The 244,731-nt window shown below is 43.8% G+C and overlaps 7 protein-coding genes across 17 annotated transcripts; all 7 read right to left on the bottom strand.

The window, feature by feature from the left end:
- Positions 1-17,029: 17,029 nt before the first annotated feature.
- Positions 17,030-33,098, bottom strand: LOC308676761 (ADP-ribosylhydrolase ARH1-like). Its single transcript, XM_081342782.1, has 8 exons — positions 32,985-33,098; positions 30,198-30,427; positions 29,191-29,289; positions 28,600-28,705; positions 28,418-28,497; positions 26,362-26,545; positions 18,145-18,359; positions 17,030-17,223 (listed from the first exon to the last, which is right to left on the bottom strand). Exons 1-8 carry the CDS (start codon positions 32,993-32,995, stop codon positions 17,060-17,062), a joined length of 1,089 nt encoding a protein of 362 aa, XP_081198908.1. The 5' UTR covers positions 32,996-33,098; the 3' UTR covers positions 17,030-17,059.
- Positions 33,099-38,054: 4,956 nt separating this feature from the next.
- LOC308676616 (uncharacterized protein) lies at positions 38,055-67,979 on the bottom strand. Of its 5 annotated transcripts, XM_081342533.1 has the most exons (14): positions 67,934-67,979; positions 66,346-66,486; positions 56,350-56,558; positions 56,178-56,205; positions 53,170-53,222; positions 51,895-51,937; positions 49,663-49,724; positions 49,427-49,453; positions 49,146-49,194; positions 47,597-47,655; positions 45,594-45,647; positions 40,395-40,448; positions 38,698-38,803; positions 38,055-38,313 (listed from the first exon to the last, which is right to left on the bottom strand). In XM_081342533.1, the coding sequence occupies exons 3-13, from the start codon at positions 56,456-56,458 to the stop codon at positions 38,727-38,729; spliced, it is 615 nt and encodes a 204-aa protein (XP_081198659.1). In that variant the 5' UTR covers positions 56,459-56,558; positions 66,346-66,486; positions 67,934-67,979; the 3' UTR covers positions 38,055-38,313; positions 38,698-38,726. The 5 variants fall into 5 exon arrangements, with proteins under 5 accessions (XP_081198659.1, XP_081198658.1, XP_081198661.1 ...); XM_081342532.1 differs by lacking the exon at positions 67,934-67,979 and having other exon boundaries at positions 66,346-66,670; XM_081342535.1 differs by lacking the exons at positions 40,395-40,448; positions 67,934-67,979 and having other exon boundaries at positions 66,346-66,670.
- An 887-nt stretch (positions 67,980-68,866) lies between these two features.
- On the bottom strand, positions 68,867-84,276 carry LOC308676609 (protein spinster homolog 1-like). 2 transcript variants are annotated; one of them, XM_081342518.1, is made up of 13 exons: positions 84,164-84,276; positions 80,530-80,768; positions 80,254-80,319; positions 79,993-80,129; positions 78,748-78,899; positions 78,451-78,517; positions 78,122-78,264; positions 74,849-75,007; positions 74,447-74,636; positions 74,235-74,300; positions 72,766-72,864; positions 72,071-72,242; positions 68,867-70,451 (listed from the first exon to the last, which is right to left on the bottom strand). In XM_081342518.1, the coding sequence occupies exons 2-13, from the start codon at positions 80,744-80,746 to the stop codon at positions 70,357-70,359; spliced, it is 1,563 nt and encodes a 520-aa protein (XP_081198644.1). In that variant the 5' UTR covers positions 80,747-80,768; positions 84,164-84,276; the 3' UTR covers positions 68,867-70,356. The 2 variants fall into 2 exon arrangements, with proteins under 2 accessions (XP_081198644.1, XP_081198645.1); XM_081342519.1 differs by having other exon boundaries at positions 80,530-80,695; positions 84,164-84,173.
- A 6,438-nt stretch (positions 84,277-90,714) lies between these two features.
- Positions 90,715-102,536, bottom strand: LOC308676613 (NFATC2-interacting protein-like). 4 transcript variants are annotated; one of them, XM_081342525.1, is made up of 8 exons: positions 102,474-102,536; positions 102,097-102,208; positions 101,879-101,992; positions 98,643-98,953; positions 97,831-98,014; positions 95,844-95,988; positions 91,221-91,327; positions 90,715-91,138 (listed from the first exon to the last, which is right to left on the bottom strand). In XM_081342525.1, exons 2-8 carry the CDS (start codon positions 102,106-102,108, stop codon positions 90,980-90,982), a joined length of 1,032 nt encoding a protein of 343 aa, XP_081198651.1. In that variant the 5' UTR covers positions 102,109-102,208; positions 102,474-102,536; the 3' UTR covers positions 90,715-90,979. The 4 variants fall into 4 exon arrangements, with proteins under 4 accessions (XP_081198651.1, XP_081198653.1, XP_081198652.1 ...); XM_081342527.1 differs by lacking the exon at positions 102,474-102,536 and having other exon boundaries at positions 98,643-98,717; positions 98,820-98,953; positions 102,097-102,431; XM_081342526.1 differs by lacking the exon at positions 102,474-102,536 and having other exon boundaries at positions 97,831-98,011; positions 102,097-102,432.
- A 3,734-nt stretch (positions 102,537-106,270) lies between these two features.
- Positions 106,271-127,002, bottom strand: LOC308676615 (HLA class II histocompatibility antigen, DQ beta 1 chain-like). 2 transcript variants are annotated; one of them, XM_081342530.1, is made up of 6 exons: positions 126,527-127,002; positions 121,639-121,971; positions 115,794-116,093; positions 111,693-111,980; positions 111,484-111,536; positions 106,271-110,685 (listed from the first exon to the last, which is right to left on the bottom strand). In XM_081342530.1, exons 1-5 carry the CDS (start codon positions 126,579-126,581, stop codon positions 111,517-111,519), a joined length of 996 nt encoding a protein of 331 aa, XP_081198656.1. In that variant the 5' UTR covers positions 126,582-127,002; the 3' UTR covers positions 106,271-110,685; positions 111,484-111,516. The 2 variants fall into 2 exon arrangements, with proteins under 2 accessions (XP_081198656.1, XP_081198657.1); XM_081342531.1 differs by having other exon boundaries at positions 106,276-107,835.
- A 5,475-nt stretch (positions 127,003-132,477) lies between these two features.
- On the bottom strand, positions 132,478-177,614 carry LOC308676309 (uncharacterized protein). The gene is made up of 14 exons (XM_081342121.1): positions 177,432-177,614; positions 174,525-174,635; positions 170,991-171,044; positions 169,319-169,378; positions 165,127-165,189; positions 164,950-165,024; positions 163,252-163,320; positions 161,683-161,751; positions 155,582-155,662; positions 138,468-138,800; positions 135,467-135,766; positions 133,432-133,716; positions 133,255-133,344; positions 132,478-132,711 (listed from the first exon to the last, which is right to left on the bottom strand). The coding sequence occupies exons 2-14, from the start codon at positions 174,604-174,606 to the stop codon at positions 132,677-132,679; spliced, it is 1,596 nt and encodes a 531-aa protein (XP_081198247.1). The 5' UTR covers positions 174,607-174,635; positions 177,432-177,614; the 3' UTR covers positions 132,478-132,676.
- A 19,239-nt stretch (positions 177,615-196,853) lies between these two features.
- Positions 196,854-241,466, bottom strand: LOC308676604 (sarcoplasmic/endoplasmic reticulum calcium ATPase 1). Of its 2 annotated transcripts, XM_081342510.1 has the most exons (23): positions 241,125-241,466; positions 239,815-239,832; positions 238,883-238,965; positions 235,525-235,629; positions 234,177-234,315; positions 224,101-224,181; positions 223,213-223,298; positions 220,812-221,109; positions 219,049-219,215; positions 218,764-218,852; positions 217,174-217,276; positions 215,658-215,789; positions 213,256-213,381; positions 212,128-212,346; positions 209,251-209,586; positions 207,947-208,167; positions 207,548-207,750; positions 206,300-206,385; positions 205,892-206,025; positions 203,999-204,116; positions 203,112-203,229; positions 202,194-202,237; positions 196,854-197,457 (listed from the first exon to the last, which is right to left on the bottom strand). In XM_081342510.1, the coding sequence occupies exons 1-22, from the start codon at positions 241,240-241,242 to the stop codon at positions 202,233-202,235; spliced, it is 2,985 nt and encodes a 994-aa protein (XP_081198636.1). In that variant the 5' UTR covers positions 241,243-241,466; the 3' UTR covers positions 196,854-197,457; positions 202,194-202,232. The 2 variants fall into 2 exon arrangements, with proteins under 2 accessions (XP_081198636.1, XP_081198635.1); XM_081342509.1 differs by lacking the exon at positions 202,194-202,237.
- Between the last annotated feature and the right edge of the window lie 3,265 nt (positions 241,467-244,731).

Genomic DNA, 244,731 nt, shown 5'->3' with positions numbered 1-244,731 from the left:
TCCTCCATCTGTGCAAATTTATCAGCCATTGATTGATTAATTGACTCCAAAAGTACCTGGGCATGTTTATCCAAAGCATCTCGTAAGTCCTTCGGTGTCAGTACATCAGGAGGGTGCAACGCCTGTAATGATGATTGTTGCACCGGAGAAGATCCACCACTCCGAAGAGTTTTAGGGGGAGGTTTAGCCGCCATCTTTTACTTTTCAATTGTGACGCACTTTCACTAAAAGTTTAAAAAGTCCATCAAGCTCGAGAGTATAATAAAATAATCCTCTTCACCTTTTCCTCTTGTACCGCTCTGCCTGCTCCTTTAATCCATAGTCCTTTCTTCAGGCAGGGGTGGTCGCAGACGCCTGGCTCTGCTCCAAGAGGTCCGGAGCAGAGACGCCAGCCAGCTGGGAGCAACCCAGGCTTCGGGGGAGTTCAATCCTTCAGCCGCCCAAGCTCCCAGCTCAGGCGGCCCCGGAGAACTCTACCCCTACCTGGGGCCTCACCCCCTCCTCTTCTCCCGAGGAGGGGGCTTCAAATTCGCCCGAACAGCTGATCGGCGCTGTTTCGGGCGAAAAAACAACAGCTGAGCCGCGGGCAGCCCGGGAAGGCTGTCTCCGTCGCCGCGGAGCCACCGGAAGACCATCACTGGAGGGTTTTAAGAAGAGACTGGACAGCCACTTGTCTGAAATGATATAGGGCTGTGGTGGCGAACCTATGGCACGGGTGCCACAGGTGGCACGCAGAGCCCTCTCTGTGGGCACACGCACCGTCGCCCCAGTCCTAGGCCTTCAGCTGGGTTTTATAAAACCTTTTCGCTTTAGGCCTCCGCTGCCGTGTACAAGAGAAAAAAAAGGTTCAATCAATCAATTTCAACTTCTTGTGGGAGAAAAAAAAAATTGTCGCAAAGTTGGAATTGATTGATTGAACTTTTTAGTCCCACCCAGTCTGCCGTTACCACCGCAGCCACGCCCACCCAATGGGCTATGCCCACACAAAGGACCACGCCCACCCAAAGGGCCACGCCCACCCGGCACCCGATGATACATAAGTGGGTTTTGGGTTGCAGTTTGGGCATTGAACTTTTTAGTCCCACCCAGTCTGCCGTTACCACTGCAGCCACACTCACCCAATGGTCCACGCCCACCCAAAGGGCCACGCCCACCCAAAGGGCCACACCCACCTGGCACCCGATGATACATAAGTGGGTTTTGGGTTGCAGTTTGGGCGCTCGGTCTCTAAAAGGTTCGCCATCACTGCTATAGGGTCTCCTTCTTGAGCAGGGGGCTGGACTAGAAGACCTCCAAGGTCTCTTCCAGCTCTATTATGATTGATTGATTGATTGATTGATTGATTGATTGATTGATTGATTGAAAAAGGTCGTTCAGATTTTCAAAATTGCGTTACTACAGTCTTATGATAAAAATATGATGAGCATGCATTATTTTGGTTTAGTAATCTGGGCCACCTCAAAATGCTGACAACAGCTATCTTTTTCCTCCAGCGATTCCCCAACTGTGATGGACGGGCATATGTCCCGAATCTATGCTTTGGCCTTCTTCCCAGAAAACAATGAACACTTCATTTCTGGAGGATGGGACGACACAGTGCAGGTGAAACTGAGCAACTCAGCCAGGAACATTGGTTGTACTGCTGAGCAGTTATCGGGTTGAGAATTGGCAGTGGGAATTTCAGGATCCTGTATAGCAGACGTGTCAAACACAAGGCCCGGGGGCCAGATCCAGCCCATGAAGTGGTTTCATGCGGCCCGCGAAGCCATCCTGGAAACAGTGAGGGAACGGCCACCACTGCCTTGGCCCTGGCCCAGAGACCTCCTTCTGCCAGAGACCCTCAGATCTGTCCCACTCCTGCCCAGGCCCCCATAGGCACCCTTGATGCGAATGATGTAGTGCTGGCCATGCCCACCCAGTAAGCCATATGCACTTTAGCCATGCCCACCCAGTAGGCCACACCCACCCAGGCCACATCCACTCGGCCCCCTGAGGGCAACCGCAATGCTGATGTGGCCCTCAATGAAATTGAGTTTGACACCCCTGCTGTATAGCAAATGGCTTATGAAAAATGCTCTTCTCTATTTACTGGACATACCTTAAAAGGAAAAGCTGCTTGGGACAAATTCTCACTTTAGCTATCACAGCTGTTTGATTTGGGGGGACGCTGGTACTGTCTTATCCTGCAAATATCAGAGTTATTCTAAGTTGCTGGTTTGAGCAACCCAAAACCTTAGCCAGCTTGACCACTATTTTGCACAAACCCAAGAAGAACCTACAAGACATGCAAAATACCCGTTGGTGCTGATCCATCTTCATTCATGTGAACCCGGGGTTGTTTGATCCAAAATAGAAAGATTGGGGGTGGAGTTTAATAGCACTTAAGACTTATATACCGCTTCATAGTACTCTACAGCACTAAGCGGTTTACAGAGTCGGTGTATTGCCCCCAACAATCTGGACCCTCATTTTACCAACCTCAGCAGGATGGAAGGCTGAGTCAACCCTGAGCTGGTCAGAATCAAACTCCCGGCAGTGAGCAGAGTTAGCCTGCAATACTGCATTCTGACCACTGTGCCACCATGGCTCTTAATATCTCCGCCTCCACCTCCAGCCTCTTTTTAAAAATAATTCATTTGTCTCTATAATGGGGAAAAGGATGTGGGGATTTTTCTTAACAAAGGGGTTGAAGGAAAAGGTTATGTTCCCCCTGCCCCATTCCACGTTTATGTATATGGTCCAAAGATGTGGACTATGGGTGTGCAACATTTAGGAATCTTTAACATCTTTTTTATTATTTGATCTTTGAAGGGCATCAGATGCAGGTTGCAGACAGATGGCCAGCAATGTGGTGCCATCTCTGGAGGGGTTGAGGCCGAAAAATTCGGAGGGTAGGATTTGAATTGGCCAATGCTTCCAACAGATGTTTAGCACTGTTAAAAGAAAAAGGTGGATTTTTTTTAAAAAAAATATTAAATCATGCTGCCCAAAATAAGCAATTTAGCTGTAAGCTTGCCATCTTGGTAGGAAAATCTCTGCAGGCCACAGGGACATTTGGGGCTTTGGGGATCCCAGGACTGGAATCAAAAAACAAAAGCAAACCAGAAGGATGGCTGTATAATAGGTATTTTATAGATTGTGCAATTTGTTTCAAGAGACATACCTTAAAATTCATCCCAGAATCATAGGCGTCATCTTCATTCCATTGGCAAATAGGCCAGGCAAGGGAAATATTATCAAGTGGGTGTTGGAGAATGTGAAGCTATCTAACTACTTTTTTTTCTTTTTTGTCCTTCTAGTTTTGGGACACACACTATCCACATTCACAACGGTATGCCTATGTATCTCTTCTACGTCTCCATCCAGTTCTCTTAACTCACTCTTTGGGGCCCTTCTTCACCTTCCACCCTCTTCCTTTTCTCCTTTTTTCTTTCTTTCTCCAATCTATTATTTCTTCTTCTGCCACTTCTGTTCTTACATCTTTCCCACCTTTGCTCTGCCCTTCTCACAGGCGTATTTCTGGGCCCCACATCTGCGGAGATGCCTTGTCAATAGACAAAACGGGCTCACAGATTTTGACGGGATCCTGGAGACGGCATAACACCCTGCAGGTAAGAGCTCACAAAGTGACACCTCTGAAGCTCCAAAGTTGATCTAGAGCAGGGGTGTCAAACTCAATTTCATTGAGGGCCGCATCAGCATTGCGGTTGCCCTCAGGGGGCCGGGTGGGTATGGCCAGGGTGGGCATGGCCTACTGGGTGGGCATGGCTAGAGTGCGTATGGCCTACTGGGTGGGCATGGCCAGCTCTACATCGTTTGCATCAAGGGTGCCTATGGGGGCCTGGGCAGGAGTGGGGCAGATCTGAGGGTCTCTGGCAGAAGGAGGGTCTCTGGGCCAGGGCCAAGGCAGTGGGGGCCATTCCCTCACTGTTTCCAGGATGGCTTCACGGGCCGCATGAAACCACTTCGCGGGCCGGATCTGGGCCCCAGGCCTTGTGTTTGACATGTCTGATCTAGATGTTTCAGAGATCATTTGGATTAAGCCATTTGGTTCCTTTGACACAGAAGCATGATCTACCAATAGAAGAGGATATTAGTAGCTCAGGGTTGGATTGTAGGGGCCCTTGGGGCTCTCTGAGCTTGGCTGTTTTCTTGCAGACATTTCATTACCAAACTAGCTAACATCATCAGTGCTAGAGGGAGCGAGTTTGCTCTCTGCTTATTTTCCAGTGGCTTGGTGTTAATCTGGGTGTTAATCTGGGTATTGATTGCTGATGGGAAAATGTTTTGATATTTTTGTTTCCTTTTTGATTGTCTCTTTTGAATGGTATGTAGTTGTTGTAGAGCTCTGTGTGTCTGTTGCGCACAAATGTGATAAATCAGTGGTCAACAGGCATGTATTTATAAGGATTGCAATATCCTGGGATCATTCGATTTGCGAACTTCCCAATCAACTTCCAACAAGCGAGATCATTGGGGGAAGTCCAATTTGCTTAATGACTGCATGATTCATTTAATAACTTTGGTAATTTGCTTAACAACTCTGGCAAAAAAAGTTGTAAAATCAGGTGCAACTCAACAACCAACTTGCTTAGCAATGGAAATTTTGGTCTCAATTGTAGTCATAGGTCAAGGACTCCTGGAAAAAAAATAGTGCTCAACACAAAGGTTACTGCAAATGTGTGTTGACTTTAGGGAGGTTTAGGGAAATCAGACTCTGCCTTCCTCATGTACTGCAGCTATATCAAATTTACAACTATGGATGGAATGCAAAATAGATGCATGGGGAAAGTCCAATCTTGTTAGTGCTGTGCAATGTCATTGCAATTCTGCATTGGTTATTGCTTTGACCTCTTCATCTGGAAATAGGCCAATTTATTTTCTTTTCATCGATAAAATTTGGGATGATACAGTAGATTTCCTTGTGCAGAGAGTGCTAGAACGATCCCAGAACACTTTTCTATTGTTCATTTATATAGGAAAAATATATTTATTTTATTTATTTATTTTATTGGATTTATATACCGCCCTTTCCCGAAGGACTCAGGGCGGTTTACAGGATATTTAAAACAAAAATCAATACAAAAGTTAAAAACAATTAAAAAGATTAAATCAATCCCTGAAAAAAAATAAAAACCCCAATTAAAATTAAAATTCTCAGCCTGGGCCAGAGAGCTCCAAGAGCCAGGTCTTCAGGTCCCGGCGAAATGAACGGAGGTCGGGGGCAGTCCTAAGCTCCACGGGCAGCTGGTTCCAGAGGGCAGGCACACCCACTGAGAAGGCCCTCCCCCTGGGTGTTATCCGCCGGCAATCTTTTACCAACAGCACCCTGAGAAGACCCTCCCTGTGGGAGCGCACTGTATGAAGGGAACTTGATGCTGGCAGCAGGTGTTCCCTCAGATATCCCGGACCCAAGCCATTTACGGCTTTATAGGTCATCACCAGCACCTTGAATCTCACCCGGAGGGCAACCGGGAGCCAATGCAGCTTGCGGAGTAGAGGTGTTACATGGGAGTATCGGGAGACCCCCATCACAACTCGCGCGACCGCATTCTGCACCAGCTGAAGCCTCCGAGTGGTCCTCAAGGGCAGCCCCATGTAGAGAGCATTGCAGTAGTCTAAACGGGAGGTCACGAGCGCATGAGTGACTGTGCATAGGGCATCTTGGTCCAGGTAGGGTCGCAACTGGCGCACCAGGCGAACCTGGGCAAAAGCCCCCCTGGTCACGGCTCCTATGATGCAGGAGCATTATCTCTAATGTGTGAGATAAAGAAGATGTGATATAATATGAATCATTAAAATGTTCCTTTAAACAAATGTGTCATATTTATACACGTTTCAGGTAATTCCCTAACTCATGAGTAAGACACTCATTGGATTTAAATATCACACTAAAATTATGAGCCATGGTGCCACAGTGTTAGAATGCAGTAAGGTAAAGGTAAAGGTAAAGGTTCCCCCGCACATGTGTGCTAGTTGTTTCCAACTCTAGGGGCTGGTGCTCATCTCCGTTTCAAGGCTGAAGAGCCAGCGCTTGTCCGAGGACGTCTCTGTGGTCATGTGGCCGGCATGACTAGATGCCAAAGGCGCACGGAACGCTGTTACCTTCCCACCGTAGTGGTCCCTATTTTTCTACTTGCATTTTCACGTGCTTTCAAACTGCTAGGTTGGCAGAAGCTGGGACGAGTAACAGGCGCTCACTCTGTTACACAGCATTTGGGATTCCACCCGCCAAACTGCCGACCTTCTGATCGACAAGCTCAGCGTCCTAACCCACTGAGCCACCACGTCCCTTAGAATGCAGTACTGCAGGCTAACTCAGGGCTCACTCCAGGAGTTTGATTCCGAATGGCTTAGCCTTCCATCCTTCCAAGGTCGATAAAATGAGGACCCAGATTGTTGGGGGAAATATGCTGACTCTGAAAACCATAAACCGCTTAGAGAGGACTATGTAAACACTATAAAGCGGTATATCAATCTAAGTGCTATTGCTACTGCTATTGTGAAAACCTGCCATTTTGCTTTATAAGAATGATTAATTGCTTAGCATTATATGTAAACAGAACAAACGGTTTCTCTGAGAAATCATAGCCTAAAAATCTGGAAATACAATCTAGGAACCAGCCAATAAAATACAAATAATTGTGGTTTGCTTTTTTTTTTTTTTGGCCTCTACCCTAGATTTGGGATGCTGAAACGTCCAGCAAGATAATGGACATTCCAGAAGATTTTCGGGGTCACTCACAGGTTGAAGAACTATTTCTCATTATTGCCAAAACTCAGACAAAACCAACATTCCCCGAAGTCTTGTGTCCTCCAGAAGTGGTGGACCATTTCCCATTAACTCTAGCCAGCATGGAGAAGGGTGAAATTAACCCATCATACATTTTTCAATAGGGCACCTTCCTGGAAATAGCCATTCAACCACCACATTTATAAGATGCATGGAACCCCCTTCTCTTATGTTCTCACTGCAAAATGCGCTTGGATTTTAACTATTTCCACCTTAAACCTCTCCAACCCTGTGATCTGACACCATCCCCTTTCTTCAACGAGACTGTTTTGGCTCAGTCTGGTCTCGTAGCCCATTTCCTGTTTGGAGAGAACTGTCCTCTTATCCTTTCTCCTGTTTTTTGGACTTCAGCAGCCCTTGTAGCTCTTGTAATGGGAATAGTGGCTTGATGGCTTTCCATCCTCACCTTAATTTCCTGGAGAAATGAGCAAGGATAAATTGCTTTTCTCTCTCTCTTTTTTTCCCCTTCCACTGAAAAACAGACCAACCAGAAGGCTCTTTTATTATTGTAGTGTGCGCAACCTTGTGAAATCACAGCTACCAGCTCTTTAGCTGGTTTTGGCTGCTTACACAGTGAGTTCTTCCCAAGAACCTAGAACATTGCAATGTATCGGTATAGTATATATGTGGCTCCAAGCAGTATGGCCCGATTGCAATTGACAGATGGAGAAATTGCCAATGCGCAGATCTTCTAAGTGCCATCCAAGGTTTTTGGGTATGGCACCCAGTGTGCCGATAGCCACTGGGATCACCACGACCATTTTATACCATAATCTTTCAACTTAGTCTGGCTAGACTTGGTGTGGGACCGTGTTTTCTGCTGCTGGTTCTTGGTCCTGCAATAGCAAGGGGGGGGGAGGTTGAAGGTACCTGCAAGAAAATTCTTTGCAAGGTTTGGGGAATAAAAATGAGAATGCCTCCGTTTTATTTGCCATTATTTCCACAGCCATGGTGTCTCGGTCTGTAGCCCCATCGTGTAGTCTTGTTCCCTTACTTAGACTGTGTATCTTAAGGTGATTTTAACGGTGCCCATTTGCCAACTGAGAGCTGAACATTCTTGGCAAAAAAAGAGGATAATTTCTTATGAAGGTGACTTCTCTTGCTTTTCCCCCAGCTGTATACTTGCCACTTCCTTGGCACTGACTACATCATTGCTGGTGGGAGTCGGAACAACCTGTGTCGACTCATTGACCGAAGAATTCTGATGGTAAGGTAGCTTTGCTAACCCTTTCCAGAAAAGGCTTGGGTTTGTAGTAGGGCAGGTGTTTTGCACCCCACGTTAAGTCTCCAGGAACCTGAGTGCCACGCAACTTTGTAGTATTCTTATACTTGTTAACTAACACAGTTATTTTGTATTTTAATTTATTTTTCTCTCCTTTAAAATGGTGAGAAGGGTTTATCAAAGCATTACAGCCTGGAATATAGGAAAAACTTTTATCCTATTGCTGTATGGATAGATGGATAGCTTCTAACATTCCTAAACTGAAAAGATAAGTTCCTCAGGGTCAGGATCATGTTTGATTTAATAGGATGTCTGGATGTGTTAATGCTAATTGGAATCTGTTTTGTCTCTTCATGAACTCCAAACAACCTTTTTCCTCATTAATATCTTAAGTTTGATGCCCCTTCTATCCTCGGACCTCATTTAAATGGACATACATGTAACATGTTTGAGTACATGTAGCTGATTTACTGTTGTTGGGGGGGGGGAAATCAGTTCCAAGCCAGGAGTAAGATGCTGGAAATAAAATGGAGGCTGCTTAGGAAAGAAGGTTCTTGTTTATGGATGAGCAGAACCAGCAACAACATGAGGTTCTGGGACAGCTGACAAAATGGAGTTGCCAAGCCTGCAAAACAGTTGGTTAAAGCCTCTTTTAATCTCAATTTTCTTCTTTTTTTTCTAGAGCACAGGGGCACTTAATGACCTGCCTGGGGGTGTTTATAGTACCGACATCAGCTGCCGTGGAGTCCTGGGTGCAACTTCCAACAACTTCCTGTATCTTGCACAGACTCCAGTAAAACCTTGAAGCCCTCCTGTGTGATTGCGAGGAACTCTTGCTACCACCTGAAGGATATCACCAATGCCTTTGATCATCATGACTCTGACCAACCTTTCCTAGTGTCCCAGATGTCTGTCAAAATCATGCATACGGTCACCCTGATGTGCCTGCCGTCTCCCCATCATCTTCAGCTTCTCTGTGGACAAATAGAATCATGGTCTGTCTCTAGAGACTCCTGCTTGATTGGATGTGCCCCATTTCACCATGCTCTGCTGATGTCAATCCCTTCTCAGCATGATCCTCTGGAGATACTGTCCTGCTGGAATCATCTCATCATGGTTTGCTTCAATCATCTCATCATAATTTGCTTCAATCAATCTCATCATGGTTTCTTTTTGTGGAGATGTTTTGTTTTGTTTGGTTTTGTTTTTCGATCTTGTGCCAAACGCTCTGGGACTCTCATTGCATGCAATCTTCCACGCAAGAAATCTTAAGCTGTACAGCTTCTTGCCTGAGACTGTGACTAACTGGGTTATCCCCACAATTTTGCAGCTGATGTCCCACCTGTTGTTGCTGCTGGCAATCCCAGCGTGCCTTGCTGCTCCAACCCTGTGCTTGACCAAGGCCATCCTACACTTCAATCCCAGATTGCAGAGAATTCCATCATGCTCTAAACCGCTTTCTAACCAAACTGCTGGAGGGGAAGAGGCGTCCAGTATTTCTGCCTTATGTTTTCATCCTGCCTGGGGGGTGTGTGTTAAGTTTTCTAAGTTTTCTAACATAAGTTTTCTAAGTCACTTCTTTCTCTCTTTTCATAGCCACCTCCCAAGGTGGCTGCCCTAAAAAAAAAAACTCCCTTGGTGCCAACACTCAGCACTCAGAGGCAGAGAGGTGCCTCTGAGTGCTGCCTCTGGCACGCAAAAACCGGGGGCGCAAAAATGGGCCACCGTGCTGCAAGTCGCAAAAACAGCCGCCGCCGCACCATGGGGTGCAGATACAAGGCACTGTACCACACAAGAATGGGGCAGGGCTAGTGAGCAGCACGCAGGCACTAGCCCCACCCCATTTGCAGGGCGCGCGTGCTCGTGGCCCTGTGCATACATGCACACATGTAAAATGTTTCTCCCTCCCTTTTCTTCCAGTCCACCAATCGACAATGGTTGGGGACCTCTGCTCTACCACCTTTACTCGAGCTTGCTAGTTGGCTGCTTTGCCTCCTTTGTGCTGGGCGGGACTCCTGCTCCGGGCAACGGTGGTGGCCTGATGGACCTGCTGCTGGCAGCAATGGTGCTCATGCCAACAGAGAAGGCTCTGAGTGCCGCCTCTGGCACGCATGCCGTAGGTTCGCCACCACTGTCCTATACCATTCCAGACAAGTGGCTGTCCAGTCTCCAGTGATGAACACCCACCATCTCTGAAGGCAAGCCGTTCCACTGGTTAATTGTCCTCACTTTACAAAGCGATGCTAGTACTTCATGTGATCTTGATTCTGTCCCTCTGTTAATGCAACCTAGGATTGTGTTGGCTGTTTTGGCTGCCGCCACACGCTGCTGGCTCATATTGAAGTAATTGTCCACTAGGTCTCCGAGATCCCTCTCACAAATCCTGCCAATCTGGAGTGTTTCATCTGTACATTTGATTTTTGTTGCCTAAGTATAAAACCCTACTTTTCTCTCTGTTGAATTTCATTTTGTTAGCTAGGGCACAGAGCGCATTTCCCTCACCAGTGAGCAATCACAGCACTCACCGACAACCTTGGAGATTAGAGAGAAAGTTTTCCAGATCAAGGGAATTACCTGATGCTGAGAAAGAGAGAGGCTGTGGACTAAAACAGTCTCCTGCTTTCTAGTCCAGTACCTCAATCATCATATCAAACGGTCTGATTTGCCAGTAGACGATCAAACTGATCCCTGTAGATCACTTTTCAATTGATGGAAGAGTTGATTTCCCTTCCTGGTGGAAATCACCCACACTCCAGAAACCCATTTTAGCTTCAATAATAGTGAAATGCCAGTATACAGAACATCTGACTTATGGCCATTTGTTTAACAACTCTTCGAAGTTATGACTGTTGAATTAAGAGGATGGCCGTCGCAGCATCCCTGCAGTCACATAATTGTGGTTATGGCGCTTGGCAACCATTGTGTATTTATGATGATTGCAGTGTCCTGTGGTCATGTGATTGCCATTTTCAATCTTCCCACCTGGCTTCTGACAAGCAAAGCCAATGGGAAAGCTGACAGGAGGTCATGGGTCACAGTCACGCGATGTCTCGTTTGACAATTGTGGGCAATTTGCTTAATGACTGCAATTGTGATATCTTGCTTAACGGCCACAACAGAAAAGGCCTTAAAATCGGGAGCACTCATATGATGTCTCATTGAACAGCCACATTGCTTAATGACCAATTTTTCCAGTCGCTATTGTGGTTGTAAGATGAGGACTATTTATATTACGTTCATTGCACCATCCAAAGGCTCATAACCAGGCAGGCAATCTCTTAAGAATGGGTTTATCTAGACTTCTAATCTTAAAATTGAGTTGGAATTCAGAAAAGAGAGGAGAGAATCTATCCCACCCACTGCATCTCTAGCTACAGATCTCGAGTTCAAGAGCTATTGGGGAACGCCATTCACACAACAGAAGCGAGAAGAAGTGACTATTTGATATCTGCTGGTGTGCTTTGCGCGGTGCAAGTATTAGGCAACTTACGGCCACGTTCACTCCGCTTCATTCTCAGTTGAGTTGCACAGCAAAATGGTTTGGCAAGCTGGTTAAGCAATGGTGGGGGGAGGAAGTATTAAAAAAGGGTGGCAGTGGTCCCATTTAAACATGATTTTGGAGGAAAAAACGACTGGCAGAGCAAACGAGAGAGCCCCCAAACCCAGCAGAGATAAACAGTGGCAATAAAAAGGAGGCTGTATAAAAATCAGATTCAGAGTTTATCATTTCTTAACTGAGGCAGAAGTTGAATACTTTAAAATTGTTGCATTTTATAAGGTAAAGGTAAAGGTTCCCCCGCACATACGTGCTAGTCGGCATGACTAGACGCCAAAGGCGCACAGAGCGCTGTTACCTTCCCACTGTGGTGGTCCCTATTTTTCTACTAGCATTTTTATGTGCTTTCAAACTGCTAGGTTGGCAGAAGCTGGGACGAGTAACAGGCGCTCACTCTGTTACTCAGCACTCGGGATTCGACCCGCCAAACTGCCGACCTTCTGATCAACAAGCTCAGCGTCCTAACCCACTGAGCCACCGCGTTCCTGCATTTTATAGCTTGGCTTTATAAAGAACTGTAGGATGCCCCAGTGAAGCTGCTGTTGTTTAGATTCAGGAACATAAAGCATTCTGGTTTTGAAGAGAAGAGGTGAACAATTTGCTCCTTATAGATCTTCCATGCTGGAGACTTCCCTTTTTTCTGTCCCGCTCTTTCAAGCAGCTTTTTGCAGCAACTGTCCTGTCTCCTTTTGGCCCATTTACTGCTGCCCCAGTATTTTCATGCCAGCCAGTGCCCTGCCTGTGCCATAGTCCAAACAAAATCAAAGTCCAGTGGTAAGCTCTGACAAAGGAGACCTTGCCAATGAACATTATTATGCAAGTTTATCAACCTCCACACAGCCTGGCTCAGATGTCCTGTAGCTTGGACTCAAGTTTTATAAGGCTTGACCTGCCACCTCTTTGGTCTGGTAAATAGCCTTGGGTTAAAAGGGCCAAGTGTCCCTTTTAAATCTCAGGTAGACAAGTGGGATTTGAAATGATAAGAATTTGATCCCTGAATTTGGGAGAGAGACCTTAATTTTGCAAAGTGGATTTTTTGTGCCCTCCACCTCCTGCTAGTCTAGATCACAAGAACGTGTTTATTAAGGGTGTGTGTGTGTGTGTGTGTGTGAAGTGTTAACATGGCATACAGAAACAAATGATTTGTATGTATATATATATATACATACAATCTAAATAGTGAACAAGCATTTAACATATATACATACACACACACACACATATATATATATATATATGAAGGGACGTGGTGGCTCAGTGGGTTAGGACGCTGAGCTTGTCGATCAGAAGGTCGGCAGTTTGGCAGGTCGAATCCCGAGTGCCGCGTAACAGAGTGAGCGCCTGTTACTTGTCCCAGCTTCTGCCAACCTAGCAGTTCGAAAGCACGTAAAAATGCAAGTAGAAAAATAGGGACCACTATGGTGGGAAGGTAATAGCATTCCGTGCGCCTTTGGCGTCTAGTCATGCCAGCCACATGACCACGGAGACGTCCTCGGACAAGCGCTGGCTCTTCAGCTTTGAAACAGAGATGAGCACCGCCCCCTAGAGTTTGAAACAACTAGCATGTGCGGGGGAACCTTTACCTTTTATACACGCACACACACACACATCTCATCAGAAAACAACAATAAAAGACATTGATCAGATGCAGGAAAAGAGAGAATACCCTTAAAATATGTTGCATATTCCCTTTTCCCATCCAAGCTCGTTTCTTGCCAACACTCCAGGACTCCAAAATACACTCCCTGTTGTTTAGTTCATGAACAGGCTAGTCTTTAGCAGGACTTTTTTTTGTCATAGAACGCTCAGAACGGAGTTCCGGCACCTTTTTTGGATGGAGCCTTGTAGGGTAGGCAAGGTGGGTTGTATGACATGTGTGAGTTCCAGCACCTTTTTCTTTTACAAAAAAAGCACTGGTCTTTGGACATAAAAACAAAAGGCTTTGGAGAGCCCGTTTGGTCTAGGCCAGGGGTAGGCAACCTCGGCTCTTTTATGACTCATGGACTTCAACTCCCAGAATTCCTGAGTCAGCATACTGACTCAGGAATTCTGGGAGTTGAAGTCCATGAGTCATAAAAGAGCCGAGGTTGCCTACCCCTGGTCTAGGCAGTAGGCTAGAAAATGGGAGAGTGTGTGTTCTTTGTCTCTCCTTAGGTTTGAAAAACATCTGGGTGATCTTGGACCAATCTCTCTATCTCAACCCAACTCACATCACAGGGTTGTTACTGTGGGGAAAATGGGGATAGAAAGGAGAATTAGATATATTCACTGCCTTGAGTTGTTTATTATACAAATATCAGCTTTATTAAAAAGCTAATAATGAAGCCTAAAATTCCAGTTTGTAATTCTTGGAGATAAACTCCATTCAGCTGAGGAATATAATCTAATTGGGAAGTAAAAAATAATAGCAGAAGCAACTAAGTTATGTCCAGCCAGCTACTCGCCACTATAGAATAGAATAGAATAGAATAGTAAGAGTAAGAGTAAGAGTAAGAGTAAGAGTAAGAGTAAGAGTAAGAATAAGAATAAGAATAGAATAGAATAGAATAGAATAGAATAGAATAGAATAGAATAGAATAGAATAGAATAGAATAGAATAGAATAGAATAGAATAGAATAGAATAGACATTTTTTATTGGTTAAGTGAGATTGGACACACAAGGAATTTGTCTCCGGTGTATAAGCTCTCACTGTACATACAAACAACAAAGTGATAGGTCATAGATTGTGTATCATAGTTACCATCATTAATTATAAGTTATAACAAGTGATAAATCATAGATACCAATAGGAAAAGGTAGTAGTAAAGATGAGAAAATGAAAAGGATAATATCAGTACAGCCCTACTATAGCCCTAAGACAGTGCTGGGGGAATTAAGTGTTTAGCAGAGTAATGGCAGAAAAAACTTTGTGTCTAATTGTTTTGGAATGCAATGCCCTACGGTGGCATGCAGAGGGGAGAAGTTGAAACATTTTATGTCCAGGATGTGAGAAGTCCGTAGATATTTTCTGAGCCCTCTCTGGTTCATACAGTGTACAGATGTACAGTGCAAAGATATATATTTACAATAGGTTTTTTTTAAAGAGTATTGCTGACATTCTCACTTCAGAATAGGAATGGATACTCAGCTTGTTTGCTGCCGATACTCTGTGTAGACCATTCAGAGCCATGGATTTTGGTACTGGGATCCACCTTAGTTGCATCACTGAGTGCAGTTGCTTAGTTATGATCCACTATATGAAAGAACTCTATAGTAGAGATGTTCTGTATCTCAAAAGGGATGAGATACAGCCACAGGTAATCCCTGGGCTACATGGGAGTTGAGCCAGGATTGCCATTGCTAAGCAATGCAACTGTGAGATGCATTGTCACATAACTGCATCCCTTAGCGACAACAATCCTGGCACTCCTGATGGTCATTGTAAGCCCAAGAAGTGTTGGTTGTTAAGTGGGAAGTGGCAGGAGTCCTAGGTAAGGAGCATAGGAATGAGGCACTGGAAGGACTGGTGAAGGCCGCATGTGAGTTGGGGGAAGTCAGGGCAGTGCTTGGGAGGCCTGATGTCGGCTGCACATAAGCACAGGAAAGCCAAAGGATGGATGCTGCCATGAGGTGCAAAAGCAGGCAGGCCAGGGAGACTTAGCAGAGTGATTTGCAACCTGCCCTGCTGACTTCAAGGTTGACTTTGCTTGTGGGAAGCTGAGGGGAAAGGTCACACATGGCAATCACCTGACCACAAGACGCTGCAACTGTTTAAGTGCAAGCCAGTTGTTAAGCACTCCAATAGCAAATCACAGAACGGTGAGGTTGCAGCAAGGGACCAGAACTCTGAGGACTGGTCCTAAGTAGCATTCTTTCAGCACCATTGCAATGTTGGTTGCTCAACATGTGATTGGTAAGCAAGGACTACCTGCATAAGAATCTGGTATTACAACCACTGCTGGGAAAAACTGCAGCCTAGGACATAGTCAGAAACTCATCACTGTAAGAAACAAGGCTGCTTTGACAAAAGAACCTAACCTTTGTCTGAATAAAAAAGGTGCATAATCCTATTAATTATTTGTTGTTGTTAGCTGCAAAGTCGTATCTGACCCATCGCGATCCCATGGACAACGTTCCTCCAGGCCTTCCTGTCCTCTACCATCTTCTGGAGTCCATTTAAGCTCACACCTGCTGCTTCAGTGACTCCACCCAGCCACCTCATTCTCTGTTCTTCCATTCTTCTCTTGCCCTCAACCTTTCCCAGCATTAGGCTCTTCTCCAGTGAGTCCTTCCTTCTCATTAGGTGGCCAAAGTATTTTGAGTTTCAGCTTCAGAATCTGGCCTTCTAAAGAGCAGTCAGGGTTGATCTCCTCTAGGACTGACCGGTTTGATCGCCTTGCAGTCCAAGGGACTCGCAGGAGTCTTCTCCAGCACCATAATTCAAAGACCTCAATTCTTTGGCGCTCAGCCTTTCTTATGGTCCAACTTTCACAGGCATAGATCGCAACTGGGAAAACCATGGCCTTGACTATACGCACTTTTGTTGGCAGGGTGATATCTCTGCTTTTTAGTGTGCTGTCTAGATTTGCCATGGCTTTCCTCCCAAGGAGCATCTTTTAATTTCTTGGCTGCAGCTCTCATCTGCAGTGATCTTGGAGCCCAGGAATACAAAATCTGTCACTACCTCCATTTCTTCCCCATCTATTTGCCAGGAATTGAGAGGGCTGGATGCCATGATCTTGGTTTTCTTAATGTTATTAATTTAGTGGCCCTTTTTCTGTCCATGGCTGAATGACACATTCATACTTGGATCTCCTGCACAAGTGAGGGTTTTTGCACAAAGTCTGTGCTTTTGCATCACATTACATTCATGTAATCATGTATTTATCCTGCATTTCAGACAAATACTGCCTCCATCATTTCAGCAGGAAACCAGCTCAATCTTCTATGAACAGTGATTTATCTTGCATGGAGGGACTCTGTGATTCTTCCACCACTGATGAGAATTTAAGCCTAGGAATTATTTTTGCACCCAGTCACTCAGCTTAGCTATAGAATATGTGAAATAATAGAGCTGCTTCCAGAAATATATAATGCACAATCCTCTGTGAAATCACAATGCCCTTGCTTATTAAATAGATAATCTCTCAAGTCAAAGGAAAAAGTTGACTTACAGGACAGGTCAAAGGAGTCCAAATGGCAGCTACAACCTTGTGGTCGAAACTCCACCCCAAAAGGGTGGGACTTCAATCACATGGCTCTGATTCTTGAGGGTTTTTTTAATCACTTCCCTGGGGACACTTCTACGCAGGATCTTGGGAATCTGCATCTTAAAGGACTCCTCTACACAGGAACTTAGGATTCTGCCACAGATCCCTCCTCCAGCCCACAAAACTGAGGGAGAATACAACTTCAATTTATTTTGAAAGCATCAGTTTTCAATCTATTGCAAGTTTTCAACTTATGCCTTCCCAGGAATTGAGGATGTTATCCATGGGAATGGCTTCTCAAATAGACCCCTGCTCCCAAGCCAGGCGATGGAGAGAGTCGGCCCCAGAGACCATCCTGTCTCGATATTCCAGTTCCATGTGATTTCCAGATGGGATATCTCGGATACCATACATAAGGCCCCAGCAGCAAGCCGCGATGACCCCTGTGGAGTCACTGTCTCCTGGAGGACAAGAGCAACATACAGGAAAAAAAAGATTTATGAGTGGCTGCAATGACTCCCCAGATGCCTCTCCAGATGCCAGTTTGGAGAAAGATGAGCCAGCAGCCAAGAGCTATGAGCCAGGAGTGGAAAGGCTGAGCACAGGAAAACAACTGGCTGAGCAGCTGGCTGAGGTAGAGACAGGAGAGACACAGCTGCAGCTGGGAAGCCCAGAGGTTTGAGGTGCAATTGGTTGGTGGAGATGAAGAAGAACTACCTTCTCTTCCAGATCCAAGAGCACGCAGAGCTGAGAGGAGGCAGGCACAAAGAAGGTCAGCTAGGTTACTCATGAGGAGGCAGCCTCGCCCCTCTTAATGAGCAGCACCAGCAAGCAGTTATTCAGCTCAGTAAGGGGAGTGGAATGATGATCAGAACAATGTGTCCATTTCCTTGCTGGGTGTTCTTGCCTTTGCGCTTGCCCTGTGGATTTGCCTTTGCTTTGCCTTTGCCTTGGGGACTTGCCTTTTCCTGTGGACTTGCGTTGTCTTGTGGATTTGCCTTTGCCTTAGAGCAGGGGTAGGCAACCTCGGCTCTTTTATGACTCATGGACGTCAACTCCCAGAATTCCTGAGTCAGCTATGCTGACTCAGGAATTCTGGGAGTTGAAGTCCATGAGTCATAAAAGAGCCGAGGTTGCCTACCCCTGCCTTAGAAGCTTGCTTTTTGCCTAGTGGACTGGACTTGCCTTTGCCTTGAGGATTAGGGTTGACTTCTTGAGAGTAGCCTGTGGAACTCATTGGGACTGAGCTGGTGCTGGCACAAGGGAATGCTAATTCAGGCTTGGAAACTGTAATAAAGACTCCTAACATCTGCGATGTGTGTGTGAGCACAGTGTCAGCTAGTTTTAGGATCAAGCATTTTACAAGGAAGATAGTCACTCACCACCATGGAACATGGACCATCCGCAGAGCTGCTCCCAGCTGCTCCCAGCGCCCAGGAGGGCATCGTAGGCAATCATGGGGGCATCGTGACCACTCCGCCCAGCCCACCCATCCAGGCTGAAGGTTTTGTAGATGACATCCCGCTCGGCAGGACCGTAGGCAGGAGGAAATCGAACTGGGCCCCGACCATCGCTGAGACCTCGTTCTGAGAGGTACCTAAATGTGGGATGTTTTAGTTACATTTATGTATTCTAGTTAAATGGCTGTCCAGCTCACAAATAGGGATTCTGGGAGGATGGCATAGGGCTAAAAAACCAAGTAAACAAAAGGAAAACCCCCAGCACCATATAGAATGAACAGCAAATATAATCCGATCCTCCCAAAAGTGTTTTTTTCAAAAGGCAACCGGACTTTGTTTTTTCCTTGACAATATTTTGCTTCTCATCCAAGAAGCTTCTGCTCCTATTTAACATCAGCTTGTAGTTGCTGGGTAAGGTTATCTGAAACATCTTCAAGCAAAAAACAAAGTCCACTTGCCTTTTGAAAAAACACTTTTGGACAACCATGACCTGGATAACTGAGAATCTCCATAGACATAATCCTCAAATCATTCCCAGGTAGACTCTTTTAACCTCTGGTTAAAACAGATGTGGAAAGGCTAACAGGTTCAGAGACATCTGGATTTTGGGGAGGAATATATGCTGTTCCACAGAGAAGGTGTTGTTGGGACAGAGAAGGGACAGTCCCTGGGGCCCATTTAATGACTTTGTTTCCTTGAAGGACACATACCCACCTTGCTGGACCTCATGGGCAGAGAAAACTGCAGACAGGGCTTAGAAAGGATTTGTAATTGTTAACCAGCACTTTGAATTGTACCTGAAAGCTTATAGGAAGCTAGTGAAGCTTGTGGTGATATATGGGCTTACTATAATGCATTGGTAACTTCCCACGCCATCATATTCTGGTCTAATAGTTGCTCCTAGATGGTCTTATTTATTTATATACTGTTAGATGTTTTGTGCCAGCTATGGCAGTTCCCCAAAAAGGTCACCAGATGGGAGCAAAGAGGCTTCTTTGCTTCCACTGATGAGCCAAGGGTCTCAGACCCAACAGCCCCATTGGCGAGAGAGTTTTATGGTCAGGGAGGGACCAAGACCCCCCATAAATACCTCTGCACGAGGGGCTGCTCTTTGTTCTAGTTCTAATTCTGCTTCTGCTTCTACTCCTAGTTCTTCTTCTGTTTTAGTTATGTAATGCTAGCTTGTTTTCTTTTCTTTTATTTCTCTCTCACATGCAGGCATGAATGCTTTCATGCCAAGTATTTCTTTCTCTTTGATCTATCATTGAATAAAGCTAATATGATTGCATCTCTGCGTGATGCTTTTACTTGGAAGCACCTTTAACGATCCATCGTCCTCGTGAGATCACCTCTCAAGCTGGAAGCAAGAGGATGGTTTAAAGGAATGCTTACAAGATGTCTGGGGAATCCAGCACAAATTCATTTATAACAGATGGTAGGAAATCTCCGGTCGTGACCAGGAGTCATCGATCTAAGACGGCATCCCTGCCTACAGTGAAGCCTTCAGCCCCTGAAGCAATCTCCGCTGCAGGTGAGAGCACAGATGACTTCCATCCCGTCAGAGGATCCAGCAGAACGTCTAGGACCCCTTCCCATGCATCTTTACAACTGAACGCCCCAGAGAGAAGCATGGAAGACTTGCAGACTGCCCAAGACTGCTCAGATGCTGCAGAGACGGACCTGGCTGAAGCCAAACGCCGCGTGAGTAAGCTGACTGCACAAGAACGTGAAGAGCTGCTTGTAAAGATCTTTGCAATGCAGGGGAGGGGGAAGGCAGCCCAGGAAACCGCGCAGGAAGCCTCCGAACACGTGGTGAGTCTTTCCCTAGCGACCACGAGGCCTCCAAATATGGCGCCCGCCACCCTTAGTGACCCCGGGACCCCAGGGCTTTTGGCGCGAACCCCCCCGCCCAGCTGTGAGCTACAGCTTCCTGGGGCAAGCGGAAACAAGATGGCTCCGCCCAGAGCGCCCACATGGCCCGGCACAGGAAACAAGATGGCGGCCCCCAGTAACCCCGCATGGTCTAACAAAGACAAACCTCAACTAAGCCTGGATGGCCAGCAATCCCTGGCATCCAGCCGAAATAGCATGCAATCCCTGGCATCCGGCCAAAGCAGCATGCAATCTCCTGGGTCCTCCCCCCCACAAAGCCTAAAGTCCTATGATGGCGATGAGGTCTGTCCAGCCGAGACTCATACAAATGCTGCAACAATTCAAGCAGCCATCCAGCTCCTAACTGCTGCCCTGGGGCCCAAAAAGATGTTGGGGGTAGCCACCCCCCCTCCAAGGCCTCCCACCCTCTCCCCAGGGCCGAACTGCCGGGAGGGGTCCAGCCTGGAGCCTCCCCCTCCCAACAATCAACCCCCGCGGCCTCCCACCTTCTCTTCAGGTCTTCAGGACCAGCGATGGGCTTCTCAAGGCAAAATAGGCAATCCTGGAAATCCAGTGCCCAGGGGATCTCAGGAGGAATCATTGCAGCATGTGGCAGGGAACCAAATGCCGGCTGGCAAATCTGGGCTCCGCCCCCCCAATGCCTCACAGGAAGATGGGAAAAATCCTGAACAATGCCCTCCCTCGGATCACGTGGTTTCCGGCCACGCCCATCTGGAGTTACTAAATAATCAACAAGAAAAAATTCCCTCCTTGACCACTAGAGGGATACCTTTACCATTTATGTCAATGGACACTTCTGACATGTATCAAAAAGGAACTGAAAAGGACTTTTCCACATCTACTAATCTTCCAAACAACTTTAAAAAACTACAACTTGGGGGGGAGAATTACGACAGTTGGAATAGAGACGTCCAGGTGTGTCTCTTAAAGAATGGGACTCTAGAGATGGTAATGAAAACACCTTCTTTACCCTGGGGACCCCGAGAAGAATGGATGCACCGCCAGGCATTCACTACCCTGCTGGACTCATTGGATGGCAACTTGTACTCCAGCATTCCAGATGGACTCAAAGCTGGTGAGCTTTGGCAGTTATTACGCAATTTATTCCACAGCGATACCCTTGGTTCACTCACCCGACTCACATCTGAGCTTTACAACACCAAACTGAGGTTTGGTGCTAGTATGCCTGAACATCTTACAAAATTAACGGCACTCAGAGCAGAACTGATACCCAGAAACTTCCCAGTGACTGATACGAACATGGTCGCTATCATTCTGGCTTCCCTAGACAGGAGTTGGAGCAATTTCATTGTTTCACTGGAAGGGACCAGGAGGGAAGACCTAAATCTGTCCTACCTCACAGGAAGACTCATCGAGGAAGATAGGAGGAGAAGAAATGCAGGAGAATACGCCAGAGTCACCACTCAGCAAGTCAGAAGGGGGCGCCACAACTCAGAGCAAATTAATGCTCTACTTAAGTGTTTCATCTGTGGCTCTGAGGAGCACCTCAAGAAAGACTGCCCCCATCAACAACAAGCCCCTAAACGTGGTCCCAATCAAGTAAGGGGCAAAGGGCAAGAAAGGGGGCATGGCAGGGGCAAAGGAAATATCAAGGGAAATTTTCTGCATACTTGTTCCCTCACCCCCACAACAAAGGCTGATAGCTCCACTGACTTATGGTTACTGGACTCTGGAGCTTCTTCTCACATTACTAATATGAGTCAAGGTTTTAAAAGGTTAAAGAAAATTAACTCATCTGTCAAAGTGGCAAATGGTGATACAGCTTTAGTTGTTGGGGAGGGGTTTGTTTCTGTACCTGGACTTGGAAAAGTTGAAGGTGTTTTGCATGCTCCCTCCATTGCCAACAACCTATTACGCATTACCAAATTATGTGACGATGACAAAGTGGAAGTCTTATTTCGCAAAGGGGGAGGTCATGTCACCCGGGACCAGAGGGTCATTGGAAATATTGCCATCATAAATGGCTTACCATATTTTTCTCCCAAGCCACCACAGCCTGCCCCAAGGCTTTCCAAGGGCAGTGTGGGCAAGGAACCTGAATCTCAGCAGGCACCTACAGCACCACTCAAAGCAACTAGAGCCAAGAGGGTGTCAGTGGGGAAGCCGCTCCATGATAAGTGTGCCCACTTATTACACAGAAGATTAGGTCATGCGAGCTTCCCTGTAGTTAAAAAGATGGGAGAATTTGCTGAGGGAGTCCAGCTCAAGGACTGTGACGTGTTTCTGGACTGTGCCATTTGCAAGAAAACAAAGAGGAAGACTGCCCCTATCCCAAAGGTGTCATTACGTAAGACTCAGTACCCGTACCAACTAGTACATGTTGATCTGGTTGGGCCTTTCACACCATCCCTAGGAAAGAAAAAGTATTTTCTCACTGCCGTTGATGATTTTTCACGATACGGCCACATGTATACCCTCACAGAAAAATCTGAAGCCTTTGACGCCATAAAGTCACTGTACAACTTTATAGAGACCCAGTATAAGACCAAGATCGCACAATTGCAGAGCGATCGCGGGGCTGAGTTCATGTCCCAAAAGTTCCAGGACTGGGTAAGGCGTAAGGGCATCCGCCATTTTCTTACTGCACCATTCACCCCCGCTCAGAATGGAGTAGCTGAGAAAAGAAATGGAATCCTGCAAACCATGATGCGTAGTCTGATTGCAGACGCTAAAGTCCCAGAATCATACTGGGGGGAAGCAATCCACTACGCCAATTACACCTTAAACCGCACCTGGAACAGTGTTGTGAACCAGACCCCATATTTCCTGGTTCACGGTAGGAAACCAAATCTGGCACATTTGCGTGTGTTTGGTTCCTACGCATGGGTGCACATCCCCAAGCAGCTGTGGAAGAAGGGGAGATCTGTTTCCCAGAGACTAAGGTTCTTGGGCTATGCTCCTGGCTCCAAGGCCTATCGTTTCCTGGGAGAAGGGGGCAGGCCTGTGACTTCCCAATCTGCCTCTTTCGAAGAGGACTCCAATTGGACTCAGATCCACTCAAATGATCTGAGCCCATATGCCAACCGACCCAGCAAGGACACACCGACCACGACATCACCAGAGGCGACCACGTACCCTGCCACCGACGAAAGTGAGGAACAAGACGAAGATGCGTCCAGTCCCATGGAGGAAGACACGCCGTCTTCACCCCCAGCGACGCCTCAGAGACCCACGGAAGAAAAGAGCGGTGAGTGGCAGAAGGTAAGGAGGTCAAAGCGGTCCAACAAAGGGGTCCCGCCAAAGAGAATTGACATTGGCCACATCGCGTCTGTCAACAGCATTGTGGTCACCCCAAAATCCTTCTCTGACATCCAGGAGCTGCCCATCGAAGAGCAGGAGAAATGGCAGCTCGCAATGGAGAAGGAGATGCAGAGCTTAAAGAAACTCAAAGTCTTCACCCCCCAGCAACCACCAAAGGAGAGGAAAGTCATTGGCACAAGGTGGGTTTACAAAGCCAAACCACTTGCCAATGGCCTCTACCTATATAAGGCCCGTTTGGTAGCCCAGGGCTTCGCTCAGCGCTATATGGAAGACTACGCCGAGACGTACTCTCCAACCGTCCGCGCAGAGAGCGTCAAGGCCGCCCTCGTGACTGCAGCCGCTCTGGGAGAAGTCGTCTTCCAATTCGACATCCAGACGGCTTACCTCCACGCCAACTTGGACCGGCAGATCTACGTGAGGGCTCCTCCTGGCTACCAGCAAGAAGGGGAAAATACATGGTTGCTCCACAAAGGGTTATATGGCCTCAAGCAGTCAGGGAAATTATGGTATGACTGTCTTAGAAAGAGTTTAGAACGAGTTGGTTTCACCGCATCTCATGCAGATGAATGTGTCTTCACACGCAATTCCAATGGTACCACAGAACGGGTGTTAGTTTATGTGGACGACCTATTATATGTAGGGCCTGACAAGGAAGGGTGTGATGAATTTGCCAAGGCCCTGGAAGAAAAGTTTACTCTGAAGTCTTTGGGGCGGGTTGACAAGTACTTGGGTGTGCATATTTTGGCCACTAAGGGGGGGGTTCGCTCTATCTCAAAAAGAAAAGATAGAGGAATTACTGGCCAAATGCAAAATGACAGAATCTAATCCTACGCATAGCCCAATGCAAAGCGACTTTTACAACCACACCCATAAGGACGGTCCTGAGTTCACAGATAACACGCTTTACAGATCTGTGATTGGCTCCTTGCTATACATCAGCAATTGGAGCAGACCTGACATAGCTTTAGCTGTGAATCTATTGTCCAGGCACGTGGAACACCCAAAGGAATTCCACTGGACTGCTGTTAAAAGGGTGCTTAGATACCTTAAGGGCACAGCTGATGCTCTCCTAATGCTAGAACCAGAGAAGGGGAAGACGGCCCAGCTCTCCGCTTACTCAGACGCAGACTGGGCTGGCGACACCAAAAGTAGACGGAGCACTTCTGGTTTCCTCATATTGCTAAATGGCTGTCCAATACATTGGCATGTTAGACAGCAAAAATTTATTTCTTGCTCCACGGCCGAGGCTGAATATGCCAGCCTGTCAGACACGGCCAATGATTTGACTTGGTTCAATGAGCTGATAACAAGCATCTGGGCATCTCCTCCTCTGCCCATCCAAATTCTAGAGGACAACACGGCCGCAATTGCAATCTCGGGCGCTTATGCAGTAGGATCTAGGTCTCGGCACATAGACATACGCTATAAAAATGTCAGGCAGCTTACCAAAAAGGGTTTCATTCATGTTGAGCACTGTAACACAACTGACCAGATAGCTGATCTGTTCACCAAACCTGTTCCCATTGACCGGCACAACCTTCTGTGTAAGCGTTTGTGTTTGGCCTTCTGAATGTTTTTATGCATGTCTATGACACCTGCTCGCCCCTCACACACATTCACTGGTCCCTGTCATTGGCTGGCAAGAAGGGGAATTGTTAGATGTTTTGTGCCAGCTATGGCAGTTCCCCAAAAAGGTCACCAGATGGGAGCAAAGAGGCTTCTTTGCTTCCACTGATGAGCCAAGGGTCTCAGACCCGACAGCCCCATTGGCGAGAGAGTTTTATGGTCAGGGAGGGACCAAGACCCCCCATAAATACCTCTGCACGAGGGGCTGCTCTTTGTTCTAGTTCTAATTCTGTTTCTGCTTCTACTCCTAGTTCTTCTTCTGTTTTAGTTATGTAATGCTAGCTTGTTTTCTTTTATTTTATTTCTCTCTCACATGCAGGCATGAATGCTTTCATGCCAAGTATTTCTTTCTCTTTGATCTATCATTGAATAAAGCTAATATGATTGCATCTCTGCGTGATGCTTTTACTTGGAAGCACCTTTAACGATCCATCGTCCTCGTGAGATCACCTCTCATATACTGTCTTTATTAGTTTTATAAATAACTCACAGTAGTGAACACACAATGTTTCACCTGCTTGGCTCAGGGTAAAGACGTTAATGTGTTATTATTAACACACTCATCAACTTTGACCCTTTGCTGGTAGATAACCTTACCCAGCAACTACAAGCTGATGTTAAATAGGAGCAGAAGGAACATAAGAATCCTGAGAAACCTTGCAAATCAGGAAACTAGATGAGATTTCTCCCACCCTGAGCACCAGGTAGAATAGCCCCAGAGAATCCCTCAAATTGGGAAAGTAGATCCTGAAAAAAATTGTTCTTCAAATTGCATCTCTCCCTCTCCCTCTCTCTCTTTCACCTATTTCTCTCACATCTCTCTCTCTCTATCATCTATCACCGTGGTGGCGAACCTATGGCATGTGCGCCACAGGTGCCATGCAGAACCCTCTCTGTGGCCACACACGCCGTCGCCCCAGTCCTAGGCCTTCAGCTGGGTTTTATAAAACCTTTTCGCTGTAGGCCTCCGCCACCGTGTGCAAAAAACAAAGGTTCAACCAGTCAATCAATTTCAAGTTCTCGCAGGAAAAATAAAGATCTCGCAAAGTTGGAATTGATTGATTGAACCTCTTAGTCCCACCCAGTCTGCCGTTACCACCGCAGCCACGCCCACCCAATGTGCCATGCCCACCCAATGGGCCACATCCAGCCAATGGGCCACGCCCACCCGACGATACATAAGTGGGTTTTGGGTTGCAGTTTGGGCACTCGGTCTCTAAAAGGTTCGCCATCACTGATCTATCACATTTCTGAACTGCCTATCTCCGCTTCTATTGTTTCCAGCTGTAATCAAGAGCCCTGCATTCCTTGTTCCCTTCTCTTGTCCCAACTACTTACCATTCCCACTTCTCTTGGAAATAGGTGCAAGCTGCTATATTGGCTTCAGTCTCAACCCCAGTAGCCTGGATGTACTCCAGGGCAAGGGGCAAAGTCTTCAGCAACCCAGATCCCCAGAGCTGAAGGGGCAGTCCCTGGACAGCATAAGCAGTGAAGAGGGCCGAAGCCAGAGATCCCAGATAGCCTACATGGAGGAAGTAGAGAAAGGATGAGTCTTTCAAGACTCTATAGTCCCCCCCACTTTTTTTTTCCTTCTCAGTCTTTCTACAAATTAAATTTGACTCAATTACTGAAATTTACCCCAAGCTTCCAAAGGTAAGGCCTGTATAACAACTTTATTCAGTCAGTGACCAGCCAAGCATGCAACACAAAATCAAAATCAAATGGGTGAGATAAAAGTATGAAGATAACAAGAGTCTCTATAATAAAAGGGTAAACATAAATTATTATGACTATGTGCTATCAAATTGTTTTCTGCTTCTAGTGACCACATGGATAAGAGCATGTTGGCTTTGACAATGGTCATGTTGTGATGTTTCACAAAAATTCCTAGCACCAAAACATTAAGGAGAGAAAAGGAAACAGACAATATAGCTAAGCTCATCCCCAAAGGATTTTCATAGGACAAGAAATTTCATAGAAATTATTGATCAGAAGGTCGGCAGTTTGGCGGGTCGAATCCTGAGTGCCGCGTAACAGAGTGAGCGCCTGTTCCTCGTCCCAGCTTCTGCCAACCTAGCAGTTCGAAAGCACGTAAAAATGCAAGTAGAAAAATAGGGACCACTACGGTGGGAAGGTAACAGCGTTCTGTGCGCCTTTGGCATCTAGTCATGCCGGCCACATGACCACGGAGACGTCCTCGGACAAGCGCTGGCTCTTCGGCTTTGAAACGGAGATGAGCACCGGCCCCTAGAGTCGGAAACGACTAGCACGCATGTGCGGGGGAACCTTTACCTTTACTTTATCTCTATGCTGGTATGTTAGTGCAAGTGTACATCTAAAATATTACAATCTATGAAGTAAACTATATATTGCCTAAAACAAGAAAACTAAGATATAATAAAGCTGAATTGATAATTCTGGTCTGTGACTGTTAACAAAAACTGATTGATTGAAAGCTGAATTGATGAATAAAAGAGAAGCACTTATTCCTGAGACCAATTATGCCTTATTTTCATCGTGGCAACACAGAGTTTGGCTACTGCACAAGAGAAGAAGGGTTTTGAATCTCTAAAAGATGATTCACATAGAAATTGTCTGGTCTTCCTAGGACTTTACATATTAGCAGCAGGTTCAAACAGAATTTTTCTAGTAAAAATTTTGGGGAAAGAGATTTAGCCGTATTTATTTTAGAAATCCCATTCAGATTACATCAAGGAAGATAGATAGGGCAAATATATGAAAAGGTAAAGGTTCCCCCGCACATGCGTGCTAGTCGTTTCCAACTCTAGGGGCCGGTGCTCATCTCCGTTTCAAAGCCGAAGAGCCAGCACTTGTCCGAGGATGTCTCCGTGGTCATGTGGCCGGCATGACTAGATGCCAAAGGCGCACGGAACGCTGTTAGCTTCCCACCGTAGTGGACCCTATTTTTCTACTTGCATTTTTACGTGCTTTCAAACTGCTAGGTTGGCAGAAGCTGGGACGAGTAACAGGCGCTCACTCTGCTACGCGGCACTCGGGATTCGACCTGCCAAACTGCCAACCTTCTGATCGAAAAGCTCAGCGTCCTAACCCACTGAGCCACCGCATCCCTTCTAGGGCAAATATATACTGTACAGTAATTGTGATGTCATCAATCTAATAACAACCACTCGTGTTTAGCGACCCCAAATCTCAGAAAACTCCAACAACACATTAAAAAAGCCAATTTTACTGCTTCAGACTCTGTCATCACATCCTGTTCAACCTGTATCACTACTGAAGGCCCAGCCCCAGGACAATTTTTCTGTACTGTAGAAAAGCTACCCAACATAAGCATAATGTTTTTTTTTCTCTCCCATTCCTTAAGCCTCAAGATCAGTCAGTCATACAAAAATGACTCCATATATCCCTTTACCTGTGGGGTGGTGATGTGTCATTCTTCCACTTTCTATGCTGACTTGGATCAAGGTGTTGAGATCAGAGGGGTGAGGATACCTTGGAAGAGAGATTGGTTGGGAATCAGGATGATCTGGTGTTGACCTTTGATCATTCTGCTGTTCCTGCTTTGCCCTTATTTCCTTCCCCATCATGTATTACCTAAGCCCAATGCACATGGATCTCATAGCTGCACCACAACCGGTTGCGTTAGGATTGAAGGGAATGCGATATCCATCTGGCTCCCCTGGACGTAACTGAGATGTTCCTAGAAGCAGGTGGGGAAAAAAATAATAGCACATTGAAATGTTTACTGGCCAAATGACCTTGGATTTTTGGTTAGACATCCTTTGTCCTGGACGTTGTATTTGTTTACAGAACAAAACAATAAGGTTTGTGATCTAAAATGGAAGATTTGCGTATAGCTAAAGAAACTTGATTATTTTTTAACTGTTTTTTTTCCTTCCTGAAACTGAAAGTAAACAACATACAGCAAAATCTTTTTTCTTCTTTGATTATGGAAGCCTCTTACGGCTTTTTGTATATTTTTTTTAAAAAAAATGAATGTGTGATTTATGGTTTGGATCAGGGATCCCCAACCCACAGGGCACGGACCAGCATTGGGCCGTGGCCTGCCAGGAACCAACTGGGCTGCAGAAGCAAGCGAAGCCCCATCCACACATGCAAGGGATCCAGGCAGTGCAAAAAACCATGCCCCCCCAATGCAGAAAAACTGCCCCAATGGAGTGTTACCCAGAATACTGGTGGGCCCAGGTTTTCTCCCCTCCATATCTTTCATAGCCTCTACGTAGCATCTTGCCAGCTCCTGGAACAAGGCCTCTCCGGTCTTCCCTATGCAAAAAAGATGGGAAACACAAGCGAACAATTTTTATTTTTAAATTTGAGACTAGAATTTACTTTGCTCTTGTCCTTCTGCTCTGCATAGGGCTTCTGTTGATGCAGTTTATCACCAATCAAAACTTCTATATTTATTTTATTTATTTTATTAAATTTATGTGCCGCCCTTCTCTCTAAGGACTCAGGGCGGCGCACAACAATAAAAATTAAAAACATAAAATAGAAAATTTTAAAGAGTTAAACAATAAATACAATAATTATATGACAATTTAAAAACCAGTAAAAAGCCTAATTAAAAATCGTAGTCAGTCCAGGCCCGCTTGTTGGAACAACCACGTCTTCAGGTCACGGCGGAAGGACCAAAGGTCAGGGGTCGTCCGCAGCTCTGGGGGCAATTCATTCCAGAGGGTTGGCGCGCCCACAGAGAAGGCTCTCCCCCTGGGGGTTGCCAGCCGGCATTGCCTGGCCGACGGCACCCTGAGGCGGTCGACTCTGTGGGAGCGAACTGGGCGATGGGAGGTTGACAATGGCAGCAAGTGGTCTTGCAAGTACCCCGGGCCTAAGCCATATAGGGCTTTAAAGGTTATAACCAGCACCTTGAATCGCACCCGGAGGGCAACCGGAAGCCAATGCAGCTCACGCAGGAGTGGTGTAACATGGGAGTACTGAGATACTCCCATAAGCACCTGCGCGGCCGCATTCTGCACCAGTTGAAGCCTCCGGGTGCACTTCAAGGGCAGCCCCATGTAAAGAGCATTGCAGTAATCCAAACGAGAAGTGACGAGGGCGTGGGTAACCGTGCATAGGGCATCTCGGTCCAAAAAGGGGCGCAACTGGCGCACTAGGCGCACTATGCAGAGATCTGAAGGATCCCTTTTCCTTGTGGGCTTCCAACCACTCACCTGTGGCCAAGGCCTCAGCAGTCGCCAGGTGCAGCACAGTGTCATCACTGACTGGCCAATCAGGGAGGGCTACACGGATCTTGTCAAGTCCCCCCATTTCCTGGAGCTCTTGGTGGATCTGGGGCCCCGAAGTACAGTATTCCCAGCGCTGGTTGCGATATCCAAGGGCATCACCAGCTCCAGAAAGCACCATGGCTGCACGATAGGCTTCTTGGGAAGGAGCGCGGTAGCTACAGGGGGATGGTGGAAAGAAATATTACTCAAGGCAAGCACCCCCACACACACACACTGTAAAACTTTCCCATGCATGTGTTGCAAAATATCGGAACATGTTAAAAATATTCTTCTGAAATCTGCAACTTGTACTAATTCCCTAGGATCTATTTGCATATTAAGTGGCATATCAGATCCTGTTTCTCCAACTAAAACTGGCCAGTCCTTCGGAAGGTGCACATTTAGTGGAATTAATATTTTGAACCCAGTATGAAGCAAGATTGCACCAGGGTTAACCTGAAATTCGCATGGACAAAAATAAAAAGTATAATTTACATGAAAAGGATGCTGGGTTGTAATTTCAGTGGCCACTTCACCTGACTGTCATTTTATTAACAGTCACAGATCAGAGTAATAAAAATGGAAAAGTCGCTATACAAGTGAAAGTGTGCTATTTCTCTGAGGAGTTCAAGTAGTTCTTGACATACAACCACAACTGGGACCAGAATTTCTGTTGCTACTCAAGGCAGTAGTTAAATGAATTGCGTCCAATTTTATGATTTTTTTTACCATGGTTCAGTGAATCACTGCTGTTGTTATGTGAATCACAGGGCTGTTAAATGAATCCAGCTTCCGCCATTGACTTGCTTGGGAGAAGCTGGCTTGGAAGATCACAAATAGTGTTCACATGACCCCAGGGATGCTGCAACCATTGTGAATACATAGTAGTTGCCAAAAATCCAAATTTTGATCACGTAATTGCAGGAAAGTTGTAATTGCAAAGGCTGGTTGTAAGTCACTTTTTTCACTGCCACTGTAACTTTGAACAGTCGCTAAACAAATGGCTCTAAGTCAAGGGCTATCTGTAGTAACTTTCCAGGAAGAATCTAACTAACTAATGTTATGGTCGATCTCTGAAAGTTTCATAAAAACACCCTCTAAATCAGGGCTTTTTCAACCAGTGGTACAGGTACCACCTCTGGTACATTGGCACCTGGCAGTTGGTATGCGGCCATCCAAGAAAAGTGGTAGCAGGGGAGGGGAATGAGCTGAACTGGTGGCAGCACCGCACAAGCCTGAGCAAGAGATGGCTGGAGCTGCAGGGCTGTCAGGGCTCAGCAGAAGCGCCAGATCAGCACCAGGCTCCAGCTGGAGCTCGGTGCTGATCCCGGCGCTTCTCCAGAGCCCAGAAGAAGCGCCGATCAGCTGGAATGTTGCAGCATCTCCAGGGTCTTGTGATTTACATTCAGATGCTTGGCAACTGATTCATGTTTATGACGGTCACAGTGTCCCAGGGTCGTGTGAAGTGACCAAAACCTGCTGCAACCACCCAGCAGATAGGGGGAGGAATAAAAACCAAACTCCCCCCCACCCCACCCCCACTGCCAATCCTCAACAGAAATGCTCACAACAATGAGTGGGCGGGCAGGCAGGTGTCTTGCTCGGCTGTGGCTTGGGGGGCACTTTTTTCAGTGCCATTGTAACTTCAAACAGTCACTAAGCGAACTGTTGTAAGTTGAGGACTACCTGTACTTTATCACTTTTTTTCCTTTTTTTTTTGGTGATTACGTTTTTGACCCCTTGCTAGGCGACTGGTGGTACTCAGATGTTGCCATATCCTAAAAGTGGTACAGTGGGTGAAAAGGTTCAAAAGCCCTGGTCTAAAAACAAGGTCCTGTAACAGCAAAACCACATTGTGATACTTCTGCCCGAGGGGTGCAACCCATCAAACCATCAGCAGGCGAGCTCAATTTAAGGGAGACGTTAGAGCAGATATGTCAAACTCGCGACGTCACGTGACGTATCGGAACTTTTTCCCATTGCCGGCAATCGGATGGGTGCGGTTTCTCCTTGACGCTCCGGCCTGCGGGCCGGCAGTTTGACACCCCTGCTTTAGAGTAAACGTGAACAGCGTGGAGCTCAAAAGGAGCTCCCTTCGACTGATGTACAGCGCCACTTTCAAAGGCTTAAGCTGGCTATTATTGAGATGCCGCTGTATTACATCTATTACGGTAGCAAGCTCCCTAAGCAAGAAAGTTACTGCAAAGCACCCCCCCCCCCCCCGAAAAAGCTACAGTATTTGAAGCTAGTGCAGGGGTAGGCAACCTCGGCTCTTTTATTGACTCATGGACTTCAACTCCCAGAATTCCTGAGTCAGCTATGCTTTTATGACTGGTGGACTTCAACACCCAGAATTCCTGAGCCAGCTATGCTGACTCAGGAATTCTGGGAGTTGAAGTCCATGAGTCAATAAAAGAGCCGAGGTTGCCTACCCCTGAGCTAGTGGTATTGCTGCGGTCTGAGAGCCGCGATGTTAGCCGTGAGCGGATTCTCACGACCTTTCTCCTAATGCATCCGAAAGAAATGCGTTGCAAAAAAAAAAAAAAGAAACGGAAGCAGAGGAACCAAGTGAGAATGCTAAAAAAAAAGGGAGGACCGGGCAGACGACCTGCTCTTAAAGCAATTGCCCTCCGGATGACTAAGCAAGCCACGGGAATCAAGTCGATTTGCACGTTTATTGATTATTGATAGGCGAAGGAGAGGGCGGGGGAGGGGGTGCGAGAAACCGCTTACGAGCCTTCCATGACTGCGGAGAAGGCAGGGGGGAGGCGACCGCTCCGTCTTCGTCCGTCCGACTTTGGAAACAAAAAAAACAACAACCACTCGCCAGGCGCTACTTGTCCAGTGGGAGGACTTTAAAACGAAAGACTCTGCAAATCCGCTCCGTCTCCCCCCCCCGCCCGCAGCCGCGTTGGGCCTGGCCGCCCCTCCCCCCCCGCCCTCTGGGAGCAATGGGACGATCCGAAGTGGCAGCGGCTTGCTGAGATTGGAATGGAATGGAACAGAATAGCAGAGTTGGAAGGGACCTGGGAGGTCATCTAATCCAACCCCCTGCTCAGGCAGAAAACCCTATACCTCTTCAGACAAAGGGCTGTCCAGTCTCTTCTTAAAAACTTCCCGTGTTGGAGCATTCACAACTAACCCTAACCGTTTTGGTTGGTTGAGTTTTAAAGGATACTGCCTGCTCCTAGTCCAGGGGTAAGCAACCTTGGCTCTTTTATGACTGGTGGACTTCAACTCCCAGAATTCCTGAGCCAGCACAGCTGGCTCAGGAATTCTGGGTGTTGAAGTCCACCAGTCATAAAAGAGCCAAGGTTGCCTACCCCTGTCCTAGTCTATTCACTCTATTCTTAACATAGAGGTCCACTGGAAACAATACATTAGGCCAGGGGTCTTCAAACTCGGCCTTTTTATGACTCGTGGACTTCAACTCCCAGAATTCCTCAGTCAGGCATGCTGGCTGAGGAATTCTGGGAGTTGAAGTCCACGAGTCATAAAAGGGCCGAGTTTGAAGACCTCTGCATTAGGCCATCATTTGTTGTTTTGTTTTAGGGTTGCATGTTGCCCAAACCCAGCCATTGTGATTTGCCATCCATAATTTATGATGTAGCATATTATACTTTGGCCACCTAATGAGAAGGAAGGACTCACTGGAGAAGAGCCTAATGCTGGGAAAGATTGGGGGCAATAGAAGAAGGGGACGACAGAGAATGAGGTAGATAGATGGAGTCACTGAAGCAGTAGGCGTGAGCTTAAATGGACTCCAGAAGATGGTAGAGGACAGGAAGGCCTGGAGGAAAGTTGTCCTTAGGGTCGCGATGGGTCGGACACGACTTCACAGCTAACAACAACAATATTATGCAACCCAGCCAGTTGTGACTTACATAGTATTCAGCCACAGAAAGAATTGGCTGGTTCCAAACTCCACCCACTTAGCCAGTCTGTTTAACAATGGTTTATTAAACCAGTCAAAATGGCACATCTCACTCAATGCTCCAACTCAAAAAGTTGCAGACTACATCTGGGCAAAGCGTGTTGACTTGTCTCAGCTTAGAGTAAACACTGTTAAGATTTACAGTAAGGGGGTTGGGTACAATTTTGTAGGCAGTCTCTTCTGCCTCAGCATATAATTGTTTTTCAGTCTTCAGTGCCAGCATTGTTCACAATCTGTTGTGTCTAGTGTAGAATCTTACAATTGTTTGTTTCCCAGCCTAAAAATTCTGCTCTGAAATTTGAGATGTAATAGGAAAAAGGCTTGCTCTCTGGCAGGTCATTTACCTCTTGCCACTGAGCAGCTGCAGTGTTTCTCCATTTGATGCATTATAAATGCTTTGGTCTGCAATTGCTGTATTGGACCAGCTAGTACCACAATAACAAGTTGTAGCCCCAAACATCTGAGATACAGCCTCAGTATAATGCAGGGGTCTTCAAACTTGGCCCTTTAATTCCTCATGCCTGGCTGAGGAATTCTGGGAGTTGAAGTCCACACGTCATAAAAGGGCCAAGTTTGAAGACCCCTGGTATAATGCAAATGATGTTTTCTGTCTTATGAATTGTTGAATCAAGTGTTAAAAGGACAATTGGTGGGCAGCAGGCAATATCCATCCCGCTTGCCCAATATTCAGGGCAATCACCTGCTTCAAATACAGTCAACTTCTTTGTCCCATCGCAGTTTAGATCCCTGACAACTCCTGTTATAAGGGTGCTAGTTCAGTCTCTCTACACAGGGGTCTCCAAACTTGGCAACTTTTAAGACTTTTGGACTTCAACTCCCATGCATGGCTGGCTGAGGAATTCTGGCAGTTGGTGTCCACAAGTCTTAAAAATTGCCAATGTTTCTCAAGGACAGCAACTTTAAAATGTTAAGCTGAGTATTCCTCAGCCAGCATGTTAGTATGCAAATACATTCATCACATCCAGTATGCAAAATGTATGTACATAATTTAACTGTGAAAAACCTGGCTTAATAGTACTCTATCATAGGGTACTGTCATAGGCCAATAACAGTATGGGAACAGTAGATTTACAGAAATAATCTGTAGGGGTATGCAGTGATCCTCATCCACAGAGCAAAGAATTACTGTAATTATTCAGTGTAGCCTGTATGTAGCACTAGTCACAGGGGAAGGCAACCTTGGCTCTTTTATGACTCGTGGACTTCAACTCCCAGAATTCCTGAGCCAGCCATGCTGAGAAGAAAGGGAGAGGTTTCCAAGCTGAGCCATGCTGCCTCAGAAATTCTGGGAGTTGAAGTCCATAAGTCATAAAAGAGCCAAGGTTGCCTACCCCTGCCCTAGCCCTTTAAAGCCGCTGAGTCTTTTCCAAGTCTTAAATGGCTGCCCTTTTCAGCTAACATGCAATCCCAGAAATAGATGTATTTGGCATAAGGACAGTTGACAGATGTAATGCTCTGAATTACATTTTGCCCTTTGAACCCCAACTTTGCACAGCTTTGCAAACTATTCTTGAAAAATGACAGCTCCCCATGGTTTGACCTACAACCATTCATTTAGTGACCATTTGAAGTTACACCACCACTGAAAAAAGTGACGACTAGTCCTCACACTTACAGTGTGTCTGTCGCAGCATCCCCATGGTCATCTAATCAAAATTTGGATGCTTGGCAACCAGTATTTACAATGTTTGCAGCATCCGGAGTCTTGGGGTCACAATTTGTGACCTTCCCAGCTGACTCTTGACAAGGAAAGTCAATGGGGGAAACCAGATCCGCTTAATAATTGCATGATTCGCTTAACAACTGCGGGGATTCACTGTGGCAAAAAAGGTCATAACATTGGGCATGATTCCTTTAACAACTGCTTTGCTTAGCAACAGAAATAGGTCATAAGTCAAGGATGTAGTGTTCCAGGAAACCGGATTCACTTAACAATTGCATGATTTACTTAATGAACTGCAGGAATTCACTGTCATAACATGGTTCCTTTAACAACTGCCTCGCTTAGCCAACAGAAATTCTAGTCCCAATTATGGTCATAAATCGAGGATGTACTCTCCTGGATGTGTGCAAACACTGTGAGACCGTTTTTAAAAAGCATGGCGATGCACATTCTGAATCCTAGTTGGGACTCCAATCTGGATTTCTGGTATAGCTAATGATTTATTAGCTACTGAAATCCTGTCACAGAACTATAGTGTCCGCAGTTTCCCTTTAATGGAATGGAGACAGGCAGATAAATGGCTTTGAATCCAATCTAAGTTTGAGTCGGTGTAAAAATAGTTAGGGCAAGGGTTATTGGGAAACAGCATTAGAACATTTTGTGGGAATCTCTCTGGCAAGCTCCGGAAGGTTTGCTCCAAGTTGTTTCAAATGCTTTCGACATTTGATCTGGTTTGTTCAGGGCACTTGAATAGCCAGGGCATTGGGGTCCGGGGGAGGTGGAAATAAATGTTCTGAATCATCCTCAGAGTTTGTCAAATGCCATGGAGCATTCAAGAATTAATGCTGCATTTGAAGACTAGAGATCTACTTAATTATAACATTAATTATAACAATCCATTAGCCAAACTAGTCAGGGAGTTAAAGGGAAGGAGAAAAAAAAGATGCCAGGGTCATTATCTCACGAAGGGGAGAGAAAGAACAGCAAAGATGCTGGAATGGAAGAAAGAGTTGGTCCAGAATTTGAGGGAGCAACCAGGAAGAGAAATTGGTAAGTATGAAACTCCCAAAAATACGTACGGGGGCCCCCAATGGGACATTTGCCCAAGGATTCACCAGCCTGATGAGCACCACCACTAATAATATATGATGCTGACATAAAAAATAGGAGATTGACTTACTTACTACAGTTTAATACTTAATACAGCACAATTGTTGCATTTGGGCATAATGCGCTATGCCCAAAGATATGGACTACATTATAGATTATTACGATGAGCTAGTCTCTCAAAAGGCACTCTTTTTTTAGCTTCATCTTTCACTTTATACGAATCCTAGACCAGGGGTCCCCAACCCCCGGTCTGTGGACAGGCACTGGTCCAAGGCATGCCAGACACTGGGCCACAAAACAAGGCCCATCTGCGGGATGCAGGCAGCATGCAAAACCATACCCCCTCTGGTCCATGGAAAAAAACCTCTCTCCACAGAACTGGTCCTGGGTGCCAAAAGGCTGGGGATCATTGCCTTAGACCAGGGGTAGGCAACCTCAGCTCTTTTATGACTCATGGACTTCAACTCCCAGAATTCCTGAGTCAGCTGACTCAGGAATTCTGGGAGTTGAAGTCCATGAGTCATAAAAGAGCTGAGGTTGCCTACCCCTGCCTTAGACCAAATTAGCTAAGCTTTCCAAGCCTCCTACTGAAATGGGATCATAGCTCAGGAATAAAGAGGTACTTAACTTTCTTGTACTGTAAAGACAAATCCAATTACATATACTTCTCCTTTCAGTATTTCCATTGCCTGGACAAAGACAGGTTCAATTCTTCCAAAGTTGCAAAGAGGTGAAAATTGATGTTTAAGTGTACGGTATGTCCTTCCCAGTACACAATTACTGGGCTCAATGGACTATTATCCAGAGGGTGCAGCTATATGTGTATTTAGAAATAAAGCAAACATTATATGACACACTGTATGTCTCATTGTTGTCACATCTACATAATTAATAACACTACCCTCTAAGGAAAAAAAACGGCACAGAATACTTCATTTTTTATGGAACTAATGTTTAAGGGGCTCATTCTTCTGCACCGCTTAATCACCAAGACTCATTTGCTCAGCTGACATCTAGTAGACCAATCCAGGCTTCTCTCTGTTCCCTGGATCAATTATCCCTCAAGTAGAAATGATGGTGGAATTCTTGGTTCTTTATTAGTCAACAACACTTAAACTGCAAAATTGAATTGCTTTGGGAAAGGTCCATCAAAATACTGCTACTGATAATTGGGAGAAATTCTCAGGATGTGTCATCCAAAGTTGAAGGGAGAAAAAAAACAGGTAAAAACTGGAAGTTGTTCAGGAGAAAGTGTCCTTGGTGGTGATCCATCCTTCACAAAGATAAATAGATGCACCAGTGCAAAACTGATCCTTAGAAATCCTCCTTTCAACCTAGAAGGAAGAAAAAAAAGGAAAATGATAGTTTAGGCTGCGTACAGTGGGATTTGCAGCCTTTTCAGCAACAGACATCACAGGCTTTACACACACTGCCCAGCTTGCTATTTGGGACAAATCTAGGCTGCTTAGTTTAAAAAAATAATGTTCTTGTAAATTTGCTCAACTTCTGTTAACTATTCAGACACATCTACAGTATTTTCTTAGTGACTTTCAAGGTGTTCCTTCTGATGACCACAACTCTGGGATGGTGTGTATACCAAGTCCAATCATGATTAGCTTCTTCAAGATCAGCCAAATTGATTTGGTGTTGCCACAACAAAGGCAATGCTGGGATTAGTGCACACCATTATCTGCTATCACAATTCAAGTCTTATTTACCCCAATCCCCTTCCCGGGGTCTGGATAGCTCAAAGTCCAAAACAGATATTCTCATAGTCTGGAACATCATCTTCACTGTCCCGATCACTAGTACCAACTGCTGGAACTTGAGAAACAATAACGTGTGTTAAAGTGTGTACATGTCTAGATAGATAGATAGATAGATAGATAGATAGATAGATAGATAGATAGATAGATAGATAGATAGATAGATAGATAGATAGTGTTGTGACTCAGGGCCAGCCTGTGGGTCCGGCAGCCGGCTCAGATGTCTCGGATGACTCAGATGAGGGGGAGGAGGAGTGTGTGGAAGACGAACCGGCTGATGATGGTTTGGAGGCTTCGCAGAGCCCCCAGCCGGGGCCCTCTTCTCAGCTGCGTGAGCCCGATAGTGCGGAGGATGATGACCCACAGCTGGCCCTGTTCAAGGACGCCCGACGCAGGAGGCAGTCGAGCAGGACCAAACAGAGAAAGGCTGTGGGACTCCTCAGGAGGAGGCACAGGGAGGCCACGCCCTGATCTCTAAATAAAAGGAGTGTTTGGGGAAGGGCTGGTTGCTGAAAGCAACCCTTCCGTTTGAGGATTCAAGTTCCAGTGTTTTTGTTTCTTGTTCTGTTATTTGAGTAATAAATCTTGGCAGACGCTTTCCAGCCTTAGACGCTCTCCAGTCTCTACTGTTTGAACAGGGGTTTGCCTTATTGCAAGGCCGGTAGCAGGCTGGTTCAGAATAGATAGATAGATAGATAGATAGATAGATAGATAGATAGATAGATAGATAGATAGATAGATAGATAGATATAGATAGGTTTAAGTTTAAGTTTATTATATTTGTATACCGCCCTTCTCCCGAAGGACTCAGGGCGGTGAACAGGGCACATATAAAATACAAAGTACAAAAGTTAAAAGAGAATTAAATACAAGCCCGAGCTAAAACAATAAATAATAGTGTAAAAAACCGCAATAAAAACCCCCACACATCCCCCATCAGGCCAGGCCGGCTTGTTCAAATAAATAGGTCTTAAGATCGCGTCGGAAGGAGCGAAGGTCAGGCGCCGTCCGGAGCTCAACCGGCAACTGATTCCATAAGATAGATAGATAGATAGATAGATAGATAGATAGATAGATAGATAGATAGATAGATCGATCAATCTTGGGGGATAACTGGTTAATGAGAGACTAAACCAGAAGTCAACAACTCCTACCCCAAGGCCACAAGTGGTTTTCCAGGTCATTTACTTCTGCCAGTCGCAGTGACTTATCACTTTCTCCTGACTTAATGTTACAATCAACAAAAGACCATTTCTGTAAAGCCTGATAATCATAGAGCTGTCTCTAGCATAGAAGCCCCTGAGAAAACTCTGCTATTATGGCCGTAGAAGTAGAGCCATCCCAAACACCAATAGCAGCTGCAATGTAATTCAACAGGGGACTGACAAATAAGGAAGGACTTTTATTTTCCTCTTCTAGTGCCCATAGCTGTTTTGAAGCCACTTGGAGGAAAAGGCTGAAGGGATGCTGCTCATTTGCCTGGATAGGAGTAAGACACCCTCTCCAGCCCTCCATTCAGTATGGCATGCGATTCTGGAGCTAAAAAGGGCTGGTTTTTTTACCGATAGGCCAAAGGAAATGAATGCACTGCTGAGAATAAGGAGGTCTTTCTTCCCTTGCCCATCCTCCTTTCAGCTTCCCTCACTCACCAAAAGAAGGATCTAGTATGATCGCTGTTGGCTCTAGTACATTCACGTATTCACCTTTGCAGGAGAAAGGAAAAATGAAAAAAAAGTGACATTAAATCCCATATCAATGTCAGTAGAAGACCACAGCCTTCCCTAGTGTTGGTCTAACCAGCATGATTTGCTGAAAAAAAAGTAGAATAAATCTTGCTGACCAAGTAACTATAGCTCATTTGAGAAATGTTTTGGGTTCTTTTCGCTTTTATTAATTGCTCCTGCCTTACACCTATGTGATTACTTAGAAAGGCTTGGAGGGGTGACCAAAATAAAACAGGAATCAATCAGGAGAAAAACAAAAATACCTTTCCAACAGTGACTGGTCTCACACATTCAGACTGAGTCAGGGTTTCTTTCAGCTGTGGGTTATTGAATAAACCACTACTGGCTAGGTTCAGAGCCAACATAATAATTTAGTGCCGGGGTGTCAAAACTGCCGGCCCACGGGCCAGATGTGCCACGAGGAAACTGCGCCCACCCCATTGCCAGCAGTGGGGGGGGGAAAGTTCCGATACGTCGCGCGATGTCAGGTGACGTCGCGAGTTTGACATGTCTAGTTTAGTGCCTAGAAATTATGGTAATTACAATTCAAAAGACCTGGGAGGCAGATGATGGGACAAAATTTAGAATCTGCTTTCCCTATGAAATTTACAGTATCTCTATTTAAATTGAGATTTCTATGAGATTTCTGTGAGATTCACCATAATATTTTAAAATGTGCGTGTTTATATATAAATGAATCCTTGCAAATGTAACATGGGTTTTATTTTTTCCTTTGTTTCTTCTTCATCAATGTTTACAATGGGAGAGCTTTTTCTATAGTGGCATCCCACATATGGAATTCTGTCCTAACGAATCCCAGTTGGGGTGACATTCGCATCATTTTGGCATCAGGCAAAGATCTATTTGCCCAGAGGGTTTTTCATTGGTTTTTAAATTTGTATTTTTTAAAAAACTCTGAATGAATGCCATTTTGCTGCCTACCTTGTATGTTTTCATTTTGCATTTTATTTATAAACCACCACGTTTATTCTATATGTTCTTTTTCCAAAATACAATAAAATTTAAAGAAAACTTTAAATATACACTAATCAGCATACATTAAAAATAAAATGTCATTGCATTCAGCTCTCAAAAAAAATACCATTATGCGTATAACCACATACACATACATATATGACGCAGAGAAACATCACAGTCTAGTTCAAATGTATGCATATACTTGACGGGGAAAAAAGAATCCTGCGAATTTACAAGACGGGTGGCATAATTTAATTTAATTTAATTTATTAATATTTCTATACCGCCCTTCTCCCAGGGGACTCAGGGCGGTGTACAGGGCAAGAATAAAACACAGAAATTTACAAAAACTAAAAGATAATTAAATGCATGCCCGATTAAAATACAATTGATACATAGTAAAAACCCCAATAAAAATGATAAAAAAAAAAAACCCACCAATCCCCCCTCAGGCCAGGCCGGCTTGCTCGAACAAGTATGTTTTCAGATCGCGGCGAAAGGAGCGCAGATCGGGCGCCGTCCGGAGCTCAACCGGTAACTGGTTCCATAGCTCCGGGGCGCCCACAGAGAAGGATCTCCCCCTGGGGGCCACCAGTCGGCATTCTCTGACCGGTGGCACCCTGAGGAGGCCCTCTCTGTGGGAACGCACAGGGCGCAGGGAGCTTGATGCCGGCAGCAGATGTTCCCTGAGGTACTCCGGCCCCATGCCATGGAGGGCTTTGAACACCATTACTAGCACCTTGAATCTCACCCGGAAGACAACTGGCAACCAATGCAGCTCACGGAGCAGAGGTGTCACATGGGAGTATCGGGAGACTCCCAACACAACCCTCGCGGCTGCATTCTGTACCAGTTGGAGCCTCCGGGTGGTCCTCAAGGGAAGCCCCATGTAGAGAGCGTTGCAGTAGTCTAGACGAGAGGTCACGAGCGCGTGAGTGACCGTGCATAAATCATCCCGGCTTAGATAGGGCCGCAACTGGCGCACCAGGCGGACCTGGGCGAAAGCCCCCCTAGTCACAGCCACCATGTGATCTTCCAAGGTAAGCCGTGAATCTAGGAGGACTCCCAAGTTGCGAGCCCTATCTACGGGGGGTAATAATTCACCCCCCATAGAAAGAGATGGAATATCCGAATAGACCCGGGATGAAGGTATGCAAAGCCACTCGGTCTTGTCGGGGTTGAGTTGAAGTCTGTTCCTCCCCATCCAGACCCGAACCGCCTCCAGGCAACGGGACATCACGTTGAGGGCATCACTGGGGTGGTTTGGGGTAGAAAGAAAAAGCTGGGTATCATCAGCGTACTGATGATACCCAACTCCAAAGCCACGAATGATCTCACCCAGCGGTTTCATATAGATGTTGAACAGGAGAGGCGAGAGGACCAACCCCTGAGGAACTCCACAAACGAGAGACCTCGCGGTCGACCTCTGCCCTCCTGTCAACACCGACTGCGAGCGTCCCTGGAGATAGGAGGAGAACCACTGTAAAACCGTGCCTCCCACTCCCAATCCCCTGAGACGCCGCAGCAGGATACCATGGTCGATGGTATCGAAAGCCGCTGAGAGGTCTAATAGGACTAGAACAGAGGAATGACCCCTGTCCCGAGCCCTCCAGAGATCATTCACCAGCACGACCAATGCCGTCTCCGTGCTGTGCCCGGGCCTGAAACCCGATTGGTACGGGTCTAGATAATCCGCTTCATCCAGGACCAAAGGGAGCTGATGCGCCACCACACTCTCAACAACCTTCGCAAGAAAGCGAAGGTTGGAGACCGGACGAAAGTTGTTCAATACAGCTGGGTCCAAGGCAGGCTTCTTGAGGAGGGGCCTCACCACCGCCTCTTTCAAGACGGCAGGGAAGCTGCCCTCACTCAAAGAAGCTGATATAACTGCCTGGAACCAGCTGCGTGTCCTCTCCCGGGCTGCATAAACCAGCCAGGAAGGGCACGGGTCCAATAAACATGTGGTGGAGCTCAGTCTCCCCATAATCCTGTCCACTTCCTCCGGAGTTACAGAATCAAACTCCTCCCAAGTGATATCGACAAGACCACCCGCGTCCTGATCGCCAGACTCTGCCCAGTCAGAGTCCAGACCGGTCCGAATCCGAGTGATTTTGTCCGACAGATAATTGTTAAACTCCTCGGCACGACCCTGCAAGGGTTCCTCCCTCACCTCCTGATTAAGGAGGGAGCGAGTCACCCTAAACAGAGCGGCCGGGCGATTATCTGCGGACGCGATAAGGGTAGCGAAGTGATTAGACCTCGCCACCCTTATCGCAGCGAGATAAGACCTAATATGGGTTCTTAGTCGCAATCGGTCGGATTCGGATCGGCTGGACCTCCAACCGCTCTCTAGGCCCCGTCTCCGGCGCTTCATCTCCCGGAGCTCCGCGGAGAACCATGGAGCTTGACGGGATCTGCATCGGGTCAGGGGCCGCAAGGGTACAACTCGGTCAAGAGCCTCAGTGGCTGCCCTTTCCCAAGCTTCCACTAAGGCATCTGCCGAGCTGTGAGTGGGGGAGGCAGGTGGGGACCCCAGCGCTGCCTGGAATCTCGCGGGATCCATTAAGCGTCTGGGGCGGTACCATCTAACTGGTTCCACACACCCACGGCGGGGGGTGGCAAAACAGAAGACCAGCCGCAGGAGATGATGATCGGTCCATGACAGGGGCATAATAATTGGAGAGCCCCCACCAAGGTCATCTAACCACCGACCAGATAAGAAAACTAGGTCAAGGGTGTGGCCTCCCTCATGAGTCGGTCCTGAAATTACTTGCGTCAGGTCCATGGCCGTCATGGAAGCCATGAACTCCCGAGCCAACTCAGATGATCCTCCCAGAGATGGTAGATTGAAGTCCCCCAAAACTATAAGTTTCGGGAACTCAACCACCAACCCAAAGAGGACATCGAGAAGCTCAGGCAGGGCTGCTGCTGCGTGACTAGGCGAAAGGTACACCAGCAGCAAGCCCAACTGCGCACCAGGGCCGCATCTCAAGAAGAGAGACTCACACCCGACTATCTGCGGAACGGTGGCCTCCCGCGGAGCTAAGGTCTCCCTCATAACAACAGCCACTCCCCCACCCCTACCCTGAGCCCGAGGCCGGTGTAGCACCCGGAAACCTGGTGGGCAAAGATCAGCCAGAGGAATACCGCCCTCTGGGCCCAACCAAGTCTCCGTGATGCAAGCCAGGTCCGCCTGCTCACCCTCAACCAAGTCACGGATGAGAGGAGCTTTATTAACGACAGACCTGGCATTCAGGTACACCAGCCGGAGCTCAGGCGGCTGCACATCCTCACTCCCGGGACCTCGGGGTAGAACAAGAGGGTCGGAACGCCTCACCGCTTGCAAGTAGCGGAGAGGCCTTCCCTGAGATCGATACGGCCCTCTGTTCCTGCACCTGCTGCCATTCCCTAACGTCGTGGGAATAGGCATTCCCACGACTTGCCCTGGAGCCCCGGGGGCGACCGACCCCCGCTCCTCCCCTCCGCGATCAATCCCGGCCCTGGCCTGAACAGTGGTTGCTGGACTGCCCCCCATATCCGAACAACCAAAAGAAGTTCCCACCCCCCTCCCTAACCTCCTAAAAAATTTAACCAAAAAACTAACCAGGGGCCTCCTATTTGGCTTATATCGGAGGCCCCTACCCATGCCCAGCCATCTCTCAGGGTCCCAACACTCGGGCCCTTCATCAAGAGGAGGTGTAAAAAGTAAGGCGGGTCGCTCCCAGGATGGGGGGGCCCCCCTGAGAGCGTATAAGGTCGTGCTAGAATAAGTCAGACGCATGATCTTAACAAGGAACAAAGCTGATACAGAATCTAGTAGTACTGCTATAAATGAATGATTTATTTGTAATTATTAATAATTATTTTAATTATTATTATTATTATGAATCTTTTAATGTGTTTTGTTATAAAATGCCTGAAGCCTTCGGCTATTGGGCGGTTTTAAAAAAATTTCATAAATAAAATAAAAACAAATACGTTTCCAATATATCTGGAAGTTATAGAGCCTTGCAGAACTATTTTTAAAGCTATAGGACAGTATTTGCTCCTTCATAGATGAGAATGTCATTGTAACTTGCTTTGTTCCACTATATGCTAACCAAACCATCTTCTAAACTCAACTCCACCACCATTTCTTCCACTTACCGAGTGAATGCCGATGAGATTCTGGCACATTTTCATATTGGTCCATTATGGACTCTAGAGAAAAAAAAATAGGTGAAGGGAAGCATGTTTAAAAAGAATGAAGCAATACATATTACAAGTAGTCCTTGACTTACAGCAGTTCATTTAGTGACCGTTCAAAGTTACAATGGCACTGATAAATGTGACTTACGACTGTTTTTCACAGTTACGACCTTTGCAGCATCCTCATGATCATGTGATTAAAATTCAGATGCTTGGCAACTGGTTCATATTTAAGACTCTTGCTATGTCCCAAGGGCCTGTGTGATTACCTTTTGCAACCTTCTCACAAGCAAAGTCAATGAGGAAGCCAGATTCACTTAACAACTATGTTACTGACCTATCAACTGCGGCTGATTCATTTAACAACTGTGGCAAGAAAAGTCGTAAAATGGGGAAAAACTCACTTAACAAATGTCTCACTTAACAACAGAAATTTTGGGCTCAATTGTTGTAAGCTGAGGACTACCTGTACTCAGGGTTGTTAACAATTAAGATAGTGAATTAATAGAGTAATTATAAAATAATCTTTTTTTTCAGAAAAACCTAAGTTTTAAACACATAAAATATTGCAATCTTCTGTATGCAGGTGGTCTTTGACTTGTGACCATAACTGAGCCTGGAATTATGGCGGTGTGTTGTTGCAGTTATTAAGTGAATCACCATGTGACTTGTTAAGCAAATCCATTTACCCAATAGGCGTTTTTTGTTAGAAATGGGAAGTAAAGATAGGAAACCAGCAAACCACATCAAAATTGCGGCCTTGTGACCCTAGAATACTGCAAATGAGCCGGGTGCTGAGCATCCAAAATATGACCACGACTGGGGGGGGGGAGTGCATGTGACCATTGTAACTTTGAAACTGGGTTGTAAATAGCTTTTGAGGTGTCCATTGTGACTTTGAACAATTGCTAATTGACCAGTTGTAAGTTGAGTTCTAGCTGTTCTTATCTAGGCATACACCTCAAAACATGGTAGGATTTACTTGTGAATTGATCAGCACAGATCTGAAGCACCCATGCTAGTTGCTAAAAATATTCCAAATTGTTAGAAGGGAAAATTTTTGACTCTCATCCCGCAAAAACAGATCGGTGATGAGGGGATGCCCTTCTCTTCATAGAACCTGGGAAGACATCTCAGCTTCTAATGTGGTTTCTTTGACAACCACAGAAAATGGTTGATCTTAAAAAATGTTTTCTTTCCAATATTTACAAATACTCTGTGATATTTTTTACAGGATTGTATTTTTACAGAGGCTACAAAATCTTAACAATTGCGCCTGGATTTCCTACATTTCTTATCATCGTAATGGATGCCGCATCTACTGTTGAGGGTAAATCAGAAAAGTAATTTTAAATTTCCAGGGCAAAATAGCCCCATCTCTGAGGAGAAAACTTTTGTCTCAAGTACGATGTGGATTGTTGCAAGTATTGTGTGAGGTTTTACTTCTGAAATGCTCAACAATCCAAAAGAAAAAAAATTGTATTGCCCTAAACAGAATGTCTGAATTCCTTAAAGAAATATGTATTTTTTTAAAAAAAGAGTCTCATACAACATGGCAGGAATGTATGTGCGTTTGGCTAGACTGTTTTCTTCTTCAACTTCCTTTTCTTCTAAGCAGTGCTTTTTTTGTAAAAGAAAAAGGTGCCAGAACTCACACATGTCATACAACCCACCTTGCCTATCCTACAAGGTTCCATCCAAAAAAAAAGGTGCCGGAACTCTGTTCTGAGCGTTCTATGACAAAAAAACGCCCTGCTTCTAAGGGTTTTTCCCCCTTAGTTCTTCTTAAATCTTGCTGGGTCTGGAGGTTCCTCTCTTTCCAATTCTAATGTCATGCGGATCAAGAAACCATGTGAGACCAGCATGAGGAACCCAAAGGCAAAAAAAGGCAACTTAATCCAACAACACTAAAGAGGCCATGACCAGGAGGGACAAAAGAATCCTCCTAGTTGCCAACTTACCAGAAGAGGCATGATCCTTATTTCTCTGTTCTGTGATTGGAACATCAGGCAACACCTCTCTGTTGAGGGCAAGCAAGAACCAGTAAGAACAGAATGAAGCAACAAATCAATATTGCTACTCCTCACCCACAACTGCCTTCATTAGGTTATAAATTGGAATTGGTCTCTATTTCTACTGCTCATTCTTTCCCTTTTTTGTATTACCTCTCTTAAATTACTAAGAAACAGTTATTAAATTGGCTGTGAACAAATGGCAAGGAATGTCATAAATGAAAAAATAGTAATAATCCAGGAATCCCAAGTATGGAACCAAGAACTTCCATAAATACAAAACAGATACTTTAAGGAATCAAGTGCTGTGATTCATCCCATATACCGTATCTATGAACCACAGTTTTTAATCCAACTTCTAGATTATATACATATATACCATTTATATCCCACCCTTCTCCGAAGACTCAGGGCGGTTTACAATCTAAGAAGCACAAATCAATGTGCTTAGCAATAGCCTTCATTCTATGCATATGCCTGCTTATTAGGGCTTCCCCCCCCCCCAAGCGGCATTTTTACAAAGTCAGCTTATTGCCCCCAACAATCTGGGTCCTCATTTTACCTACCTCGGAAGGATGGAAGGCCGAGTCAACCTTGAGCCTGGTGGGACTTGAACCTGCACTAATTGCAGGCAGCTGGTGTTACTTAAGGAGGCATTAGCCCACTGCTCCACCAAGGCTCCTATATTCCTACATTCAAACAACTTGGTATCATTTTTACCCTCTGTATTGTAAAACCTCTAAAATGTTCAGATGCAGACAAAGGAAACAACTATATATTAAATTTCAGAATTACATGCACACATACACATATATACACATTTAGGCAGAAAACTATCCAGTAGGTTTCACACACAGAGTGTCATTTCTTCACCCAGGTGCCTAAAGCATACAATGGTAGCATCTTCCAGGCTAGGGAGAGCATTTCAGAGAAGGAGAACCATCACAATACAACTACAGTGCTGTACAGGGAGTGCTCAACTTACGACCACAATTGAGCCCGATATTTTCTGTTGTTAAGTGAGACCATTTTTAAGTGAGTTTTGCCCCGTTTTACAACCTTCCTTGCCACAGTTGTTAAGTGAATCACTGCAGTTAAGTTAGCAACATGGTTGTTAAAAGGAATCTGGTTTCAGATTTGACTTTGCTCGTGAGGTGGTCGCAAAAGGGGATCACATGACCCTGGGACACTGCAACCATCACAAATAAGAATTGATTGCCAAGCATCTGAATTTTGATCATGTGACCATGGGGATGCTGCATCGGTCATAAGTGTGAAAAACATTCCTAGTCACTTTTTTTCAGTGCTGTTGTAAGTTCAGACAATCGCTAAACAAACCCTTGTAGGTTGGGGACTACCTGTAATTATAGTTACATTCCTTGGCTACTCTCTGCACAAACTGGGAATGATAGAAGACTAAATTATTCAGAGTCTAAAATAACACTATATTGACCTAAATATGCTTTCCCCCTGACTCCCATCCTTTCCAAAGACTTACATGTAGCCAAGAATATAATTTTCATCATCATCAGTGATGCAAGGTGGTTCTGGGAAGACAAAGCCCCAAAAGATTAGATGCTCCTCTTTAGATATAAATGAGTTCTACCTCCCTCATCACCTTGAAAATGAAACCCCACTGAAACTATAAAGAAGCTTCCAGAATCCAAAGAAGGGCCATGCACACTGCGCCCAAATCTAGATCAAAAAGACTCAAGAAAAGTGAGGCAAAGATTGTGGGAAGGGGAAAAGAAAAAGAATATCGATTATGCTGCTACTCACCTTCGTTTTCATAACTGGGAACACTTTCTGAAAATAGACAATGTTTGTAAGGGAAATTAGGTAGTTACAATGCGATTCAGTGGATTCCCAAAGGTACATTCTGACCTGTATCCTTGCTCTGCTTCACAAAAGATTTTCAAAAGGCTATCTATTCCAACAGCTAGGACTTCTAGTCCTAGAGCAGCTACAACACGAATAGTCTCCCATTTTCTTGTATATGAGTCGTTACAACTTACCATTATCCTCAATTCTGATGAATGCAGGTGTCTGACTACAAAGGCTGTAAGCAGAGACTGTGCTGCAAACCGGAGGAGGAAGAAAGAGATTAATACATGTGAACATACCTGAAGAATCTCATAATCTATCACAGGGATGAGGTGCCCTTTATTTTTTTTAACTTTTTATTTCTAGCCATTTCTTTCAATTGCCAGGAATCTCTTGGTATATAAGAAAGACGCTGTGATATCACCAGTGGGAGGTAGAGAGAAATTGTGGCTTTTTTATGTTTTGCTATTAATTATGAAGAAAGTTAATTAAAACTCTTGGACTGTTGTACATTGATTATAACTTTTTTTAAAGAAAAAAACCCCTCACAGCTTGGCTGGCTCAGGAATTCTGGGAGTTGAAGTCCATGAGTCATAAAAGAGCCGAGGTTGCCTACCCCTGGTCTAGGACCACTCACCACAGTCAACTCATTGAGGCCATCTCATCACAGCCAACTCGCCATGACCAACTCACCCTGGCCATCTTGTTGCGGCAACCCTATGTTGCCGTGGCCATCTCACTGTGGGACAACTCACCATGAGACAATCCATGTGGGACAACTCAACACGATGTTATCTGCCACTGTTTCTTCTACATTGTTTCCATTTTTGTCAATTTTATTTTATTTATTTTATTTTAATAATATTTCTATACCGCCCTTCTCCCGCAGGACTCAGGGCGGTGAACAGGGCAAGAATAAAAATACAAATTACAAAAGTTAAAACTAAATTAAATAAATGCCCACATACTAAAATACATTTTTAAAACCTAATAAATAGCCCCCGATCCCCCCATCAGGCCAGGCCAGCTTGTTCAAAAAAGTATGTTTTTAGCTCGCGGCGAAAGGAGCGAAGGTCGGGCGCCGTCCGGAGCTCAACCGGGAGCTGATTCCATAGCTCCGGGGCGCCCACAGAGAAAGATCTCCCCCTGGGGGCCACCAGTCGACATTCTCTGACCGGTGGCACCCTGAGTAGGCCCTCTCTGTGGGAACGCACAGGGCGGAGGGAAGTCGATGCCGGCAGCAGGTGTTCCCTCAGGTACTCCGGCCCCCTGCCATGGAGGGCTTTGAATACCATTACTAATACCTTGAATCTCACCCGGAAGGCAACCGGTAACCAATGCAGCTCACGGAGCAGAGGTGTAACGTGGGAGTATCGGGAGACTCCCAACACAACTCTCGCGGCTGCATTCTGTACCAGTTGGAGCTTCCGGGTGGTCCTCAAGGGCAGCCCCATGTAGAGAGCGTTGCAGTAGTCAAGTCGAGAGGTCACGAGCGCATGAGTGACCGTGCATAAATCATCCCGGCTTAGATAGGGCCGCAACTGGCGCACCAGGCGAACCTGGGCGAAAGCCCCCCTAGTCACAGCTCCTATATGGTCTTCCAGGGTGAGCCGTGAATCTAGGAGGACTCCCAAGTTGCGAGCCCTATCTACGGGGGGTAATAATTCACCCCCCATAGTAAGAGGTGGAATGTCCGAATAAACCCGGGATGAAGGTATGCAAAGCCACTCGGTCTTGTCGGGGTTGAGTTGAAGTCTGTTCCTCCCCATCCAGACCCGAACCGCCTCCAGGCAACGGGACATCACGTTGAGGGCATCACTGGGGTGGTTTGGGGTCGAAAGGAAAAGCTGGGTATCATCAGCAATGGAAATAATGTAAAAGAAACAATGGCGGATAACATTTATCGCGTTGTTATCCCATGTGGAATCACCTCATGGCGAGTTGTCCTGCAGCAAGTTGACCGCAGCAAGTTGTCCGTGGCAAGTTGGCTGCAGAAAAATGGTTGCGGTGAGTTGGCCGTGGCAAGAAGGCCATGGTGACTTGGCCGTGACGAGTTGCCCCATTCTGCCCACAGGTTCCCCATGGAAAAGCAGCTAAGGAGGAATAAGAAACAGCAGACAAACTGACAAAGCATTTGCTACCTAAAGCAAACCAGGTGGACAGTCTCCTTTCATTAAATAAAAATGTGCCCCCCATTAACAGCTGAATTGTGTTTCAACTCAAGAAGCAGGACAGCTTTCTACAATGCAGCTGAGTGGAGCTAACTAGTTTAGGAGGGCATGCAGCAAGCGACTAAAGACCCAAAGCAGCACCTTTTAGAGTTTTGCTGCTGCTGCCATTCACCACCCAGTATCCTTCATCTTAAGCAGATGTCTTGGCACACAATTAACACTGAGAGAACAGGGGGAAGGAGAGCAACTCACCTCTGCAAATCTGGCTGGGACTGGATGGCAGACCAAGGTGGTGCTACAAACGGAGATAGAGGGGGGGGGGAAAGAAACAATCTCAGGTTGGGCAGAACCCAGCTTCCTCTTTTACTTTCTGTGGCTCAAAGCAACAACAGCACAAGGGAACAGCTGGCTAGCCAAGTTTAAACCATATTTTTAAAAGCCACAGATCAAAAGGAGAGAGAGTTGTTGTGTGTCACCATTCATTCATTCAAATTTCTTGTATCTCCCCAATTGTTTTCTTCTGGGGGCGGGGGGGAAGTAGGAGTTAAACTGAAACAAGGGTGCTTCCAAATTTTAAAAATATGGGCTTATTTACAAAACTCAGCAATTCCATCAACATATCAACGCACGCTATTTCTTTCATCTTTCTGTCCTTAACAGATATTTTTTCTAATGAGAGAGAGAAAAAAGACTTAATATTTAACTGCATGCACTGACAGAGAGCAATAGAAATATTTTTCTCTGACCATTCATGGTTTAGGGCAGGGAGATCTAATCTCAGGCCATTCCCCCAACGAGCCAGGAGCATTAATGGTAAACTAACATAGCAGTTTAAACATTTGCTGCCTTCTCTCCCAAGCTGAAAATCTGCTGCCTCAGGCAGCCATCTCATTCTGCCTGACACAGTTCACCCAACGGTAGGGCTGGCCGCAAGATCCAAACTTAAAGCTGCACCTGGAATCCACCACATATTGATTCTGTTCACTGACATTACAAATCTTAGTTCATCTAAGATCTAAGCCAGTATATTTTTTTTTAAGAAAAACATTTCCTGCGATAAGCGCAAACAGGGGTGTGTATACGTATACATAGCCCCGTGTGCTAAAAGGAAACACAATGTAATAGTAAATGTTGGCTTGGGCTTCTTAGGAACAGATTATCCAAATTAAAACCAGGTTCAAACACCTTCAACACTCTCAAATGCTATACTGTGTTATTCAGTTAGAGCCTTCAGCATAAAATGCCACTTTCATGACGTAGGTGGCATCTTACATTGCAGGGTACTAATGGAAGACAGCATGGCTTGAGAATGGTAAAGCTGAGGGTTCAAACTTTCAGAAGAATGGTAAAGCTGGGAGTTTAGTAGCAGGGCTACTGAATCCTGAGATGGAGGATCCACTTCCCCAAATATTAAACCATAAGATTTTTTTTAAAAAAAACAACAACAACAAAGGCGACGAAGAAGTAATGTTGAAACCCTCTTAAATAGGTCAGTTTTGAAATATGGCAAAACCGAGGTCTACTTACAGGGAGGACGCCTCAACACTCTGAAAGTCTGGGAATGAATATTAGTGGAAGGCCTGTGAGAATAATAAATCATTCAGTCTACTTTCTGGAGGGTAGACAATATAAATCTGAAAGATGCAGTTATCATTTTTCAAGTATCTTACTCAGCAGTCATCATCAGAATCTTTTTCCAGCTGTTCTAGACTGTGTTGAATGATTTGCTCATCCCTCCATATCGTCTACGCAAACCTTTGCAAACCTGACACCCTTTGGCTGAGCTGGCAATGCTGCTGCTTCTACTTGCAAAAGTTTTAAAATAGAAGCGCTTACCACAAATATCCAGAAGAGCCAAGGAATAAACCTGGCTTCTTCTACAGGCGGAGCACCCACACTATTCCACTGAGCTACGGTTCTTCTAATTCGGTGCCACTCTTAATCTGTATATCATGCTAAGCCAAATATGGTCTGTTTGATTTTCTTTAACAAGAAAAATCCTTTCCTTTTGCTTCATCCATTTATCAATTTATATGGCTGCTGCTTCCTAGAATAAGTGATTGGTTAACATAAAAAATAATGGGCAAGAATAAAAAAACAGATATCCAGTCCCAACCAGCAAACCACATCAGACATTTTGTGAACCCAACCACTTCAACTTATAAACCTTGATTAATAAGATGGGTGTTGTGTGAACCCAGCCAATGTGAGATGTAGCCATGCCATGCCGTGCTTCAGTGTGATATGTGAATCCAGCCTCTCTCTGCCTAAACCAGAGAGATATTTCCAAAGGTAATCTTATGCTGCTAAGCTAAGCAAGTCAGAAATGTAAATTGCTATCAATTTTTCTCTGTGACTATCAAAAACTCTTCTTCATGACTCATTTAAGCTTGTGCATTGAGGTCTTGCAAATTCTGTTACAAGTTATAACAGAAAATCTGCACTGAATGTCCTTGAAAGAATGTTAAATTAAAACTGCCTTGTTCTTTTCTTATCAGGGCAAAGCAACTCAAATCAATCCTGGTTCCCTGAACAAAAAGTCATTGCTGAAAGGAATATCGTCAGAATGTCAGTGCTTTGGTTTGAAACAGGAATTAGAGCCATACTTTGCAGCTGCCAGTGATAAAAATTACAGGAGGCCCTTTGTAGGCCAAAATATTGTCACAAGGTATCCCACATAATTACATATTCATTCCAAGTACTGTGCAACCAGGAAAAAAACCCAGAGCAAATTTATTGGTATTGCAATACACTTCAATGAGTCAAGTTATACATTCACAGGAGCAGCTCATCCAACAGAATAGGTTCAAAGTCTATTCCAGATTGCTATACCACTTTGAAATATAAAAGAAATTATATTACAAAATGCTAATTTTTTTTAAAAAAAATAAAAAATAAAAACCAAGGGCAATGGACAGAGAAACAATGGACAGGGAGACAATATCTCCCCTAATGAGATATTTCTGTGTAATAAATATCTTTAACAAGTCATTTACCCACGCATCACCATAGAGATGATACCAAAAGGGACAACCCAAACACTTGGTCATCTCATCTACTGTACTGTTGTGTGAATGTATCAAATTATGACACAGTTCACTCACAATTAAGCCACACTTGCTTAATATGATTTGCTGAATAAGCACTGAATGGATTTGCACAACACACTAAACTATAAACCCTGGATCACAATTATAATGACAGGGTCCACACAAGATGCTAAGTGAAACTAAACAAACCACAGTTTGGCTTTGCACGGTAGGTAAACCAATTCATTTCTCAGAACAGTCATAATAAAATACATTTCTAGAATCTTTCCCAACATAACTGCATTCGACTTTGACAAAGGTTTTCTTCAATGCTGCTGTTTTCTCTTACAGTATTACTGAAATGCTTTAAATGTTAGGTCTTTGATCATGCATTTTGCTTTTGTCACTGACAAAAGGATTTGTATGGATTTTAAAATCTTTATAATCTTACCTCTGCGAGGGAAGACTGGTCAATATTCCAGCTTGGTAAAATGGCTGACAGAATAAGCTTTGGCCAAGTATTGGCCAAGCCTATGTCTGTAAGCTATTTCAAGATAAGAATTAATACAGGCTCAACCAAGCTGTAAGCTCTTAAAAATTGGAATGCTCACAAAGGCACCTCAATGTACCTTCAAGCCCATTTAACTGTGGCAATGCTGAAGTAAAAAAATGGAAGACACGCTAGTGGTTTATATGGCACCACTTTTTCCGGCTGACAGGCAGTTTTCTCCTCTCTTGCCTGCTACCTCGCCTCTATTTTAAATTGGGAGATGCCAAGGATTGAATGGAATCTTCAGAGAATGTGCTGTATTAGACAGCTAGGGCCTCTCTTTCGATTCTTTGACTGCTACCTTGTTCAAGGTAGCCACATAACATTTGGAGTGTGTATTTGATTATGGACCATAAGAAAAGCTGAGCGCCAAAGAATTGAGGCCTTTGAACTATGGTGCTGGAGAAGACACCTGCGAGTCCCTTGGACTGCAAGGCGATCAAACCGGTCAGTCCTAGAGGAGATCAACCCTGACTGCTCTTTAGAAGGCCAGATCCTGAAGCTAAAACTCAAATCCTTTGGCCACCTAATGAGAAGGAAGGACTCACTGGAGAAGAGCCTAATGCTGGGAAAGATTGAGGGCAAGAGAAGAAGGGGACGACAGAGAATGAGGTGGCTGGATGGAGTCACTGAAGCAGTAGGTGGAGCTTAAATGGACTCCAGAAGATGGTAGAGGACAGGAAGGCCTGGAGGAACGTTGTCCATGGGGACGCGATGGGTTGGACACAACTTCACAACTAACAACAACAACAACAATTTGATTGTGGGGAGCAGATGCAAAAGTAGGATAATTCCTGGTTGCATAGAAGAGAATATTTTGCAAACTGAGCCCTCTTTTTTTCCCCAGGGACAAAAGTTGTTTCCAAGACCACATTTTACTTCTGCTTTCTAAACCTGCCTGAATTCTGGTTTCCCATTCTTTATTTTGCCCCAAGATAAGATAGTCATGGACTCACTTGTATTGGTAGTCATCGATAGCAGGTGCTGTTCAGAAAAAGAAACAGATATACCAATGAAATTAGAAGAGCCCTACAATTTGTCTTTGGATGAGAGTCGTTATTGAGTATTTAAGAACTGGAGGCTATTCCCCAAGATAAACACTTAGGAAGAGGGAGGGCAAGACTTAACTGTCTAAATCAGGGTCATGGCAATCAGTGCACAGTACCAATAGAACCACCAGGATTGGGATTGCAAGTGCCAACATCCAGAAGAAATCACCCGTGTGGAAGATATCCATGCCACCTGAAAACTGACAGTAGAGATTGTAGACTTGGGATGGCAGCAGAATCCAGAGTAAAATATAGCATTGAGCAGGCTAGTGGAACATATCGACAGCCCTGCGAAAAATAACCAAATTAGGGTTAAGATGGTAAGGCAAATAAAAACATTTTTCTCTCTTATACAATATCCTTTGGCATTCAGTCTATGTAATAATTCCTTATTCTGAATTTTAGTTTGGACAGCATTTGGAATTTGCAGCAGTTAAGTAGAAACAAAAAACAAAAAAAAGGAGTTAAAAAGGAAGGGTGCCTAAGGATAGAAGATACAGCATAGGCTTTTTGAGGGAAGCTGATAGTCCTTCCTTCCCCTTTATTGTTTTAATAAACAGCTGAAGGTGGTAAACACACATAATACTACTACTCCTATTTTCCCCAACAACAACCTTGTTGGGTGGAGAGGGACTAGCCCAAAGTCACCCAATCAGCTTTCATGCCTAAGACTGGAACTCACGGTCTGCTGGTTTCTAGACTGGTGCCCTAACCACTAGACCAAGGGTAGGCAACCTTGGCTCTTTTATGACTCGTGGACTTCAACTCCCAGAATTCCTGAGCCAGCTATGGTGGCTCAGGAATTCTGGGAGTTGAAGTCCACGAGTCATAAAAGAGCCAAGGTTGCCTACCCCTGCACTAGACCAAACTCGCCTGGCCACTACAGAAGGGCGGCCTTTCATACTCTTGCTTTATGCAAGGTGGTATGGAAGAAGCTGAAGACTGAATTCACATGATGTAACCAGATCAGAGAAATAGTATTTGTACAGTACGGCATTTTGGTTAGTTTCAGTTGGGGAGAGGGGCTTAGCATGTGGGCTAAACTTAGCTTGTTTTGTTAAGTTTACAATTCCAACGTATCGTTGCAATGCAGAAACTTTTCACTCATTAAATCCAGTGCAAATTAATTGCAAGATGGGCAGATACGTTCTTAACATATTTGGGAACATGCAGCCTTCAGAGGATGAGATACTGATGCAAAATTAGTGGACCATATGAATTTTGAGGGAAGAGGATGAGATACTGATGCAAAATTAGTGGACCATATGAATTTTGAGAGAAGAGAAAGGAAGAAGGACAATGCTTCTTTGAGGAATTATTTTTCAAAAGATATGTTAAGAACTTTCGGACATTCTATTGTTTTGGTATTTCTTCTCTCAAAACGTGGAAAATCTCTGGCCAATTTTCAACAGAAGGTAAACTGGAATTTTTACCCAGATAATGTTAGAATAAATCAAGTCTTCACATTTTAAGTTAAAATCCCATAATTCTGTAATAATTAAAGCACTGAGTTGCAGATGAGTAAGAAGCACGCAAGCTGGATGTGGTGTTCTATATTCAAAGACAAAAAGAGGCTTCGGAGCATCACACAGCATTCACATAACATCTGTCTGCCACTTCTTAAACCAAATCTATGTCTTCCCAAGTGTGAGTTGTAGTTACGGTGGAAAATCACACAATCTGAGGAGAAGATGCAGCTGATTTGAGGAGATTTAGACTAGTGCTACATGACCAGCCTATGCATTTCAAACCTGCTTCTTTTTCTTTTTGCTTTTGAATCTGAAGCACTGCATAACCCTATTAAGTATCAGTCCCAGACTCCTGGGTATTTATAAGCAAAGGCCAGTAGAAGCATTAATTGAGCAGAGAAAGGTATAATTTTCAAAGTGCTGGCATAAATTATTCCTCCCCTGCATGATTCTTAGGCAAATGGTACAGATACTTCCCTAATTTCCTTCAAAGGGCTAGCGTTAGGTAAGTATTTCTAACCACATGATCTTCCTCAGAGCAGCGCTAAAATCTAAAAGCACGCAATGTTTGGTCCCGACCATGATTTCTGTGGGGCATGCTAGGAGAAATGCACTCTATAATAATCAATCAAAGCAACATTGCAATACGACTGCAATTAAAGAAAATTTAAAGCAGCGAGTCTACTTCATTCCTATATGCAGTATTTAGTATGGGTTGTCTTTGAATTTAAACCAGTCACTTAGCGACCATTCAGAGTTATGACGGACCCCTCAAAAGGGACTTCTGACCCGTTTCCAAAGTTTTGACATCAACCTCGCCCCCTCCGGTCATGTGATTGCATTTTTTTGCGCTCAGCAAGCAGCCCCTATTTATGGCTTTTTGCACTGCCCTGTAGTACACGACTGCAGTTTATCACATTTTTGCCAGAAACCAGCATTTACTTCTGGTTTCCGGCCAAAATTGTCCCACAGCAAACAATGAGTTGACTTAACCACCATGGTGTTTGCTTAACGATCGCTGCAAGAAATGTGGTAAAAAAAAATGGGCCCAGTCCTGTAACCAATTTTACAACCGTCACAAATTATAACCATAATTGCCAGGCTCAATGACGGTGGTAAGTCAAGGACTACCTTTAATTTTTGCCATCTGCATATTTGACTAAGAAGACGTGGAGAGGCTCCGGGAGCTGAGTCCCAAAGACTCTGAAGGCTATGTGAAGTTGTGACGGGTCAGGCTGCACCAATCTGTAATAGGCCTCACCACAGCGGGAACTGCAAATGGGTCTTTGAGAGCGTGCAACATTGCTTGGCAGCCATTCATCTTCGCAGGAGGAAGTCAACACTGGGAAGGGGTGGTGGTGGCTGTCTTTAAAAGCTCAATACTTCACCATCACTGAAAGATCATAGAGCTCCCCACAACATCTACAGCAGATAAGGGAGACCACATAACCAGGTGCAGTGAAAGGGGAGAATGAGTGAGGCGGTGGCTTTCCAACTGAAACAGTCTAATATAGCCACAATACTGTAAAGAGCAGTTATTTTTCTGCAGCAGAATGTATCTCTAAAGCAGGGGTGTCAAACTCAATATCATTGAGGGCCGCATCAGCATTGTGGTTGCCCTCGGGGGGCCAGGTGGGTATGGCCAGGGTGGGTGTGGCTAGAGTGCGTATGGCCTACTGGGTGGGCGTAGCCAGCTCTACATCGTTGGCATCAAGGGTGCCTATGGGGGCCTGGGCAGGAGTGGGACAGATCTGAGGGTCTCTGGCGGAAGGAGGGTCTCTGGGCCAGGGCCAAGGCACTGGGGGCCGTTCCCTCACTGTTTCCAGGATGGCTTCGCGGGGCCACATGAAACCACTTCGTGGGCCAGATCTGGCCCCCGGGCCTTGTGTTTGACATGTCTGCTCTAAAGGAATAGTTTTGAAAACAGAGTATGTTTAAAATGGAGGAGAGCCCAACGATGGGGTGATCGCAAAAACAAATGTTGCATGCGGTTTTCAGTAAGAAATGATAGGTATTCAGGTCTAGATTTGCACTGTAGCTAATAAGCACAATTACCAGTAGGAAGCGTTATCACATTAAGGAATTCTCCTCCAGGGAAATTCGCTGAGAAATAATTATTCTCACCTCCAGATACACACATATACAGAAGTGGGAAGCTACCTAAATAACCTCATGTATTCCACTGACATTTCACGGAAGGAAGCAAAGCATACAACAGTCACTAAAAAAGCAAACGTCCTCAAAATCTCTCTTTGTGGATGGGCTAATACAACTTGGTCAAGGACAAGGGGTTTTCACGGGGTTGTTTGCCAGACAAGACGTTTTCTCCATTCTTTCTCAAGAACTTTAGTTAAGACTTCAATTCTATCATTTACCCAGGAATTGCAAGTGTGAGTGCCCGTGTGCGTGCATTCTCCCCTCCATTTTCTTTTGCAACCATCTCCCAGTAGAAGAGTATTGCCTTGAAAAATGGTGACTGCTATTTTATATTAAGCAGTTTTAAAAAATTTGGAAAAGAATGCATCGCTTGGCAGGGAACAGCGTAGTTTATCTGATAAATCAAATCAGTCTGCTCTTCTTCTCTGATGGAATGACCAATGTAATTGAACACAAGAATGCAGTGGACGTAGCAAACCTTGGCTTCAGCAAAGCATTCGACAACAAACTTCGATGAGCTTGTAGTAGAGAAAATGACAAAATGTGATTGCAGTACGCTAACATTAAATGGAAACAGAGCTGGATGAACAAATGGGTCAAACAACTGTATATCCATAGCTCTGTATGGAATCTAAGGGAAGCATTCAGTGGCTTACAGCAGGTCTCTGCTCTTCAAGGTTATTTCTAAATGTCTTGGAAGAGGAGTTAGTATGAAATTGCAAATGACACAGACAGCAGGGACAGCAAAACGACGAGATGAATTTCAAGGCAAATGTAAAGCTTTACATCTGGGTAGGAAAGAAAGGGCTTCTGGGGAAGAAATGACGGACCGAAGACGGCTCCACGGAAAGCAGAGCCAATAACTGCAGGGGAATGAAAAGTTCATGAATACCCTCTGAAACCTCTCCAAAGAAGGAGAAGGCTTGAAATCATCTTACAAAGACCATAAGGCAGCAGTCTCCAGTAGGTTTGAGCTCTGGGAGACGAAGGAGTCGCCATCTTGCTCAATCTGCAATCGGCACCATTGAAAAGGACACCAGGTTTGGATAGAAAAGGATATTTCTTTTTCTAATCACTCTTGGAAATTGCTTGAGAAATATCCCATATATATATATATATATATATATATATATATATATATATATATATATATATATATATATATATATATATTAATTAACTCTTTCATTCCTGTTTTGGCCCGGCTCAGGGCTTATCCACAGGAACTAGTCAACTTATGACAGCTCATTATTTGTGCAAATTATTCAAATTGCTAATAAAGAATTTGGGAGGCTAAGATGATCATTTCGAACTCATTTATGTTCTCATCAGTTAGTCATACCCTTTATCTGAGATTCGAACCCGGGCTGATTGTATATCAGGGAGTGTTTTAACCTCCTGAGCCACGGGGTTCTTTCTCTCTTATATTAGCTGGAAGGCAAGGCAAATGTATGTTTAAGTATTTGTCAAGGCTTTTTGAATGGACCTTGCTAATTAACTCTTTCATTCCTGTTTTGGCCCGGCTCAGGGCTTATCCACAGGAACTAGTCAACTTATGACAGCTCATTATTTGTGCAAATTATTCAAATTGCTAATAAAGAATTTGGGAGGCTAAGATGATCATTTCGAACTCATTTATGTTCTCATCAGTTAGTCATACCCTTTATCTGAGATTCGAACCCGGGCTGATTGTATATCAGGGAGTGTTTTAACCTCCTGAGCCACGGGGTTCTTTCTCTCTTATATTAGCTGGAAGGCAAGGCAAATGTATGTTTAAGTATTTGTCAAGGCTTTTTGAATGGACCTTGCTAATTAACTCTTTCATTCCTGTTTTGGCCCGGCTCAGGGCTTATCCACAGGAACTAGTCAACTTATGACAGCTCATTATTTGTGCAAATTATTCAAATTGCTAATAAAGAATTTGGGAGGCTAAGATGATCATTTTGAACTCATTTATGTTCTCATCAGTTAGTCATACCCTTTATCTGAGATTCGAACCCGGGCTGATTGTATATCAGGGAGTGTTTTAACCTCCTGAGCCACGGGGTTCTTTCTCTCTTATATTAGCTGGAAGGCAAGGCACAAATAATGCCTTGATAAGCCCTGAGCCGGGCCAAAACAGGAATGAAAGAGTTAATTAGCAAGGTCCATTCAAAAAGCCTTGACAAATACTTAAACATACATTTGCCTTGCCTTCCAGCTAATATAAGAGAGAAAGAACCCCGTGGCTCAGGAGGTTAAAACACTCCCTGATATACAATCAGCCCGGGTTCGAATCTCAGATAAAGGGTATGACTAACTGATGAGAACATAAATGAGTTCGAAATGATCATCTTAGCCTCCCAAATTCTTTATTAGCAATTTGAATAATTTGCATATATATATATATATATATATATATATATATATATATATATATATATATATATATATATATATATCACACACACACACACATGTACAATATACCTCGGTACGTATCGTTAATTGATTCTGGGAGGTGCGATGAGTACCAAACAAATTTTTCCCATAAGGAATAATGTAGTGAGTCACAAGACAGCTGACAGCGACAAGTTCTACAGTAGCTTGTGTGTTGAATACAAACCAAACAATGAGTATCGGGACAAAATTTTCGTGTCCGATTGCGATGAGTAACAAATTCAAAGAGTTTCAAAGCAGTTGAGTACCAAGGTACCATGGTATATAAATCAAATCTTTAATCACACACATAGACACACACACATATAAAAGTGATAAAAATTTGATTTTAGAAAGTCACAAATACATAAGGGTTTGGTTGCTTTTCTTTTGAATTCTTAAAAAAAAGAGGTAAGACTTAAAATTGGACATTAGAGGAAACCAGAAGGAACTAAAGATTCCAATTCACCACCACCCAAGCCTGACTTACAAACACGGAATGAAACAAAATACTCTAACACTGGACATATTTGTGAAGAATGGACCCAGAAGTTAATTTTAAGAACCTCTGTCTCTATAGATGGACTGTGTTTAAAAGATGTTATAGAAAAGCAACAAGCTTTACCGGACATGACTGAAAATGATTTCATCGTGAACTTGAAAATGACAGGCTCCGAGAATGACATGGAAAAAGATGTTATACTGGACATACAAAAGAAATTGGCTTATATCTTAACAATTAAAATAGATATACAAACAAGAAACCAAGAGAGTCACCTGGATAATTTTCCTACACTGGATTTACAAAAAAGGCTTGTTAAAGGTTTGAAGGATCGTGAGAAGGGACAAAGAAAAGTTTTTAAAGAAATCAAGTTTTAGACCTTTTTTTTGAAGGGGCTGAAGATCAGAATTCTTAGAAGTAAAAGAAAGTTAGTTTTTTAAATAGGTTTCATGGCTTAAACAATCGAAAAGGTCTTGACTAGATGATGTCTATGGTATTTCCTTTCTTTACGTTCTATTTTTATTTATTTTTATTTTTATTTTAATTCCATTTATATCCCACCCTTCTCCGAAGACTCAGGGCGGCTTACAAGCCCACGGAATTTTTAGGGTGAAAAGGAACTAGAAGAGAGGTTCATGTTTAATAGCTTAATCCAATGTGGCTGGCTAGGGGATTCTGGGAATTGAAGTCCAAACATTTTAAAGTTGTCAACAATGAAAAACATTGCCTTAATCACTAATGCCACTGGCTCTCTTCTTCTGCCTAGGCTGGTTCATTGTTCTGGGAACTGGATACCTAATACCTTTAGGGAACACGTGGTGGTGGGAAGGCTGATTTAGTGGCCGCAACACATTACGATGGGAAAAGCACACAATCCATAGGGCAGACATTCCAAGGTGAGTTCGCACAACTTACTAAACCATAAAACATATATTAAAATTACGCTTAACCATGCTTTTAACTATGTTCAGAAAAAGGCAATTGCTAGGTTTTAAATTTACATTGTATGAACTCATGCTAAAGGTCAGGTACTGGTATGGACGGTCAAAATTGCTTAGATTTGGTTAGACCTAACCAGAATTTAGAAACAAGCTGCTAAATACTTGGTTCTTCCATTTGATTGCTCTTATTCTCTAGAATTTTTGGCATCATCAAGCGTCAAATATTTTCTACTGGAGAAACGAAGGATGGACTCTGAAGTCTTTTGTGTGCTCTGCTATTGAATTAGTACTCCCTGTCACAATGAACTGGTGCAATATTTGGGGTCAAAATAAAAAGCTCGAAAGGTAGAAGCTCCTAACAAAATCCCAGGTAATTTTTAGCTTTCTAAAATCTGACATCCTCTAAATTAACCCCGGCTGGTGGGAACAGCAATTCAGGTAGTCCTCGACTTAGAAGAGTTCGTGTAGTGACTGTTCAAAGTTACAACAGCGCCGGAAAAAGTGACTTATGACTGTTTTTCACACTTGTGACCCACTGCAGCATCTCCGTGAACACGCTATCAATAATCCAGGACTTGGCAACCAATTCATATTTAAGAGGGTTGCAGCGTCTCGATATCATGTGATCCCCTCTTGCGACCTTCTGACAAGCAAAGTCAATTGGGGAAGCCAGACTCACTTAACAACCGTGCTACTAAGTTAACAACTGCAGTGACTCACTTAACAAAGGTGGCGGGAAAAGTTGTAAAATGGGGCAAAACCCACTTGACAAGTGTTTCACTTGGCAACAGAAACTTCGAGCTCAGTTGTGGTTATAAGTTGAGGACTACATGTAGCCAAATGTCCAACGCAACTGGAAGACGACAGGATGCAGAGGATGTAGGGTGTCAGGAATCTGACCCTGAGGGAGACAGACAAGAGCAAGCAAAAGAGGGAAGGGAGATAAAATACCTTGAGGTTTGCAAGATGCATGTCAGCCAGATACAGGCAAAGAAACAGCCTCCGGGGAAAGACTAAAACTTATTATTGAGTTATGCTAAAATAACTGTGCCTTGCAGATATTCTGACCTACCTCACATAGATTTAAAAAAAAAAATCGGGAAGAAGCCAGAGCTTCTTATTTGTTTAGAAGGGATCTCTATCCTCCCTATTCAATTCAACATTAAAAAAAAGTATGGGAACAGCAGAGGGCACAGAGATGAGTCACATCAGTAACACTGAACCAACACCGGATCTGGGTGCCTGCAAAATCAAGTCTTGCAGAGTTCTGTGGCTGTCGTGGGAGAGATTGCTGTTACAGCCTTGCAGCTGCAAGATCAGATAGCCTTACCTGGGAGGAAATTTTAAAAGCAGCACAGGCAATCTAATCAAGAGGGAGAGAGCTCAGTATTTGGAATTGAGAAAAGGAAGGGTAGTGGGGACAGGAGACATCCAAAGTAGAGAGCGCTGTTACTCCACACAGTGCTGTACTTTAAAACACCTGTTCAACCCTCAGGCTTTTAATGCACTTGACTGGAGCTCTGGCATCAGATAAGGACAGCTATAATCTTAGGGCGAGCGCCAAAGAATTGAGGCCTTTGAACTCTGGTGCTGGAGAAGACTCCTGCGAGTCCCTTGGACTGCAAGGCGATCAAACCGGTCAGTCCTAGAGGAGATCAACCCTGACTGCTCTTTAGAAGGCCAGATCCTGAAGCTAAAACTCAAATACTTTGGCCACCTAATGAGAAGGAAGGACTCACTGGAGAAGAGCCTGATGCTGGGAAAGATTGAGGGCAATAGAAGAAGGGGACGACAGAGAATGAGGTGGCTGGATGGAGTCACTGAAGCAGTAGGCGTCAGCTTAAATGGACTCCAGAAGATGGTAGAAGACAGGAAGGCCTGGAGGAACGTTGTCCATAGGGTCGCGATGAGTTGGACACGACTTCGCAGCTAACAACAACAACAATCTTAGGGGTCCATTCTGAGACTATCATCGGCATTCCAAAAAGGGCTTATTAGTGGGAACTAGGAAGAATCAGAATTTATCTCAAACTCTCCTTTAACCAGGGCTTTTTTTATCATAGAACGCTCAGAACGGAGTTCCGGCACCTTTTTTGGATGGAACCTTGTAGGGTAGGCAAGGCGGGTTGTATGACATGTGTGAGTTCCGGCACCTTTTTCTTTTACAAAAAAAGCATTGCCTTTAACTAACACAGCCTGTCATATCCCAACTTTTGAACTGTGACCAATTAAGAGAATTAAGAAAGCAGATGAGATATCTCAAGGTAAGGGAAAAAACAGACAGTATCCAGAGAGAAAGTAGTAGGGAAACACACAGGGGCGGGGGAAAAAACGCAACCCCTTTCCCCCCCCCCCACTCTGTCCTGTAGTATGTTGCTTTCTAATTTCCTCTGCTGTTTCCACTTTCTTACCTCCCAGCCCTAGTTCACTTTGCAAGCTTCAATTTGTGAGATTCTACTGCTTTCTCGAGAACAGTCCCAAGAAATGACAGTTTGGTCTCAAGAGAAAAACCGTAATGGACACAACTGTGGCAGCAGCTGTTCCGCCCCACTCCAACCCTTTCTCAATTCCCCCTTGTGCAAACTCACATCTACGGTCTCTTATTTCCACATCTGGATGGAGGCTTGTCTGCTGAAGCAGAGATGATGTGCTGTTTGATCGTTCCGGCAGGAAGGAAGTACTACAGCCACCAGCAGGAAGTCAAAAGGCAGAGGCACTAAAGCACGACACTGGGGTGGGGGGTGGGGGGTGGGGAGGAAGAGGAGAGAACCAAGAGGAATCACAAATAATACCATATTCAGAAGTTTTAGGAATACAGACAGCATGAAGGGGTGATTTCAAGACTTACTTCGTCCCAGTCACCAATTTCCTAGGAAGTCCTAAATTCCTCACTTGATCATAATTCAGATGGCAGATACTTATCAGGGGTGGGGAAGTTTTACTGTACTTTCCCAAAAAAAACAACAAAAAAAACCACCCCACTTTGTAAGCTTAGATAACCATTTATATGTGATAAAATTTGAAATGTACTACTACTACTCTTTTTCTTTCTCAGGAGTTTTGTTTTTCCACAGATAAGTATACTTTGGATATAAAGATATTTTTTAATAGAAGTAAATCTCGACGCCAATATATACATTTTTTTAAAAAAAATATTTAAAGAAGAGTATTCTCTTTTGTGAATTAACAAATTCTGTGGACTTAAAACATCAAAAAGTGATAAAGCTTTCATCTTAAAAAAAAAACAACGATGAAAATAAGGGAATTTTTTTTTCCACAGAAACCTGAAATGGGTTCTGTGAACTCTTTGTTTTTCTTCCTGCTTCAAGTAAGATTTTAAACTGAATGGACAAAATAAGCAGCTTTTCAAACAAGATTCTAGACCTCCCTGTATAGGACAGCAATGATAAAAGCAGCAGTGGACACAAAGTTATCTGAAAAATATTCAGACGGGGACCTATCCCATAAAGAATATACAGGCAAAATGCATTAGAGACAGATTATACATGAATACCAAAACCGTTTTATCAAGGTATAATTGTAAGAACAAAGGCCAAGTTTATATGATCAGTAGAATTAAATTCTAAGTAGATTTCCTGGAATGTATGATTTTGGACAGTGGAAGAGGAGAAAATAGTACATATTTCCAAAAAAAAAAATCTTCTGATACACAGTAAAATCAAGACAACACACAACAGCCAAAGTAAATGTGATATAAAGCAGCTTCTTACGTTCTATTAATGCATATACCTTACTTATGTATAGAAAGTAGTCATAGTAAGTCTGTTCTTTACATGAAAAACCCCCAAGGCAGAGGAAGAAAATTATATTCTCTCTAATCATTGCTTATTTTTGAATTATAAGACTTTCTCCACACTATCCACCTTTTTTTTAAGAGTGTCATTCATTTCTTATGAAGATGGAATAGACCCAAGAATTTTCTATCGCATCTTTTTAAATTTTTAAAAAGGTTGTCTTTGTCTTCTTTTAATTTGGTATTATGCTACATATATAATAACCTTTCAGCATGCACCTACTCCCCAAATATCCAAAAATGGTTCAGTGCAGGAAAAGTGCTAAGCAGTTCAAATTACTGCATGTAAAGCCTGCAAACAGCAGAGTCTGTTTCATAAGACTTTATGTCTTAGTGAGTTCAGTGAAAAAAGTTGTACTTACCAGGAGTGAAGCACTACTGCGCTGTTTCTTACTTGTACCACACAACACCAAACTGCAAATCCAGAAACATTCTTACTAATCGTATCCTCCTATTTCTGCACCCATCTTGTAGGAGCTATCTACACGTCATTCTGGGCTTTTCCCTTTTCTCCCACCCCACCTGAAATTCAAAACAGCAAGCCATGATGATCATGGTTCAGGTAAAAGATTCACCCAGCATCCACAACTACTAATCTGTAAAACCAACAATGACTTTTAAAGCCCAAAAAGACATCAAAGGAAGGTCAAGACAGCATCCAAACTGAAAAAAAAAGTTCTAAAGTGATGAATGATTAACAGGTCAAACATTATACCAAAATCTGCATTAAGGAAGATACGATTTTGGACCCGAGCCCTGGTAGCACAATAGTTAAAATGCAGTACAATCCTGACCCGCTCAAGGTTGACTCAGCCTTCCATTCTTCCAAGGTTGGTAAAATGAGGACCAGATTGTTGGGGGAAATATGCTGACTCTGTAAAGCGCTGAGAGAGGGCTGTAAAGCGGTATATAAGTCTAAGTGCTATTGCTATTGAATGCTTAAACTATGTTGCTAATCTCTCTTGGTTTTCTATTTGGGTTGCCTAAGGGAGAGGCAACATCCTGCTATAGTTTCAACAGATATCGCCTCCACATAGTGTATTCCAATCATGCTTTTTTACTCCAAAGATCTGCTTTACAAACTAAACCAGTGACAGCACATAATCGTATAATTTTTAGATTTGGTATCAGATAAGGAAATTCTATATGGTTTTTGTCTTGAAGCATTTGCAGATCCCGTGTTGTTAAAAAAAAGTTACCTCGTCTAATCTGATAACAAGATGTTCCCACCTCTGATATCTGAGGAAAAAGAAACCTCTAATGTAAATTAATAACGGCTCCTCAAAAGGTTTCAAAAATGAATTAATTTATTGTGGCACAAGCCAAAGCCCACTTTTTTTTCAGATGAATGAAGAAATACAGGCAGCAGAACCAAAAAAGGAATGAAATCTGTAGGCCAAAATACACAAGCTGCAGACTGTAACATTTTCCCATCAGCTGAAGAGAGACTCGCCGTATTAGCGATCTTAAATGTTATTGCTCTACCATAATAACCAGTCAGTCCAGCTGGGGGCTGAGCTTAATTCAAAATATTTGTAAGGCATCAGGCCAAGAAAAATTAGTTTCAATTACAACTCATTTTTCTACATTTGATTTTACATTGAAGCATACTGAAATGAACCCATAATTGACTGTAAGGGGGTCTAATTCACTGAAATTACAAATGAATAAAAACCCATTTATAGTTAAAGTGCAACCACTGTCTTTCACAGATCTCTCCGCAGGAAGCCTGTTAAGCTTCTTCTCCTCAAGGTAAAGACAAAATACAGCTAGCGACGTTACAAGCACTTCAAAATGAAACAAACGAACTGCTCCACTTAATGCCAGGAGTAGAAGCCAGATGCCAGTAGAACCGCGAGTAACATACAACAGTAAGCATTGAAAAATAGGAAAGGGAGATGAAGCTAGTCATCACAGGTAGTTCCTCCCTGGAACATAGCAGTAAACAACACTTGGTCGTACAAAACAAGGTATCAATCATCCAAACCTTGCCCATTTTCATGCCAGTGTTCAACAGCAACAATGCTAGGAACAAAAATATTAAATCGGAGTTTGAGGCTATAACCGTTTATGCAACGTTCTTTCATGCACGTTTTCATACTTCAGAAGTTGACCATGACTTCTTAATACAGGGGCAAAGCTTTTTAGCTTCTCAAGTCAAGCATAACTGACACGTCTTTTTTAAGGGTCCCTCCTAACACTGACCTTGTCATAAATACTGGTTTTCTCCAGGGAAGGGGGGGGGAAGCAAGGGGCATCTAGATGGTCAGCTCCTATCAGGATATTTCAGAGGACTGTAAAAATGGAGATACCATCCAGGGATTCTGCAAAAATATATGAAGGCAGCGAGACTACAAATAAAAGACTTTGTATGAAAACGTAGATGTGGGCTGAAAGATTCCGTTTCTCTTAAAACCCAAGGCTGTTGAAGACTGATCTTTTCAGCCATTTCTTTGTATACCCTTTACGGGTTGCTTTGAATTTCACAATGCAGGGGTGGGTGGTGGGTGGGAAAAGGAATGAAATAAAAATAAAACCATTCCAAGTAAAAGGAGGTAGGAGATGAGTTTTTGCCTTTTCGTCCTCATTCATCTGAGCAACGTGAATAGTGTTTGTGATTTATATATATATAAAAAAGTCCTATATACACAGCAAACAATTGTGATTTCATTTCCTGTTGTCCATAATCTTGCCTTGGTGCCTTTAAGAGAGTCTCTCTGTCTCTGTCTACTCAACTACCAAATACAAATCTGTTCCAAGTTTCGAAAAGGACGAAGATGTGACTTCAGATAAGGACACTGGAGACAGGAACTTTTGTTGATCGCCCATGCTGAGGAACAACAATGCGGTCCTCCCCTTCCAAAGACTCTTGCAGCTGACCTGCATTGAGGAAAGAAGCATGTTAAGAAGCATGTTAAGGTCTGCCTTCAGAGGGACTGGCCTTGTCCAAAGAGGACAAGACTTTGAAAAGAGTGTGTCATACGTCTGAGCTCTCACTCCTAATTTTCAGTGCTGTTTTCTTAGTGCTATTGTCTTAGCTCAGGGGTAGGCAACCTCGGCTCTTTTATGACTCATGGACTTCAACTCCCAGAAGTCCATGAGTCATAAAAGAGCCGAGGTTGCCTACCCCTGTCTTAGCTGTACTTCCCTTATTTCCTTCACAATTACATGTTGGCATGTACAGGTAGTCCTCGACTTACAACCATTCAGTCAGCTGTTCAAACCTGACACAAGGCACTGAAAAAAAAGAGACTGATGACTGGTCCTCACACGTACGATCTTCTCAGCATCGTCACATGATCAAAATTCAGGCGCTTGGCATTTACAGCCGTTGGAGGGTCCCAGGGTGCCATACACTAAATCAGGGGTGTCAAACTCAATTCCATTGAGGGCCGCATCAGCATTGTGGTTGCCCTCAGGGGGCCGGGTGGGTATGGCCAGGGTGGGCGTGGCTTACTGGGTGGGCGTGGCCAGCTCTACATTGTTTGCATCAAGGGTGCCTACGGGGGCCTGGGCAAGAGTGGGACAGATCTGAGGGTCTCCGGCAGAAGGAGGGTCTCTGGGCCAGGGCCAAGGCAGTGGGGGCCGTTCCCTCACTGTTTCCAGGATGGCTTCGCGGGCCACATGAAACCACTTCGCGGGCCGCATCCGGCCCCCGGGCCTTGTGTTTGACGTGTCTGCACTAAATGAAATAAATAAGGGTCCCAAGGGTCATGTGATCGCCATTTGTGACCTTCCGAACCCACTTCTGACAAAGTCAGTGGGGAAGCCAGATTTGCTTAATGTCCCTTATGGTTCAATTAACAACTGCAATGATTCACTCAACCACGAGGGGGGAAAAAGGTGGTGAAATTGGCTATGATTCACTTAACCCCCTTGCTTAGCAAAGAAAATTCTGGTCGTAAGTCAAGAACTATCTGTACAGCAATTCTGAGTACGCCGGCATTACTCTTGCTCTGGGACTACTGCTTCAGCGGTTGCAAGTAGAAGCCTTTGAGGCGAGTTATCTTCTCCCCTCTTTCTTTCAATGTTTTTAAGAAAAAAAGGAAAGAAAGAAACAAAGAAAAGAAGTGGGGGGGAAGGGAAAAGAAAAGGACAAAGTAGATAAAATAGGGAAGTAAGCTTCAGGTCAGCGTGAAAAAGAGAAAGGGAACTTATTCGTGTGATTCGGTGCTTTAAAGATTTTGAGGGAAACTTGGTTTAGGAGCATCCGTGAAACATGAGGTCAAGAATGCTTCCAGTAAACAGTTCAATGCCGGTGACAATCTCCTGAAAATGTTCTCAAACACCCAACATTTCAGGACAGATGACTCATTTTTGCACTTCTAGCACTGCCTCCTTTATGTGTAGTATACAATAAAGCCAAAGGTTGTACACCTCTGTTCTACTAAGCAGCATGTGTTTTTTTGTAACACAGCTCTGAATTCAGACCACATCGTGAATCCTTGAGGCATTAATTCCAACTCTGCGGAGCTGGCAGAGGAAAATAAAAGTTTTACCTTGTGCATACAGTTCCGTCCGTTTACGATCTGCGTGAATGAAACAAGCTGTAGCTAGGAAGAAACCACCGCCGATAACGCCCACAAAGCTGCAGACCATAAGTGCATATTCCAGACTTCGGAACTGTGACAGCAATGAAACGGGGCGTTCGCTCTGGATTCGGTCACTAATCTATGAAAAAAATTAAACAATAATCATGCAATCAAGTAGGTAATTTTCCAAAGGAAAGCCTTCAGAACTGGATACTATAATTTACTGCTTCTCTTTTGCTATGTCATCCCACCTGAAGTAAATAGCAAAACAGGCAACGTACCACGGTTTATTTTTCTTTTGGAACGGAAAATAGGACATTGGTTTTTCATGAAATTCAGCTACTGAATCTGAACAACAGCAACCCATTGCATGCAGAGCAGAAGTAAACATGAATTTGGAACAGTAGTTCCCCACAAGCTTTCAATTAACTCTCACAGGTTGAGGAAAAGAAACATTGTTAGATATCTGTAAACAAAAATGGGTATGAAACCTAACAAAACCATAGTTTTGCAGTCATGTATGAAAGTGGCGAGAGAGAGAGAGAGAGAGAGAGAGAGAGAGAGAGAGAGAGAGAGATGCTTAGGAGGTGGAACAGATGGCAGGAACATCAGCTCTGCAACTCCAGAATATGACAGCCTAAGCCTTATATCCAAATGCTTACCAAACCAATAAGATAAGGGCTTCCTGCATCCCCCAGAAGATGGGAGAACAGAATCTGAAAAGCTTCAGCTGTGGAACGGCGAGTAGGGATGACAACGTACTGCAAAGAGAAAAGGGGATCTTTCATTTGATACCCTTTGTCAAGAAATATCAAGTGACTGCAGGATAAGGGTAAAATTCTTTATATCTTTTTTCCCCCATTTTATTGTTCTAAGCCAGGGCTTTTCAACCTTTTCAGCCATTGTACCCGTTTTAGGATATGGCAACATCCGAGTAGCACCAGTCGCCTAGCAAGGTGTCAAAAACTTGATGACAAAAAAAGGAAAAAAAGTGATAAAGTATAGGTAGTCCTCAACTTACAACAGTTCACTTAGTGACTGTTTGAAGTTACAATGGCACTGAAAAAAGTGCCCCCCTCAAGCCACAGCCAAGCAAGACACCTGCCTGCCCGCCCAGTGGCGCTCTTCTTCCTGTCCGAGGTTTTCATTGTTGTGAGCATTTCCGTTGAGGATTGGCAGCTGGGGTGGGGTGGGGGGAAATTTGGTTTTTATTCCCCCCCCCCATCTGCTGGGTGGTTGCAGCAGGTTTTGGTCACTTCACATGAGCCTGGGACACTGTGACCATCATAAATATGAATCAGTTGCCAAGCATCTGAATGTAAATCACAAGACCCTGGAGATGCTGCAACATTCCAGCTGATCGGCGCTTCTTCTGGGCTCAGAAGAAGTACCGGGATCAGCACCGAGCTCCAGCTGGAGCCTGGCACTGATCCTGGTGCTACCGCTGAGCCCTGACAGCCCCGAAGAAGCGCTGATCCTGGCGCTTCTGCTGAGCCCTGACAGCCCCTGCAGCTCCAGCCGTCTCTCGCTCAGGCTTGTGCGGTGCTGCCACCGGTTCAGCTCATTCCCCTCCCCCAGCTACCACTTTTCTAGGATGGCCGCGTACCACCTGCCAGGTGCCAACGTACCGCGGGTGGTACCCGTACCACTGGTTGAAAAGCCCTGTTCTAAGCTACCCAAAGTAGCTCCATGGAAAGATGGGTAGCAAATAAATTTAATAAATAAACAAAACAAAGCAACAAACAGGGAGTTCGATTCTACAGGCTTGGAGCCACTAAGCCCCGCTACTTCTTGTCAGAAAGGGGAAAAGCCAAGAAAGGTGGCTAGGTGGGATTGGTGGTGCTGCTGCTCCTATGGAGGTATGAGGCAATTAAACAAACACAGACACAGTGAGGAACCTATCTGCAACATTATCTAGGGAAAAGGGAAAGAAATATCAGACATCGGGTCACGTGAGCTATCAAAGGTCGTGGACGTGTAGGGTAAAATAGTTACTACCCTGATGATTATAATTCTCCTGCTAATTGTTTCTCTATTTCTACTTAAAAGGCCTGCATTCCTGCTATTAATTTCCAAGTCTCAGAGCCTATTTGTTGAGCCAATGCTCATGTTTTCCCTTCCCAGATCTCACCAGAAGGATGTCTGCCACTATGGCCCAGTTGAGGGAAAGGAGGATTTCACCAATAAAAATAAATACCTAGAAGGAAGAATGAAGGAAAAAAATCATTTCATTATATCTTTTAAAAGCTATCCTGTTTGTCATGTAGTGCCATACACAGAAATACCCTTTCCCGTGCCCCCAACAATTTATACTAAAATCAAGGAGAAACTTGAGAAACTCACGTAAGTGGCAACAATGCTCTGCTGAGCAAAGACGACAGCCAGGAACAGAAAGGGGGCAGAGCCAAGCAGTCCAATGGCACACACCAGGGGATCAGCACGGGGATTGGTGCGATGCCAGCGTCTTGAAATCTCCACTCCAGCAGTAACACCCAGGACACCAGTCACACAAGTGATAATACCAAAGATGAGGCTGCAGAGGTAATTACATACAGCCTGGTGAGGCTCTTCAGACATGGTTCAAAATGAGTAAACAATCAGCGGGTTGCTAGTCTTTTCAAAAGCCATACAAAGTATTTTAGAAGAACTCGCAAATGAGTTGTCATAATGCTCCTCCAAAAGAGTCTGAGAAAAATAAAATAAACTAGAAATCGAGACACAAGACAGCTCCCGGTGTTAACTCACCTGTCGGAGTCTCCATGACAAACCTTACCACTAGGGCAAGGTGGGAGATTTCCGGCGGCCAACCGTGAGCGGTACAGGAAGGCAGGTGCCCACAATGCTAGAGAGCCTGTTACAAATGCCACCGCTGTGAATCCTAGTGATGACAACACAAAGCTACGGCTGCCAGTCAGGGGGGACAGAAAAAAAACAAAGTAGTAATGTCAGCATGTATTATAGCTTTCTAGATTGCTAGAAGCCAGCAATAACAGCTCTGAGCCATCAGAGATCTGTCATCAAAACAGAATACCTCTATGTGTTCCTAAGTAATGATTTACAACCGAGTCACAAGTTGTCCAAAAAATGACTATAGACATAACCTGTACACGTATTAGAGGTCATCTATGGTACTTTTCTGATGGTATATGTCTTAGACCAGTGTTTCCCAAACTTTTTCCTTCATTACCCAATACCACTTAGAACAGGGGTCCTTTTATGACCTGTGGACTTTTATGGCCCTTTTATGACTTGTGGACTTCAACTCCTAGAATTCCTCAGCCAGGCACGCTGGCTGAGGAATTCTGGGAGTCGAAGTCCACAAGTCATAAAAGGGCCAAGTTTGAAGACCCCTGACTTAGCAAGTCTTACTGAAATTCAAGGACCAGTTTGACGTCCCTTCAGCACCACCGTAATTTGAAATGGTTGCTGAATGAATAGTAGAGGGCTATCTGTATTGTAAAATCTTTTATCAGTAGAAGACAACATACGTAGCTCAGGGTTGGATTGTGGAGTGCCCGGTGTTCTTTGAGCTTGGTTTTTCCCTTGCAGACATTTCATTGCCCAACTAGGTAACATCAGTGCAGCAGGACTCCAAAAAAACCCCAATATCATTGGATGATATTTATGCTATTTCAACCAAGTATCACTAGTAATTTAATCAATTTTCATCTCCGTAGGAATACTTTGGGAGATTTTCCAAATATAGTTTAATAAAAATGGCAATTTTAAGTCAATTTAAATGTCGCTGTTGTGATGGGTAATTGGTTCATCTGTCCTTACCCAAATAGAAATCAATTTTACCCAATTTGGGGTAATTTACCCAGGTTTGGAAAGCACTGTCTTAGGCCGTGAGTAATCAACTGGCTATGTGAGTAGCACAAGGCTGAGAAGCATTATCTCACTGCAAAGGACTTATACGCTAACATTTCTGACTCTGGCATCTCTCTGTCTCTGTCTCTCCTGCAATGCTACCTAAACAAATTCATTAGATTAGAGACAAACAAACCCACACCTCCATCCAAGTGCTGTATTATTAGGCTATTTAAAAGAACACTATGAACCCAGTTGCTTCCTCCTATACCAGGGTTTTTAAAGTCAGTTTATTAAGTTTAGTTAGTTACTGAATAAATCTCGAACTGCTAAGCCAAAATATGGCTTCTTTTAGTGATCCGGTCAACTGTGCTTTATTTACATATCATGGTAAACAAACATAGTTCAGCAGATGTATTAACATAGCTCATTTCTTAGAAAACTAGCCGGCTGGTGACATTTAACCCAAGGCTTTAAACCAGGGGTGTCAAACTCAATTTCATTGAGGGCCGCATCAGCATTGCGGTTGCCCTCAGGGGGCCGGGTGGGTATGGCCTGGGTGGGCGTGGCCTACTGGGTGGGCGTGGCTAGAGTCCGTATGGCCTACTGGGTGGGCGTGGCCAGCTCTACATCGTTCGCATCGAGGGTGCCTATGGGGGCCTGGGCAGGAGTGGGACAGATCTGAGGGTCTCCGGCAGGAGGAGGGTCTCTGGGCCAGGGCCAAGGCAGTGGGGGCCGTTCCCTCACTGTTTCCAGGATGGCTTCGCGGGCCACATGAAACCACTTCGCGGGCCGGATCTGGGCCCCAGGTCCTGTGTTTGACATGTCTGCTTTAAACTATAAACAAAAGGACTAAGGCAAGAACATTTTTAAGTCTTTTTTGAAAGAACAATTTCCATGTTGATCTGCTCTCCTAGTTTCATTGCAGAGGATTTAGGGGTACATATCATGGCTTACAGAGAGAACTGATCAGGTCTGTTAGAACTCAAGACGATACTCTACGTCACGCCCAACATATCTTGCAACTTCTTTGGCAATGGTGTCTGTCACGATTGGCTTGAACAAAATCACAAATCTGCTAACAGTCTGTTTACCCTTCATGCTGATAAATGAAACATCAAACATACTATCCTGCAAAAGTAACCCACACAAATAACTAGCCTCCTACAGCAGTCAGCACTTCCCTGGTATTATTCTATTTCATATTTTATTTATTTATTTATTTAATCCCATTTATATCCCGCCCTTCTCTGAAGACTCAGGGCGGCTTACAATTTTTAAGCACAAATCAACGTGCTTAGCAATAGCCTTCATTCTATGTATATGCCTGCTTATTAGGGCTTTCGCCCCCCCCCCAAGCGGCATTATTACAAAGTCAGCTTATTGCCCCCAACAATCTGGGTCCTCATTTTACCTACCTCGGAAGGATGGAAGGCTGAGTCAACCTTGAGCCTGGTGGGATGCGAACCTGCACTAATTGCAGGCAGCTGGTGTTACTTAAGGAGGCATTAGCCCACTGCTCCACCAAGGCTCTTTTATATTTTTATATTTTATATTTATATTTTATATTTATATTTTGCATATTTTTATGTATAACTCAAGGTAGTGAACGTATCTTTTGCTCCTGCCTATTTACTCCAAAACACCCCTGTGAGAGGAGCTGATCCGAGTGACTGGCCTGAAATCACCTAGCAGGCTTTTCATGGCTAAGGGAGGCCTTAAACTAACAGTCTCCTAGGCCAGCACCTTCACCACTACAAGGAAGTAGTCAGCATTTCCCTGGTAGCTACAAAAAGAAGAAGTCCAACTCTCTATTATACCTACACACGGATGCCTATTCCTTGGCCAGACCTTTTTGTAGACGTCTCCTACCAAGACCACCAGTGGAGCATGGCAATCTGCTGTTTTCTGTCAGCCCTATGAATTTTCATACTGAGCATTGAGCTCTTTTTTTTCAAAAGCATCCAAACCAAGTGGTCTCCCAGAGGAATGTCGGTGATCCAGTCCTCTCCACTAGCCCTTTCGCTTGGAGGGGCAAAATTTCATGTCACTTCTGGCTACCCTGCAGGTTACGAAATAAAAGCTTGTTTCTTACTGTCATTTACTATGAGTATTTTGAACTGAACCGGAACTATTAAAACGAGGGCTAGAAGACAATTCAGGGGGAAAAAATGGAGAAGCAAGATCTCTTTCTGTCAGATGACTCACTTGTGGATCAGGGCTCTCAAATCAGCTGTCCATGAAGTGTAATGAAGAGGGGCATCAGTGCGGGTCTCCACAGCTCCTCGAGGTGGCTCACGCACTACAGTTATCAATAATATCAAAGCTAATGCTCCCAAACCTGGGGTCACCTGTGGGGAACATAATTTTAAAAATCCAATTTGAAACGTTCTAAAAAGAGGGAAAAAAATAAATGTGAAAGACTGCTATCTAACTTGGGGTAAAAAGAAGTTTTGAGAATTAAGATTTTAAAAAGAGCTTTAACCTAGATGTACAGCAACAAATATTGACTAAGGTAAGCTATAAATTCTGCTTACCCGCAAGGCCCAGTGCCAGTCATCAGCCACATCTTTCACTTTTGATCCTACGATATAGCCCAGTCCACTGTAGAAGTAAATCAGGAGAGCATTCAAATCTATACTCTGGCAGGTTTTCCAACTTCCACCAAAGCTAGTTAGCACTTTTATCAGCTGAAGTCCCAATTAGTCTTTCAAGATATGGCTATGCAAGCTCTAGAATGTAATGTTAAGTTTTTCATTTTCGACACAAGATCTCGAGTTAGAAACCCATCTTTTCACCCTCCCTCCAAAATACAGAGCACAGGATGTTCCCACCTGCCCACAGGTATAGCAAAGTAGAAGATGCTAAGCATGCGGGATCTCCGGTCACCCAAGTACAGGTCAGCAATAATGGTGGGGGCAATAGTTGAATAGCTAGCCTCTCCCACACCCACTAGGCCTCGTGTAAGTAGCAACATCCAGAAGTACTGAAGAGGAGATAAAACAAAACAAAACAGTACATGAACAATAGAGAAGCAGACACCCTCAAGTCTAGAACACCCTCCAAAGCAGGGGTGTCAAACTCAATTTCATTGAGGGCCACATCAGCATTGCGGTTGCCCTCAGGGGGCCGGGTGGGTATGGCCAGGGTGGGCATGGCCTACTGGGTGGGCGTGGCTAGACTGTGTATGGCCTACTGGGTGGGCGTGGCCAGCTCTACATCGTTCGCATCAAGGGTGCCTATGGGGGCCTGGGCAGGAGTGGGACAGATCTGAGGGTCTCTGGCAGGAGGAGAGTTTCTGGGCCAGGGCCAAGGCAGTGGGGGCCGTTCCCTGTTTCCAGGATGGCTTCGTGGGCCACATGAAACCACTTCGCGGGACGGATCCGGCCCCCGGGCCTTGTGTTTGACATGTCTGCTCCAAAGGAACCTTGAAAGTTTTGCTTGTGAGCTATGAGTTGCTCTGTTCAGATTTCATTTAGTTGTTTACTGCTTATCTAAAACAAAAATTCCTTCAGCCATAAAATAGGGAAACTTAGAAAGCTTTCTTGCTAACTTTGGGGAAGTTGAGGTCTGATTAAAAGAGAGCAAGAAATACAGCTGCATGAAAACAGCAACAGCCAGAGGGTTAATACTCCTTTTATCATCTGCTACGACATTTCATGTATTCGACTGTATGGAATCCCTCATCGCTAAGCCTACTAGAAAATTCTGCATCGCTTGAAAATGCCACATTTCTGGAGAAGGCAATATATACATTCAATTCAATTTCTCCATACCTGTAATTTTAATTTACCAGGCGTCCCCTTTTCCATACCAGTACAGGTTCAAGTCCCACCAGGCTCAAGGTTTACTCAGCCTTCCATCCTTCCGAGGTAGGTAAAATGAGGACCCAGATTGTTGGGGGCAATAAGCTGACTTTGTAATAATGCCGCTTGGGGGGGGCTAATAAGCAGGCATACAGTATACATAGAATGAAGGCTATTGCTAAGCACATTGATTTGTGCTTTAGATTGTAAGCCACCCTGAGTCTTTGGAGAAAGGCGGGATATAAATGGGATTTTTTAAAAAAAGATAAATACCTCCTTGGGGGTGAAGCTGCTCCCTAGAGTCACAATAGACCAGAAGAAGATTCCTATACACATCAGGTATTTGCGATTGTAACGATCACCCAGGTAACCAAAAATAGGCGCCAGTACCATGTAGCTGCTAATAAAAACTGTTAGGAAAGACAAAAAAATGTTTTATGTTTGACCTCTGTTCCATATGCCCTAACTGTGTACAGTAAAGGGTTGCAAGAGGGGACAGAAAAGACAACCAAAGCCTATTGTGCCAGTCCTCACCTGTCTGTAGCAGTCCTGATTTGCTATCACCAATAGCAAAAAAACCCTCAATGTCAGGAAGAACACCTGAAACAAGGCAAAAGAAATAGAGCTTCGGGTGAGGAGATAAAACACAGTATTTTCACCCATTTCATCCATGATCATATTCTAACCAAAGCCAGGAACAAATGGGGGAAGAATCTATTTACCTTTGCTTTAAAAGTTATACACCTTCACCCATGTCATCAGTTCAAAAAGAATCTGGAAGAATTTCAGCGACCATCCCATTGTGCTTACCGGCCACAGTGAAGCGATCCATGTAGTTCAGTAGATTAATAAAAAAGAGTACGCCCACAATAAGGCCTGCATGTTGAGAGGATATCCCTGTCAGGGCCCGTACTTCTTCTTCCCCTATGTGCCCTGGCTGAGGATCATCTTTTCCTTCACCTTCAGTATCATCTGCCTGGGTGAAAATTGGAGCTGTATCAGCATAAGGTTGCTGGTGGGATCCCATGGCCGGGAATAAGAAAAGTCCACTGTAATGAAAAAAAAAGAAATGTATAATTGCAGGGGGGACAAACTTTAGTTTTTGTAGAGGGTCTACAAAAACTGTATAATTACAGGAGAACAGGATCCATGAGAGAGACAGACAGAGAGAGAGAGAGAGAGAGAGAGAGAGAGAGAGAGAGAGAGAGAGAGAGAGAGAGAGAAACAAGGCCTATCAATTTTTGTAAGCCGCCCAGTCACCGAATGCGAGTGGGGAGCCCTACAAATTTTCATCAAACAATCAATCAGCTGAAGCATGGTGTAAAATTAAATGCTACTATTAAAAGTCTATGGAGATTCTCAGTCATCCAGGTCATGGTTGTCCCAAAGGTGCTTTTTCAAGAGGCACCTGGACTTTCTTGTTGTTCTTTGAAGATGTATTGCTTCTCATCCAAGAAGCTTCTTCAGCTCTGTGCAAAACATCAGTTAGAACCACACCAGTTAGAACAATTAATCAGTGCAACAACCTGCCTCCAGAAGTTGTGAATGCTCCAACACTGGAAGTTTTTAAGAAGAGACTGGACAACCATTTGTCTGAAATGTTTCCTGCCTGAGCAGGGGGTTGGACTAGAACAGGGCTTTTCAACCGGTGGTACGCGTACCACTGGTGGTACGTTGGCACCTGGCAGGTGGTACATGTACGACGGGTTGAAAAGCACTGTAAAAAAAAGTGTTAAAAAAGTGTAAAAGTGGATGAGGTGAAGCAGCGGCAGCACCGTACAGGCTTGTGGGAAAGTCAGGTGGAGCTGCTTGAGGTGCTGCCTGGGTTCTGCGGAGAGCCCAGGATTGGCGCGCGCAGCTCCAGCTGATCGGTGAGAGCCTTGGGGGTGGCAGGCAGCCACACGTAGTCTTTGGGCAGAGATTCAGCTTGAGCTGCTTGAGGTGTTGTCTGGGTTCTGCTGAGAGCCCAGGATTGGCGCACGCAGCTTCAGCTGATCAGCGCTTCCAGCGCACCTGGAAGAGAAAAGGAGGAGGGGGAGAGAGAGGAGAGGCTATAAAAGGAGCAGGTTTTGGCGGGAGAGGGAGAGAAAAAAAAAGACAACGGGGAGAGGGGGAAAGAAAAGGGGACGGAGAAAGAGAGACGGAGAAGCGCAGACTTGAGGAGAGCAGTCAACTGGAGGTACACTGAAAAGAGGGAGAGAGGAGATGATATAAAAGAAGGGAGAGAGAGAAGAGAGGATATAAAAGAAGAGGAGATATAAAAAGGGGGGAGAAGAGAGATATAAAAGGGGAGAAAAGAGAGGATATAAAAGAAGGGGGGGCAGAAGATATAAAAAGGGGAACAGAAGAAAGGAAATAAAAGGGGGGAGACAAGAGAGGATATAAAAGGAGGGGAGAGAAAGGATATAAAAGGAGGGGGGAAAGAAGATATAAAAGGGGAGGATATAAAAGGGGGAGAGAAGAGAGGATATAAAAAGGGGAGAAGAAAGGATATAAAAGGGGGAGAGAAAGGATATAAAAGAAGGGGGAGAGAAGAGAGGATATAAAAGGAGGAGGGTGGAGAGAAGATATAAAAGGAAGAGGGGTGTTAAATGAGTTTTGCCCCATTTTATGACTTTTCTGGCCACATCTGTTAAGTGAACTACCGCAGTTGTTAAATTAGCAACCCGACTATTAAGTGAATCTGGTTTCTCCACTGACTTTGCTTGTCAGAAGGTTGCAAAAGGGGATCACATGACCCTGGGACAATGTGACCCATCATAAATATGAATTAGTTGCCAAGCATCTGAATGTAAATCACATGATCCTGGGGATGTTGCAACGGTCGTAAGTGTGAAAAATGGTCATTAGTCACTTTTTTCAGTGCCGTTGAAACTTTGAACAGTCACTAAGCGAACTGTTGTAAGTCAAGGACTACCAGTACTTTTATTGCTTTTTCCCTTTTTTTTTTGGTCATCAAGTTTTTGGCACCTTGCTTGGCGACTGGTGGTACTTGAATATTGCCATATCCTAAAAGTGGTACAATCTGTGAAAAGGTTGAAAATCCCTGGACGAGAAGACCTCCAAGGTCCCTTCCAACTCTCTTATTCTGTTCTGTTCCGTTCAGATAAAACATCTTCAAAGAAAAACAAGGAAGTCCAGTTGCCTCTTGAAAAAGCGCCTTCGGGGCTACTACAATTAAAGGCACCGATCAGTTAAGAACCAGACAAGGAAGGTACCTGAACTCACAGCTATAATAATAATAATAATAATAATAATAATAATAATAATAATAATAATAATAATAATAATAATAATAATAATAATAATAATAATAATAATAATAAGTTGGAAGGGACCTTGGAGGTCATCTAGTCTAACCCCCTGCTCAGGCAGGAAACCTTATACCATTTCAGGCAAGTGGCTGGCCAGTCTCTTCTTAAAAACTTCCAGTGTTGGAGCATTCATCGCTTCTGGAGGCAGGTGGTTCCACTGGTTAATTGTTCTAACTGTCAGGAAGTTTCTCCTTAGTTCTAGGTTGCTTCTCTCCTTGACTAGTTTCCATCCGTTGCTTCTTGTCCTGCTTTCAGGTGCTTTGGAGAATAGCTTGACTGCCCTCTTCTTTGTGGCAGCCCCTGAGATACTGGAACACTGCTATCATGTCACCCCTCACCCTTCTCTTCATTAAACTACACATACCCAATTCCAGCAGCCGTTCCCTATATGTTTTAGCCTCCAGTCCCCTGATCCTCTTTGTTGCTCTTCTCTGTACTCTTTCTAGAGCCTCGACATCTTTTACATCGTGGTGACCATAACTGGATGCAGTATTCTATCCTAAACTTCACTTCAACAGTGGGACCAGGAGCCAATTCCTTTGCCCCGGATGCCTTCATTTTGCAACTGAACCTCAGGAATCCTTTACCAACCTACCACAAATCCCTGCTTATCTCCCAGCAGATCCGTTTTCTACCCACGCTTGCTTCTTTCGAAGAAAGCGGGGGGGGGGGGGGGGGGAAGAAACGCTCTTAACCATAGTGCCTGCTCCACAGGGTTGTTGTCAGAAATGGTCCCAAAGAACTACATTTACACCCCACCCCACCCCCTTTAATAATAATAATAATAATAATAATAATAATAATAATAATAATAATAATAATAATGATAATAATGATAATAATAATAATAATAATTAGACTCTCGGGCCTCTTTCGGAAAGAAGAAATAGCGGGTGGAAAGAGAACGGGGAGGGCAGGAAGGCTCTTTCAAAAGCTACCAACTGTCCAGTCATGATTCTTGGAAGGCTTAACCAGGTATAATAATAATTCAGCCATAGCCCCCACCCCACCCCCCTCCCCCCTCCCGGGATGACCCATTAGAATGAACTCGGGGAGGGGGAACCCTTTCACTTAGCACGTGCAAAATTGCCCTTCGAATTCAATGCAACGTTCCCCTTCTGCAAACTTACCCGGCCTTTCTCCCCCTCCGTTTGAACAGCCGGATCAGATCACGTGAGGGCTTTTTTTTAAAAAAAGACGTCCTTTAAAATGAACAACAGGGGGAAAAAATCACTTCCTTATCATATGACTTTCCCTCCCCCGCCCCGCCCCGCCTTTTCCGCCCCTGCCTCACGCGCTGCCACTTTAAGAGAGGCCGAGGGGGGAGGGAGGTTGCCTCTACGACAAGCCAATAGAATGGGCCCTTTCATCGGACGAAGCCATGAAAAGCGGCAGCTTCCGTTGCGCTTGTTATCGGCCCTGGCGCAGGCTCCTCCTACTTCTCCCCCTCGCTCATTGGGTGTTCTGTCTTTGTTCGTTGTTATGGTTACGGAGTACTGCTTTTGCCCAGCGCGGTTTCCTTACCTCGCGCTGTCTCCCTGATTATTCTGTGCGCCCAAATTTACAAAATGTCACATTTAATCTTTTAATTACCAGTTTTTGCCCGAGCTCTCTCCGTTATCACACTTCTCTCAAAAGTTATAGAGCCATCTCACTCATCTTAAATTTTATTTATTTATTTATTTGATTTGATTTGTATACCGCCCTTCTCCCGAAGGACTCAGGGCGGTGAACAGGGACATAAATACCAAAATACCAAAATACAGAAATTAAAAACAAATTAAACCCCAGTGCCCAAATGCAGAAAATAAATTACATTAATGGCATGGTTTGGCAAGTCCCAATTTTAAAAGAGGAGGAGGTGGAGGTGAGGTGAGAGAACAAATTGTTTAGTACAGGTAGTCCTTGACTTACAACAGTTCATTTAGTGACGGTTCAAATTTACAACGGCACTGAAAAAAGTGACTGTTTTTCCACACTTACAACCACTGAAGCAGCCCCATGGTCACATGATCAAAATTCAGACGCTTGGCAACCAGTTCAGACACTTGGCAATCAATTCATCTTTATGACTGGTTGCAGTGTCCCAGGGTCATGTGGTCACCTTTTGTGACCTGACAAGCAAAGTCAATGGGGAAGCCAGATTCACTTAACCACCGTGATACTAGTACTGCTACTATTAATAATAATAATAGAATTGGAAGGGACCTTGGAGGTCTTCTAGTCCAGCCCCCTGCTCAGGCAGGAAATCCTATACCTATATCATTTCAGACAAATGGTTGTCCAGTCCCTTCTTAAAAATTTCCAGTGTTGGACCATTCACAACTTCTGGAGGCAGGTTGTTCCATTGATTAATTGTTTTGTCAGAAAATTTCTCCTTAGTTCTTGGTTACTACCTGAACTTGCAGTGATTCACTTAACAACTGTGGTAAGGAAGGTTGTAAAATGGGGCAAAACTCACTTAACAAATGTATCACTTAGCAACAGAAATTTTGAGCTCAATTTCAGTCGTAAGTCAAGGACTACCTATATAGCTGGAGCCTTACAATTTACAATTATTGTAAATCTTCTGTTGGACTAATAAAGATACAGACTTAGCATCAATGTTAGTTAATTTGGCAATAGAAGCATGCCCCATGTAGTGCCCCAAGGCTGCTGGTTAACCATTTCCAGCTGTTGGTTACATAAAACTAAACCATTGTGGTATCACTAATCTTAATTGATACAAAAATCTGTTCGTGGAAGGTTATGTCACTTAAGTATATAGCCCTATGCAGATTTATTCAAGTTGTGAGCACAGAGTCAAGCTTTCTTAGGTATTAATGAGAGTTTTCATAATTATTTTTGTGATATCCCCCTTCAAACCCAATTTTTTTTATTTCAGATTTGCAGCCTAAAATCACATGCTAAAGTATATACAGTACTTTGTTTTACAAAGCACAACTGCTGGATAACAATAGGAAACCCAAACAAATTACTGTATATTGTGGTTTAACATTATGTTCTTATATAATACTATGAAATAATGGCTGGGCTCATACAACTCATAGCTACCTGTGCTTAACTATGATGTTTCTACTCAAGCCATTTTTCTGCATTTGCATAATACAATTATAAAGTAGCCAACCTGGGTTTCCAGAAAACACTAAACATGATAGTTAATGTGATTTAACATGTCATATGAATACAACCAATTTGGCTCTATCGTGGCCACAATGATTTTTAATCATGGCTTATAGTTTAGCTAGTTTTTTGAACACATCTCAAGCATAATGCAGCTATCATCACTTGCTATTAGCTAGGTTGGAGATGGTGGCTACACATTGTCTAAAGCCCCATTCTTGCAGTAAGATATTGCAGATTTCTTGTGAATTGTCTTTCTTATAAAAGTGTTGTAGACAATCACAAATTTCTTTCTCCCTTTTTGAAAGGCAGCTTACTGAGTTATATTGCTCTAATTCAGACATGTCAAACACAAGGCCCGGGGGCCAGATCCGGCCCGCAAAGTGGTTTCATGTGGCCCACGAAGCCATCCTGGAAACAGTGAGGGAACGGACCCCACTGCCTTGGCCCTGGCCCAGAGACCCTCCTTCTGCCAGAGACCCTCAGATCTGGCCACGCCCACCCAGTAGGCCATACATTTTAGCCACACCCACCCAGTAGGCCACGCCCACCCAGGCCACACCCACCCAGCCCCCTGAGGGCAACCGCAATGCTGATGCGGCCCTCAATGAAATTGAGTTTGACACCCCTGCTCTAATTGAAAACCTGTAAAATGGGTATGGGTACTGTAGTCCTGGACTTAACAATTGGTCACTCAGCAATTGCATCAGAACAGGTACTTTAAGGCCCATAAAGCACTTTCTGCCAATATAAAATATGCAAGCCCTCCCGCCATGCCCCCATGCCATAATTAACCTACCAATTAACCTGCTGGAGTCACAGAACTATTTAAAAGCCATATACACTGAGAAGTTCTCTAGATGTATTTACATGATGCTGTTAGATGTACAAGTTAGGTAAAAAAGATTCAATTGTTAAAAAGTGGAGTATTTATGGAAATAGGCAAGATAAAGCTATAAGCATTCCATAGCATTGTGTCTCTTATCATCTGTCTGTCCGTCCATCCTTCCATCCATCCATCCATCCAAACCCTCATTCCTGTAACCTTTCACTGGGGAAAACCCTGCATCACAGGGCAACAATTTTTGAACCAAGATACTTCAAATGAGCTAACTTACAGTATGCATCCAAAATCCAGGACCTATAACTCCCATGGAACTGAAACTTGGCAACCTCAGTGGTACCTCGGAACTCATTGTTAATTGGTTATGGGAGGTGCGATGAGTACCAAAAACAATGAGTACCATTTTTTTCCTGTAAGGAATAATGTAGTTAAAAGGCAGCCAACACCAACAGATTCTAGCTAGTGTGCTCAGTACCAAACAAACGATGAGTCCTGGGATAAAATGTTCATGTCAAAATGTATTGAATACAAAATTCGATGAGCAGTTGCGTACCAAGGTACCACTGCATTGTAAAACATTTTGACATAAAAATTATCAAAAAGCAGTTTGTGACATAATACAAAACATCATAAAACATTTCCTGTGTTGTTGTTTGGTTGTATAATTCAGTTCAACATGGGCTACATTCAAGGCAGATACCTCTCTGAGCATCTCCCTGAATTTTTAAGTTTTCAAGTACATTAGAAGCTCTGCCATTGTTGAAGGCATTGAGGGTAAGGAAATATCTCTGAAATGATGAATCTTAAACCAAGGGGGTCACAGGTAATCTAGTCCACTCTAGCCTTTTTGTGCCACTCAACCTAAAAACAAGTCTTCTGCCATCAGCTGACTTGAGGAGGTATGGCTTGTGGTAGAGTTAGGAAATACATTTTATTTACTGTTCCCTGTAGTTATCCTAGACTCTCAAAGACCTTTTTGCCTTCTATATTAAAAGTTGCAAAATCCTACATTCCTGCCTCTGGTGATAAAAACCCTTTCTTCTCCATTTACAATCACATTCCTAACAAGACTTGTCTCATGTAATTGCCCTTGCCTCAAGATATGGCTTCCTGTCCTTGCCTCAAGTTATGCCTTCCTGTGATAACCCTTATCTTCTCTGTTAGCATTTGTATATGGTTCCTGTCTCCTGTAATTATCCTTGCCTCAAGTTATGCTTTATTGCTTCCTTGTCCTTCTCTGTTAGCATTTGTATACGATAGTTATGCTTTATTGTTTCCTGTGATGACCTTTGCCCTCTTCATTAGCAGTTGTATGCAATGAGTTATGTTCTCCTATGACCTCACATATGTTAATTCCTCATGAGTGTACTTCCCCCTCCCTGATGAAACTGCTGAATAAAAGAGTGCTGTGCAAAGCTGTTCGGGGGGGCGACACCATCCACCCCGGGCACTCTGTGCTCTCTCACCTTGAACAAACTTGTGTTGGTGCCTCAGTTTGTCCTAGGGTTCTGTTCCTGCGCTATCGCAGTTCCCAAGTGTGACCGTTGGAACGTCCGGCACACTGGGTCGGTGGCAAAGGGCAAAATCCTTCCATATTCAAGGTGTTCACCCTTGCGAGGGTCCCTCTAAATTCTCACCCCTGCTACGGGGCTCTAAGAGTTGAGGCCGGAACCCTGACCGGTCGTTCGTCGCAACAGTTCCCATGTTATTTGTAGATATATTTATCTATTTAATGATTTACAAGACTATATTCTTTAGGGGATCAATGTCCTTTTTCATTGGTAAGACTGTAATCTTGTTTTATCCAATTGTAGGTCCTATGAGCTCAATAGTGTAAATGCTGGCATAAATGAATTTCTATTTCAACTTACTGTATGAAGAGCTTTGTATCTAACTAGAATTTGCTTGAAGACAAGCAACAATGCTCTCCAGCACCCATTTTGCTGCTGAATTATTTCTTCCAGGACATTTTATTTGCCCAAGAGAAAGGAATCCAGGACAGATGAAGACAAAAGGAGATTCCTGCAGAACTCTTTTAAGTGTTTGGGTTCTTAGTGTATTCGCTGTGGTTTACAGTGCTCCAAATTATGATTAAAAAGTCAAAAATAAAATTGCTAAGTAAACAAAAAAAAGCCCATTATTCATCAGTGTGAATGTCCCACAAGAGAAAAAAAAATAGGAAAGGTTTTTTGGCTTGGATTACGTACAATTTTGGAATATGTTATTTTTCAACATCAATGGTATTAGAAGCTGTTCATAAATTAAAACCTTATCTACGTGCAAAGTATGATTTCCCCGTCTTTAAAAATGTCAGCTGCTTTAATGAAGAACACAATACCAATTTCTATGTGCATACATTTTGAGCATAAGCAGATTTTCTTCCAAGTTGGTATTCTCCACATGACCTATTGGAGGCCAGCACCTAATCAGCACTATTGACAAATATCGGGATTCAGTGAGTAAACTGGAAAAAAAAGCCAACATTATGGTAAAAACACTTCCATAGTGTTGTCAAGAAAAACACAAGTGTATACCCTTGGAGTCACTGGGATTTTAGCTCTACACAATGAGACTTGATATATTCTCCAGTTGTGTTGGACTCCAAATCACCATGCTTGGAGATGATGAGAAATTCAAAGTAACAGAGAGCACCTAAATATGATATGCATCTATTTATCCAAGACAGCAAAGTTAGATCTACCCAGCAATTTGGCAAAGATGAAGTCCACAATTTTCTAATTGACGTGACTCTACTTAGGAAACCTTAGGATGTTAATACCATGGAAAGTAAGAAAATATAATACAGTATTGGGATTGTTTTTCATATTATGATTGTCAGACAGCCAGATGTTTAGACCAGATCTGGCATTTTTGTCTGCCTATCGAGTCCTTCCCAAGGGATAGGCAGATGTTGTTGTGTAATAATATTAAAATATTGACAGGATGTAAGCTGTTCCAAGGGACGCGGTGGCTCAGTGGGTTAGAGGACACTGAGCTTGTCGATCAGATGGTCGGCAGTTTGGTGGGTCGAATCCTGAGTGCCGCATAACAGAGTAAGCGCCTTTTACTCGTCCCAGCTTCTGCCAACCTAGCAGTTCGAAAGCACGTAAAAATGCAAGTAGAAAAATAGGGACCACTACGGTGGGAAGGTAACAGTGTTCCGTGCGCCTTTGGCATCTAGTCATGCCGGCCACATGACCACGGAGACGTCCTCGGACAAGCGCTGGCTCTTCAGCTTTGAAACGGAGATGAGCACCGGCCCCTAGAGTTGGAAATGATTAGCACGCATGTGCGGGGGAACCTTTACCTTTACCTAAGCTGTTCCAAGTAAAGCTGCTGTTTGCAATTGACTGGTGATTTCGTTAATACTGATAGCGTTCAAGCAGTGTTCCTGATTTTGGAATCATACCCAAGGTGTCCATTACTATTAGTCATATCTTTGCTTTCTTTTGTTGTTCTAGTTATGTTTACAGGTCTTTATCTTTTGGGATGTACTCCATTTCTCTCTCTTCTGTTCTGCAGTCTTCATATTATTATGGTTGGTTGCGGTCAGCTATTTAGACTGCATTTGGCATTTTCATCCACCTATCAAATCCTTCCCAAGAACCTGGGACAGGCAGATGTTGTTGTTTGATGGTGTTATTAATATTTATTGAAGTAGAGTTATTAAGAACATAGCGTTCTCTTAATATCCATCATTATTCCTCTACAAAGTTTGTGTGCAAGCAACAGGACCATTAACAAAATTTAATTTTATTGCATATTCCAAATTTGGGTACAGGACATACAAGAACAAAGTGAAATTTATCCTATGTTTACTTCTTCCACAAATTAAACTGCCACTTCCCACTGTGATATTAGGCATGGTGAAAATTAAATCAGGGAAACTAGGATGCAGGTAAGTCATTCAGAGTGGGTAGGTAGCAAAAAACAAAAAAAAATCAAGTCTAGACATGGATTCTTTGGAGATGCAAGGATGCTAGTTCCACACTTCAATCACATCACCAGATTCCATCCCCAATTGTTCAGGGGTCAGAGTTTCTGCCAAACGCTGCCCATCAAAATAGAAGACAAGTTTGCATCTGCCTAGACCTTGAGCTTGTCTGTATTGCTTCATAAGGACTTCTAAGGGCTCCCCCTGCAGAAAGGAGAACGTAATTACTATACTGTGATGCCTCTTCACAGAAGAAACCCTATAAGCCATACCTTAGTTCTTTTACCTTCTGGATTGTAATCTCCCTCACAGAACTTTTGTCTTTTCCTTGTACTCGAAGCAACAGGGTTCCAGAATCATCCGTCCGTTGGCTACTGGTCTCCACTATACAATCTGGAAGTTGTCCAACAGAGAATGTTTACTCTACCTTTTCTCCAGAGTTCAAAACAGCAAAATATGAATGTGGCTGAATAGGGAATTTAGTTATGTCCCAAACCCTGCAGTGGTTCTAATTTTGGGGGGAAAAAACAGGCTTAGGCAATATAGTAGGGAGAACACAAGAAAACTGCTGTAAGATACTGGACTGTACAAAAGTTCAATTCATTTGGGAGGCAACAGTTCTGAGGAATTTAAAATACCGTATATACTTGAGTATAAGCCGAATTTTTCAGCCCACTTTTTGGGCTGAAAAACTCCACTTCGGCTTATACTCCAGTCAACAAAAAAAAAGAACTGTCCGTTCGTTCGGAACAGGCTGCTGAGAGAAGCTGCCTCGCCTGCTGCGCCCCCAACAACCGCCGCTGCCGCTTTCCCCCCCCCATCGCTCACCCGCTGCCCCCGAAAATGCCGCTGCCGCTTTCCCCCCCCATCGCTCACCCGCTGCCCCCGAAAATGCCGCTGCCGCTTTCCCCCCCCCCATCGCTCACCCGCTGCCCCCGAAAATGCCGCTGCCGCTTTCCCCCCCCCATCGCTCACCCGTGCTTTCCCCCCCATCGCTCACCCGTGCTTTCCCCCCCCATCGCTCACCCGTGCTTTCTCTCCCCATCGCTCACCCGTGCTTTCCCCCCCCATCGCTCACCCGTGCTTTCTCTCCCCATCGCTCACCCGTGCCGCCCCGAAAATGCCGCTGCCGCTCGCCCGCTTGCTCGCTTCCTCGCCCGGGGACCAGCACCAGCCAGCCAGCCCGCCGGCGAGAAGCCCGGCCCGGAGGTGAGGGGAGGGAGCGGAGTCGCTCACCCGTGCTTTCCCCCCCCCATCGCTCACCCGTGCTTTCTCTCCCCATCGCTCACCCGTGCTTTCCCCCCCCATCGCTCACCCGTGCTTTCTCTCCCCATCGCTCACCCGTGCCGCCCCGAAAATGCCGCTGCCGCTCGCCCGCTTGCTCGCTTCCTCGCCCGGGGACCAGCACCAGCCAGCCAGCCCGCCGGCGAGAAGCCCGGCCCGGAGGTGAGGGGAGGGAGCGGAGTCGCTCACCCGTGCTTTCCCCCCCCCCATCGCTCACCCGTGCTTTCTCTCCCCATCAAAGATTCTTGGAAGTAATGGTTGGAAAAGTTTGCAAGTCTTTGGGAAAGTTCAAGAAGTGAAAGGAATACCCTCCTCTTGAAAGACCAGATAAGGCAGACAGGGAGATGAAGAGTTCAACCGAGTTTCCTCTTTTGTTCAGGCATCTGCACCCGCTGCTTTTAAACTCGCCTGGCGCTGCAACGGCACCCGTTTCCCCCGGCGAGTTTTCCCTACCTGGCCCCTGCAGAATCGCGGCGGCGCCCCCGGAGAAGCCTACCCCGAGGCTGCGGCCGATTTTTCCTTCTCCTAGACTCTGCCGCCCAGAGCGTTGTTTCTCCCCCTCATGCGTGCATGGGATGAGGCGAGAAACCAACAGCCTGCGTCCGTCTCTCTTTATGTATATTTCTGTATATATCTTATCTCGGGATCTAGACCTTTCGAAGGAGAAGGGGCGGCTGGAGTTCGTGAGTTGCTGTGGGACCCAAGGGTTGGGGGAAGAGAGATGGGAGGGAAAAGGGGAGAAACCTGCCGCTGGCTAGTTCTTTGTCTGATCGGGGAGCCTGAACAAAAGAGGAAACTCGGTTGAACTCTTCATCTCCCTGTCTGCCTTATCTGGCTTTTTGAAACGCACCACCGGCTGCTCCGTCCAGAAGCCCAGATTCGGGAGGGCTGCTTGGCTTCCACTTGAGCCCATCTATGTCCGCGGGCCCCCCCCCACTACCCCTAGACCTCCGCCGCCGGCGGAGGCTGGATCCGCGCTCCGCAGCGGCAGGGCGCGGATCCAGCAGAAAGAAGCAGGCAGGCAAGGCACGGAGATCCGGAGACCTGCTGATGATTGGGGAGGTTTGGGCACCTCCCCAAACCTCGGCAGGTCTTCGGATCTCCGTGCCTTGCCTGCCTGCTTCTTTCTGCTGGATCCGCGCCCTGCCGCCGGCAGAGGCTTGTGGAGCACGGATCCAGCCTCCGCCGGCATGCAGGCAAATCCTGCTAAAGGGCTTCCCCCCCCCCCCACACTGGATCCGCGCTCCGCAAGCCTCTGCCGGCGGCAGGGCGCGGATCCAGCAGAAAGAAGCAGGCAGGCAAGGCACGGAGATCCGAAGACCTGCCGAGGTTTGGGGAGGTGCCCAAACCTCCCCAATCATCAGCAGGTCTCCGGATCTCCGTGCCTTGCCTGCCTGCTTCTTTCTGCTGGATCCGCGCCCTGCCGCTGCGGAGCGCGGATCCAGCCTCCGCCGGCGGCGGAGGTCTAGGGGTAGTGGGGGGGGGCCCGCGGACATAGATGGGCTCAAGTGGAAGCCAAGCAGCCCTCCCGAATCTGGGCTTCTGGACGGAGCAGCCGGTGGTGCGTTTCAAAAAGCCAGATAAGGCAGACAGGGAGATGAAGAGTTCAACCGAGTTTCCTCTTTTGTTCAGGCTCCCCGATCAGACAAAGAACTAGCCAGCGGCAGGTTTCTCCCCTTTTCCCTCCCATCTCTCTTCCCCCAACCCTTGGGTCCCACAGCAACTCACGAACTCCAGCCGCCCCTTCTCCTTCGAAAGGTCTAGATCCCGAGATAAGATATATACAGAAATATACATAAAGAGAGACGGACGCAGGCTGTTGGTTTCTCGCCTCATCCCATGCACGCACGAGGGGGAGAAACAACGCTCTGGGCGGCAGAGTCTAGGAGAAGGAAAAATCGGCCGCAGCCTCGGGGTAGGCTTCTCCGGGGGCGCCGCCGCGATTCTGCAGGGGCCAGGTAGGGAAAACTCGCCGGGGAAAACGGGTGCCGTTGCAGCGCCAGGCGAGTTTAAAAGCAGCGGGTGCAGATGCCTGAACAAAAGAGGAAACTCGGTTGAACTCTTCATCTCCCTGTCTGCCTTATCTGGTCTTTCAAGAGGAGGGTATTCCTTTCACTTCTTGAACTTTCCCAAAGACTTGCAAACTTTTCCAACCATTACTTCCAAGAATCTTTGATGGGGAGAGAAAGCACGGGTGAGCGATGGGGGGGGGGGAAAGCACGGGTGAGCGACTCCGCTCCCTCCCCTCACCTCCGGGCCGGGCTTCTCGCCGGCGGGCTGGCTGGCTGGTGCTGGTCCCCGGGCGAGGAAGCGAGCAAGCGGGCGAGCGGCAGCGGCATTTTCGGGGCGGCACGGGTGAGCGATGGGGAGAGAAAGCACGGGTGAGCGATGGGGGGGGAAAGCACGGGTGAGCGATGGGGAGAGAAAGCACGGGTGAGCGATGGGGGGGGGAAAGCACGGGTGAGCGACTCCGCTCCCTCCCCTCACCTCCGGGCCGGGCTTCTCGCCGGCGGGCTGGCTGGCTGGTGCTGGTCCCCGGGCGAGGAAGCGAGCAAGCGGGCGAGCGGCAGCGGCATTTTCGGGGCGGCACGGGTGAGCGATGGGGAGAGAAAGCACGGGTGAGCGATGGGGGGGGAAAGCACGGGTGAGCGATGGGGAGAGAAAGCACGGGTGAGCGATGGGGGGGGAAAGCACGGGTGAGCGATGGGGGGGGAAAGCACGGGTGAGCGATGGGGGGGGAAAGCACGGGTGAGCGATGGGGGGGGAAAGCACGGGTGAGCGATGGGGGGGGAAAGCACGGGTGAGCGATGGGGAGAGAAAGCACGGGTGAGCGAAAGAAGCAGGCAGGCAAGGCACGGAGATCCGGAGACCTGCTGACGTTTGGGGAGGTTTGGGGAGGTGCGCGCGCACCTCCCCAAATCTCCCCAAACTTCGGCAGGTCTCCGGACGGCGGCGGCTTGGGAGAGGTGCGCGCGATCCTGGAAGCACCGAAGCCTCGGCCGCGCGCAAGTCCTCGGTAAGTTCCGGGCGGTCACTTGCTTCGCGTCTCCTGAGGGAAGGGGGGGCGACTGGAGCGGGCGTGTTTCCTCGCCTGCTGGGCGCCGCGATTTGCCCAGGGAACGCGCGGGCCCCGAATGGCAGCGTGGAACGAGGAAGCGGACAGCCAGGGCTTCCCCGAGAGCCGCGGCCACACAGGGTATTCCTGTGTATTCAGGCTTGCAAAATGGCGGATCGAGCCTCTGCTGGCGGCGGAGGCTTGCAGAACGGCGGATCGGCTTATACTCGAGTCACGAACTTTTTCCAGTTTTTGGGGGTGAAAATGGGGGTCTCGGCTTATACTCGAGTCGGCTTATACTCAAGTATATACGGTAGTCAATGAGATTGGAAGCAATGACAATCTGAAGTTAAAAAAAAAAGAAATCCCTAAGGCAGGGGTCCTCAACCTCTGGTCTGTGGACCAGTACCGGGCCGCAGCATGCCGGCAACCGGTCCGCACAAACAAGCACAGCCCCATCCGCAAGATGCAGGCAGCACACAAAACCACACACCCTCCGGTCTGCGGAAAAACCTCTCTCCACGGAACTGATGCCCCAAAGGTTGAGGACCCCTGCCCTAAAGTATTCACCAATGATGTCAGCAACGCCAAGGTCCAACTTAGCAGGAGTAGCATCAGTCGCAAGTTCACAATCTCGATGGAGGAGGAGGATTCTGTTCGGATGAACATTTAGTATCTGTGACATGTGCTCAACCACACGCTGAAGAGGCTCTGTCTACAAAATGGGAAGTAAATAGCTGTGTAAGAAGACGAGGTAAATGGATTCTCTGTGCCCTTAATGGCTAAAAGGCTGATATTGCAGCATTTGGACAATAAATATATGGCCCCATTGACTCAGTGGATCAAAGACCCGATTACCCTTGCCCTTTATGAGAAAGTTGCCTATAGACATAGATTTAGTGTGGACAAGTGTAATGAAATATGTGACTCATTTATACAAAATAAGTAGGTTAAGAAAGCATGATACTCATATAAGCGCATTAAGAAATAATTGCATACATATTTACATAATATTTGTATTAAATATATAGAATTCAAACTGTTTACTCTTATAACAACATATTATACTTTTGTTTCCTTTTTTCAATTGTTCTTTTAAAGCATTTGATATGCATTTTGTTTGATAATGTATTATCTTTGTTTAGTTCCCTTTGTCTTGTTCTGTTGTTTTAAAAGCAATAATAAATTAAAAGTAGCTGGGGAAGAGAATAGGATATACTAGGATCCTCAGATGGATGTCCAGATCCTCCTCAGTGACATACTTCCCAGTTCAAAAATTGTTGCCCATCATTTGCATGGCTAAAGGTTACAGGTAGGAGAATTTTAGAAGTATGTAGATGTGGCTATATAAGCAAAGCAGACCGAATGTTGTGGCTGAATTTGAGAAGCTTTTAAAATTGCAATTCATGTCAATTTTATTCCACTGAAGTCAGGTCTTCAGTTTTTAACGAACAAAAAAAAAACTTCAAGAGGCTATAAAAAGATTTCAGGAATTGCAAGTTTAATTAAACTCCTGATTTAGTGTGGCATGTGAATTCAGAAGTATGTGAATTCAGAATTTTATTCCACTGAAGTCAGGTCTTCAGTTTTTAACGAACAAAAAAAAACTTCAAGAGGCTATAAAAAGATTTCAGGAATTGCAAGTTTAATTAAACTCCTGATTTAGTGTGGCATGTGAATTCAGTAGTAGTATTCAGCCTCTGAAAAGGGCATGTTTTTTTTACCAATGCTGTTTTGAATCCTCCTAAGCCCACATTCTCTTTTAATAGATAGATAGATAGATAGATAGATAGATAGATAGATAGATAGATAGATAGATAGATAGATAGATAGATGTATCAAATGCTTGTTAACTATTTTAGATTACCTTGCTAGGCCCCAAACATGGGACAAATCTTTATTTCCTGTGTCAGCCTAACCTGAAGGCCATCGACAGGCAGTAGTCACACCGGTGACAGCTCATATTTGGGTAAATTTTAAATTGCTAACAAAGAATTAAGGGAGACTGATATGCATTTCAAACTTATTAGTTTTCATCAGTCAGCCTAATGTGCAATCAGCCCAGGTTTGAATCTCAGAAGGGTATGGCTGACTGATGAAAACTAATAAGTTTGAAATGCATATCAGTCTCCCTTAATTCTTTGTTAGCAATTTAAAATTTACACACACACACACACACACACACACACGTATGTATGTATGTATGTATGTATGTATGTATGTATATCTTTTGTTACATTGTTACAGGATGTAAATATATCAGGTAAATTAATAGTGTGGTTGTTGGAATCCACATAAAATGATGGATTTATGCAGGATTATACATGAAACTCCCCCTATTACTTGGGGAATATCTAATAGCGAAAAATAAGATTCAAAAGCCCAAGAGGGCTGGCTGCCTCTGCACTGAAGCTCAGAAAAAGAAGTCTCCATTGCAGATGTTAGGACTGAGTCCTAGAAATGCGCGGGGAAAAGAAAAAGAGAAAAGGAAAGCCCACGTGAGGACAGCAATGGGAAGTGAACAGGGATAAGGTGATCAAATACCAAAGCATCACACCGTTTGAATGCAGACTCTGTAAAGATCAGCTCGGCATCGGACTTTCAGCATCAACTCCTGGGGCTCAAACACATCAACCAGAATCACGTCATCCTCATCACATCCTGACCCTTGCTCTTGCAGGCTCTTCTTAGCAGCTGAGAGGGAGATGGTCAAATTTCTGAGACTCTGATCGAAGATTCTGCTGAGAAAGCAAGAGCAAACCTGAGTGAGAAATCCATACGCTGGGTTTTGCCTTGGGATGCCATGAACTAGATGAAGGGGTAGGCAACCTTGGCTCTTTTATAACTCGTGGACTTCAACTCCCAGAATTCCTGAGCCAGCCATGCTGAGGGGAAAGGGAGAGGTTTACAAGCTGAGCCATGCTGGCTCAGGAATTCTGGGAGTTGAAGTCCACGAGTCATAAAAGAGCCGAGGTTGCCTACCTCTGACCTAGCCCAAGGGGTAGGCAACCTTGGCTCTTTTATGACTCGTGGACTTCAACTCCCAGAATTCCTGAGCCAGCCATGCTGAGGGGAAAGGGAGAGGTTTCCAAGCTGAGCCATGCTGGCTCAGGAATTCTGGGAGTTGAAGTCCACGAGTCATAAAAGAGCCAAGGTTTCTTTCTTCCTATGCTGAGCTATCTGAAGCATCATGGCATGTTATCTCAAACTGGTATGACGGCTCCTGTTTAGCTGGAACAACCTAGGGAAAGAAACCTCCAATTTAAATCAATTGTACCCGAGATCCCAATCCTCCCTAAAGATTTTGTTCCTCTGCTATTATCAACCTACTGTAGCCCCACCTCATTTCCAGAAATATCAATTTCTTACTGGGCTTTTACACGACGCTTCTTTTGCTGCGGTGGAGAAGGTGGAGGTGAAGGTGAAAATGAAAGATCTTCACATCTGCCAAAAGGAGAACAGACAAAGTCATGGTTTAAATTCAGCTTTTCTGGAAAGTCAGGCAGCAGACAAGAGAACTGAAACTTTGGTTTTTGCTTCACTTGCTTTACAAGTGTTTGCTCTTTCTCTTTCTCTTCCTCCTCTTCTGATGAGCTAAGGACCAGGGGCTTACTACAAAGCTCTTCAACTTGTTCAGGAAGCTTCAGAGGATTTTGCAACAATTGTAGGCTGCTCTGAACCTGCAGATAAGAAACAAAAGAAGTATGGGGGGGAATTTATCAGGTTACTACAAAGAGAAACAGGAATTAGTCACTCAATATGTAGGAGTCAGTGATATGGTACTAGTATATCTAGATCAGACATGTCAAACTCGCGACGTCACGTGACGTCGCGCAACGTATCGGGACGGTTTTGCCATTGCCGGCAATGGGGTGGGCGCAGCTTCCAGATGACGCATCCGGCCAACGGGCTGGCAGTTTGACACCCCTGATCTAAATGAATGCTCAATCACAGTAAAAGTGCGATGCTATGGTTCTTTGCTTCTCTTCAACGAAGGGTACTGGTGACAGTAAGGAGCAAACTTGACAATAATTGAAGGTAACCAAGATAGCTTTGAGGGCAACATTAATTACAGTGCATTAAAAACCTTTCCATTGAATTATTTAATAATGGAGATCAGGCACATCCTTCCATACTAAACAAGAAGCAGCAGAGACTAATTTCTGTAATCTCATTTTTAGATATAAACATCCATGTCTTAGTGTTGACCATCTGTGACTTCCTGAACACATCCCTGTAGAGATTTTTTTTGGCAAGATTTTCAATAGTGGCCTGTCTTTACTTGTTTCCTAGGGCCGAGACTGTTAGCCCAAAATCATTACCTACTTTCATGCCTCAACCAGGACTAGACATTTCTAGTCCAATGCCAATGCCTTTAAACCACTGCACCAAACTCGTTCTCAACCCCATTATACAGATTTATATTCATTATAATACATATATTGCAGCAGAAAAATTGATTGGGTATCCATTTGGATACAGCAGCAGCATACAGTAATTTAACTGGAAATGTACTTGTGATAAAGACGCTGAGGTAGTGAGGGTGGCACAACAAAAACAACAGTTCACTAAGTTACACAAAGTCTGTGTTCTTTGAATGAGAATTATTATTGATATGTTAATTACCTCCCTATGGCCTTGTTTCCCAGCAGTTCCTAATCACATGTTTTGCAATTGAACGTTTTAGGGTTGACCTGACAATTTTCTCTCTCCCTGAAAAACCGGGTTTGAGAAGGGGATAATTTAACTTAATGTCAGGACCCACCCCAATCCACATCCTAGGAAAACAAAAACTCTTGGGAGTCAGTTCTAGTCCAAAAGGAATTTTTACTAGGACATACTTGGTTGTGGAAATACAAGACAGGACTTAGTATTGCTTTACAAATTGAAACTTTATAAAGGGTTCCCGGTTCAACCCCCCCTTCCCTCAACCACATTTGGTCAGCCCCCCATCCTTTTACTTCATGTCATCCCTTTCGTGGGAAAATAGGAACTTCAAATCTTTATGGTTATTGCCTTCTTCCTGGAGACACAGGCCAGATGCCTTCTTCTCTGACCCTCCCTTTTGTTCCCCTAGTTCAGGGGTAGGCAACCTCGGCTCTTTTGACTCATGGATTTCAACTCCCAGAATTCCTGAGCCAGCCTGGCTCAGGAATTCTGAGAGTTGAAGTCCATGAGTCATAAAAGAGCCGAGCTTGCCTACCCCTGCCCTAGTTCAAAAGATTTCCCTTGGTCTTTGAAATAACCTAAGGCAGGCTGAATCCACATGCGCTCCCCCTTCCTCGGGAGATGGCAGCATCCATGGGGGGGGAATAATGTTTTAAACATACATTTATGAATGTGATATAACTGGATTCTGACACTTAACTAATCCCATTTCTCCACTACAACTGAAGACGATGGAAGTGGAAACGCGGTGACACTGAACATTAAGCTAAGCGTGAATCAAACCCAAACTTTTATTATAGCCTTTAGCCCAAAGAGCTCTGCAATAAAAACACATCACGTAAACCTCTAACTAGCGTCAAATGGGCAAGAAAACGTCACGTAATAAACAAAAGTGAAGACTAACACACAGTGCTTTTTTTGTAAAAGAAAAAGGTGCCGGAACTCACACATGTCATACAACCCGCCTTGCCTACCCTACAAGGTTCCATTCAAAAAAAGGTGCCGGAACTCCGTTCTGAGCGTTCTATGAGGGAAAAAAAAGCCCTAATACAGATAACAGCGGTCACCATCAAAATGTGTATCCATCTTGGCAGGGCTTTTTTTTTTCTCGTGGAACGCTCAGAACGGAGTTCCGGCACCTTTTTTTTGGATGGAACCTTGTAGGGTAGGCAAGGCGGGTTGTATGACATGTGTGAGTTCCGGCACCTTTTTCTTTTACAAAAAAAAAAGCACTGTATCATGGGCACCAAATCAAGTCATCCGGGGAAAAAAAAGAGGTGGCGATCTGGGGATCGGGCAGGAGAAACCAACGCGAACTTGGGGGGGGGTCGAGAGGCAAGAAATGACGTCACACACCCCTGGACCATAAGAAAGGCTGAGCGCCAAAGAATTGAGGCCTTTGAACTATGGTGCTGGAGAAGACTCCTGCGAGTCCCTTGGACTGCAAGGCGATCAAACCGGTCAGTCCTAGAGGAGATCAACCCTGACTGCTCTTCAGAAGGCCAGATCCTGAAGCTAAAACTCAAATCCTTTGGCCACCTAATGAGAAGGAAGGACTCACTGGAGAAGAGCCTAATGCTGGGAAAGATTGAGGGCAATAGAAGAAGGGGACGACAGAGAATGAGGTGGCTGGATGGAGTCACTGAAGCAGTAGGCGTGAGCTTAGATGGACTCCAGAAGATGGTAGAGGACAGGAAAGCCTGGAGGAACATTGTCCATAGGGTCGCGATGGGTCGGACACGACTTCGCAACTAACAACACAACCCCTTAAAACAGGGGTCTTCAAACTTGGCCCTTTTATGACTTGTGGACTTCAACTCCCAGAATTCCTCAGCCAGACAAGCTGGCTGAGGAATTCTGGGAATTGAAGTCCACAAGTCATAAAAGGGCCAAGTTTGAAGACCCCTGCCTTAAAAAGTCACCCCGTCCGCACACACCTTGTTTGAATAGATCGGGACGGCGGGGATGTTGGCGATAAGGCGGCGTCGCTTGCGAAAGGGCTTCCTGGGGGCCTCTTCTGGCTCCGAGTCGCTGCTGGAGCAGGAACCTACCTGTTGGGAAGGGGCGGGAAACACCAGAGGGCGTGACCCAGAGGCCAAAATTCCATCCCGCTTCCCCCAATTGTTCCGTCCCTTCCCGCCTTGCTCCTATTTACCGTCTCCGCCATCGCAGGACAGGACCCTTTCCTATTGGTTTCGCTATTCGCGTTGCTCCGCCTCCTAAGCCTCCGATTGGGCTCCAACCGAGATTCTTTTGTTTCTTCACACCTCCAAGCAAAAGTTTAAAGCGAGCTGGGATTAGCTAGAGAAGGCTTCGCTTCCGGCAGCGCTAAGCAGCCTGGGGATGGTAGTTTTTTTTTCTTCTTCTTCTTGTTTTGTTTTAAGGCAAAAAAAGGGGCACGTTCCGATGGTTTGTTTTTCCGGGGCGGGTCGAGAAGAGCAACCTGGGGTTGCGCGCTGTCTCGAGAGACGCCTTTTTTTTTCTCCCCCCCCCCCCCCCGAGGCAGTAAACCTCTGGATGAAAAGCAAATACCTATTTTGCACCGTCTTAACCCTTGCAGGGAATCGTCCATTTTGGAGGGATTAATTGCTACTTGGACTCAGCCACTTGGCAACTCCCGGGAGGCCGTACCCATCCAGGAGGGCTATGAATCCAGAAGACAAGTGGCTGAACTCGCAGCTCCAAAGAGGCTGTCCACTGCCTCGACAGCAATCGGCTCAGCTCTCAGATAACAAGGCCTCAGACGTGTCTCCCCTCTTGAGGAGTCTGCCTAGCCCAGGGGTAGGCAACCTTTTATGACTCATGGACTTCAGCTCCCAGAATTCCTGAGTCACCATGGCTGACTCAGGAATTCTGGGAGTTGAAGTCCATGAGACATAAGAGCCGAGGTTGGCTACCCCTGGCCTAGTCAGAGTTAGCTCCCAGCAAAATCTAGTGATTTGATCTAACGGATGCCAAGAATATTCCTCACACCGCAACCTTGCAAGATCCTCCTTACCCAGGAGAGATGTGATTATCTGAAACAGGGCAGCCAGTTGACTCCCTACAGAAGCAATAAGAGGGATGAAGTAATTATGTTTTGCGACTCTCGTCCCCACAAGATAGAGACTAATACATGTTTTTACCTGCGTTCGGGCGAGTCTCACACTCTGTCTTCCTCCCGTGGTGCTGTAGGCATCGCTTAAGCTAGAATGATAGAGGTGCCTCATACATTTTAGCTGTCTTATTTATCTCTCTGTTGGAAGTTAAAAGGCCTCTGATCTGCCCCCAGCACTTTTAGCAGCTTTCTGATCTGCCGATCACCATACAATTCCAGTAAAGACTAGCATCCCACTAATGAGATCAAGGAACAGGAATTCCTTCAGGGTAAGGAAAACGCCACTTGGAGAGAGGGAGCTACGTATCTGAGGGCAATCTTTCTTTCCGGATTTCACACACTTCAGGAGCAAAGCAGGAACAGCCCAAACCAGCATAGGAAGGTCTCATTAAACCTGCATGTACACAAACCAGACCTCAGAATTTACACCAAGGGATTAATACCCCTCTAAAACCAAAGTCCCTGCTCTCCATTTTTCTCTGCAATCTGCCCTTTCTGTTCTGAAGAATAAAATCTTTTTCACAGTATGTCTGGATTTATATTTTCTTGGATTTGTTTTTGCTTCACCCTGGCTCGTGGAAACCCCAAATTACAGGTAGATCTTGACTCATGACCACAATTCAGTCCAAATTTTCTGTTACTAAGCAAGACAGTTGTTAAGTGAACTTGGCCTCACTTTACTACAGGGATGTCAAACTCAATTTCATTGAGGGTCGCATCAGCATTGCAGTTGCCTTCTAGGGGCCAGATGGGTGTAGCCAGGGTGGGCACGGCCAGCTCTACATTGTTGGTGTCAAGTGTGCCTGTGGGGGCTTGGGCAGGAATGGGACAGATCTGAGGGTCTCTGGCAGAACGGGGTGGGGACCAGGGCAAGTGCCAAGGCATGGTCCACTGGAGGAGCCTCACTGTTCCTCTCAGGCCATGCCGGTGTGTGTGTGTGTGTGTGTGTGTGTGTGGATGGTGGCGTGAGCCGCCCGGAGCCCTGGGCAGCAGAGGTCACACGCCTAGCCCGGCCCTCGAGCACCCGCGGCACCAAGCCCAGCCCCACTTCCCCAAGGGGGAGCCCAGCTGCACTTACCTCCTCCTCAAGGTTGCTGCTGCTCTGCTTGCTCTCCTTAGCCAGGTACGAGGGCAAAGTCAGAGGGAGGCCCATTCCCTCTCCATGGGAGGAGACTGGGCTTTGTATCCAAAGCTTCCTTGGCAATAGGACGGGAGACCTCCAGGGTAGGCCAGGAGAAGGGGACAAGGTGATGGGGAAAGGGCAGCAGGGCAGCACTAAGGCAGGACTTCCCTCAGACCCTCCTTCTCCTTCCTTCCTTCCTTCCTAAGAACAGAGTGCTGGGAAAATATTTGAGGGAGGCAGAAAAACAGACAAGAAATGCAGCTGGGAAAGTATCACCGTGAGGAATGAAGAAATGCACCATCGCCTGGAAATGGCCAGTACATGGCCCTTGCCTACTTCACATTATCTGGCTTGGTGGGCTCTGGGGGAGAGGATGCCATGACTAACATGAGAGTCAACGTTACCTGCGCAATGCCGCCCAGCCCCCAGCCTGCCCGGTTTCAGCAGGCAGCAAAGCACTCTCCTCACAGCGCCAAGAGGCTGAGCCGGGCGGCACGAATCTGAAAAGAAGCACCACGCTGCCCAGCCCCCAGCCTGCCTGATTTCGGCAGGCAGCAAGGTGCTCTCCTCAGTGCGCCAAGAGGCTGATGTGGGCAGTGCAAATCCAAAAAGAAGGGCGATGCCGCCCAGCCTCCAGCCTGCCCGGTTTCAGCAGGCAGTGGGGCGCTCTCCTCACAGTGCCGAGAGGCTGAGCCAGGCGGCGCGAAACTGAAAAGAAGCACGACGACGCCCAGCCCCCAGCCTGCCTGATTTCGGCAGGCACCAGGGCGCTCTCCTCAGTGTGCCAAGAAGCTGAACCAGGTGGTGCAAATCCAAAAAGAAGCACAACGCCGTCCAGCCTGCCCGATTTCGGCAGGCAGTGGAGTGCTTTCTTCACAGCGCCGAGAGGCTGAACCGGGCAGTGCGAATCCAAAAAGAAGCGCGATGCCGCCCAGCCCCCAGCCTGCCTGGTTTCGGCAGGCAGTGGGGTGCTCTCCTCACAGCGCCGAGAGGCTGAGCCAGGCGGTGCGAAGCTCGCCAGGTTTGCACCTTGCTGCCAGCTGAAACTGGGCAGGCTGGGCGGTGGCGCACTTCTTTTTGGATTAGCGCTGCCCGGCTCAGCCTCTCGGCGCTGTGAGGAGAGCGCCCCGCTGCCTGCCGAAACCCCTCCCCCAGAGCCCATCAAGCCAGATATGTGAACTACGCGAGTGCCATTTGCTAGCCACTTCCAAGCGATCATGCATTTCTTCATTCCTCACAAAGGGTGACAGCTCCCCAGCGCGCGCCCAGCAGGCGGGGCTGGCGCAGCAGGGGATGGTCCCTCGCTGTTTCCAGATGGCCTTGTGGAGCTAAGACTGAATGTGTTTCAGCATAGATGGCCACCACAAAATTGTACATTGGCTCCCGGCCCAGTGTGGGCCGGGACCAAGGCAGCGGGGGCAATTCCCTCACTGTTTCCAGGATGGCTTCGCAGGCCACATGAAACCACTTTGCGGGCCGGATCCGGCCTGCAGGCCGTCTGCTTTACTACCTTTCATGCTACAGTTGCTAAGTAAATCACTGCAGTCATTAGTCACATGGTTGTTAAGTGAATCTGGCTTCCCCATTGACTTCTTGTCAGAAGGTCACAAAAGGTGATCATGTGAGCTTGGGACACTGGGAGTCAGTCACCAAGCTTCTGAATTTTGATCACATGACTAGGGGATAGGTGTGAAAAATGGTTGCAAGTCACTTTTTTCAGTGCTGATGTAACTTCGAATAGTCACTAAAGGAATTGTTGTTAGTTGAGGACTGCTTGTATTCTTCCAATATTACTATCACATTCTTATACCACCCATCTCTCACACAGAGGGAGTCTGGGCAATGTGCATTAAAATATTAAAATATAAAAATGAAAAATGAAAGTTAAAAATTTAAAAGAGCCAAGGATGTTTAAACACTGTTAAGATTTGAACGGTGAAGGAAGGGCTCAAAAGACGCCAACCAGCCCCATTGTTGCAACCTTATCTGGGCTCCCCATGCAAAGCTATGTTTTCGCTCCTTTCCAGAAGGCCAGGAGGGTGGTGCCCTGTCTGAAGTGTAGTGGGTTAACACACACAAGACGACACCAGGCAGTGAATTCAGCTCTTTATTTGTAGAGAAGAACCAGCAACAGAATGGGCTGCCTGTGCCCTTTATATACTCTGGCTGCTGAGCTGACAGCCAATCAATTTAACCAGGCTTTCCCACCAAAAGCTGAGCCATGCCTTGCGGCAGTTATGTACAGCCTCTTCTAGCCGTCATCTGTTAAGCTATTGCTTAATACAATACACACTCCAATACACAGCACTGTCTCACCTCCAGAGGGAGAATATTACACAGGGCCGGAGCAAAGGCAGAGAAAGCAATCCTTCTGGAAGCTGCCAGAATATAGTAAATGTGCATTCTTTGACTCTCCTACTAGTAGGATCGATGTGTTATCTATCCCTGTAATCTCTTTCCTGCAATATACATTTCCTGCTACAGTTGTAAAACCTGTTTCAATATCCAGCTCAGGTCAGATGTTTGATTTCAGGAACACTCACACAAGTGTATACATCCTGTCTTTATTAGCTGCCCTGTCCTGTGGTGAAACAATAATCTCATCCGATGTAATAAAACTTTTCCACAGACTAAAAGAAAATAGGAAAACTATAGAAAATGATGTAAAACGACTAATGAAAAGAGGCTAATACACCGGTCTGAGCATACTTTTTTTTACATATTATCACCGAAAGACTTCAAACTGTTTACCATTTCATTTGCCGATACGTATCTTAAACACATCCTGCTGTGTTCTAAAAAAACAAGTTTATTTAATATACAAAGTTTAAAATGAAGTCAGAAACCAGGGCTTAAAAAGTGAGCATCGTAATGATAAAACGTAATTGAGAAGTATAAAAATGTCAGGATGATGGACAAACTGTGAATTGGCCCAATCAAATGATCGCTTTGTTTTCCCCCCCGCCCCCGGGTGCGACGTAGCCAATTATCATGCAAGACAGGAAACTGCAACCTGTTTATTCTGTACAGTGAAAAGAAGCGTGTTCTCAGAACTATTCACAAATAGAGAAACCCAAATACAGGTAGTGCTCGACTTATGACCACAACTGAACCCAAAATTTCTGTTCCTGAGACATTTGTGAAGTGAATTTTGCCCCAACTGACCACCTTTCCTGCTACAGTGGTTAACTGACTCACTATAGTTGTTAAGTTAGTCACATGGGTTAAGTGAAGCTGGTTTCCCCACTGATTTTGACAGAAGGTCACAAAAGGTGATCACATGACCCTGCAACATTGCAACCATTATAAGCAGGAACCAGTTGCCATGTGTCCCAATGCTGATCACGTGACCACGGGGAATGCTGCAAAGGTCAGAAGTGTGAAAAATGGTCGTAAGTCAATTTCTTCAGTGCCACTGTAACTTTGAACTGTTACTAAATGAATGGCTGTAAGTCAAGGACTACCTGTATACAAATTGGCATAGCTTTTAAGCGCTTTTGGAAAACAAAGGCACATGATCATATCAAGCAACCAGTAACAAAGTATTCACAGTGCTGTAGAACAGAGGTCCCCAACCTATTGGGCATTATCTCAATTTGAATTATTTGAATTCTGGACTGCAGAAACATGCTTTGGAAACTGCATGCTTGTTCTTAGAATTCTAGATTCTGGGTCTGCAATTAAAATGAAAAAGCCGTGAACTCATTTTTGGCGGGGGGGGGGAGGGAAGGGTTTAGTAAATGAAAGCCTAACCAACCATTCTACTAAAGTTGAATTAACGTTGAGAAAGGTTTAGTACTACAATGGAAAAATGGATGACAAAGGTGATGGAGTTGGTGGAGATGGTAAAAACTGACTTTTAATTCAGGAGAAGAATTTTATCTAGTTTTGTTTCTCCTTGGAAACCACTTCTGGACTTTGTACTCGAAAGTGAAAATAATGAAACCTTGATTTTAGGTTTTGATTATTAGAACGAGTCTGTTTTTAAAGCAAAAGGTTGAAGTTATGACTTTTTTGTATTTACTGTACAGAAGTGGGAAGTCAGTATTTTTTTTTCCTTTCGTTTCTCTGCAGCACTCTTACTTTCCTCTTTAACTTTCGTTTCTATTTGCATTTTACCTTAAAATAAACTCTTATTAAAGTTTATAATTGAAGAAAGAGAGACAACGGTTTATGTCTGCCCCTTGTTTCTCAATTTCATGGAACCTAGACATATTTTTCCCTCTGGTTAAAACTATCAGTCAAAAATTGTTCAAGTTCTAAACGCCTTACCTGATTTTAGATCGGGCTACTTGAAATAGCATATTTTACCATATAAATCCACTAGGTTATAAAACCTTGAAGAGATTATTCTTGTCTTGTCTCACCAGTATTTGAAGCATGTTAGATAGGTGTACAGAAAAGTCATTTACAATGGCATTTTCCTCATTTTGGCACTTTGCTACTTCTACCTTTCTGTACTATGGCTCTAATAATGAACATGATTTCAATGCATTGGTAGAATTATTTTAAAAACGTATAGAAACTCCAAAATATACTTTCTATGTAATATACTGCTAAGCTTGTAAGCCGCCCTGAGTCTTCGGAGAAGGGCGGGATATAAATGGAATTAAAATAAATAAATAAATAAATATGTACACAATACTTTCTTGCTATTATCTTTTGGGTGAAGCAGCTTCATGCAAAGCACACAAAAGAATATAAAAAATAGTAAACATGGCAAAAGCAGGAAAGTAGCTAAATTTACATCAGTAATATGTATTTTTTCATACCTTTCTAATCTTGAAACTTTACTTCCACATCCATTTCGGACATTACCTTTCATTCTTTAAACTTCTCACTTCCTTCTTTTTGAGAATATCATTAACTCCACCCAAACACAATTTTCTTGCTTGCCGCCTATCTTTATACTCACTCTTTTTTTGAAAAAAGTGATTTTGAAATTACATTTAAAAGAATGTGACTTCTTTTCCATTCAAGGCTCAGCTGGCAATTATAGCAACACTAAAAAGTCTTACATATCTGATTTTTTTAAAAAAATGGGCAGCACCAATTAGGGAATATTTTTTAATAAAAAATAGCCCAGTAAGTTTGTACAGGTAGTCCTCAACTTATACAACTGAGCGCAAATTTTCTGTTGTTAAGTGAAACATGTCTTAGGTGAGTTTTGCCCCGCTTTATGACCTTTCTTGCCACATTTGTTAAGTAAGTTGATAAGTTATTAACCCTTACGCCAGTTAAGTGAATCTGAGTTCCCCACTGGCTTTGCTTGTCAGTGTGATCACATGACTTCAGGACACAGTAATGATCATAAATATGAACCAGTTGTCAAGCATCAGAATTTGGATCACATGATCATGGGGATGCTGCAAAGGTTGTAACTGTGAAAAACGGTCATAAGTCATATTTTACATAAGCCATTGAAGAGTCACGAAATGAACTGTTGTAAGTCGCGGACTAGCTGCACTTCAGCCTACATGCACGTCAATCATAGCCACTCTGGTTGAAAAACGGGGCTCTGTGAAATTTATGCCTTTGAAGTGTGGTGCTGGCATAAAAGATTGCATATACCATGGACAGCCAAAACAACTAACAGAAGGGTGGTGAATTGTATTAAACCAGAAACAACACTAGAATCCAAAATCACAAGACTACGTCTGACTTACTTTAGTCATGTCATGCGTGCAAATTCATTGGAGAAGCCAATGATGCTCGGAATGGTTAACGGATCAAGAAAAAGGGGCTGCGAAGAACTCGCTGGCTTAATACCCTCGGAGCTGATACAAAGATGAACATCCAACAATTGAGGAAAGCTGAACTTGACAGGATAACATGGAGACCACTTGCCTATAAAGTGGCCAAGAGTCAGAACTGAATGAATGAATAAAATGTTTGAAATTCAAACAACTATTTTGAGTTTGAAAAGCTTCCAAACTGATCAAAGCAGTCTTTTTCCACTTGAAATAATTTCCGTGCTTGAAATAGGTAGTTCAAATTTTACGTTTTTCCAGTTCTAAATGTTTTGCATAGATCTAGCTAGAAAGTTTTTTAAAAAAAAAACAGGCAGGTTTTTTTCCCCCTCCCCCTTTTCTAATAACTAACTAAAAGAGAGGTTTAGTGTTTTGCTTCACAGCATAATTTGTAGAACAGATTGATTTTTAAAAATGAAAATCTGGGACTGATGGCTTATTCCATAGAGTAATTTCCACTTGTTGTCTTTCACAGATGCCTCGCCTTCACATATTTGTGGTTTCCTTAAGCCATGGAAGGAAATGAGGCATTGTACAGATCACCAAAGAGAAACCTGTAGATTGGTTTTTCACAGATGACAATTTTCAGCAGAATATATATAGTAATCAACCATTAAAGTCACTGTTCCTGCTCATCATTACACTCTTCTGTAAGTGTTAATCCACTACTGGTCTCTCCAGTCTTGGGGTTTGAGCTGTCAAGTACCTTCTCTTCATCTGTCTTTTGAAGAGGCACTTTCTCACTAGATATTCCTGTAACTAAATTGTTCTTAACTGTAAACGGAGAGAAAATTTTTAAGAATGTCATTAACAGGTACAGGTTAATTCACATATAACTGGTCCCTTAATGACCTTACAAAGTTACTACAGAGCTACGTACAATTTGTTTTCAGTTAGGACAGCCTTATCCTTGGCATGGTCATGTCATCACATTTTGGGGACTTTGACAACCAGCTCACCTTTACTGCTGTTTGTACCGTCTCAGTCACACGACCATAAGTTGCAACTTATCTGATAATTTCCAGCATTTACTTCCGGTTTCTGGCACAATCCATTGGGAAAGTGGATTTTTTTAACAACCACTGTCTTCGCTTAACAACTGCCACAAAAATTGTCACAATAACCTATGACCATAATTCTGGCCTTAAATATAGTCATAAGTCAAGGACTAGCTGAACAGTTTCCTCACTGGCTTTGCTTTAACAGAACATAATAGAATACCAGAGTTGGAAGGAACCTTAGAGGTCTTCTAGTCCAACCCCCTGCTCAGGCAGGAAACCCTATACCATTTCAGACAAATGGTTGTCCAATCTCTTCTTAAAAACTCCCAGTGTTGGAGCATTCACAATTTCTGGAGCCAAGTTGTTCCACTGATTGTTTTAACTGTCAGGAAATTTCTCCTTAGTTCTAGGTTGCTTCTCTCTTTGGTTAGTTTCCATCCCTTGCTTCTTGTCCTGCCTTCAGGCGCTTTGGAGAATAGCTTGATTTGCTCTTCTGAGAAATTGGAACACTGCTATCATCCCACCCCTAGTCCTTCTTTATACCCTTCATTTTTTAGATGTGAAAGCTTACCTTTATTTTTACAGTACAGTACTGTTCCAGCTCCTAGTGCCAATCCAGGGTACCTGGGAGATCAAGAATAATAATTGCATGTAATAATTGTTATCACTGTGTGTTGGGGGGAGAGAGCACAGGGGGAGGCTCAGCTAATCTCAATGTACACATGTTGTACTTTGACAATAAAGGTTTATTTATTTATTTATTTTATTTATCTCCCTCACCTTCTGGCTGCCAAAGGACAGACTGTTCCAATGGGGTCTCCAAAGCTTCATGTTCTGCTCGACAAACATAAGTCACTTCAACATCATTCTTCTGGGGGAATAAGACACTGTTGATGGAAAACATCCCATCTGGCATGCGGTGCACCTCTGACTTTACATGCTCTTGTGGCACTCCGTTTTGCAACCACTGAATGTGGATTGGAGAGGGATAAAATTTGCTCACACTACACTCAGCTGCTACAAATTTCTCCCCCTGTGGCCTTGTGATCAGTTGAAGGACGGGGCGAGCTGCAAAGAGAGGAAGGAAATTTGAAGCCCTGGATCCAATCGGCCAGTTTTTCTCAAACTTGGCAACTTGAAGATGGGTAGGTTGAATAACACTGCAATAGACAATTCCTATCATCAGTTCCCAACTCCTTGAAGCCAGCCTGAGATTACAGATAGTCCTCAGCCTACAACCATTTATTTAGTGAGCGTATGAACTTACAGTGGCGCTGAAAAAAATAAGGTATGACCATGTTTCACACAACCATTGAAGCATCCCCATAGTCATGTGATTAAAATTCAGACACTTGGTAACTGGTTCATATTTATGATGGTTGCAGTGTCCTGAGGTCATGTGATCAGCTTTTGCAACCTTCTGGAAGCAAAGTTATTCTTGGCACAGCTGTTGTGTAAACTAGGGTCAACTGTTTCAGCTGACCAGTCAGGAACACCAAGATCAGTGTCCAGCTACTGACTGTGCCCCTCTTCTGTCTAAAACAGTGTTTCTTAAACTTGGCAACTTTAAAATGCTTGTACTTCAGAATTTGGGGAGTTGATGTCCATGCATCCTAAAATTACCACATTTGAGAGATCTGAAACAAACACAGGTCATGAGCTACGAAGCTACCTGTCAGCGCTGCTAACATCGGATGTTCTTGCTTTGACAACAGATGGAAATGCAGCCATTTTACTCTTTTGCTTTTAGAGTTAGTTGATGCTGGGAGGAGGAATGTGGATGAGAGTCCAGTTAGTCATAACAATAATAACTCAGCCGTGGGAATCCAAGGTTATTGAGCCCAAAGTTGATAAAGATTTGGCGGCCTGGAGAGCTGGGGAGAAAGCCTGCACTTCAAGCTAATTGGGGAATGTGATTTATGACCGTTGATTGGAGGAGGGAATTGTGCTTTGTTACTTTGTCCTCAGGGGAGGGAAATCAGTTTTTGGCTTTAACTATGTAGTGCCAATACTTTGTTTCTCGAATAAAAGATTCTTTAAGGTAAACAATGCCTCAGATTCGGGCTGGTCTGGATTCTGACTGGGCAGAGACTGACAGGGGGGAGACGAGCAGTCTTGGGAATGTTATCTGGAATGAATTCGATCCTGTGACCCCGGAAGAGGTGGACAGGATCATGAGGAGACTGAGTTCCACCATGTGTTTATTGGACCTGTGCCCCTCCTGGCTTGTGTATGCAGCTCGGGAGGGGACACGAGGCTGGCTGCAGGCAGTAATAACTGCTTCTTTGAGGGAGGGTACCTTCCCTGCCACCTTGAAGGAGGTGGTGGTGAGGCCCCTCCTCAAGAAGCCTGCCCTGGACCCGGCTATTTTGAACAACTATCATTCGGTCTCCAACCTTCGCTTTCTTGCGAAGGTTGTTGAGAGTGTGGTGGTGCATCAGCTCCCTCTGTTCCTGGAGGAAGCTGATTATCTGGACCCGTACCAATCGGGCTTTAGGCCCGGGTACAGCACAGAGACGGCATTGGTCATGCTGGTGAATGATCTCTGGTGTGCTCGGGACAGGGGTTGTTCCTCTATCCTAGTCCTATTAGATCTCTCAGCGGCTTTTGATACCATCAACCATGGTATCTTACTGCAGTGCCTCAGGGGGTTGGGAGTGGGTGGCACTGTTCTACAGTGGTTCTCCTCCTACCTCCTGGGCCGCTTGTAGTCAGTGTTGACGGGAGGGCAGAGGTCCGCCCCGAGGCCTCTCGTTTGTGGAGTCCCTCAGGCGTCGGTCCTCTCTCCCCTCTTGTTCAACATCTATATGAAGCCGCTGGGTGAGCTCATTCATGGTTTTGGGGTGGGGTATCATCAGTACGCTGATGATACCCAGCTTTTTCTTTCCACCCCGAACCAACCCAGTGATGCCCTCGACGTGATGTCCCGTTGCCTGGAGGCGGTCCGGGTTTGGATGGGGAGAAACAGGCTTCGACTCAGTCCCGCCAAGACTGAGTGGCTGTACATACTGGCATCTTGGGTTAACCAGTCTATTCCATCATTAACTATGGGGGGTGAGGTGTTACCCCCCGTAGATAGGGACCGCAACTTGGGCGTCCTCCTGGACTCACGGCTCAGTTTGGAAGATCATATAGGAGCTGTGGCCAGGGGGGCTTTTGCCCAGGTTTGCCTGGTGCGCCAGTTGCGGCCCTATCTGGACCGAGACGCCCTACGTACAGTCACTCATGCGCTCGTGACCTCTCGAATAGACTACTACAATGCTCTCTACATGGGGCTGCCCTTGAGGACCACTCGGAGGCTTCAGCTGGTGCAGAATGTGGCCGCGCGAGTTGTGATGGGGGTCTCCCGATACTCCCATGTAACGCCTCTTCTCCGCGAGCTGCATTGGCTTCCAGTTGCCCTCTGGGTGAGATTCAAGGTGCTGGTGATGACCTATAAAGCCCTAAATGGCATGGGTCCGGATTATCTTAGGGAGCACCTGCTGCCAGCATCCACTTCCCATCGTCCTGTGTGCTTCCACAGGGAGGGCCTCCTCAGGGTCCCGCCGGTCAGGGAGTGCCGGTGGGTGATCCCCAGGGGGAGAGCGTTCTTGGTGGGTGCGCCTGCCCTATGGAATCAGTTGCCTGTGGAACTCCGGATCACCCCCGACCTTCGTTCGTTTTGCTGGGACCTAAAAACTTGGCTATTTGATTTAGCCGGCCTGGACTGAGGGGTTTTAATGGTTTTAAATTTTAAACTGTTTGGGGGCTATTAATTTAATTTAATTTTAATTTGTACATTGCACTGTTTTAATTTGCCCTGTAAACCGCCCTGAGTCCTTCGGGAAAAGGGCGGTATATAAATCGAAACAAACAAACAAACAAATAAATAAATAAAGTTCATTTGAAGAGTTTTCATCTGCTGGAACCATGACGCTACCTGCCTTTGGGCATTCCTGGATCCTACAGGGAGCCAAGATGCCTGATGCCCACCAGTGGGAAACCAGGCAACTTCTAAGCCTTACGGAGCCCTAGGCTCACGTTTGACTTGTGCTAGCAGAGAGGTTACAGGGCATAAAGGCCATATATTTACAATCTCAAAGAACCAATCTATCAAGACAGTAAATCTACTGTAGCTTTTATCACGTGCAGTTTGAACAACCATCATTACAGATATATGCAGTTACTGCAATACCCTTATGTTTTTATTTCTCACTTCTCCTGACCTACAGCAACATCTCTGGGGTCCACATCCAATGTTTGGGGAGCTGCCTGTAGCACTGGGATGTTAAATTGTGCACCACTGTGTCTGAAAGGTGCAATGATGTCAAATTGACGTGTGCCATGTTCTGATTCTACAGGGAGCACAATTTAGTACTTTAGTCCCTCCCCCCCCCTTTGGCAGATATCCAAGTTGTGCATATCCTTCGGGGTGACAAATAAAATATCATATGGTATCTTTCAACTTAGTATCAGAACATATACAAGGCCCCAAGAGCTTCTCATCTTCCACTAAATACAGATTAGTTGAAAGAGTGACATTACCCAGAAGGCAAAAACGTCTGCAAGTTGAGTCTAAAGCCAGCTGTGAACCTAATGGCTGTGAACCTACACAACAGTATGGTTTGTTTGGTTCTGACTTTAGGATGTCACGATAACAAGCCACACGACGTTTGTCAGCTAAGGGTCGGTAACTGGGTGGGTCACATAAATATAGTCAATGAGGACTTTTTAAAAAATAAAGATTTAAATAAGCAAGATGATGTTTTCTGCCTTTTGTGGACTCAACGCTGCCTTTCAGCCCAAATGTCAAGAAACAGGGTAAAATAAAGAGGCTGTGACTGGACAGCTGGAGAAAAGCTGCCAGCAATCCTTGCTTTCCAAGCAAAAGGCCAAACTCACCTTGCAACCGCAACTGGAAATTTAGTACCTCTGGCCCTTCGTTTGCTTGGTGATCGATATGGCAAGAGAAGTTGGCATTGGCATCCGAAAATTCTGGTATGAGCTTCAAGACACTTTCTGCTCTGAACAATTGGCCGGTGCTGGGCTGAGCAGGAGGCTGTTCGGGGCCTTGCACAATCCTATCATTTCGGAACCACGTCATAGATATTTTGCCAGGATAAAAATCTGTTGCTGTACACGCAACCGTGCTTGGCTTGGTCAACTGCACGTTTGTAGAGCCGAGTTTAACAAGTGGGGGAACTGGGAACAGAGAGGATAGAAGAAGACATTCTTACTGTCTAGGAACCCCATTAAATCCATTAGTCAGCATCCAAGGCCAACAGCTGTGATCCACCTACTGCTATATAGTATTGCTTGGAAATGTGCAAGTCAGCATCTGGAAGCCGCACGCAAGACAGAATGGGAAAATTCCAAAGCCAAGAACAGAAAGATTGTTAGCTTCCTACAGGAAATGTTTCAAAGCTGTAATTTCTCACAAAGGAGGTGGCACTGATGGAAAGAATGTCTAAACATCTGCACCTGTTCCTCACAATTTTCTTACTCTGGGTCAATAAACAATTGCACATAAACAGTGTAACACACATTCAAGTTGTAGAAAGATGCATTTAACTCCATACCAGGTACAGGTTGTATCCAGTTCTGTTGCCTTTGGAATTTACTGAAACACACACACACACAAACACACACGTGGTGGCTCAGTGGGTTAGGACGCTGAGCTTGTCGATCAGAAGATCGGCAGTTTGGCGGGTCAAATCCCGAGTGCCGCGGAGCAGAGTGAGCGCCTGTTACTCGTCCCAGCTTCCGCCAACCTAGCAGTTCGAAAGCACGTAAATATGCAAGTAGAAAAATAGGGACCACTCCGGTGGGAAGGTAACAGCGTTCCGTGCGCCTTTGGCGTCTAGTCATGCCGGCCACATGACCACGGAGACATCCTCGGACAAACGCTGGCTCTTTGGCTTTGAAACGGAGATGAGCACCAGCCCCTAGAGTTAGAAACGACTAGCAGGCATGTGCGGACCTACAGTAAGAAGGATTTTGGCTGACAAGTAATTTTGATGAGCAAACCAAGCTAACAAACTTTTCTAGGGAGGAAATTCAAAGAAATTCAAATGAAAAGAAGACACTACTGATAACAATCTCTCCAATGGCCAACAGTCCAGCTCAGATAATGGCTAATCCCAAGACAGCAAGATCTGATGACAATTTCAGATGGTACAGGTAGCATATAGGTAGATATGACAGGGCCTTATTTTATTTGCATATTCATTCTAATTATGTATGTTATGTATCCAGAGATGCCAAGGGAATCCACCCCACAGAGTCCAAGGTGAGGGCAATCAAACTGGCACCCACACCTAAGAACAAGTTAGAGCTACAGGCATTCCTGGGCCTGCTTAACTTCTATCACACATTCCTCCCACACAAGGCAGCCATTGCAGAGCCACTTCACAGGTTACTGGACAAAAAGGCAGCATGGGTCTGGACTTCCGTCCACAACCAAAGTTTCAGAGCCTTAAAGGCACATCTGTCTGATAAATCCACAGTAACCCATTTCATTGAAACAAAGCCCATATGCATCTCGTGTGATGCATCCCCATATGGTGTGGGCGCAGTACTAAGTCACCTTGAGCCTAATGGGGCTCAAATCCCTATAGCCTACTATTCCAGGACGCTGTCTGGAGCAGAGAGGAACTACGCCCAAATAGATAGGGAGGCCCTGGCAATCGTGGCAGGGATTAAGAAGTTTCACGACTACCTGTATGGCAGGGAGTTCACCGTCTACACGGACCACAAACCCCTGCTAGGCCTGTTCACAACGGACAAGCAGACCCCCCCCCCAAATACTGTCTCCCAGAATGCTCCGGTGGTCCATCTTCCTTGCAGCTTACAATTGCAAGCTGGTGCACAAGCCAGGGAAGGAGATGGGCCACGCAGACGGCCTAAGTAGGCTACCCATAGTCACCACTGAACCAGACCCGGCACCAGCAACACAGATCCTAGCTCTGCAGGAACTACCTGAATGCCCAGTACATGCCAAGGACATTGCAACCAGCACGGCCACTGACAACATCATGAGCAGGGTACACTCATGGGTTTGCACGGGGTGGCAGGACAAGTCTCCGGGGCCTGAGTTCCAGGCCTATTTCACCAGGCGACACGAGCTCTCCACGCACCGGGGTTGCCTCCTTTGGGGAAGCAGGGTCATCATCCCCACCGCAGTCCGAGGCAGGGTGTTGGAATCCTTACATGAGGGACATCTGGGGGTGGTTAGGATGAAGGCGCTGGCCAGAAGCTACCTCTGGTGGCCAGGGCTGGACAAGGACATTGAGGAACGGGTCAAGGCCTGTTACACATGCCAGAGATCCAGGCCAGAAATGCCTCATGCCCCAGTGCACAGGTGGGAAGCCACACACACACCCTGGTCCCGCATTCACATCGACTATGCGGGGCCGTTCCAGGGCCAACTGTTCTTAGTGGTAGTGGACAGCCACTCTAAGTGGCTGGAGGTAGTCCCTGTCCCCAACATGACCTCAGCAAGGACAATCCAGGTGCTCAGAGCCCTCTTTGCCACACACGGCCTCCCCGACGTAATTGTGTCTGATAACGGGCCTCAGTTTACCGCTAATGATTTCCAGGCGTTCTTGAAGGCGAATTGGATTAGACATGCCACCGCCGCGCCCTTCCACCCAGCGACTAACGGGCAAGCTGAACTGATGGTAAGGACGACCAAGGACGCACTCCAGCGTATCATCAGCGGGGACTGGCATCACAGACTGGCGAAATTTCTGCTTGCCCAACACACTACACCATGCGTTGCTACCGGAAAGAGCCCAGCAGAACTACGATGGGGACGGCGTCTCATCACCAAGCTTGACCTTTTACACCCGGACCAAGTGGCAGCAGAGACGGATAGGCCATCATCATCATTATCATCATCATCACACAGGGTTCTCAATGTGGGGGACCTGGTCTGGGCAAGGAACTACGGGGCAGGGCATCCATGGATTCCGGGGACAGTGGTTGAGAAAAATGGACCTCTCTCGTACATCGTGGGGGTGGAGAGGGATCGACACATAAGGCGACATATCGACCAGCTCAGAGGAAGGGTCCCTGAGTGCACCACCCACGCCCAACAGGATAGCCACACCCCAAGGGAGGTCAGCCCAACCGGAAACAACTCAGAACCAGAACCAGAGGAGGAGGGCCTCCTGCAACCAGCTCTGCTCAACCCAGCACAGAGGCTTCACGAGCCTGCTGTCCAAGTCCAGGGCCAAGCCACACCCAGACGGTCCACCAGGCCCCACAGGACACCTGCCTACTTAGCAGACTATGTGTGTGAGTCACCATTTAGTAGCTGCATGTGTATTGGCACATTGTATATAGTTATGTATGTACATAGTTGTAATGTTGAGTCTATGGTTGTCATGTGGTTCTTCTCTAAGGGGGGAGGGGTGTTATGTATCCTGAGGCAGGCATCTGCATAGCAACAGCCACCAGGGGGAGTGGCCTGGACGGTTTTGGCGGGAAACCTAGTTTTGGCGGGAAACCTAGGGCCAACCCCTTTGGCTGGCCGCCTGCCTGGCTAGGTATATAAGGAGGCCAGGTTGCCCTTGTTCTCCAGTACGTTCCCCCCCACAATAAAGAGCTGAACACGTACTCCGGCTGGCGTCTCTTCCTTGCGTCGGACCCACTACATAACAATGTATATATTTCTTTTAAATTTATACGGGGGTCAGAGGATATACCTGACAAAAAAAAGGTGGAAGTGGGGCTGGGTGGATTTATTCTCCCTCCCCGCCCCCATTTGCAGAAACTCTCTATTTTTCTATTTAACTCATCTAGTATACTTCGTAATTAGATTTTGATGGTGTATATATTTACATATATATTAGTAACTATGTGTGTGTGTGTGTGCTGTATAGAGAGAAACGCACATATATTTACTGAGTATATACATTATATACTCAGCTTGTATAGCAATAAACAGCACTGGATTCCTTTGTTGGGTGTGTGCATGTATCTGGTTTTGTTCCTGTTGGTTCCCACCCTCTGACAAACTGCAACAGCTGATGACGTGTGGTGCGCTGACAGGTAGCAAGGGGGCTGTTGGCTGAAGCAGGATATGGCTCCCTGTTCAGGCAATCTCTTCTCCCACTTGGGAATGTCACAAGTTCCCACCCAGCTTGTTAAGAACTGGGTGAATACATCACAAGGAAGAAGTGGTGCTGGAGGAATTGAAAGTCCTCCTGCTTCTGCCAGATCTACAGGTAGTCCTCAACTTAGGACCACAATTGAGCCCAACATTGACGTTGCTAAGTGAGAAACTTTGCCCCATTTTATGACTTTTCTTGCCACATTTGAATCATTGCAGTTTTGTTAAATTAGTAACACGGTTGCTAAGTAAATCTGGCTTCCCCATTGACTTTACTTGTCGGAAGGTTGCAAAAAGTGAGCACATGACCCTGGGAGACTGCAACCTTCAAAAATCTGAGTCAGTTGGCAAGCACGCGAATGTAAATCACGTGACCGTGAGGAATGCTGCAAAGGTCAGAAGTGTGGAAAAAATGGTCATGTCAATTTTTTCAGTGCCGTTGTAACTTCGAACGGTCATTAAGTGAACTGTTGTAAGACAAGGACGACCTGCATTTCGACCTACGTGCATGTCAATCATAGCCACTCTGGCTGAAAAACAGGGCTCTATAAAATTGAGGCCTTTGAACCGTGGTGCTGGCATAAATGATTGCATAAACCATGGACAGCCAGAACAACTAAGAGGAAGGTGCTGAACTGTATTAAACCAGATTGTCCTATCAGGAGACATCACCTGCTGACAAGTCTTTGGGCAGATCATGCAAAGCTACTTCTTTAACGGGTCTCCATCCCTGTGACTCAAGCACTGTAGCTAAAGTGGAGGTGGATTGTATCTTCCTGGTAAAACAAGAAGTAGATGTAGTCCTCGACTCCTGACCATTCAATTAGTGACCGTGTGAAATCGCAACAGGACTGGAAAATATGACTTATAACCAGTCCTTGCCCTTACAACTGTCACAGGTGTCCCTCCCAGTCGTGTGATTAAAATCCTGGTGCCTGGCAATTGCCATTTATTATGACATTTGCAGTGTCCAGGGGCCACAGGATTACACTTTCTGGCTTTTATTGCCAGCTTCTGGCAAGCAAAATCGATGGAAATCAGATTCGCTTAACAGCAATGTGATTCACTTAACAGCCACAGTGATTTCTTTAATGACCGCAGCAAAAAAAAAAAAAGTCGTAAAATTGGGCACAACTCGCAATAGCCACTCTTCATAGTGACAGGCATTCCAGCCTGATTGTGGTCATATCTTGAGGGCTCCCTGTAATTGAAAATGTTTTCAAGCAAAACGAAAACGAAAACAAAAGCCTGGTGCTGTAGATATTACTGAGTAAGTATGTTTTAGCATCATTAATAGTCAGTGACCCCTAACTCCCTCCAAAAGACTTTTAAAATTGTGGTCTAGATCGGGGGTAGACAATTAATTTTCCCAAGGAGCCACATTGGAAACTGGGACTGTTGTGGAAGGCTGTCGCCGCCACCCCCTGCCCTCCTGCCACCCCACCCCTGCCCTCCTCCCCCGACGTCCCCACCCTTTCCCCCACTGCCAATGCCCTGCCTCCCACCAGATGTGGCCCACTGGTAATAAAATGCCCATCCAGATCAAGGGTTTTGACCTGTGTTGTGTTCACGCTTAAAACATCTTTAAGGTTAACGTAGCACCCTCATCCCGTTTCCCTTGATTTCCTTTACCTTCCACTCTCAACTCTACTGACTGTTGTTCACGGTCAGGGCTGTAGATAACAGTGCAAGTATAAGTGTTGCTATCTGCGTCCTGCACATCTGGAAGTAGGAGGCTGGCATTGCCCCGTAGCAGGTCTTCAGGAGACATCTTTGCCCCTTGGTGAAAGACTTCTAACTTATCTTCATACTTAGCAATATCTCTGGTGCCCACACGCCACGTCACAGCCAGGCGTTCGCGATCTATGTGCCCAGAAGAATCCTGGAAGTAACAAGGCAGGAGGACATCAGAACCCGGTTTGGCTTGAATTGTTCCTTCGGGGAGCGTAACGCTCAAAGCTGCCTCTGAAAGAGAAAGACAGCAGGACGAATTGCCATTAGAAAATCAACAGACAGGACGAATTGCCGTTAGAAAATCAATAAGATTTCTGCTTATTTGAAGGATCATTCACAAGAAAGGTACATTTCGGTTTGGAGAAGATGGATAGATTATATCCAGGATAAATATGGGACTAAAAAGTTCCATTTAGCTTATGAGTAAATTTTAGATTGTTGTTATTATATTTAGTATTAGTACTATTTAATAATTTGGATATTTTTTGTTTGCTTGTATTTAAGTTATAGGGAGTTAAAGCGTATTATGTATTTGGTTATTTATATAGTTGGTTAATGTTAGCTAGATTATGATTATTATATATTTGTAACCCTGTAATCAGCTCTGGGAAGTGGGGGGGAGGGGGGGGTCAAGGGTGGGTTGGGGGGGATAATATTGTAATTTTTATAAAACTTTTCAATTAAAAAAAAAGAAAATCAACAGAAGGCACCACAGATGTTCCTCAACTTACCACAGTTCACTTAGTGACCGTTCGCAATTACAATGGCACTGGGGGAGAAAAAAAATGACCATTTTTCATGCTTATGACTTTTGCAAACACTTGGCAATTGACTCGCATTTATTATGGTTGCAATGCCCTGAGGTCACGTGATCACCTTTTGCAGCCTTCTTCTAAGAAAGTCACCAGGGAAACCAGATTTATTTAACAACAGTGTTATTAGCTTAACAACTCCAGAGATTGACTTAACAATTGTGACAGGAAAGGTTGTAAAATGGGGCAAATTCACTTAACAAATGTGGCGGGGTGGTGGTGGGTGGTGGTGTATGAGCTGAAGCGGTGGCAGCACCGCACAGGCCTGAGGGAGAGTCAGCTGGAGCTGCGGTTTTGCTGGGGCTCTGTTGAGGCCCAGGATCGGCGCATATGGCTCCAGCTGATCGGGGCATCCAGTGGCCTGGGGAAGAGTGATGGGAGCTGGGGGGCTGCTGGGGGTGGTGGTGGTGCTGGCCAGGATCCAAGAAAGAGGGCACGAAGCTCCTGATGAGTGCTACTGGGAAAGGCCAGAGAGGCAGTGGGTGACCGGATAAGGGAGGAGAGAAGGGGATATAAAAGGAGGGTGTTTTTGGTGGGAAAGGAGAGGGGTGAGAGGGACAAATGGTGATAGGGAGAATAGGAGAGGCTTCTGTGAGGCAAGCCTAAGGAGAGATGGGGGATAGATTAAGAGAGGCTTCTGTGGCAAGCCTGAGGGAGAGAAGGGGACAGAATAGGAGAGGCTGTTGCAGGGCAAGCCTGAGGGAGTGAGTTTGAGTGAAAGGGAGGAGCAGAGACTGTGGAAGAAGAGCCCCTTGTGCAGTGCGAGAGAGAGAGAGTGGAAAAGAGAGAGAAGAAGGGCTGACCAGCCACCTGAATACCTCCCCTTTGTGTGACCCGCCTGCTGAAACTGATCACCACTCCACCATCTGACCCAGGCAAGCAGAGGTGCCTGAGCGAGGGACCACTGCGGACCGGCAGCCATACCAAGAAGGCCAGGAGGGCCCGGACTCCAGCGATCCTTACAGGGGTAGCGCTACACAAATGTTTCACTTAGCAACAGAAATTTTGGGCTCAGTTATGATCATATGCCAAGGACTACCTGTATGTGGCCTGGCATCCACATAAGTTCAAGACTGTCTATTTTAGAGAATAGAATAGAATAGAATAGAATAGAATAGAATAGAATAGAATAGAATAGAATAGAATAGAATAGAATAGAATAGAATAGAATAGAATAGAATAGAATAGAATAGAATAGAATTCTTTATTGGCCAAGTGAGACTGGACACAAAAGGAATTTGTCTCCGGTGCATAAGCTCTCAGTGCACATACAAGCAACAAGTGATAAATCGTGATCACAATCATAAGATAGAATCATCATAAATCATAAGATGCAACAGTCAGTGATAGTCATAGGATACTAAATTACCAGTTAACATAAATCATAATAGGATACTAATAAAAAAACATTAACATAAATCGTAAGATACACACAACAAAGTTATAGCCATAAGAAACTACGGAAATAGGTAATAGGAAAGATGAGAAGGGTAATAGTAATACAGCCCTACTAGGTAGTTTGACATCCCAGGCGTAAGACAGTATTGTGGGAATTAGTTGTTTAGCGGAGTGATGGTATGGGGTGGGGGGGAACTGTCCTTGTATCTAGCTCTTGTATCTAGAGATCTTCTCAGCTGAGATCAACCCATCTGAAGAGATCTTCCGAGGAAAAGCTGGTTTTGATCCCCAAGTTTTTGTGAGCTGGTAAGGGGTTGAAGCCAGAAAGTGTTTTTTTTTCTCATCATGGCATCTCTTCAGAAGGCAGGCTGGGCCCTCAATGATGGTCTTGTGAAGATAGTGAAGACCCAGCACTTTTGGATGGTGCACAATGCACCATCTGAAACAAAATTTTATTGCTTAATTCATTAGTCAGGGTATGGCTATTTATTGTTGTTTTATTTTGATCTTGCTGCTCTAAATTTATATATATATATATATATATATATATATATATATATGTGTGTGTGTGTGTGTGTGTGTGTGTGTGTGTGTGTGTATGACAAATAAATACATAATTGGGATGAGAATGGTATATATCCTTCAGGTGAAGAGTAGTTTTGTAAAGGAAGGTTTATTCTTTGACTGAACTACAATGATAAGAATTCCTCGAATGCAGGTTCCTTCCGAAATTCATCATCTATTTCCACCTTATCTAGAGCAGTAAAATATTATTTCAGGGACAGTTTTGAGAGCTGTTTTTCTTTCTAATGATCTCCTCTAACTGAGGGCATCTCTTGACATTTGAACAGTGTGCCGAAAGCTGCCATTTGAAAGGGATATAAAAGTTCATGACTTAGCCTAATACAACAAAATGAACTAGTGTCAGGATCCCAAGAACCAGTGCTTTTTTTGTCATAGAACGCACAGTTGTCGTTGTTGTGTCGAAAATAGGAAGAGAAAGATGGGTTGTATATGTTTGCCACCTTTTTTGTAAAAATAATGAGAAAGAGAAAGAGAGAGGGAGGGAGGGAGGGAGGGAGGGAGGAAAGAAAGAAAGAAAGAAAGAAAGAAAGAAAGAAAGAAAGAAAGAAAGAAAGAAAGAAAGAAAGAAAGAAAGAAAGAAAGAAAATCTCCCTTCTGAGAATCCAGCCCTCTTGAACTTTGATCTACCAATCCTCATTGCCACAGGTCTCCAAAAATGACCATCAAGCTGGGTCCGTTGCCTCCCCATTGCATTAGCCAATTGCAAGATACTGGGCACCATCCACAGCTTCTCTCACCCTGTTGTTGGTTGCTGTTCTTGGCCCCACCCCACAAAACAGCTGATCAGCAAACAGCTGACGGACCATGTTATCAACAGCATTGCAAGTAAACACCAATTGCATGGTTTTCCTTGATAAGCCGCCCACGATTAAGCCTTAAATTTGACATCCTTGAGGACAGAAAAGGAAAAAAGACATTCCCATCACATGGGCTGAAAAGGGAAATGGCGGAACTCTTTGCCAATTTTCTGTGCTTAAAAAAGACAAAAGAAAGAAGGATGTGGATTAAAATCGTAAAAAAAAACCTAACACAAACTAAAGAAAAAAGAATGGTAGGGGAAAAATAAAAAGCAGATGAAAAAGGAACCAGAGAAAAGAAAGAATATTATAAGAAAAAGAAAGCCATAAAGAAGTGACTTCAAACCTTCACTACTACATAGTTCATGCTACGGCATAGTTTGAACCTTCATAGTCCGGTATATATAGTAGCATTAATATTATATAGACAAATGTAGTAAGTCTTCAACCCCCCTTTAAGGTTCCAGACAGCTACTGTATCTCTTGGTCCCACATCCCATCCCCATCCCTTATCTGCAGTATAAGCAAATCCACAACACGTCAACTTTCCTACCCCGTTATCGGCAAAAAAAAGTCCGCAAAGGATTGCCAGAATTTTTGAAGTTCAAGTCCGCACATCTTAAAACTTGCCCAAGTTTGAGGGGAAAAAAAACGGCGCTCGGAGCCGTTTATTATAAAAGACCGATCTGGAAATGCCTGCGCGACAGGATCGCAGCGCGGGGTGGGGGGTGGGGTGGGGGGGGAGAAATGGGGACCTAACCGTTTTTCATCCGCTTAAGCCAGGGGTCTTCAAACTTGGCCCTTTTATGACTTGTGGACTTCAATTCCCAGAATTCCTCAGCCAGGTGCCTGGCTGAGGAATTCTGGGAGTTGAAGTCCACAAGTCATAAAAGGGCCAAGTTTGAAGACCCCTGGCTTAAGCAAATCCACCTAGGCTCAGAAGACTTCGGGGCGATTTCCCACGATAACCCCGCTGCGCCTTTTTCCTTGGAAGAATTAACTGCAATTGGAGTGGGGGGTTTTTTTTGGGGGGGGGGGGAAGAGGTGGTTAAAAAGCGAAAGACCTTCCGCCCAGCATCCAGGTACAATATCGCTCCTCTCCCGTCTCTGGCCTGGCTTTGCTCCCAGCCAACGTCCCGGGACGGTTCCCGAGCCCGGTGGATGCTTGGGCGATTCGGTTTTCTGGTTACTTACGTGTAAACGGCAAATACACCAAGAGGCAAGCGAAGGATCCGAAGGAGAGCGACATGCTTATTTTTAAGCCTGCGTTACAGTTTCGCTTTCGTCTGGCGTTCGCCCATGCTCAGCGTTTTGGTTTTTTTCCGGGTGAGCGAAAGAAACGTTTTCCGATTAATCGAGAGGGGAGGGGGGGGGAAACACCCACCCACAGAGCTGAAAATTAATTTACGGTATAATAAACGATAGTTACCCCGCGAAAAAGGGGAGGGAGTGGGAAGAAATTGAATTGAATAATAATAATAAAAAAAGCTAAATAAAGACAAACTGGGGACGGGTAGTTTACCCGAATGACGCGAATTCAAATAAAAATTAAAAAAAACATATTGCTTGTAGTCATTTTATAAGAGCTAAAGTGCGATAGACCTAATAGTTTATTGTTGTTAGCATATGGTAGTTTATGATTGTTTTTTACTTTTATACCTTGTATTTAGCTCTGGGAAGTTGGGGAGGGGGGAAGGGGAGGGGGGAGGGCTGGGTTGGGTTGGGAAGGGGGGGTGGGGGTGGGGAGGGGTTGTTTTGTTAAAGATAAAATGTATTGAAAAACTTTTCAATAAAAAAATAAAATAAAAAAACAAACTTGTTGAGAGCACAAACTTGATGAGAAGCAGAAGACAATCCAGTACAGAATGTTTGATTTTATGGGATATAAAGGTAAAGGTTCCCCCCAAAAGGGATGCGGTGGCTCAGTGGGTTAGGACGCTGAGCTTGTCGATCAGAAGGCTGGCAGTTTGGTGGGTCAAATCCCGAGTGCCGCGTAACAGAGTGAGCGCCTGTTACTCGTCCCAGCTTCTGCCAACCTAGCAGTTCGAAAGCACGTAAAAATGCAATACGGTGGGAAGGTAACAGCGTTCCGTGCGCCTTTGGCGTCTAGTCATGCTGGCCACATGACCACGGAGACGTCCTCGGATAAGCGCTGGCTCTTTGGCTTTGAAACGGAGATTAGCACCAGCCCCTTTAGGTTCCCCTGCACATGCGTGCTAGTCGTTTCCGACTCTAGGGGCCGGTGCTCATCTCCGTTTCAAAGCTGAAGAGCCAGCGTTTGTTCGAGGATATCTTCTGTGGTCATGTGGCCGGCATGACTAGACGCCAAAGGCGCACGGAACGCTGTTACCTTCCCACCGTAGTGGTCCCTATTTTTCTACTTGCATTTTAACGTGCTTTCGAACTGCTAGGTTGGCAGAAGCTGGAACGAGTAACAGGCGCTCACTCTGTTATGCGGCACTCGGGATTCGACCCGCCAAACTGATGGCCTTCTGATCTTCTGACCTTCTGATTATGGGATATATCATGGGATATATTATGGGATATAGGACCTGATAAAACAGATAGCAAGAGAAATAAGAACAATAATATGTTTTGACAAGTTTTTCCAGTTTGTTAATGTAATGTATTGGGCCTTTTACTTGGAACTGTTTTCACGTGTCTTTGAATGCTGCTTGAAATTGCTTAATTAGGGTGTTGCTGGCTACTCAGGACAATCACTGGTTGGCTCTGGGGTGGGAATAGGTTCCTTCAAACCTATTGGCCGCCTAGCAGCCAACTGTATAAGTAGTTGCGTGGAAGCCTCTGTTTTCAGTTCTGTTCCTGTTACTACAATAAAGCAATGTTCCTGTTTGAACCCTCTGGTCTCCCTCCTGCTTCCCAAGAACCCACTACACAACAGTTAACATCGGTGCAATGAGAACTTTCTTATACAGTAATTGGCCTTATTCAAGATGGCAACGAGGACGTTTATGGCAAGGAGGCTGAGGGTTTGATGAACTGGTGTAAGAAAAACAGTCTAGTTTTAAACGTTGGAAAAACCAAAGAGATCATTGTCAATTTCAGAAAAGGCAGGCACAGCCACACTCCTCTCTGTATTAATGATTCACCTGAGGGGACGGTTGCCAGCATCAAACTTCTGGGTGTGCAGTTAACGAGTAGGCTGGCTTGGTTGCTCAAGAGCAGGACACTGGTGAAGCGAGCACAGCAGCGCTTGCTTTTTCTGCATCGCAAGAGAAAAGCACATCTTCCTTCCCCTGTCCTTACCACTTTGTACAGAGGGACGATCGAGAGCATCCTGTCATGGCATTACTGTCTGGTTTGGAAGCATCACTGCTTCAGACAGGAAGGCGGTGCAGAGAGTGGTGAGGATGGCAGAAAAGATTATCGGCAGTTCCCTCCTGTCCAGGGGGGGATATGAGCATATGAGCATTGTTTGAGCAGGGTCCGCAAGATTGTCTGGAACAATACACATCCTTGTCACAATCTATTTTCTTTGTTACTTCCTGGGAGGAGGCTTCATGGTATCTGAAGCAGAACATCCAGTTTCGGTCACAGTTTTATTCCATACGGTATCAGTCTTGTGAACTCTCAAGCTTCCTCTTTCTGCTATGTATTCAAGATGGACCGTGATTAATATTTATATGTAAGGGTGCAGGTGTATACATATGTTGCATGTAGCATGTTAATATGTGTGTTATGTATGTGTACGCTTTCGAGAGCAGTGTGCCAGTGTGCCCACAGTAAAAAATGACAAGAAAGGTTATTTTATCTATCTTACGTAGCCAAGGGGCGAGCTTGACACTGTGTTTGCAATTGTTACTATCAATTGGAATAGAGCTGGAAAGAACCTTAGAGGTTTTCTAGTCCAGGCGTCCCCAACCCCTGGTCCGTGGACTGGTACTGGGGATGGCATGCCAGCAACCGGGCCACACAAACAAGCAAAGCCCCATCTGTGGGATGCAGGCAGCACACAAAACCACGCACCCTCCGGTCTGCGGAAAAACCTGTCTCCACGGAACTGGTCCGATGCCCAAAATGTTGGTGACTAGTCCAAACCCCAGTTCAAGCAGGAGACCCTATGCCATTTCAGATAGGTGACTGTCTAGTCCAGAGGTCGCCAACATTTGGGCACCAGGGACCAGTTCCATGGAGAGAGGTTTTTCCACAGACCAGACGGGGCGTGGTTTTGTGTGTTCCCTGCATCCCACGGATGGGGCTTTGCTTGTTTGTGTGGACCGGTTGCTGGCATGCCGCAGCCCAGTAATGATCCACGGACTGGGGGTTGGGGACCCCTGGTCTAGTCTTTTCTTAAATACCTCCAGTGATGAAGCACCTATAGCAGACATGTCAAACACAAGGCCCGGGGGCTGGATCCGGCCCACGAAGTGGTTTCATGTGGCCCGCGAAGCCATCCTGGAAACAGTGAGGGAACGGCCCCCACTGCCTTGGCCCTGGCCCAGATACCCTCCTTCTGCCAGAGACCCTCAGATCTGTCCCACTCCTGCCCAGGCCCCCATAGGCACCCTTGATGCATTTGGCCATGCTCACCCAGTAGGCCAAATGCACTCTAGCCACGCCCACCCAGTAGGCCACGCCTACCCTGGCCATACCCACCCGGCCCCTTGAGGGCAACCGCAATGCTGATGTGGCCCTCAATGAAATTGAGTTTGACACCCCTGACCTAAAGCTTTGGAGGGCAAGCTGTTGCACTGGTTAATTGTCCTCACTGTTAGGAAGTTTCTCCTTAATTCCAGGTTGCTTCTCTCCTTGATTAGTTTTCATTGTTTCTCGTCCTACCCTCTGGTGCTTTGGAAAATAAGTTCACCTCCTCTTCTTTGTAGCAGCCCCTTACATACTGGAATCATTTCACCCCTAGTCCTTCTTTAGACTGGCAATATGCAATTCCTTCAACCGTTCTTCATATGTTTTGGTCTCCAGGCCTTTAATCATCTTAGTTATTCTTCTTTGCACTTTTTCCAAAGTCTTTTTTGTAATGTGCTGACCAAAACTGGATGCAGTATTCAAGGTGTGGTCATACTAAGGATTTATAAAGCAGTACTAATACTTCACATGATTTTGATTCTATACTAAGGTGAGTTTGATCTATATTTGGAGCAACTGTTCGTGAGAATGAATTCCTTTGGGCTATGACTGTGGATTTAAGAATTTCCAAGAGAAAGTAACAACAAAGCTTATTATGATTCGTTTCACCATCAGCCAGATGCTCAGACTGGATTGTCATTTTTATCTACCTATCAAGACCTTCCCAAGAACCTGGGATAGGCATATGTTGGTGTTAAAGGTATTGTCACTAGATGTAAACTATTCCAAATAAAGTTTCCTTTTGCAGTTGACTGATGTAATTTTGTCAATGCCGATGGTATTTAAGTAGTGCTCCAGATGTTTGGGGATTATTCTGATGATTGATTTTAGGTTTTTTATGAGAACTAAGAAAAACAGGAATTCCTTTGGTGCTCCAGCTGTGTTGAGATTGCACCCAAGGTACTAACTTTGCTTTCTTTTGCCATAGTTGTTCTATTTCTATTTGCAAGTCTTTGTATTTTGTTATCTTCTCCAGCTTTCCCCCCCCCACACTACCCTTCTGTTTGCACTACTGCCATAGCCACTATCCAGACTTTTTTTGTCTATCTTATCCATAATTGTTAAGTCTGGTGTGTTATGTAGCAGGTGCCTTTCTATTTGAATTTTAAAGTTCTAGACTAGAGTAGTTTAACTTCTTCATTTTCTGTTACTTTCTCTACTTTATGGTCCCACCAGTTCTGGTTAAACAAATCACTGCAATTTTTAAGTGAATTATATGATCATTAAGAGAATCCAGCTTCCTCATTAACTTTGCTTACTATAAGCTAGCTGGGAAGGTCACAAATGGCAATCCCACGGTCCCAGGATGTTGCAACTGTTGTGAATACAGGTAGTCCTTGACTTACCACCACAAATGAACCCAAAATTTCTGTTGTCAAGTGAAACCTTTGTTAAGTGAGTTTTGCTACATTGTAAAACCTTTCTTGCCACAGTTGTTAAGTGCATCACTGCAGCCGATAAGTTATTATCCTGGTTGTTAAGTTAATCTGGCTTTTCCATTGACTTCGTTTGACAGAAGGCCAGAAAGGGTGATCACATGACCTCTGGACACAGCAACGGTCATAAATATGAACCAGTTGCAGAGCATCTGAATTTTAATCACATGATCATGGGGATGCTGCAAAGCCATTGTAACTTTGAACAATCACTAAATGAACTGTTGTAAGTCGCGGACTAGCTGTACTTCAGCCTACATGCACGTCAATCATAGCCACTCTGGTTGAAAAACGGGGCTCTGTGAAATTGAGGCCTTTGAAGTGTGGTGCTGGCATAAAAGATTGCATATACCATGGACAGCCAAAACAACTAACAGAAGGGTGCTGAATCGTATTAAACCAGAAACAACACTAGAATCCAAAATCACAAGACTACGTCTGACTTACTTTAGCCATGTCATGTGTGCAAATTCATTGGAGAAGCCAATGATGCTCGGAATGGTTAACGGATCAAGAAAAAGGGGCTGCAAAGAACTCGCTGGCTTAATACCCTCGGAGCTGATACAAAGATGAACATCCAACAATTGAGGAAAGCTGAACTTGACAGGATAGCATGGAGACCACTCGCCTATAAAGTGGCCAAGAGTCAGAACTGAATGAATGAATAAAATGTTTGAAATTCAAACAGGCCCATTTTGAATATCAGACAACTTTTCTGAGTTTGAAAAGCTTCCAAAGTGATCAAAGCAGTCTTTTCCCACTTGAAATAATTGTTTCATGCTTGAAATAGGGTAGTTCAAATTTGAGGTTTTTCCAGTTCTAAATGTTTTGCATAGATCTAGCTAGAACTTTAAAAAAAAAGCCAGGCAGGGGTTTTTCCCCCCCTCCCCCTTTTCTAATAACTAACTAAAAGAGAGGTTTGGTGTTTTGCTTCACAGCATAATTTGTAGAACAGATTGATTTTTAAAAATGAAAAGGGTAGAAATCTGGGACTGATGGTTTATTCCAAAGAGTAATTTCCACCTGTTGTCTTTCACAGATGCCTCGCCTTCACATATTTGTGGTTTCCTTAAGCCATGGAAGGAAATGAAACATTGTACAGATCACCAAAGAGAAACCTGTAGCTTGCTTTTCACAGATGACAATTTTCAGAAAAATATATATGGTAATCATCCAGTCAAAGTCGCTGTTCCTGCACATCATTACACTCTTCTGTAAGTATCAGTCCACTACTGGCCTCTCCTGTCTTGGGATCTGAGCTGTCAAGTACCTTCTCTTTATCTGACTTTTGAAGAGGACTTTTCTAAATGGGTGTTCCTGTAACTGAATTATTCTTCACTGTAAATAGATAATTAAAAAAGTGTCGTTAACAGGTACAGGTTAATTCACATATGACTGGTCCCTTAATGACCTTACCAAGTTACTACACAGCTACTTACAACTTGTTTTCAGTTAGGACAGCCTTATCCTTGGCATGGTCATGTCATCACATTTTGGGCACTTGGAAACTGGCTCACCTTTACTGCTGTTTGTACTGTCTCAGTCACATGACCATAAGTTGCAATTTATTTGATCGTTTCCGGCATTTACATCCGTTTTTTGGCATAAAAAGGCCATGGGGGAAATGGATTTCCTTAACAGCCACTGTCTTCATTTAACAACTGCCACAAGATTGTAAAAAAAAAAATGGGTCTGGTCACGTGTTGCTTTAACGGAGGACCACAACAACCTATGACCATAACTCTGGGCTCAATTATAATCATAGCTCAAGGACTAACTGTACTGTGGCCTCTTCCATCCTAGTTTTTTCCCTGTGTTTGCTTTGTCTCTCCCCTTCATCCTTGCCATTAAACTCTTCATTTTTTAGATGTGAAAGCTTACCTTTATAGTATGCTAGTCCACCTGCTAGTGCCAATCCAGACCCAAGTCCAAGAATGAATCCCAACAACCAAGGAATCACTGCACTTGTACCTGTGGGCCAAGATGGCGAGAGCAGAAATGTATTCCTAGTACTTTGGATACCTGGGAGACCAGGATGAATAATCGCATCTCTCTCACCTGGCCGCCAAACGACAGACTGTTCCAATGGGGTCTCCAAAGCTTCATGTTCTACTCGACAAATATAAGTGAGTTTAACACCACTCGTCTTTGGGAATAAGACACTGTTGATGGAAAACATCCCATTTGGCAAGTGGTGCACCTTCGACTTTACAAACTCTTGTGGCACTCCGTTTTGCAACCACTGAATGTGGATTGGAGAGGGATAAAATTTGTTCACATTGCACTCAGCTGCTACAAATTTCTCCCCCTCTGGCCTTGTGATCAGCTGAAGGATGGGGCGAGCTGCAAAGAGAGGAAGGAAACTTGAACTTCTGGATCCAATATGCCAGTGTTTCTCAACCTTGGCAACTTGAAGATGGGTGGACACTGCAATAGACAATTGCCATCATCAGTTCCCAACTCCTTGAAGCTAGTCTTGGACCCACCTGAGATTACAGGTAGTCCTCAACCTACAACCATTTATTTAGTGACCATATGAAGTTACAGTGGCACTGAAAAAAATTATCACCATTTTTCACACAACCATTGCAGCATCCCCACAGATCCCGTGATCAAAATTCAGACACTTGGCAACTGGTTCATATATTTATGATGGTCGCAGTATCCCGGGATCATGTGATCAGCTTTTGCAGACCTTCTGACGAGCAAAGTTAATGGGGGAGCCAGACTGACTTAACAACTGCATTGCTAACTTAACAACTATAGTGATTCATTTAACAACTGGGGCAAAAAGGTCATAAAACTAGGCAAAATTCACTTAAGAGGAGACTTGCATAGTAACAGAAATTTTAGGCTCAGTTGTGGTCATAAGGCAAGGACTACCTGGATTCTTGGCACAGCTGCTGTGTGAACTAGGGTGATCTGACATCAGCTTGTTTCAGCCGAACACAAAAATCAATGTCCAGTGACTGATTGTGCCCCGCTTCCACCTAAAACAATGCTTCTTAAACTTGGCAACTTTAAGATGCTTATATGTCAGAATTCTGGCAGTTGCTATCTATGTGTCTAAAAACTGCCACATTTGAGAAACACTGATTTCAAACAAACACAGGTCTGAGCTACGAAGCTACCTACCTTTGGGCATTCCTGGATCCTACAGGGAGCCAAGATGCCTGATGCCCACCAGTGGGAAACCAGGCAACTTCTAAGCCCTACGGACCCCTAGGCTCACGTTTGACTTGTGCTAGCAGTGGGAGAGGTTACAGGGCATAAAGGCCATATATTTCCAATCTCAAAGAACCAATCTATCCAGACAGTAAATCTACTGTAGTTTTTATCACGTGCAGTTTGAACAACCATCATTACAGATATATGCAGTTACTGCAATACCCTTGTGTTTTTATTTCTCACTTCTCTTGACCTATAGCAACTTCTCTGGGGTCCACATCCAATGTTTGGGGAGCTGCCTGTAGCACTGGGACCTTAGATTGTGCACCACTGTGTCTGAAAGGTGCAATGATGTCAAATTGACGTGTGCCATGTTCTGATTCTACAAGGAACACAATTTAGTACTTTAGTCCCTTTTTCCCCCCTTTGGCAGATATCCAAGTTGTGCATATCCTTCGGGGTGACAAATAAAATATCATATGGTATCTTTCAACTTAGTATCAGAACAAGGCCCCAAGAGCTTCTCATCTTCCACTAAATACAGATTAGTTGAAAGAGTGACATTACCCAGAAGGCAGAAACGTCTGCAAGTTCAGTCTAAAGCCAGCTGTTAACCTAATGGCTGTGAACCTACACAACAGTATGGTTTGTTTGGTTCTGACTTTAAGATGTCACGATAACCAAGCCACTGGAGGTTTGTCAGCTAAGGGTCTGTAACTGGGTGGGTCACATAAATATAGTCAATGAGGACTTTTTAAAAAACAAAGATTTAAATAAGCAAGATGATGTTTTCTGCCTTTTGTGAACTCAGATCTGCCTTTCAGCCCAAATGTCAAGAAACAGGTTAAAATAAAGAGGCTGTGACTGGACAGCTGGAGAAAGTCTGCTAGCAATCCTTGCTTTCCAACCAAAAGGTCAAACTCACCTTGCAACCGTAGCCGAAAATTTAGTACCTTTGGCCCTTTGTGCGCTTGGTGATGGATATGGCAAGAGAAGTTGGTATTGGCATCCGAAAATTCTGGTGTGAGCTTCAAGACACTTTCTGCTCTGAACAATTGGCCGGTGCTGGGCTGAGCAGGAGGCTGTTCGGGGCCTTGCACAATCCTATCATTTCGGAACCACGTCATGGATATTTTGCCAGGATAAAAATCTGTTGCTGTACACGCAACCGTGCTTGGCTTGGTCAACTGCACATTTGTGGAGCCAAGTTTAACAAGTGGGGGAGCTGGGAACAGAGAGGATAGAAGAAGACATTCTTACTGTCTAGGAACCCGATTAAATCCATTAGTCAGCATCCAAGGCCAACAGCTGTGATCCACCTACTGATAGCATTGCTTGGAAATGTGCTGGAAGCTGCATGCAAGACAGTATAGGAAAAGTCCAAAAACAAGAACAGAAAGATTGTTAGCTTCCTACAGGAAATGTTTCAAAGCTGTAATTTCTCACAAAGGAGGTGGCACTGTTCAAAAGAATGTCTAAACATCTGCACCTGTTTCTCACAATTTTCTTACTCTGGGTCAATAAACAATTGCACATAAACACTGTAACACACATTCAAGTTGTAGAAAGATGCATTTAACTCCATATCAGGAAGAGGTTGTATCCAGTTATGTTCCCTTAGGAATTTACTGAAAAACACACACATATATACATACACACAAACATCTAAAAAATACACATATACATACATAAAATGTATGTATGCATTTACACGTAAGAAAAAAATGTAATAAAGTCAAAGGACACAGACCTACAGCAAGAAGGATTTTAGCTGACAAGTAATTTTGATGGTAATTTTAGAGGGACGTGGTGGCTCAGTGGGTTAGGACGCTGAGCTTGTCGATCAGAAGGTTGGCAGTTTGGCGGATCGAATCCCGAGTGCCGCGTAACAGGGTGAGCACCTGTTACTCGTCCCAGCTTCTGCCAACCTAGCAGTTCGAAAGCACGTAAAAATGCAAGTAGAAAAATAGGGACCACTCCGGTGGGAAGGTAACAGCGTTCCGTGCGCCTTTGGCATCAAGTCATGCCGGCCACATGACCACGGAGACGTCCTTGGACAAGCGTTGGCTCTTCGGCTTTGAAATGGAGATGAGCACCGGCCCCTAGAGTTGGAAACGATGTAGCACGCATGTGCGGGGGAACCTTTACCTTCACCTTAATTTTGATGGGCAAACCAAAGAAAAAGAAGACACTATTCATAATAATCTCTCCAATGGCTAATCCCAAGACAGCAAGATCTGATGACAATTTCAGATGGTACAGATAGCAGAGGTAGATATGATAGAGCCTTGTTTGATTTACATATTCATTCTAATTATGTGTATACATGTTTTATTTATATTCTCATAGAAATGACAGTCAGAGGGTATACCTCAGAAAAAGAGAGATGGACTAGAACAGCTAAACATCCTCTTCCTTACTTTGTTGTTTATTATTTTATAACTGCCTTTCTCTCTATAAGTCATTTCTGAAAGCTCAGGATTGCTGAGGGCACGCATCCAGATTGTCAAAGTCATTTTCCCATCAGTCACACTATCCCCACTCTGGAAGGATGCGCTGCTCTGAAACAAGAAAATCTTATGTGTGATTGTTGAGGTCATTTTCCCCTTCTTTGGCAGTCTTATAGTTAAGTATATAGCCTAGGAGTCAAGTTTCCGACTTATGGGCTTTTCAAGTGACTCTGAGGCATTGTTTACCTTAAAAGTCCTTTATTAGCCTAATACACCGGCAAATGCTTGCTCGAAGGAAGCTGGAATCTGAAATCTCCGCCCCTTGCACAATATAATTAAACACAATTCTCCACCTTTCTAATTTTGTCATTAATCATATTCTCCAATTAATTTAAAGAATCAGCTTTCCTTCCGTTAGATCTTCTTTAGAGAGGCAAATGGCCTTCAAAGTGCATTCCTACTCTTCCCTCCCACCAATTTTAAACTAAAACAATACACAAGTCTTAAAGCAGTACACAGATTTAACACATGAAATAGCTACTTCTTCATCTCATGTCAAGCAATAACAGTCGATGTTAGCAGCGTTGACACTAGGCATGTAAGCCATATCATATAGAAAAGAAAAATAAAACCATTACAATCCAAAGAATTGCCTGCAAGCACTTCTTGCCTGGCACATAGAGTTTTGAAAGAAAGAATATAGAAGAAGCCAGAGGAGAGAGAGAGAGAAGTGGGGGGTGGAGACTTTTAGAGGTGGCAGGTGATGTGCTGGAGAAAAAGTGACAAATGTGATGTGGAGCAGCAGAAGCAGTGGCTGAGAAAGCGGAGAGCCAGAAGACTCACAGATAGGGAGGAGAAACCAAGAAGAAGCCCAAGGCAGGAGAAGAAAGACAAAGGTCTGCAAAAAGTGGCAGTGGAAAGGCAAGTGTAACACTGGACTATAAGCAGAACAAACTCCCAAGTGGTTCAGCCATGGTGAGTTGCTTAAGGACTGCAGCAATATTGGGCACAACTCGCAATAGCCACCTTCTTAGTGACAGACAATTCCAACCCGACTGTGATCATATCTTGAGGGCAACCTGCAACTGAAAATGTTTTCAAGCAAAAAAACCCACTAGTGCTGTAGGTGTTACTGAAAAAGTATGTTTTAGCATCGTTAATACTCAATGACCCCTAATTCCTTCTGAAAGACTTTTAAAACTGTGGCCTAGATCAGGGGTAGGCAATTAATTTTCCCAAGGAGTCAACTGGGACTGTTGGGGAAGGCTGTCACCGCCACCCCCTGCCCTCCTGCCACCCCACCCCTGCCCCATCGCCCCCGCCTCCCTCGCCCCTGCTGCCAATGCCCCCCTCCCACTGGGATGTGGCCTGTAAGCCATAAAACGCCACAGGGTTTTAACCTGTGTTGGGTTCACGCTTTAAACGTCTTTAAGGTTAACGTAGGAGCCTCATTCCGTTTCCTTTGATTTCCTTTACCTTCCACTCTCAACTCTACTGACTGTTGTTCACGGTCAGGGCTGTGGATAACAATGCAAGTATAAGTGTTGCCATCTGCGTCCTGCACCTTTGGAAGCAAGAGGCTGGCATTGCCCCGTAGCAGGTCTTCAGGAGACATCTTTGCCCCTTTGTGGAAGATTTCTAACTTATCGTCATACTTAGCAATATCTCTGGTACCCACACGCCACATCACAACCAGGCGTTCGGGATCTATGTGTCCAGAAGAATCCTGAAAGTAACAAGGCAGGAGGACATCAGAACCCGGTTTGGCCTGAATCCTGCTTTTGGGGATTGTAACAGTTAAAGTTGCCACTGAAAGAGAAAGACAGCAGGAAGGCCTGCGGTTAGAAAATCAATATAAGGCATTATGTGGCTTGGTATCTAGGTAGGTTCAAGACTGCCTATTTTACTTGAGAGTAGGGATCTTTTCTGTTGAGATGTTCTGATTTTTGACTGTAATAAACACTTGACTGACTAAGATCAACCCATCCGCAGAGATCAGAGGTGGGGAACTATGGCCCCTTTATGACTTGTGGACTTCAACTCCCAGAATTCCTGAGCCAGCATGATCACTGTAGATCTACTCTGGGAATTGCTAGGGAGGAGCCTTCTTAACTCTCTTTCTCCTGACCAAACTCTCCAGGCTTCGCTGACCCTTTGCGTTCTGGAATGCCAAACTGGAGAGCCGATTTGCCCTAGCGGTTAAGGCAAGAATTTTTTTTAAAGGAAAAGAAAAAAGAAAAAAGAAAAGTTTTCTCTTCTGAGAATCCAGACCACACAGCACCACACCGAGACAGAATTCAAGCCCTCTTGAACCAAGGGCCACAGGTCTCCAAAAATGACCATCAGGCTGGGTCCGTTGCCACCCCATTGCATTAGCCAGTTGCAAGATATTGGGCACCATTCAGAGTTTTTCCACATCTCTCACCCTGTTGTTGGTTGCTGTTCTTCGATTTTCTGGTTACTCACATGTAAATGGCAGATACAGAAACAGGCAGGCGAGGTTTCCAAAGGAGGGCGACATTTTTTAAAGCCAATGTTTTGCTTTCCTCGGCGGTTGGAATCCACCCATGCTTAGGGATTGGTTTTTTTGGGGGGGGGGTGGGTTAAAAAAGAAACATTTGCTGATTAACCGCACACAACTGGAAATAAATTGAAGGCATAAGCAATAGTTACCCCTCAAAAACGGGTGGGAGGGAGATGAAGCGGGAAAATAAAATTTAAAAAAGGTAAATAAACGCAAATTGGGGGTGGGTAGTTTTTTTTTTAAGTTTCCAGCCTGGAGAGGATGCTGTTCATTCTGTGGAGCCTGACATTGTGTTTGCAATTGTTGCTAAAGTGGCTTTGGTCTATGTTCACTAGAATGTTTGTGAGAATGAATTCCATTGGGCTATGACTGCATTCAAGAATTTCCAAGAGAAAGTAACAACAAAGCTCATTATGATTCGTTGCACCGTCAGCCAGATGTTCAGACTGGATTTGGCATTTTTATCCACTTATGGAGACCTTCCCAAGAACCTGGGATAGGCATATGTTGGGGTTAAAGGTATTGTCACCAGATGTAAACTATTCCAAATAGTTTTGCGGTTGACTGAGGTAATTGTTGTCAATGTCGATGATGTTTAAGTAGTGCTCCAGATGTTTTCGGATTATTCTGACGATTGATTTTAGGTTTTTTATGACAACTAAGAAAAAACAGCTGGTGCTCCAGCTGTGTTGAGTTTGCACCCAAGGCACCTGTTACTATTGGTACTAACTTTGCTTTCTTTTGCCATAGTTGTTCTATTTCTATTTGCAAGTCTTTGTATTTTGTTATCTTCTCCAGTTTTTTCCCCTCTTCTACCCTACTGTCTGCACTACTGCCACGGCCACTATACAGACTTTTTTGTCTATTTTATCCACAATTGTTCAGTCTAGGGCAGGGGTAGGCAACCTCGGCTCTTTTATGACTCATGGACTTCAACTCCCAGAATTCCTGAGCCAGCCCCACCAGTTCTTGCTTGAAGGCAGATGGTATTTCTTGCAGATATTCCAATGCACCATTATTGCTACTTTTTCATGCTGTTGCTTGTAGCCAGTCTGGGCGAAATGAAGCCCCGCTGCCAATCCTCAACAGAAATGCTCACAACAATGAAAACCTCAGACAGGAGGAAGAGCGCCGCCGGGCAGGCAGGCAGGCAGGCAGGTGTCTTGCTCGGCTGTGGCTTGGGGGGCACTTTTTCCAGTGCCATTGTAACTTCGAACAGTCACTAAACTAACTGTTGTAAATCGAGGACTACCTGTACTTCATCACTTTTTTCCTTTTTTTTGTCATCACGTTTTTGACCCCTTGCTAGGCGACTGGTGGTACTCGGATGTTGCCATCTCCTAAAAGCGGTACAATGGGTGAAAAGGTTGAAAAGCCCTGGGTTATGTGATCGCTATCAAGTTGGTTGGGGTTTTTTTTGTGTTGTTTCATTTAGTGAGCTTGTAAAACGTAATAAAATTAAAGTAATGGTGCAAAGAGTTGACCGGTTGCCCAGAAAGTGATGTAAAATAGTATTATTAAGTGAACAAGGCTACAGTTATAAAGAAATTAGAAGAAAAATTGGCTCAAGGTTGACTCAGCCTTCCATCCTTCCGAGGTAGGTAAAATGAGGACCCAGATTGTTGGGGGCAATAAGCTGACTTTGTAATAATGCCGCTTGGGGTGTGTGTGAAAGCCCTAATAAGCAGGCATATACATAGAATGAAGGCTACTGCTAAGCTTGTAAGCCGCCCTGAGTCTTCGGAGAAGGGCGGGATATAAATGGAATTAAAATAAAATAAATAAATAAATTTCTATTGTACGCTTTTTCCAAAAGGTTTCCACAATTTTGGCCACTACTGCACAGTTGATGTGTTTGGGATTTATATTCCTGATACCTCAGGGGTTCTAGATTATAAAAAGTGCAAATACAGGCTGTCCTTGACATACATCTACAGTTGGGACTAGGATTCCCATTGCTAAGCAATGCAGTTCTTAAGCGAGTCAAACATGATTTTGCCATCTTTTTGCCGTGGTTTTTTAAGTGAATCACGGCGGTCGTTAAGTGAATCCCCCACTGACTTTGCTGGTCAGAAGCCAGCTGGGAAAATGGCAAATAGCAATTACATGACCCTGGGGCAACCATCGTAAATACATGACTTTTGCCAAGTTCCCAAATTTGGATCACGTGACCCTGGGGAAAGCTGCAATAATCATAAATGCAAAGATCAAGTCACGTGCCTCTCTTTCAGGGCCATTGTCATTTCAAGCAGTCGCTAAACGAATGGCTGTAAGTCACTGAGCTGTAGGCATACTGTACGGTATGCTATTTCTATAAAACCTGGATCGTGCTCAAACTTCAACCCTATCAGAATAAACTTTGGGGAACAGGACGAGACTCAGAAAAGTAATTTTAAAAATGAGATAGTGCTTCTCATTTTAGATTCCATGTCATCTAAGTCAGCATTCCCCAACCTTTCCGGGATGGTGTCCCGGTGCGAGGGGGGGCAGGGGAGGAAGAGGAGATGGTTTTATGAGAAGGACAGGCATGTGCGTGTGCGTGTACACTTGTGTGAGCGGTGAGTATGCGCACCTGCTGCTTGTGCGGGTGTGGCTGCATGCATGCATGCTGGCCCAACACTCACGCGGCCTGGTTGCGAGTAGACCATGGCCCACAGGTTGGGGACCCTTGATCTAAATTGCACAGTACATTACAACCTCTAAAAAAATGGGGCCCCAAAGGAGGAATTTAATTTAACCCTGATTGCAGGAAAATAGAAGGCCAGGAACTGCAAGTAGAAAACGCAAGTTCTGAGAACAAAAATTTGGCAAATAACTGAGAAAGGAGCGTGTAGAAGAGCTGGCGGGAAATATTTTGACTGTGCTGAGGAAACTTTCAGAGGCAGAACTGCAGAAGGTTAGACTGTAAATAACACAAGGAAACAGGAGAGCGGATATAACAAGAAAAGCTATCGGGTTTGAAGATAAACCCAGCGAAGAACCTGTGTAAAAAGACAGGAAGAAATGCCTCTTCCGCTCCTCCATTTATACAGTGATTCTTTTAAAAGATCTGTATGCCATTCAGATTGTCTATTCAACAATTAAATCTCATCCTATTTTTAACTCAGGAAAAGGCTTATTTCCCCCTTATTTGAATAAAGGTGAAAGTACACGCCAGTGGTGGAATTCAAATAATTTAACAACCAGTTCTATGCAGGGCAGGAGGCGGGGGGGGGGGCTGCTGCCACGAGGCAGGGGGGGAGGGGGGGAGCTGCCCCATGCACCCCGCAACCGCTTACCCTGCTGAAGGGCCCCTGCAGCCAGGCCATGCAAAGGGCAAACTTTAAAGAAAGTTAAACAGTATGGCAGCGAAAATCCAGCATGGGGAAAAAACCTCTGTTTTTTTTGAGACGCCAGACTAGCGTACATTCACATGCCTCCAATCCTGTTGGTTGCTGCAAAACCAGATTGGAATCGTTGAGCCGCTCCTTCCAGCCTATTTCAGAGCCGGTCTAAAAGCGAAGGGACTGGTTCCCACCCCACCTGTGAGCATTTCTGTTGAGGATTGGCAGTGGGGGTGAGGTGGGGGGTGTTTGGTTTTTATCTCCCCCCCCCCCCGTCTGCTGGGTGGTTGCAGCAGGTTTTGGTCACTTCACATGACCCTGGGACACTGTGACCGTCATAAATATGAATCAGTTGCCAAGCATCTGAATGTAAATCACAAGACCCTGGAGATGCTGCAAGATTCCAGCTGATCGGCGCTTCTTCTGGGCTCAGCAGAAGCGCCAGGATCAGCGCCGAGCTCCAGCTGGAGCCTGGCACTGACCCTGGCGCTTCCGCTGAGTCCTGCAGCTCCAGCTGTCTCTCGCTCAGGCTTACGTGGTGTTGCCACCGGTTCAGCTCATTCCCCTCCCCACTACCACTTTTCTAGGATGGTTGCGTACCACCTGCCAGGTGCCAATGTACCACAGGTGGTACCCGTACTACTGGTTGAAAAGCCCTGACATAACACACTGACAAATGTCCTCCTCTCAGCTTCAATTTGTTGTTGTTAGCTGCGAAGTCGTGTCCGACCCATCGTGACCCTATGGACAACGTTCCTTCAGGCCAGCTTCAATACATGACATCAATAACTGAATCCTACTGTGATCTGATTGGCTCATTGCCAAAACAAGATGACATCTGATTGGCTCTCTAAACACTCATGCTCATTGGCTACAATCAGATGAAGGAAAGCTACCGGATATCAACCTCAGCAAAACTGTGCTTCCTTTTTCTGGTTATTTCACTTTTCATAGAATACAGTACAAATAATTGAACAAACTATCAACCTCGGGACGCGGTGGCTCAGTGGGTTAGGACGCTGAGCTTGTCAATCAGAAGGTCGGCAGTTTGGCGGGTCAAATCCCGAGTGCCGCGTAACAGACTGAGCGCCTGTTACTCGTCCCAGCTTCTGCCAACCTAGCAGTTCGAAAGCACGTAAAAATGCAAGTAGAAAAATAGGGACCACTCCGGTGGGAAGGTAACAGCGTTCCGTGCGCCTTTGGCGTCTAGTCATGCCGGCCACATGACCACGGAGACGTCCTCGGACAAGCGCTGGCTCTTTGGCTTTGAAACGGAGATGAGCACCGGCCCCTAGAGTCGGAAACGACTAGCACGCATGTGCGGGGGAACCTTTACCTTTACCTTTACCTATCAACCTCAGCAAAACTGTGCTTCCTTTTTCTGGTTATTTGGCTATCACTTTTCATAGAATACAGTACAAATAATTGAACAAACTATGTTGCGTTACATTTTTGATTAAATTATCTTTCATTGGTATATAATTTTATGGTACTACTCCCCCCCAAAAAGTGGTGTTATTAGCCATCAAACCTCAAAAATACACTTTTCCCAAAAGGTTTTCATAATTTTGGCAACTTCTGTGCATAGCATTGGGTTGGGGAAAGGCAGAAAATGTCTTGCTGTGCAGGAATATTTCTCACATGGCAAATCATAGCTCTTTCTCCTTAATTTCAGTTGTTTAAGACTAGAAACAATTACAGGTAGTCCTCTACTTATGACTACAATTCAGCCCATCATTTCCGTTGCTGAGCAAGATGGCTCTTAAGTGAGTTTTGCCCCATTTTACAACCTTTCTTGCTATCATTAAGTGAATCTGGCTTCTCCATTGACTTTGCTTGTCAGAGGGTCACCAAAGGTAATCACATGATCCCCGAGCACTGCAACCATCATAAATACATGCCAGTTGTCAAGTATCCCAATTTTGTTTATATCTCCATGGTGATGCTACAGTGGTTATAAACGTGAAAAACGGTCATAGGTCATAAGTTTTTCAGTGCTGCTGTAACTTCGGTCACTAAACAAGCTGTTGTAAGTTGAGGAGTGCATGTATGTAGCACTGGCAACAGCTGTTGGAATGTTTTCAAGAAAAATGTCTTCATTTCTCCATAAGATTACAATTACCTGACCCGAATTCAAATAAAAATTAAAAGCGAGCTTGTTGAGATCACAATGTGGCAAGAAGCAGAAGACAATACAATATAGAATATTTTATTTTACAGGATAGAGGACCTGGTAAAACAGATGACAGCAAGAGAAATAAGAACAATAATACACTGGGAGAAGTTTTCCCAGTTTGTTAACCTCAATGAGAACCTTTTTGTATAGCCAGGAGATAACCCACAGTCCTTACACTGTGCTAGGTTGTAATGGAATATATTTGATGTTGATGTATTGTAACATACTTGTATGAATGTTACTGAACGAATGTAGATATCATTTATAGCTTGGCACAGTGATGGCGAACCGGTTAGAGACTGAGTGCCCAAACTGCAACCCAAAACTCACTTATGTATTGTCGGGTGCTGGTTGGGTGTGGCCCGTTGGGTGAGCGTGGGCCATTGGGTGGGCGTGGGCCATTGGGTGGGCGTGGCTGTGGTAGTAACGGCAGACTGGGTGGGACTAAAAAGTTCAATCAATTCCAACTTTGCGAGATTTTTTTTCCCCGCGAGAAGTCGAAATTGATTGATTGAACCTTTTTTTTTTTGCACAGGTGGCGGAGGCCTAAAGCGAAAAGGTTTTATAAAACCCAGCTGAAGGCCTAGGACTGGGGCGACGGTGCACGTGCCCACAAAGAGGGCTCTGCATGCCACCCGTGGCACCCGTGCCATAGGTTCTCCACTTAGCATTATTATTGTAGGTCTTCATTAAATTATGGCTGAATAGAATGTCTCAACCAAACCAAATGTGTCCTTTTTTGATAGATATGCAGGAACACATCTCTTTATAGAAACCATTTTTTTTCTCTATGGGCGGAACCAAGTTCTTGGTTTTCTTGATACATACGTATCTAATGACTGTAGTTTCTTGTTGTTGTTGTTAGTTGCGAAGTCGTGTCCGACCCATCGCGACCCTATGGACAATGTTCCTCCAGGCCTTCCTGTCCTCTACCATCTTCTGGAGTCCATCTAAGCTCACGCCTACTGCTTCAGTAACTCCATCCAGCCACCTCATTCTCTGTCGTCCCCTTCTTCTATTGCCCTCAATCTTTCCCAGCATGAGGCTCTTCTCCAGTGAGTCCTTCCTTCTCATTAGGTGGCCAAAGTATTTGAGTTTTAGCTTCAGGATCTGGCCTTCTAAAGAGCAGTCAGGGTTGATCTCCTCTAGGACTGACCGGTTTGATCGCCTTGCAGTCCAAGGAACTCGCAGGAGTCTTCTCCAGCACCATAGTTCAAAGGCTTCAATTCTTTGGCGCTCAGCCTTTCTTATGGTCCAGCTTTCACTGCCATACATTGCAACTGGGAAGACCATAGCCTTGACTATACGCACTTTTGTTGGCAGGGTGATGTCTCCGCTTTTTAGTGTGCTGTCTAGATTTGACATGGCTTTCCTCCCAAGGAGCAAGCGTCTTTTAATTTCTTGGCTACAGTCCCCATCTGCAGTGATCTTGGAGCCCAGGAAAATAAAATCTGTCACTACCTCCATTTCTTCCCCATCTATTTGCCAGGAATTGAGAGGGCCAGATGCCATGATCTTGGTTTTCTTAATGTTTAGTTTCAACCCAAGTTTTGCACTCTCCTTCTTCACCCGCAACAAGAGGCTCTTTAGTTCTTCTTCACTTTCTGCCATTAGAGTGGTATCATCTGCATATCTTAGGTTGTTGATGTTTCTTCCGGCAATCTTAATTCCAACTTTTGATTCATCTAGCCCTGCCTTTCTCATGATGTGCTCTGCATATAAGTTAAATAGGCAAGGCGACAGTATACAGCCTTGCCGGACTCCTTTCCCAATTTTGAACCAATCAGTGGTTCCGTGTCCAGTTCTCACTGTTGCTTCTTGGCCCGCATATAAATTTCTCAAGAGACAAATAAGATGGTCTGGTATGCCCATCTCTTTAAGGACTTGCCAGAGTTTGTTATGATCCACACAATCAAAGGCTTTAGCATAGTCAATGAAGCAGAAGTAGATGTTTTTCTGGAACTCTCTAGCTTTCTCCATGATCCAGCGTATGTTAGCAATTTGATCTCTAGTTCCTCTGCCTCTTCGAAATCCTGCCTGTACTTCTGGTCGTTCTCGATCCACATACTGCTGGAGTCTAGCTTGTAGAATTTTAAGCATAACTTTACTAGCATGAGAAATGAGTGCAATGGTGCGATAGTTTGAACATTCTTTAGCACTGCCTTTCTTTGGAATTGGAATGTAAACTGATCTTTTCCAATCCTGTGGCCACTGTTGAGTTTTCCAAATTTGCTGGCAAATTGAGTGTAGCACTTTTACTGCATCGTCTTTTAAGATTTTGAATAGCTCAGCTGGAATACTGTCACCTCCACTAGCTTTGTTGTTGCTCAGCTTTTCTAAGGCCCACTTCACTTCACATTCTAGGATGTCTGGCTCGAGGTCAGTGACCACCTCATTGTGATTATCAGGGACGTTAAGCTCGTTCTTTTTTTTTTTTATTGAAAAGTTTTAACATACAATTTTTCCCTTAAAAAATCCCCCCTCCCCCACCCTTCTCCCTCCCCCCCTTCCTCTCCCCCCTCCCCCCCTCCCCCCCCGACTTCCCAGAGCTAAATACAAGGTACCGTATATACTTGAGTATAAGCCGAATTTTTCAGCCCACTTTTTGGGCTGAAAAATTCCACTTCGGCTTATACTCCAGTCAACAAAAAAACTTACCGAGGACTTGTGCGCGGCCGAGGCTTTGGTGCTTCCGGGATCGCGCGCACCTCTCCCAAGCCACCGCCATCCGGAGACCTGCCGAAGTTTGGGGAGGTGCGCGCGCACCTCCCCAAACCTCCCCAAACGTCGGCAGGTCTCCGGACCTCCGCGCCTTGCCTGCCTGCTTCTTTCCGCAGCGGAAAGAAGCAGGCAGGCAGGGCGCGGAGGAACGGAGACCTGCCGACGTTTGGGGAGGTTTGGGCGCCTCCCCAAACCTCCCCAAACGTCGGCAGGTCTCCGTTCCTCCGCGCAGACCTGCCGACGTTTGGGGAGGTTTGGGCGCCTCCCCAAACCTCCCCAAACGTCGGCAGGTCTCCGTTCCTCCTGCCGACGTTTGGGGAGGTTTGGGCGCCTCCCCAAACCTCCCCAAACGTCGGCAGGTCTCCGTTCCTCCGCGCAGACCTGCCGACGTTTGGGGAGGTTTGGGCGCCTCCCCAAACCTCCCCAAACGTCGGCAGGTCTCCGTTCCTCCTGCCGACGTTTGGGGAGGTTTGGGCGCCTCCCCAAACGTCGGCAGGTCTCCGTTCCTCCGCGCAGACCTGCCGACGTTTGGGGAGGTTTGGGCGCCTCCCCAAACCTCCCCAAACGTCAGCAGGTCTCCGTTCCTCCTGCCGACGTTTGGGGAGGTTTGGGCACCTCCCCAAACCTCCCCAAACGTCGGCAGGTCTGCGCGGAGGAACGGAGACCTGCCGACATTTGGGGAGGTTTGGGGAGGCGCCCAAACCTCCCCAAACGTCGGCAGGTCTCCGTTCCTCCGCGCCCTGCCTGCCTGCTTCTTTCCGCAGCGGAAAGAAGCAGGCAGGCAGGGCGCAGAGGTCCGGAGACCTGCCGACGTTTGGGGAGGTTTGGGGAGGCGCCCAAACCTCCCCAAACGTCGGCAGGTCTCCGTTCCTCCGCACCCTGCCTGCCTGCTTCTTTCCGCTGCGGAAAGAAGCAGGCAGGCAGGGCGCGGAGGTCTGGAGACCTGCCGACGTTTGGGGAGGTTTGGGGAGGTGCGCGCGCACCTCCCCAAACCTCCCCAAACTTCGGCAGGTCTCCGGACGGCGGCGGCTTGGGAGAGGTGCGCGCGATCCTGGAAGCACCGAAGCCTCGGCCGCGCGCAAGTCCTCGGTAAGCTCCGGGCGGTCACTTGCTTCGCGTCTCCTGAGGGAAGGGAGGGCGACTGGAGCGGGCGTGTTTCCTCGCCTGCTGGGCGCCGCGATTTGCCCGGGGAACGCGCGGGCCCCGAATGGCAGCATGGAGCGAGGAAGCGGACAGCCAGGGCTTCCCCGAGAGCCGCGGCCACACAGGGTATTCCTGTGTATTCAGGCTTGCAAAATGGCGGATCGAGCCTCTGCTGGCGGCAGAGGCTTGCAGAACGGCGGATCGGCTTATACTCGAGTCAATAACTTTTTCCAGTTTTGGGGGGTGAAATTGGGGGTCTCGGCTTATACTCGAGTCGGCTTATACTCAAGTATATACGGTATATATATAAAAAAACAATCATAAACAACCATATACTAACAACCATAAACTCTAAAATCTATCACTCTCTAGCTTATATAGGATAAAACAAACCTTAGTAATATTAAATATATATAAAAAAAACTAATATAGAAAAAGAAACAAAGAAAGAAGACTTATTCAAATATAAAACTTCTTAACCCTATACTTATTCTGGATAAACTCAGGCCATTTTCTCGCTTCCATAATATAGCGTTCCTGCAAGTAATCTTTCAAATAGGCCGAAATCTTCGCCATTTCAACCAGGTCGGAAACCTTTAAAGTCCACTCTTCTATGGTCGGCAGTTCCTCTTTCCAGTACTAACCTATCAAAAGTCTTGCTGCCGTAATTAAATTCAACATCAACTTAGTATGTTCCACCAGACTTTTATCCAAAAAGCCTTAACCTTTTTACAAGTCCACCATATATGAAAATATATTACGTCTTCATCACCGCACCTCCAACATTTAGGCTAATAATTCAGATACATACTTAGCTTTTTAAAATCTAAATACCATCTATAAAACATTTTGTAAAAATTCTCTCTTAGATTTCAAACTTGTTTAAATTTTACATTCCTCACCCAAATCTTTTCCCACCTCCCACTACTTGGCTGTAAGTACGTTGTGAAAGTTCCATAGACTTCTGCTGATCTTGTTCTTTTATCTTTTTTGATCGTTTTAAAGCAGCACGCGTCACCCTCTGTTCTCTGGGATCATCCAAAGGTGTTATAACTTGATCTCCTCCAGCACCATTCTCCTCTGTCTGTCCATCTTCAGCCTCTTGATGTTCTCCTTCTCCAGATCCCTTTGCAGCTTCCAGAAGTGTTAATGGGGTTGCTTTTAAAACATTATTGTAAAAATCACGCGCTTGCATCACAGTAACCAGACGGTACCTTTTACCTTCATGCATCACCATCAACCCAGCTGGGATCTCCCATCTGAACCTTATATCTCGTTGCTTGAGCTCTTGCACAAGAAATGTAAAATCCTTCCTTCTCCTTAAAATCTTTGGAGGAATTTCTTTTAGAACCAGAACTTCTTGATCAGCAATCACGACTTTAGTATCATAGGCAGCTTGTATAACTTCATCTCTAATTTCCCTTTTTGCAAAATAAACCACCACATCTCTAGGCAACTTTCTCTGTCTAGCAATCCATGAGTTCACACGAAACACTTTATCCATGCCTCCTTTTATTTCAGATGCTGGCTGATTCAATACCACTTCAAGAGCCTCAGAAACCAGCTGCTTTAGATCTTCCTTAATATTCTCCTTTAAACCTCTGATTCTAATGGCAAACTGCATCTGGAAATATTGAGCAAGACTCAATTCTCTATCCATTTTGTCTCTTAAATCTTCATTCTCCAATACTTTTGCTTCTAATATGGCATTCTTTTGAGTCAAATCTTCCACTTTTTCATCCAAATCTTCCACACATTCAGCCACTTTATACACTGAAGACAAAATGTCTACCTTCATCACCGTGAACTTCTGTTCCATCCTCTCCTCCATTCTCTCCTCCAACTTCTTCAATTTCTCCTCCATCTGTGCAAATTTATCACCCATTGATTCCAAAATTACCTGGGTATGTTTTTCAAGAGCATCTTGTAAGTCCTTCGATGTCAATACATCAGGAGGATGCAATGCCTGCAATGATGATTGTTGCACCGGAGAAGTTCCAGCACTCCGAAGAGTTTTAGGGGGAGGTTTAGCCGCCATCTTTTACTTTCAATTGTGACGCACTTTCACTTTAAGTTTAAAAAGTCCATCAAGCTCGAGAGTAAAATAAAATAATCCTCTTCACCTTTTCCTCTTGTACCGCTCTGCCTGCTCTTTTTATTCCATAGTCCTTCCTTCAGGCAGGGGTGGTCGCAGACGCCTGGCTCCGCTCCATGAAATCAGGAGCAGAGGCGCTGGCCAGCTGGGAGCGACCCAGGCTACGGGGGAGTTCGATCCTTCGGCCGCCCAAGCTGCAAGCTCAGGTGGCCCCGGAGAACTCGACCCCTACCTGGGGCCTCACCCCCTCCTCTTCTCCCGAGGAGGGGGCTTCAAATTCGCCCGAACAGCTGATCGGCGCTGTTTCGGGCGAAAATCACTCAGTTGAGCCGCGGGCAGCCCGGGAAGGCTGTCTCCGGCGCCGCGCAGCCACCGGAAGTCCCTAAGCTCGTTCTTGTATAGTTCTTCTGTGTAATTTTGCCACCTCTTCTTAATCTCTTCTGCCTCTGTTAGGTCCCTGCCATTTTGGTCCTTTTTGCATGAAACGTTCCTTTCATCTCTCCAATTTTCTTGAAAAGATCTCTGGTCCTCCCTATTCTGTTGTTTTCTTCTATTTCTTTGCATTGTTCATTTAAGAAGGCATTCTTATCTCTTCTAGCTATTCTTTGGAATTCTGCATTTAATTGGGCATATCTTTCTTTTTCTCCCTTGCCTTTCACTTCCCTCCTTTCCTCAGCTATTTGCAAAGCTTCCTCAGACAGCCATTTTGCTTTCTTGCATTTCTTTTTCTTTCAGATAGTTTTGGTTGCTACCTGTTGTACAATGTTGCGAACCTCTGTCCATAGTTCTTCAGGCACTCTGTCTATCAGATCTAATTCCTTAAATCTATTTGTCACCTCTACTGTATATTCAACAGGGATATGATTTAATTCATACCTGACTGGCCTAGCGCTTTTCCCTACTTTCTTTAATTTAAGCCTAAACTTTGCAACAAGAAGCTCATGGTCTGAGCCACAGTCAGCCCCTGGTCTTGTTTTTACTGACTGTATAGAGCTTCTCCATCTTTGGCTGCAGAGCATATAGTCAATCTGATTTCTGTGTTGACCGTCTGGTGATGTCCATGTGTAAAGCCGTCTCTTGGGTTGTTGGAAAAGAGTGTTTGCTATGACCATCGTATTCTCTTGACAAAATTCTATCAGCCTGTGCCCTGCTTCATTTTGTACTCCAAGGCCAAACTTGCCTGTTATTCCGGTTATCTTTTGGCTTCCTACTTTAGCATTCCAATCTGTTGTGACTCAGGGCCAGCCTGTGGGCCCGGCAGCCGGCTCGGATGTATCGGATGACTCAGATGAGGGGGAGGAGGAGGGTGTGGAAGACGAACCGGCTGATGATGGCTTGCAGGCTTGGCAGAGCCCTCAGCCGGGGCCCTCTTCTCAGCTGCGTGAGCCCGATAGTGCGGAGGATGATGACCCACAGCTGGCCCTGTTCAAGGACGCCCGACGCAGGAGGCAGTCGAGCAGGAACAAACAAAGAAAGGCTGTGGGACTCCTCGGGAGGAGGCACAGGGAGACCACGCCCTGAACTCTAAATAAAAGGAGTGTTTGGGGAGGGGCTGGTTGCTGAAAGCAACCCTTCCGCTTGAGGATTCAAGTTCTTGTGTTTCTTGTTCTGTTGTTTTGCTTGTGAATTAAACTTGGCAGACGCTTTGCAGCCTCAGACGCTCTCCAGTCTCTACTACTTGAACAGGGGTTTGCCTTATTACAAGGCCGGTAGTTGGCTGGTTCAGAACACAATCCCCCATGATGATAAGGACATCATTTTTGGGTGTTAGTTCTATAAGGTGCTGTAGGGCTTCATAGAACCGGTCAATTTCATCCTCTTCAGCACCGGTGGTTGGGGCATAGACTTGGACTACGGTGATATTGAATGGTTTGCCTTGGATTCGAACTGAGATCATTCTGTCATTTTGAGGATTGTATCCCAGTATTGCTTTTCCTATTTTTTTATTGACTATGAAGGCTACTCCATTTCTTCTGAGGGATTCTTGCCCGCAGTAGTATACCTGATGGTCATCTGAATTAAATTCACCCATTCCTGTCCATTTTAGTTCGCTGATACCTAAGATGTCGATGTTCAGTCTTGTCATCTCTTGTTTGACCACGTCCAGCTTTCCTTGATTCATGGATCTTACATTCCAGGTTCCTATGGAGAAAAAATCTTTACAGCATCGGACTTTCCTTTCACCACCAGACACATCCACAGCTGAGCGTCCTTTCGGCTTTGGCCCAGTCGCTTCATTTTTTCTGGCGCTACTAGTACTAGCCCTCTGCTCTTCCCCAGTAGCATATTGGACGCCTTCCGACCTGAGGGGCTCATCTTCCAGCGTCATATCGTTTTGCCTTTTGGTACTGTCCATAGGGTTTTCATGGCAAAGATACTGGAGTGGTTTGCCATTTCCTTCTCCAGCGGATCACGTTTTGACAGAACTCTCTGCTATGACCTTTCCGTCTTGGGTGGCCCTGCACGGCATAGCTCATAGCTTCATTGAATTACGCAAGCCCCTTCGCCACGACAAGGCAGTAATCCATGAAGGGGTAGTTTCTTACCCTTCACCAAAATCCCTAACATATTTTGCCTTTAAAAAATGGATTTGATTACATGCCATCAAGTTGGTTTGACTTAGAACCCATGCAGGTGGATTTTCTCTATGAAGATCTGTCCCTAACCCACTCCTTTAGTCTTCCATTGATGAACCCATCACCACTTTAAGTCCATCCACCTTCCTCCTGATCATCCTCTCCTTCTGTTTCTTTCCACCTTTGCCAGTATTACAACCTTCTTCAGAGAGCCAGATCTTCATATAGTGTGTCCAAAGTAGAATAATTTGAGTCTGGTCATTTGTGCGTTAAGTGAGACTTCTGGATTGATATGTTCAACGACCCACTTGTTTGTTTTCCTGGCTATCCACAATATTTTCAATGTTCTTCTTCAACACAAGCATCCCAAAAACATCACTCCTCCTCCTATCCTGTTTCTTTTTAAAAGTCCAACTTTCACTTTCCCAGCCTATTGCAGATCCTTGTGGATATAGGCATATCACCACATATCGCTGCAGCGGAATATCTTTTCCATTTAAAACAATTATGTAGCAAAGTATTTACTGATCGCTTTGTTGAAAGAGCATTTATACTCTTATGCTTCACTGTCTGAAAACGAAGGGCGGTTTTGTCATTGTCACGCGCACCAATCAACAGTCTGAAACGAAGAAAAGGTGGTTTCATACTTATCATAAGAACTAATAAATCAGCAAGTGACTTCGTTGTTCCAAAACTTGATTCTCTGAGTAATATCATCCATCCGCCACGTGTTGATTCATCAGATCCATAAACTGCTTTTTTTTAAAATGTCCACATTTGCTTGGAAGTAATTGTGAAAGAAAAGAAACATTTTCAGAGTCTCTGAGCAATTGAAAAATGCACGTCTCGAGTTACACTTCCTTCAAAAATCCCTTTGCCATTCTTCACTGCTCCAACTGCTAGACATCAGACAGAAGTCTAATCTCCCAAAGTTTTCTTCTCTTGTAAAAGGACTGATGTATAACACATTCAACATTCCTCATCTTCTGGAACAACAGAGTAGAATTCTGGGTAGATATATCTTTAATTTAGAGAAGAAAGGAATTGCTCCCAGCTTGCTGTCGTGCTGTGGCAATCCTAGTCTGAGCATAGCAGCCCACCTCTGAGATCACCCCCAAAGGGAACAGAGATATGTTGCCATCTGGAGCCAGAGGGAGAACCTGTGGAAGAAATGAAGATTGTAGATAATGCTGGGGAAGGTAACACAAACCTACAACCTAAGTCCTGTATGAGCAACATTTCTTGTGTACTATGGGATTTGCAGCAATTTATGCATAATATAGGACACTGAATTCATTAAATTGAATGTTTTCTTTAACAGTTGTTATGGGGGTATCTCGGTACACCCATGTTACACGACTCCTGCGCAAGCTGCATTGGCTTCCGGTTACCCTCCGAGTGCGATTCAAGGTGCTGATAATCAGCTTTAAAGCCCTACATGGCTTAGGCCCGGGGTACTTGCGAGACCACCTGCTGCCAATGTCAACCTCCCATCGCCCAGTTCGCTCCCATAGAGTCGGCCTCCTCAGGGTGCCGTCGGCCAGGCAATGCCAGCTGGCGACCCCCAGGGGGAGAGCCTTCTCTGTAGGCACACCGACCCTCTGGAATGAACTGCCCCCGGAGCTGCGGACGGCCCGACCTTCGATCCTTCCATGACCTAAAGACCTGGTTATTCCAACAAGCGGGCCTGGACTGATCATAGTTTTTAAATTTGGTTTTTTATTGGTTTAAATTGTTCTTATTTCTTATATTGTTTAATCCTCTTTTAATTTTTGTATTTATATCTTTTAACTTTTTATTGTTATGAGCCGCCCTGAGTCCTCAGGGAGAAGGCATATAAATTTAATAAACCTAAACCATTTAATAAACCTAAACTAGCAAAAATAAAATAAAATAAAACCCTGGCCCACTTGATTTATTTCCCTGGCAAAAGATAAATTTCTAACTCGGTGACTGCAAAAACACGTTTGCACATGCAGCATTCCTATGGAAACGTTTCCAGCTCCATAACTTCCCTTTCCTCTCAACTTACCTTCTCCATGTGGATCCAAGATGCCTTCTCTCCGTGAATTGAGGCTTGTGGGGCTTTCCATATTTTCATAGGAGTCGGCATCTGCAGCGGGAAACTTGTTATAGATTAATTGAATTTCCAATCCCAGTTTACGACAGTGGGATTTTTGGAACTGGGAAGTGTTGGAGCTATCCAAGGAGTTCAGTGTTAGTCTTTTTTTCCCCCTGTCATGTCCTTAATACTAGGCTTTCCAGATACTAGAGACAATCACAAAGGCTATAGCTTTAGATTTAAATATCAGAAATAAATTGAATCTAGCATACTTCTGAGTTAACATTTCTCTATTTGTCTAACTTTGGACCGATGCTATTGCTTGAACCAGCTGATTAACAAGAAACCTTGTGCTTCCTGTGTAGATTTCCAGATTTAAACCAGAGGCTTGGAAACACTAGGCAGTTTTCTTGGCAAACTTTTGGAAGTGGTTTGCTTCCTGGCAGTGAGAAAGAATGACTGGCTTCCACTAGTCACCCAGCTGGCTTCGTGCCTAAAACAGCACTAGAATTCACTCTCCCAGATTCTAGTCTGTTGCCTTAATGACTACTCCAAATTAGTCCTTAGAAATCATCTATTCCAACCCTTTGATTCATGCAAATTCCATTAATACTTGGATTGTTCAGTTTGTCACAGATGGTGCAACAGATGTACAAATGGTTTCCTCCCTCTTTGGTAAGATAACAAGCAGCTGTAGCTTTCTCTGGTGTGGATTCTGCTACCAGTTTTTTTCAAACTAACAAATGAAAAATTGGAAAAACCCTTTAGGAGTGCTGCTTCTTATTTTTCGCTACCATTGACTAACTAGATCTCCTCCTTTATTGTCTGGAATGGATGTCTGAACAAGTGAAAGAAAACGCATTGCCTGCTGAGTTTATGTCTAGGCAGGACTGAAATCCAGAAACATTATCAGACATAACCAAAACCATAGTTAGAGTGCAGGTAGTCCTCAACTTATGTTCGTTTAGTGACTGTTGGAAGTTATAACGCCACTGGAAAAAAGTGCGTTATGAGTGTTTTTCACATTTACATCCATGGCAGCATCCCCATAGTTGTGTAATCAAAATCTGGACGCTTGGCAACTGGCATGTATGTATGACGATTGCAATGCCCTGCGATCACCTTTTGTGATCTTCTGACAGAGTCAATGGGGAAGCCTGATTCCCTTAACAACGGTGTTACTAACAACTGTGGCAAGAAAAGATCGTAAAACGGGGCAAAACTCATTCAGCAACTGTCTTGCTTAGCAACAGAAATTTCCGGCTCAATTGTGGTTGGAAGTCAAGGACTAGCTGTAAGTTAGAAACTATTGTGAAAATTACACAAAGGAAAGTTCTGTCAGGGAAGAGAATCAGCAATAACAAGCATAGACAGTATAGATTAGTAACAAGTCTCTTTGTTCCATATTTTCTGTCTCGGCCAAGTTCCTCCGGAAAGAAGCAAGTTAAAAACAAGTATGTTTGGCCAAGGACAAGACTGTGTTTTTTTTCTCTAAATCAGCTATTGTTCCTAAATAAGGAAACCAGGAAGATGACATACGGTATTCAATTAGTTTGACAAATGTGCTTGTTTGCATGCAAATGTTTTCTGCTCTTCAAACAAAATATCCTATGTTCGCAGATCAATAAAAGCTCAAAGTGCTCTTCAAGCAGCTGTTGGTTTTTCTCCATCTGCCACACAGTTTTAAATGCAAAACAGTCACCCACTGTAATTCACTGCAATACCATGGCTTTGAAAAACATTCCTTTTTGCTGCTTGTTCTTAATTGTTCAGAGGAACAATTCTTAAGTTTACGCCCAGCATCTATTGGAAGTAGCTTTACATTATTTGAAGGGGTAAAATAACTATTTTATTTATATGGATTTATATCTTGCCTCTTCTTCAGGGGTTCAAGATGGCAGGCACAGCACTTCCTCTCCAGAACAACAACTTTATGAGATAGGTTAGGTTGAGAGTGAATGATTGGGCTAAAGTCATCTAGTGATTATTATTTTTTTGGTGACTTCAAGTCAGTCCCTATAGTCTTGGCAAAGCAGGGCTTGAAGTTTCTGCTTCTCAGTTCCTGCAACCAACTTCCTTCCTAGAGAATCCAGGATACTCACCCTCTTCATTGCTTGTGTTGGTATGCAGGTGAAACAGCTTGCTTGCGGTGGGGCATAAGGATCCATTCATCTCTTCATAGGATTGAGAGCCTGATGAACAAAGCAGGATTTTCTCAATGTAAGGTAAAGGTAAAGGTAAAGGTTCCCCCGCACATGCGTGCTAGTCGTTTCCAACTCTAGGGACCAGTGCTCATCTGCGTTTCAAAGCCGAAGAGCCAGCGCTTGTCCAAGGACGTCTCCGTGGTCATGTGGCCGGCATGACTAGACACCAAAGGCGCACGGAACGCTGTTACCTTCCCACCGTAGTGGTCCCTATTTTTCTACTTGCATTTTTTACGTGCTTTCGAACTGCTACGTTGGCAGAAGCTGGGACGAGTAACAGGCGCTCACTCTGTTACGCGGCACTCGGGATTCGACCCACCAAACTGCCGATCTTCTGATCGACAAGCTCAGCGTCCTAACACACTGAGCCACCGCGTCCCTTCTCAATGTAAGGCTAGGTTAATTACTCCTGATATTATCTATCTGGTAAATATTACCAGCCCCGCAGCCACGTTTTCATCGTAGCTTGATGGGACGTTTTCTAAGTTTTCTAAGCAGCCTGTTGAATAGCATCTCAGTCCCTTGATCCACATCATTTATTATGTTCACCAGTGACCCATTCGCAATGGGATTAGGGCCAAATGGTTGACGGCAGATGAAGAGGGTAGATGAAAGAAGGGGCACGGTGGCTTAGCAGTTAAAGATGCTGAGCTTGTCAACTGCAAAGCTGGCAGCCCAGATTTGAGACCTGAGCACCACACAATGGGGTGAGTTCCCATTACTTGCCCCCTCTCCTGCCCACCTAACAGTTTGGAAGTATGCAGATCCGAGTAGATTGATAAGTACCACTTAGGTAGGTAGGTAATAGCATTCTTTGTGCCTTTGGCCACATGACCACAGAAAATGTCCTCAGATAACGCTGGTTCCCTCAGCCACAAAACATAGATGAGCACCATACCCTAAAGTCGGGCATGACTGACGGAAACCTTTACCTTTTTTACTTTCAAATAAATTCAAGGACTCACACTTTGAATATCGAATTATATTCTTGCAGAATGCTTCTCACTCTTAGCAGCTATCTTGCTACTGTTGCTTTGCTGTCATTTAAACTCAAAAGCAATATTTTTGAAGTAATAAATCTGACCTACCTTGTTTTGAGTTCTTTGTATCTAACACTTTTCAATTATTCTATTTTATTTTATTGTATTTATTGTATTACAGTAACAACAGTAAACGTATTTACTGATGTTATCAGCAATTCGGCATGGCAATCTAATCTGTTTGTTTTCCAATCTGAGAACACACGGGTAGTTGCCAAGCAACCTAGGTTGTCATTATTGCACAGGGCAGCAATCAGCTCTTGGAGGTGAAGGACTGTGCCAGGTGTTGTAGCTAATTGGAGTTGGCAATAGAAGCAGTTTAGAATAAATCACAGTACAGGTAGTCCTCGACTTAGACGACCACAATTGAGCCCCAAATTTGTGTTGCCAAGTGAGACGCATTTTGTTAAATGCAATTTTGCCCCATTTTGTGACCTTTCTTGCCACAGTTTTTAAGTGATTCACTGCGGTTGTTAAATTAGTAATACGGCAGTTAAATGAATCAGATTTCCCCATTGATTTTGCTTGTCAGAATGTTACAAAAGGTGATCACATGATCCTGGGACACTGCAACCGTCATACATATGAGTCAGTTGACATACATCTGAATTTTGATCACGTGACCATGGGGAAGTGCTGCAAAGTAGGAAAAAAAGGTCATAAGTCACTTTTTTCAGTGCCATTGTGTCAAGGTAATGATTTAGAAGCTAACCAGCTTGTATAATGTGAGATGAATGATGCAATCTTATTTATTTATTTATTTTATTAGATTTATATACCGCCCTTTCCCGAAGGACTCAGGGCAGTTTACAGGGTATTTAAAACAAGAAATACAAAAGTTAAAAACAATTTAAAAAATTACATCAATTCCTGGAAAAAAAAGTAAAACCCCCATTAAAATTAAAATTAAAATTCTCAGCCTGGGCCAGAGAGCTCGAAGAGCCAGGTCTTCAGGTCCCGGCGGAATGAACGGAGGTCGGGGGCAGTCCTGACCTCCACGGGCAGCTGGTTCCAGAGGGCAGGCGCACCCACTGAGAAGGCTCTCCCCCTGGGTGTTATCCGCCGACAATCTTTTACCGGCGGCACCCTGAGAAGACCCTCCCTGTGGGAGCGCACTGGACGAAGGGAACTTGATGCTGGCAGCAGGTGTTCCCTCAGATATCCCGGACCCATGCCATTTAGGGCTTTATAGGTCATCACCAGCACTTTGAATCTCACCCGGAGGGCAACCGGGAGCCAATGCAGCTCGCGGAGTAGAGGTGTTACATGGGAGTATCGGGAAACCCCCATCATAACTCGCGCGGCCGCATTCTGCACCAGCTGAAGCCTCCAAGTGGTCCTCAGGGGCAGCCCCATGTAGAGAGCGTTGCAGTAGTCTAAATGGGAGGTCACGAACGCATGAGTGACTGTGCGTAGGGCATCTTGGTCCAGGTAGGGTCGCAAATGGCGCACCAGGCGAACCTGGGCAAAAGCCCCCCTGGTCACTGCTCCTATATGGTCTTCAAAATTGAGCCGGGAGTCAAGGAGGACGCCCAAGTTGCGAGCCCTATCAACGGGGGGTAACACCTCACCCCCCATCGTTAAAGGTGGAATGGTCTGGAATGACTTAGGAATGACTCGGCAGGAGTCTGTATCTCTTTAAGAGCTTGAGTATAAAAGGGAAGGCCTTGCTGGAGTCTTTCTCTCTCCTCCGTTCCTTGCTGTAATTGCTGTGTATTGGAGTGTGCTGAATGACCGTGTGTATGTATCTTGTTTCTAGTGTATATGGTGTAGATAGTGTAATATAAGATAGTGCAATATAAACCAAGATTTAATACAGACCACCGTTTAGTGTATTTATTCCTGGGTGACCTCAGCGCAATAAGACTGTGCATGCTCTGACACGTTGTAACTTTGAACTGTTTCTAAATGAACGGTTGTAAGTCGAGGATTACCTGTAGAGTATCTGCTCAAAGGGATTAAGACAGCCTTGGACGGATGCAGGACAGATCAGAGCTTCAAAACATGGGAGATGGGGGGAAATTCATGTCCTCATTAAGAAATGAGAGGTAGTTTTTTTTATTTATGGCCATTTGGTTAGCAACTGTTTGAAGTTATGATGCTGCTGGCGGGAAAAAGTGATTTATGACCGGTCCTCACACTTACAACTATTGATTGATTGACTGATTGATTTCGATTTATATACCACCCTTTTCCCAAGGGACTCAGGGCGGTTTACCGGGCAGATTAAAACAATACAATATATACAAGTTAAAATAAAAATTAAATAGAATAGAATAGAATAGAATAGAATAGAATAGAATAGAATAGAATAGAATAGAAATAAGGAAATAGAGTTGGATGCATTTACGACCATCTTTCCATCTGGCTTCCAATAAGCAAAGCCAGTGAGGAAGCTGGCAGAGAAGGTTGTAAGTCCTAGTCACGTGATGTCTCGCTTAATGACTCTGGCGAAAAAGACTGTAAAATCGGATGTAGTCACATGATGCCTCACTTTACACTCACTCGGTTTAATAAGAAAGTTTCTGGTCCTTATTGTGGTCTTAGGTTGGGGACCACCTATATGGGTAGTCCATAGTGGGAACAGGGCAAGATTAGAAGACTTCAGAGGATTTATATAAAATGTATTATGCTCACTTGTCTTTCCATAGAGGCTTTAAAAATGCCAATGTATTTTTCCATGCATTTCCAATTACATATGTAGGAGGGAAATGAAAAAAATAATGAAAAGATGGTAATGCTATAATCAAACTGGTAGGGTATGAGAAGAGACCCACGAGAATTTTGAAAAAAAATATGGTTCACTAAAACTCTCCTTTTTACTTACCCGTAGAAGGTTCACTGCCACCATCCTGCCTGTCTTTATGGATATCCAGAGCCAGCTGTAAGCGTAAACCTGCAAGCAGAGATGGATAACGATAGCCAAATGGCATTTTATACTGCATTTACAGAGATGTCATTCATTTAAACCTTAGAACAGAGCTTTCCTATCTAGTAATCTTTATACTGAGTGGCCCAAACCCCCAAGATTTCCACAAATGGGGTACTGTATAAAAAGAATGCCATTTAACTAATTGTGTTCCCCAGAAGTGGTATAAATATTATTATTATTATTATTAATTTTATTTGTATACCGCCCTTCTCCCGAAGGACTCAGGGCGGTGAACAGGGCAATGCATGTTAAAAGACAAAATACAAAAATTAAAAGAGATTAAACAGAATGCCCACAACTCTTACAATAAGTTAAAACACAATAAGAAAAGTTAAAACACATTAATAAAACCCAACCCCATCCCATCAGGCCAGGCCAGCTTGTTCGAAGAGGTAAGTCTTTAGATCGCACCGGAAGGAGCGGAGGTCGGGCGCCATCCGGAGCTCAACCGGAAGATGGTTCCATAAATCCGGCGCGCCCACAGAGAACACCCTCCCCCTGGGGGCCACCAGTCGGCATTCTTTGACCGGTGGCACCCTGAGGAGGCCCTCTCTGTGGAAGCGCACTGGGCAGAGGGAAGTTGACGCCGGCCGCAGGTGCTCCCCAAGGTATTCCGGACCCATGCCATGTAGGGCTTTGTAGGTCATTACCAACACCTTGAATCTCACCCGGAAGACAACTGGAAGCCAATGCAGCACGCGGAGCAGAGGTGTAACATGGGAGTATCGGGAAACTCCCAACACAACTCTCGCGGCTGCATTCTGTACCAGTTGGAGCCTCCGAGTGGTCTTCAAGGGCAGCCCCATGTAGAGAGCGTTGCAGTAGTCCAAATCTGTTTCTAGAAGGTCTATTTATTAATATTATTACAGCAGTGATGGGATTCAAATATGTGAACAACCCCCAGGGGGAGGGCGCTCTCTGTGGGTGCGCCGGATTGGCTTTTGCTGAGAAGATGGAGACATGTCCTGCATTTGGAGATAACTCATTCTGGACTTTGCAATGTATGGCAGTGAAAGCTGGACCATAAAAAAGGCTGAGCGCCAAAGAATTGAGGTCTTTGAACTGTGGTGCTGGAGAAGACTCCTGCGAGTCCCTTGGACTGCAAGGCGATCAAGCCGGTCAGTCCTAGAGGAGATCAACCCTGACTGCTCTTTAGAAGGCCAGATCCTGAAGCTAAAACTCAAATACTTTGGCCACCTAATGAGAAGGAAGGACTCCAGTGAGAAAAGCCTAATGCTGGGAAAGATTGAGGGCAATAGAAGAAGGGGACGACAGAGAATGAGGTGGCTGGATGGAGTCACTGAAGCAGTAGGCGTGAGTTTAAATGGACTCCAGAAGATGGTAGAGGACAGGAAGGCCTGGAGGAACGTTGTCCATAGGATTGCGATGGGTCGGACACGACTTCGCAGCTAACAACACAACAACATTCTGGAATTGGATTTTTCCCCAGTGTCTGTTTAGTACCTGCTATGAGTCGTGCTGTACCAGAACTCATAGGACACTCTTCTTCCAAATTTATATAGTTTTCATTGTCTGTTGAGTAAATACAGTAGATTATCACCAGCAGCCCTATGATTAAATAACGTTGTCAGCATCTTGTGTAGTCAGTTTTTATTGTGAAAAATACCCTTAAAGTTCTCATAAGCCATTCAGGGTCACTTGATAATGAGATGGGTGGCATATAAATTTAATAATAATAAATAACTAAAGCTGTAAGAAGGGCAAAGAAGGAAAACAATGTTCCTGCAGTAATGTGATGCTTCAAAATCTGCAGCTGTCCCAATGGCATGATGTGAACATTCCTGAGAACGAGGATTTGCAAGCAGTAGCAGTGCTGAAGTATCTTTACAATTTTGCAATCAATATAGTCAATATATTTGTTAATTTCAAAATTCTGCAGGCATCTTTGTTTGAAAATAGTCTAGATTAGAATAAAGAACAAGAATTAAGCATTCTGGACTAGGGGGGAAAAACTAAATCCTCAGTATGACAATATCCACTTGGATTATTACAGCACTGTACTTCTAGCTGTCTATGAAGATTCTCAGTCATCTAGGTCATAGATGCATCAAAAGTGGTTTTTATTTTTGAAAAGACAACTGGACTGATTTTTTTGAGGAAAAAGAAAATGTTTCGCTTCCTATCCTGGAAGCTTCATCAATTGTATTCGATGCTGTGGGAGATGAAGGACAGTTATTGACAGTTGAGATTAGTTGGTGGGAGGGGGAATGATAGGTTCTGACAGGATGGTGGTGGTGGAAAAATGGAAAGTTTGTGTGTCCTCTTTTTCCTCCAAAAAATCATTCCTGTTGCCTTTTCAAAAATGAAAACCACTTTTGATGTACTGCTACAGTACACTTCACATTACCTGTAGCTAAAAACGCCTGGGTATGTGTGAAGATACATTTCAACACATGCAGAACACCAGCTTCAGAAAACCAGTTGGCTTTCCTGTCTATTAGTATTGGTCAACCTTGGCAACATTAAGATTTATGGACTTCAGCTCCCAGAATTTCCCCTTCAGCATGCTGACTTGAGAATGTTGTGATTCAGGGTCAGCCTGTGGGTTCGGCAGTTGGGTCGGACGACTCAGAGGAGGAGGGGGGTGTTGAAGACCTTGCTGAGGGGGTTGAAGATCTTGCTGATGATAGCCCTCAGCCAGGCCCCTCCCACTTGGTCACCACGGAGACCCAGCTGTGTGAGCCTGACAGTGTGGATGAAGATGACCCACAGCTGGCCCTGTTCAAGGACGCCCGATGCAGGAGGCAGTCAATTAGGAGTAAACAGAGGAAGGCAATGGGGCTTCTCGGAAGGAGGCAGAGAGAAGCCACGCCCTGAACTCTATATAAGGGGAATGTCTGGGAGGGCTGGTTTGCTGAAGGCAACCGCTCGGATGGTTCATGTTTCTTAAAGCTCCTGTTTTCTTGGTTCGTGTCTTGTTTGTTTTTGTAGCTATAAATTTGGCAGGTGTAATTCCAGCCTCTTGCCGGTTGTAAAGGGGTTGTCCCTGCCTTTTCTGCAGGGCCGGTAGCAGGCTGGTACAGAACAGAGAATTTGGGGAACTGAATTCTCCACATCTTAAAATTGACAAGTTTCAGAAAACCTGATCTATATCAGGGTTATGCTTGTGCTTTCAACTTCCATATCAAATCCAGACACTACCTTCAACAACGGGGTCTTGGTCTTGGGTCAAATTCTCAAGGATCTGTTCAGTTTTGTTGGAATACCATGAGCCATCTGTGGGACATAAGAAAGCAACAATTAAGAGTATTCTACCAGGATCTTATCATGACACCTGCATTCCCCTTTCTGTCAAAACCCTCATATACTTCTCAATACCTAAGTTCCCATTGCGAAGATCAAACTTCACCTTGTCCTTCTTATTTTCATAAATGAGCACATCTATGATAGAAAAAAGAACAGTTGTCATTTAAAAAATAGAGGAAGTAAAGGATGGCTGTTATTGCTTTGCATACTGTTTATGAAACATATCTGGGGAAGAAGGGTGCGTCCTCTTTCTAAGATCTTGAGGAGCTGTGGACCACTCTTGTAGCAATGGTTTAAAGGACTTCTCCACTTGTACCTCACCACGGCACAAACTTGCTCTGGCAACATGTGTTTTCTGTTGTGTCCTTGTGATGAGGCCTTCATCTTATCCACAGTCTTTTCCTGATTGATGTTAAAATATTATTTCCCCCCTTATTCTAACACCGTCTACAGTAAAGGTATCCTCAAGGCATGTCAGTTCTATTACATTTTGTTACACATTTCCTTGGAGGGGAATCAATCAATCAATTACTCTCTTAGTGATTTGAAAGAGAGGCCCTAGGGACAGGATAGGGTTGATAAGGAAAGGAAATTTCAGCCTAGTGCTTTTCTCATATTCAAAGATAGGTGGATGGCCTTGGCAACAGAGTAGAAAAGAAGGACTGTAAAACACTATCTCTAAAATTGTTTGATTATTATATGCCATCAAGTTGGTGTCAGATCTTATTGACCACGTAGATAGATTTTCTCTAGGACAAATCTTTCACCAGCCTGTTCTTTCAGATCTTCCACACTATCGTTGGCCATCCATTTTTCTTTCCTTCCACCTTTCCCAACATTATACATCTTTAGAGAGCTAGCTCCTTGCTTATTGTTCCTAATTTGAATCTAGGTGTTTGTGCCTCAAGTGAGAGCTCTAGGTTGATTCGTTCACTGATCCATTGTGTGAATGGCCCATTTTGGGAATTCCGTGAGTTGAAGTCCATAGAAATGGAAGTCGCTAAGCTTGGGGTACATTCATATGGAAAGCGCTAAGAGTATTGATACTGAGATCTGGCCACAAGGCATGCAGAACACACAGTGTATCTAGGTTTGGATGAGTGCAAATGTGCTTCTTAAGTCAAGATGTTGGCTGGTCATTAGTCCAGTTCAGAGTAGAGAGTTCAGAGTATAGGTCCTCAGCTTTAATAAAGAAACACTGCTTGTACCTCAGTTCAACTATTCCAACTTAAAGGAGAATTTTAATTTTGAAACACTGTTTATTACACCATAGCTTCTTTGGCCACTTCCACATGGCTGCCGGCTTCACTGTTTTCCATTTTTACACTGGTATCTAGCACCCAGAAGCTTTTTCAACCTTCCCTTTCTTGCATTGGCTAGTACTTTTCCAGCCAACTAGGGAAGTGGGGGTGGGGAGCATTTTAAAACCAAGAGGGAATTGGTGTCTTCTCCATTCTTGCTCTTTCTTTTACCAGTAAGGGAAAGAAAAAAGACCCAACCCATTTTAGCAAATCTGCTCCTATACTCATTCGGGATGACAGGTAGGGGAATAGCTGGAAAAAGAGTGGGATTCCTGGAGGCAAAATGAGGTGGCATTTCTATTGGAGCAGAAGCCAAGCCAATTAATCTGTGAAGTTAATAAACTTTTCTTCCCAAGGTGTCACTCCCTTAATAGGAATCCATTATTAATCCATTCTTCCAGATCAAGGTTTTCCAATCCTGTGGGTCTGAATCCACCTCAGCTTTGCTTCAAGTACAGGGTAAATTCCTTGCTCTCTCCTGTCCAGCTTGTTCTATTCAGACCAGGAGCATCATATTTCAGATAAATGGGCTGAAAGCATATACAGTAGAAGGAATTAGAGATTAAAAGGCTGGCGTTTGTGTATTTTGTCTCTACCTGCACCTTTCCACACTCATGTTGTGGATAAAAATCTGAGAGAGTTTGGTATACAGGTCCTTGACTTATGACTATAATTGGGGCCAGAATTTTGATTGATAATCAAGATGAATATTAAGTGGATAGTATCCAATTTTACATTTTTGGCCCCAAATTGTTAAGTGAATCACTGCAATTGCTAAGTGAATCGTGCAATTGTTGCGTGACTCTGGCTTGCCCCATTGATTTCGTTTCCTCCAATTGACTTTGAAGCCAAGAGAGTGAGAGTGAGAGTGAGAGAGAGAGAGAGAGAGAGAGAGAGAGAGATATGCTGCTTTCTGCTGCTTCCTGCGGAGATGCAGCAAAGGCAGGAGCCCCGCCCAATATGCTTGTCAGCTTGTCAGAGAACAGCATGAGGCCAGCTGGCCAGGGGATTAATAATAATAATAATAATAATAATAATAATAATAATAATAATAATAATAATAAGAAGAAGAAGAAGAAGAAGAAGAAGAAGAAGAAGAAGAAGAAGAAGAAGAAGAAGTTGGAAGGGACCTTGGAGGTCATCTAGTCCAACCCCCTGCTCAGGCAGGAAACCCTATACCATTTCAGGCAAAGGGCTGGCCAGTCTCTTCTTAAAAACTTCCAATGTTGGAGCATTCGCCACTTCTGGAGGCAGGTTGTTCCACTGATTAATTGTTCTAACTGTCAGGAAATTTCTCCTTAGTTCTAGGTTGCTTCTCTCCTTGATTAGTTTCCATCCGTTGCTTCTTGTTCTGCTTTCAGGTGCTTTGGAGAATAGCTTGACTCCCTCTTCTTTGTGGTAGTCCCTGAGATACTGGAACACTGCTATCATGTCACCCCTCACCCTTCTCTTCGTTAAACTACACATACCCAATTCCAGCAACCGTTCCCTATATGTTTTAGCCTCCAGTCCCCCAATCATCTTTGTTGCTCTTCTCTGTACTCCTTCTAGAGTCTCAACATCTTTTTTACATCGTGGTGACCAAAACAGGATGCAGTATTCCAGGTGTGGCCTTACTAAGGCATTGTAAAGTGGTATTAGTATTTCACGTGATCTTGATTCTATCCCTCTGTTAATGCAGCCTAGCACTGTGTTGGCTTTTTTGGCAGCTGCAGCACACTGCTGGCTCATATTTAAGTGATTGTCCACTAGGACTCCGAGATCTCTCTCACAGTTACTACTATCGAGCAAGGTACCACCTATACTATACCTGTGCATTTGACTTTTCCTGCCTAAATGTAGAACCTTACTTTTTCACCATTGAATTTCATTTTGTTAGATAGCACCCAGTGTTCGAGTCTGTCCAGATCCTGCTGTATCTTAAGCCTATCTTCTGGAGTATTGGCTATTCCTGCCAGCTTGGTGTCATCTGCAAATTTGATGAGTTCCCCATCTATCCCCTCATCCAAATCGTTGATGAAGATGTTGAAGAGCACTGGGCCCAGAACAGAGCCCTGGGGCACCCCACTACACACTTCCTTCCATGTAGATGCAGTTCCATTGAGGACCACACGCTGAGTATGGCCTGTCAGCCAGCTATGAATCCATCTGGTGGTGATGCTGTCTAACCCACATTTTTCTATCTTATCAAATAGTAAGCAGAAGATCAGAAAGAGAGAGAGAGAAGAGAAGAGAAGAGAAGAGAAGAGAAGAGAAGAGAAGAGAAGAGAAGAGAAGAGAAGAGAAGAGAAGAGAAGCGCAACTGCCTCTCTCTCTCTCTCTCTGCAAATGGCGGAGGACGACTGGGAGCCGCAGGAGAAGGTTGAAAGACCTGCATGCGGCTCCAGAGCCGCGGGTTGCCGACCAGTGGCCTAGAGTCACTGCAACCATCATAAATATATGTTGGTTCCCAAGCCCTCAAATTTGAATCTTATGACTGTGGGGATGCTGCAATAGTCATACGAGTGAGGATCAGTTGTAAGTCTTTTTTTTCCAGTGCCATTTTGAATGGTCACTAAATGAATGGATATACATCGAGGACTATCTGTACAAGATTCAGAATTCCCCCTCTCATACACACCACAACTGAATGTTTAATATTCTCCTTCAGTATTTGTTTTTAAGCTACCCTTAAAAATTGTAGTTCTCTGCCCACAAATGGAATAGGGTTTTGCTCCTGCCCAGGCAACCTTACTCATTCAAAGAGCTGCCGAAGAAAGAGGGTGCAGGGGGGATCTGTACAAGATAGTCAAGCAAAGCAAGAAGGGCATCTGGACCCCACGGTCATGACCAGCATCTTGACTTTTTAAAAAAACTTTTTGCAGTTGCCCCTGAGAAGTTCATTAGCTCACTTCACCAAATCAATGAAACAATCTTACGTGTTTACATTAGGAAAGCAAAACTTGTAAGAGAAATTAGTTTACCATTCAGAGTTACATCCCCCGGTTTCACTTCTTCTTGAGCATTTTCATAGTGTTCTTCATCTGAAGCAGAATCAAACAAGATGAAAAAGGTTACAAGAAGTCCTTGAGATATGACTGGTCACCTAACTGCAGTTTGAACTGATGACACATCCCCCTCCCCAAACTACATTATGACCCCATTTCAGAGCTATGGCCATTGCAGCACCCTGTGGTCATTCACCCTTAGGACTGACCAGAGGGACACTGCAAACCTGCTGCCTTTCACGGGATGTGAATTTTGTAATTTGTTAACTAACATAGATACTTTGTATTTTAATTTGACTTATTTTCTCTTTTAAAATGATATTCAAGTTCCGTACAGACTAGAACGTAGGAAAACTTTTATCCTAGGATTGTAAGGATTGATTAGACAACTTTTAACATTCCTAAACTGAAAAGATAATTTACAGAAGAATGTCCTGGAGATTATCTCCTGATAAGAAAAAGGTTCTTAGTGTCAACTTAGTGGCATCTGGTTATCAAGCAAGCTTTGTAGTTGATTTACTCTGCAAGAAGGGGTAACTCTTGACCGACCAACTTTCCTCTTTCATTTTTCTTTGTTGTATTAACTATCAAAAGGAATGTAAGATGGATCGTGAGGTTCTCCCTTTTCATAGGGAGATCTCACTTTATTAGGGTACCCTAATAAATTGCTTTAAATGATCTTCCGACTCAGTTGTTTATAGGGAAGTTAAACTGAGGCAGAACCTAGGGCCAGATTTGGCTATCACTCCCCTCATCCTGCCTTGCCTGGACCCCGCAGTGCTTGGGCTTCTTCCACCAGACGCCCATACCCATCCCACACTGACCTTTTGACAATCCCTGGACCTCTTGTTGGGGCAGGGGGACAAAATGGCAGCCATGGAGCAGATGGGTCCATTTTGCTGCCTTAATGCAGTTTGCAAGGGCTGTGGAAGCTTTCTGCAGCTTTCAGAACTTTTCTGTAGCTTTCAGCAGTTTTTCACACCACCGTGCAGACTTTGTTAAGGTAGCAAAACGGAGCAATTTGTCCTTGGCTCCCATGGTAGCCAACCAGAAGGGGCTGCCATTTTGCCCCGCCCACTTTTTCTTCACTTTCATTACTGGTATTACTTTCCTCTTCCACATTCTACTATGATGCTTCTAGTTGCCCAATTTAAAGCTTGGTCAGGAGCTGTGGTTTCCTTTTATTTTGGGGTGGGTTTTGTTTTTTGTTTTACCTTTCTTATGCCTGCATAGATTATATTTTAACACTGAGCTGTTGAGTTCAGTTTCTCAGAACACTGTGCCACTGGAGTGCTCTACTAGGTAAATTGATGCCAACCATAACTAATACCGGTAAGTTCAGAACAGGGTAAGATTGCATGGCATTTCCTAATATAAACCAAATCATGGTTTATTCATTGATTCATTTGGCATTGCCCCAAAGAAAAATCATATTATGATGACCGTAGCATATGATTCCAACTTTCCCCACATCTAACCCTATATATCTCAAGAGAGTAATTTTTTTCAGGTAAGAGATTAAGCTCTCAGTTGACTGTACATGTCGTGGTCACCCTGTGTCTAGGGCTTGAGAGCCAACTATTGACCTATAATTTCCATCCCCATCTCATGCTGCCCCCACCCCCACCCCCAACTTGACCCATTTTACCATCTGACTTCAACTCGGTTTCACTGTCAGGGCATTCATATTCTTCTTCATCTGCTGGGAAGAAAAGGAAGGAACAGTTATGCACAAATCTTGGACTAGCTTTCTCTGACTGACATAAGGCATGGCTTCTCAGAAGTCAAGTCACGTCCCCCTCGATAGTCTCAAGCAACTTGCAGGGGGACGCCCATCACACTTGCACGTAGCAGGGAGCAAAGCCACAAGTGGGAGAGCTGTCCGAAACATCTGTCAATCACAAATACTTTTATTATTTGTGTAGTTGTGAGGGTATTTGGTTCCCTTCATGGGAAGGAGTCACACTAATTGAGTCACTAAATAATATAGTGGTTCAGATTGGTTGAGAATGCTCTTTTTAAGGCACTGACCTCCTACATTATACTACAGGTAGTCCTTGACTTATGACCATAATAGGGACTGGAACAGGGGTCTTCAAACTTGGCCCTTTTATGACTTGTGGACTTCAACTCCCAGAATTCCTCAGCCAGACATGTTGGCTGAAGAATTCTGGGAGTTGAAATCCACAAGTCATAAAAGGGCCAGGTTTGAAGACCCCTGGACTGGAAAGTTTATTGTTAAGTGTGCCGTTGTTAAGCAAGTCATCACGTGATCGCATCTGATTTTTACAAGCTTTTTTGCTTCTTGGTTTACACCATTTTGAACTAAAGTAAGAAAAACTTACTTTAAATGTTAAACGCTCTTTCACAGTAAAGAGCCATTCCCTACAAGCGTTTCTTAACCTCGGCAACTTTAAAATGTGTGGATTTCAACTCCCAGAGTTCCCCAGCTGGCATTCAATTCTGGGAGTTGAAATCCATCCATCTTAAAGTTGCCAAGGTTGAGAAACACTGTTCTGTATGATTAAAAAAAAATAGCTTATCTGGTAGCAAGAGGGCATGGAAGCTTGTGAAAAGTTGTATTTTAAAATGAAACAAATATAGTCTCTTTTCCTTGTTAGGTTGCCACATTGATTAGTCAACTGTAGAAGTTACTGTAAATCACTCACAATGAAATAACTCCTTGTTTAATCATGCAAAAAGAGGAAGAGTCAAACTTATTTCCTTCCTCTACCCTCATCTGTGTTGCTCGTATCAAGAAGTTGCCTAGCTGAACCAGCTTGTTGCACAAAGCATGCTATTAACACTACTGGTGGCAGTGCCAGGGCTTTTTTTCCTCATGGAACGCTCAGAACGGAGTTCCGGCACCTTTTTTGGATGGAACCTTGTAGGGTAGGCAAGGCAGGTTGTATGACATGTGTGAGTTCCGGCACCTTTTTCTTTTACAAAAAAAGCACTGGGTGGCACAATGCATGAAGTTATTCTGTGCAACTACCAGATTTCCTATTGCTGTTAGTGATTGTAAGGTTTTGTTTTTTTAACCGTGTGAAGATGCAGAACTTGGAAGAGGAGAAGGAGACAGAGACAGAGAAGGAGGAGGAGGAGGAGGAGGAGGAGGAGGAGGAGGAGAAGGAGAAAGAGGAGAAGAAGGATCTACAAAATGGCCAGCTTAATTTTTTTTATGGGTCGTCATGAGCATAATGTGGTCTGGTATTTTTTTTTCTTTTTTGCCATTAGTCTCTCATAGAACTCCATCAAGTTCTTGAAGAACCCTATGTTTCTGAGGAATACAGTGTCACACCAACATTTCTGGGGTTATCAGAGTGGACCAAGTCTTGTTGTTTGTTGTTATGAATGGCAAAGGCAGGTGCCCCACGTTGAAAGATGGAGGGCCTCATTTCTTCAGTTTTTAAACAGCTTTACCCATTTCCTGTGCTGATTTTTTTTCTTTTTGCATCCTGCCTTCATTTAAGGAAGCCTTACTAGTCACAGGTGACTATGACTGCAATGTTGCTTTACAATAACAGGAAAAGTTATAAATAAATGCTTAGGAACATTTTAGAACATGTCTAAACATCATAAATTACAGACGTGTTCACTACAGACCCTTGTTCATGCAGTAAGAGTGCCTACTTGTCTGAACTATCTCATTGTTAACCTCACCTCTGAAAGAATTTACTTTTTCAGAACTCTTGAGCTGGGGATTCCTCTCCTGTGCTTTGCATCGTTGCCTTCACACCCTCAGAAATTAAACCAAAATTAAACCACTAGCAACTCAAAGCCAATTTGCAATAGTGACGAGTATCTGTAGCTCGGGTGTAGCATGCAATCAATTCTACGTGGGACAAACATCACGTCAATTAAAAACCAGGATCCACGAACACCAGCTGGCAGTCAAACACCATGATCCCAAATCTTTAATCTTTACCCACACCGACACCAAACAGCATCAGTTCGATTGGAGCAACACAAAAATGTGACCAGCCATATGCTAAATAAATAAATAATCATTGGCCATGCTACCAGCTACCATGCTTGTGGGTTCATTGAAGCCTGGCACTTCACAAACAATTCCATCAACAGACATATTGACCTACAACCAGTCTACAAACCCCTCAGAATCAATCACACAGCCAACCAGAGGCAGCACTGACCCTCAACCAACCATGCAAGCCTCTCCTCTCCCATCAGCAGTACACCTCCCAAATGACCCTGACCTGATGTAACTTCCCCAAGGCCCATCACAAGACTCACCGATGACTCACACCTGACCCATCACAAGATCCATCACTTCACATACCCACACCTGAGCCCCATATAAACAGAAGAACACTGATATCCCCTAAAATCAGTGGTGGGATTCAGCTGGTTCACACCGGTTCGGTGGAACTGGTAGCTAATTTTTGGTTGACTTCAGCAAAATGGCTGAAGCCCTAGCTCTTTTTCACAAGGCCCAGAACAGACTGCCAGAAGTACATGGATGCCACTTCTGGAAGTCCGTTCTGAGCCGCGGAGGCCTCCCAGCCCCAAAATGGCCCACTGGGCTTCTAGAAGTGGTGTCCCCGCAGAGAACTGGTTGTTCAGGTATTTGAATCCCACCCTGCCTAAACTTCCCTGAAGATGTTACTTAGTAATGAAACATTCAGAAACCAACCCACCAGCTCGGAGAATGAAACTTCACCCTCATCAAAGTCAGATTTTTAAAAGCAATTCATAGGGTGTAGATAAAGACTGATGTCTCTCAGGGTGCAAAGAGAAAATATCTGCTGCAAACTCCACGTAGGTGTAAGGAAGGGCATCTGGCCAGTAAATGCTCAGCTCCACCCAGTCACCCTGACCCCATCCCAAATCAAGGGGTTACAGGATCATAAAAAAAAGACAGAGTAAGTGTGATGTTTAGAATGCTACCTCACCTGATCATATTGTACAATATGCTATTACTGTACCATTAAAGGGATGCGGTGGCTCAGTGGGTTAGGATGCTGAGCTTGTTGATCAGGAGGTCGGCAGTTTGGCGGGTCGAATCCCGAGTGCCGCGTAACAGAGTGAGCGCCTGTTACTCGTCCCATTACTTCAGTCATAATCAGTCTTTGCTCTTTACACCATTTTTATTATTGGCACTTCCTCTATTACAAATTGCACACACAGTGCCTAACCCTATGCCCTGCCTATCTGTACTTACCTTCCAACTTGAGAGTATCGGGCAAGATTTTTCCTTTCTGCAGTAACCTTTGACCACGTTGTGCACCCACTTCTGGCCGCATGTTTTCATAAGCATCAACTTGCTCTGTGACTTAAGAGACAAGAAGCACATGGCATCAAATTATCTCTTCCGAAGGAGATATCTTAAAGCCAAATAAAGTTACAAGATGCATAATCCATTGAGCATGCACCTTCGTGTGCCATGAAGGAAATTGTAATCTTTCAAGATGCTACAAGACCCTTGCATTTGCTTCACACTATATTAATTCTATATTAAAAATTTCTGGTTTTGTCTATAAGAATATTCCAGAAATTATACAAAGGCATTACCCTTATTACATTCCCCTCACAAAGAAAAGGATGTCAATCTATTACCCAAAGCACTTGGGGGAAAGACAAGAAGTAATGAGTGGAACATCATTAAAGAGAGAAGCAACCTAGAACTAAGGAGAATTTTCCTGAGAGTGGGAACAATTAATCAATGGAATGGCTTGCCTCCAGAAGTTGTGGATGCTCCCTCATTGGAGATTTTAAAGAAGAGTTTGGGCAGCCCTATTATTCTATGTCATCATCTCCTGAAGAGTAAACACTGCTGCTGCAAGGCTGCCTCATTCATGATGTCGCTTCCAAACCCAGCAGCAGCAGTCAAATGCTGTCATATTATGATTATGATTATTATTCTGTTACTTTCCATGTACACTGAGAGCTTCTGTACTGGAGACAAATTCCACACTTGGCCAAATAAAGCTATTCTATTCTATTCTATTCTATTCTATTCTATTCTATTCTATTCTATTCTATTCTATTTTATTCTATTCTATTCTATTCTATTCCATTCCATTCCATTCCATTCCACTCCACTCCACTCCACTCCACTCCACTCCACTCCACTCCACTCCATTCCATTCTATTCTATTCTATTCTATTCTATTCTATTCTATTCTATTCTATTCTATTCTATTCTATTCTATTCTATTCTATTCTATTCTATTCTATTCTATTCTATTCTATTCTATTCCACTCCACTCCACTCCACTCCACTCCATTCTATGCTACTCTATACGTCTACATGACATGTGATGGCAGAAATATATACTAAATTAAAGAATTGCTGGCTGCACTTCCAGTCTCTATTCTAACTCAGCATGAAGAAAAGGGTTCTGTCTGCACATGGAGCAAAGAGGGAGGAAAGAGGCAAGCTGGAGGGGGCACCTCCTTTGGGTCAGTACTTGGCAGTTGAAAACCCACAAGTTGCTGCTGTCAGTTCTCTGACTGCCTGGACTGACAGCTTCATGGGATTTGAGAAGTGGCAGCCAAGGGGCCATTCTCTTAGGTAACAGGGGAACTAGGGAGAACAGAACAATTCTCCCAGCACCCAGGACTCACTTCCTGCCACAGAGGGCCTGCTTAAAAGCTACTTCTCCCTGCTTTCCTTCCTTCAAGGAAAAGGAAGCCATGAAAGCAGCTGTGCAGTCAGGAGTCTGCGGTTAAGACTACCCCCAGTTTCAACAGCAAAGACCTTGGGCAGCTTGACCGCAAGGTTGCCTCAGTTTCAAATTTTCAATATGACATCAAAAAAATAAACTACATCAATGTATTGGAAAAACATCTTGTGTGCATACACGCCTGTGTTCACAAACACACACATACAAGAATACAAAGATGATGGGTGGGTCTGGCCTTTCATCCTGCTCCATTCGGCACAATTTCCTTCTGAACCTACTGTCAGTGCTGCAAACATTGACATATTTTTGCCCTGACAATATAAGAGACAGCCTGTTACTTTAAATTGCTTTGCTTTGGGGGGAAACAGCGGATGTTTTAAGAAGATTAGAAAAGCCGGCGTACAGAATGGGAAGTGAAACCTCATGTGATGGTGGTCTCCCAATACTCCCATGTAACGCCTCTTCTCCGCGAGCTGCATTGGCTCCCAGTTGTCCTCCGGGTGAGATTCAAGGTGCTGGTGATGACCTATAAAGCCCTAAATGGCATGGGTCCAGATTATCTTCAGGAGCACCTGCTGCCGGCGTCAACTTCCCATCGCCCTGTGCGCTCCCACAGAGAGGGTCTCCTCAGGGAGTGCCGGCTGGTGGCCCCCCAGGGGGAGACCATTCTCTGTGGGCGCGCCTGCCCTCTGGAATCAGCTGCCTGTGGAGCTCCGGATGGCTCCCGACCTTCGCTCTTTTCGCCGTGACCTGAAAACCTGGTTATTCGAGCTTTCTGGCCTGGACTGAGGGATTGGAGTTTTAAATTTCATAATTTAATTTATTTTGTTTGGGGCTAAATTTAATTTAATCTATTTTTAACTTTTGTATGTTATATTTTAATTGCCCTGTACACCGCCCTGAGTCCCTCGGGAGAAGGGCGGTATATAAATCTAATAAATAAATAAATATGTAAAACTAATTGGATAATGTGATTTATGAAGTGTAGATAAGGGCGGGGATTGTATGTGTTACAGTGGGTTTGAGGGGAGGAGATCTCAGATTCTGGCATCCTTCCATGAGTGCTGATGTTTCATTTCATTATTAAGACTTTTTAGATAAACAATGCCTGCATTTTGTTTGAACTGTCTCATTTATCGGAACCATGACACCTACCTTTGGTGGTATCCAAAGAGTTCTTCTCAAAATGTCTTTTTTTTTAAAAAATCACTGATAAATAGAGCAGGCATGTTTAAGAGAGACATTGTTTGATGCAATAGAAAGCTCTTTCCTACTTCGCCTTGCAACCTTTCCCATAATTGGGTGTTTCAAGTTTCTTATGAGTTTAGCATTGTTCCAGAATAGGGAAACTTCTTTCACAATAAACAACCTTCTGCAACAACACTAATTCAGAATAATGCTAAACTTATGCCCCAAAGTGTTTTCTGTACCATACAACATACTTGCGTGAAACCAGAGCACACTTGCTACATGTGAAATCTCCTCTTCTCTTCAACTCCAGCCCAAGCCCATGTTAGGGAGATGATTTTCCTAGTGTAGATAATGCTTGGTTGGAGCCAGAAGATCTGCCAATTACTTTCCTTAATTTGTCTTGCATTAAATCTGTAAGGACAACATCTGTGTTTTGCCACATTCCTAAAGCAACTTTCACTAGCATATCTTTCTGCCAATTTAAGTAGTGGGAAAATGCGCATTAGCATATTCATGAGGAAGAATTTTATGAATGGTCCTAATAAACTCACCATCATCATTTCCTGGGCATACCGTAATCCTATTGGCAATAGATCTTTTTTTCCGTTTGGCATAAAAATATCTTCTGGAAATGAGAGACACATAAAATGTGAATGACATCAAGATCTGAGTTGAACACAAGTAGCTTTGTCGCGGCACAGAGGTGAAGGAAATGTTCTCTTTTGGACATCAAATGCTCCGCAGTGTGAGCCTTTTTGGGAGGACAGTTGTGGTTATCCCTCATCAGCTTCAAATAGTCCACTAGAATACTATATCTGATAACAATTATCACCTGGGCCATTAGGGGAGGGTTAGGGTCAGGAAAAATATCTGGGATCCTTATTGAGTCCCTATATGCAGCAGGGAGTTGAGAAATACATAATTTCAACCTAGAAATCTCTCTCCTCTTCCCAGACTCATTAAAACCATTTAATTCAGAACCTAAAAGTGCCTTACTGTATTAATGGGATTTATAAAATTAAGGAATCTCCAATAGACATAGACTAATTTTAGTAAATGGGATAGACATGCAGTCAAAGAAGAATTATTTCTAGCAACTGTTCCCTCAGAAAATTGGAGGCCACCAGATTTGGGAAAGATTGATTTGGGGCAAAGAGCCATCTCTTATTCTGGGTTGAAGATCAGACTTGACCCTGAGTACTGTGCTTGTAGCATGACTTTCCAAGAAGGAGGAGATAAACATGCCAAGGACTGAATCTAATCTAATTGACATCTTATCTGGGCATGTATTTAATCATTTCCTTCTTCTGCCTTGCTAAAAATTCTAATCTGCTAAACACTTTTGATTTTTTTTTCTGTATGCCAAATTTTCAGGTACTGCACAGCTTAAGTATTTATGCTTTAGGATTTCAAGTCTACAAAACATCTGGAATTTCACCACCAGATGCTCACTCTTTGCCTATAAAGTTAATATGGAGTTATTCCTTCATTTATCTTATCTATACCCTCCTGTTGCCCCTTTGCCAGGCCTGTCTTGTAGAGGCCACAAGTTTCTCTTACACATTGTTCTCCAAATTTGGTGCACAATTCCCACTACTTTCTTGCACTCTGTTACATCATAAGTACTTGCCTCCCGTTATGACTCATCAACTTCTTTTGTTGTCTGCGAGTTCGGTGGACTGAAAGAAGAAAGGTGGACAGACAGCATTTTATATAATGGGTTTTCTTCACTGCAGCCATTTTGGCACACTAGTGTGGTGTTTCTCAACCTCAGTAACTATAAGAGTGTGGACTTCAACTACAGAATTCCTCAGCCAGGAACATCTTAAAGTTGCTGAGGTTGAGAAACAAGGCACTAGTGTGTCAAAGAGGGGGAAAATTACCTGAAGATTTCATATTTCAGGAAAAATAAATTGGGCGGCTGCATGCAACATTCAGGGAAAGAGTCCAAAGTAGATCAAAACTACCTCTTCATCCATTTATTCTCCATTAATTCTCTTTCTCAGACACAAATGTATGAACACACATATACATTATAACTTGATAAAGTTTGCCCTGAAAAAGGGACCCATCCTACACATAAATGCAAGTCACATAAATGCAATTCACTTCTACTTTAGGACATAAAATTGGCTAAGGGGCGCTAAGCTTTTATGCCTCCTCCTCCGTGGTCCTACCTTCCCCACTGTCTATATAATTTGCACTAATAACAAAAAAAAAAGATAAATAATGCAGACTGGATTATTTCCAATGGTTCATGAGAGCCCCTTTGTTACTTGCTGTTCTTACTGACCAACCTGCAACTCTTAAGGAATAACTATAAACCCACTCAGAAGAAACTATCAATAGTTCCTGGCAGAGAAATAATAAACGGGGATGGGTCAGTTCATTTGGGAGAGGAACAGCAAGAACAGAGCTAGAAGGGGCAGTATGTGCTCTTAGTAAAAAGCAAGTGGAGGTTTAATACTCCTTCCTCCTCCTATTTCCCCCACAACAACAAGCCTACAAGGTGGGTTAGGCTAAGAGAGAGTAATTGGCCCAAAGTCACCCAGCTGGCTTTTATGCCTAAAGGCATGAAATTCACAGTCTTCCCATTTCTAGACTGGTGCTTGAACCACGAGACCAAACTAGCTCTATGACAAGATGGGACGGTTGTCACAAGGAACCCTCAGAGGTTATAATGCCTCTAAAGCAGGGCTCAATTTCATTGAGGGCCGCATCAGCATTGCGGTTGCCCTCAGGGGGCCGGGTGGGTATGGCCAGGGTGGGCGTGGCCTACTGGGTGGGCGTGGCTAGAGTGCGTATGGCCTATTGGGTGGGCATGGCCAGCTCTACATCATTGACATCAAGGGTGCCTATGGGGGCTGAGCAGGAGTGGGACAGATCTGAGGGTCTCTGGCAGGAGGAGGGTCTCTGGGACAGGGCCAAGGCAGTGGGGGCCGTTCCCTCACTGTTTCCAGGATGGCTTCATGGGCCACATGAAACCACTTCGCGGGCCGCATCCGGCCCCCGGGCCTTGTGTTTGACATGTCTGCTCTAAAGTTAATATGATGTTATTCCTTCATTTATTTTATTTACCCTAAAATATCATCATTTACTGAGGTCTCTCAGAGGTCTGCAACAAAACATCAAAATTAGAGCTCAAGATATTAAAAATATTTAAAACAACAGTCAAAAGGCCTATCGGGTACCTCAGTTTACCAGAGAGTTATTCCCAAATAATGAATGGGACTATGGAGAAGAGTCAAGCTGGGTCCCTGTGAAGCATTCCAAAGGGATTAATCTCAAATAAGCTCAACCAAGGAGGAATCCTAGAGCATTCTCTCGAGCCATGTAAACTTTAAAAGTAATAGAGGTAGTCCTTGAATGACAACCATTCATTCAGCAACTGTTTGAAGTTACAACAGGCACTTTAAAAAAAGTGACTTATGGCCTGTCCTAGCTTTTATGATCATTGCAGTATCCCTAAGGTCAGGGTAACTAGCATAATGTCAACCTACAGCTCAAGTATCCAAATAAAAGTCCAGAATTTGCATTGATTGTAGTGAGATCATGTGATCACCAGTTGCAATCTTCCCACCCTGCTTCTGACAAGCAAAATCAAGCCTTATCCAACAAAATGAGTTTCAATGTGGAGAAAAGCAAAGTTTTACATTTAGGCAGGAAAAATCAAAGGTACAAGTACAGATTGGTTGAGACCTGGCTTAAAAACAGTAACTGAGAGAGGGACCTTGGAGTCCTAGTGGACGATCACTTAACAATGAGCCAGCAGTATGCAGCAGCCGCCAAAAAAGCTAATACAATCCTGGGTTGTATAAACAGAGGCATAGAATCAAGATCATACGAGGTATTAGTACTGCTTTAAAAAACCCTAGTAAGACCACACCTGGAATACTGCAACCAATTTTGGTCACCATATCACAAAAAAGATGTCAAGAGTTTGGGAAAAATTCAGAGAAGAGCTACTAAGATGATCAAAGGCCTGGAGACTAAAACGTACAAAGAATGGCTGCAGGACTTGGGTTTGGCTAGTCTAAAGAAAAAAAGAAATAGGGGAGACATGATAGCAGTGTTCCAGTATTTGAGGGGCTGCCACCAAGAAGAGAGGGTCATGTTATTCTCCAAAGCACCAGAGGGCAGGACAAGAAACAATAGTTGGAAACTGACCAAAGAGAGAAGCAACCTGGAATTAAGGAGAAACTTCCTGACTGTGAGGACAATTAACCAATGGAACAGGTTGCCTCCAGAAATTGTGAGTGCTCCATCACTGGAGATTTTTAAGAAGAGGTGCTAGATAGTCACATATCTGAGATGGAATAGGTTCTCCTGCTTGAGCGGGGGGCTGGACTAGAAGGCCTCCAAGGTCCCTTCCAGCTCTATTCTATTCATCAACAATTTGGATGAGGGGATAGATGGAGAACTCATCAAATTTGCAGACGACACCAAGCTGGCAGGAATAGTCAATACTCCAGAAGATAGGCTTAAGATACAGGACGATCTGGACAGATTTGAACAATGGGTGCTATCTAACAAAATGAAATTCAATGGTGAAAAAAGTGAGGTTCTACATTTAGGCAAGAAAAACCAAATGTACAGGTATAGTATAGGTGGTACCTTGTTCAATAGTAGTAACTGTGAGAGGGATCTTAGAGTCCTAGTGGACAATCACTTAAACATGAGCCAGCAGTGTGCTGCAGCTGCCAAAAAAGCCAACACAGTGCTAGGCTGCATTAAAAGAGGGATAGATTCAAGATCATGTGAAGTATTAATACCACTTTACAATGCCTTGGTAAGGCCACACTTGGAATACTGCATCCAGTTTTGGTCACCACGATGTAAAAAAGTTGTTGAGACTCTACAAAGAATATAAAGAAGAGCAACAAAGATGATTAGGGGACTGGAGGCTAATACATACAAGAAACGGTTGATGGAATTGGGTATGTCTAGTTTAATGAAGAGAAGGGCGAGGGGTGACATGATAGCAGTGTTCCAATATCTCAGGTGCTGCCACAAAGAAGAGGGAGTCAAGCTATTCTCCGAAGCGCCTGAAGACAGGACAAGAAGCAACGGATGGAAACTAACTAAAGAGAGAAACAACCTAGAACTAAGGAGAAACTTCCTGACAGTTAGAGCAATTAACCAGTGGAACCACCTGCCTCCAGAAGTGGTGAATGCTCCAACACTGGAAGTTTTTAAGAAGAGACTGGACAGCCATTTGTCTGAAATAGTATAGGGTTTCCTGCCTGAGTAGGGGGTTGGACTAAATGATATCCAAGGTCCCTTCCAACATCATCATCATCATCATCATCATCATTATTATTATTATTATTATTATTATTATTATTATTATTATTATTATTATTATTATTATTATTATCATCATCATTATTTTCAATCGGGGAAGCTGGATTTACTTAATAACCTTGTGATCCATTGAATAACTACAGTAATTCGCTTAACGTTGTGTCAAAAAAGGCTGTAAAATTGGGATTGACTTAATAACTGCTTTGCTTAAAAATGAAAAATCTGGTTCCAGTTGTGGTCATAAATCAAGGACTAGCTATATCCAAATGGGAAGAAATATTTATTTATTTATTTATTTTATTAAACTTATATACCGCCCTTCTCCCGTAGGAATCAGGGTGGTTTACAAGGTTTTTAAAAACAATTGTCACTATCTATATTGAAGGCATTAGATTTTTATTAACCTATTAGATTTAACCCATCGGAGATAGCAAAATAACTTACAGGAAATATTTAACCATACATTTCTCTCATTAATCTTCTGAATGTAAAGATACGTACCTTGCCGGAATGTTAGAAAACAAAAAACAGAGCCAAGGCAAACAATCATATATACCAGCGCTACAGACCAAATCATCCAGTGCCAAACAACTTCTAATGGGATGCAAAGGAAGGAAGAAAAAGATACGATTAGAACTTATTAAGCTTCAATTCAAAGATATTTCTAAAGCAAGAAGCAGGGTTTTTTCTACAGATAATGCACATATGTAGTAAATAATAAATAAATAATATTAACATTAAATAAAAACTGCAACAAATAAATTCAAATATATATGCTTGAGGATAAATCAATTTGTATTCCCTCTATTTGAAAGAAAAGAAGATGTGTCTTCTAAGACAGCGCCTGCTATTCCAATTCTGGTTTTTAATAAGCACTTGTATTAAATATAATAGTACTTTTTAAAAAAATAATAATCAAATACTGGTTGAATCTGTTGCCCATCACAATTTTTAGCATGTTTCCATATTACGCTTGCACAGTGTAAATAAACATTAGGCACTGAGCATTTTAAACGTTAATTTTTCAAACTAAATATCCTGTATTCAGGCCTGGATGTTAGGCTTAAAGGCTATTATCAATTTTTCAGCGCCTGATGAAACAGTCAATGCTAGTGAAAATCCAAGCATAGAATACTGGTTCCAGCTACAGTGTCATTCATAGCTTGTTACCTGTCTGAACAATAAGGCAACAAATGTACATAATGGTGCTAATCGGAAAATGTGACTAGATTACTGTATATAGCAATGCTTCTCAACCTTGGCAACCTTGGGTGGACTTCAACTCCCAGAATTCCCTAGGTTGAGAAACACTGCTATATGGTGTAAGGAAAATGACATTGGCAGAGATTTGTAGAAACCATTTCCTATGCCAAAAAGTTGAAGCATTTTTAAAGTCCAAAACGAGATAACGTTTGGAACCTGCTCAGGCAGATACCTTCCTAATTCACTCGAGGGGGTGGGGGAAATAAAAAGAGCATTGCAAGATTCTCAATAAAAGTAATATTAGCCTTCCTGTAGAGTTGATGTCCCACTCTGATCTATGGTCTGCCACTTGAAGACCTTTTTTATCATATAGATTACCCACAACCCTCTGTTTAAATGTAGATCAGCACTTCTATCATATGCAGTGCCCCCTGAGGACCCTAGGATATTTCAAGAGGGCCAGTAGTGACAAATATGTCATTGGGAACCACAACATCTGCTGAGCGGCCACAGATAATATATGCAAAGAATATTACATTGCACAGAAAACACGCACATACTGTCCTATGCCTGTGTCCGGTAATGGGAAAAGGGTGAGGGATGGATGGTAGCACCACAGGAGAAAAACAAGGTTGGAAGAGGGCCACAGTTTTTTTTTTAAAAAACGATTGAGAAACACAGATCTAGATTATAGTTTCTATAAATAGATACTATGGGGTTATAATATGAATTTTTCAAAAACAAAATTATCATTTTTTTCAGATTGGAAATACAGATAGTCCTCAATTTACAACCACGATTGAGCCCAAAATTTCTGTTGTTAGGTGAGACATTTATTAAGTGAGTTTTGCCCCATTTTATGACCTTTCTTGCCTCAGTTGTTAAGTGAATCACTGCAGTTGATAAGCGGTTGTTAAGCAAATCTGGCTTCCCAATTGACTTTGCTTGTCAGAAGGTCGCAAAAGGTCATGATACACATAACCCCGGCACACAGCAGCGGTCATAAATATGAACCAGTTGCTCAGCATCTGAATTTTCATCACATGATCCTGGGGATAAGTTCCTTTTTTCAGTGCCGTTGTAACTTTGAACGGTCAGTAAACAAACTGTTGTGAGTTGAGGACTACCTGCAATAGGTTTGGATTTTATAAACCCGTTGGCATGTCTGACTTTATATTAACTTATATGCAATCAGAGCTTTCCCTTCCCACCCTTTAACTTAGAACCGCACCTGTCTTTGCTATCACCTCTAGATGAAAGTGGCATGTCTGGTTTTTCCAGTGGCAGGAATAGTTCCCAGCATCTTCAAGAGTTACTCTTGGAAGGATCAAAGAAACAAAACTAGCATTCATATCCAGTGAGTAGCGAATGGAACGCCGTATTGTTATATTAATCAGAACCATATTTTGATCTGGTGAATCATGCTGAATCCAGAGCAGTGTCCCCTCTGTCCAGTTTCTGTGCACTGGGGCATCACAAGAAAAATATTGGGGTTCCATTGCTGAATGAGACAAGTCTTCCTGGTGCTCTGCAGAAGAAAAGTTAGTAATAATAAGTTGAGCTGAAGCACAATTTTTACATTAATTTCACTTAAGAAATTTGAAGACGTTTTAAAGCCTAGGTGCATTTTGGCTACACTTCAGACAGCTCAGAAATTTAAAGGGTAATGATTCTGTTTTAAAGAAGCTTTAATTTTCAATTTAAAAAAAATAAACTTAAAATATTTATAAGATTCATTCCATGATAGTTCTATATATGTCCCAGGTCACCTTCACGTTACAGGCACACTTGCCAAGTCTTAAGAATATTTTATTTTGGCTACAAAAATGTGGAGCACATTCCAGATGTTTGCAGTCTGAGGTATGACAGAGTATTTCCCCATTTAAAAATAATGCCAATTCCACTCACAGATTTGCTATTCAATTCCTGTCCATTGCTTATCACTCTTTAGTAATTAAAGGAATTATCTTCCATCTTCTAAACCTCCATTCATGTGTTTGATTACAAATCCCATCAATATATGTTACAAATAGTGGAAAGTATAGCCCAACACAACTAAAGGATTTTGGTGGGGGGGGGGGGGAAAGCAAGCATCATCTAGATCAGGGGGTCTTCAAACTTGGCCCTTTTGTGACTTGTGGATTTCAACTCCCAGAATTCCTCAGCCAGCCACAAGTCATAAAAGGACCAGGTTTGAAGACCCCTGGTCTAGATTGATGGGTTATAACCTACATCCTACCAAAGATGAATTCATGTAAAATGCCCTTATTCACACTCTTTCCAACCCCACACAAATTTATACTTCTTCCCTATTCATTTTAGTCATTGCCTTTCCCTTATGGTAATAGAAAGATTACTCACCCCACCCCCCTATCCCCAATGAAAAATGGAAGTCGGTTCTGATTCGGCCTCAAGTGTGGTGGAATCTCTAGCTAGAGTGGGGGGAGAAGTGAAAAGACTGGGGAGCTTGGAGTCCTTGCAGACAAGGAATCAACGGAGACCACCACCACCACCATCATCCCACCTTGGAATTCCCAAAGTCTTCATCCAGCTGTTCCCTTGTAAATACCGTAGCTAAGCAATAATAAAGAGGCAACTCTGATTAACTCATGGTGTTGTTCTGGTGCCTGATGCCTGACATAAGGGAAAGAGCTGTTTCCATCTGAAAAATTACCATCACGATCTTCATAGCCTTTTTTCTCATATGCTTTCATTTTTTCTTGGAGGTTGTCAGAATCATTTCCACCTGAAAAAATAGCTTCAGGTAAACCAGAGGTCCCCAACTCTTAGTCTGTGGACCAGCACTGAGCTACGGCATGCCAGAAACCGGGCTGCACAAACAAGCCAAGTCCCACACACAGGATGCAGACAGCACACCAAACCAGGCCCCCTTCAGTCCATGGAAAAACCTCTCTCCATGAAAGAGGTTGGGGGCCACTGGGGTAAACCATCCAGATTCATTGGGAGATGGGTGGTGTATAAATTTAATGAATTATTATTATGCTTCCTTGCACAATCAGCTAGATGTTTAGATAGGATTTGGCATTTTTATCCATCTACAGTATTGAATCCTTCTCAAGAGGCAGATGTTGTTATTATCTATCTAGCCCACTCTTTTTTTTCAGCCCAGAAAATTACCTTTTTCCCAGCCCCACATTTTTCTCCTCTATCCCTCTAACTATTTTTCCTTAAGTGGTCCCTTATGCATATGTTAGACTATCATGGTCACCTTATCCTATAACCATCCACAGTCAAAGGACTTGAGGATTCTGCCTTGCAGATCAAAAGGCAAAGTATTATGGGGTATATTCTTAGTTTATACAGGATGTTGGCCATAACAATAATACCATCTAAGCAATTATCACCATTATTCTTCTTCCACATGCATATATTTTATTGTTAAATATACCTTTCTTCCAGGAGATGACATACAGATATTTAAGTTTTCCCCATTAAAATTAGCCCTGGGAGATTGGGCTGGGATGGATAGGAAGAGAGACTGATTGGCCCCAAGGCAGCTTAGCTAGATTCTGTGGCTGAGGGAAGATTTTAACCTGTCTCTCCTTGGTCCCAGTCAAACGGTGTAATTGCCATATCATGTTGGGTCTTCCTTCTCTTCTTTCTTGTCTAGTAGTACCACATTTTTTGGACACCAATGACTAATTTGAAGGCCATGCTGTTACCTGCTATACTGTCCTACTTAGATTCTTTTCATCCTGGATTTATGCATCATCAACAATACATAACATTTTGAATACAAAATAAAAGATGAATTTCCTACCCACTGTTTCTAGAGCAGACTTCCCATACGGGGTCTTGACAGATAACTCTAGTCATCCCCCAGCCAGCAGGGTCAATGTGGCTAGAGATGGTGAAAGGTCAAAGTGAGGGATGGAGGGAGCTAGGGAGAACAGGCAATTCTGTAACAACTTTTCATTATTAATAGCTTTTAGAATTATAACACTTACTAGTCCTGTTTGGGATCACATGTGGGTTTCCTGACCGGTCATTCCAATGACAGGTAAACCAAGTGGTTTTTTGCACACCAGTTCTGTAGAGCGACAAGCCCCACATAGCATTCAACCTTGCCTTTGGGTGGTGGTACCCCAAATTTACGTACAGCAGTTCATTCCTTTTTGGACCAAGCCAGTTCAGATCTAAGTCACTTGAAGTCAGAGGGTTATCCAGAATGCAGGGTAAAGAAACTTGCTGGAATTCTGGAACATGAGATATAGTTATTAAAACTTTTGTTTCTTTCTAGGAGCAAGTATTTGTTTTCTGATTAGTGTTTGTAGATCACTTTTTCATCACATGGAAGTGCTCAACAAGTCAAATAAAAACAATGATACTTTCAAAATAAAACATATAATTAGTAACCATCAAAGAATTTATAATTGTTACTACCAACCGAAAAAGGAATTTTTCAATTAAAAGTTTCTCAAGAAGAATTCAGTTCTAATACTAGTTAAAATATAATACAGCAAATTCTTAAAATGGATTAAATTAAGCCAGCAAATTAGAATAGGGATCAAATGACAAATGGAGCAATTTACACAGCTTTTAAAAATTAATAAACAATATCTAAACTGATGCTGGGTTGTTGTTGTTTTTTATCCCAATGTTTAATAGTACCTGATGGCTTCCAAAACTGAATTTCAGATCTCCAAGATTTCTGAAAATGGTTAAAATAATGCTTACTGGATACATGTATTGTCTATGTACCGCATTTTTTAAAAAAGAGACAGATCTACAACCTAAAATACATGACATAACAGGAAAAAAGACATGGGGAGTGATAAGAAAAGCGAACAAACCAAGTTATGGTGCTTTCTGATCTCAAACTTGCTACTTGCGAGCCTCAGATATTTGGGTTGGGACTGGCCAAAATGGAAAAAAGACACACATTGTTTCTAAAGTTTTACACTGCACAGAATATCAGAGTTGAAAGGGACCTTGGAGATCTTCTCGTCCAACCCCCTGCTCAGGCAGGAATCTCTATACCATTTCAGACAAATCGTTGTCCAATCTCTGCTTAAAAACCTCCAGTTTTGGAGCATCTACAACTTCTGGTGGCAAGTCATTCCACTGATTAATTATTCTAACTGTCAGGACACTGCTGACTTTCCCATGATATAAAAAGGTAAAGGTAAAGGTTCCCCCGCACATGCACGCTAGTCGTTTCCGACTCTAGGGGCCAGCCCTTGTCCGAGGACGTCTCCGTGGTCATGTGGCCGGCATGACTAGATGCCAAAGGCGCACAGAACGCTGTTACCTTCCCACCGTAGTGGTCCCTATTTTTCTACTTGCATTTTTACGTGCTTTCGAACTGCTAGGTTGGCAGAAGCTGGGACGAGTAACAGGCGGTTCGAATCCCGAGTGCCGCGTAACAGAGTGAGCGCCTGTTACTCGTCCCATGATATACCTACATGTTAATCTGAAATCGGTTATCAGCTCAGTCTTCAACCATCCCCAACCATCTACAAGACCCACCTGTGACTTGGATCACCTGCACGGTTTCCATGGGTGTTTCAGTGGCTGCTGTCCAGTAGCAGGAGAGGCATAGAAGAAGCAAGGAGAACAGAACGGGTGCCATTGTCTCCTTCCTACCAGCTAAAGCAAACAAGGCTCAAACAAACTTAAAGAAGCGGTCAGAACAGCAACAATTTTAGCAAAAGAGACTGCTCTGAAGCGTGAATTCTACATTAAACTCCCTTGAGAGCTAAATGGTTGCCCCAAGGGAGAAGAGAAAAAGCAGAGAAATAATTCCACCAGTGCACAGTAATTGAGAGTGTAAAATTTAGTGCCTAATGTCTATGCAAAATTTATTTCTGTATTTAACACCTTTACTACATTCAAACAAGCCACAGTGGTCTCTTTAGGAACTGTGGGTCTGAGTTCCCAGGTCTGTGCTTTTCCTCTGTTGGTTTTCTTTTTCTTGGGGGAAATGCCGATGTTTAAATAAACCTTGAGAAAACTGGGCCATTGCAGCTCCAGATGGGTTCTCTAAAGCAGACAGAGGTCTCTTCAAAATGAAACAGAAATCTTTGTCAAGGTTGCACACCATTACTGTATTTGGTGGGCTGATTATTAATTATAGCATGTACAATTTTTTACTCTGATTGTTTGCCCTTTCAAACGGTCCATCCCCAAAATATTAGTTTTTCATAATCACGATGGTCATTGCAACAATAGGAATTCTAGGGACATTCTAGGACAGACATGTCAAACACAAGGCCCGGGGGCCAGATCTGGCCCACGAAGTGGTTTCATGTGGCCCGCGAAGCCATCCTGGAAACAGTGAGGGAACGGCCCCCACTGCCTTGGCCCTGGCTCAGAGACCCTCCTTCTGCCAGAGACCCTCATATCTGTCCCACTCCTGCCCAGGCCCCCATAGGCACCCTTGATGCGAATGATGTAGAGCTGGCCACGCCCACCCAGTAGGCCATACGCACTCTAGCCACGCCCACCCAGTAGGCCACGCCCACCCTGGCCATACCCACCCGGCCCCCTGAGGGCAACCGCAATACTGATGTGGCCCTCAATGAAATTGAGTTTGACACCCCTGTTCTAGGACAATATTTTAATGTAGCATTTCCTAACCCTGGCAACATCCAACTGCGTGGACTTTAACTCCCAGAATCCCCATCATTGGCCGTTCTAGTTGTGAAATTCTGGGATTTAAGGAACACACACACAAAGGTAAATGACCAAGGTTGGGAAACAGTTTTAAGGTACTGGGTACAATCCATTTAATGCTACTCACCCTCCAAGAAATTCAGATAGATAGATAGATAGATAGATAGATAGATAGATAGATGGATAGATAGATAGATAGATAGATAGATAGATAGATAGATAGATAGATAGATAGATAGATAGATAGATAGATAGATAGATAGATAGATAGATAGATAGATAGATAGACGGACAGACGGGTGGGTGGGTGGGTGGGTGGATGGATGGATGGATGGATGGATGGACAGACGGACAGACAGACAGAGGATAGATAAGCAAAATGGGGAGTGCAATGATATGAGGGAGTTGTGCAGAAATCTTTGTTACTGGTGTGTGTGTGTATGTTGTTGGCTGGTCTGGTGTGGGTTGGATACTAAAAAGATGAGTGTTGGGAAAATACCAGGATGCTCATAATTAATAACAATTTGTTAAAATGGACCCTAAAAATACAGAATAAGATGACGGAGGTTTCCTCAGGCCCAGGGATTCCCAAACTGTTCAGCTCAGAGATCCCTTCATGAAGTTTCAGATTGTTCCTCAACCCCCAAACATTTACTATCTGAAAATAATCTAATAAATACTATTTTATCTAACACTACTATGAATAATAACAAGAACAATGACTAGCTCCATCAACCCTGGGTATGGTGTGTGTGGGGGGGGGGGCAATATTGGCCACTTTGGAGAATCCTTCTCTAGCCAATCCTTATGGGGAAGCATTACAATTGGTAAACAGACAGTTCCATCATGGTTTTCACAGCAAGAGTATTTGCCAAAATTTTCTCCTCCCTTTCCCTTTTAATGAAACCTGACACAGGCAGTCCTCGGCTTACAACCATTGATTGAGCAACCATTTGGAATGACAACAGCACTGAATAAAGTGACTTATGACCCATCCTCCCACTTATGACTGTTGCAGCTTCCCTGTGGTCACATGATCAAAAATTTGGGTGCTGGGCAACAGGCATGTATTTACGATGGTTGCAGAGTCTAGGGCAGGGGTAGGCAACCTTGGCTCTTTTATGACTCATGGACTGACTCAGGAATTCTGGGAGTTGAAGTCCATGAGTCATAAAAGAGCCAAGGTTGCCTACCCCTAGTCTAGGGGGAGGGGTTTCATGCGATTGCCATTTGCAACTTTTCCAGCTGGCTTCTGACCCGCAGAAGTCAATGGGGAAGCTGGATTTGCTTAATGACTGCAGGATTCAGCTGGATTGATTCACTTGCCAACTGTGACAAAGAAGGTAGTAAACAATTGCCTTCCTTAGCCATGGAAATTCTAACCCCAATTATGATTGTAAGTTGAGGATTACCTGTATAGGGTCACCGCAGCACTATACGTCCTAGAATCTGCAGGAAGGAAAATTGCAGCTATTGATAGATGTTCCAGCCAATGGGAAAACAGCTTCCCACATCCCACCTTGTAAAACGGAATTTTGTCATTTTTCACGTGAAGTATTAGTACCGCTTTATAATAACTATAAAGTACCGCTTTATAGTGAGGCCACATCTGGAATACTGCATCCAGTATTTTGAACACATTACAAAAAAAGATGTTGAGACTTTCGGGAAAAAGTGCAAAGAAGTGCAACTAAGATGATTAAAGGCCTGGAGACTAAAAAATATGAAGAACACTTCCAGAATTTGGGAATGGCCAGTCTAGAGCAGGGGTCTTCAAACCTGGTCCTTTTATGACTTGTGGACTTCAACTCCCAGAATTCCTCAGCCAGCCTGCCTGGCTGAGGAATTCTGGGAGTTGAAGTCCACAAGTCATAAAAGGGCCAAGTTTGAAGACCCCTGCTCTAGAGAAAAGAAGGACTAGAGGGGACATGATAGTAGTATCGCAGAATATAAGAGGCTGCCACAAGGAGGAGGGGGTCAATTTATTTTCCAAAGCACCAGATGGCAAGATAAGAAACAACAGATACAAACTAATCAAGGAGAGAAGCAACCTGGAATTAAGGAGAAACTTCCTAACAGTGAGGACAATCGACCAGTGGAACAGCTTGCCTTCAAACATTGTGGGTGCTTCATCACTGGAAGTTTTTAAGAAGAGACTGGACAACCACTTGTCTGAAATGATATAGACAGGGCTTTTTTTGTCATAGAACGCTCAGAACAGGGTTCCGGCATCTTTTTTGAATGGAACATTGTAGGGTAGGCAAGGCGGGTTGTATGACATGTGTGAGTTCCGGCACCTTTTTCTTTTACAAAAAAAGCACTGGATATAGGGTCTCCTGCTTGAGCAGGAGGCTGGACTAGAAGACCTCCAAGGTCCTTTCCACCTGTATTCTGATTGATCCTTGAACTGTAGGATTCACGTGGCAGCCAAAGACTCATGCAAGAGGGCCTTATTTCAGCCAGCAGACAAAAACGGCTGCCTCTGGCACAGGAGATTCATTGCATTTCTGCAGGCATGCTGCTGCTGTTAATCAGTCATCCCAGGGTGATGGTTTGGGGAGGGGTTGCTGCGGTTTGCAAAAATGTTTTGCAGCTGGAACCAATAATGGATGTGTGGGCAGAGCTCTAACAGCCAGCAACTGATGCGGAAATTAACCATGATACAGGACATTTCAACCCAAGATTTGCTGAGCTGCAAAATAGGCACCGCATCAGGGTGTTGCCAAGCAGGAAAACTAACAATCCTTTCCATACATAAGTATTGTTCCTAACCATCATGTCACCCACATGTGTTTTCTGATGTCACACAAAAACACCACCATTTCATATTGTGCAAAATAGGTGGCAAACTGCCGTACTGATACACTGTAAATAAACAATCATACTTGCATCATGTACTACACATGTATACTGTGTAAGAATAAGTTTGCATTGCAAGGTGTGTTTCATCACAAGTCCTTCTACACACACACACACACACACACACATGGATGCCTATGATTCCGTAGAATGATCTTGCTTTCTTGAATCTCCCATCCTTATTTTAGCTGAGGCATAACAGAATGCCAAAAATATATTCAATATTAACATCTTATCACTGTCTATTAAAATAACAACAACAACATCTACATCTGCCTATCCCAGGTCCTGGTTAAGGACTCTATAGGTAGACAAAAATGCCAAATCCAGTCTGAACATCTGGCTGACTGTGCGATGATCAATAATGATGATGATGATAATGATGGAGACCTTAAAGGGCTTCTAATCCAACCCCTGCTCAAGCAAGAACCCCTGTACAATGTCAGACAAATGGTTGTCCGATCTCTTCTTAATAGCTTCCAGTGATGGAGCACTCACAACTTCTGAAGGCAAGTCACTCCACTGAATAATTGTTCTCACTGTCAGGAAATTTCTCCTTAGTTCTAGGTTGCTTCTATCCTTGATCATTTTCCATCCATTGCTTCTTGTCCTGCCTTCAGGCGCTTTGGAGAACAGCTTCACTCTCTCTTCCTTGTGGCAGCCCCTGAGATATTGGAACACTGCTATCATGTCCCCCCCCCTTGTCCTTCTCTTCATTAAACTAGACCACAGGTCTGCAACCCGCGGCTCCGGAGCCGCATGCGGCTGTTTCAGCCGTCTCCTGCGGCTCCTGGTCCTCTGCCATGTGCAGTCCAAAAAAAAAAAAAGTGGGACTAAAAAAGTTCAACCAATCAATTCAAATATGCAGGGTAGGTGCATATCTGCCTTGGCTCTACTCTTCAGTCAAACCCTGTTCTGCGCATGTACGCGCATGCGCACATATTTTTTGCAGCTCCCAGTTTTTCCTTTTGTGAGGGAACCGGTTCCAAGTGGCTCTTTCACTGTTTGAGGTTGCTGACCCCTGAACTAGACATACCCAATTCCAGCAACCCTTATATGTTTTAGCCTCCAGCCCCCTAATCAACTTTGTTGCTCTTCTTGCACTTTTTCTAGAGTCTGAACATCTTTTTTATATTGTGGTGACCAAAACTGGATGCAAATTCCAAGTGTGGTCTCACTAAGACTTGCTCCAGTCTTGTGCTTTTCAGATGAATTACAATCCACACTCAAGGATTCCTTTGTTGATTTTGCAATTGTGTTGTTTCAGGGCTTTTCAACCTTTTCACCCATTGCACCACTTTTAGGATATGGCAACATCCGAGTACCACCAGTCGCCTAGCAAGGTGTCAAAAACGTGATGACCCCCCCCAAAAAAGGAAAAATAGTGATGAAGTACAGGTAGTCCTTGACTTACAACAGTCGCTTAGTGACTGTTCAAAGTTACAATGGCACTGAAAAAAGTGCCCCCCAAGCCACAGCTGAACAAGACACCTGCCTGCCCGCTCGGCAGCGCTCTTCCTCCTGTCCAAGGTTTTCATTGTTGTCAGTATTTCTGTTGAGGATTGGCAGCGGGGGTGGGGGGGATGTTTGGTTTTTATTCACCCCACTGCTGGGTGGTTGCAGCAGGTTTTGGTCACTTCACATGATCCTGGGACACTGTGACAGTACATTCCAGTTGACCGGCGCTTCTTCTGGGCTCAGCAGAAGCTCCAGGATCAGCGACGAGCTCCAGCTGGAGCCTGGCGCTGATCCTGGCGCTTCTGCTGAGCCCTGACAGCCCCGAAGAAGCACTGATCCTGGCGCTTCCACTGAGCCCTGACAGCCCTGCAGCTCCAGCCGTCTCTCGCTCAGGCTTGTGCGGTGCTGCCACCGGTTCAGTTCATTCCCCTCCCCCGCTACCACTTTTCTAGGGTGGTCGCGTAACACCTGCCAGGTGACAATGTACCACAGGTGGTACCCGTACCACTGGTTGAAAAGCCCTGGTTTAGGCTGCAATTTCCCACCATAAGTATTCCGCACTATGCAACTCCTATTATTCCATCTGTGATTCCATTGGGCCTGCTTCCAAATGAGGCATGTACAGCATGTGTTTTTATTTGTACTTGAAAAACCTCCCATTATGACTTCCTGTTTTTGGAAGTCTTTCTTGAGTGATAGAGCTAAGAATCTTGTATCTGGAAATACCCAAAGTACATTTTGCTGCTGGCAGAGCAGATTTATTTCTGCCCATGCCATGTGATTTGCATTTTCTAACTGAATATGATAGTTTCAATCTGTCTCATACAAAAATAAGCAATTAGCAGCTTTCAGTTTTTTTGTTGGTTTTTGTGCTGTTTTTTTGCATGGGAGAGCCAATTTGGCAATGCCAAAGAGCCTTGGTGGAGCAGTGGGCTAATGCCTCCTTAAGTAACACCAGCTGCCTGCAATTAGTGCAGGTTCGCATCCCACCAGGCTCAAGGTTGACTCAGCCTTCCATCCTTCCGAGGTAGGTAAAATGAGGACCCAGATTGTTGGGGGCAATAAGCTGACTGTGTAATAATGCCGCTTGGGTGTGTGTGTGAAAGCCCTAATAAGCAGGCATATACATAGAATGAAGGCTACTGCTAAGCTTGTAAGCCGCCCTGAGTCTTCGGAGAAGGGCGGGATATAAATGGGATTAAAATAAAAATAAAATAAATGCCACCAGTTGCTCTCTTCCAGAGAAATCCCTCTTTCTGGCCTATTCAGGAGGAGGAACTATAAAGTGGCAACTTCTTTTTTTTTTCTTCCAGATGTTTGCACAACTGTGGGGTGGTGGTGGTTAAAGGTTACGTTCCTTTCAAAATGAGAGTCAAACCACAGTGAAAACAAGCATTTCCTGACAACTATGGCTACAAATATTAAGAGAAATTCAGTACCTTAGTATATGAAGAAAACACTGCTTTTCTGCACACTATGCGACCCAAAGTGCATTGTTGTTGTATGGAGGGGAAAATATACACTGCTTACTGTACTATAGTTCTGTGGGCTAATTCACCCAATATACTTTGTTATAATGTAGTCTGCTTGGGTTTTGATTATGCTTTTTGCCTTAGGATTGATATTTGGCCTGGGCACCGGCTAGTTCAAAATTTTTCAGCTGGTTCCTTATATTTGGATTTTAGTTCCAAGAATTTTCCAGCCAGCACCAAATTTCGGCAGTTAGACCATAATGTTTATGGTTAGCTGTAGAGTTTATGAAACTGAGACATTTGAAGGGTTCAGATGAATAGTTCTGTATAGAGATAGGCCTTGACTTACAACCATTCATTCAGTGACCATTCAAGGTTACAATGGCACTGACAAAAGTGACTTATAACCATTTTTCACACTTACGACCGTTGCAGCATCTCCATAGTCACGTGGTTACAACTGTCCCGGGGTCATGTGATTCCCCTTTTGCGACCTTCTGCCAGTTTCCCTTAATGACCGTGTTACTAACTCATCAACTGCAGTAATCCACTTAACAACTGTGCCAAGAAAGGTCGTAAAATGGGGCAAAACTCCCTTAACTTCTGTCTTGCTTACTGACAGAAATTTTGGGCTCAGTTGTGGTCGTAAGCGGAGGACCACCTATATACTGTATTGGAAGAATACCAGTCTCTGGCCATACTCTAGTGAGTCACACAACAATTAGAGAAAAGCCGGAAATCTTTAATACAGTTAAGAGTTTATTCTTTAATATCAATAAATAAGCAGCTAGAAGAATCTCTTCATTTCCTCCAAGTTGAGGAGTTTCATTTGTTTGTTTTTCCTAACAAAATGTTTCCTTCTGTTTATGTGTGCATTAAAAAATCCAGCCCTTGGCTTGAGGTGGGTTCTAGTCATGAGACGGGGGAGGACGGGGAAACGAACGTAGTGTGGTCACTAAGGCGGAAAGCACTCGGGGCGGTATGTGTCCAAGTGTGTGCGCGCGTGAGCTTGCGTGTGCAAAGGCAAGGACAGGCAGGTGGCTCAAAATGTACAGAAGCCGAGTTGCTGGTGATGTTTGTGGGTTGGGTAGAGAAGCAGCTGGCAGGGAACATGGCGTGGCAAATGTTGTGGCCCACACTAGCAATCCCACTAGCAGAGCGGTTAAGGCGGGGGGGGGGCGGGGGAGAAAGACAATATTAAATAACAGAGGGGCACAGAAGCAGAGATGGGGCAGAAGACAAGACAGTGGGGGTTTGGGGAATGGGCAGATCTTGACGGTTGGGGGGGGACGACGTGGTTATTTCCATGATGACTCAAATGTTCACTTCTTTCCTTCTAAATTGTCTGTAAAAAGGGAGGAAGAGAATAAAGAATAAAGGGCAGAGAATGAAGAAATCAAGACCCCCCACACAGACACACACTGCAAGCAAGATGAATAACCTAGAACTAATTCCTGCAAAAAATTGGTCTGCGATTGGGCTGGGAATGCAAGAGGCCTAATGCGGTTCTCCCTCTTTCTCCAATAGCAAATGGTACTCTAGCAAGTAGCTATTATTGTTCCCCTTTTCTACCTCTATAAGCATTTGTCCCTTCAGCTGATTATATGAGACGTATAATCTCATAATCTAGTAGCCATGTTTGTTTTCTACATCCTATTGGGGAAACCTGCCCTTCTCATTGGAGAAGGCATGCCAAATTCCATGGGTGCATACTCCATTACTTTGAGCTTGCTTTCTCTTCTAATTATTACAATAAACCCTTACAAGATTGTGTACTCCTTGGTATTTGTTGAGGGTAATATTTAAAGTGCAGTCTCTCACTTTATGAACTCCTTCCTTAGAGACACGTACCTGGCAATTATATCCAGAGTACTTTCTTTCCCTCCCAATCTGAGTTTATGCCTTCTGTATATTTTTCAATTCTCTTTTTTTACAATTTTTAAATGGTCCAAGGTATACTTAATACCTTCTATTTCTGATTATTGCTTTTCATGGAATCTAGTGAATGGTTTAAATAAATAGGTTGAAATTTAACAGACATCTCACTAGGTTGGAGAAAACAGGCCTGCATGTTATCTTAATACTGGAGAGAACTCTTAAAAAGAAAAACCATAATGCTGTGCCCAGTTTATGCTTAGAAAATGAGACAAACCATTAAATAGCTTTCCTCTAGAGCTGAGACCTCTCCTGACATGAATTACCTTCCAGATGTTAATAAAAAAAATTGAAGCTTTCCTGGAGATTTTTCATAGTTTAACTGGGCTTCTATTTTCATGTGGATCAATATTTTTGTATGTTGTTCCAGCAGTGATGTTCATTTAAACTTTGCTAACTATTTATATGGTATTGTGGTATTTTATTGTGGACTGTACTGGATATTGCTGAAATCTTCTGATTGTGGAGGTATGGGATGGATGGATGGATGGATGGATGGATGGATGGATGGAGATAGATAGATAGAGAGACAGAGATAGAAAGATGGATAAGAGAGAGAGAGAGAGAGAGAGAGAGAGAGAGAGAGAGAGAGAGAGAGATGGAGATAGATAGAGGTAGATAGAGGTAGATGATAGATAGATAGATAGATAGATAGATAGATAGATAGATAGATAGATAGATAGATATAGATATAGATATAGATATAGATATAGATATAGATATAGATATAGATATAGATATAGATATAGATATAGATATAGAGATAGAGATAGAGATAGAGATAGAGATAGAGATATAGATATAGATATAGATATAGATATAGATATAGATATAGATAGGTAGGTAGGTAGATAGATAGATAGATAGATAGATAGATAGATAGATAGATAGATAGATAGATAGATAGACAGACAGACAGACAGACAGACAGACAGACAGACAGACAGACAGATGTAGATGTAGATGTAGATGTAGATATAGATATAGATAGGTAGGTAGGTAGGTAGATAGATAGATAGATAGATAGATAGATAGATAGATAGATAGATAGATAGATAGATAGATAGATAGATAGACAGACAGACAGACAGACATAGATATAGATATAGATATAGATATAGATATAGATTATAGATATAGATATAGATATAGATATAGATATAGATATAGATATAGATATAGATATATAGATATAGATATAGATATAGATATAGATATAGATATAGATATAGATATAGATATAGATATAGATATAGATATAGATATAGATATAGATATAGATATAGATAGGTAGGTAGGTAGACAGACAGACAGATAGATAGATAGATAACTATATTACAATCAAATAATTCTACTGCTTAAGAACTAATTTTACAAACTGAGTGGAAATTGCTTCCTGTGAACTCTATGTGGCATTGGAGCCTTAGGGGGAAATCAAAGAGACCTGGGGATGTTCACTGCTCTGGATTCATGCTAACCCCAGTGCAGAAAAGCTCACCCAACCCAGAACATCATTTTCTCCACAGCTTTGCCCAAGTATCCTCACCCACCTCTTAAGAAGAAACTGACAACACCAAAAGCAGCCGGCCCACAGAAGGAGCATTCCCCTTATGCTGTCCAGCAAATGTGTGGCCAAGCAATGACTTAAATCAGACGTTTGCCTAAGCATGACACGAAGGCAACAAAGGCACAGCTAGCCACAGTCGGGAAGGCTGTGGAAAGCAGAAAAGACTTCTGTGCAAACAAAGGTCAGGACAGGACTATCCTCTCATTGAGATAAACACAGTGAAGTCAGAAGCACCTCAGAAAGGGCACCAAGGCCAAAAATGGCCTGGAAAAAGCACAACGTAAGAAAAGGTCTGACTAACAGAAGTACAATTTGGAATGTAACATTTAGGGTTTCTAGAATCCAACAGATAAAATTGTAAAATGGTTTGCGCTGAAAGTTACCCCTGTCTTTTTTTGTTAAAGGACCCTATGAATTATTATTATTATTATTATTATTATTATTATTATTATTATTATTATTATTATTATTATTATTATTATTATGTCTAACCCCCTGCTCAGGCAGGAAACCCTACCATTTCAGACAAATGGCTGTCCAGTGTCTTCTTAAAAACCTCCAGTGTTGGAGCAGTTCAGCGGTTTCAAAACTGAACTCTAAACTAAACCACTCTAGGATTCTTTAGAAATTTCTGAGATGTTCCTCAAAGGAAGGATCAGTAAACTCAGGCAGCAAACTTTCCCTAAGAAGTAATTTGCCTACCCTGCTGAGCTTCCTCGGCAACACAGGAACTGCAGAAGTCGTAAGAGGTGGTGATGGCCATTCATACAGGGGTCAGTTTTAATGTCAAAAAATGCTCCTTTTTTCCTCAATTATCTGTCTTTCATATAACAACTGCTGAGAGGATGGGAGATGACTTTGACAGAAATACACAAGATCCGTCTCCAACGTGATTGAGATATGTGTGAAAGACGTTTTAGGTCCACAACAGACAAATACTGGAAGCGGTTCAGATACATTCCTAAATTACTGAAGTGTAAAAAAGAGAAGGCATAGCACAATCAAACCTGCAAGAGTCTGTTATTATAACCAAACTCAATAAAGCTATATATATATTTTCCTTTCTCTGAAGTTGACTTCTTTCTTGGATGGAGTCCCCTTAGTGGTGCTGACGTCAATCTTGCAAATCTGATTATGTTGTAGTACCTCCTTTTCTTAATAGTTCAGTGAAGGAAAGAGGGGGTCTGTCTAAACCGCTTCTGAATATTATGTCTCTTGTGAACATAAAATATGTTCTTTTTTTGCCCTAGTAATAAATCTCACATGTCTCTGTCAAGGTTATTTTCCCTACTTTTTATAGCAACATTACAGATACACTGGTTCAGCAGTCTTCTAAGAAATGCTTAGAATTGTAATTTTGCTTATTTGTATATCTTGACACATGAGCAAAACTACCGTTTCCAGAGTTTCAGCGGACTGAGATAGGAAGCAATCAATAAAACAGATTATTATTGTACCTTTCCTCCTCCTTCTCGCTTCATCACTAATTCATTTACATTCAATATTATGCATAAAGGCTTCATTGGGGATGAAGCAGAAGGTGGAGGAAGAGAAGAATGAGGGTACACTTCCTGATTATTCCTATATTCACATTACCTACATCTACTATATAGGTAGAGTCACCAAGACTGGTTAGATCAGACTCCAACCTATTCCGGGAAGATCAGTGGATTAGGCCTGGTTCTATATTCTCTAAAATATTTGAAGTTCTCTAAGCAGATACATGAAGGGACACGGTGGCTCAGTGGGTTAGGACGCTGAGCTTGTCAATCAGAAGGTCGGCAGTTTGGCGGGTCGAATCCCGAGTGCCGCGTAGCAGAGTGAGCGCCTGTTACTCGTTCCCAGCTTCTGCCCACCTAGCAGTTCGAAAGCACGTAAAAATGCAAGTAGAAAAATAGGGACCACTACGGTGGGAAGGTAACAGCATTCCGTGCACCTTTGGCGTCTAGTCATGCCGGCCACATGACCACAGAGACGTCCTCGGACAAGCGCTGGCTCTTCGGCTTTGAAATGGAGATGAGCACCAGCCCCTAGAGTCGGAAACGACTAGCACGCATGTGCGGGGGAACCTTTACCTTTACCTTTAAGCAGATACACAAAGATTCTTTGGCAGACGTGTTAGTCCCACCATCTTAAAAATGCTAAATTTGAAACCCCTTGGAAATTCAGCCTGCTCTGCGGGCATTCAAAACATAACGTTTATAGTGGATGTTTATTGAAATGGCCACGACCATTCATTCCAGCAGGAGGTTGAATTTGTGGAACGTGGAGCCTTGCACTGATCAGATTACCATCAACCAAACATTTCCTGAAGGAATGGTACTCTTGGAATAATTCTCTTTCAGGGAAGGATTTTCTGTCTCTTGCCCTATGAAGCAAGCCCTCTCCCCCGATGTGGATGGACCCTAGTTTCCTGGACAATGTCAGCTGCAGCAAACAGACTGTCCAAGCAAAAAAGAAACATTTTCCCCAGCTCCCCACAGATATTGCCTATTTTTCTGCATAGATCAACAGACAGATATGAAGGAATTGCCAGAGAACAAACAAGGCATGCAATTGAGGGTTGTACAGTAAGATACCTGGGAGGCAGGATACAGGAGAATAGAGGGGGAAGGAGTTTATGCTACAGGATGGAAAGGATAAAAGAAGCCAGAGTTAATGGAGATTAGGAAGGAAATTCACAAGAAGAGGAGAATATTATTAGTCTGGATGGAATGAGTAAGTAAAATAAATGACTGAAGGAATGATTAGCAACCCATAAAGGAGGGAGAACTCTTTAAAATAAGAGATACGCAAACAACTGTTCCTTTTCTCTTTGGCTATATCTTATTACCCAGAACTCCCAGATGGTTTACCAAAGATGCTTTTTCAAAAGGTAACTCTTTGTTTTTCCTTGAAGAACTGAAGAAGCTTCTGGGATGAGAAGCGAAGCTTCTTCAAAGAAAAACAAAGGAAATCCAGTTGTCTTTTGGAAAAAAAACACCTTTGGGACAACCGTGATCTGGATGACTGAGAATCTCCACAGACACCCAGATAATTCCCATCTGCCTCTGTGCTTCCTCTGGTCTAACAGGACCTACTTTAGCTTCAGATTTAAAAAGTGAAACCAAGGATCCAGGGGCAACTCCACAGTTGGACAAAAGGACTCTTTATCAGAATTGTACGTTCCTTGGGACTGAGATCAGATGCATCTGGATGTGCTCCATGGAGTTCATCAGGAAGGAACCCAAGTGACTAAGGACCAAATCCTATATTTAAAGATGTGTTACACTGAATGAGTGCAGATGGGAATTCTAGCCTAATAGAGGAAATACCAGAGGAAGGCAGGAAATAATTACAGAGAGAAAGATCAGAACGGGGGAGGGAGGGGGACATTCCATTTCTTATTTTCTCCAACTTGATGATTTTGTTTTCATGGATTCCATCTGGGAAATCCACTTCCAGTATGAAAGAAAAGGCAAAGGGCTGGGAAGATAAAGTAGGTTAGGGAGGCTTACGCTCCAGATAGTTCCGGGCAACGAATTTGAGACATTCATCCAGAAAGATGACAGGCAAGGATATTTTCAACACCACGAGCCAGTGGTGCAAGTCCAAGTGTGTCAGTTTGAAGATCATCTGGAAAGCACAAGAACAACAATGGAGACATCAATAGAGAAATATGTATTTTCTTCTACCTTTCCGCTCCTTGTCAGAATATGTACTAAACTGACTTAAATGATAGGCTAAATGAGATATAATCAGCTGAATCCTGATTAAAGATTAGATTTAATAAATGGGACTTGTAACTCCAAGCACGTAGGAGTGTATAAATCCTTTGATGGAGGAATTCTGGAATAAATGGGAGAACACTTGAAGCATCTCTTTTGGAGCTATTTATAGAACCTGTTTCTTCTAGACTAACTCTTTTGCTTTCAGAAGCTACTCTGTTACCTTGTGAGCATGCGTGCATGCATAGCTGCTTCACTTGTTATTTTCCCCAGCAAGCGGAGTTGGCTGTGCATATGCACACATGAAGAAGCAGCCAGAAATGGATTCTGGAACAGCGGTAGAAGCCTGGAGCAGACTTCTCCAGCTAGAAGAACAACTATTTGAATGATTGGGCTTTGCCATGCCTCAGATCTGAAGGCAAAAAGGTTCATAGAGAAGCATGAATCTAGCACCCATCTGCTACTCCCTAAAACTTCTGGGTGTGTTTGTCATGTAGCTGTCCTCTTTAGGTGCCACAGGATCCTGGAAATGACAACGGTTGCTTTGAAGAGCTGAAGAAAAGTAATGCTTTATTTGCACCCCTGCAGACTCCATGGTCCCTTTTTATTTTTAAATCCAAAAGTAAAATCCCCCAGCCCTCACTGATCAAAAATACGATGTGGTCACTATTACTTACAGGCAGGGGATCAACATAAAGGATGACAAAATGCAGAGACATGGAGAGGCAGATAGATCCCAGAAGCCAGAAGTTCACCCAGGGAGGCATCCGTACCAAGGACTGGTTCTCTGAAAGGCTATTGTGAAGAGAGAAATGGGAAATTAAATCAAAGTTATAATCTCCACTGTGCTTTTGAAATGAGAGCCCCCAGTCTTAAATAATCAATCTGTGCGAATACATAGCAACTAGTTCTCAAAAAATAAATAAATAAATTGAGATACATGAGAAGTGAGTAGCTTTTCTTTGAGTAAAAGGTTAATTTGATAGATTTCAGCTCTGCAATGAAGGTTCTAGCCCTGGGAGTTAGTAAATGGGTGTATTTGAAGATTTTATTTATTTATTTATTTATTTATTTATTTATTTATTTATTTATTTATTTATTTATTTATTTATTTATATTTGTATACCGCCCTTTCCCGAAGGACTCAGGGCGGTTTACAGGGTAATTAAAACAAGAAATACAAAAGTTAAAAAAGATTAAAAAAATTACAACAGTCCCTGAAAAGGTAAACACCCCCAATTAAAATTAAAATTACAATTCTCAGCCTGGGCCAGAGAGCTCGAAGAGCCAGGTCTTCAGGTCCCGGCGGAATGAACAGAGGTCGGGGGCAGTCCTAAGCTCCACGGGCAGCTGGTTCCAGAGGGCAGGCGGCACCCTGAGAAGGCCCTCCCTGTGGGAGCGCACTGGACGAAGGGAGCTTGATGTTCCCTCAGATATCCCGGACCCAAGCCATTTAGGGCTTTATAGGTCATTACCAGCACCTTGAATCTCACCCGGAGGGCAACCGGAAGTGGAAGAACACATTTCAGGTAGTCTTCGATTGACAACCATAACTGAGCCCAAAATTTATGTTTCTAAGTGAGACATTTGTTAAATGAATATTGACCTATTTTACAACCTTTCTTGCCAGAGTTGTTAAGTGAATCATTGCAGTTGTTAAGTTAGTAACGCAATTGTTAAGTGAATGTGGCTTCCCCATTGAGTTTGATTGTCAAAAGGGGAATCACACATGACCCTGGGACATTACAACCATCATAAATATGAGTCAGTTGCCAAGCATCTGTATTTTGATCACATGACCATGGGGACGCTGCAATGGATGTAAGTGTGAAAAAACGTTCATAAGTCGCTTTTCCCAGTGCCGCTGTAACTTTGAATGGTCACTAAATGAGCTGTTTTAAGTTCAGGACTACCTGTATTAAAATTTGGGTGCAGGATTCAATTAATCTCCGACTTCATTTTAAATCAACATCTTTATGACTTTGAAATGTGATCAGAATGTTCTTTGCCCTCCCTTCTGAACAGTAAAACATGAACTGATTATGCAAACAAGCAGATGTTTTAAATTAAGGGTACTTGTCCTTGGGGCATGGCAATAATTCTGCTGCAATAGCTGGGAAAGCACTGCTATGGTGCTAATGAACCTTGGCACATTTCAGCAGGCTGCCCTTCTGTTGTGAAGAAACATCCATGGTAGATAAGATGTAAGTGACTTACATTGCTATTTTTCGGATATTCACTGGTTCCTTATATTGCTGCAAAAATTATTCTGCCTTACATATTTGCAGCGGCTGGCGTCTTGCATGAAATGTAAGTTTACTCAAAATAGAGCTTTTTGCACATTGCTAAAAAGTTGAATCAAAGCTGAATCTCTAATATTCATTTTTTACTGGCATGGACTTTGAGTTATCTTTACAGAGAACATTCATTTCTCCTTCCCCATCATCCTGCACAATTTGGAAAGCTGGAGAAAGCATAAGATTTGTCTGAGATGGGAACAAAGCTTAGAGAAATGCTAGTGAAAAACGTGGCAGGCAGTATCATGTGCCTAAAGCCATCCTCCATTTTACCTGTTGAGCGCATTGCACATCTCAATGGTGACCAAGACGGACAAAGCCATAGTCATGGGGACAGAGGACTCAAAGATTTCACAGTCCAAGCCGTCAAAGGAAGGGTGGTCATCTGTACATTGCATGAAATGGGACTAGGAGAAGAAAAGAAGAATGAGGAAAAGCGAGATTAAGATGGAACGGGGGTTTTCCGAATTACGAAATCCTTCATTCCTCATATGATACTTCTGTTCTTGTCTCCCACAACTTAGAGCAGGAGTGTCAAACTGCCGGCCCGTGGGCCAGATGCATCATACTGAAACTGTGCCCACCCCACCTCCGGCAAAGGGGAAAAAGCCGCAATACGTCGCAACACATCACAAGACATGGCGAGTTTGACACCCCAGACTTAGAGCAATCAAAACTCACCAACTGATGGTAAGTCACTCCAGGTCCATCCTCAGCATATATGAACCACCAGGCAGCAGCCCCAACAGTGGCCGCTCCGACGTATACTGTAGGCAAAACAAAAATGGAAAGATTACTGTGAGCAGGGAAAAAGCCACTGACAGCAGAATGAGGTATTTCCTCAAGGATGACCAGTGCTTTTTTTGTAAAAGAAAAAGGTGCTGGAACTCACACATGTCATACAACCCGCCTTGCCTACCCTACAAGGTTCCATCAAAAAAAGGTGCCGGAACTCCGTTCTGAGCGTTCTATGAGAAAAAAAGCCCTGAGGATGACTGCTGAGAAACTGAAACGAAAGGGCTGCATTGTTTTTTTTCCTTGCACTTTGGTGGCACAGTGGTTAGACTGCACTATTGCGGGTTAATTCGGCTCATTGCCAGGCGTTCGATTCTCACGGACTCAAGGTTGAGTCAACCTCCCATCCTTCCAAAGTCGGTAAAATAAGGATCCAGTTTGCTGGGGGCAATAGGCTGACTCTGTAAACTGCTTAGAGAGTGCTGTAGAGCCTGATGAAGTGGTATATAAGTCGAAGTGCTATTGCTATTATTTATCTGGTGAATGCATATTTTGCCCTAGCCCAGGGGTAGGCAACCTTGGCTCTTTTATGACTCATGGACTTCAACTCCCAGAATTCCTGAGCCAGCATGGCTCAGCTTGGAAACCTCTCCCTTTTCCCTCAGCATGGCTGGCTCAGGAATTCTGGGAGTTGAAGTCCACAAGTCATAAAGCGGCCTAGGCCTAGGCCAGGAGTAGACGACCTTGGCTCTTTTATGATTTGTGGACTTCAACTCCCAGAATTCCTGAGCCAGCATGGCTCAGCTTGGAAACCTCTCCCTTTCCCCTCAGCGTGGCTGGCTCAATAATTCTGGGAGTTGAAGTCCACGAGTCATAAAAGAGCCAAAGTTGCTTACCCCTGCCCTAGCCTAATGGCTCTGTTTGCAAACATATAATAATAAATATGAACAAAATGCAACTGACTGAAGAATAAGCCAAAGATAGCCTAATTGTACCAGGCTAGGTCATGCCGAAGATTTGTGCTTGCCTGGGATTTTGGAGATGATACAGATTGCTGAGCTGAGATTACTGTTAGGTCACATAAGACAAGGATGAGGGCACAGACTTGAATTCACAGTTAGAATATAGGGTCAAAATGTATGATATAGGTCCAGAGCTAGACCTAGGCAACAGCTATGGGAGGAAAGTACTTACTTCCAATGGCCATGTAGCGGAAGAAGAGCCAACCGCTAATCAGGGGCTCCTTGGGGCTGCGAGGGGGCTTGTCCATGATGTCCAAATCAGGGGGGTTAAAACCCAAGGCAGTGGCTGGAAGCCCATCAGTCACCAAGTTCACCCACAGCAGCTGTACAGGGATCAAGGCTTCAGGGAGACCGAGGGCGGCTGTGAGGAAGATACTGGCATGGGGAGACAAGCATGAGATCAGAGAAGTCTCTGGAAGTCAGGCGCATGTGACATCACCATCAACACTTGGGGGGACAGATCTCCCCACCTTAGTTACTCGGTATTTATTTGGCCCTCTGCAAAACTGTTTTCCAGACAACCTAGTTCAGCTTTGAAGCTGACCAGATGACAATGGGCGAAGCCCCTTACCAGACAACCTCACCCACGTTAGAGGAGATGAGGTAGCGAATGAATTGTTTCATGTTGTTGTAGATGGCCCGGCCTTCCTCCACCGCAGCCACAATAGTGGAGAAGTTATCATCTGCCAACACCATTTCAGAGGCACTCTTGGCCACGGCAGTGCCAGAGCCCATGGCAATTCCAATTTCGGCTTTCTTCAGAGCTGGGGCATCATTTACACCATCACCGGTCTATCAGGAGACAGAAAGGGAGGAAGGGAGGAAAGAAATAAGAGAGTTAACTGAGATACGGAGAAGTAAATATTGGGAAAACTTCATGTTCTAAGAACAATCCTCCTGAAATGAAAAGAGACACTGATTTGTTTACACAACAGTCAGTTGGGGAAATGGTCAATTATTTCATCTAGTAAATTTCATTCAGGATTTCATTCTTTTTAATGAACATCAGGCTACAAAAATTTAAACAGTCATACGTCTCTTACAGGCAGTCCTCGACTTTGCAACCATTCTTTTAGCGACCATTTGAAGATACGACAGCACTGGAAACAGTGACGTACGACTGGTCCTTGCACTTATGACCATCACAGCATCCTCATGGTCGTGTGATCACAATTTGGGTGCTAGGCAACTGGCATATGTTTACAGCAGTTGTGGCATCCCGGGGTCACCATTTGCAACTTCCAGCTGACTCCCAACAAGCAAAATCAATGGGAGGAAGCAGGATTCGCTTAATGACCATGTGATTCACTTAACAACTGCAGTGATTCACTTAAAAACCATATCAATAAAAGTCATTAAATCAGGCAAAAGTCACTTAACAACCACCTCACAACAGAAATTATGGTCCCAATTGTGGTCAAGGAACTACCTGTATTAAATTTTTCTAGCGCCAGAGATATACTGTGGAGAGGAGAAGATGGATTGATTATATCCAGAATAAATATGGGACTAAAACTTTTTTCACTTAGCATTTGAATAATTAGTGGAATTATATGATGTGTAACTAGCTTGTAGTTATTTATTAAGAGTTAAAGTGCGATAGAATTTAATATTTTATTGTTGTTTGCATATTGTAGATTATGTTTGTTTGTATTTTTATACCCTGTATTTAGCTCTGGGAAGTCGGGGAGGGGGGAGGGGGAGGGGAGGGGAGAGTTGGGGAGGTTTGGGGAGAGGGGAGGGGGTTGGGAGGGGTTTTGTATTTAAAGATGTACTGTAAAACTTTTCAATAAAAAAAAAATTTCTAGCGCCCATTCAGTCATCTGGACCTAATGGTGGGTAGTTCCCTGCCCACCTATATTCCCCTCTATTCACCATGGCAGTGATCTCATCGAAGCTCTGCAGGAACTCCACAATCTTTGACTTGTGCATGGGCTCAACCCGCGCAAAGCAGCAAGCTCTTCGGCAGGCTTCCCGTTGCTCAGCAAAGGGCAAGTCGTCAAACTCCCGGCCGGTGTAGGCCTTGCCAGTCACTTCTTCATTTTCGCTGAAGATGCCAATGCGGCGACAGATGGCAATCGCGGTACCTTTGTTGTCGCCGGTGATCATGATGACGCGGATGCCAGCTTCACGGCACAGTTGAATAGATCCTGAGACTTCTTTGCGGGGAGGATCCAACATTCCTACGCAGCCCACAAAGGTCAGGTCATTCTGCGAAGGTCAGAAAAAAAAGATTACCAGCTGGCCCACACTAGATAACCGACATCTGGTCTTTATATCAAGTTTATACCATGCCAAAGGCTGGAAAGTCTGCAATAAAGACAAATATAGTTCGAGCTGAATTCTCTGATCATCTTTTCCCAAGAGCTGTGAAAACATGGATCTTCAGAGAGGCATCTGGGAACGTTTGAAGATTTTGTAACCCAAATGATGACACATCAAGTGTGTATGGTTTACGTTACTGATTTTTTTTTAATAATGTAATTTCTAAGTTATTGGGTTTCTTTGAAAACGGAGCAATTTACAAGCTAAAGTAATGAAAACCTTCCGTTGAAGAGATCTACTTTAATACCGTGGCTTGAGGGGAGAATTGGATCGAAATATCCACAGAGTCAAAGCTTAGGATGATGGGAAACGTCTCTCAGACTACCTAACTCACAGCTCACTTGTGCACATACAGTAGGAGGGGAAAAAGTTTTAATATGCTAACTCAAGTTTCTTGGAGAAGAAATATCGCAAATAAAATAAAGAAGAATTGATAGGAGATAAACTAGGAACAGAGAAAAGTAAAAAGTGGCCAGCTGCCACTTTAGTGTTCATACAATGGACCAAAATATCAGTGCCAATTTTTGTTTTGGTCCCTTATATTACCTAGGGTGACTTCAAAAACAGAATGTATGGTTCAGTGGCTTGCATGAACTAGGTAATGATGATTTATTCAATAAACCATGGTTAAACACACCATGGTTTACAATATGGTTGCATGAGCACATTGCTTATATGCAGTAAAAGGTAAAGGTAAAGCTTCCCCCGCACATGCGTGCTAGTCGTTTCCGACTCTAGGGGCCGGTGCTCATCTCCGTTTCAAAGCCGAAGAGCCAGCGCTTGTCCGAGGACGTCTCCGTGGTCATGTGGCTGGCATGACTAGACGCCAAAGGCGCACGGAACGCTGTTACCTTCCCACCGTAGTGTTCCCTATTTTTCTACTTGCATTTTTACGTGCTTTCGAACTGCTAGGTTGGCAGAAGCTGGGATGAGTAACAGGCGCTCACTCTGTTACCTTCCCACCGTAGTGGTTCCTATTTTTCTACTTGCATTTTTACGTGCTTTCGAACTGCTAGGTTGGCAGAAGCTGGGATGAGTAACAGGCGCTCACTCTGTTACCTTCCCACCGTAGTGGTTCCTATTTTTCTACTTGCATTTTTACGTGCTTTCGAACTGCTAGGTTGGCAGAAGCTGGGACGAGTAACAGGCGCTCACTCTGTGTAACTGGTTCTCTGTGTGGATGCTATTTCCGGAAGTGTGTTCTGGGCCTGGGCAACAAAAAATTAGCATCCGGTTCTGCCAAAGTGGTACGAACCGGTTGAATCCCACCACTGCCTATATGTCCAACGCCTGGCTCGCTTGGCATGTTGTCCTTCAGAGTTCTCAAGAAGCAGAGGTTGAGATGAAGGAGTTGCTCTTAAGTGACTAAACAAACCAATTACCTTCCATTTTTGCCACCAGGACTTTGGTATAAGTTTAAGGGTCATGGACACAGGCCATTCCCACACTCCAGAATCAAGTTATATATAGTATCTAAAGTCAATCAAGGTTGTTTTTTTTCAGCCGCAAAGTATGCATTTCCTTTTACACACGCTTGTACGTGTTAAAAATCCTTACATTTAAATTACTATATTTTCTTAAAATGTATTTACTGAGGTTTATATTTCATACTGCCCTGAGATACTGTTTAATTCATTTTCATCATTTCTTTTGCAAGAGGTTCCCTACCCCTCGAAGCTGATCTGGGAGTTTTTTGCTACTCTTTGAAAACTCCCAGATCAGCATTCAGGGGCAGGGATCTCTTACAAAAGAAAAGATGAAAATAAATTAAACAGTATCTCAGGGCAGTATGAAATATAAACCTCAGTAAATACATCTTAAGACAATATAGCAATTTAGGCTAAACTACACACAATCGTCTTCAAAGTAAACAGTATATACAATGTCGTAAAAATGTTGTATCCAACCTTGGCAACTTTAAGACTTGTGGACTTCAATTCTGGGAGTTGAAGTCCACAAGTTTAAGTTTAAGTTTATTGAATTTATATACAGCCCTTTTCCCGTAGGACTCAGGGTGGTTTACAAAGTATTTAAAAACGTTAATACAATACAAAAGTTAAAAACAGTTAAAATAATTAAATTTAATCCCTGAAAAAATATAAAACCCCATTTAAAAACTCTCAGCCTGGGCCGGAAAGCTCAAAGAGCCAGGTCTTCAGGTCCCGGCGGAATGACCGAAGGTCGGGGGCAGTCCTAAGCTCTAGGGGCAGCTGGTTCCAAAGGGCAGGCGCACCCACTGAGAAGGCCCTCCCCCTGGGTGTTATCCGCCGGCAGTCTTTTACCGGCGGCACCCTGAGAAGGCCCTCCATGTGGGAGCGCACGGGACGAAGGGAACTTGATGCCGGCAGCAGGTCTTAAAGTTGCCAAGGCTGGATACCCCTGCTCTATAGCTTTCATTAATAATCTACCATCACTGATCAGTTTTACCTCATATTCAATAAATTTAGTGGAATCTACTAAATACATGTCTTCTTTCTTTGGTGGGGTGTCACGAGTGGCTAATGCCAAGCAACGGAGAGTATCCCGTCCTGTGCCCCACTCTTTGATGACTCCCAATATGTGGTCCTTAACACAGGCAGTGAGGGGAACACGTGTGGTGCCCACACGAATATAGTTACAACGATCAATCACACCCTCGGGGGCACCCTGTGAAGACACAACAAAAGTAATGAGCATTGTCACTTGTGGAGAAAAGGGATAGAATAGCAAGCAATGTGACAACATAACTGTTTAGACCCGGTCATAAAACTTTAGCATAGAAGTTCTCTTTCCTTTATGCGGAAGAGTAAGTGGTAGATATAGTAATCTGAAGGTCCATCACTGAACTGTATGGCTGCTGAAGAAGGTTCAGATAACTGAAAATCTATCCATTATTTCCCCCTTTCCCTCCAATAGGAGAAAACTTACAAATAAGAACAAAACTCCATACATATAAAACTAGCTACAAAAAAGACGAGAGTGCCTGGTCTTTTCCCTGATATGATGGTCCATGGAAAGTTTCCAGGCTAAGTTGAGTGCCAGGTTAAGTTCCACCTGAACATTTACCATTTATATACACCAGGTAGTCCTTGACTTACGACCACAATTGAGCAAAAAATTTCTGTTGCTAAGTGAGACAATTGTTAAGTTGCCCCATTTTACAACCTTTCTTGCCACCATTGTTAAGTGAATCACAGCAATTGTTAAGTTAGTAACACGGTTGTTAAGTGAATCTGCCTTCCCCGTTGACTTTGCTTGTCAGAAAGTCGCAAAACGTGATCACATGACTCTGGGACCCTGCAACCGTCGTAAATATGAGCCAGTTGCCAAGCATCCAAATTTTGATCACATGACCAAGGAGATGTTGCAACAGTCATAAGTGTGAAAAAGGTCGTAAGTCGCTTTTTTCAGTTCCATTGTAACTTTGAACAGTCACTAAATTAATTGTTGTAAGTTGAGGACTACCTTTGGACAAGTCAACTAGAAAAAATTAGTTAAAGTTAGAATACAGGCTGAGAGAGAATTCCTATTTCCCCTTGTGGTCACTGAGATGGGACACAGAAGCGTACTACCAACCTTGATGAACATTTTGTTACCAACAGCAGCCCGGGAAGCTTTGGCTGGAGAGCAATAGACAGACATGGACTTCCTGTCACGAGAGAACTCAAGGGTGAATTCCTTCTTCATGAGTTGTTTGATCACCTGAACAAATGCAAAGCCAAGGGAGAGAAAGAGAGTTAAACCTTACTTTGCTTTACAAGCCAGAAGAACCAAAGCAAATTAATGAGATGGATCCTAGCAATTGGTCCTCCAAATATACTAGGCCTGGTGTCAGAATCCATTTATATCACATTCATAAATGTATGTTTAAAACATTATTCCCCCCCCATAGATTCTGCCATCTCCCGAGGAAGGAGGAGCACATGTGGATTCAGCCTGCCTTAGGTTATTTAAAAGACCAAGGGAAACCTTTTGAACTGGGGGGAACAAAAGGGAGGGTTAGGGAAGAAGGCATCTGGCCTGTGTCTCCATTTGAATCTGTAAAGGAAGAAGGCAATAACCATAAAGATTCGAAGTTCCCTTTTTCCCACGAAAGGGATGACACGAAGTAAAATGATGGGGGGCTGACCAAATGGGGTTGAGGGAAGGGGGGGTTGAACCGAGAACTCTTTATAAAGTTTCAATTTGTAAAACAATACCAAGTCCTGTCTTGTATTTCCACAACCAAGCATGTCCTAGTAAAAATTCCTTTTGGACTAGAACTGACTCCAAGAGTTTTTGTTTTCCTAAGATGTGGATTGGGGTAGGGTCCTGACACCTGGTTTCTAGTATTAGCCCAACACAGAGGGCATGGCTATCTCTGGAAAATATGTAATGTGAGAATAATCATCTTTTTTGAGCCTCAGAAGAGACATAAATACACCTGGAGAAGGCCATCAGATTGCAAGAAAACAAATATATATTTTCAGTACAACAAGCAAAACCTATTCTTTAATTAGGTATCAGCTTCCAGGTGATGCTACGTAAGTCTACAGCAGATAAAATAGCAAAAGGCTAGTGGTAACAACCACCAATAATTTGGAACAGTTTGGAATTGTAAGCCACCCAAAATTATCAACTGAGGTGGATTGCTGTAGGAATGAACAAATGAATGAATGAATGAATGAATGAATGAATGAATGAATGAATGAATGAATGAATATTATAGCATCGTCTTTCACAGACTATAATTTAGTTCATCAGATCCACTCCTTTGATGTCTGCTACATGGCAGAATTGGCAAATTACAAAAAAGAGAGGAGAAATGGTACTTGGATGAGTTACATCTCCAGAGAATCAACTTCCTTTCTCAATCTACAACAAGCCCCTAACACAAACACATTTCTACAGTTGTGTTCCTCCTGTGCTCCACTGAACAGTGCCTCTGCATTCCAAACCTGTTCCACAGCAGAGCGTGGGAGAATCTTGAGAACCTCAATATAAACAATGAATATTGAGGCATGAAAACATGAGCTTCAACTCTACAGTGGAGGTGGACATGGCACCGTTCAGTGACCAAGGAATAGAGATCTTTATGTGAATCTGGCACTAAGTCACAGGAGGAAAGAGAGAAGACCATTGAGTCATTGGTTTAAAGAAAGAGACCCCAAGAAAGGATCCTCTCTAATTCTTCACAGTATTTATCTGATAGTTATACAGAGTGTGCTTCAATCTGGCAAGATTCTGCCTATAGGTGAACAACAAAGAAACTACTTTGAGAAGTTAATCATGGTGGTCTTGGTGTTGTGATAGTGTCAGCCTGTGCTCCCAGCAGCTGAGTCTGAGGAATCTGAGGAGGAGGAGGAGGAGGAGGAGGAGGAGGAGGGGTTTGGAGACCCTTCGGTGTCAGAGGGAGGCTCTGATGCACTGCAAGACTCTCAGCCTGGCCCCTCCAGTCGTGTTCCTCCTGAGGCTCAGCTGTGTGAGGAGGAAGTGTCAGACTCAGAGGAGTCACAGCTGAATCTGTTCAGAGATGCTAGAAGCAGGAGGCAATCCAGCAGAGTAGAGCCAAGAAAATCAATGAGGCAACTCAGTGAAAGGAGGAGAAGGCATTGAGAAGCCACGCCTTGGGACAGATAAAAAAAGGGGAAGGTGTGGGCAGTGCTGGTTGCCGAAGGCAACCGTTCAGAGACATTCAAAGAGAATCCTGGTCTGTTCTTGTTAATCTGTTTCACTCTTGTTTGACTCTTGTTGGATGTTTTGAATCATGTATTTTTGGTTGAAGAAAATATTCTGCTGCTTTTTTATTTGAAAGACTTTATTATTTGGAACTGTAAATAAATTTGGGTTGGGTTTTTCCCAGCCTATTGATTGTTAAAAGGAAAAAGGGGTTGTCCCTGACACACAAAAAGGGCCGGTCGTAGGCTGGAACAGAACACTTGGTTCCCTGTGCCTGACACTCTAATGACAGTCAGTTCCCGGAAGGAGAATGTACTTACTGAGTTGCAGGCATTGGCCCGATCCACCTTGCTGAGATTTCGTACATCTGTGTTGAAGACATTCATCTTTTCAACCAAGCAGGTAAGGGCAGTTTCAGTGGCCTCACCAACCTTCTCATATATACCTTTGGACTGGAAAAGGGAAGAATCAGAGATACGATTTAGGTATATTGAATTGTGATCAAGAAAGGCTTGGGGTGTATTATCAAGATTCAGCCTGGCAAGAATTATTAATTTAATGTAATTTGAGAAAACATCTCAGACTTGGCCTTCTATAATTCTCATGAAGAAAAAGAGAGGGTTGGGAAGAAAGTATTCAGACTCGCAATATTCTCTTACTGTAACCATTTCATAAAATAATTAGCATTCGTAACTCTGTCTTTTCTAGTCTGGTCTCCCTCAAAGGACTCTTTATCATTCTCAGGGCTGTTATACAGGCTTATAACTAGTCTCTGGTATTGTTGCTGTTGTTTGTGCCTTCAGCCTAGTCTTTACTCCTGGCAACTATATGGATAAGTCCATGCAAATATTTGGCAACTTTTTCAGAAGTGATTTGCTGTTGCCTTCTTCCACTGGCCCCGAGTCTTCTAGGTGGCTTTGTGCCTAAGGCAGGACTAGAACTCCTGGTTCCCTGCTTTCTACACCAGGAGTCCCCAGCCTATTGGCCACCGGGCTGCGTGAGTGACTAGCCAGTGCACATGTGTCTTCGCATGTGCACAGCCCCACTCTCATGAGTGTCGCCGGGAGCATCACGGGCTTTTACAGCCCCACTTCTGCAAGCACCACCGTGAGCGTTGAGGGTGTTCGCGGCCCCACTCCCGCGAGCAACAGGGGTTCGTGCATGCACACACAAGCATTCAGACCCCTCAAAACCATCCTTTCTTTCCCCTCCCCCCTTGCTCCGGTCCTCCAACCCCAAAAGGTTGGGGAACTCTGTTCTAGACCTCTATCTTTAAATAATGCACCAAACGGGCTGTCTCCAGCCTTAACTGCCTAAAATACTGACCACTGGTGCATGTAGCACTATTTTATCAGCCCTGTGAGAAAAGAAAGCAGCAGTAATGAATTCTGTAAATTCCCTGCCCTCAACATCTGACCACATCTCCAGAAATACAAAAAAGAGGAGGAAGTTTGGACCTCCTTTTATTCCAGGCTTTCCTACATTTAAGATTTAACAGTCATTTTCTCAGCTCCAATGAACCTGCCAACGCTACTTTGGAGAAGGAAATTAAAGAACTTTGGAATTTATTCCTGCTGGAACATTGTCCAGTACTAAATACGATTCCTCTGGATGCCAGGTCAAAATCTTTATATCGCCTTTTAAGAGTTTTTAGACTCGAAAGAGGTTTTTGTTTTTGTTTTTTAATTTTCACCTTTTTTACCTCTGGTTTTATTATTTTAATGATGAATTTGTTGGTTTTATTTTATTTTGCAGGTTTTGGTGAAGGGAGTCACACATATCTCTTAATGAACAGTTGGTGAGAAGTGGATGATGAAGCCAAAGAGAAGCATTCACCTCATTGAAATCCAGTGAAGAGTCATTGCAAAGGGCACAAATCGTGGCCAGTTCAACAAGACCATCATATTGTCCAGTTTTGACTGGTTTATCGTTCTTAAATCTGCAGGTTCCAAAAAAAGTAAAAAATGCATTTGTTTTATTTATATAGCCCATTTATACGGCCGCCCATCTCACAAAAAGTGACTCTGGCAACATACAAGAAAGAGATAAAGCAATAAACATGTAAGAAACGGTCATTATTTAAAAGTTTAAAAAGCATCAGGCACACAAGAGATTACATTAGTAAGGGACCCTCACAGGGATAAGGACATAGCCAGGCCTTAAGAAACTTCTGAAAAATAAGTAAGGATAGAGCTGACTTCAGTTCAGGGCTGAGAATGTTCCAGAAGGTGGGTGACAAAGCAGAGAAGACCTGCCTCCTCAGGCCCACCAAGTACAACAGATGGGAATCGCAGCATGCCTCTTCTGCCAGATCTCATGGGATGGGCAGATATAATTGGGGAATGGTGGTCCTTCAAATAACCCAGCCCCATGCAATGAAGGGTTTTAAAGGTCAAAACCAAGACCTTGAATCAGATCCAGAAGCAAATTGGCAACCAGTGCAGCCTGTGAAGCAGAGATGACACAGAGATACAGTATAACATGTCCTGTCCTAGACACACATGTAATTGCTGATGGAAAGCCCATATTAATTAGCCAGCGCACCAGTACTAAAGAAACCAGGTTTCAAGTATTACAGAGACCATCCTGTGTGGCCCTCACTGCCCACATCACTGCATTTTGCACCAGCTGAAGCTTCTGGATACTCTTCAAGGGCAGCCCCAGGTAGAGGGCATTACAACAATCCAGTTGGGAGGTGACTAGGACATGAGTGACAGTGAGCAGAGCCTCCTGATCCAGGAAGAGATTCAACTGGCACAACAATACAAACCTGTGCAAAGCCCCTCCTAGCCATGAATGCCACCTACTTTTTAAGCAAGCTGTGAGTCCAGGAGGATGCCAGATTGTGCACAGGGTCTATCTGGGGCAGTGCACCCCATCCAGCACCAAAGATGGCATAGTCTGGAACTGGCAAGGCCCCAAACTCAAAGCCACTCAGTCTTGCCAGAATTCAGCAAACCTGTTGTTTTCCATCCAGACCCGCATAATCTGCAGGCACTGGGATAGGATGCTCATGTAATTGCTTAAATCAGCAGGGGCAGAGAGATATAATTGGAAAGAGCACAGATTATTGCTTTGAATGATGGGAGAAACAAAACAACAGCTAAGAAATCAAAGCATCTGAATAAATATCACATTAAGGCAGAATATGATTTGTTTGGTTTTGATTTAGTATTTTGCGTGAGCCTAGCCATTATAATTTCAAACCATAATAACCAATAAATTATGTGTTAGTGAATCCAATCACTTCAACTTGAGAAAACCATAGTTGAAGCAAAACATTATTTAGCCTAGTGTAAAAAACTAAAGTAGTGGCTCTGGTTTAAAAACAATCAGTCTACTTTTCTCTTGATATATATATATATATAGGATTAGGCTATCAGGTTTACAGTTTTGGCTTTATTTAACGTTCACATTTGTACTTACACTTCTCCTTCAGGGGTGTAGGTGGAACCAGAGATATTGAATTCATTCAAGGCACAAAAATCTCCCTCTATTTTGTCCACAACAAACATCTAAGAGAAAGGAAGGAAGGAAGGAAGGAAGGAAGGAAGGAAGGAAGGAAGGAAGGAAGGAAGGAAGGAAGGGAGGGAGGGAGGGAGGGAGGGAGGGAGGGAGGGAGGGAGGGGAGGAGATTTCAATATGGATGAAGATGAGATGCCCAAAAGAGACTCTAGATGAGAAAAGTGCTGGCATCCACCTTCAGCTCACCTTGCAAACAGACATTTGGTTGGTAGTCAGAGTGCCGGTTTTGTCGGAACAGATGACAGAGGTGCAGCCCAAGGTCTCCACTGAGGGCAGGCTTCTGACAATGGCATTTTTCTTGGCCATACGGCGAGTCCCCAGAGCTAGACAGGTCGTGATGACAGCGGGAAGGCCTGGAGAGGCAGAAGAGGAAAGAACAAAAGGATAAGCTTGGGGAATACATGTCACGTTCAGACATATAGCTCTGATGACCCCTTTGGCTCTTACTACTCATAATTATACCTCTTTTTCAGATAACATTGGGAAACACCCATTCTAAGATTCCAATACTGTATGTGACAAAAAATGCCAAGGCTTTAATGAGAAACAGCATGTCAAAGCCCAATACTATAGGAAATATTTTGGATCTGAGCAGTCTCTAAAATCTCTGAGTGACAACATTGTAGTAAGAGGACTGAAAAAGATCTTAACTCTGTTCTCTGTGTTGAAAGGCCGAGACATACATTACTGTAGTCAGATCGCCAGAAAATCTACCTTGGGGGAAAGGTAGGCATATTTGTATTTTAAGAAATAACCTCCTCCTCCCCGTCAGTCTCCCAAAATGACTGCCAAGGTGGGCCTGAGTAGTTAGAACAAACGAAAGTACCAGAAAGCAAATTTGCGACATGATTCTCCATAACTCTATAAAGTTTTTCACCTCTAGGATGCGTTGTGCTATCTCAGCTGATTTTGCCTTTCTATTAGACCAGGGGTCCCCAACCCCCAGTCTGTGGACCAGTATCGGACTGCGGCATGCCAGCAACTGGTCCGCAGAAACAAGCAAAGCCCCATCTGCAGGATGCAGACAGCACACCATGCACTCTCCGGTCCGCGGAAAAACCTCTCTCCACAGAACCGGTCCCGGTGCCCAAAAGGTTGGGGACCTCTGTATTAGACAGGTGAGCATCCTTCAAGATCGTGCACTGGGCTGTACTCGCTCCCTTCTTTATTGTCTCAAAAATGCCCCTTTGCTCTATGCAATTCCCAGAGCATTCCTGGCAACAACAACAACAAAAAAGGATGCTAGAGGTTGCCACTTTGCTTTGCAACCTGCTAGCTCCCCATTTGCTATTTTTAAGTTTTAAAAGATTATATAAAATCAGGTAAGGCCATAGGATATAGTAGCACCAAGAGAAGTATCAGTGCCACATTTAGACCTGATGTTTGGAGCACTTTTTGGTTTTGACTTAATGTGATTACAGGTAGTCCTCGACTTACAACCACAACTGAGCCCAACTTTTCTGTTACTTGACTGTGGGAATGTTGCAACGGTTGTAAAAGTGTGAAAAAAATGGTCATAAGTCACTTTTATCAGTCCTTTTTGTAACTTTGAATGGTCATTAAATGAACAGTTGTAAGTCGAGGACCACCTATATATTATAAATTCAACCACCTAAATTTGTAAACCAGTCATTATAGCTTAGCATTATGTATAACTAGATTACAGCAGGGTTTTTTCAACAAACTATTCATGTAACAAATGAGAGTTTGCACAAAGTGTAAATCTGCTCACGGATAACTTAAAGCTTTGTTGACAGTATGGGTTAATATCTAAAGGGCGGGACTCCGACTCCTTCAGATCCTTCAGTGCACTATATGTCCAGTGCAGAAGAAAATGAAAGCACGAACATATGATGACAGCAAAAGCTATTTCAAAAAAGAAAGACATTTGCCGGCACTCATTAAGCCTGGACAGGTGGTTACAGGAACCTGGAATGACCTCAGCTGACCTTCTGGGATGGCAGCCACAGCGAGGGCGACGGCAATCTTGAAGTAGTAGATGGCGCCGCGGATCCAGGAACCGCCATGTATGGGATCGTTGAAATGCCCGATGTTGATAAGCCAGACAGCCACGCAGATGAGGGAGATGACTTTGGACAGCTGCTCACCAAACTCGTCCAGTTTCTGCTGCAATGGCGTCTTCTCTTGCTCTGTGGCTGCCATTTGATCACGGATCTTACCGATTTCAGTGCCCACGCCTGTGGCGATGACAATACCAACAGCCTTGCCGGAACCAATGTTGGTACCCTGGAGCGGGTTTGAAGACGAATAGGAACAAGACAGATTAAAATCAACAAAGGAAAGTGGCACTCAATAAATAATAATGGATGGAGGAAACTACAGTTATTTTAGATAAAGAAGGCTGTAAGCATGGCTATGTACAATCTTGCATAAGCACATTGTTTCATTTCTTAAAAATCCAAGGTCTCCAGGCCTCATGGCAGTAAAGGACATGTCTGTGCTACATCTATAGCATGTTCGTTCTCTATCTGCAAAAAAATGGTTGGAACTATTGTTTAGGAAATTGCTGAAATGTCTGCTAGGGATCATGGCAACCGCAAAACTCCCATCCTATCACCCATGCCAACAAACATGCTGCTAAACTCTTAATGTCGAAGCAAAAATAAGCAAATAACAGCACATTTCCTTAACTTGCGGAATTAGCTCTTGCAAAGGTGAACAGAAAGAGAAATGATGAGTAGCAGACTCAGTTACAGCATAGATTACTGAATCATTGGAGGACCTGAAGGACCAGCTTGGGGACACATCATGCTGGATAAAATCTTTCTGTATGGTCCAGGGGTAGGCAACCTTGGCTCTTTTATGACTCGTGGACTTCAACTCCCAGAATTCCTGAGCCAAGCTACCCCTGGTATGGTCATTAAGAGTCAACGCTGAGTTGATGGCATATCATCAATAATTTGATTACCTTACACTTCCCAGGTCTCCCTAGTTCAGGGGTAGGCAACCTTGGCTCTTTTATGACTCATGGACTTCAACTCCCAGAATTCTTGAGCCAGCTATGCTGAGGGGAAAGGGAGAGATTTCCAAGCTGAACCATGCTGGCTCAGGAATTCTGGAAGTTGAAGTCCACGTGTCATAAAAGAGCCAAGGTTGCCTACCCCTGCCCTAGTTGTATCTGACTTGTAATCGCATTCACATTTTTGGCTATATCATATCATACTTTCTGACACTCATTAATAGGAAGCATAAAATTATGGAATTTACGAGCTTGTCTTTTTGCCCTGATCTCCCCAGTCACCTATAGGTGAAATAAAAGTGCAATGTAATATCAGCCAATTTACATTGTTGCTTGAGAGAGCAAATAAAATGATGTCACCTGATTGTCCCCAAAGTGCTTTCTAGAATAGAATAGAATAGAATAGAATAGAATAGAATAGAATAGAATAGAATAGAATAGAATAGAATAGAATAGAATAGAATAGAATAGAATAGAATAGAAAGTAGAGTAGAGTAGAGTAGAGTAGAGTAGAGTAGAGTAGAGTAGAGTAGAATAGAATAGAATAGAATAGAATAGAATCTTTTGTCACTTTAAATGTACACTAAACAGCATACTTTGAAATGAAATTTCATTGCATTCAGCTTTCAAAGAAATACCATTTTTCATATACCCACACACCCATACATATATGACACAGAGAAACATCACAGTCTAGTTCGAATATATACCTACACATGGCAGAAAAAAAAGAATCCTGCAAATTTACAAGACCGATGGCATAAGGAACAAAGCTGTTACAGAATCTAGTAGTTCTGCTATAAATACTTTGAAACCTCCTCCCAGAGGGGAGCAACAGAAACAGACTGTGAAGTGAGTGTGTGGGGTCTCTAATAATGCTCCGCACTCTAAGCACATAGTACTTATAAGCAGTATCCTGAATAACAGGGAGCAGGCTTCCTATAATCTTCTCAGCTGTCCTTATCACACTCTGTATGGACCTTCTATCTGAGACACTCCTACCAACAAACCAGTGATGCAGTTTATTAAAACACTCGCGATCGTGCTTTTGTAAAAAGTGGCCAGGAGAGAAGGAGAAAGTTGTGCTCTGAGCTGAAGAAGCTTCTTGGATGAGAAGCAAACTGTCTTCAGAGAAAAAATAAAGTCCAGTTGCCTTTCGAAAAAGCACTTTGGGGACAACCATGATCTGGATGACTGAGAAACTCCATAGACATGTCACCTGATTCTTTATCCCACTGCATTACCAAATAAAGATAATTGGAATATGGTATTTAGTGTCCCATTAGTATCCCTGCCATGTACTATTTGAATCAGGGACAAAAAGATGCATCAGCAGGCTTTACATCTTCAGCCCTGTCAGTAGTACTCACAGAAAACAGCATGTTCTTCTTGTCCTGATTTACAGCCCGGGGATCTGGGACAGGATCAGTATGTTTGATCACAGAGACAGATTCACCTGGGTGGGTAAATAAAGGATCAGACCACTTGCTTCATACAAAAGAGGGTCATAGGTACTTTATGTTATGTGGACTTTAATCCAGAATTCCTCAGCCAGCAAGCTGGCTAGTGAATTCTAGAAGTTGAAGTCTAAAGGTAAAGGTAAAGGTTCCCCCGCACATGCGTGCTAGTCGTTTCCGACTCTAGGGGCTGGTGCTCATCTCCGTTTCAAAGCCGAAGAGCCAGCGCTTGTCCGAGGACGTCTCCGTGGTCATGTGGCCAGCATGACTGGCCGCCAAAGGCGCACGGAATGCTGTTACCTTTCCACCGTAGAGGTCCCTATTTTTCTACTTGCATTTTTACGTGCTTTAGAACTGCTAGGTTGGCAGAAGCTGGGATGAGTAACAGGCGCTCACTCTGCTACGCGGCACTCGGGATTCGACCCGCCAAACTGCCGACCATCAACAATCGAGTCTACATGTCTACATGTCTTTAATTAGCCAAGGTTAAAAAATACTGGCATGGATCATATCCAAATCTACCTAAACCAATGATTTTCCAAAGCACGTTTTCCCAACCACAGATTTTTTTTCCATAGAGACTATGATCTCTAAGATAATCCTATCCTTCCTCTTTACAAAGTGGTTTAAAATATAGGTTCTATTCCAGTTCTTCTCGGATTGGCTGAGATTTAAAAACATAGCCTCTGTTGTTATTCCCTCTTTCTCCCCCCCACACACCCGCTTTTTTTTAAACTTTTTTTCTCCATTCTCTTATGGGCAGAATATATTTATTGCTAGCATTAGGTATGAGTTCCTTACCTGTCAGAATAGACTGGTCCACACGCAGAGTGGTGGATTTGATGGAAATTATGCGGATATCAGCTGGGACTTTGTCACCAACTGGGGAACAAAAAAAAGAAAAAAACCCTCCAGTTTTAGCAGAACAATCGCTATTGTTTGATGTAAAAAAAATAAAAATAAACAAACCCCTCCTATTGACTAGTTTAAACATCTTTGTTGAAAGAGAAATGAAGGTAATAATACCAAGTTCTGAAGCTAGGATATATCACCATTTTATTATTATTATGAAAAAATCCCTGCTAGAATAGCACATGTGAGAGTCAGTTCTCATACAGTCAGTGAAAAACAAGACAACAGCAAAATTGAGCAGTGCAGAAATAAAGAACAAATTTATATAGTCTAATCCTTGCAATGGAAAGAGACAGTCTACAGGGAGTCCTTGACTTACAACTGTTTGTTTACTGACCGTTTGAAGTTACAACAACACTGAAAAAAGTGACTTACGACCATTTTCCACACTGTCACGGCATCCCCATGGTCGCATGATCAAAAGTCAGATGCTTGGCAACTGACTCGTATTTATGACGATTACAGTGTCCCAGGGTCATGTGATCCCCTTTTGCGACCTCCTGACAAGCAAAATCAATGGGGGAGCCAGAGTCACTTAGCAACTGTGTGACTAACTTAACAACTGCAGTGATTCACTTAACAAATGTGGCAAGAAAGGTTGTAAAATGGGGGAAGACTCACTTAACAAATGTCTCGCTTAGCCACAGAAATTTTGGGCTCAGTTGTGGACGTACGTTGAGGACTACCTGCATTATGTAGAACTGGAAAAGGGGGAAAAATACAATATGATTTCGACTTTGTTTTTATTGGGTTTCGTTTTGATAATGCCAAATCTTGAAAATACTTTTGATGATTGATTCTTGAGATGGTATAGGACAGGGGTAGGCAACCTTGCCTCTTTTATGACTCATGGACTTCAACTCCCAGAATTCCTGAGCCAGGAATTCCTGAGCCAGGAATTCTGGGAGTTGAAGTCCACGAGTCATAAAAGAGCCAAGGTTGCCTACCTTTGGTATAGGACCTCCTGCTTGAGCAAGGGGCTGGACTAGAAGACCTCCAAGGTCCCTTCCAGCTCTATTCTATTCTATTCTATTCTATTCTATTCTATTCTATTCTATTCTATTCTATTCTATTCTATTCTATTCTATTCTATTCTATTCTACTTCAAGCTATTATAATAGTATAAACATATACCATACAAAGATAGCTTCTATATATCCTTCCCTATAACCACTGAATACTAGAATAGCTCCCACAGCTAGTGCACTGAATATAAAGTATGAGGGTCCAGGAGTTCAATTCCTGATAGAGGATTTGAACCCCAAAGAATAACACTTGGATAGCTACCTCTGATGGGTTCCATATAGGGTGAAACTGGTCATATGATGGTGCCTAGTGGTCTCTGTAACTAATTTAATTCAATAAACATTGTTTATTATAACTTCTGTGATTTCTTTTGAGTGCTTCCAGTACTCATGACTGAGTGAATCTTGACACCATGAGAAATACGAAAGACACCTATGAAACCAGAGCTAGAAAGAAAAGATTGCTCTTTCTCTGTCTCTACATAAATCTGTATTGCTCTTCTGGCTCTTGCTGTTACGTAGGGGATACAGGCAGTCTTCCACTTACAACCATTCAGTTAGTGACCGTTCAAAGTTACAACGGCATTAAAAAAAGTGCCTTATGACCATTTTTCACACTTATGACTGTTGCAGGATCCCCATGTTCACATGATCAAAATTTGGGCACGTGGCAACTGGCTTTTATTTACGATGGTTGCAGGGTCCCAAGGTCATGTGATCACCTTTTGTGACCTCCTGACAAGCAAAGTCAACAGAGAAGCCAGAGATACTTACCAACCGTGTTGCCAACTTAGCAACTATAGCGATTCACTTAGCAACTGCGGTAAGAAAAGTCGTAAAATGGGGCCAAATTGATGTTGATTGCTTATTTAGTATTGTATGAATATCACTAAATATTGTATCCTATGATTTCTGATGAATGTATCTTATGATGACTATGATCATGATTTATCATCATCATCATAATTTATCACTTGTAGCTTGTATGTACACCAAGAGCTTATGCATCGGAGACAAATTCCTTTTGTGTCCAGTCACACTTGGCCAATAAAGAATTCCTATTCTATTCTATTCTATTCTATTCTATTCTATTCTATTCTATTCTATTCTGTTCTGTTCTATTCTATTCTATTCTATTAACAGTTGTCCTGCTTAACAACAGAATTTCTGGGCTTAAAAGAAGTTGTAAATCAAAGACTAATTACAACAACAGGAACAACAACAATAATAACAAGAAGAAGAAGAAGAAGAAGCAGAAGAAGAAGAAGAAGAAGAAGAAGAAGAAGAAGAAGAAGAAGAAGAAGAAGAACAACAACAACAACAACAACAACAACAACAACAACAACAACAACAACAATTTTATTGTCACTTTGAATGTACACCAATCGGCATACATCAAAATGAAATTTCTTTTTATATATGTTTTTTTATTAATTTTCTCATATTACATTCACATGTTGAAAAAGCAACGCAATGGCTGGGTACAATAATTCCATTACAGTTGGGTATCATCCATACTGATCTCAAAATTTGACAGTAACTAATTCTCTCTCTTTCCCCCTTAATATGTACATGTCTCTTTCACAGACCAATAAAATTCTTACTCTATCAGTCAAGCAAAAAATAGCTTTCTAATATTCACCAATAATCTTCAATTATGTATATCTTAATTAACTTAACATTCAAACTTTTAGACAATCAATGACCTAATAGGTTTTTCCTTAATTTTAATTTTCCATTGATATTTTAAATTTAACGTTGATCTTTATCATTTCCAAGTTTTAAATGACCCCAATTTCTATCACAGTTCCCCCACCATCTAATATTTAAAGTATACCTCTTCTCTATATAAATTCTCGCAATCTATATCAGCAAATTAAGAATGTAAGGTAATATTTTCTCAGGTCTCCTATAATCTCAAGTTAAATGACCAAAATTTAGACCAAAAGTAGACTAGCCTTTATTGAAAAGATTCAGCTGCATTTGCAATGGGTAAAAATTGTCCTGATGGCAACATGAAACTGAATTATGTGCCTTGTAAAATATCTGCAGAAGCTCTGCCCAAGTACGTGCTCTCAGCATGTTGAGGGCAATGCCCAGAACTGAACATTAATAGTAACAAAAACACTGTACTCCATCCAATGCCTGAAATTCTGGGCAAACAAATAATTCTTATTTGTACATGACTAAGTAAACCACAGTTTTCTGAATTAATCGAATTTTCTGGGCTAGCATAACTTAACCGGGTTAAACAAAAATGATAGCATAGACACAATATACTAAGCTTGGGTAAATTTTAACCATAAGTTGTTTTTTCAGATTTTGCCATGCTGTGAAAAACCCAATCTATTTAGTTAATTTATAGATTAGTATACTATGCAAACTCAGAAAATAGGTTAATTCCCTAACCAGATTTTGTAGATAGTATATGTCCAACCACTGGGTCACAAAGTAACCCTACTGAGTTTGCACAACAAATTGAGTTCAGCCTATTTATGTGTTATGTGAACCCTGCCACGACCAGAACCATCACCTGGACTCATAGATGTCCAGTAGATGCTGCAGTGAGGGGACTCACTTCATAATGTCATTGTGCAAATGTCATTATTTGTGTCAGTCATGTTATCGTGCAAATGGCCTATATAGCTTCTAAAGTGAAGCATGTGATGTCACTTGCTCAACCTACAAGTGACTGCAATAGGGACTAAGCTAAGGAAGTTGCACAAGGTCACACACACACACACACAGTGTGAACCAAGGTGTGGGCAGCCCTTCCTGTAGGCAAAACAAAAAGCTTGTCCTCAGATGAAATTCAATTTCCAATCCAGATGGTTTCTAAGGCATGCAAGTTATCTTATCTTTTGCTTTAGGCAGCAGAATATCTTGGGTCAAAAAGTCTAGATAGAGGTCCATTGACCCAAGTTCTATATTAAGGAAAGAAAAGTGGTGGTGTCCACTGGAGGGCAGTACAAGACAATGTCAGATCTGAATACTTTATGGACAGGAGACCATTGGTTCAGTTAACCAGGATCGTCAGTGTGGTGTGTTTTGTTTGTTTGTTTGTTTGTTTTTTTACAATCTAGATCACTTTGACAGCTTTAAGGTATGTGGATGCAACTCCTAGAATTCCCTCACCAGCAATTCTGGGAGTTGAAGTCCACATGTCTTAAAGTTGCTAAGGTTGAGAAACTTTGGTCTAAACACAAAGAACATTATTTATACGGAACTGAAGGTAGCTTGGATGAGAAAAATTTCTTATTGGGGTCAAATTCTGAAGCAGAAAACAAACTTGTCTGAATAGTCCTGAAAAGCAAAAACTCTTTTTTAATATTATAAAAAAGATTCTCTGTCTCAGCCAATGGTAGGCTTTACTTTATGCTGGTCTATGACTGTAATGAAGATTTCATTTGATTTGGTTAAGCTTTGTTCACGGAAACAACAAATTAAGGTGGCAAAACATTTCATTCTTGCCTTTTGTAAAAATGGAGCTTACGAATTCTGGAGTCCTCCACTTTTTAAAAGCATATTCGCCATGAAGAACCAGACAACATGGAGAAGGATTTCAATAGCACAATTCTATACATGTCTGTTTGTAAATAAATGCCACAGAGTTCTTTGAGATTGCCCCAAAGTAAACGACTTAAGTAATTTAAACCTCTCATAATATGGTAGTTTTGCATTACGCCTATAATATTGTATTATGTTTTGTAAAATGCTTTAAGAACATTTTCCTTGCCGTTTGGACCTTTTCTGTTGGACCTGCTTTTCCTAAGAAATATTTTTATTAATTCAGCAAGCAACTCCATCAGTTAAATTTCAAAATTATATTGCTAGACATAGTTACAATTACATTCAGATCATTGATCAGCTTTTGCTGGTATTTTTAATATCAGATTTGGCTTCTTATCTCCATTTATTGAGTAGAGATAGATGAGCATTAAAAAATAATCATTGGTTTATTCATTGTGATATGGTTACGTTGCAGAAAATCTTATTTTTTTTAGGAAACATGATTGAAGTACAATGTAAGCGGCAGAAGCCACATGCAATCATTTGAAGCAATTGGAATTGGAAGAGTGAAAATTTTCATCTGCATTTGTGTAAGTCTCTCTCATTTAGCATTTAAATATGATTTCTGAGGTTTAATTCCTGCAGTGACAAAATTGCTCTGTTGAGGAAAATCCAATTTCTCTCGGCTCAATCAGAAACAATTTTGGGATTCTCCTGTTCCCTTGACCCCATTTCCCCTTAAAATGTTCCCGGGTTTGCTTTTTTAAAAAATCAAGTCATTTGCCCACAGTTAGCCCAGGAGGGCTTCTTCAGTCTCTCACCCTCACTATTCTGCCCCCAAAATCCTTCCCAGCAATGCTATTTAAAAAACACAAACCTATGCCATACTAAAGCCATATATGAGACTCTGCTCAGTTGCCAGATACAATGTTCATAAGCTATTGCATATCGAGCTTACAGAAAGAAATATTGCTCGGGAGTGCAGGGGAAACCTGTATTTTCCGTTTTCCTCAGAAGTGGGTGATCATCAAGGGGATGCTTGGGATATGTCAGGATTGAAGAATGTGGGATGCAGATGGGGTGGAGGGTTTTTTTGTTCTGCTTCTAAGAGAGCCAGAGGCAGCATCCCAGTGCCTGTCCTCCTTTCATCTGACAAGGCACGGTAACCCTAGATGTCCCCATGCACCCCAGCTCGCTTTTCTACCAGCGCATTAAGTATCTCTCTCTCTCTCTTTCTCTCTCCCTCCCTCTCTCTCTCTCCCTCTCCCTCTCTCTCTCCTTGCCTGCCTCATCACATTTCCGAAGCATCACCAGCTGCCTGACAGTGTCCATACAAGGCAAAGCTGGTTGCTGGGCACTCTCCATTGCTCCATTGCCTTCTCTTCTTCAAGGAGATGGAGAGGTCACGGCTTCCCTAGGCAGGGAGGGGAACTCAAGGCCAGGCCAGACTAGGAGAAAGGTGGCAACAATTACCTACATCCCCAGAGGTGATGCTGAAATTGCTTGGCCATCAACATTTTTTTTTAAAAAAAGGAGCATAAACTATTCAGAGTTGCCGATGAGCTGCTAAGGCTCCTCAGAATTATTTCTTTGTTAAATTCTTCCCTGCAGACCTACAAGGAATTCGACTTGAACGCACTCTCTCTTTCTCTCTGGCTATACATATATATTACCAACTACTGAATTCCCTCCTAACATATATACTGTGATGCCAGTTAGCAGAGGCCAAATACACAAGTGACTGGCTACGTTTAAGAAGAAATTAGGGGAAATGCATCCCCCTCCTTATGCAATTCTTGAAGACACAAGAACATTGTGTCCTTCCTTGGCATTTGGTCACCGAGGCACATAAAAGGAGGTGATAAAATCATGAACGCCAGATGGGCCAGACAAGAGCTATTCAGTGTCCTAATTAAGAACGGGGCATCTATGTATAGAAAGTTTCTCTTTTTGAGTAATTAGCATGAGAAAATTTGTCATCTTCAAACCTTGCGTGTGAGATTCCCTGGGATCGCTGAGTGATAGCGGCTAGAGCTATGGTGTTAGGCAAGGTGAATCTTTGGCTGTGTTCTTGACAATGCCACCAAATCATCTCACACGGAGATTTATTGATCAAAACATATATTAGGATTATTTTTTTAATGAGCATGTTTTTAAGAATGTGAGGATCAACACAAAGTAGCATGACCAAGGAATCGGGCTTTCAGTATTAAAAAGAATGAGCGATTGAGAGATTCTCTGCAGACAGAGACATTCACCTCTACGTTTTTGGAAGCGATGACAAAATATTTTGTGCATCCACATGCACATATGCATTATTTTATTGCTATTTGAGCTGGAGCTGGAGTTTTAATTTTCCCTTGGATTTTTAACTCTCCAGGACAAATTGGGGTGGGATAGGACTGGCGGAGGGTGGGGTGGTGGGGTGCAGCGGGGGTGAGGGGGAAGTGGTCCTGTTTTAAAGGAAATGGTCCAAATAGAAGGGCTTTAGTTTCAAAAATGAGAAAGAGGGGCTTGTAATGGCCTACCAACTGTTGGCAGCCAGCAAATATTTCCTGTCCAGTTGCAATGATAAGATGTCTTGCATTCTGCTTAAATTAACAAATTAACAAATCCTTTCAAAGTTTACACTTAAATAAAGGTAAAGGTAAAGGTTCCCCCGCACATGCGTGCTAGTCGTTTCCAACTCTAGGGGCCGGTGCTCATCTCCATTTCAAAGCCGAAGAGCCAGCGCTTGTCCGAGGACGTCTCCGTGGTCATGTGGCCGGCATGACTAGACGCCAAAGGCGCACGGAACGCTGTTACCTTCCCACCGTAGTGGTCCCTATTTTTCTACTTGCATTTTTACGTGCTTTCGAACTGCTAAGTTGGCAGAAGCTGGGACGAGTAACAGGCGCTCACTCTGTTACGCGGCACTCGGGATTCGACCCGCCAAACTACCGACCTTCTGATCGACAAGCTCAGCGTCCTAACCCACTGAGCCACCGCATCCCTTATTATTACACTTAAATGCGTAGACTCAAAAGAGCAAAAACATTTCCCCCTCACACTTTATCCTATTTGCTGCACATAAGTGGGACAATAAGAATTTTATGTAAAGTCTGTTCTTTTTCTTTTCTTTTCTTTTCTTTTTCTTTTTGGCAATGCAGTGTTTCTCTTTTCTAGGCACCCAGAAGTAACCACTCTGGTCTCCTTTGTGTGAATGTGTGACAAAAAGGAAAGTAAGAAAGAGGCTACAAGATCTCGTGAGAGAGACTGCTCCATCACAAGGATGGATGGATGGATGGATGGCCTTTATATTTTGGAAACACTTGTGCAACTGGCCCCGAGAGTAAATGATCTCTGAATTAAATTAAATTAGAAAGAAGGAGAGGATGATCTGGCTGTTGGCCCAGCTCTGAGGGCAGCTGTTATCCAGTAAGTGCAGCTGAAGGGGATTCCTCACGGCTCTGCTTTCACTGCTCCACCTCCAGCTCGCACTCTCCATGGGGACTGTCTGTTCCCAAAACATCCCTCTCGCCTCTATTCCAGGGTCAAGACAGGGCAAGCCCAAGGCGTAAACAAGCCCCATGATGGAGCGGTCTTGTTCAGATGTTGCTGAAGCAGCATCTCCAGAACGTCCTGTGGATTTGAGGCTGAAGGAACACACTATCTAACCCAAACGAAAATAGCCACTCTTCTCCTGACTTGTGGGAAATAAGCTGTTCCGGTGTGACCCAACAGGGTGCTTCCTGGAGTGGCACACAAAATGGGGAGAGGTAGGTGCCACATCTGGATTGGGATTCTCGGCCTTGCACAAAGTGTCACTGGAAGGAGAGGCTGGCAAACGCAGACTTCTAAGTGTGTAGAGAAAACACTGGCTTCAAATGAGTTTTGCAGCAATATATGGTCACAGAGTGAAAAAAAATATAGAGTGGGTAGCCATTAATCCAATTTCTAACAAGAAGTATTTAGAAATAGACATTGTCAGAACGTTTCTTTTTCACATGCTAGAAATTCAAAACAAGGTTGCTTCCTTCAATTCAGCAGCTCCCAATCTTTTCTACACCCTGCACTCCTAGAGCACTTCTGATATATTCTCGCACCCCTTACAAAAGTTTGAAGTAACAGCAACGAATTATGCATATACACTATAATTTTGAAGACCCAAGTTTTCGCACCCCCTGGAATATCGTCTCACACACTCAGGGGGGGTGCGATCATCCCTGGCTGAGAACCCCTGCTTTAATTCATTCTTGGTTCATGTTCACTTAATTAATTTGATAAATTCTGAAATTTCCACGAGAGAATTATACCTCAATTTAACCTTATCTCCTGCAATAGAAGCATTCTTGCCTTCACTGAGGGTGTTTTCCTAGGACCAAGTTAAACTCTCTCTACCATCCTTAACTGCAGAAATAAATCAGCACAAAATTGCTGCTCAATCCTGCCAACCCTCAATCTGAATAAATTGCCTCTGTTTCAAATCACTGCGGCCACCTTATTTCCTTCCAGAGATAAAAAAAAACCAGACAAATTTGACATACCTAGAAGCTAATTTTGAATAACATTGGAATAAGAGTTAAATGCTAGTTCAATGCCAGTATACTAAGGATTATTTAAACCGGCCTTCTTTATGCATTGGGAACAAAATGACGACCACATCATCAGGGTATTTTGTGTCCTGGTTAGGTGCAAGTGGGAATGACCTTTATTTCTTTCAGGTCTCAGAGAATGATGTCTTCTTTGCCACATATTCCAACTATAGTTCTCCTGCTTATCTAAGAATGGGTTGATCTCTGCTCAGTGCTAAATATCTTTGCAACTCAATTGTTTTAACAAAATAATGCTTCTTTATCACTATTCAATCTTTGGTCCAACACTGTTCAGGTTGAGACAGCCTGTGCAATCAATGTAATACAGGAATGCTGTGTCAGTGTCGACAATTGCTTCAGCGTAACAAACGCAAAAGCATTTTTAAATCCTCAGGTGGAGATTGGAGACGAGAATCTTGGCAACTGCTCTTTAGAGAGGAGTATAGCTGTTGATGTTTGTTACTAGAGAATCATACTATCCTTTTCTAGAGAATATATATCCTCTAGAAAAGAAACAGTAGAGAATGCTGGGACATCCCTTCAACTTAATTGACCTTGGCCCTACTCTATCAAGGAGTAGGCATCCCAGTGAAAGGAGAATGCCGTCTTCTAGAGCCCTCGCTCCAGAAATATCTAAGCATTTTGAATGTCACTGCTAATGGTATCTGGCATCTTCAGTGGCCTCATATCTAATAGCTTCAGTTGGGAGCTTGAGCTACTTAGGGATTCAAAGATTATGGAAGAGAACTTGTGGTATCCAAACTGACTCTAGTACTCACTCTATGTTTAGTCTTCTTTGCCCTGGGGAATCCCCATGACCTTTAATGCTTCCACACACTCCCAACCTGACACTTACCTGACACCTCTGCAATGTCTCCAGGGACCATCTCTTTGGCCTTTATTCTCTGTACCGCCTTCCTGTCAGATCGATAGACCTTTCCCATTTCAGGTTCATACTCCTTTAAGGCCTCAATGGCATTCTCAGCATTTCGTTCCTGCAAGGAGAAGGGCCCCCATTCAGACTTAAGATGCCCTATTGTTGCTTTTAATTACAGCTCGCCCCCCCCCCAGCAGAGGGAAGCACCATTCTATTCCATTCCATTCCCCCCATGCAAGAAAGCCAGCGGAAACAGGTGTGACCCAGGCACGGAGTAAGGAACCCAAACTCCTATTCCGTTAAGCCTTGAAATTTTGACACACACACACACCCCTGCAATTTGCGGAAAGCACTTTCATGCTCTCGGAGACTGACTAGGTTGCAGCGCAGCCATCTCCTAACAGTAACCATCAGTAGCGATAACATTCATAAGGCACATCTGAAGAACAAAATGTAGTAAGCCACACTGTAGTGCATTTAGAGCATCGTAGAGGGAACTTGGCAGTGCTTTTTTTGTAAAAGAAAAAGGTGCCGGAACTCACATATGTCATACAACCTGCCTTGCCTACCCTACAAGGTTCCATCCAAAAAAGGTGCCGGAACTCTGTTCTGAGCATTCTATGACAAAAAAAGCCCTGGAACTTGGCATGCTAAAGAGGGCTTCACAGGTTACACTAAACCACAATGTGATTTACTCAGGCTGGGAGTGGTTTGTGAGCTTACCCATTAGGCTTCAAAGCCGGCAACTTTACCAGGTGTGGATTTCAAGTCCCTGTGAGTTGAAGTCCACGCATCTTAAAGTTGCCAAGTTTGAAAAATACTGCTTTAAAGCATGGTTTGCTTCTTTATTTATTGGGCTTATCTACCATCTTTCATTCATGGGTCCAAAGGGCTCCCTCCTAATTTTTCCCACAAAACAACTTCCTGAGATAGGTTAGTTAACTAGAGAATTGGTCTAAAAAGTGCATAGGCAGCTTCTGTAGTTGAGGGGAGGACTAGATTCTCCTGATGCCAGTACAACACCTGAATTAGTCCTAGGGATCTGGATTTGAAGGGGCAAAGGGGATTTGAGATGTATGGAGCACTTCTATTTTACCCATTAGTGTCTTGCAACAGAAGAGATGCCTTTTTCCTGGGCTTGTGGTTGTCTGGTGTTTTTTTTCCTGTGCAATCCCAGGAAAAGAGGCATTTTATTTAAAAACAGCTGACGGATACATGTGCATTCACACATGCTTCAAATCACCTGGTCCTCTGGAATCTGGATTACCCTCACAGACCTACATTCCCCCCAAACCATAACGAAACAAAACATGAATAGTTTGTTTACCTGCCATACTCCAACAATTGCGTTGGCAATCAGGATCAATAGGATGACAAATGGTTCCACAAAAGCGGTGACAGTTTCTTCGCCCTCTTCAAACCATGCCAGCACCTGTGGGGAAAAAAACCCAGATATGCACAGTGGTGGAGGGGAGGAGAGAGAGAATTTGGTTACTCTTCCACTTCTCTCTTGCTCAGATACGGTCCTTGTTCGTTTTTCAGTCAGGAATCCTAAATCCCAGCCCCACTTCTCTTTTCTCCTTCTGAAATCCCATTTACTTTTTAAATTCTCCTTGAACCTGCCATCTGAAAACAGCGGAAGCCAGCCTGTGTTTTGCCTCTCCACAAAAATGAAGCTTGTCAGTCAATCTCCATGAAACCTGATAGCACCAGCACAAAAGGGCTCCCGTTGCTCGGGAGGAGAAGGGTGTGTGCAAACACATGGATGCTGCGCAATTGTGCAGGCAGGTGCAAGTGTGTAACTGTGCACAGCTTCAGATGTGAAAGGAAGGTGTGTGTTGCACACAAGTGGAATGAAGCATCTGTACAAGGTTTCACACTGCCCCCTGCTGGACAGAGCTGTGTCTGACAGGAGGAACAGAGCATGGTGCAAATACATACCTCATGCTGTTTGATATACTAGTAAAGGTAAAGGTTCCCCCGCACATGCGTGCTAGTCATTTCCGACTAGAGGGGGCATAATTGTTGGAAGGATTATAGTCGATTAACAATACAAATGTGCTTTGTAATGCTTGATTGTTTCTCAGAGTTATCTCCAAAGACTTTATCAGATTTCCTTCTCTTTGTTTGCAGGTCCAAATTCAGCACTTAAAATCCAAAACAAGCCTGCCTCTTACTGTCTTCATTCTAACTGACTGCAATCCTAAAAATCAGAAGCGCTATGAATGTTCCCAATCTAGTTTCTATTTAAGCTTCAGGTGTGTAAAAAAAAAACAGACAGAGGAAAGGTGGTAACACTAAAGACAATGTTCTTTCAACAACTGCCAAAGAGATAAGTGTAGATGTGAACAAAAGAGAAAATGAATCTTGTTTAGTGCCGGTTGAACATCCTCAGAAGTGTGTTTTGCAATCATCCTCTGAGAAAGAAGAATTCAACCAAAGCTGTATAGCAGCCTTCCCAAGCCACAGAAATTCTGAAACTTGTAGCCAAGCATATCTCGAATGCAACCGCCACGGTGAAGACAGTGCTATTTCCAATGTAATCTTAATTTTATTTATACTGTCTGTCCTATTTTTCAGCGACAGAACAATCCCAAAGCAGATAGTTCTTTCCTGTGTTCAGAAGCCTCATAATACTTGTCTCCTACAGAGCTCCATAGGAGAAAGGAAAAATGGAAATGGACTGAACAGTTTGGTTGATTGGCTTTTTGATCAAGAAAGCACCAATATTCCTGGGCTGCCTGGACATGAAATATTGAACCACGGCTACATGAGAACCACACTGTAAATTATGACCTTTTCTGAAACCTGCTGCTGAGCCTGGCCATGTGCTCTTGAAAGATCTAGTAACACAATCTGAGGAGGTTGCATCTCAAGTGTCAAGAAACTAGGCAGAAGCACAACAGGCTATGATGTGCTTCTGGGTGCTGAAACAAGCAAAATCTCAGCTTCTCGTGCTTAGGTTTGCTATATTATAGAAATGGCAAGGAGTCTATGGTTCCTCCGAACCTGAGAGCATTCATTTTTATACAGGAATGTGCAGATCAGGTGATCTCTATATTCTTTTTCTGGACTGAGTCCATGTATTCATTGTAGTAGAAGCTCAATTATAATTTAAACTGACTGAAGAACTGTGCGCTGGCCAAATTGACTTCTTTGATCAGAGAAAACACAGTATCGACATATATTGCTACCTGGAAATCCCTAAGGACTTTTGGCATAAAAGAAAAAAAAAGAGCTTATGATTATGGTTTTGATGATTAGACTGAATCGATTATAGGAAGAAGTTCACGTTTTAACTATAGAATAAAAGGTAAATTTATAACTGTACTTATAACTTCTGTAAAGAAGCCGCTTCTTTGCATCTTCTTTCTTTCTTTTCTCTTTGTCTTTTCCTTTTTTCCTTTCCTTTTCCTTTTTTCCATCCTTTTCCTACATTTTTAGTTTTTTTTCTGATTTCTTTCTCTTTTTTCTTCTTCTTTTATGTGAATCGGTATTAGTTTTTAGTTTATATTGGTTTTAGCCTCCTTTTAAAAACTTTTTATAAAATTATGTATTAAAAAAGAAAAAAAACAGTGCACATTTAGAAGACAAACTGATTCTCAGATTGTTTTCTGGGATTTTGCTCAGAAGGAAACAGTTTTGTGAATTTACAGTAAGAAATTGGCAAGAAACCCGACGGGCTAAACCAGATTGCATCGTCATTATTCTCTCAGGGGAAGCTAAGTGTAAATGTCATTAAATAAATACCTGTGAAATATATAAAAATGGCCAAATAAAATATGGTGCCTGCATTTAGCACGAAGGAGTCAAAATAGATTGCTGAACAAATACGTTAGCTCAATATGTTTCCTAATTTGTTCTGCAGAAGGAAGCCCGTTTTTAGCTCTGAGAAAGAGGAACGGAATGGATTAATCCTGATTGGATTAAACATCTATAAACACCCCAAATCTTGAAAAATAATTGATGAAGAAAAAAACACATTGAAGATGCTCAAATGCAAAGTTTTCATTTATTCGTGTTACCTGTCTTGCCAGTGAAAATAATTTCAGCTCTGAATCCCGACTCAAATTATGCGCTTTGTTCATCCCTACACGTAGGGTGAAAGGGAATTACTGTATTAAATATGGCATGTTATTTCTTCCCATACAGCCAATTCACTAATTTGTTGATTCTCATTACCAGTAAAAGGGAATATTTATAGCTCAGGGTTGAAGGGTCCCTGTTGCTCTCTGAGCTTGGTGGTTTCCTTGTAGACATTTCATTGCCCAACTAGGCAACATCATAAATGAAAGTGAGTGTGGGGTTTGTTCCCTGTTTATATACAGTAGCTTACCCACAGCAGTTATAAACAGGGGACGAACCCCGCAATCACTCTCGCCGATGACGTTGCCTAGTTGGGTAATGAATTGTCTACAAGTTCAGACAGCACTAAGGACTCCGCTCATTGCTAACCAATCTATCTAAAATTAGTCCAATAACTGCAGCTCTGTTCTTTTCGTTCCAATGTAATGGAAGTTGGTGTGTTCCTAACACAGGATGGCATCCCCAGAGAGCAGGCTTGCAGACATCACTTGCCCACGACACAGCTTCTTTCCCATTCTGCCCCCAAATGGCTGCTTCTCCTCTTCAGCCCTGTGTGGATTTCCCCAAGTTCCCTCCGTTACAAGGCCAGTGTCACTTACGAAAGAAATGCAGGCTGCGAGCAGGAGAATTCGCACAAGCAAGTCTTCAAATTGTTCCACCACCAGCTCCCATATAGTTTTGCCTGAGAAGCAAGAAAGGATGGGGTGAAAGGCACAAAGGAGACACAGACTGCAGAGATGGGGTGGGGGAAAATCAGCCTGCCTCCCCCCCCACCCCCAAATCAAGAAAGCAATAGGCTGCAAGGAAAGAGAGAAGGGACAGCGGGCCTGCAGGTATCTAGGATAGATTTTTCAACAAGTTCCAGCAGGCACGCTTGGAAAAATGGTAGGTTCTTCTATGCAAGTCTAGCTGTGTGTTAACAGAAAGTCCAAAACAATCATTAATATGGAGAAATGGCAAGTTATACAACCGACTTTGTTCTCCTGCCTCTTCTCAACTGATCTATCTTCCAAAAAGAGATCTTTGTTTCATCCAAAAAATGTCGGGTGTGTGTGTGTGTGTGAGAGAGAGAGAGGTTTCTTCCAGCTACCAAGCAGTCTCCATTATTTGGCCAACAGCATTTCAAAGAACCATCTTTTATCCCAGATATGCCTCTTAGAGCATTGAATTCGTTCTAAGGACCCAAGAAAAGGAAATTGAGTGCTCGGGTGATTCTTGGCAGATCAGAACATGGCTATGGATACTGTTTGGTAGAGGCAGAATTTGGTATCTGATTGGTCAAAGGAAGAGCTTCATGCCTCTGCCTTATGATGGAACTTGATGGAAATGATTGGGACAAACCACATGGCAATTCACAGGTTAACCCAAGATTTTATTTCTAAACAGAAAGTTTGAGGCCCCATCTGAAGACCCAATTGCCACTGAATCAGTTTTATAGTCTGGAGAAGTCATTTGGGCCATGCTAATTCAAGGTTGAGGGGGTTTTCTTAATACTTCCAATTGCTTATGCGCAGTCTTTCTTAGGACTCACCTTCTTCAGCTGGAAGTTCTGGGGTTCAGAGACAGCATGTTGGGAGAGGAAAAGAAAGGAAGAGAGAGAAATAAAAGCTGGTTAGGGTTATTGCTAGTGTGATTTTTGCTGAGCAAAGGTGGCAACAGAGAAAAGATATACTGTAGGCTAAACTATTTTGGATTTACAGAGAAGCTGGTCCCGCACACGGAGTTGAAAGTTAATTTTCAGTGTCATATGTCATAACTCCACAGTTAGAAAGAAAGAGTTGTATCATCATGCGTTTAGGGAATGATTGGGAGTTGGATATGGACATCCCTGCAGAAATGAGTAAGCCTTTTATTGATTTCAATTTGTAAACCATGGGCCTACGTGACTGCAAAATTAATTTGTGCATAGGAAATCCTTGGAGGTAGGACTTCACAAAGAGATAGGGAGGAACAGACTGGGGTCATTTAGAGAAGTTACAAACTCATGCATGTACCACAAAATAGCACAGTCACACATTTCCAATCCTCCCTGATCGAATTCTTGTCATAATCCTACTGAGGAGCCCAGAACTTTTGACCTTTCCCCATATATTTGAGGGACATTATAAAATTAGGAAATCAGACTGTCCTCTCAATCATCTGCATCTTTGGCAGCATGATATGCCCACCCCTAACAAAACAAGCCTCTCCAGATCCACCTGCTCACACGGCATCACAACCAACAAACAATTACATTTTTTCCCCCTCAAAGACATCTCTTCTCAAATCTACTCAGCATCTAACTAGCTCACTTCACTGGCTGTGTAATATCAGTACTCTCTTTTGTTTCGACTTCCCGGCTGCTCCTACAAGTTGCCCATCAGCAATTTTGATATCTCGTTCATACCAAAGGGAATTTACTGAGTTATTCTTAGCAAAGCAGCAGCAGCTGCCCTGTCCCCAGCATGGCTACCTTCCCCCCCACCAACTTTGCAATCGTCAATTTTCCCTCTTGTGCTTTTCTTTTACCTTCATTCTTATCTCCCTTCCGTGGCCAAACTTTAGACTCTGCTAGGCCATCTCTATCATCTCCTTTCTGCTTTCCAATAATTACGTAACCATTTTTCTTTGGTAATAGTGGTTTCCTCCTATCGCTTCTATCCTTCCTTACATTTTAGAATCCATGTCCATCGCTGTGCATCTCTAGTTTGATAACTTTTGCTCGCCTTTCTTTTCTTCTCGTATCTATGTTGCTCTGCACATCTTTTCAAGCTCTCTGGCTCTCCATTTCCCCTGCCTTCTTGCATCCTGGCACCTGGCCAAATGGGTACCAAAAGGGCTGTAATTTTAGAAAGCACTCACCATTGGGTCCATATTTTTCCATATTCTTCTTCACCTGCTCAGGAGAGAGGCCTGTGTGTTCACTTACTCCAAAGTAAGCCAGGCACTCTTCCGATGTTTTGGCATGGGCGTTTTCCATGTTTGCCCTACTGCACCTGTCCCCTTGTCGTCTTTAAAGCTGCTTCACTTCTTCCGGCTTGGCCTGCTTCTGCTGTTCCCCTGCTGTATGTTCAGTGGAGTGTCACTCGTGCCCCCTGTTGAGTTTCTCCTCTTTCTCAGCAGACCATGGTCCTTGGAGCACGGTATCCAACGATGGAGGGAAAGCCCGATGACCTGTCCTTGCACAGAAGCCTTCACCAAACTCTGAGGCTGGCACACGTCCTTATGAGGCAGCCAGAGGACCAGATCCTCGGACATTCTCCGTGGGCCCCCATTGGGTGACCAATGCTGACATCACTTCATCCACCAACTCACATATGGCCTTCTGCGGAGAGGAGGTATTTTTGCTGACTTGAAGGGAGAAGCCAGGAGGATGGTTGGCTTGGGGTGGGGGGAGGAGGAGAGAGGAGGCCGAGTGTCCACAGACCCATGTGTCACTCAAATGCTTGCCTGTTCCTTTCAAGAGATCTCACCCTAGCCTCCCCCTCCTGCCTCCTACAGATTTAGGGTTTATTTCTGTCACTTGTCGTCTGCAATGAAGATACACAGAGAAGTGGGCTGCCCTCGTTCCCATATATGCAACTAAATCAATCTGTTTGCCATGTCTGTCTCATTTGCATAGGCTTTAAGTATTATTTAATAATCCACACATGTGCATTTACATATGTATCGTAGGCATAGATTTTTAGGTGTTTTTTTTTTAAAAAAATCACTCTTTTTTCACTCCATTAAATTTTTCTTTGTTGGATCTATCATCCCTCTCTCTCTCAATTTGCAATCTCTGACAGCAACCAAACAGATGACCAAGAGAAATTCACAAGCTGAAGATGTCCTGTCACTTGTCTTTGGTATCTGCTACTAGCTCTAAACATGATTTTTGCACTTCTAGTTATCATGGCTTATGGTCACAATTCCATGACCAGTTGCTGCTTTTACAAGCCCTTTAATGTGCATTCTATTGCAATTTATTGCAGCAACTGACTCTTTGATGTCGGTTTTTTTATTATACATTGTACAAAAGTTTAATATACTTATTTGATTTTAAAACAAATATGGGTTTTATTTATTTGATTGTGTAGAATGATGAAGCAAGGCATCCAATAAATTCAAATTATGTGTTCCATTACTTCAAATACAGAGAAATTATGGGTGCATGCAAGTATGTAGTACTTCAGCACTGTACATTTTCTTTACAATCATAAATGTTGTTATTGCTTTTACTGACTGCAGTCAGAAGGAAGATCATATTTAAAATAGACCCACTAAAATTAAAATACAAAGACCAATTTATACTAATGTAAATCCCATAAAAAATTGACCCATCCTGGTATTTTTGTGTATGTCCCACTCACAGTGCAAGGTTATAAATACCAATTCATAAATATAGTGCATTCAGAAAGTATTCAGACCCCCTTCACTTTTGTCAATTTTGTTATGCTATAGCCTGATTCTACAGTTGTTGAAATTCATTTTTTTCTCTTTAATCTACACTCAGTACCCCATTATGACAAAGTGAAAACACAAGTTTAGAAATGTCTGTAAATTTATTAAAAAGAAAAAAAACTGAAATATCACATTGGCGTAAGTATTCAGATCCTTCACTCAGTTCTTGGTTGAAGCACTTTTGGCAGTAATTACAGCCTTGAGTCTTTTAGGGTATGACATGGCACATCTGAATTTGGGGGATTTTCTGCCATTCTTCATTGAGAATCCTCTCAAGCTCAGTCAGGTTGGATGGTAACCATCAGTGGACAGCCATTTTCAAGTCCCTTCAGAGATGTTTAATAGGGGCTCTGGCTCCGGCTGGGCCACTCTAGGAAATTCAAAGAGTTGTCCCCAAGCCACTTCTGTGTTGTCTTGGCTGTGTGATTGTCATGTTGGAAAGTGAGCCTTCAGCACAGTCTGAGGTCCTGAGCACTGTGGAACAAGTTTTCATTGAGGATATCTCTGTACTTTGCTCCATTCAGCTTTTCCTCAACCCTAACCATTCTCCCAGTCCCTGCTGCTGAAAAAACCCCACAGCATGACGCTGCAACCACCGTACTTCACTGTTGGGATGATATTAGGCAGGTGATGAGCGGTGCCAGACATAAAGTTTAGAATTGAAGCAAAACAGTACAATCTTGGTTTTATCAGACCAGAGAATCTTGTTCTTCACAGTCTGAGAGTCCTTCAGTTGCTTTTTTTCCAAACTTGAAGTGGGCTTTCATGTGTTTTGCACCAAGGAGAGGCTTCTGTCTAGCCACTCTGCCATAAAGCCCAGATCAGTGGAGGGCTGCAGTGATGGTTGTCCTTCTGGAACTCTGTTCCATCTCCACACAGGATCTCTAGAACTTAGTCAGAGTGACCATCAGGTTCTTGGCCACCTCTCTTACTAAGGCCCTTCTCCCTGGTTGCTCACTTTGACCAGGTGACCAGCTCTTGGAAGAGTCCTGGTTGTGCCAAACTTTTTCCATTTGAGAGTTATGGAGGCCACTGTGCTCTTAGGAACATTCACTGCAGCAGAAATTTTGTTGTAGCCTTCCGCAGATCCATGCCTTGTAATAATTCTGTCTCTGAGCAATGCAGACAGTTCCTTTGACCTCATGGCTTTTGCTCTGCTACAGTATGCATTGTCAGCTCTGAGGCCTTCATAGAGAGGTATGTGCCTTTCCAAATCATGTCCAATCAATTCAATTTACCACAGGTAGACTCCAATCAAGGCATAGAAACATATCAGCAATGATCAAGAGAAATGGGGGGTACTGGAGCTAAATTTCAAGTATTTTTGCAAAAGGTCTGAATACTTATGCCAATTTGATATTTCTGTTTTTTCTTTTTAATAAATTTACAGACATTTCTAATCTTCTGTTTTCACTTTGTGAAAACAGGGTACTGAATGTAGATTAACAAGAAAAAATGAATTTCAAAACTATAGAATCAGGCTGCAGCATAAGAAAATTGACAAAAGTGAAGGGGGTCTGAATACTTTCTGAATGCACAGTAAATGTCTTTTGCTTCAAGAAAATGTATTATTCAAAATTAACAGAAGATTGCATTCATAACTGATTAGACATGGTAAATTACTTTTTGATCAAAATGGACAGATTTTACTTACTTCAAACTTTATTTGGGATCCAAACATTTTCCATATCAGTATGAATATTTGTAAGGGTATCCCACCAGGCTCAAGGTTGACTCAGCCTTCCATCCTTCCGAGGTAGGTAAAATGAGGACCCAGATTGTTGGGGGCAATAAGCTGACTTTGTAATAATGCCACTTGGGGGGGGGTGAAAGCCCTAATAAGCAGGCATATACATAGAATGAAGGCTATTGCTAAGCACATTGATTTGTGCTTAGATTGTAAGCCGCCCTGAGTCTTCGGAGAAGGGCGGGATATAAATGGGATTAAATAAAAAATAAATAAAAATAAATAAAAATACTATATCCACTATAAATGGATATATATGCTGAAATAGTAAGCTATCAT

The sequence above is a fragment of the Vipera berus genome, assembly GCF_964194415.1.
Source record: "Vipera berus genome assembly, chromosome: W".
Classification (NCBI taxonomy): domain Eukaryota; kingdom Metazoa; phylum Chordata; class Lepidosauria; order Squamata; family Viperidae; genus Vipera; species Vipera berus.
This window is presented reverse-complemented; position numbering and strand designations above follow the sequence as displayed.

Coding starts and splice junctions, on each gene's coding strand:
- LOC308676761 (XM_081342782.1), bottom strand. Junction 29,290..30,197: donor TGCTGAGGCCTTGGCCACAG/GTGAGTGGTTGG, acceptor TTTTTTGCATAG/GGAAGACCGGAGAGGCCTTG. Junction 26,546..28,417: donor GACACATCACCACCCCACAG/GTAAAGGGATAT, acceptor TCCTCCATGTAG/GCTATCTGGGATCTCTGGCT.
- LOC308676616 (XM_081342533.1), bottom strand. CDS start 56,458: ATGGATATCTTCCACACGGGTGATTTCTTCTGGATGTTGGCACTTGCA. Junction 49,725..51,894: donor TCCCAGCCAGATTTGCAGAG/GTGAGTTGCTCT, acceptor TCCGGTTTGCAG/CACAGTCTCTGCTTACAGCC. Junction 47,656..49,145: donor AATTATATTCTTGGCTACAT/GTAAGTCTTTGG, acceptor TGCCCTCAACAG/AGAGGTGTTGCCTGATGTTC.
- LOC308676609 (XM_081342518.1), bottom strand. CDS start 80,746: ATGGGATCCCACCAGCAACCTTATGCTGATACAGCTCCAATTTTCACC. Junction 80,320..80,529: donor GGATCGCTTCACTGTGGCCG/GTAAGCACAATG, acceptor GCCTTGTTTCAG/GTGTTCTTCCTGACATTGAG. Junction 72,865..74,234: donor TAGTGGCAGACATCCTTCTG/GTGAGATCTGGG, acceptor TTCTCTTTGCAG/TACGTTGTCATCCCTACTCG.
- LOC308676613 (XM_081342525.1), bottom strand. Junction 98,954..101,878: donor TCCCGATCTATTCAAACAAG/GTGTGTGCGGAC, acceptor TCTTATCTGCAG/GTTCAGAGCAGCCTACAATT. Junction 91,139..91,220: donor GGGAGATTACAATCCAGAAG/GTAAAAGAACTA, acceptor TCCTTTCTGCAG/GGGGAGCCCTTAGAAGTCCT.
- LOC308676615 (XM_081342530.1), bottom strand. CDS start 126,581: ATGTCGCTCTCCTTCGGATCCTTCGCTTGCCTCTTGGTGTATTTGCCG. Junction 116,094..121,638: donor AGTAGAGTTGAGAGTGGAAG/GTAAAGGAAATC, acceptor CTCTGTTCCCAG/TTCCCCCACTTGTTAAACTC. Junction 111,537..111,692: donor TGTCCTTTGGCAGCCAGAAG/GTGAGGGAGATA, acceptor TTGATCTCCCAG/GTACCCTGGATTGGCACTAG.
- LOC308676309 (XM_081342121.1), bottom strand. CDS start 174,606: ATGCGGCCAGAAGTGGGTGCACAACGTGGTCAAAGGTTACTGCAGAAA. Junction 165,190..169,318: donor GGGGGATGTAACTCTGAATG/GTAAACTAATTT, acceptor TTTCTATCATAG/ATGTGCTCATTTATGAAAAT. Junction 132,712..133,254: donor TGGACTAGCATACTATAAAG/GTAAGCTTTCAC, acceptor ATCTATTTACAG/TGAAGAATAATTCAGTTACA.
- LOC308676604 (XM_081342509.1), bottom strand. CDS start 241,242: ATGGAAAACGCCCATGCCAAAACATCGGAAGAGTGCCTGGCTTACTTT. Junction 215,790..217,173: donor CTTCACTGGATTTCAATGAG/GTGAATGCTTCT, acceptor TCCCTTTTCCAG/TCCAAAGGTATATATGAGAA. Junction 208,168..209,250: donor TCGATGAGATCACTGCCATG/GTGAATAGAGGG, acceptor GTCTCCTGATAG/ACCGGTGATGGTGTAAATGA.